This window comes from Equus caballus, chromosome 11 (genome assembly GCF_041296265.1).
Source record: "Equus caballus isolate H_3958 breed thoroughbred chromosome 11, TB-T2T, whole genome shotgun sequence".
NCBI classification, from domain to species: Eukaryota; Metazoa; Chordata; class Mammalia; order Perissodactyla; family Equidae; genus Equus; species Equus caballus.
The window spans coordinates 20,563,577-20,792,474 of NC_091694.1; the positions used below are offsets into that span (position 1 = coordinate 20,563,577).

The window sequence follows — 228,898 nt, forward strand, 5'->3', positions numbered from 1 at the left end:
ATTATTATTCTTGAGATACAAAATACTGTATAGCGGACTTGAGGATGTCAGAAAAGGTTACATTAAGGAGGGGATGTGCGAGCGGAGTTTTGAGGGATTAGAGTTGCCACTGAGTAAAAGCTGTTCCTTCCCTTGAAATGCTTAATACTGCTAATGGCATGGTTGTTTTCCTAGTTACCCCAGCTCCAAGTTTAAGCAATCTTCAATTCCATTCTTTCCTTTTTTTTCCACATTTAGTCAGTTGCCATCTTGTGCTAATTGTGTGTCCTGCATTTAATTCTTGCCCCTACCCCTTTATCCTTTTTATTTTCATTGCTGATAACCTAGTACAGGTCCGTTTGCCTATCTCAGACAGCTAAAGCAGTAGCCTATGGGAGGCAGCATGGTGTAGTGTAGCAGAAGACCACGGGCTTTTGTACCATGCTGAACTAGGTTTGAATTTCATTTCCTCCATTTATTCCATCTGATATCAAGTGTAAAAAGAATAAATCTCAGCTCTAATGTTTACAAGGTGTGTAAATTTGAGAAGTTAGTTTATCTCCTTGAGCTTCATTTTCCTCATTGGAACTCTCATGGGACTTTTCTGTATCTCCTTTATAAAACACAGTACTTCTTGACCTTTTTTTTTCTATTACCAAACTATAAACTCCTTTTCTCCCTAGCATTGGGCCTATTCATTCAGAAGTAAGTACCATTTCTTGAATCAAGGAGTGGATAGATGATCCTGAAAGAAATGGGGGCCTCCTAATAGAAATCTACGATCAACAAAAGAACACAGATATCAAACAAAAGGGAATATGATCACATCCTGCCTTTCTCTACTTGGTTCATTTTTTGGACTTCGTTCTCTGTGGGGCAGAGAGCTCGTGATAGATGCTTGTATTCTTGTAACGGCGATAAGAGGGGACAGCTGGGAAAGGGTCAGAGCAGAAGCTAGAATCAGATAATGTGTGTGGAGTCAGTGAAAACTTCGCAGGATCATCAAGTTCAGTAGAATAGTAGTGCTGATGTTTGAATTCCATTTACAGTTCTCAAAGTTACCCTAAATTGGAACACACCTATGAGGAAAATGCTCTTTAAATTCAGTGTAGAATACTTTTATAAATAGCTTTCAGTCCTCAAAAATTCCATCATTCCTTCAGTGAACATCTGCTAAGCACAGGCTTTATACCAGGCATAATGCTAGAAACTGGAAATGCAAAGATGAGCACGGAGCTCACAGTTTATTGGGGAGACAAACAACTATCTATACTATAATATGCATAACATGGCAGCAAGTAGAACAGAAGTCTATGGAAACCCAAAGAAGAGAGTTATTAATCCTGTCTGACCTTGGCAAGGCTTTAAGAAGGCTTGACATTTGAGAAGGGCGTTGAAAAATGAGTAGAGGTTTGTTCAGAGGAGAAGGAGACAAACGCTAATCAAATAGAAGAAAAATAGTACTAATATTAGACTAAAATCAGATTTTGTTCTCTTCCTGGTAGCAAAAACACTAACTTAGCCCAACACTGATTGAAATATTTTGATCCAGAATACCCAGGCATTTATGTCCGTTTTATCTATAGTTACCTGTATACTTCTCTAGGAAAGAAAGAAGACAAAAAGGATCTTCGAGGTTGTGCTTAAACCATTCTGTCACTTGAACAAGTACAGCCTATGTCCAACAGGATCAAGTATAAAGTGCTGTTGACCACACAGCCCCAGAAGACGTGAGCAGGTCCACGTGAGGCTTAGCCACCACTGCAGCTCTGGGTCTCTAAACTGAGCCATTCCTAGCATCCATGAAAATGTCTAAACAACGGCTACACAAACTAGTGCTTCACTACCAAGACAAAGCAGAGAACAGAGGCAGTGATTTAGCAGAGTCTCAAAACGTTATTAGAATTGTCACTGTATCGGAATGATTAAAATAAATATTTTTTCCTCCTTCTCCTCTCATTTTTTAGTTTGAATGAATACACAGCAATTGTCCAAATTTCCACCAGTGAAAGGTCAGCTGATGTTTGCTCATCCAACTTAGATTCCTAGATGGGGCCTAGAGGAGGGTATTAAAGTTAAACCAAGTGTTTTGAAATACGTATTTGTTCAAGTGTCTCTCTTTTCCATATGCTTCCTGTATTAATTTCCTGGTGCTACCAAACAAATTACCACAAACTGGGTGGATTAAAACAACAGAAGTTTGTTCTCTCACAATTCTGGAGGACAGAAGTGTGAAATCAAGGTGTCCACAGGGACAGGATATTTCTCAAGACTCTAGGGAAGGTCCTTCACTCATCTACCTAGCTTCTGGTGGTTGTCTACAGTCTTTGGCCCTCCTTGGCTTGGGGATGCATCACTCCAACTGCTACCTTCATCTTCACACGGTGTTCTTTTCTCTGTGTGTATGTGTGTCCAAATTTCCCTCTTCTTATAAGGACACTGGTCATTGGAGCAGGGCCCACCTTAATCCAGTATGACCTCATCTTGACTTGATGACATCTACACCACTTCTGCAATAAGAACATATTCCCAGGTTCCAGATGGATATGAATTTTTGAGGAAATTATTCAACCCAGTACATTTCCCTTACCAATTTTGAGAAGGAAATTTTGCTCTGCGTAATTTTCCTACGGTTTACCTGCAAGTAGTTGGCAGCAAACAGTAAAATTTTGACTTAAAATTTTACCTCCACTTGTCTGCATGCTTTAAGATGATGATAGCTCAGTTTAATGGTTGTCTAGTCAAATAATTTCTTTTGTTTTTCCCTTTTGCATAAAAACGAACTCTAATTATTAAACTATTCTGCCAAGGATCTGCTTTGAATGTTGTGTGGGAGAATTTTCCTGCCACAGACTTTAGGTGACATATAATCACCTTGACCCTCGTTCTTGAAAGATTGGTTGGTGGTTTGTTTCTGTAGAAGTAGTCCCTTTTGTGGGTTCATTCTGAGTTCCTCAAAATAACACTGCTTTTACTTTCAAAGCCTGTCAATGTTTAAAAGTCTTTTGGTAAAAAGTAAAAATCTCGTCATAATAGATTTTGAGACTTCCTTTGAAGCTTAAGGAATGTCAGCTTTCTTTACCTCTGCTACTGATTACATCCCCAAGGAGATATGAATGAGCCTAAGGCATGTGACATTTATGCAGCCCTCAAGATTCTTGTGACCAACACATGAGGCGAGGAGCCTCTTAACTTGTGGGAGTTAAGAAAGCCGTGGAAAGAGGCTTCTTAAAGAATTAAAATTGAGAAAATTTGAGAGGAGAATAAAGGAAAGGATTTAGTGACACAGGGCAGAGAAGCCTCTCTGTGGCATGAGACCAGAAATATTTGCTCAGGAAAACAAGAAACTAGTTCAAAGAAATTTCTGAAGTAGAGAATCCGGCAAATGTTTCTGTATTGGGTTTCTAGTGACTCGGAGAAAGGAGGTGAGACCTGGAGTAAAGAAATACATTGGAAAATTCCAGTAGAGAGGATCTAGTTGATGGTCAAGGAATAGATCTAACCTGAACTGTGGTATTCCCACGACCTAGTTGAGTGCCTGGCATTCAACAAATACTTAGTAAATATTTTTAAAAGAAAGAAAACAAAACTGGAAATGTAGTTCCTTAACTTGTGACAGACTGATGTGACTTATTTGCATTTGTAATCACGAACTTATTTAAGGCTGAGGATCGCTATGCACGACAGTTGAGTTGTTTTTGTTTTATAAAAGCAGTTTACCGGGCTTGTGTAGTATTTTAAGGGGGGAGTTGTGAGGAAGGGACCCTGCTGGAAACTTACAGGGAAAGTATACGTGGTTTTCAGAGAAGAAACATTTTCCTAGGGGAAGCAGAAAGTTATCCAAGAGGGAACTTTCAGTTGGATGCTGCCTTGAGCCCTATTATCATCACAAGTTTCTTTTCGCTTAGCGTTTTAGAGATTATGAATGCAGGTGAAAAATTATTTCTACTTAAAAAATATACTTTGAGACCCCAACATTTTTTAGCAATATTTATAGCTATTGACAAGACTAGATTTGAGTAAAATCTGTGAATTAAGTAAATTTTAGGAGATTTCCAGTCAAGTTTTACATGCTTCTCTTTTATTCTTTCATTCAATACGAAGTTTTGTACTTGATATGACTCAGGCCTAGGTGTAGGAAATTAGGCAAGGGCCCCAACTTCGAGAAACTCAGAATCTATAGTACAATAAGGAGTTTTTTGGCAATATAGATAGTACTATGAATGCACTGATGAAGGCGTTACTAACTACGCTTTGGAAACTTTACAGGTGGGATGAAATTTGAGTTGAGTTTTAAAGGATGAGTAGGTGTTTTCGTGCTCGTGACTAACTTGGTCCGTTCTCTGCCTGCTTTGTCCACTGAGAGTGACTCTGCCAACCCCCCTGCAAATTGTTTCTTTTAAGACTGAGTTGAAGATCCATCTTTTAATAAAGACAACATTACATGTCAAATTTTAGGGGATATCACGAAAGTTGCACTCAGAGAACAAGAAAAATAATCATAGATTTAGATGTGTTTATCAAACAAGAAAGAATTAAAGTAAACACAACAAAATAAACCTGGACACAGGAGAAAAAAAGAATTAATAAAGTCAACATGACTTCAAGGATAACAAACATAAGAGCTAGTTCTGTTCAAATATCAATAAAAATAGGAAAACTTCTGGCAAAGTTAGGGAGAGAAAGACTATATATATAGTAAGAATGAGAATTGGTTTTAACGACAAATACTGAAGAAATGTAAAACAGGAAAATATGCAAAATTATAAATTTAAATGTTAATAAAATTTTAACAGACTGGGTGATTTTATTTAAAAAGTTATTAATGAACAAAACTGACTTTGTTTTACATTTTGTTAGATTAATGTGTGTTGCATCTTTTTGAGGAATTGTAAATGGAATTATATTGTTAATTTCAGTATCCACGTGTTCACTGTTACGGTGTAGAAATACAATTGATTTTTGCATGCTTATTTTATATCCTGTAACCTTGCTGAACTCATGTGTTAGTTCTCAAAGTTTTTAAAATACATTGCTTAGGATTTTCTACATAGATCATCATGCCATCTGCACAAAGGCACAGTTTTATTTCTTCTTTTCCAAACTGTCTCCCTTTCGTTTTCTTTTCTTTATTGTGCTGGCTGGTTCTTCCAGCACTATATTGAATAAGAGTGATAAGAACAGACCTCCTTTATTTGTTTCCCATCTTAGGGAGAAAGAATTTGGTCTTTCACCATTAAATATGATGCTAGCTGTAGGGTTTTTCTGAAGATGTTCTTTATCAAGTTGAGAAAATTCTCCACTATTCCCAGTTTTCTGAGAGTTATTATCATGGATAGGTGTTGAATTCTGCCAAATGCACTTTCTGCATCAATTGACATGATCATGTGGTTTTTCTTCACCTTGTTAATATGGTGGATTACACTGACTGAATTTTGAATACAGCCTTGCCCTAGAATAAACCCCACTTGGTCATGTATATAATTTATTTTTACATATTGCTGAATTCTGTTTGCTAATATTTTGTTAAGAACTTTTGCATGTATATTCATAAGGGATATTGGTCTATAGCTTTCTTTTTTTGTACTGTCTGTCTGGTTTTGATATCAGTAATATTAATCTCATAAAATGGGTTGATGAGGCTTCCTTTGTCTTCTATTTTCTGGAAAAGATTATGTAGAATTGGTGTTAATTCTTCTTTAAATGTTTGGTAGAATTCTCCACTAAAACCATCTAGATGTGGCTATCTCCTTTTCTGAGACTTTTAAATTACAAATTAAATTTCTTTAACAGTTATAGAGCTATCTAAGCTGTTTTATATTAGGCGAGTTGTGGTAGTTTGTGCTTTTTTAGAAATTGGAATATGAAATATTTACTTAGCCTCAAAATACCACCTTACAAAATACTTATGGATGACAAAGAGGAAAAGAGCAACTTTCCATTGGAAAACTCTGACGGACGGCACCTTAACCAACTGATCAAGGTTAACATCACCATCACTCGCAATGGGCAAATCAGAATCGTGGACCACCTGATAGGATACATTGAGAAGAACACAACATCCCTTTCCTGCTATTCCTGCCAAAGATAAATATCCTACATCCAATCACAAGGAAACATCAGACAAGCCCAAATCAAGCAACATTCTACATAACAACTGTCCTGTAACTTTCAAAAATGTCAAAGTTATGAAAGTCGAGGAAAGAATGAGGAACTATTCCCTTGATTGAAGGAGACTAAAGAGATGCGACAACTTAATTCAGATTGGATCATTAAATTATAACGGACGTTACTGAGACAAATGATGAAATTTGATAGGCTGCTGAAAACCAGATGGTGGTATGTATTTATGTTAATCTTCTGATTTTGATGGTTGTATTGTGGTTATGTATCAGAATGTTCTTGTTTGTAGAAAATACATACTGAAGTATTTGGGGATCATGAGACCTCAGGTTGTCAACTTACTTTCAAATGGTTCAGAGAAAAAATAATCTTTTTTGCCTTAAAAAACAGCTTGTCTGTAAATAATTTTAAAATGTTGTAAGTGACATTTTTTCCAGATAGCCTCTTCCCATTTTGATCACTCTATTATCCTAGGGCTCCTAAACACTGATGGATGTATTTTACATACATTTGTATTCGATATCATTTACTTATTTAGGAATCCTTCTATTTCTTGTATTTATTCTTGTATTTATTTCCTCAATGAGATTATTAAACACCCAAAGGACATAGATTATGCTTCTCTTTCCATTATATTCCTTTGTGCTATCAAGTAGCTAATCTTAATAACCACTTTAAAACACTAAAGGTATTGGAGTATGAATTATCTGAATGGTTGAATTGCCTCTTTCAATTTAAGCCCATGGAAAAACTTTAAATCATCTCTCTTAAGTCATGTGATGGATCCAGGAACTAAGTCCGTGCTGCCTGCTCTTTCACACCGTCAGCAGGCCCTGAGATTCATAGAAATATGTGTCTTGGTGGAAAAATGAGTCACTCCACCAACGCACAGCTGGACTCTCACACCCAGAGCACAATGGAAATTAGGAAATCCCAGTGGAGCACACAGAACCTATATCCAAACAAGAGTTCACACTCTTCCTGTTCTGTTACATTGTGAAACGGAAACATTGTTCCTGGGAAAGGGGCCAGATTCCACAAACGAAATGGTTTTGCTTCAGTGTGCATAGCTGCGAAACACGCTTACCGTGCTTGTTAAGAGTGTCTTGTTTTAAAGATCTGGTCTCGGTTCTAACCAGGAAGTTGATAGGAAGCGGGGGGGTGGGGGGGGGTGGGGGGGGCCTCTCATGTGCAACAGAATGGGTTTAACAGAAAGTCTTCTTAAATACCAGTTCTTGATTTGTTCAAGTGCATGAAAGAGAAAAGCGTCATGCACATTTCTTGCCACCAATGGTGTGTCAATCATTCTGACATGTCCATTTACACATACGAATACATTTCATCCTCAAAACAACCTTAGTATTTTTTATTATGAATAAGTTGTGTTGTAGACAAAAGTAGACAAAATAGTAAATCCCTATGTACCTATCACCTTGCCTCAACAATGTTTAAAGCATGGCCAACCTCGTTTCATCTCTATCCCTATCCACTTCCCTCAGGATTATTTTAAATCATATCCTAGATGTGATATCATTTCATTTGTAAATATTTCAGTATTTCTTTCTTTTTTGTGGGGAAGATTGTTGCTGAGCTAACATCTGTGCCAATCTTCCTCTACTTTATGTGGGATGCCGCCACACTGCAGCTTAAGGAGTGGTGCATATGTCCGCACCTGGGATCTGAACCAGCGAACTCTGGGCTACTGAAGCAGAGCACGCAAACTTAACCACTACACCACTGGGCCAGCCCCTGTATTTCTTAAATATAAGGATGATTTTTAAAGCATAACCACATTGCCACTGTCACACCTTAAAATTTAATAATTCCTGGGGTAGACCTGGTGGCATAGTGGTTAAGTTCACACACTCTGCTTCGGTGGCCTGGGGTTTGCGGGTTTGGATCCCGGGTGCAGAACTAGTACCACTCATCAAGCCACACTGTGGTGGCATCCCACATAAAATAGAGGAAGATTGCCACAGATGTTAGCTCAAGACAATCTTCCTCAAGCAAAAAGAAGAAGATTGGCTCAGAGCCAATCTTCCTCACCCCCCCAAAAAAAATTAATAATTCCTTGACATCAGCAAATATGTAATTAGTATTCAAATTTCCCTGATTGCCTCATAAACCTTTTTTGTTTACAATTTGTTCTTTTGAATTAGGCTCTAAATAACATCCATATGTTGTAATTGGTTGACTGTTTTTTTCTTTTTCTTTTCTTCTTCTTCTTTTTTTTTTGCTGAGGAAGATTCACCCTGAGCTAACATCCGCTGCCAATGTTCCTCTTTTTATATGTGGGCTACCACCTCAGCGTGACCACTGACAGACAAGTACTGTAGGTCCGTGCCCAGGAACTGGACCCAGGCCACTGAAGCAGAGCAAGTCAAACTTAACCACTAAGGCCACTGGGGCTGGCCCTGCTTTTTTTTTAATGCCTTTTAAATTCTCTTTTAATTTTGTGACTTCCCCCATCGTCATCATCTCTTCCTCTTTCCCCCTTCTCTCTCTCTCTGCAATTTGTTTGTTGGGGAAACTAGGTTGTTTGTCTTGTAGAATTTCCCACCTCCAGATTTTACTAATTGCTTTCCTACAGTGTTGTTTAACATATTTCTCTGACCCCTATATTTCCTATAAACTGATAGTTAAGCTGGACACTTGATCAGGTTCAGGTTTGATTGTTTTGTTGTTGTTTTTTGTCAAGAATACTTCGTAGGTGTTGGTGTGTACTTCCTATCACACCCGGACACATAACGTCAATCCTCTCTCTTTTTGTGACATTAAGATTAATGAGTGGGGGAAAAAACAAAACAAAACATTGTCTTGAATCTGCATTCAATAAACAAAAGAAGGAATAGACTGTTTCTCCTCCTCCCCCCAAAAAGATTAATGAATAAGTTTAAGTGTTGTTAATCTGCTATAACAATCGTAGAATCCCCATCAGTTTCCACCTAATAGTCTTAGCAGGGATTAATGACCATTATCTAGATCATTATTTCACTGGAGGCTACAAAAGGATGAATTTCTCACTCTATCATTCCATCTTCATTTATGAGCTGAAATTATTCTATAATTAAGAACCTTCCCACACCAACTATTTGGTCTCCCTGAGGTACAATTGAAACAGGAAAGGTAGGATAAATGCTTAATTATTTCCCTTTATTTCCAATTTTCAGAATAATAAATTGGTTCGCTAGTATTTTCCAAAGGTGATTTCCAAGGAGTGTTTTGTTTGTTTAGTATCGTGATGCACTCATGGATTTAAACATATTTGATGTGTATTACCTGAAATCGAACAGCTGGAAAAGTAAATTAACAATACTTTTTTATGCATGCTTTTCTACTTATATAAAGAAAGAGATCAATTATAAATAAATAAACTAACATCAGGAATTTCTTTTTAAAAGCATTGTCCAGAGAATAGAATAGGATTAGTATATATTTAATCTAATCTTCTATGGTTTCTACATCTGTACTCCTAGATAATGAAAATTGCAATCTTTTAGACTCCTCACTCTCCCTCGTTGTCTACATGTAATCAGCCACCAAGCCGCATTGATTTTCCCTCCTATAGAGCTCTCCCATCAATTCTCTTCCCTCTCTGTACGTTGTACTGCTTTAGTTAGATGGTCATCTTCTGCTGCTGGGACTGTTTTAGCGGCCTCCTGATAGAGCTCCCTGCTTCTAGTCTCAACCCCTTCCAAACTATCATTTACATTTCCTCAAATCAGTTTTCTTTCTAAAATGCAAATCACTTCCTCTCCCTCTTTTGGTTAAAATCCTTAACCTTTAGGATAAAGTCCAGACCTCTTAACCTGACTTCCAGGATGCTCCTTCATTGGGTGACTTTTTCCTGCCTAGCCTCACCTTTAGTCTCTCTGCCTCCAACCATCTTATACTCCAGCCTCAGTAAACAAGCTATTTGCCATGCGAAATAGCCATGAGGGCTCAGACATCCTTTTGCCTTTACCAAGATCTTTCCTCTGCTTAGAATCCCGACCTTCACTACATTTTTCTGCTTGGCAAATGCTTATTCATTCTTCGAGCCTCAGCTCAACTCCTTTGAAATGTCCCAACTCCCTTATGTAAATGTAAGCACTCTTTCCCAAGTGCTCCCATTGCTCCATCTATATGCTGCCTTTCATGGCCGTCATCCCATTAAATTGTAGCTGTTGTGGTACATGTCCAGCTCCCATGTTAGACTATAAGCTCCCTATGGCAAGGACCATGTCTTTCCACCCTTTGGTCCCCATCTCCTAGCACCGGGACTAACACTTTATAGGCACTTGATAACTATCTGTTAAATGTTTGCTTGAATAAATGATGTTCAAAATGATTTTTCTGAAGTACTGTAAGAGCCCAGAGGGCTTTCTGAATTATCAAAGATTAGAATCATAGAGTCAAAGAATGTCAGAAGGAAAGAACTTCAGAAATCATCTACTCCTGGGGCCAGCCTGGTGGCACAGTGGTTAAGTTCGCACATTCCACTTCGGTGGCCTGGGGTTCACCGGTTCGGATCCTGGGTGCAGACATGGCACTGCTTGGCAAGCCATGCTGTGGTAGGTGTCCCACATATAAAGTAGAGGAAGATGGGCATGGATGTTAGCTCAGGGCCAGTCTTCCTCAGCAAAAAGAGGAGGATTGGCGGCAGATGTTAGCTCAGGGCTAATCTTCCTCAAAATAAAAAAAAGAAAAGAAAAGAAAAAAGAAATCATCTACTCCTATTTCTTCATTTACAGATGGAAAAACTAAGAGCTAAGAGAGAAGTGAAGAACTAAGAGAAGGAAAGTTGTTTGCTTGAAATCATACAGCAATTTGGAGACAGAGTCATGAATAAACATTCTGTTCAGCAGATGTTTAGTGTAAAATGGATTTTTCCTACTCTAATAGATTATGTACAATCTATTCTAATCAGATTATGCAGTCAGTTAACCAAATATTAAATTAACAGGTACGCTCCTCTATCTTCTTGGATAAATGGATTGTTTATTACAGTTCAGTTAGAACTGGGATAAAGTTTTGCTGCTATCTTGGTCTTTAGCTTGCTAATATTTCTGATTAGACTCAAGCAAGTCATTATTTCCTTGGGTCTAGGAGACGTTGTGAATATTCATATTATGTGTTAATTAAAATTGTTAAACTCTCAAAGGATAGCCATATTTCCAAGTTACTTAGGAGAAACTCATTGTTGCCACCAGTTCTGCCTATAGATTATACTGGGAACATTACAAAAATTTAATCTTTCTTTAATAGGAGGACTTGGGCTAAGTATTGCTAGTATGCAAATAAATCTCATTTCAAATTCCATTTATTTGTTTATTACAGGAAAATTAAGCCTAATCTCTACCAGGAAAACTTTTGTGACCAGACTGACTATACACAACAGGAAATAATAAAGTTGAATTCCTTTTAAAAATGGTTTACTATTCCAGAATTTAAACTCTACTAACTCATTTTCTAAAATGATTCGCATTGAATCAAGTATCCATTTATTTGCCCCACCTCTTTAGGCCTTAGTTTCTCATCTGAAAAACACTTAATGGTCCCTAAGCTGATACATGATTTTGGAAGAACATTGCACACTAGGGTCCCTTACTGATCTAACATTCCATAATTCATTGATTTCAAGCCATAATTCTAAACCGAGTGCCTTTTGACTATATCAAACTCTCCCAGGTGCCGAATCAGTTTCAAAGAAATCCTGGCCTATAAGAAGTTCGTTGGAGAGAACAAACATGCACAGAGAGAAACAATAACTCAGAAGATGGCAAAGGGGATGATGCTTATAACATATCTTCAGAATAGGGTCTATCAAGCAAACTGGAGTAGCAGGAGCTTAATGTAAAAGGATAGTAGGAGGGGCCAGACCAGTGGCATAGCAGTTAAGTTCTTGTGCTCTGCTTTGGCAGCCCGGGTTCGCCGGCCCAGATCTGGGGCCAGACCTATGCACCACTTATCTAGCCATGCTGTGGCAGGCATCTCACATACGAAATAGAGGAAGATGGGCACAGATGTTAGCTCAGGGCTAATCTTCCTCAAAAAAAAAAACACCCGAAAAAGAAAAATAGCATGAATATTCATAGAAGAATTATTCATAATAGCTAAAAAATGGAAACAACCCAAATTTCCATCAACTGATGAATAGATAAATACCATACAGCATATCTATACAATAGAATTTTATTCAGCCATTAAGAGGAATGAAGTTGGGGGCCAGCCCCATGGCCAAGTGGTTAAGTTCGCACACTCTGCTTGAGCATCCAGGGTTTTGCCCGTTCAGATCCTGGGTGAGGACCTAGCACGGATCTTCAAGCCACACTGATGCGGCGTCCCACATACCACAACTAGAAGGACCCACAACTAAAATATACAACTATGTACTGGGGGGCTTTGGGGAGAAGAAGGAAAAATAAAAATTAAAAAAAAAAAAGAGGAACGAAGTCCTGATATATGCTACCACATGGATCAACTTGGAAAATATGCTAAGTGAAAGAAGCCAGACACGAAAGGCCTCATATTGTATGATTCCATTTATATGAAATGTCCAGAATAGGCAAATCTATAGACCGTAGTTTAGTGATTGTTAAGGGCTGAGAGAAGAGAGGAATGGGGAGTGACAGCTAGTGGGTATGGGGTGACAATGTTGAATTTTACCTGAGCCCTGTGTGCCTGGAAAACATTGAAATTTAAAGGAATTTCCCTACTCTTTTGTGTTCTGGAAAATAGCTTACTGCAAAGAACCACCCTTCTCCCTATGACTCATGGCTGCCCCTCTTGTTTACCTGTGGTAGAGACAGACCCAGACTCTCCACGTTTCCGTCCTTTGCCTCATAAATGATTAACTGAACTGCTTGTCTCCACTGATCACACAGAACAAAATGCTTGTTAACCAAATTTTGTTTAAGCTTCTCTCCTTCCTCCAGGCCCCTGATCTTTGGCCCACTCTTGGCCTGAGCCAGCACACAAACCCTCCTGAGGATAGACTGGCTGCAGGAAAAAACATTCTCTCATCTGCTCTCCGATCAAGCCACGCTTTCGTCCCATCCCCTGAGCCTGGTTCTCTCTAGCTTCGTTTACTCCTCTCTGTGAAAGAAAACTCCTTTTTGCCTGGCCCTTGAGACACTTCTAGACCTATGGTCACAGCATTCTCTCTGTTACAATTACTCCCCTGACTGCAATAGTCGCCTTCTTCCCATACAACAATCCTTTTGAATCAAGTGTCTCTTCACCAAGTCTGGATTTATTTTTTATTTGGCAGGCGTTTATTTGGGGGTGATGAAAATGTTCTAAAATTGATTGTGGTTGCCAACTCTGTGAGTATATTAAAACCATTGAATTGTGCAGTTTAAATAGGTGAATTATATGGCATGTGAATTACATCTCAATAGAGCTGGGTCTTTTTTTGTTTTTCTTTTTGAGTAGTTTTAAAGGCTATTTTTTTTTTAAAGAAAACGAAAGGAAGAAAAAATAAGCTATCAAATGGGACAAGGAATAAATAAAAATAATACAGCCCCAAAAGGCCACGAGGGGAGAGTCTTAGGGACAAATCGGTCAGCAGTGCTAAATCTGGCAGTGTCCAAATAGAATTAGAAAAGGAGATCGCTGGTGGAATGTGGAGTTTATTAGTGACTTTTAAGTGCTCTTTCAGTAGAGAGGAGGCCACCTTTTTGGGTAAACTGCAGAAGTTTAAGGACTAAATGGAGGGTGAGGGATGATGTATGGCAGCAGCTCTAGAAAACAGTGAAATTTGAACAGGAGAAAACAGATGGACTTAACCTTGAGGAGACAGGAAGGTACAACCAATTAAGACTGCTTTTCTTGTTTGTTTGTGTGCTTGTTTCTGTTTTTATTTTTAGGATGAAAGAGACCAGTGCATTTTGAAGGCAGAGGAGGAGGAGAGGTTTTATGGCATTTTCATTAATTTATTTTTTAATGTTTTCTGGTTTTAAGCCCAAATTGCTGCTTCCCTGAGACTCTCTCACCCCACAGCAAATTCGCTGTGTCCTTTGAATGGTTTCTAGCCCCACACTGTGCATAAACTAGCACTTAATAAGTGATTGTGGTTGTTTTTCTGGTTTAGGAAAGTTACCCTACATATTAATGTTTGAAGGAGAAGAAAGGAAGGAATTTTTGAAGAAGAGAACTATACAAATACTATAGGCTCTTTTCATGTATGTCAGAGGGACAAGAATAGTGCTTCTAAATCCTGCCAGAAAAGCCTCACTGCTGTCTGTGGCAGCTGTGAGCCAGCTGCTGAGGACTGGTTTTCCGTGCCAGATGGTTTCTCTGATGTGAAGACACATCATTCATCCTAACTGTTTATTATTAACGAAACACGCTGTCTCCCTAGGATCTCTCTCAGCACACATCCAAAACTGAATGGAACATATTGCATGCTGTGCCCCTCACATCTTGCTGGATGTCCCTAAATGTAAACTGAGAGGACTTATGGCAGAACCAGATAAGAGAGGAGCAATGCCTGCCTATCTCCACTCCCACCTCAGCACTTTCACACCTCATGCTACTGCGGGGAGGGGGGAGGGTGCACCCCTCCTCCTCTCTTACACCTAGAGACCCTCCGCCTGTGAACCCTTCCCCACTCTCCCAGGAAGTAGTGACAACCTTTCCTGAGCTGCTGGAGCCACTTCCACATTGTATCAGAAACTATGCATCTGTCTCTGCTGCTCTATAAGCTTCTCAACAGGAGGCACTGGGCTTTGGTTCATCCTCCTTGAAGTCACAGCCCAGTAGCAGGCTTATGATAAGGAGTCACACACTTGGTTGAACGAATAGATGGATGGAGAAATACGATAGAGCGCTGTGAAATTCCAGCTGCTGACATGGTTGTATCCTGGTGTTATTTCCCTGGGCCAAAGTGTTGTTTGTTTCCACCTCTCTAGCCCTTTTACAGACTGCCTCAGCAGCTGAAAGCACACAATGGAACAGTGTGCTTTTCAGCAAATAGAGTGAGCAATGGAAAATGCAGAGCATCGACCCTGAAAGCAAGCAATGGCATGCTGAATGCAATTCCAAATGAAGAGAAGCTGCTGATTTTCACTGAAACGGAATGAAGTCCTCTGGGAAGGATTGTTCGACACCATTTCTGGGTGCCGGTTTTCATAAAGCTAGGGCACAAAGACTCGGCACGCCCCCTGTTGGACTTAGCTGGCATTTAGTAAGAAAAGGAACAGGAGAGAAACTTGTTGATACAAATATTTCTTGGACACAGTAGGCAAGGGGAGGGCGCTTTCTGCAAAATTCTGTTCAGGAAGCATCAAATGAGTCAGAGATGTATTCACTAAGCTATCCCTGGGACATAATTTGACTCATCCACAAATACTGACATTCCTTTTTGAAGAATAGGAAAACTTTCCTAATGAGAAAGCCAGAATGGTATGGATTTAATTCCTTTTAGCAAAAACAAGTCAGCCAGTAAAACTCCTCTTCAGCATTCCTCCCCACCAAGTGATGTTTAAGTTGTAATCTCTAAATGTCCACTGATAGAGAACTGGTTAAGTAAATACAGTACATCCATACATTGGAACAAAAGGCAGCTCTACAGCTAGTGTTATGAAACAGTCCCACGAGTATTAGTAACCGAAAAAAAGCGAAGTTCTGAGCAATATATATATATTTGACCATATGTGCAGAGACTTTCTATAGAAGTTTCCACAAAAAGTAGAAACAATTCTTTTCTCCTGGGAGAGAAATTAGTTGCCACAGACTAGGGTAGAAAGAAAACTTCTCACTGTATTTCTCTGTGTGCTATTTGAAATTTGTATCTTGTATGTCACCTGTAAAAATAATCTAATCAAATTTTAAAAAATAATCTTATGAATGTCCAATAAGGTTCTCTATTGTCACTCTTCTTTTTTTTTTTTTTTTTAAAGATTTTATTTTTCCCTTTTTCTCCCCAAAGCCCCCCGGTACATAGTTGTGTATTCTTCGTTGTGGGTTCTTCTAGTTGTGGCATGTGGGACGCTGCCTCAGCGTGGTCTGATGAGCAGTGCCATGTCCGCGCCCAGGATTCGAACTAACGAAACACTGGGCCGCCTGCAGCAGAGCGCGCGAACTTAACCACTTGGCCACGGGGCCAGCCCCTTGTCACTCTTCTTTTTTCTAGAAGTTTTATCAATACTCAATGGAAGGAACTTAAACTGCTACATTTTCTCTTAAATTCTAAAACAAATTGATAATCTGTCAGTTCTAGCAGATATGTATATATATATATATATATGATTTTATATACCAGTTCACTCTATTTGAATCTCAAACAAGAAAGCCGCTTGTTTCTGAGGAAACAGCTACTGAAGTATGAGGGGAAATATTTTATCCAATAGTTGTTGGGGCTACCCCAGACTATCCCAGACAGTGAGCTCTCCAGCTCCTTTCTGGATTGGAGGGTGTTTTGACTGGATTGACGGGGCTCAGGGTTCCCACAGAGCAGTTTTTCACTCTTCGTAATAATAATGTGTGCCAGATTAGAAGTGACCTTTTGCCAAGGCCAACATCTATCCAAGTGGGGAAACCCAAGCTTGGTTTCCTAACCAGGGGAAAGGTTTGCAGCTTTTTCTGGGGGAAAGGGGTATAGTGTGTCTCCCGGGAAGCACAGCTCCAGTGCTGTGCTAGAGAGCAAAATGGGGGAGCATCAGCAGCCTCTCTTTCCCTGGACTTTTGAGCTAAGGATCCCCCTTACTCCTGCTGGGAACTGCCTGCTCCATCATGGTTGAAAATATGTCTGAAGCTAATCCTCAAGCCAGCAGGCTCAAAATCAGCACATGTGAGTGGCCATATCTGCCCCTCCCGGTCCTAAGGAAAGGTAGAGTGCTAAGGTGGAAAGAGCAACAGAGGAGGCCAGGGACCTGGTTTGAGTGCCAAGCCAATGTTAACCTGCCGGTAACCTCCAGCAAGTCGCTTGCCTTCTCCAGGCCCTCCTGTTCTGCTCTATCAAATGAGGAGGCTGGATTTGATGATCTGATTGCTAAGTGCTAGTCTCTGAGATCAAGAGAGATGGATGTGCTCCTGCATCCTGCTCTCTGAGGTTAGTGTCAGCGAGGCCTCCAGGGCAGGGGAAGTACAAGGAGGCGAAGGTGATTGTCAGAGAGAGGTGAGAGGCCGGTAAAAGGCATGACTTTCTGTTTTATTGCCCAGCTTAATCTTATGCTGTGAGGATAATTCTAAGAGGAACCTAGAGCAGCTTGGCAGCCCCTCATCACCACTGTGACCCTAACTTAAGTTCTCTCTTCCTGCCCTTCTCCAAACAACCTCTCAAGGTTTTATAACTGTGGTTGTTAACTTGGGGGTACGGGAGGGGGGGGCGTTAGCGGCCCTTTGAAAAGATTGTGGAAGTCATGAATCCTTTCCCTCTCAAAAACTGAGCGGAGGCAAATACTATTTTGCATATAATTTCAGTTATGTTCCACCTCATTCTCTGCTCTAGAACTTAAAAGGCTGAGTTGGCAGGTGAGCAAAAAAAAAAAAAAACAAAACCCAACAGGGAAAAGTAGAGCAACATTCTAACATTCTAGGACCTGTTCCCCTTCCACGGCTCACATTCCTCCGCCCCAGTCCCGCTCCCGCCGCCCCCGCTGCCACCCGAGGCCCTAGTCTCCCGCTCCAACTATTCCAATCATCCTAGGAAGGGTGGGGCACTCGGCTCTTGGGTCCCCCTCGGTTGCCCCCCCTTTCCCCATCATCGGTCTCCCCTTCTGCCCCGGTCCCTCCCTTTCTGGGGTGGGGCCAGCCAATGGGCGAGGAGACTCCGGGGTTTGGCCTGGGAGCCGGGGAGCTCACAGATCCCCCGCCCCACAGTTCTGGCCGCTGTCCCGGTGCGCACGGACGTGGCTCGAGTTTCCTCCGCTCTCTGCTCTCTCTCGCTCTCCCCCCTCCCGCTCTTCCTCTTCTCCGAGTCTCCAGCTCCAGCTCCAGCTCCACCCGGCCGGCCCCGCACGGCTCCGGGTAGCCATGGAGGACACCCAGCTCCATATCATCGAGCAGCCGCTTCCCGGGTACCCCGACGCTGGGGACCCGGGGTCCTCCCCCGTGGGGGCGCCAGCGGCGGAGGAGCCGTCGGGGGCCGGCTCTGAGGAGCTGATCAAGTCCGACCAGGTGAATGGCGTGCTGGTGCTGAGCCTTCTGGACAAAATCATCGGCGCCGTCGACCAGATCCAGCTGACCCAAGCCCAGCTGGAGGAGCGGCAGGCAGAGATGGAGGGTGCCGTGCAGAGCATCCAGGGCGAGCTGAGCAAGCTGGGCAAGGCACACGCCACCACCAGCAACACCGTGAGCAAGTTGCTGGAGAAGGTGCGCAAGGTCAGCGTCAACGTGAAGACCGTGCGCGGCAGCCTGGAGCGCCAGGCGGGCCAAATCAAGAAGCTGGAGGTCAATGAGGCCGAGCTGCTGCGGCGCCGCAACTTTAAAGTCATGATCTATCAGGTGAGCTGGCTGGGCGGACCGCGCCCAGAGCTCCGCGCCCGGCCCACTGTCCCCGGCCCGGGGCTTGGGGTGGGGGTACCTGCCCGAGGCGCGCCTCTCCCGCCAGCCTGGCCTAGCTGGGAGGACCCACCCTCCTTCCTGCGAGCGCTGCTGGGGTGGGGTGGGGTGGAGTGGGGCGAACGGCGCATTCTTGCAGCGCGCAGAGGGGTGCGCTCTGCGACCTGCACCTCCTCACCAAGCCCCCTCCCTCCGGCGTCAAACTCTTGGCGGAACCGAGTTAGAGGGCTAGAGTCGGGGACACTGGCCCTTTCAGACATCTCCCAACTTGGCTCTGTCAAAGTCTTACTTGGGGGAAGTTTTGGGGAAAGCCGGGGGTCCCTGGCGGCCGTTGCGGCCTGCTGTAAGCGGACACTGGCGGCGCGGCCGGGGTTTGGGGCCTCCGGCACTGCCCGCCCGATATAGCGGGTGATTCAGGGCTCAGGCACGCACCGGCGGGGGCTGCGCCAGGCGAGGGACGCGACCGCCAGCACACCCCTCCAGACCCCGCGCCCCCGCATCAGCCTCGGCTGCCTACCCTGTCCTCTCACTGCGCTCTGCCCCTGGCCTCCCGTCACTTTCAGGCCCTTGGGGACATCCTAGCCGGTGGCGCGCTTGTACCCTCTGCCTGATGGAAGCAGGCGGGGCGGTCTGGGGGCCGCGAGAGAAGTGCAAGAGGGGCTAGTGGAGGGGAGTGGACAGCCCCCGCCTGGTCCCGCGGGCTGGGCGCAGTGAATCACCCTGCACGCCTGCGGGGGTGGCCCAGGAGCAGGCGCATGCCAGGAGGAGGCTGCTGCGCCCCAGGCTCCACCTAGGCCGCTTGTTGCTTCTTTTGTACCTCTCCCCAGTCCTCGTGCCTGGATAAAAATGTAGTTTTTGTATCATAACCCAAAATGAACCTGAGAATCTCAGTAATTCTGTTCCTCTCCACTCCCTCTCCCAATCCCATTAAGGGTAGGTCTGAGCTAAGGGCTTGGTGATCTTTTGTCCGGCTTTGCCTCCTCTCTGCTTCCAGGAGGTCTGGTTGATCTTCCTACCCCAAGAAGGTGAGATTGTGGGGGCGGAGGAGTTAGTCTATGCTCCATCTTCCCCTTCCACTCCGTACCAAAGGGAATGGAAAGAAAAGGAAGGTAGATTTCCCACACTCCCTAGGTGAGAGGACCCCTAACAGCGAGCTGTGGTTTCACTCACTGCTCTGGGGCCTGGTCAAGCTGGGTTCTGAGTGACCACCTGGGATACAGTGACGTCCCTGGCTTGGTCTCTCCAGGGGAGGCTAAGAAAGACGAAGAATGGGACAAGTGTTTGAGGACAGTAGACACAGGGAGGTGGTGAGCTGGCACTTAGCTGAGGCGGTGGTGGCCCAGAAGCGGCACCCTCCCCCTCTCCCCAATGCCCAGGGACTCCCCCCAAGAGGCATTTGGCCTTTAAGAAGCTTTGCTTCCCCCCATACAGCACTATCTGGCAGAAAATATTTGCCCAGAGTTGTTTCCACTTAATCTAACTGCGTGGAGGAAGCTGGATGGGGGCGGGAGCAAAGGGGGGGGAGGTGAGTGAGATTTTTAAAGAGATCTGGCTAGCCCTGGGGTGCGTGGAGGGAAGGAGAACAAGACAGGGGTCTGGGACAGCCAGCTAGCTCTGCCTGTTCTCCAGAGCCTGTGAGGTAGAGGGTTGCTATCATGGGCTTGGATGGGTGTCCCAGACCACAGAACCTGGGAAAGTTCTCAGCCTCAAGGTAAACCTCCTTGTACCAAAGATGGAGATTCTGAGAGAAGGACGGGTATGGAGGGAGAAAGACTTCCATGCAGAGGCCAGTGGCATCCCGCCGTTACTCCCTCTTGGCAGTTGGCAGGGATCTGTGTCTGTATATTGTGCATTGTGGGAGGGGGGTGTCTAATCACAGGGTGGCTTTGACTGCATCTATACTAAACCAGGGTGCGTGGAGGACAGAGGGTTGAGGTAGAAGGAATGGCTCAAGATGGGGACCCTGAGTCCCCAAACCACAGAGGAAATAACTAAGAACTGAAGTGGTCTTAACGAGGAGAGGAGCTCAGAGGGAAGGAAAAGATTCCAACAATGGGGTGGGGCTCAGGGAAGCAGAACTTCCCTGAGCTGTAGAGCAGATGTTCCAGGTGGGGGCAGAGGGGTGGGGTACTCAGCTGCTGGAGGAAAGCAGAGGCTGCTCCTCCCTGAGGTCTGCAGGCCTGGGAAGAGAATGAAGTAAAAATAGCTCTGTGCCTTGGCAGACCTAATAGGGAAGATTGGGGGCGGCAACATTTATGGTCAAGTCCGGCTGGGGGGGTAGGATGCTTGGGTGTCCAGGCAGAGAGAGATCTGGAGAAAGGCCTCCTGGGATGGTGTGAGTTCTCCAGCATGGGGCGGGGGTGGGGAATGCTATATTCCTCGCTGCAGATGTGGGAGGTGATGATGTGGCAAGGGGGGCAGGGTGGAGGGGAGAATGAAAGGCTGGGAAGGCCCCAGCTGTGGGATCAGGTCATCTGGCCTCCCACATCTTCTTCCTGGGGAATAAGGGAGGGAATCCCTTGTGCAGCCCCACCCCAGATTCAGGGAGCTGCTAGACATAATGATTTCACAGGTTAAGTTTGCATTTGACCCCCTTTCCCCATACACACACACACACACACACACACACACACGAAATTCAGTACCTCCTACCCCAGGATATCAGAGCCCTCACCTTGAGCTCACTTCTGAATCATTACTGTTCTTCTCTGGCATTCCCTCCCGTCTCCTAAACAAAAACTAGCAATTTGGCATACCACCCTGTCAGGCAGCACCTAACTAAGTAACAGCCAGTCAATGAGAGAAGTGAGTTCTACTAGTAGCTGGGGGTCAGTGGTCAATGATTTGGATGTTATTAGAGTTCTTTTAGAATCCAGAAAGAGGGGCTAAAATGGAAATAAACATTTTCTGGAGCAGTTTTATTAGTTTGTTTTTTAAATTCCTGTGACTTGCTTTATTGTGATATTCACTTTATTTATTTATTTATTATTCCTTTGTGTTTTTTTTGTTTTGTTTTTTTTTTGTGAAGAAGATTGGCCCTGACTAACATCTGTTGCCAATCTTCCTCTTTTTGCTGGAGGAAGATTGTCACTGAGCTAACATCTGTGCCAATCTTCCTCTATTTTGTATGTGGGAACCGACCTCAGCATGGCTTGATGAGTGGTGCTAGGTCCGTGCCCAGGATCCGAAACTGTGAACCCCGGGCAGCCGAAGCAGAGTGTGCGAACTTAGCCACTCGGCCACCAGGCTGGCCCCTCTGGAGCGGTTTTGCTGAGGCAGTTAGTAACCTACACATGGACCCATCATACCTGCTTCAAGTGCTTGAGGACAGGACGGGAAGCACTTAAGGGATTAGGTGGCTCATAGGCATTAAGGGGGAGGACACCAGGGCCGGAAGGAGGGCCTGCTAGCTTCTCCTCCCCAAATCCTAACCCAACCCATAGCTCCTTCCTTGAGGCAAGTCAGGGCTACCTTGTTCCAGAAGAACCCCAAACCTTTGCCTCAACATATTCCCAACTTGGGGCTCTGGTCCCTCTTACCTCCTAAGCCTGGTGGCCTAGTAGAGAGAGTGCTTGCCATGCCCTTCCTCCAAAAAACTGAGTTTGGGTTGTTTTTCTTGGTCACTGGATCCAAAGCAGGTAGGGTATTTTTAGGGGTATTCCTAAGATCAAAGGAAATCATGCTCCTCCCTCTGTTTTTTTTTTTCTCTTTTTTAGTAAATACAATCTGACTATTGTAAAGGTCAAAATCAGAAAGGGAAGAGATGGCACAGAGTGGGCAACTGATAGGGAGAGGAGCCGGAATACAGTTGCTAGGCAACCAACCTCAAAGATGAGTGGTGGTTTGTTCCGTTTTTTTTCAACCATACCATTGTGAATATTTCATCACTTGCTCATTATAGACTTTTTGAGCTGGAAGGTGTTTTAGAGATAATCATCTTCAGCTCCTTCATTTTGTTTCGGAGGAAGCTGAGACCTAAAGAGGGGAAGTCGTTTGCCTATTGTCACTCAAGTGATTGGAGGTGGCTGGGGCCAGAACCCAGGTGTACCCCTTCTTCTGCTACACTGTCTGCTCCCCGCCTCCTCCTTCCAATCCCAGGCTCTGCGTCAGAAGTCAGGGTAGAGGCTAGCCCTAATGGAGGGTTAGTTCTGGCTCCTCCATTCTCTGAGGGAGCTGGTTGCACAGTCCTGGCACTGGGGCTGCTTTGTGTGTGTGTGTGGGTGGGTGTGCAGTGTTGGCTGAGAGTGCATAAGATTGCTGGCCATTAGCTGCTCAGCCTCAGAGGTGCTGAAGTAGAGGCAGCGTGTGGTCACCTGGTCCAACGACAGTGGGAAGGCAGGTGCAGGGTGTAAGGAGTGGAGCTCCCTGGCCAGCATGGGTGTCCCCTGGCACGGACTCCGCATCTGGCTAGGAGAGGACCACGTTGGCTTCTTTCTCCTTAACCTCCCTGCCACTCCCATCTTCTCCCTACACCCCAAAGGCAGGTTGGCACCTGCTGCTTTGTGTTTCTGTGGCTGCAGGCCTTTACTCAACACTGTTGTCGCCAAAGTCTGGTTGTGCTCCCAACTGTCCCTCTCTCCTGACTTCTCCTGATTGTCCAAAGCAAGAGTGGCAGCTCAGCTCCTCAAGAGGGAGAGTTGGGAGCTGTTGCTGGTGCACCAGGACATAGGCCCACCCATCATAAAAACAGCTTGGTTTTTGATCCTGATTTCTCTGTGCATCTTGATGTCTGATATCCCAAGTGTGGATGGAGGGAGGGGTGGAAAGGGAGGCAGGAGGTGGGGATTTGGCCAAAGGGAAATAGCCAGGATGTCCCTCTTCCATGCCTGTCCCTCTCCTTATCCTGGGAAGCACCCAGTGCCCACCTTCCCTGGGGGGAATGACGAGAACTGGAATTAGCAGCATCTGGCCCAAGACAGTGAAGCTGTTTGCCTTCTCTTTTACTCATCAGAGCCTCTCTGGTTGGAATCCAACAACTGCCCTCTTAGAAAACTCTTCCTCTACCCCCAGCAGCCTCTTTCCCCATCACTCCAAACCCCCGATAGCATCATCCCACAACCACAGCTGGGTGGGGATAGAAGGTAGGAGGCCAAGGATGAGACTTGGAAGATTCTAGAGGGAGGAAAGGAGAGGGTTTCCGTTTAAATTGTTTATTAATTCATGGGCCTGGGTTTGTTCCACTCCTTTCAGCCCCAGGGCCCTCTTGATGAAGCATTTAAAATGTGGTTTCTTTCTATCCTAATGCATTGTGTACTCCCTTCCCGTCCCTACTCACCAGCCCCAAATCTGCGTGCCCATCAAGGCCTCTTTCTCTCAACCCCATCCGCACCCATCCCAAGTCCCATTTAAACCCCTTTTCCTCATCTTAGCCCAAGAAGAAGCTGAATGCACCCTCTGACCTGGCCACACCCAAGATCGTGCCTTTTGACCTTCTGCCTGAGACTGAGCCCTTTGACCTGAAGCCTGAGACAGTGCCTGAGCTCCCACCCTTTGACCAGACGCCTAGGGCACTGCCCTATTACCCAGAACCTGTGCCTCTGCCCACCCCTGTGAAGCCGACAGCCGGTGGGGGCGCTTAAGGTCTTCTGGGTCCCATGAGGCTGTGGGCATGGGGTGTCGCTCCGTCCACCATCAGCTCACTGCTTAGTGGTGGTCAGTACTGAGATGACCAGCCTCTTCCAAGCCACTGCCGCTTGTGAGTGGGTGTGGGTATTGTGAAAACACTCGCATCATGCAGAGTTCAGGGGAATGTGATGTGTGCAGTGGGGTGGGAGGTGAAGGGAAGGGGCCCTCCTCTACTTCTTGGTTTCTCTCTTAATGGTAGACGCTCCCGACACATACTTGAGCTGCACTCAGTGCTGCCCTGCATGAAACTGCGCCATGGCTTCTGACTCTCCTGCCCCTTTTCCCTTCTGCCTCCTCCTCAGGGACAGGCCAGTTTGGCTGAAAGCCTCTTTGGAGAGGGCCCTCATGAGGCCAAGGCCTGGGGTCGGTTCTGTGCCCTCTCCACTCCCTCCCTGTAGCTGGGGAAAACATTTACACTTATTTTTTCCAGTTTTTTAAGAAAATGTTTTGCAAAGAGATCCCCTGTGTTTGCCAGATCCTGCCTTGGGCGGGGCACCCAAAAGCTGCCAACTCAGAGAGGCCAGAAGGAGGGACGTTTTAGCTGGCTCTGGCTTGGATTGTCTGGCCTCCCTATAGCACATTTCTCAACTTTTTTTTTTGCTGATCATCCCCCTAAGGAGTCCTTTTAGACATTTTCCCCCTAATTGTCCCCTCTCCCATGAAATTTTACTACTACAGATTTACTATATATCTGTTTATCTACTGGGACTCTTTGGAGCACCACAAACTATTGCAGTACCTAAGACCTCTCCCTCCCGCGAGAATCGATTTCTGCCCTCTTGGAGGCAATGTCACCCCTGTTGGGGATGGTGCTATAGCAGAAAAGAAGGACCCTTCTGCCTTTGGTGTCTCTCCCCACTTGTCTTGGCGACCTAAAGTAGAGGCCCCGAGTGTTCAAGACTTCCTTCTTCACCTCTCCCTCAGTCTGTACCCTCTTCTACCGTCTCTCTGAGCAGCTCCTGGGTCTCTGAATTTCCTCTCCGGTGTCTTCTCTGGCCATTCCCAGGCAGTGGCTGGGGACAGAGCTGGTTAGCTCTAAGTCAAGAGAGGCTCCTACCCAGAGCCATATGATACTTGTCCCTTCTCCCTGAGAAATGTGAAATGCCTGACCAAGGACCAGGCACATAGTTGGTGCTCAATTAAAATATAATATAAAAATCTTCTTCCTAAGCCAGAGGATCGTAAGTTTATATAGCAGGGTTGGGGAGTGGAGCGGAAGGGGCTGGGAGTTGCCCTGGGGCTCCTCTAAATTCATCCTGGACTAGTGCCTGCCTGGGTTGGGGAGTTGTGTGTGCTTGGTGGGGGGCAGGGGAAGCTGTGCATGCTTTTGTTCAGACCTGGTCATTAAAGGTAACTCTGGAAACCAAGTCTTTTGGGAGTGGTGGTTTTGTTTAATAAAAACATGAAAACAAGTGAGGCCCCTCCTTTGGTTTAGGAACTCTGCCAGGGAAGTAGGGGTGGGACAAGGGTGCCTGGCCCATGTGCCCAGGGTAGGGGGAGGTACTTTGGGATTGTATTGGTGGTGGTTGTAGCAACAGGCCAACTGGGTGGGCCCAAGACAGCACTCCAAGGCTGTGAGTCATAGGGGAAACCTGGCTTGAAAAGGGGGAGGAAATAGAAAATCCATTAATGGAGGGGAAAAGCTAAAGTCACAGTGGTATGCCCTCTCCAGAGCCAGTCTACTGGACATTGTCCAGGGTCTTAAGTCAAATTGTTTTTCCTCTGTCTCCTGACCTTCCACCAAGAGGCCAGCTCCTCTGGTATAAGCCATCACCCTTGGGGAAGCCTACAGTGAATAGGGTTATATTCTCAATGGGGTTATTTTCTGGACTGGTGAAGATGACCCCAAATCCCAGAATAAACCTCCCTTCACTGGGAGTGCTTCCTGATGTATGTGAGACCTTTCACCAGGCACTAGGAAGATGGGATTGGCTACAAGAAGTCTGCAGCTCTTGCCCCAGCCCTGTTCACTTCCGAGCTCAGCAGGCAAAGACCTTTATCTAGGAAGCCAGAGGCCAGGAAAACCAACCAGCTCAGCCTTTAGAGGGTGGAGTGGAACAGGGGGGAGAATCAGGGATGCTGGGGGTGGGGCAGGGAGACAATGTGGATTTGTTTTACAGCAGCTGGGACTGCTTCCTGACTATTCCCCACCCATGACTCTTAATCCCTCCCTAGCTCATCCACATTGTCTCAGCTTAGTGAAAAGAGGGCTACTCCTCTACCCTCTGGTGGAGGGTGGGTGGCTTTTTAGTTTGGGAGGCTTTGAAGGAGAGATCAGAGCTGAAATTTTTTTGATACTGGGCCTGCAGATTAATTCTGGGTGGAGATGGATGAAGAGGTAGTGGAGTGTTTAGACCCTAGCAAATCCTAAAATGGAGTGTAAGAGAAAGGACTCCAGTAGGAGGCGGAGAAAAGTGATTACAAAAGGATACCCGAAGGATACAACTGGAAGTCAAAGGGAATGCTAAGAGGGGCTGGGACCTCTTACACTCCTAACAAGAAAAACATCCCTTCAATGCCTCTGTGAATGATAAGAGGCAGAAAGATGGACAGAATACCATAGGATGCCCATGATAGTATAAGCCAGCTATGGCAGGTGGAGACTACAAGTCCCAGCATGCCCTGTGCCCAGGTCACCTTGCCTGCTGGGAGGTGTAGTTGAGTAATGAGAGCTCGAGGTGGCTTGGTGCCCAGTAGAGCTGGTGCCCAGTTCAGGAGAAGAGGTGGAACCAGCATTCCCTCTTTGTCCCTGCTAATGCTATTGACAGGGAGGGAAGGAAGTTGGGAGGGGGTGTTCCTAGTTTTCAATGTAAACCAGGAAACTCTGCAGGGATGTGGATGGGAGGGAAGAGGAAAGAGATTGGGGGCTGGGGAAGGAATTTCTGCAGCAGGTGGTGCAGAGATACCAAGGGGCCAATATATATAGTACGCGTGTGTGTTTATGAGAGAGGTTGGCTCATGTTGCCTTATATTTCTTTTTTATTTTTATTTATTTATTTTTAAAGATCTTATTTTTCCTTTTTCTCCCAAAGCCCCCGGGGAGATAGTTGTGTATTTTTAGTTGTGGGTCCTGCTAGTTGTGGTACGTGGGAGGCCGCTCAGCGTGGCCTAATGAGCAGTGCCATGTCCGCACCCAGGATTCGAACCGGTGAAACCCTGGGCCTCTGCAGTGGAACGCGCGAACTTAACCACTTGGCCATGGGGCCGGCCCTGCCTTATATTTCTCAGATGGGATTTTCTTACAGTTCTGGGTAACAATCTTCAGAAAACCCTTCAGAAAAACTATTGTCTCTCATTCATTGGTCTGAAATCCCTGAAGAGAGTCTGGGCCAAAGAGAAGATCCTGTTTATGTTCTGGGTTATGCCCCTTTTCCCTTTCTGTGCTCAGCCTCCCCTACCTTCTGGTGGGGGCTGATCCTGAGTTTTTGAAATGTTGGCCCACAGTCAGGATCTTGGAAAACCTTCCCAGAATGCAAAACAGTGCTGGTGCTAGGTCCTCCCACGGGAAGAGGGAAGAACTGGCTCTGAGCTCCAGGATCATGGGGAATCTGGGACCACCATCCTACTCCTGGTCCCTTGAACTCCCTAGAGAAAAAAGCAAGAATGGAAAGTATTCCCTCCCTTCTGTTCCAAGGCAAGGAAGTCAGAACCAGAAGAAACGTTCACGTTGGGAAGAAAACATGCCCTTGGCTGCCAGCAAGCTTCTTCCTCTTTTCTCCCTCAATTTCTGCATGGGGAGAGAGGAGGGATGACCACTGGTGGAGCCAAACAGTACGAGGAGGTCAAGTAGTGGGGGCGTGGGACACAGCTCTCCTTCCCTAAGACTGGTTCTGAAACGGTCTGAAGTCTGGGAAACGAACTCCCTCTACCTTGCCTTCAAGCTACCCTACTTGGGGGTCGCCTGATATTGGCTGTGAGCTAATTCCCCAACCCCCAACCCCTCAACTTAAACAAACTCCTAAGCGCTTTTTGGCCTGGTTCGGGCAGTGTGCGACTTAGTGCACCAGAGGGCGCTCTGCTCATTTCCAAAGTTACCTTGTGTTCCCTGGGACGCAAAGGGTAAGAACTGCTTTAATATAAGATGGGTGGATGCAGGGTCCAAGGACAGGGTTGGAGGGCAGCAGAGATATTTAACCGAAGTGCAATTACACCACGCCCAATCTCCGACCCGATGCTCGGTTCCCTCCTTGCGTTGTCTATATAGTTACCATTCATTCAACACATATTTTTTGGGCGCCCACGAGGTGTCCACCTCTGTGCCAGATGCTAGGGATACAACGGCGAACAAATCAAGGCCAATTTCACGGGTACCACGCACTCTCCAGGATCACCACCGCCCTGCTGGGTTCTCCCAGCGTCCCTGCTCAGCCCTCCGGTTCTGTCCCCCTTATCTCTTCGCTCTGCTTTCCTTTTAGGATGAAGTGAAACTGCCGTCCAAAGTGAGTATCAGCAAGTCGCTGAAAGAGTCTGAGGCACTGCCCGAGAAGGAGGGCGACGAGCTGGGCGAGGGCGAGCGGCCCGAGGAGGACGCGGGGGCGCTCGAGCTGTCATCGGACGAGGCGGTGGAGGTGGAGGAGGTCATCGAGGAGTCGCGCGCCGAGCGCATCAAGCGCAGCGGCCTGCGGCGAGTGGACGACTTCAAGAAGGCCTTCTCCAAGGAGAAGATGGAGAAGACCAAGGTGCGCACCCGCGAGAACCTGGAGAAGACCCGCCTCAAGACCAAGGAGAACCTGGAGAAGACGCGGCACACGCTGGAGAAGCGCATGAACAAGCTGGGCACGCGCCTGGTCCCCGCCGAGCGGCGCGAGAAGCTCAAGAGCTCGCGAGACAAGCTGCGCAAGTCCTTCACGCCCGACCACGTGGTCTACGCGCGCTCCAAGACGGCAGTCTACAAGGTGCCACCCTTCACCTTCCACGTCAAGAAGATCCGCGAGGGCGAGGTGGAGGTGCTCAAGGCCACCGAGATGGTGGAGGTGGCCCCCGACGACGAGGAGGGCGGCGCGGAGCGCGGCGAGGCCGCCGACCTGCTGCGCGGGAGCAGCCCCGACGTGCACACGCTGCTGGAGATCACCGAGGAGTCGGACGCCGTGCTGGTGGACAAGAGCGACAGCGACTGAGCGGGACGCAGGGCCCGCCCCGCCTCTCCCTGCCCCCGCCCCAGATTCCTTTGCCTCTCCAGACTTTCTCTTTTGCCTTCTCTCTCGGCCCCAGAAGGGCTGAGATGTTTCTAAACTGAGAACACACACCGTCGCCCCCCACCCCCAGCACCCCTCCAAGTCTTACAGCTGTTAAGACGGGATGGGGAGGCAGCTTCCACAATGGACAGACCCAATTTGGGCACAGTCTGGGTGGAAATGGAGAGGGGAGTGATCTGTGTCCTGGTTGTCCAAGTTGGGGATCCTAGAAGAAATTGCTGTCATTTCCATGGTTGGGCCCCCCTTGGGGCAGGCTGCCTTCCCCCCAGTCTCCCCGTTACACTCACCCAGCTGCTGTCATTCCTACTCACTGAGCTCTTTTTTCTCATCCTGATCCCCGGAAGCTTCAAGGCCAAAATTACCCTTGCCCACATGGGAGGCCGCATACTGGAAGCACTCGGAAGCGGTTTTTGGGAGAACCTGAGGCAATGGCGGAGAGAGGGCAGAGTGAGCCGTGACCCTGGATGAGAGTCTAGCACAGGCTGTATTTGCTAAGGTCTCAACAAGGACGGCTGGAGCCAAGCAGAGCCCTGGGGAAAGGGGAGGGGGCGGAGCACGATGATGAATACATACGTGTGGGAGGAAGGGTACACTTAAATGTTCATGTACCTGCACACAGGAGCTCATGGCCATGGCTTTGGGAAGGAGAACGGGAAATAGTAGAAGGTGGAAATGGGTGAAGAGAGGAGAATTCTCCTCATTAGCAGCAAGAGAAACAGAGGACAAGAATCCTGTCTTACTGGGGTTCTCAGAGGACAGCAGGACCATTTTCAGGATAAGGAGGGAGGACAGTGTGAGAAAGCGATGATCCAAAGAGAAGAGAGAGGTAAAGCTCCCCTCCTTCAACTGAGATCTGGACGGTGGCTGCCCCTAGGGACACCCCATTTCTTAAAGCCCAGATACTTAGGGGCCCAGAAGGGGGCAGCACCAGGCTGTGGAGAGCTGAGAATTAGGAGGGAGACTGATGGAAAGAGAGCAAGGTGTTAATGGCCAGGCCACCAAGCTGAGAGCTGGAGGGGAGGGGAGGAGAGTATAGTATGCCTGTGTAGAGAGCAACGTAGCCTTGGCTCGCTCTTGGCAGTTTTTTTCTCAAGCTCTTTCCCTAGAGCTAGTGTCAGGAAGCAGAAGAACTTGCCGAGACCTCCTGCCCTTGTGGGTTCCTCTCCTGAATCTTTGGGGGCTGCGTACAGTCTGAAGGCCTGATCTGTAGTCCACTGACCAGGTTCTCCTAAGGACACTTCAGTCCCTCTGTTCCTCGCTAGTAAAGGTGGCTTGTCAGAAGCAAGGCCAACTCCCCCACCCCCACCCCATCCGCAGCCGAAAGAGGAAGGCTGCGGCCTTCTTTTTTCTCCCCCCACCTCCTCTGCCTCATCTTCCCTGCTCTGCTTTTTAGAATTGCAGCTAATTATTTTAAGGGGTGGAGGGAGGGAGCCTGGGGACACAAACCTTTTTTTACAATACAAAGCTTTGCACTCCCCCCTCCCCTTTTCTTGGTTCCCTTCTCTCTTCTGAATGGTTGGAGACACATCAGCTGAGGGAGGATGGGGATTGTGGGACGAGGTCCCTTGGTGCTGATGGGCTGAAGGGGCCTGAGTTGTGGGCAGATACAGTTTCCTGTGGGCTCTGGGGAGCCTCTCACGTTGCTGTGTCCTGGTGAGCAGCCCGACCAATAAACCTGCTTTTCTAAAAGGATCTGTGTTGGATTGTATACTCCGAAGGCAGTTGTGTAGGATGAGTTAGAGAGGACAGAAGGGAGCCAGGAGGAGAAAGAGAGAGAGGACTGTTGGTTTAAACTTGCTTCACTTGCCTGGGTGGGGAATAGGGGTGGGGGATTATTATCCCCATTTTAAAGATGAAGAAATACAGAGTGACTTGTATAAGGTCACACAGCTGGTAGCTGATGGTGACAGCTGGGATTCTAAGCCAGGCAGCCTGGCTCCACAGTCTGTTTAACTGTTAGTCTGTAACCCTGTACTGTCTAGAACCTCTTCCCTGCTGTCAGGGCATTAGCCCTTCAGACATGCCCAGTTACTCTTCTCAGCCTGAGCTTCCCCAGATACACAGTTTGGAATCATGGGCCTAGAGGAGGCAATCAGTCTAGGGGAGGGGAAAAGTCAGAAGCCCCAACTCAGAGGGTTTCATAGAGAAAGGATTCCAGTGCACGTTATATATGCGAGTTGTAGCCACACAGCATATTTAATTCTCCCCACGACCCTGGGATGGGCACCTGTTTCATTGTGCAGCCTCTCTTCCCCATGAGCAACCTGCCCCAACTGCCACAAGTTATGGGTTTCCTACAGCAACGGACTCAAACCATCATGTGGGTTCTGCCTGCATCAGAATCACCTGGGGGGTCAGCCCTGGTGGCCTAGTAGTTAAGGTCAGCGCACTCCACTTTGGTGGCCCGGCTTCCATTCCTGGGTGCAGACCTACACCACTCGTCTATCAGTGGCCATGCTGTGGCGGCGGCTCACGTGGAAGAAGATTGGCAACAGATGTTAGCTCAGGGTGACTCTTCCTCAGCAAAAAGAAAAAAAAAGGAATCACCTGGGAAAGGGGTGTCCCTAATGAAAATAATGTCATTTCTGAGGCTCTATCCCAGCGTCCTGCCATTACCTCAAACAAGCTTGAGTCCTTCCTCATGAGTCATGCATTTCTCTTGACTTCCTTGCCCCTGCCCCCAGCAGCAAGCACAGCAGATTCTAGAGTTCTAAATCCTCCAGAAAGCGTCAGCTTCCCACCCAAAGGAATGAAAACTGAAGCTGAAAATTCAGAGCCTGGGAGTCAGGAAACTTGCCTCCCACCAGGGTAGACATACCAAAGATCTTTCTTCCTCTGGGATCCAGATGTACAGCTGTGAGAAGCAGGGAACAACATCAGGACCCCAGCTGCAGAGAAATAAGCCCGAGGGAAACCAGGAAAGGCCCTGGGATTCCAGGCCATCATTTACTTCCCTTACTCACAGCAATAAGGCTCCTGGCCCCTCCCCCTTTCCTCGCACAAGTGCCCCCCACACTGGTCCACCACACTTTCAATACCAGGCAAATTACTTTGCTGTATCTTTCCTACTCAGTTCTATTCTGGTACCACCTTAAGAGTGGTCCTAATTCTCTGAATAGGCACTTTTCTGCTGGCCTTTGCACCATGGCATTGCTCCTTTACCTTGCAGTGTGGGCTGCAGCTCCAGAAGCTCTCCCAGAATCAGAAATTACTCCTTTTCCTCTTCTCTCGAAGCTGAGGGGAGAAGGAGGGCTGGTCTCAGGATGGATGAAATAGTCAACTGCTTACCAATAGGATTTGATGGGCATTCCACGGTCCCACAGTCACAAAGCATCTTTTCCACCAACCAGTCATGAACTTGCCCACCCATTGTTAGCATTATTTCCGTGGGTTAGAATCAGACAATAAACTAGGGGTATTGTCTCTCAAAGGATCCCATCAAATGTTACCTGGGATCGAAGGAAGTTCTTCTATGGCCTCAGATTGAATTTTCAGGTCTCTAAATGGTACCCCCAAAGTCCTGATCCCTAAGAGGTAACTTTCCATTGGGGTCAGGAGGAGACAGCTGCAGCTAGTCTTTTTTTTTTTTTTTTTAAAGATTTTATTATTTCCTTTTTCTCCCCAAAGCCCCCTGGTACATAGTTGTATATTCTTCGTTGTGGGTTCTTCTAGTTGTGGTATGTGGGACGCTGCCTCAGCGTGGTCTGATGAGCAGTGCCATGTCCGCGCCCAGGATTCGAACCAACGAAACACTGGGCCGCCTGCAGCGGAGCGTGCGAACTTAACCACTTGGCCACGGGGCCAGCCCCTGCAGCTAGTCTTATACTGGTCCAGACCCTCATCTGCTCTCACCTGGAGCATTTGAACTGACTTTATAATCTGTTTCCAAGCCATTCCCCACATTATTGGCAGATAGTTACAGATATTAAAGAAAATATACTTTACAGTTTAACTGCCTTTCTTTGACCAAAGAGTTAACCTTGGCATGGCTCACAAGCTCCCTTAAGAGTCTGGTCCTTGCCCCAGTTCTTACAACATGCTTTGTAGGGAGTCTGCTGGCCAGAAATGGAGCACACACTTTCAGCCCTGTGGGCCTTCGCTCAGGGTATTTCCTCTGTCTGAAATGGCTTCTTCCTTTCCACTGCCCCTCTTAAACCAACCTCTTCCCCAGTTCTACCCCAGTCACACTCATCATTCCCTTCTAAGGGCTCCCATAGAACTTGATGTCAATAAACATTTGTCGACTGAAAGAATGAATAAATTACAAGATTCTTTCCATTGCAAGTGTTATAAACTCATCTCAAACTGGCTTTTGCAGAAAAAACAAAACCAACCAAAGCTGAAAAGAAACACAGCGGGAATTAATGCAATTGAAAAAGTTCCCAATAATAGGTCCAGGGGTGCCTGGAAGCAAATTCTGATGTAACATCATTAGGAATTTATCTCTTATTCTATTTTCTCTTTTCCAGTCTGTTTGTTTCATTGTTAATCAGGTTTTCCCCATGTGTTGGCAAAGATGACCATCCATAGCTGCAGGCTTATGACGGAAGAACCCCAGTTAAGAGGGTTTCTTTCCAAATTCTTCCAGTCAGAATCTCAGATATGATGCCTACTGGCCCTGAGTGGTCAACATACTCAAATCACTGTGCCTCTGACCAAATCTAGGTCGTGTACCACTTCTAGAACCCAGCTGAAGAATGGAATTGAGAGTGAAGGAAGGCTGATTTCCCAAAGGAAAATTGGGTTGCTGTTCTCAATAGAAAGGGGAGAGGATGATGGGCAGACACAACAACAGATGTTCTTTCCAAATGATCTGTTTGTGATACTGTGCTAGGAGCCAAGAGACTAAAAAGACAACATATCCTGCTCTTGATTTTAAAGAGTTTGCAATTAGTGGGAGAGGCAGATGCTCAAAATAGCTCAAAGAGATGACTGTAAGAGAGGGGAAGCAAAACGCAATGGCAAGGCACTGGTGAGGGATTAATCCTTGGGGAATATGGGAAATTTCATGGAGCAAGGGGGCTTTTAAGTTGTGATTCTAAACCAGGGTAGGATTTCAAATAGATGTCACTGCAGGGCAGAGAGAGTATTTTACTTGATTTTTGTGTCACCAGAGCATAACAGTGTCTCAAATATGATTGTGTTGGTTAACGTTCTTTGGTTGAAAGTATAAGAAAAGGACATTGGCCAAAAGGAAAAAAAGAAACTTATATTGGAAGGCTGCCAAGATATCCCATGGACTCCAAGGAATTGCTGAGCAGCCAGGCTAGGAAGAGTAGGAATCAGGGGATCTCCAGAGACTTCTGAGAGGGAGTTAATGGACGGCCCTTTCTAAAGTGCTGACATTAGTGGTACTCAGCTGTAAGGGCTCCCAGGCTCTGTGCCTCTCAGTTTCAGTTTCCAAATTCCTGGCAGAGAGAATCTGATTAAGCCAGTTAACATCAGTGTTCACCCTGGATTTAATAATCTGTGGCCAGGAGACCGGGATCATGTAATACAGACATGGCTGAAGGGATCTATTTTGGTGTATGATTGGAAAAGGGAGGAGCAATTCCCAGGAAAGGAGGACTTGAGCCAGGTGAGACCCAAGAGCTATCTATTAAAATAGTAGGTCCTCGATGCACATGAATTAATCGGAAGCAGTGGTGTGGGACAGGGAAAGTTCTCCAGGCAAAGGGAACAGTGTGCGAAAAAACAAAGCAGCAGGAACGCTGAAGGCATGGCTGAGGAACAGTTAATGGAATTATGGAATGTTAGAACTAAAAGGAGTCTTGCTTTATAGATGAGGAAACAAAAGGAGTCATTTTACAGAGGAAGTTGCTGCGGACTCGGGAGAGAAAACAATTTATCTGCACCTAATAAGACTCAGCATAAAAGAGTTATCAGAAGAGAGGTGGCCCTTGAAGCACCAGGAATAGGTGAATCTGCCAAGGGAGGGAGTTAGGGAGAGAAGAGGATGGAGTTTAGAATTAAAGGCAGGAGTGCTCACCTTTCGGGGATGATGGGGGTTGGGGAGAGCAGCAAAGCAGACTGTGGGATGGTCAGAGAGGGAGAAGGACATCTTGCTGGGGGCAGGGCACTTTGAATAACATTATCTCAGGTAATTCTGAAGCACTGGATGTCCTTCTGCTCGGAAAAGCCCCTGCCCACTCCCTCCAGGGCTTTGTCTCTGATGGGTGACCAGGACCCTCCACCCTTGTCCACCGCTGCTTTGTCAAGAATGGATATCTGGTCCCACCTGGGCCAATGAAATCCTCTTTGCCAGCAGTTTAGAGATTTGAGCTGACAACCACAGAGCCTGAACATTTTCAGTAGCAGCCCCAAGTCAAGTCATGACAAGGGAAGGGCAGAGCCTTAGTGGGACGGTCTACAAACTCCCTCCAGGGAGGTTCCTGGAACTGCCCTTCCCAAGGTGTGGTTGTTCAACTCTTTATTGGAATTTGGGAGAGACCTCAGTTTCCTTCCAATAAGTCTTCCCCACCCCGCCCTTGTTGTCTTTTTGCATAAGATAATAATAGCTAACATATAGGAAGGAAGGAGTATCTTCAGAGACAGAAGAGAGGGAATAAGTAGAGAAGGTCAGAAGGGAGAGAATTGACGAAGGTCAGAGAGGGCAAGGATGGGACCAAGAGCACTTCCCTCCATCCAATAAGTATTTACTTATTTATTTATTTTACAGATTGGCTCTGAGCTAACATCTGTTGCCGATCTTTTCTTTTCTTCTTCCTCCCCCCAGTACATAATTGTGTATTCTAGCTGTAGGTCCTTCTGGTTGTGCTATGTGGGATGCTGCCTTAGCATGGCTTGATGAGCAGTGCTAGGTCCATGCCCAGGATCCAAACTGGTGAAACACCTGGCTGCCAAAGTGGAGAGTGTAAAATTAACCACTTGGCTATGGGGCCGGTCCCTGAATAAGTATTTATTAAGTACCTGCCATGTGCCCACACTGGGGAGACAAGGCAGCAGCTAACAGGCAGTTTCTGTTTTCCTGGAAGTGACAGTATAATAAGACAGACAGATAAGAAACTGTCAACAGATAAATAAAATGAGAATCGTGACAAGAGTTCCACAGGAAACAGCATATAGAGATAGAAATTAACAGGCTGGGAGCAACTTTAGGTGGGGTAGTTAGACAAGGCCTTTCGGAGCAGGTGAGACCAAAAGGGTGAGAAGGAACTAGCCATGCCAAAGCTGGAGAAGGAAGATGAATGGTATATGCAAAGGCCCTTAGGTGGGAAATAGTGGAATTTAGTGGGCAGGAGGGAGGTTCATGGGATAGGCAGGGCCTTGAAAGGGATAAGAAAAAGGAGAATTCCTTTATCCCAAGCCCCATGGGAAGTCACTGAAGGAACAGAATGTCATGGTATGAATGATGTTTTAAGCAGCATAGGAAAAGAGCTTAGCCTTGAAAATATTGAATAGGGAGGACTGTTCTTCAGACAGGAGGAAAGAGAGATGCATGATGAAGCCTGAGAAGTGAGTTTTTGCAGAAAGAAAGTAGAGGTCCAAGGAGTTCATGTTGCACAGACCTGCTCTTCTCTGCGATTTTAGTGAGGGGCAGCTGGGCAGCCCTGTGTGAGCCTTTCTGTTGCTCTGCCCTCATGGGGGTCCTATCACCCACACAAGCTGCTCTTTGCCTTTTCTGGTCACTGCAGGGACTTGCTACCCATTTACCACCACCAAGGTTCTTCTCCAAATCTTCTCTTCCTTGTCATGCCTTCTTCTTGATTTAGAGTTTTACTGCTAATTCCTCCAGGGTAGAGGGAGTAAATAAAAAGTTTCTAGAACTTTACAAAATCTGATGAGACTTAGTTCCTGATCTAACCCATTGTTCCTGAGTCTCTCTGAGGTGATAAATGGAAAGCTATTCCAGTTATACATTGCTGTGTAACAAACCACCTCAAAACTTAGTGGCTTAAAACAATGACGACATTTATTTTGCTCATGAATTGGTAATCTGGGTAAGGCTCAAGAAAAATAGCTGTCTTCGCTCCATTTGGCTTCCATTAGGGTGGCTTGAAAGCTGGGGGCTGGAATCATCTGGAGGCTGGCTCACTCACAGTTGATGCTTGCTGTCAGCTGGACCTTAGCTGGACTATTGGCCAGAACACCTTCAGATGACCTCTACATATAGCTTGGACTTCCTCACAACATGGCGGCTGAGTTCCAAGGGTGAGTGTCGCAAGAGAAAGAGTCAGTAGGAAGCCATATGGCCTTTTATGACCTGACTTCAGAAGTCATATAGCGTCATTTCCATTGTATTCTATTTATTAGAAGTGAGCCACTCAGGGAGTGGAATTAGACTACCTCTAGCTGGTCAAAGAATTTGTGGACATGTTTATAAACCACCATAAACTCACGGGGCTTCCGGTCTCTGCCTTTATTCACTTGATGGGTGGAGAGCGGGGACCTCACTTTTTCCCCTCCTTTAGACCTTTCCTTGGAGATCCAAGAAGAAGGTTAGGTCTAGAGATATAGCCAAGGAAGAGCAGCTATTCAGGCTCTCGAACTAGACACACTTGAATTTGAATCCTTGTTCTGCTATTTATTTATCAGCTCTGTGTTCTTGGCTAAGTCATTTAACCTTGGGCAAGTCTCTTCTCCATCTGTAAAATCACAGTATCCTCCTCATGGGGTTATTGTAAGGACTAAATGAATTAATAGACAAGTTACATAATACATGCTTAGAACAGTGGCTAGTACATAGTAAGTACTCAACGAGTGATACTTATTGCTGATATGATTACTCAACACGTTTATTAATATTTAATTAACTGGATCATTGGTGAGTTCTGGGCTAGATGCTGGGATTATGAAAATGACCTCGAAGGGATTCAAGCTTCCAGGAACCTAAAGCTTAGGGGGAGATGTTTTCAAGCCTGTGGGCAGAGAGCTCAGGCTTTGGAGTCAGCCAGAGCAGATTCTCATTACGAGTTTGCCCATAGTTTCTAGCTGTTGGACCTTGGACCAGTCTTTTACTTTCTCAGCCATAATTTCCTCAGTTGAAAATGAGAATTATAATAGTGCCTACCTCATTGAGTTCTGGTGAGGATCAAAAGAGATAATCCATGTAAAAAGCTTAGCACTGTTCCTGGAACATGGTAATTACTTAACAAATGTTAATTATTAATTTCATTTAATCAGGAAGTAGCCTAATAAATGGATATATTACAAGGTGGAGAATGCTATACTAGATGCAGAAGCAACCTGCTAAATGAGTCCAGTAGAAGAGATTAACTTTGCCAGGAAGAATCTTGGAAAGCCCAGAGGAGATGATGTTGGAACTGGGCTTTGAAGAATGAGTAAGAGTTTTTGGGTAGGGAATGAGAAAAGAGAAGATATTCTGGGTGGAGGGAAGAAGATCTGCAAAGGCATGAAGTTACAGAAGGTGTTGACATGTTTGGAGGAAGGTGATAAATTCAGTGTGGGAATATAAAGTGTGCGGGATGGAGGGGACAAGGCTGGAAAAGGGAGTTCTGGTCAAAACACTAGCTCAAGAAACTGCTGTCTTTAAGCCACACTCGGTAGAGTGTAGAGAAAGGCCAGTGGCTGGACTGGAGAGAGGTTTTGTAGGTGGAACAGATGGGTTCAGGGGTAGACTGTATGTGTGAATGTGGGTGAGGGCAGTGAGGGAAACAAAGGCCAGCTGCTGAGGAGTCAGGGGAGGAGGACAGGGTTTAAGTGGATGGAACAAAGTTATGGGATTCAAAGTCTAAAAACCTGGCTCTGAACTCACCTGAGATACTGCTGAGTATCTCCATGATCTTGAGATTGTCATACTATTTTGGCCTCAGTTTCCTATTGGTAAATAATACGGCCTTTCCTATCTGCTACACATAATTGTTGTGAGAAAGAGAGGTAGTGAGTGTGTAAGTGCTTTGTAAGCAGTAAATAACCAAACAAGTATTAGGCCCTATGCTATTTGGGACGCAGTCAACTACATGGAATAGCATAGCTAAAGCAGAGTTTAGGTGAAGTGGAAGGTGGGGGATATCTGTCCTGGAGTGAAGATAAAGATAAACAGCGATCAATACACCCAAACACACACAGACACACTACAGATAAATATGGCTTTTCTACACTGGGCTGGGTCTACAGGAGGGCAATTAGAAACTCCTAATCCCACCAACAGCAACCCTACTAGTTGTCCTATAGACGCTCTCACCTTTCACTTGCATATGAAGTGGTCCAAAGGTCCAATTCTGGAGTCTTTGGCGGGGCTTCAGGTATCTGGGGAACCATCAGAATTTGTGATTAAAAGCTCATGCTGTATATTTCTGAGGCTAGAATCCACAGGCTCCAGCAGACTCTCAGAAGGATCTGTGACCTCCCCGAAGATTGAGTCATTGATTTTCTCATCAGAAGTTAATAAGAATAGCTATCCTATGGGAGAAAGACTGGTGGGGGAAGGAGGGAGATTTTCATTTTTAATTTTCGACTGTTCTGAACTGTTTGACTTTTCTAACAACCAACATGTGTTAGTTTCATTGAAAAGACTGCCATCAGGGGTTATCTGGGTGGTGAGATAGCAGGCTCATTCTAGATTTCATCTTTATACCTCTTTGTATTAAACAAACACAACAAATAGTAATAGCTATTATTATTTTTTAAACTCTGATAGTATCAGCATACACACACAAATCACTCCATTATGCAAAGTACATCCTCTATTATGTAAGGTAAAATGTCTACATTTCCGATACTGGCTTCAATGCAGTAAAACTTGCATTTGAAGTAGATGAGACGAAAGAGAAAAACCCAGGCAATTTCAAGTATTTCAACTCAGACGCATAAAAATAATGTGTATACGTGTCAATCTTCATATGTACTGTTTTTGGCATTCTCCTGAACTGGCCAAGGTGCCAGCCGTTGGCGTTTGATGCTTGAAGCGACGGAACGGAGGACAGGGTTAAATCCACTACCCTCTCCCCACGCACTCTAGTAATTACTCTATTTCCACGTCATGTTTCCGGGTGTGTGTGTCCCGACTCACGCAGAAACTGAAGTTCAAAGCAGGCGGGAGTCACCCATGTTCTTTTTGCTGTCCCCAGAAACCCAGTTCACGCGTTGGGCCCCATGAGTATCTGGCGATACCTGGGGACTGTCTAACTGGCTGATTCCCACGTGGTAAGTGGCTCCCAACCTCGCCCCCACGTGGTGCCAAGGGCCGGGAGAAGGGAGAGCAGGCAGAGGAGCGCCGCACCAGGGGCATTTAAAGTGCCTTGACGTCACGCACTGCCAGGAACTCAGCTGAGTTTTCAGCAGGACATTCCGGTCATCTTCCCTCCCTCCCCCCGGGCTTCTGTGCCCAAGGCTTCTGCTCTTCCCTGTTGTTGCGGAGGGAGGAGCACTGAAGCCTTGGAACAGCCGGCACGGGGGCGTTCCCAGTCTTGCCTTGGCTCCGCCCTTTCTCCCAGAGGCTCTCCTCATTGGTCGGTGGGTGGGGCTTTGGGTGTCCGCCGCACGCACTAGGGCCTCTGGGTGGCCGAGAAAACTGGCCGTCTCATGAATTATGCAGGACCGGCGTGTCGTGGCCAGGCGGGGGCTGGGCGGGGATTGGCTGGAGGGGCTGTAATTCAGCGGTTTCCGGAGCTGCGGCGGCGTAGACGGGGAGGGGGAGCCTGGGGTTCCGACGTTGCCGCGGAGGGAGCGAGCCCGAACCGGATCCTTGCCGAGCGCCCCAGCACGGCCGTCTCTCTCCACGTCTGCTAGGAGAGGCCCCCGGCCTTAGGGAGCCCCGCGGCCCGAACCCCGGCGCAAGCGCAGCCCCGGCCTGTCGGGCCTCAGCCCGAGAAACAGGTGAAGGGGGTGAAGGGTGGGGCCGCCCCCCGACGGCCCCCAGGCCTGGGGATCCCGGGGGGCGCCGCAGGGGCCGGGAGCCTTTGGGGTGTTTGGGGGAGTTGTGGATGGAAACTTCAGGGGAGCGGAGGTTACGAGGGGACACGGAGGGTCGCTCTGAAGGGACAACTCCCCAGGATGACAGGAGCGGGCCTCTGGAAGGAAGTTTCGTTCTTCGGAGAAAGGGGGGACGCCGAGGAAGAGAGAGAATGGACTCGAGGGGCATCTAGGGTGAGGGTGGCAGGAGTGAGGGACAGCCCCCGACTTCCTGCTCCCTGGGGCTCTGGGGACGTTCCGGCCCCAGGAGCTACTGTCACGCCGCGGAGATCACCGCGGGGGGGCGGGGGGGAGTTGGAAAGAGCCTCCTCCCGTCCCCCGGCGGCTCCCGGCTGAGCCACTTCCTCCGCCTTGCCCAGTTCCCGCTCCTCGGGAGCCAGCTGTGCCCCTCTGGAGGTGGGAATAGGTGTCTTCCCCGACAGCCTCGCGGGCTGGCTGGTTGTGCGTAGGATTATTGCATAAGAATCGAGTTTCCTGTAGGGAAATTGACAGTCTCGAACTCTTTCTAAATTCCCTCCCGTCTTTTTCTAGGTTAAACCGTGCTGCCCTCCTCCCCCTTCTAAAAAAACAAAACCCCAATCAAGCCAGCTCTAGAGAGAAATAAACCTCTCTCCTCCTTGACATTGTTCTTTTATAAACACCTGGTACATTCGGCCAGAAGATAAATAATTGAGCCCTTGCGTTTACTGGATTGTGGTGTTGCTTAATTGCATGGGACAGAATGAACCAATCGAGAGTGGGAGTTTTCTGTCTCAGAGCCAAGATCTTGGGCAAATGCAGAGGAAAGGGAAACAAAGACAGGCTGGCCTTGGCAAAGCCATTCGTGCAAACTTTACCTGTGTTTGGGGGGTGTGGTTGGGCTTAAGTTAACAAAATTCCCACTGTCATCCAAGTTGCTTTTTCCTTGTTTAGTACACATCCCTCTGTGTTGTATCAAATGGGGGTATAGTGTTGACACACTTTTTCTTATTAAAAATGTATGTAACGTGCACCTGCTGGTTTTTATTGTGTGTGCATCCAAAGGGGGTATTTATTCTGTGTATGGGTTGTAACTTTTGGCCGGCTGTGTTGATAAAGCATTGATTTGAAGAAATCAGAACAGTAAATCATCTCAGTCTTTTATATGTGGATTTAGACTGTTATGACCTGATTCACCCAATTTTCTATTTTATTTTATCTTAAACGTGTGTATTCCCTGAGTCAAAGGGAAGTAAAATTTTCTTATTACACGTGCCAGACTGGAGTACTAGCAGAATTTTTGCACAGATATTTGTATAGTGGGATGGAGGAAAGAAGTCTGCAATATAAAAAAACCTTGTTGTAGATGTTGGAGGGCTGATCTGAGTCTCTATATTTGTTAGCACATCTACCACAAAGAACCACGAGCAAATTCATGAGTATTTTTATATCTAGTTCTTTTGGGAAGAATAACCATTTAGAAATATCCAGTTATGACTTGACCCACAAAAGGTAGAATTAATGTAACGTTAACCCCATTTTGTCGATAAGGGAATTGAAGACAAAGGAACAAGACCCTTGCCCAAGGTAGCGGAAACCCATAGTGGTGGAAATCATACCTTCTATATATTTTGTGTTCTTTAACTGTCTGTGCTTAAGTATTAGGTGTTGATTTAGGGTGAGTGAGGCCCTGCTGGGAAAAGTGTTAGTGAGATTCTGACATATACCTAGACAGTGAAATACTACCAATAGGCTGTAAGACTCCAAGGGAGATATTTAATAAACAGGTGAAAAAAGGAGTACAAATCAGGTTTGCTTAAGGTTATTTTCTTATCTAACTGCTGTCTGTCTTAACTGGTAAGTAACTAACTTTTTAGGCAGCATAATTTACCATCAGAATTTAGCTATTTGCTAATGGAAAGAGATATTTATTTAGGCAAGATTGTAGGTGAAGGACAGTCGTGAACTAAATGTCACTTAAACCAAAGTGTCTTGTGGCTTGATAAGTGGTCATTTGTGTCCCCTGAAAGTTGCTTTCTTCTCCCTGCCTCTGCGTGTCTTGACATTGAGATGTGAAATGGGGCAGAGGTAGTGACGATCATTCCAGCCACTGAGTCCAGTACCTTTTTACCTTAGGGCTTTTTCAGAGGTGGTGTACAAATCAACATATATTTACTTTTTGCAACTTTGTGAAAGTTGCTATGAAGAATAAGACGCCTTGTTCACAGAACTTGCAGTCTGCTGAGACGACTTAATAACTGCTTTATCCATACAATGCAACATGTTGTCCTCGAAGAGATGGGGAGACGTTAAGCCTGTGCTGTCAAACAAAGTAGCTATTATGTATTAAAAACATATAGCATAGATATAGAACATTTCTGTTATCATAGAAAGTTCTCTTGGGACAGTGCTGCATTAAGAGGTACAGGTCTTCAGAGGAAGGAGAGATTATGAGACCTGGAGTTGTCTAGGAAGTCTTCTTGCCAAAGGAGAGATTTGATCTGGGTCCCAAATAATGGTTGGAATTTGATAGGTATAAAGAATTTGGGTGAGGAGGTATGGTGATATAAGATTAACAGATTCCTGGTAGATTAGGGAGGTAAGTGGAGGAGAAGGAGGGCCTCCTTATAAGAGGCCTTGAATGCAAGACCAAGGAATTTTAGTTCTGTCCTTTAGTAGGGGAAGCTTTTAAAGATTTTTCAGGGGCCAGCCCCGTGGCCAAGTGGTTATATTCACACGCTCTGCTTCGGCAGCCCAGGGTTTCACCAGTTCAAATCCTGGGCACGGACATGGCACCACTCCTCAAGCCATGCTGAGGGGGCATCCCATATGCTGCAACTAGAAGGACTCACAACTGAAAATACACAACTATGTACTGGGGGACTTTGGGGAGAAAAAGGAAAAAAAAAATCTTTAACAAAAAAAAAGTTTTTCAGGCTGAGTACTCGTGTTAATTAGGGAGTGCCTACTCTGTGTCAGGCACGTGCCTGGTGTTGCTTAGTTTGTACACAGTAAATCAGTGCACATGGTCCCTGCCCTAGGGGAGCTGTCATTGAGGCTGACCCTATAACATGGGCCAGCACCCAGAGAGGGGTGTCTTGACTTACCGGATTTGGTGCTTTGGGTGAAAAAAGCAGACATGCTTAAGTGCGGAAGTGTTTTTTGAGGACTTTTAATTGGCTACAAATGACCAGTCACATTTTATGTTTCTCATACTTAAAAAATTTTACTGTAACTTTTGGATCATTCATAAAAACCACCACAAAAGCACTTGAGGGACATCCTCAAATCCTAAAGAGCTCCTGGTGTCCTGGAGCAGCCTTGGTGAGATCCAGCAAGATGACATTGCTGTGCTGTTGTTGGTTATGGTGAAAAGAATTAATACTGTGGTTACACATTTGTTGCTAGAAACCTTGGCTTACTATGGTGCCCTTTAGTCGGGATGGGCAGATGGTACTTTGGTGGTAAATGGTTTGAAATGTTTCCAGTTTTTTTAAGGAATAGCATATGGAAGAATGAATTTCTATACGGCCAGTTCTCATTTATCATGTTAGAATTATCCTAACTCTCAGCTCAGATCAGCAAACACTACATATTGAGAGCCAATTACTGTGCTAGGTGGGATACAAGGATAATGAAGTATGGTCCTTGTTTTCAGGGAACTGGAGGTGTTGTTGTGGGGACCATGGGGTGTGCCGTGCCACTGTGGACATAGGATGAGGCAGATGACAGGGTAGTGGTTCAAGGCTCAGGCTCTGGAGTCAAGCAGGTCTGGAAGTGGATCCTGGCTGCACCACTTCCTAGTCAGAATCTGAGCCTCAGGTTTCTTATCTGTAGGGGTTATAGTACCTATCTCCTAGGGCTGTTGAAGATTCGGTGAGGTAATGCAGGTAAAATGCTTAGCAGAATGTCTGGCATACAGTAAGAACTCCATAAATCTAAGTTCTATTAAATGTCCAGGAAAAGAGATGAACTCTTCAGGGGTGAGGGAAAAGCTTTATCATAGAGGGTATACCTGAAGAGGGTTTTGTAGAATGAATAGGAATTCTCCCGACAAAGTTGAGGAGTGAACAGTTGCATTCAAGGTGGAGGGAACATGAGTGTGCAGAGGCTTAGTACAGCATGGTGTGTTCGGGGAGCTCTAAGTGGAGGTTCTTAGTGTAGGAGAACTAAACTGAGGGGAAAGGAAGCTGCCACATCACTTATCCCTTCTCTTCTGTTAATAATTGGGTTCAAATGTTATTAAAAGAAGTTGTTGTGTCCTGTTTACAAAAGTAATACATGCGATTGTAAAAAAAGATTTAAATTTGTAGAAGTATAAACTAAGTATATATATCCTGTTAATAGTCTAGTGCATATGTCTCCAGATTTTTTTTTTGCAGCTTTTTCTACTTAGCAGTTCGTCTTGGACATATTTCTTGCAAATTCCTTTTAACAGCGTAATAAAAGAATTATGAGGAAGGCAAATATACCCCTAAAATAAAATAAGGTTTGGATTATCTGGCTTTCCATTCTGCTACCCCCATCCATAAGAATAAATGACTTTACTAATCACTGAACTTTTCCCTGACCTTTGACTTTTTATCTACATCAGACAAGGAGCTTCTATTTTGAGCTTTTCTAAGTAGCTATTATTGTGGTGTCAGAATGCTTGGGCGATGTTTTTGAGGGTTTCATGGTCCTAAGTTGCTGTAGGAGTTAAAAAGAATGGGCTATGAGGTCAGGCTCCTTGGGTTTTAGTCCCACATCCACCACCGCTTAGACCTTGGGTCAGTTGCTTTAACTTTTCTGGGTTTCAGTTTCTTTACCCATAAAATGTGGATACCAAGTCTGATTGTAGGGGAGTTGTGAGGATTAAGCAACATACTGTATATGAATTACTTTGCACAGTGCTTGGCAGATAGCTAAAATTTGAGTGCTAATTAATATTATTCAAAACTGCAGTATCTAATTATAAAGTCAGGCATGTTATGATTCACGGTAGCTATTAATGACCCAAAGGAAAGAAGGAGTGATTGGGAGATTCTAACCTAACAGGAAAAAACTAAGTGAATAGGGACCAGGGGGATTTACACTGTGGTGGAGGAGATGGAGGCTCTCACATGAAAGGAATAGGCAAGGCTAACCATAAATTCCTGTTTACACCAATGCCCTGTGATAAGCCTGTTTGCATATTCCAAAACCTGTGATTGCGGCCCATTTATTTTAAGTAATATTCAACATATTAAAAATTTATTACCACTTAGGAATTTGCACAGTCCCTTGGAGTTCTTCACACTCAAAAAGTACAGATAATATTGAAGGTTTGAGGGGTGGAGGAGTCAGACAAGGAACGTGGGACAGCATACAGTTTGGGGATGAGGCCGCATCCCAAGTGGAGTGAATGATCTGTATGAGGCTGGGAGGTGATTTGTCCCTTCACATCTGTGTGTGTGCACATGTGTGTATGTGTATGAGTGTGTGTGTTTTCATTGGAAGAGTAGAGCTTTACTTCCTGTCCTGTAACTTTCCTTTGCAAGCTAATCTGTATTGAAAATTGCCTTGTGGTTAAGAACCACTCAGCTTCTCCATGAAACAGATTCTCTCACCCCAGCACACCAGCTTTCCAGTTTGGAGAAGGCAGGAAAGAAAAGGCCTTCCAGTTGTTTCTTGGCCGTATGTGGGGCAGGAGGAAGCCAGCAGAGCTTGAAAGAGAAAGTAAACCTTCTGGTAAATAAATGGCTTCCCTATAGTGGAGGAGGAGTGCACAAATTATTAGGGGGATGTTTGGGTAGTTTTTGTAGAAGCCATTTCTGAAAACTGATTTAGATTAGCGAAGGTGAGCCCAATTTAGGAAAACCCTGCCTTGTTTGGTGTTAACCACCTGTTTTCCCGCTTTGTTGATTGATTTTATTAGTTTGTGGTCTCCTGACCTCTCATTCTTATTATGAGAACTGGAGGATTTGAGTCTGATTTTGAACACCTGCTTAGGTGAAAGCTTCCTAAAATGCATGCTTTTCACATCTTTTCTAATGTTAATTTTATTTTGCTGTTTAGCAGACACTTTTTCTGACAGAATCTAAGGGCCTTAGACTTTTCCTTGTTTCTCCTTTCCCCCTCATCCACCTAAATGTAATCCTCAAAACCTCAGAGCCCAGATGCTAGCTGTGTAATTACCTCTCCTAGAAACCAACCAAAGTGCACTGTTGCATCGAGTTAGCATTAAAATAGTTGGCCTTTGAATTTTTTTATACTTGTGGTTTAGACACAATAAATATTTAATCTCAGACTGACTTTACCTGATAAATCAGTTTGGTATATGGGCTTCTCTTTATCAGTATGTTTAGGGAAAGCACATTTATTGAAACATTAACCAAAATAAGACATAATTAGGATGGTAACTGTGTTATGCATAGGGGCGGGTGGAATAATTGAAGCATTCTGAAGCCAAATATCAATATTTATTTATTATTATTATTTTTTTAAAGATTTCACTTTTTCCTTTTTCTCCCCAAAGCCCCGCAGTACATAGTTGTATATTTTAGTTGTGGGTCCTTCTAGCTCTGGCATGTGGGACACCGCCTCAGCATGGCCTAATGAGGGGTGCCATGTCCATGCCCAGGATCCGAATCGGCGAAGCCCTGGGCCGCCGAGGCAGAGCGTGCAAACTTAACCCCTCAGCCAGGGGGCTGGCCCCTCAATATTTATTCTTAATTCCATGTGTAATTGTCCCTTTCCATTTGAGTGCATAAATAAGAGTGACTGTAAGTGGGTAGAAGCGTGTGAGGCACTTAGGGTCCTAATTACTCTGTTGAAGAATCCTAGGTTCGTGGAGCCATTGAAGAGTTCTGTTTCTCAAGTGTACCACTGTGGTGCCAGATGTTGATAGTAGGGGAGCTTGTGCCTGTTGGGGAACAGGGGGCTTATGGAAACTCTGTGTGCTTTCCCTTCAATTTTGGCTTGAACCTAAAACTACTCTAAAAAGTAAAGTTTATTTAAAAAAAAAATCCTTGCTGCAGAAATATTCACAGTGTCCTGGGTCAGAAGTGCCATCCGTGTATACTGCTGTGTGGTTCCCCAGACTTCTGCCTCAGTAGAAGCTTTGCAATGAGAGTACCATTCCTTTATACCCAGTGAGAATATTTTCCAAGTAATGGAGAATGAGATTGGAGGTGGAGGATAAAGACTGGAGCAGTCTCTGCTTCCCCTTTCCCTGGGCAGGATCAATGCTGGTCTCAACCACAGATTTACAGCGAGACTGTATCAGTTTTGTTTTTCAGTTCCAGACTCGTTTTCTTTATTATAAAAGCAATATTTTAGGAAAAAAAATTTCAATTAATCAGTACAAAGAGTTATGTAGTAAGTGGAACGTCTTCTCTTTACCTTATCCTCTGCACTCGCTTTCCCAGGACAGCTAGTTACCTATTTCTTACTTATCTTTCCAGAGTGAATACATGTAGACATGCAAATATATTGTTCTCCTTTTCTTTCCTTCCACACATAGTAACAAATTATACACATAACTTTGTATCTTGCTTTTTGTCATTTTATGTTTACTTTAGAAAACACTCCATGGGAATATGTTTATATCAGTCTCATGTTTTTAAGATCTTCATAGTAGTAGTCCAGGCTGTGGATGGCATAATTTATTTAATTAATCTTCTAATGATAGGCATAAATTGTTTGTAGATCTAAAGACAGAAAACAATGTTATGGTAAGTATGCTCATATTTGTCTTTGGGCACATATGAATAAATCTGTACGTATAGGCTTTTAATTTTTTTTTTTTGAGGAAGATCAGCCCTGAGCTAACATCTGCCGCCAATCTTCCTCCTTTTGCTGAGGAAGACTGGCCATGAGCTAACATCTGTGCCCATCTTCCTCTACTTTATATGTGGGATGCCTGCCACAGCATGGCGTGCCAAGTGGTACCATGTTCACACCCAGGATCCGAACTGGCGAACCCCAGGCCGTCAAAGCAGAACCTGTGAACTTAACCACTGTGCCACCGGGCCCCCAGCTTTTAATATTTTAGTCATAATATGCATAGTATTTAGAAATGTAGCTTTGCGGTTAACATAGTGCACATTTTGCCCCTCAAACTTTAATTCTGGGGAGAAGTTTAGCTACTTCATTAAGTGAAACCCCAGTGTGAGTCTGTCATTTGGGCAGGTAGGAATTGGTGCAACTTCTAAAAGCCCAGCTTCCATTGATTTCAACCACTCCATCCCTAAAACACAACAGACTGGTGTTAAGCTCTGTTCCTCCTTTGGCACTTGTGGGCAGGGGTTGTTGTTGGTTTTCTGGATTGTTCCCGTGCGTGGGTTGCTCATTGATCCTTCTCTTTGAGTTGTCTATAGCAGCACTTCTCAGAGTGTGGTCCACAGACCCCTAGGGGTCCCTGAGATCCTTTGTGGGGGGGGCGTTTTTGAGATCAAAACTATTTCCATGACATTATTTGTGCTTTTTGTGAGTTGGCATTTGCACTTACACTGGTACTCATTGTATTCAGTGCACTCACAGGAAAAAAAAACTGATTTCACTTAAGAATATCCATTGAGGGGCCGGCCCCGTGGCCGAGTGCTTAAGTTCTCGCGCTCCACTTCGTGGGCCTGGGGTTTCGCTGGTTCGGATCCTGGGCGCGGACATGGCACCGCTCATCAGGCCATGCTGAGGCGGTGTCCCACATGTCGCAACTGGAAGGGCCCACAACTAAAGATACACAACTGTGTACTGCGGGGCTTTGGGGAGAAAAAGTAAAAAAAAAAAAAAAAAAGAATGTCCATTGAGGGTCCAGCCCAGTGGCGTAGTGGTTGAGTTTGCATGCTCCCCTTTGGCAGCCCAGGGTTCGCCGGTTTGAATCTTGTGCACGGACCTAGCACTGCTCATGAAACCATGCTGAGGTGGCATCCCACACAAGAAGAACTAGAAGGACCTACAACTAGGATATACGGCTATGTCCTGGGGCTTTGGGGAGGGAAAAAAAAAAAAGAATATCCATAATGAAATCGTAAATGATATTAATTTCATTATCTCTTAACTCTTGAGGATGTGTCTTTTGATTTTTTTTTTTTTTGATGAAGATTGGCCCTGAGCTAACATCTGTGCCCATCTTCCTCTATTTTATATGTGGGACTCCTGCCACAGCATGGCTTGATAAGCGGTGTGTAGGCCTATGCCCAGGATCCAAACCAGTGAACCCCAGGGCACTGAAGTGGAGCGTGTGAACTTAACTGCTACACCACCAGGCCTGCCCCAAAGGATATGGCTTTTGATATTTTATAATGAAATGGGAGACATGCATAAAGGACTTGTATAGAAGTGTGATGGTTGTCTCAAGGAAAAGCTATTGTGGAACATTTGAAGTGCAGTCTCACGCTAGCTGCTTTTTTCATGGAACACCATTTTTACTTGAAAGAATGACACGCCAGCTGGGATACTGATAGACATTACTTCTTAAAAGAAGGGAAACTGTCTCTTCAAGGAAAACAACTGACAATGTTTGTCGCCAATGATAAAATTTAAGCTTTCAAGTGAAAATTAGAATGTGAGAAAATTTGTATCCACCATGATGAGTTTGACAGCTTTCCAATATAAATGAATGTAATTTTTTAATGGTAACAAATGTGATGTTTTTGATAGTGTATAATGATGTGTGTCGACATTTGGAAGGTCTCCATGTCTCTGAAATAGTGTTTGTCTTCTAAGTGATCAGTGCATGATATTACAAAATCATGTATGGGAAAACATTGTATTCAAAGTATGGGATAGACTAATGGATCTTATTGTAACTGAGTATGAAAAGTTCATTGTTATGGTTTCAGATTCCACTTTGTGCCTCACCTTTAAGAAACTGCCACTTGTCAAGTTTTGGTGTAGTATTAAAGAAGAATATCCAAAATTATCTGAAGAGGCTATTATGATGCTCTCTGCCCTTTCCAACTAGTATATCGATATGAGACCAAATTTTCTTCATATACTTCAACCCAAACAACATACTGCAACAGATTGAGTGCAAAAGTACATGAGGAAATCCAGCTGTCTTCTATTAAGCCAGACATGAGAGAAATTTCCAACACTTAACAATGCCACTCTTTTCACTAATTTTTTTTTGTTTTGGAAAATATAATTATTTTTCATAGAAATGTTACTTATGTTAACATGTAATAGGTTTATTATTTTTAAATGAATTAATAAATATTTTAAAAATTTCTCAGTTTTAATTTCTAAAACAGTAAATATTGATAGATATAACCTCCATAAACAAAAGCTCTTTGAGGTCCTCAATTTTTAAGGATATAAAGGAGTCCTGCAAGTAAAAAGTTTGAGAACTGCTAGTCTAAAGGCTTTAGCATAAGAAAACACTGTGGTATCTGTTTAAGAAAGAAAAGAAAAGATTCTATGGTTCTGCCCCCAGAGAGTCTGAGTTAGTAGATCTAGGGTCATTTTGATAGGCAGGCAGGTATTCTGTAGCAGGTGGACCTTGGTTTGAAAAATGCTACTCTAAGGGAAACAATAGAAAAAATAAACATATGGGACTACATTAAACTAACAAGCTTCTGCGCAGCAGAGGAAACCATCAATAAAATGAAAAGACAACCTAACAGTTGGGAGAAGATATTTGCAAACTCTGTATCTGTTAAGGGGTTAATGTCCAAAATATATAAGGAACTCATACATCTCAACAACAAAAAAACTAACAGCCCAATTAAAAAATGGGCAAAAGATCTGAACAGACATTTTTCCAAAGAAGATAGACAGATGGCCAACAGGCATATGAAAAGATGTTCAGTGTCACCAATTATTAGGAGACTCTGAGTCTCCTAATGCAAATCAAAACTACAGTGAGATATCAACTCATGCCCATCAGAATGGCTATAATTAACAAGACAAGAAATAACAAGTGTTGGAGAGGATGTGGAGAAAAAGGCATTCTTGTGGGAGTGCAAACTAGTGTAGCCGCTATGGAAAACAGTATGGAGATTCCTCAAAAAATTAAGAACATAACTACCATATGATCCAGCTATTCCACTGCTGGGTATTTATGCAAAGAACATGAAAACACAAATGAGTAAAGATGTATGCACCCCTATGTTCACTGCAGCATTATGCACAATTGCCAAGACTTGGAAGCAACCTAGGGGCCCATCAAGGGACGAATGGGTACCGAAGATGTGGTATATATAGACAAGGGAATACTACGCAGCCACAAAAAGATGAAAGCTTGCCATTTTCAACAACATGGATGTAGCTTGAGGGTATTATGCTAAGTGACATAAGTGAGAGGGAGAAAGTCAAATACTGTTTGGTGTCACCATAAATAGAAGATAAAAACAATAATAGACAAACAGATAGAGACAGAGGTGGAATTGGTATTTACCAGAGGGCAAGAGGAGAGGGAGGAGGGTGAGAGGGGTGTTTAGGCATGTGTATAATGATCTTTGGGTGGTGAACGTGATGTAATCTACACAGAAATCGAAATATATTGATGTACACCTGAAATTTATATAATATTGTAACCAATGTTACCTCAATAAAAGAAAAAAAAAATGCTGCTCTAAAGGACCATAAGCTATAAAGTCATCTTCGGATTAGTGAAGTCACATCCACAGAGTTTAGAAATCCTTGCTGTTTTGGAGATGGAGGTAAATGGTCTAGTAGACATGTAGTCCACTGAGGGAAAATGGTTTGGAGATTTCTCTTATTCTTCTTGGTATTTATGGACCCAAATATTAGTCACAGATGGATTATGACTATCAAGAGAGTCGTGACTTTATTGAATTAATGTTCAGTCTGGTTTTATTGACAGACTATCCATGAATATATTAAGACAGTTTCTGACTGCTTGGATTGCTTTCTAAAGACAGTTCTGGCAAAGAAATGTCTTTAAATTCTATAAGAAATATTGTTCTATTTCAGACATGTCTTTATGATAATGTAAACTCTCACTTATTACATGTAAAATAGGTAAAGCTCTCTCATTTTCCTTTCTTTTTCTTTTTAAAGATTTTATTTTTTTCCTTTTTCTCCCCAAAGCCCCCTGGTACGTAGTTGTGTATTTTTAGTTGTGTGTCCTTCTAGTGTGGCATGTGGGACGCCGCCTCACCATGGCCTGATTAGCGATGCCATGTCCACGCCCGGTATCCGAACCAGCGAAACCCTGGGCCGCCAAAGCAGAGCGAGCAAACTTAACCACTCGGCCACGGGGCCAGCCCCTAGATATATTTTAAGAGCAGTTTTAGGTATACAGAAAAATTAATGAGAAAGTACAGAGAGGGGCCAGTCCTGTGGCCGAGTGGTTAAGTTCGAGAGCTCTGCTTCGGTGGCCCAGGGTTTCACTGGTTGGGATCCGGGGCGTGGACATGGCATCGCTCATCAGGCCATGCTGAGGTGGCATCCCACATAGTTGAACTAGAAAGACCTACAACTAGCATCACAACCATGTACTGGGGGGCTTTGGGGAGAAGAAGATTAAAAAAATAAAATAAAATAAGTAAATAAAAAGATTGGCAACAGATGTTAGCTCAGGTGCCAATCCTTAAAAAAAAAAAGTAAGTACAGAGAATTCCCATGTACCCCTCCTCTCTCTCCCCCACAGTTTTTCCAGTTATTAACATCTTGCATTAGGTGTGGTATATTTGTTACGATTGATGAGCCAATATTGATACCTGATTATTAACTAAAGTCCGTAGTTTACATTGGAGTTCACTCTTGTGCATTCTGTGGATTTTGACAAATGTATAATGCCATGTATCCACCATTACAGTAGCATACAAAATAGATGCACTGCCCTAAAAATTCTCTGGGCTCCACCTGTTCACCCTTCCCTGAATTCTGGCAACCACTGATCTTTTTTACTATCTCCATGGTTTTATCTTTTCCAGAATATCATTTAGTTGGAATCATACAGTGTGTAGCCATTTCCGATTGCCTTCTTTCACTGAGCAACATTTGTTCAAATTCCTCCATGTCTTTTTGTGACTTGATACTGTATTTCTTTTTGTTGCCTGCCTGTATGTACCACAGTTTGTTTATCCATTCACCCACTGAAGGACATCTTGATTGCTTCCAAGTTTTGGCAATTATGAATAAAGCTGCTATAAATATTTGTGTGCAGGTTTTTGTGTAGACATAAGTTTTCAACTCATTTGGGTAAATATCAAGGAGTGTGATCACTAGATCTTATGTTAAGAGTATGCTTAGTTTTAAGAAACTGCCAAACTATCTTCCAAAGCGGCTGCACCATTTTGCATTCTCACCAGCAATGAATGAGAGTTCTTCTTGCTCCACGTCCTCACCAGTATTTGGTGTTGTCAGTATTTTGGATTTTGGCCATTCTAATAAGTGTGTAGTGGTATCTCATTATTGTTTTAATTTGCAATTTCCTAATGGCATATGATGTCGAGTATCTTTTCATACGCTTATTTGTCATCTGTATATCTTTGGTGAGGTGCCTGTTCAGATCTTCTGCCCATTTTTTAATTGGGTTGTTTGTTTTCTTATTTTTAGAGAGTTTTAAGAGTTCTTTGTATATTTTGGATATATTTAATTTTTTCTCATTAAAACTTTTTTACTCTGACGTAAAATTCTCTTCTAGAATTCAAGCTCATGTAGGAACAAACTTTGGGATGCTTGTGGTTAGTATACTCGGGACAAGGAAATGAAATGCTTACCTTTTCCCCCCATAAGTTTAATCTTCAAACTCTTCTGGGTCTAGATAAGGCTGGCCAGTGGGCCACAGTCCAGAGTACAGACTTACATGTTGATCTTCATGTGTAGTTTCTCTGCTCTTACATATGATATGCTGGGTAGAGTATTGGCTCTTCCTTAGGTTCTGAACATTTCTGAACCTAGGGGGATTGGAATAGTGGAGAAATACTGAAGATTTCTAAATCTTTTGAAGGTGGAGAATCATTCTTTCTAGGGGTCATTCTTCTTGGACCCTTTTTAATAACTTTTTTTTTGTCAGATTAAGGGAAAAAAGTGAGAAGATAGTCTTCCAGCGGGGCTTGAGAGCCTCTAAGGTGATGAATCCTACCTAGGTAGAAAAGTAACAAGAGTGGCTCAGTGCCTTTGTGGACTTCTTGGTTGATTTGTCTTGGGATTCCGAAGCATTAACCTGACTGAAGGAAGGAATGGGAATGGTGGGCTGGAGTGTCCCCAGTGATCTCTGCATTACCAAATTGAATAGATGCCACTCTGTCACCATTTTGCTCACCCTTTTAGTGGTATTAGACATAGTTGAACACCTCTTTTTTCTTAAAAGGCTCTCTTCTCTTGGCTTCTGTGACAACATATTCCCCTGTTTTTTCTTGAGTCCTACTGGTCTTTCCTGGTTCATCCTCTATCTGAACACTAATAGTGAAGTGCCTCAGACCTGTGTCTGGGGCTCTCTTTCTTCTCTGTTTCTTTTTCTTTCTTTCTTTCTTTTTTGAGGAAGATTAACCCTGAGCTAACTACTGCCAATCCTCCTCTTTTTGCTGAGGAAGACTGGCCCTGAGCTAACATCTGTGCCCATCTTCCTCTATTTTATATGTGGGACGCCTACCACAGCATGGCTTTTGCCATGTGGTGGCATGTCTGCACCCGGGATCCGAACCGGTGAACCCTGGGCTGCCGAGAAGCGGAACAGGTGAACTTAACCGCTGCGCCACTGGGCCGGCCCCCTTTCTTCTCTCTTTCTATGTTCTCTCCCTAGGTTAGCTTATCCATTACTTTGGCTTTAACTGTCATCTCCATCTTGGTGACTACCAAGGGTGTATCTCCAGCCCAGGGTCTCTGGGCTCACAATTCCTGTATTCTGTTGCCTACTTGACTTTTCTCTTGGACAGCTTGTAGTTGTCTCCTGTTTATCTTGTCCAAGCCATAGCTCTGAAAGTTTCTTACCACAAGCTTGTGCTGTTCTCCCCGCCCGGCTTTCCCCATCTAAGTAAATGTCATCACCACCCACCCCATTGTGCAAGCCAAAAACCTAGGACTATCCTTAATTCTCCTGTTCTCACATGCCTCTGCTTCTCTTCAAATCATCAGCAAGTCCTGTTGGTTCTACCTCTAAAGTTTCTTAAATTCCTTTACTTGTCTCATCCTGACTTCTACATCTGATCTATGTCTGACTAGATACCCTGAAAAGCCTCCTGTACAAAACACCAAGAGATGCTGGGTATTCTGGGCTCTCGAGAAAATTAGGGAAATCTCACCAGTCAAAAATCAAATGGAACCTCACCAAAAAGGGCGAAGCAGCCAGCCTGTAAGAAGGGAGGTGGGAGCATATGCCTATCTCTGTTGCTAAGGATTTTTAGTTTCGCAGCTGCTCTAGGCAGGAGACAAAGCCTTGTTTTGGTGAGAAGTTGGAACTGCAAGTCTCCTAAAAGAATTCCTAAGCCTAGGCCTGCCCATTCTAATGTTTGAATTTACACTATCTTTTTGGTCCTGGAAATCCCAAAGTGAGATTTGAACATAAAAAGGTCTGTTTTCCTTTAGGAGTCAGAGCAAATAGTTACTTCCTTCAGGATGCCTTCCCTATCTAAAGTACACCAACTTGACCCCAGTCACTGCTAGCCTGTCATCTGCACTGTTCTTATCACAAGTGGTAATTACCTTCCTATTTGTCTGTCTTCCTCCATCTCAAGGAGGCAGAGGCCTGTTTCCTGTTCACCACTCTGTACCCTGCCCTTGGTCCTAGACTGTTTTCTTTTTTGAATGAATAAATAAGGAGGTTTCTTCTGAGAGAAGATAGAATGTTACCTAAATCTTTTTTTTTTTTTTGGAAGATTAACCCTGAGCTAACTACCGCCGATCCTCTTTTTGCTGAGGAAGACTGGCCCTGAGCTAACATCCGTGCCCATCTTCCTCTACTTTATATGTGGGACGCCTGCCACATCATGGCTTATCAAGCAGTGCCATGTCTGCACCCGGGGTCCAAACCAGCGAACCCTGGGCTGCTGAAGCGGAACGTGCACACTTAACCGCTGCGCCGCCGGGCCGGCCCCAATTATCATAATTTTTAAACCACCTTAGTCAAACCACTAATTAGTGCATTTTATTTTGACTGAATAAATATTCACTGATAAGCCAAGTGGTGTACTATGATTATGTTTCCTTTCACATACAAATATTTATTTTTTTCCTGGAGTTACTATTTGTATTTTTAAAAACTTGTTTAGTTTTCTTATACCTATGCTGACTTTCCCCAAATGTCCCAGCAGGTTTCTCAAATGCCTGGCAGTTTACTTCAGATACTTGAATGCATTGACAATCGACTCATTATTTTCTTGCCAACGTCCCCTGGTTCTGCTGCAACCTGGGCCTCCTTTTACCACTCTCCTACACAGGATTCCCTTTTCCTTAGATTCTGTGTCTTCCTCTTTCTGGCTTTACCGCTTCATTTGCTGAAGCATATGTTCTAGTAACATGCTGTCAAGAAAAGACGCATGGGAAGTAACTTTTTTGAGTTGCAGCTTATCTGAAATGTCTTTATTCTCTGTTCACCCTTGAATGATCATTTGGGTGGGCATTGAATTGTTTGCTCATCATTTTGAAAGCACTGTTGACTCAATTGTCTTTGGATCCTTCAGCATTTGTGTTGAAAATCTGATGCTGTTCTGGTTTCTGATCCTTTTCTGTTTCTGTTTCTTTTCTCCGGAAGCCTGTATAACTTTTTTTATTCCCACTGTTCTGAAATTTCATAGGATGTGCCTTCATGTGGGTCTATTTGCATTCATTGGGTTGGGTACTAGATGGAAATCTAGAAAGGAAAATTCTTATTATTTCTTTGATAATTCCCACTTTACCATTTTCCCTTCTCTTTGTGAATCCTCTTTGTCACATACTGAATCTTCTGGACAGATCATCTAAGTTGTGTTTTGTTTTGCTTCTCCACTTCTATTTTCCATCTTTTTTGTTGTGGATTACATTCTAGGGGGTTTCCTTGGCTCTATCTTTCAACCCATCTATTAATTTTATTTTATTTATTTATTAAAAAAAAATTTTTTTTTAACGTATGCTTTTTGGTGAGGAAGATTGGCCCTGAGCTAACATCTGTTGCCAATCTTCCTTTTTTTTTTCCCCTTGTCAAAGCCCCAGTACGCAGTCGTATATCTTAGTTGTAAGTCATTCTAGTTCTTCTATGTGGGATGCCACCACAGCATGACTTGGTGAGTGGTGTGTAGGTCTGCACCCAGGATGTGAACCAGTGAACCCCAGGCCACCGAAGCAGAGTGTGTGAACTTAACCACTTGTCCACAGGGCCGCCCCCCGCCCCCCCATTAATTTTTAATTCTGGCTCTCACTTTCAGTTTCAAGAGCCCTTTTTCATTGCCATCTTCATATTCATCTTCATTTTTTATTTGATTCCTGTTTAATGGGTATAATTTGTCTCTCTGAGGATATTCCGTATAGTTTTGTCAAATTTTTGTCTGCTCCTAGTATTCTCTGACTCCTGGGTTCCTTTTTTCTTGTATTCATTTCTCTGTCTCATATTGGAAGTTTTCTTCAAAAGCGTGATAGTTCTTAGTTCTGTTCAGTAAAAAGCTGGTTGTTCTTCTGTGCTTGTTGGGCTTCACGGTGGGGTGACTGAGGGAGGCCCTGGCTGCCAGGGTTGTGGGAGCTGATAGATGTCGCTTCTCACCTGCTCTCTGTGCTTTAGTTCACCTCAGCTGGTGTCCTCAGGTCCGGACTTGGCTTTCTCCAGAGAATAAGCATTCTGTCTCCTGCTGGGTCCAAAGGGAGGTAGTTATCTGGAGACTCTAAATGCTCTTTATACAGACTTTTCAACTAAACCTTTTGTTCCTGCCTTCAGCCATGCCTACTGCCTCCAGCTGGAGCTCTTGGAGGGTGCATGGTGTGCTTCTGGCTGGGACCCCTTCTGCACGCATTAACTGTTTGGGGTTCTCAGCTGTGCTGGGTCAGTTACCATCTCTCCACTTTCTGGATTCCGGAATTTTAGTGACATCTTGTGTCCCCTGTCGTCTCATTTCCCATTCCCTGTGAGTTTGTCCCCATTGCCCCTGCTTTACTGTCACTTTAGTAGGCTTTTGGGTCATCTTTAAGCAGAAGATCTATGTCATGTTCTCTTGAGCTTCCCTGTGTTGGCACATGCTGTTCCCTCTACGCAGACTGGTTGCCCCTCCCTCTCTAGAGTTACCACCTCTCCTGTAGAGCCACTATACCTTGTAAAGTGTACGCCTTCTGGTGTAGCACCGTTCTGTTTTCATGTAATTATCTTGTTACATATCTCCCTTTCTTTCAAAACTGTATCTTCCTTGACAGTGGGGACCAGATAGCACAACTCCCAGGAGCACCATTCACCTTATTTTGGAGTTGTGTACCTCCTGGAGTCATGCATTCCTCTTGCCCTGGTAGGGACTGAGTTCTCTGACCCCATGTTCCTCAGGGCATAGCAAAACAGCTGGTAAAGAGGCACTCAAATGTTCAATGAGCCATTGACACCTCCACACGCGGCCTCCTAAATGGCACAGGTTGGTTAAAAACCTCTGAGTTGGGGATGTAATGTACAGCATGGTAACTGTAGTTACCAATATGGTACTGTATATTTGAAAGTTTCTAAGAGAGTAGATCTTGAAAGTTCTCATCACAAGAAAAAATGTTTGTAACTATGTGAAGTGATGGATATTAAGTAAATTTAATATGATGATCATTTCACAGTACATATATCAATCATTATGTTATATACCTAAAACTAGTACAATGTTATATGTCAATTATATCTTAAAAAAACTGGGCAAAGAGGGGCTGGCCCTGTGGCCGAGTGGTTAAGTTCGCACGCTCCGCTGCAGGCGGCCCAGTGTTTCGTTAGTTCGAATCCTGGGCGCGGACATGGCACTGCTCATCAGACCACGCTGAGGCAGCGTCCCACATGCCACAACTAGAAGAACCCACAACGAAGAATACACAACTATGTACCGGGGGGCTTTGGGGAGAAAAAAGGAAAAAATAAAATCTTTAAAAAAAAAAAAAAAAAAAAACTGGGCAAAGAAAACAAGAGGAAACCTCTGAGAAATGATATATTTTACTTCTGTGCATTTTTATCTACTGAGGTCACAGTTATGTGAGAAACATTTTTGGGGGGGTGGTGAGGACGATTGGCCCTGAGCCAACATCTTTTGCCAATCCTCCTCTTTTTGCTTGAGGAAGATTGTCCCTGAGCTAACATCTGTGCCAGTCTTCCTCTATTTTGTATGTGGGATGCCGCCACAGCATGGCTTGATGAGTGGTGTGCAGGTCTACGCTCGAGATCTGGACCTGCAAACCCTGGGCTAGTGAAGCGGAGCATACAAACTTAACCACTATGCCACCAGGCCAGCCCAACATCTTTTTTTTTTTTAATCCCAACAACAAAATACTTCTCTTCAGGAGAATAACAACTATGACCCTGTTTTTCTGCCTGGATAGATGATTTTCTGTTTGTAGTCAGACTTTTTCCCCCTCTAACTGTTTTTCTATTGTAAAGTTGATACTTGATCTACTCTTTGCCTCTTAAGTCGTGTTGTGGTGGAAAGAACACTAGACTCAGTCAAGAGGCTGCCTGTTGGACATTCCTGATGCTCATGTCAGTGGTCTGTTTCCATGTCTGTAAAACGAGGAGGTTGGATTTTATATGTTTTAAGAGCTCTTAAAAAAACGACAACAACAAAAATGCTTTTTGTTATTGAGTTGGAGCCCAAGTGTCTTGCAAAGCAGGCAATAGAAGTACTGTGTGAAAAGATTTGCTGTTGAACTAGGTTGGGTCTTAGACCTTTCACTTTGGGAATATCTCAGAATAAATTTACTCATCCAAGTGGTTTTATATTTCATGAGATGCCTCATTTTAGCATCTACATGTCAATATTTAGTTATGGTATAATATCTTAGATTCTCAAATACTCCCAACAGGCACATGTCATGAAATGTCTTCTTTTAGATGACGAGACGGTGCTGAAGTCTCATTGTTGCAATTTAAGGAGAAACAAGTTTACTATATAACAATTTAGCTTTATAGGAAAAGCCGTATATTTTTAAAATTTTGTATTATGAGGTTTACATTTTAATATAAATTATTCTATTGGGAAACTTTGTATATTTGCTTTGTCACTTACAGTAAATTTGCATGTTTGAGAAAGACCGGTTTCTGCCATTGTATGAAGTCAGTTAGCTCGAGGTAATTCAGTCTTCTCCATGTTAAAAGCATGTTACAGATTTTTTTTTTTAAACTTTTTTACTTTTCATTCATTTATTCACTGCATATTTGGGCATCTATAGGTCCTGGGAAAGCAGCACTGAGCAGAAACAAGTCTTTGTTTTTATGGTGCTTACGTCCCTAGCAGGTGGTGGAGGAAGGAGATTTGAAAGAAATATATGGTATACTGGAGGGTGATGAGTATGGTGAAGAAAAATACAGCAGTGGTAGATATGTGGTTTTAGATAGAGTGGTATCGAGGGACATTTGTGCAGAGACCTGAATGAAGTGAGAGAGGTAGCTATCTAGGGGAAGTGCTTTCTAGGCAGAGAAGAAAGTGCAAGAGGCATGGAGCAGAAATGAGCATGGTGGGTTCCAGGAGCAGAAAGGAGACAGGTGTGAGCAAAGGGGAGTGCACAGGAAAGGAGGTCAGAGAGCCATCGGGGGCAAAATGGATTACTTGTGGGCTGTGGCAGGAGTTGGATTTTTTTTCTGTGTGGATTTTGAGCAGAGAAATGAAATGATCTGACTTGTGTTTTGAAACAATCTGTAACGTGGAGAGTTGACGGTGGAGGGACAAAGGGGAGAGCAAGACTGGTTCGGAGTTCAGTGCAGTAGGTCTGGGTCAGAGATGATGGTGGCTTGGATTAAGATTGTAGCAGCAGAAGGGAGGAGAAGTGCTCACATTCTAGAGACATTTTGAAAGTGGAGCCAACAGGATTTGTTGATGGATTGGATGTGGGAGGAGAGAGGGAGGAAGGAGAAGGAGGAGAGAGAGAGACTGGAGTCAAGACTTATTTTCAAGGTTTTTAGCTTGAGTAGGTGCTAGAATGGAGTTACCGTTTGCTAAAATAGGGAAGATTGGAGAGGAAGCTGTCTGGGAGAAGTTTTTAACGAAGGAGTTATTTTGGGCATGTGAAGTTTGAGATGCTTGTTAGATATCCAAGTAGGGATATCAAGTAGGCTGTTGGATATACACTCTGGAGTTTGTGAGAGGATGGGGCTGGAGATGGAAATGTGGAGACTGTCAGTGTATAGATATTATTTTGAAAGAATGGGACTGGATGAATCAGAATGTGAGTGCATAGAGGGAAAGAAGATGTTTACTATTAAAAGTTTTAACAGCAAAGCCTTTTCCTTTAAAACTACGAATTCTTTTCTCAAACAAGTTGGACTTTCTATAAAGACAGTATTTCATCACTGTGTTAGAAATGTTCCAGTCACCAAATGCAATGAACCATCTCAAATTTGGTGGCATAAAGCAGCACCCATCTTATTGTGCTCACAGATTCTGTGGGCTGGAATTCAGATAGGCACAGCAGGGATGGCTGGTCTTTGCTCCACAGTGTCTGGGGCCTCATCTGGGAAGACTTGACCATCTGGGGGCAGTCATCATCTGGAGTCTGCTTCATTCACATAGCTGGGCCTGGGCTGAGATGAGTCAAAGGCTGATCTCAGCTGGGACTGTAGACCAAATACCTCCACGTGGCATCTTCTTTCTTGGGCTTCTCACAGGATGTTGGCTGGGTTCTGGAGAATGAGCCTTCCAAGAGAATCATATGGAAGCACATAGCCTTGGAAGTTGCGTATGAACACTTCCCTCATACTCTGTTGGTGAGAGCAGTCACGGGCTTAGCCAGATTCAAGAGGAGGGAACAAAGATCCCTTCTGTCAATGGGAAGAGTATCAAAGAATTTGGGGCCACATTTTACAACCACCACAAATACCCTTTGAATTTGAGGTTCTGCCCAAACCATATTTACTTTGAAGGAAGGAGTTCAACACAGGATCCACGGATATGGATTCTTAGCCCCAATTATACATAGCTGCATGGCATGTGACCAGGATTACCTTAATCTCTCTTATAAGGAAAGTGACCTGAATAAGTTTGAGAAAAGGTTCTTCTTTCTCTTCGATAAGTGCGGAGTATATCGTGGGTCTGTGACATCGAGATTCTGAAATTTAAGTTCCCTTTCTCTGCTTTGTTTCAGTTGCCTGACTTAAAAGAATATTAGTAACTTACATAGCATTCTAGATTGGGAGATACTTTTATGACTCTTTTGTTTGGGCTTTGGCCAAGGATAACCGTACCCACAGGCTTTTTCCAGGAATTTCTCCTCCCTTCAGTTGCCTTCAAGCCTGGAAATTTTGATGTGATGATTTGCTTGCCCAACCTACAATTGTTTCTCAAGGGCTGTACTCCTGTTTTAAAAAATTGGCAGCCCACCTCTGATTCCTATGAGGGCGAGTCCCTTAGCATTCACAGCTCATTGGGAGAATGCTTTGCTTCTCTCCAGAAAAACCTCCAAATTCTAGGTAACCAATCACGCAGGGTAGAGCTAATCTTGTTTTCCTAGATGCAGTTGCCATATTAGTGCCGTGCTTTTAATGCTTTTAAGTACTATGACCATCAGTAACTATTGAGTAGCAACTTTTGCCGTGGAGGTGGTATTTATGTGTGTGTGCAAATGTGAGTAAAGGAAATGTTGGTTTGATGTCCTAAATCTAAGATCTGGTTGGAAGCTCTAGATCAGAAGGATGCAAAGAGGGTTGCCAGCAGAGAGCTCCTCCTCAAATGGAGGAGATGGAATCAAAACAAGGAAAAGCCTCAGCCTCATATGTAAGGGCTGTGGGCATTCAGAGTTAAAGCAGTGATTGGACCAGAGCGGTGGTTAGGGAAAGCCTCTCCAACAGAGAAGGAAAGGGACATATAATGCCACCAAGGGGAAAAATGTTTTAGGCAAGGACATCTGTGAGAAAGAAGCAAAGTCTTTGGGGGGCAGGGGTGACGGGAGATAAGTTGACTTGATGAAAGACAGGATATTTTTTAAAGTTATCTTGAGGCTGGAGAGAGGAGCTGGAGGTGGCCAAAATTGACTGAGTTGGGGAGCCTCAGCCAGGGGTAAAGTTTTTGAATTGGACAGTGAGAAGTTAGCGTATGTTTTTGAGCTGGGGGAGTGCTGCTTTACTCTTGTTGGAAGGTCACTGACTCATCCTTGAATTTTTCTAACAGCAAAACCGAAAAGAGGTAGTCTGCTCCTCAGACTCGTCTTCGTGGATGCAGTGTCCTCGCCTGGGAGAATCTGGCTCACTCAGTGTAGTTGTAGTTCATACCTGCGGTTTATTCATTCCATACATATTTTTTGAGCACCCATTATGAGCTGAGCTCTCTACTGGATCCTGGCAGGGGAGAGGGAGGACACACTAGTGAGCAAAAGCCAAGGCTTTTCCTGCCCTCATGGAGCTGGCAATCCAGCGGAGTGCAAGCTATGGAGTCATGGTGCTCGGGTCCAAGCGATGGTGATGGTGATAGAAGGAAGGCATGTGGACCATCTGTGGTGGGAGGCCTTGGTATTTTTGAGCAACTGAAAGAAGAGCAGACTGAGTGTCGGGACTTCAGCTAGCAGGCTGAGGCCAACTGAGGCAAGAAAGACAGGGCTAGCCGCGCTGTCAGTCACATTGACACTACTTACATTGACAACACTAAGATTGTGTATGTTAACTCGTTTAGTTCTTACAGCGACCCTGTGAGGTAAGTCCTATTTCCCCCCTTCTTCCTCATCTCCAGATGAGGAAACAGAAGCACAAAGGGGCTAGTAACCTGACACTAGCTCACATCCATCTAAGTGGTGGAGCCAAGATTCAAGTCTGGGATTGTGGCTCCAGGACCCATGCTCTGAGCACATTATTCTGTCTTAATGTTACATATTTTGTTTTTCAGCCTAAGAACAATGCAAAGTCATCTCTGGGGTTTTAAGTAGGGGAATAGCCTGGACTTTTTTAGTAACCCTGGACTTTTTTTGTTAAATATCAATTTACTATTACTGCAGCATTTGTTCTTGGATTGCAGTAACCTTAATGTCTTGAGGGAATCGAGCCTGATTGTAATTTATAGACTGAACAGTCTTTAGAGGCCATCTGGCCCAGTTGTCCTACCGATACTGGAATTACTCCTGTGACATTTCTCAGGGTGAACATTTAACCTCTGTTTGAGCACCAAGTGCAATAGGAACCTGGGAGGTTGTCCCTTACCCCTCTTTTGCCCTTCAGCAAGTCACCAAACCCTGTCACATCTCCCTCTTTAATATCTCTGGAAGATGTCAGCTTCAAAACATTTCTGACGCTGCTATCCAAGTTCAGGCCACTGCCGTCTCTCACCTTGATTATTGCAGCCTGAGGAATCTTTCTGAAATGTAGATCAAATTGTCACTTGTCACTTGTCTGCTCATAACTTTTCAGACCTCCTTATTGCCCTTGGATGAGAGTTCCTATTTCTTAGTATGGCTTACATGAGAGCCTTCTCCAGCCTCATCTCCTGCTGTAGTCTCCTTATGCATCTCTACAGTGTTCTGCTTCATTCCAGCTGCCTGGACCCCATCTCTGGAGATTAATATTCAGTACATCTGGAGTAAGAATCAGCATCTGGCATCTAAGAGCCCCTCAGGTGATTCTGATGTGCATTCAGAGTTGAGCCCTGATCTCTGCTCTTATTCTGAGGTTCTCAGTCTGGCCGCACATTAGCATCATCCTAGGAGCTTTTCAATATCACAACCTGGTTCCCACCCTGAGCCAAGTATCTCTGTTTATCTCTGTTTGTTTATTTATTTTTAAATATCTGCCCTTGTGGTTCTAATCAGCGGCCAGGGTGGGGAACCTCTGCATACAGAGGGAATTACTCCAGAGGGCAGAATTCGGGAATAGATGTTGTGAGGAAACAGATTCTGGTTCTGGAGTGATTTCCCCTTTCATGTCCAGATCTCCGACTATCTGAAGAGCCACTCTTCTGTAATTTATCTTCTTCTCTCCTAACCCCACTTCCTGTTCTTCAAGTCTTCTTACTGGGCAAAACGTTCAACTTCTTGGACTCCTCATACCCTGACTGCCCCACCCTGAATGTGTTTGGGTTTTATTGCACCATTGAAATTGTGGTACAATAAGAATACCATTCTAGATGTAGGCCAGTTACAGCAGGACTAATAGATCCTTTAATTCCAACACTATATATGTCTGTTAAAGTACCGTAAGATCACATTGTCTTGGGATCATGGTTGACTCATGGGTTACTTAAAAATCAGTAAAATCTCCCATTCTAGCATAGTGGTTAAGAGCAGGAATTCTGAAAACGGGCTATTGGGATTGATTCCAGCACCATGCCTTTATTACCTGTATGACCTTGGGTGAATCACTTAAAATTCCATGCTTCAGTTTCTTCTGTTAAATAGGGATAAAAATAGTATCTATCTCGTAGAGTTGTTGTGAGGATGAAATGAGTAAGTAAATATATGTCAAGTGCTTAAAACAGACACACAGTAAATGCTATATAAACATTAGTGATAATCATTTGGACTGCTCTTAAACCAAGGTTCTTATTTTTCATCTTTTCTTTGTTTTGGATATCAGTTAGTGTTTTCACCTTTAGTCCTTCTAGGACCTGGAGCTATCCTTAGGTGAACTATGTATGGAGATACTTGATCAGGGCACCACCCAACCCTCCTGTCCTCCTCTTCTCCCTGTACACACATACACCAAATCCCAGCATTACTAACTCCCTCCCTCGGGATATGATACAAAGGCCCATTAAAATGCATGCATTTTACATAGCAGGGAAAGCTGGCATTATCATTTAACATGACTAATCTGATGAATTAATCTATGTTTCCCAGGGCATTGAGGAAGTGGATTTAGATAAGAAATGTTGATGAAAGAGTTGCCTGGTGTTGGGGAGGGGGAGGAGCATTACAGCAGTAAGGCATACCCTGTCCCGAATGGGACGGATGCTGTACACCCATTATTTTTTTAACTTTTACAACAATGCTTCAAAAGAGGAATACTTCCCCATATTACTGAAGAAGAACCCTGTTCAGTAGTCAAGTAGTGTCCTCCAAACAAATAGCTGATAAATGACAGGCAGGGTTTGCACCCAGGCCCATCCAGTGTAAACTCTCCTGTGTCCTTGGCCTCACACCACCGTGCTTCAGAGGAGTGTGTCTGGTTGAGAGAGTGGAAGTATCACAAAGTGGGAGGCTGTGTGACGCACAAATTTGGTCAGTTTTGTGGTTTTTATCTAGAGTCAGACCTGTTCTCAGGCGGCTTTAACCATAAACTGCGCAATCAGTAATTGACAAAACATGTCTGGTTGTGTTACTTTCAATTTAGAGGGCATTATGTTTGTTGGTTCTTGCTCCTTTAATCTGAAATACTTCAGATATGGTGCCTGTCCCAAATCAGGTATAGAGAAAGCATCAGTGTGTTTGTTTAATTCCTTAACATTATTAGATTTGAAATAGTAAGAGGTCTTGGTAATTTATAGTTTTCAGAATCTTTTTCTCAAAGATAGCTGGTTGAGCACTAGATTTGGGGTAGTTCTTTTCTAAAAATCCTGATTGCCCTTCATGGATCAGAGCACTAGGTTTTCTTTCATTTTTGCTGTTCATATTCCTGGTAGTCTCCACCTCTTAAAGTTTACTGTAAATCTGACACATTTTGTTCTCTATATTTCTGGATATAAATTAGATAACTATACAAAGGTAGTGCTAGTGATAAGACCTTATATGCATGTTAGGATTTGGAATGGAAAAAATAATGTGCTTGGCTCAAGAGTCTTGAACTCTTCCAAGAAGAATTAAAGTGAGATCAGAAGAATGAGGGATAGTAGAGTTTTTTGGGTTGAGAGTACTCCAGAGTGTCATTAAAATCTGTTCTTTCCCTCATTTCTCTGAGCTCTAGGCCCCAGTAATTTAGTACTTCTTTCATATATTCAATTTTGCCACCTTAGTAGGGAACTGTAGTTCAAATTCTCTTATATCTCAATGTCCATTTTTGCGAGGAAGAGTTGGTTTCTGACTTTAAAGAAAATCCTATTATTTGTAATTGAGTATATTTGAATATTACAATAAGTATAGTTTGGGCACTCAAGTGTTAATTTTTTGTCTTTTTACGAAATCAAAACTAGATTTATATATAGACTTATTGAGAAGGCAAACATCTGGTCTTGAACCTTAATAAGGGTACTATTTGGGTTTGTAAGCAATGCAGTTATATGTTTATGATACAAGTGTACTTATTTTGAATTACCTTTTTTAAATTTGAAATTCCACAGTCTTAATGTCTAGAGTAATTATGAATGGTTAAATTATCACTGGTTAAATAGTTAAAGCTGTAATAGTCAAATGTGACTTCCCTGCTCTTCATACACATTTATCCTACAGTGAAAATTTCATGAAGGTTGAGTGTCTTTGTCTACCATTTATTGACTTTTACTTTTTCTCATTTTCTCACTTCCCTAATTTACTTTAAGGAGTTTGCAGCTACCTCATATTATTTCTGAAATGTGGTATGGTGGGCACAAATAAATTGGAGCTTGTAAATATAAAAAAATAAATTCTATGGCCCTCAATGGGATTAGCAGGATTATATTGAAAGCGCTAATAGAAACCAAATAGTTGCTTTTCGGGCTTTAAACAAAAATCTCTTTGTATAGAAAAATGTTTACTATATAATAAATTTTTAAAAGAGGATACAAAGCTGTAAAAATACTATGATGCCAACTTTTACAAAGTAATAAAACATATATATATATATATACACTTGAGATAGATTAAAAGGAATTACACCAATATGTCAAGTGTTTGCTAGAGAGTGGGATGGTAGGATATGGGTGATTTTATCTTTTGAGGTTTCCCCCCAAGTTTTCCACAGTGCACATTGTTACTTTTATAATCTTTTTAAAGTGTCTTCTTAAAAGAACTGGTTTCTATAGAAGTTAGCGCAAATGTATTTCTATGTTACTTTCTAGTTTGATTGGCCTTAGTTGCTGGACCTTTCCTGACAACAAAGAGGAGCTTTTAATGTGGGCAACAGATAAAATACAAGTATGCTCTGTTTAAAACATAGGTATTTCTAATATAGATTATGGCTGCCACCCAAAGAAAAGTCTTATGACACCTTGCAAAGTGGAACAGAAAGTATCTTTAGATCACTTTCTGTTCTGGATTATTGTTTGCACCTGGTTTTCTTCCCGCTCCTCACTTTCGCCCTTCACTCCCTCACCCCTATCGTAACTCCACTGGTACAAGGATGTGAAATACGTCTTAATTTAAAAAGAAGTTCTATGAAATGATGGAATGAGTATGTGGTCACTATAAGTGGTCCTCACTTGGGTTTCTCAGCATCCCTTGGTTTCTTTAGATTGAAGTATACAAATGAGAACTGTGACTTTGAACCACCTTTTTTAGTGATCTTTACAGTAATAAGTTCCCCATCAGACAATAGTTGTTTGCTTTATGACTTGTTGTTGGTAAATTATCCCCAAGGGGTTGAGAAATTCCTGTTTTGAAAAGTCCAGAAAATCTTTGGTGAGTTGCTGTTTCATTTTTATTTTTCTTTTCTCTTCAGTTGTAGAAACCAGGATCATACTTACCTTTCATTCACTATCTGCTAACATAAACGTAGTAAACACCTTGAGAGAATTAAGGTCTGAGTTCTGCCCTAAGCCCACCGCTGTGGGCTTGAACTGACTTCTCTCCTGTGCAGAGTTGAGGGCCAGAATGGTACGCAGCACTCAAATTGTTGCGCAAATCACTTTCTGTGTTCTGGAGGTCAGTGAAAGTGACTGTTGAGTCGCAGTCTTAGAATTATTCTGTAGATAAGAAATACTTTACTTGGAACATAGTGGAATTCTTCACATTAATTTGTAATTTGAAAAACCAGAATTGAGATTGTGAAATAAAGTGGGCTCTTCTAAAATGTTTTTCCAGTGAAACACTTACCACAGAGCTAGTTGGCAATGGTTTCCCTAAACAGTTTGGCTGGGGCTCTCTTAAGGATATGCAGTTCTTATGAAGAGCCGGCCTGATTGCCCTGTGACTCCTGTTAGTTGGATATGGTTTGTAGCTAAGCAGCGGGTAAGGAGATCACTATTTGGTTTCTGGTTTAAGAAATAGCACAATTATTGTACTACTTATTAAAACTAACTAAAACCCCAACTTAAAACCAAAACAACAACAACAACAAAACACCTTCTGAGTTATAGACTAGAAGTGAATTGGAAAATTTCCAACAACTTGTAATTTTTAATGGTACGTTAATTTGAAAATACAAATATTCATGTATGACCCCAGCGTTAACCTATAATTGAGCACCGAGTCTAGTGTGTTGCTGCTTTATGGCTTTAACTTGGAACTTCAGGGAGAAGACTGTGATGGCTCTGCATTTGTATCTTACAGTAAGATGAGCAATTAAATAATTAGTCTATTTTTTATTAATTTATAGCACTGGAGTTTATTATGAAAAGTGGGTGTCTTTTTCTTTAAATCCTTGATTAGAAGAACCATAGCTTTTTGGTTACATAGTCTATAGCGGTAGTGTCCAATGAAAATAGAATGCAAGTCCATATGTAATGTTAAAGTTTCTGGTAGCCACATTAAAAGCAAAAAGAAATGAGTGAAACTAATTTTGAAAATGTATTTTATTTAACCCAATATATCTAAAATGTTATTATTTCAATATTAGTGAGATATTTTACTTCTTTTTAGTACTAAGTCTTCAAAATCCAGTGTATATTTTACACTTACAGCATATCTCAGTTTGAACCAGCCACATTTCCAGCGCAATAGCCCCGTGTGGCTAGTGGCTGCCATGTTTCAATATGGTATGGTAGGTCTAGAGTTTCAGTACATTCACAAGCAGTAGAAGCTATATCAATTGACATACTGTAGAGATTTCTATATGCATCAGGTCCTGAGATCCTGACTGATGCTTTTAGCCTATGAGGGAGATTTTAACTTGGCCTTAATGCGAATGTTGTCAGAGTTCTAATGGCCTTTAATTTCTTATTGAGGGTAATACATGCCATGGTTACAATGCTCCAGCTTGTAGCACACGCTTCAGCTATTGCTTTCATTCCAGCCAGTGTTTAAAATGTACCTGTTTGGGGCCCAGTGGTGCAGCGGTTAAGTTTGCAAATTCCTCTTCGGCGGCCCGGGGTTCGCTGGTTCGGATCCCGGGTGCAGACATGGTGCTGCTTGGCAAAGAGCCATGCTGTGGCAGGCGTCCCACATATAAAGTAGAGGAAGATGGGCATGGATGTTAGCTCAGGCCTAATCCTCAAAAAAATTAATAATAATAAAAAAAATAAAATGTACCTGTACCATTGCCCAAGCAGCCTTGGTTGTGTGGCAGGTTGGTCTTGGGGTGGGAGATGGGGAGGAGGCAGGTAACTACAAAGAAATCGTAGCTGGAAATGTTTGGGAGGTACCTAAGAGAAAGGAAGGCAGTGTTAAAAAAAAAAAAAAAAGAAAAATCCCAAGCACCCAGGAAACTTACTTATCCTCCTCTAATGTTATTGGAAATTAACATGATCTTCCATATAATGGGGCAAATACCTCATTCTGGCAATCTCATTTCTTTGCTTTACTGAACTTTTCTACCAGTGGAATTTAAGCCTTTGCTACCTGAGGAGGGAAAATACCTTAGATCTGTGCTATAAGTGTAAAGTACACACCAGATTTAGAAAACTTAGTACTAAAAGAAGAATGGAAAGCATCTCATTAACATTTTTTTTTTTTTTTTTTTGAGGAAGATCAGCCCTGAGCTAGCTACTGCCAGTCCTCCTCTTTTTGCTGAGGAAGCCTGGCCCTGAGCTAACATCCATGCCCATCTTCCTCTACTTTATATGTGGGATGCCTACCACAGCATGGCGTGCCAAGCAGTGCCATATCCACACCCAGGATCCGAACTGGTGAACCCTGGGCCGCTGAGAAGCAGAGCGTGTGAACTTAACCACTGCGCCACCGGGGTGGCCCCACATTAACAATTTTTGTATGATTTCATGTTGAGATGGTAACATTTTGGATATATTGGGTTATGTGAAATTTATAATTAAAATTAATTTTACCTGTATTTTTTTCTTTTTTAGTATGGCTACTGGAAAATTTAAGATTACGTGTGTGGCTTGCATTACATTTCTAATGGATAATGCTGCCTTGGATTGTTAATTATTCAATGTAACAGACTGCTGGGAAGGTACTACCTGTGCTTTCCTGAATATGTGCTTGAGAGCCCGACCAATTGATGCCATCTTTGTAGTAGCAAGGGGGGTATTCTGTGTCTGTTCCCCCAAAAGAGGGAGGGACAGCTGTAGCACAGCCCTCTCAGGTTCTGTAACAAAACCTGATCCTGAACCACTTAGCCACCATTAAACTTGCTGCTTTGAGAGTGGAACACCTGTTGGTTTTGTCACCAGTTTGCCGAGCCATTTTTGTCAAAGGGCCAGTAATTAAGTGCTTCTTCATGCCTTCTTTGAGAAATAAATCAAGAACTCTAGTTAAGTCTATATGTTTGTGTGTATTCAAACTTTCATGAAATGTTCTCACTATCCCAAAGAACCATCTCAGTGGGCCAGCCCCGTGGCCGAGTGGTTAAGTTCGCACGCTCTGCTTCGGCGGCCCAGGGTTTCACCGGTTCGGATCCTGGGTGCGCACATGGCACTGCTCATCAAGCCATGCTGAGGCGGCGTCCCACATACCACAACTAGAAGGACCCGCAATATAAAGTTGAGGCAGATAAGCACAGGTGTTAGCTCAGGGCCAGTCTTCCTCAGTTTTGGGGAGCTTTGGGGAGAAAAAGGAAAAATAAATATTTAAAAAAGAAAGAACCATCTCAGTATACTTTGATCTGTACATATCTTAGTCTTTGGCTATTACTCGTAGTTATTTTTACAACTTCTTAAGACTCCGCGGTCTGTACTGATATTTTCATGACCCAAGCTATTCAGAAAGAGGACTAAAGATGATTAGCCAGGTTGGTTTCTCAGACCTGAGCACTTCTCCGGGGTGTTCATGAACTTGGGGACAACTTCTGTGCTTGGTGTTTACCTTCTCTTCTTTCTCATCCCAGACTGAGAAATTTAAAAGACAAAATTACTTTTCACTGAGTAGGAGAATCCCAGGCAGATCCTTGCTTGTACTTTTAAATCTGTAGTCTTGGAATTAGCTGTCTGTTCTCCCTGAACATCCACATCTCATGTTTTGCTTTTAGTTCAGGTTTACTGTATGTACATCCAAGTTCACCTAAAAGGGGTGTAGGGTAGAAAGAAAGAAGCTGACATCCGTTGATCATCTGTTGTGTGCTAGGCACTGAGTTGGGTGCTTTAGAAATACCATCTCAGCAGCCTTGAGGGGTGGCACTTATGATCTCTACTTTATAGATGAGGACATGGAAATCTGGAAGTTAAGTCATTTTTCCTCTTCACATACCTCTGGTTGATAATGGATTCTAGAACTTGTCATCTTGCCTGCGTTGTCATCCCAGTTTAGAAGAAGCTGTGATGTGATTCCAGAGGTAGATTTTGTGAATGTGTATGTATTGTTCTAAACTGGAAAAAAACATACAGGATCCTTTCCAAAGCATCTTTATCCCTGATCACAGATCTGATGCCTGTGTTGGGTAGATGGGGTATTTCTAGATTGTTTACCCATACCAGGGCTTGTAGTGACCCTGTAAACACTTTGCTTTACAGTTGGGACCCCTGATTCCGGCAGGATGGCCCAATGGAATCAGCTGCAGCAGCTCGACACCCGGTACCTGGAGCAGCTCCATCAGCTGTACAGTGACAGCTTCCCGATGGAGCTGCGGCAATTTCTGGCCCCTTGGATTGAGAGTCAAGATTGGTAAGTCCTTTCTGAGAAACTCGACAAATTGTTAGGTTTTGGTTTAAGTCAAGAGACATGATCTGCCTTAGCTTAACTCTTTGCTAACTATTTCATCAAAAAACTTATGGGTACCGGTGATGGGGTAAAAGAGATCAGGAGATAAAGAGCTACTCTTAGTCTTGTATAAACATTTTCTATATTAGGAGTGCAGCTGTCTTTTGTCGCATTGAAATGCCTCCTTGGGGGCCAGCCCAGTGGCACTAGTAGTTAAGTGTGCATGTTCCGCTTTGGCGGCCTAGGGTTCGCCGGTTTGGATCCTGGGTGAGGACATGGCACGGCTTGGCACGCCATGCTGTGGTAGGCGTCCCACATATAAAGTAGAGGAAGACGAGCACGGATGTTAGCTCAGGGCCAGGCTTCCTCAACAAAAAGAGGAGGACTGGCAGTAGCTAGCTCAGGGCTGATCTTCCTCAAAAAAAAAAAAAAAAAAAAGAAATGCCTTCTTGGTGGTAGATGTTTTCAATGCTGATTTGGATTTCATTTCCTTGGTGAGATCCTCTGTGTGTTTTGACACTTCAGGGATGTGCTACAAATATTTTTTGTCTGAATGAGAATTCTGTCATGGGTAGAAGTTTGGGTCCATACTTCTGATTCCCCTTTAATTAAAGGAAAGAGACACAGAATAAGAGAAATAGGCTCGTTCATAGAGGAGACAATGACACAGAATTCCAACAAATACTTGCTTCACTTTAATGTATTCAGATCCACCTATTAATTTTGGTTTAATTCAGGCCTGTGACCTAGTTTTGCCAGAATTTGGTGAGGGGCCAGGGAAATGATTCAGAGATATTGGAGATAGGCCATCCTAGCCTGGGATTGCTTATTGGCTACTAATAATCTGACCATAGAGTTGACTGAGAATTTAAAGCAAAACAGCATATTTGTCCATTTCACTCAAATTATTTTATAAGTATAGACTATGACAGTGGCTAATAATATCTGGAATAATTGATAATAACTATTAAACTGATGATATTTATTGTTGCTGAGCACGATGACTCTAGAAGGATGACTAGGTTAAAGCATTGGGTTTGCCTTGCCTCCTTCTTGGTGGTGATTTCTCTGCGTGTGTGTGTGTATGGGTTTCAGAATCATTCTTTGTCTGTCTTCCTTTTCCTAGGGCGTATGCGGCCAGCAAAGAATCACATGCCACTTTGGTGTTTCATAATCTCTTGGGTGAGATTGACCAGCAGTACAGCCGCTTCCTCCAAGAGTCAAACGTCCTCTATCAGCACAATCTGCGAAGAATCAAGCAGTTCCTTCAGGTGGGATGAGAAACTGAGTGGAGGAGAAACTGAACCTGCAGACTAGAGTTTTAGCTTTCTTTCCTGGAAGTATTTCTTTTCTCATTTGGATGATGAGAATTTATTTGGTAATTCTCAAAGGAGAAATAATTAGCCTTTTCTCAAATCTCTGTGTACTCACCGTGAGCATCATTACCTGAGATTCACTTCTTTGGTGAGTTGAAGTAAGAACGTGATTGTTATGTTAATCATTATGTTAGCATGTTAATAACATGATTATAACTAGGTCCCCTCATAGGAAGAAGACTCTTACTCTTAAATGTTAAAGGTTTGACCATAATTGGATGCCCCTTGACAAAGCTGGTGACTTCCCTATAAGACCAGGATAACGTATCATCCAGAAACTCAGACTGCCGTGCCTTCTCTCCCAGAAGTACAGCTCATCATGACTGCCTTTCTTCTCTTCTTCCCTTTGTCTCCCACTGATTGCAGCCAGACTCTGAGGCCTTCCTTCTGTTGTTTTGTGTAGTAAATGTAATGCTTTCCTTAGTTTATGAGGAAGTTAGCAGAGTTTGGTCCACATTTCCATAGTGTACTGCAGCTTTTCATTCTCTTTCTCTCCTACTTACAGAGCAGGTATCTCGAGAAGCCAATGGAGATTGCCCGAATTGTGGCCCGATGCCTGTGGGAAGAGTCCCGCCTCCTCCAGACTGCAGCCACTGCAGCCCAGGTGAGACCTGGGAAGAAGCACAGTGCTGTTGGGGATGTGCTTTCCTTCTTGTGTGCAAAGATGCGCTTGCTCTATACAGTCGCTAGGATGTACACTGACCACCAGGACAGAAGTGGGTGTTTTGGGGTTTTTTATTTTATACAATAAAAATAACTTAATTTTTTTCCTGAGTATGTAATGCATTCACTTTTTTTTTTACTTTAATTAACACATTATTGGGGCCAGCCCTGTGGCCAAGTGGTTATAAGTTCGTGTGCTCCGCTTCAGCAGCCCAGGCTTTCGCCAGTTTGGATCCTGGGCGCAGACATGGCACCACTGTTCAAGCCATGCTGAGGTGGCGTCCCACATAGCACAACCAGAAGGCCTACAACCAGAAAGCAACTATGTACTGGGGAAGCTTTGGGGAGAAGAAGAAGAAAAAAAAAGATTGGCAACAGATGTTAGCTCAGGTGCCAATCTTTAAAAAAAACAAAACAAAACAAAAACATTACAGAAAAGTAGAAGGAATAGTTTTAAAAAAAATCTGAAATGTTGCTCAATCCCTCTCTTTATTGTCTCTTCCCAAGAAACCAAATTAATAGTCTGGTATATATCCTTTCATACATTTCTCCAGTCCAGGCTCATATAAACTGTGGAAAATAGACACACACACACATATTATTATTATTATTGTTGTGTGTGTGTGCGCGAGGGTTCACCCTGAGCTAACATCTGTTGCCAATCTTTCTCTTTTTGTTTGAGGAAGATTATTGCTGAGGTAACATCTGTGCCAATCTTCCTCTATTTTATGTGGGATGCTGCCACAGCACGGCTTCACAAGCAGTGCTAGGTCCGCGCCCAGGATCTGAACCTGCAAACTCTGGGCTGCCAGAGTGGAGCATGTGGACTTAACCGCTATGCCACCAGGCTGGCCACACACACACACACATTATTTAAATGGGGTTACTTCTCTGTATCTTGCTTTTTTTCGTTTAATATTATATCATGTAAATCCTTCTAAGTCAAGTAGTGTAAAGCTAATTCATTTTCTTTATTTACTGCATAATATTCTGTGGTGTAGATCTGCTGTAATTTATTCAATTATCCCGCCTTCGATAGACATTCACTTCATTCTGGGTTTTCCCCCCCCATTATAAATACTACTGCATTACCTCCCTATTTATCTTTATGTATTTGTGCTTTGATTTCTTTATGATAGGTTTCCAGGCATGGAATTGCTAGGTCAAAGGGTATATATATTTTAATATTATAGATAGTTCTGGATTTCTTTCTGCAAAGGCTGTAACAGTTTGTATTTGCACCAGAAGGATATGGTAATGTACTACTCCTGGGAGCCACCTGGGAGCTGGTTCGGGATTGAATCATTCAGGTTCATGTGTATTTCTCTTTTGTGGCTAAGTTTGAGAATATCCTCACTAGAGCTAGAGATACAGTCAATGTAGGGAATAGAGATAATGTGACACTAACTAGCCCATTGCGGGAGCAGTTCTGTGCTCCTGGTCTCATCACTTATGTTGATGTATGATAGACATATCTATCTATATCTAGAACATATAATCTATTATGTGTGTATGTATGTGTGTATCCTACTATGTGCTAGTTTTTATGACCCTCTACTTTAGAGGAAGTTGTAGCCTAGAAGAAATGGAAAATCAAATAAATTTATAATGCAATAAAATGCAAATTATTAAAATATATTAAAAAGAAGAAAATTAAGTAGATCAATAACAATAAAGATATATTGAGGCAGACTTTTAAAAAATTTACACTCCCTGTTTCACCAAAAAAGTCAATGGGCCCGAAGGTTTATAAATTTTGTTTTAACAAACCTTTGTGGTACAGATTGTTTCCTTATCATTTAAGCTCTTCCAAAGTGTATGGAAAAAAAGAGATGTTTCCAGCTTATTTTATGAGACTGGAATAATCCTAAGAACAAAATCTGAAAAACACTGTAAGTAAAGAAAATGGTTAGGACTTTTGTATCCTGCTTAGTGTTCAAAGCATGGTTTATATTCTAGGAATGCCAGGATGGCTCAACATTAGGAATGCTATTCGTGTAGTTCATTAAATTAGTAAGTTGAAGAAGAAAAACCATATTTTTGTTAAATGACAAAGTTTGGTGTCCATTCTAGATAAAAAATAAGGAACTTTCTTAATGCGATAAAGAATATTTGTCAGAAACCAAAGGAAAGATGATGCACAATGATGAAACACTAAAGTATTCTCATTAAAAAACAGTTGCAAATAGCATATACTGGAGAATATGAGGAAGCCATTTGGTATAAACCTAATTTGGCCTGACCTTGTCTTTCCAAAAGGGCCTGACCATGGCTGTTGAGCATGCATTGTATATCTGCTTTAGATATTCACTATGGCAAGAACAAAGGCTCTTGAGATAAAGGTGCAACTTCCCTCCCCCTCCCAACGTTGGCATCTCCTTAAGGATTAAGCATCTTTCCTTAGGCTAGGAACTGATTGCTGTGCTCACCTGTGACCACCCAGCTGGAGACAATAGGCTTGCCTCCTGCTATGCCCTCTGAGATAGCAGACCCACTACCTGCTGTGTCCATCAAGCGCTGTGCTGACAGGGCAATCTTGTGACTATTGTGGGAGGGACATTTCAATCATATGTGAAACGTCCTGTGTGGGGGTATATAACCACTCTTTATACCTTGCTTCTTTGATGCCCTTTCTTCCTTCGGGAAGAAAGGCCCCGGGCCATGGTCCTCAGATTTCAGCTCAGAATAAACTCACCCAAATTTTCCTTTAAAAAAAAAAAAAAACAGTTGCAAGGGCGGGCTGGTGGCAGTGCAGTTAAGGTCGCACGCTCTGCTGTGGCGGGCTGGGGTTCACAGGTTCAGATCCTGGGCACGGACCTATGTACCGCTTATCAAGCCATGCTGTGGCAGGCGTCCCACACATAAAGTAGAGAAAGGGGGGCACAGATGTTAGCTCAAGGCCAATCTTCCTCAGCAAAAAGAGGAGGATTGGCAGTGGATCTTGGCTCAGGGCTAATCTTCTTAAAAAAAAAACAGTTAGAAGATTGAAAATGCCTACTGCCATTGATATTTTTCCAAAGGATCCAGCCAATGAAATAAGACAAAAAGGAATAGGAGTATAAATGTTGGAAAGCAAGAGACAAAATTGTCATTATTTATACATAGATAGGTCTTCCTACAAGATCCAAGAGAAGCAATTTAAAAAAAAACTGTTGGAGCTAACAAGAGTTCAGAAAGGTGATTGTATTCAAAATAAATCTTTTAAGAATCAGTAGTTCTTGGGGCCAGCCCCCAGTGGCCTAGTGGTTAAGTTTGGTGTGCTCTGCTTCAGCGGCCCAGGTTTGGTTCCTGGGCATGGACCTACACCAGTTGTCGGTGGCCGTGCTGAGGTGGCAACCCACATCTAAAGTAGAGGAAGATTGGCAGCAGATATTAGCTCAGGGCAAATCTTCCTCAGCAAAAAAAGCAGAATCAGCAGTTCTTTTATACAATAGCAGCAATAACCTGTTAGATGATATAATGGAAGAAAAGATCTGATTCATAATAGTAAAAACAAATGTATATGATATGCATATATTATTGATATGTATGATAAAATGTCTAGAAGGATATATGCCAAATCATTAAAGTGGTTGGCTAAAGGAGACTTTTTGACTTTATCTGAGGGGTTTTATTTTTTTAATATCCTCTAATCAGGGAAATGTTTTTCTTCTTTTTTCCCCTCTTTTTAAAAAATTGTGATAAAATACACACAACACAAAATTTACCATGTTAGTCATGTTTAAGTGTATAGCTCAGTAGTGTTAAGTTCATTTTCATTGTTGTGTGACCAATCTCCAGAACTCTTATCATCTTGCAAAATTAAAATTCTGTACCCATTAAACTACAAATCACCATTCCCCATCGCCACTGGCAGCCACAATTCTTCTGTCTGCCTCTTTAAACTTAACTACTCTAGGAGCCTCGTATGAGTGGAATCTACAGTGTTTGTCTTTTTGTGACTGGCTTATTTCACTTAGCATAATGTCCTTTAGGTTTATCCGTGTTTTAGCATGTGTCAGAATTTCTTCTCTTTCAGATATTCCATTGTGTATGTATACCACATTCTTTTTTAAGATTTTTAAAATTTTTCCCTTTTTTCCCAAAGCCCCCCAGTACATAGTTGTGTATTTTTAGTTGTGAGTCCTTCTAGTTGTGGCATGTAGGATGCCGCCTCAGCCTGGCTTGATGAGTGGTGCCATGTCCACACCCAGGATTTGAACCAGTGAAACCCTGGGCCGCCGAAGCAGAGCGATTGAACTTAACAACTCGGCCATGGGACTGGCCCCTATACCACATTTTGTTTCCTCCATTTATCTGTGATGGACCCGGGTGGCTTCCACCTTTTTGCTACTGTGAAGAATGCTGCTATGAACATGAGTGTACAATTTTTTCTTTTAAAAGACAAGAATGTAGCAGGAATATAGAAGAAGGACTGTCTGAGTCTAAGTGAGGGCGTTGGGGAAGGCATCAGTCACAGAGAAAGGAGAGGTTGTGTCTGAGCTGAGATGTAAGGCTGATTACGTCTGCATCAGGCAGGTGATGAGAGAGCTCTCCAGGCAGAAAGATCGTGTTCAAGCAGGGAAACAGAAATGCGTATATTCTTGGGAGACGTGTGGAAAGTCCAGCATCTGGCTGAGGAGGGGAAGATAAGCTAGTCAAGGCCCACATCAAGAAAATCTCTTTAGTCGTGCCTACCATCTGGGCCTTGGAAGAGCAGTTACTACAAGGGCCTAGGGGCTGGACTGCCTGGGCTTGAACCCCTTAGCTCTGCCAGTTGCCGTGTAACCTCAGGCAAACCATTTACTCTCTTCCTCCAATGGCATGATTATGGTACCTATTTCATAGAATTAGATTAATTCCTATGTATAAAATGCTTAGAACAGTCAGTACCTGGCATATAAATGTGAAATAAATGTTAACTGCTTTCCATTGCTGCTGTCATCATCATCATCATCATCATCACCACCACTGCTGTAAGAAATGGGGACCCACTGAAGAATTTTAAGTGGATAACTGATATGCTCAGATGTGGGTGAGGGGTAACATAACACTCACTGCTCAAGACCCTGGAGACAGAGAGGTTGGCAAAGAGGCACTTGTCTGTGTGTCACTAGGGTTTTCTGTTGCGGACAACTCTTATGTTTTCATCCTGTTTCATAAGATAACAATATTCAATTTAAATCAATTAGATAGAAGCTCTGACTTTACCATGAGAGGTAGGAAAGCAGTCGGTGTTCCAAGGATATTCCCCGTCATGTAGATCAGGGGTTGGCAATTGTGCCCATGGCCCAAATCCAGTCTGCTGCCTGTTTTTGTAAATGATGCTTTTTTGGAACGCAGCCACACACGATCATGTATGCATTCTCTGTGGCTGCTTTCCTGCCACAATTGCGGGGCTGAGTATTTATGACAGAGACTGTATGATCCACAAAGCCAAAAGTATTTACCACCTGGCCCTTAGAGAAAAAGTTTGCAGCCCCTGATACAGAGCTGCAAGTTGGATATTTGACGCCTCAGCCCAGGCCTCACTGTTATTTTCTCTGTTTACATCATCTGACAGTATTCATAAGTGTCTTTTATGGGTGAAGTACCAGGAGATAGGAAGCTGAGCGGAGGTGATCCCTGCTACCAGGGTTCTCAGTCTAACTGGGAGTATAGTAGGTCCACAAACACTCAAAGTGAGAAAAACATGGAGGAGGATGTGAGTAATTTTGCCTAGGGCAGCTGAGTAAGGTTTCACAGGAGAGCAAACAGTTGTGCTGAGTTTGAAGGTGAACGAGTTCAGGTGTGCTTGGGCAGAAGCGTGTGCCAGGCTGAGTGCACAGCGTGTGGGGAGGTCGAGTGTGAAAACATGCTCTATGCGGGGAAGAGTGGGTAGTTTGGGGTGACTGAAGTACGGGGTGGGAAGGTTTGAGTTGTCATCAGACTGTGTGAAACATCTGTCTGTGCTGGGCTGAGATGTTCATACCTGGAAGCGGTGGGGAGCCAGTCATTTTTACAAAGGTAGTAGAGGCAGGTTTCTGCGGGTCATAATTAAGCACATCTCTTTTCCCCCTTTAAGTGCGTACCAATTGAGAAATAGACATGGGAGTCAAATACAGGTACAATGTCAGCTGTATTGCGGGTAAAACAAGACTGGAAAGCATGGCTTGGGCGGGTAACCATGGTGGCTTTCTGCTGCTTGACCCTGAGTTGGATCTTGGAGTGGAGAGGCCGGGTCTGCAGAGCAGCACTCCCCCACCCATCCCTATGGAGCTTGCGAGATCATAGACTAGACCCACGGGACAGAAAACTAGACCTCTAGAACTGCTTCTGGAAACCAGGCCCTCGCTCTGCCCCTGGTGTGCCCCAGGAAGGCAAGAGAGGAGGAGAGAGACACCAGCTTAAGTTCTGGGTTCTTTGAAGCTCTCTAGGTGCACAGTCTTTCTCATCTCACTGATCTGATGAATCACTCCTCCTATGAAAAGAATAAGCAGGGGTGGAAGTTGCCTTCCTGAAACTTCCAAGGGAAGTTTGTTTTCTGTGGGCTTGGATAGGGACCATGGGAAAGGGAGAGAATGGTTCCCTCTAAAACTGGCATGCTTAGATCTATTTTTAGACTTCTGGTAGCAGTATGGAGAACAGGTTGGAAGTGAGCGGGATTAGAGGCAAAGAGATCAACAGTTGGGGCTTGAACTGAGCCAGTGGCACTAGAGATTGAGATGAAACATGACGAATATAGAGCTAGGAGGACTTGGTGACTCAATGTGAAATCAAAGACAATTGAGCATTTCTAGTTTGGAAAACTGAGTATATAATGTCTTTCCTGGACTCTCACTTCTGTTGCATTGGTTGATATCTCTGTCCTATACCAGTAGCCCTCTGTCTTGATCACTGCAGCTTTTACATGGTCTTTATCTGTTAGAAGATGTCCTATTACTTTGACAAAACTTACTGCTTTTAAGTTTTGTGTGCTATTTGACCTTTTCAAGGTACCAGCAGCCTCCCCTCCCCCCCAGCCCGAGATAATATCTCCTCATGTGATATTTCACCTTGGGGACAGAATGGTTTTTTATTATCCGCAGAAATGTGCTGAACACCACGTGCATTTAAATAGGCATCCAAAATCCACTATCATAAATTGTTCTGATTTTTTTACATGCTTTACCTAGAGTGAGCTTTTTGACGGTAGGGACCATGTCTTAGCTCAACATGTGGTCCCCTCATGCAATACACAGAGTGGGTTTATAGTGTGACCTAGGGGTAAAAAGCCAAGGGCACAGGTAAAACTCCGCCGGAGCTCCCTTGGCACCGCACTGCCAGCACCTGGAGAGCACCGGCTGATGCGTAACTGCCCGTTACAGTGCCCAGCACACTGCCTCTGTTTCCCGTCCCCTCACGTGGCAGCAGCATCTCAGGCCAAAAGGAAGGGGAGTGTGGTGGGATGGAGACAGGACGGAGGCATTTTTCTCACCTATTTCCTGCATTCACATATGTGTTGACTCCCTTTTGTGGCAGCAAGGGGGCCAGGCCAATCACCCCACCGCGGCCGTGGTGACGGAGAAGCAGCAGATGCTGGAGCAGCACCTGCAGGATGTTCGGAAGCGAGTACAGGTGAGCGTCTTGGGCAGGACGCCTTTTCTTGGGGCTCTTGCCTGTGGGTCCTGTGTGGATCTTTCTTAAGGTTTTGGCTTCATTTTAATTCTCTCAGAAACTTTCTATTCCCTCTCCCCAAGGAAATCTTTTTTACTTCTGTTTGTTTGTTTGTTTGTTTTAAATAGGATCTAGAACAGAAAATGAAAGTGGTAGAGAATCTCCAGGATGACTTTGATTTCAACTATAAAACCCTCAAGAGTCAAGGAGGCAAGTGCATATTAGAGATGTTAAAATCTGTAGAAAGTGAGTTTGTGTTACTCGAGTTTCAGGAGTTGGTTGTTTTGACCCTTTGTTCAAACTGCGTGTGTGTGTGTGTGTGTGTGTGTGTGTGTGTGCAGTGGGGCACAGGACTACTGGTGCTTTAGGGATCCTAGTTATTAAGGATAGGAGTCTTCCCTCAGGTCAAGGAATTTTTCCTTCCTCCTCAGACATGCAGGATCTGAATGGAAACAACCAGTCAGTGACCAGGCAGAAGATGCAGCAGCTGGAACAGATGCTTACTGCGCTGGACCAGATGCGGCGAGTAAGAGCATGGGACCCCTTCCCCTGCATCTCACTCACTTGTGGGATTTCGGCATCTCGTGGCAGACCTTGCCTGGTTTCTAATAAGTTCCTTCTCTGGAATTGACTAAAGAATGTGGTTAGAGACAGTCTGAGGAAATGTTTTCTGACTTTGTTTTGGTTTCCAACCAGAGCATCGTGAGTGAGTTGGCGGGGCTTCTGTCAGCTATGGAGTATGTGCAGAAGACTCTCACGGATGAAGAGCTGGCTGACTGGAAGAGGCGACAACAGATTGCTTGCATCGGAGGCCCTCCCAACATCTGCCTAGATCGTCTAGAAAACTGGTAAAAGATGAAAGAGAAGTTTTTCGTTTCTTTCTAGAAAGCTGTGCTAAATTATGGTCATAATTGCAGGCACGAGTTTGTACTAGATCTCAAAGGTGGGGACTTCTGCATTCTCAAATTAAGTCTGAGTTAAGGCTTTTACTTTATTTGGACTTTTTTTGGTATAGTCTTGTTGCTTAACGATGGGGATACATTCTGAGAAATGCATTGTTAGGTGATTTCATTGTTATGTGAACATCATAGAGTGCACTTACACAAACCTAGGTGGTATGGCCTGCTACACACCTAGGCTACATGGTACTGATCTTATGGGAGCACTGTCGCAAATGTGGTCTGTTGTTGAGCAAAATGTCATTATACAGTGTATGACTGTAAAAATGTATTTATATTAACTATAGTTTGAATATTTTTTATTTAATAATTTAAATAAAGTTTTTGGTTTAACTGTATTTAGCATCTAGACTAAATTTTACATTTTAGTTATTTTAATAATTTAAAATGACACATTGTCTTTGTAAGGGAAAAAAGTTCAAAAACAGAAAATAAAGAGAAGAAAAGTCTTCTAAAATCTAATCCTTCAGAGGTGCTTACAGTTAAAGTTTTGGTGACTCCCTCAATCTAGACATCTGTTATTGTATGTGTACACAGAAAGATAGAAATCTCTACATTTTCCCTTTGGTGGGGTCGTTCTTTATATGCTTTTCTATAATCTGCTCTTTTACTTTCATTCATCCAGCAAATCTTTATAGAGCAGCCTTGACACGCAAGGCTCAATAATGAATATTTCACCAGCTTAAACTAGGAGAAGCTTCACATGAAGAGGAACCCAGAAGCATAGAGCATGAAATTGGAAATTTGGGACAACTCTACATGAGAATGCTTGTTCATATCCTCACTAACTCTGAGTTTTGCTGATTTACTGAAAGCAGTTTTAAACGCTTTCTGATCAGGGAACGAAAAAGCCTAAGTTCTGGGAATGGGAGAATCGAAGTGTCAGAAAAGGGGGTCAGGGAGCTCCGACGTCCCGGCAGCTGTCCTGCCCCTCCCCTGGGCCTGCGTCTTCTCCCTTCTCTCTTTGAGGCCTTTAGTCTTCAGTAAACTAGCGGCAGACCATCAAGGAGAGACACTAATATTCTCTGTTCCTGGGGACAGAGTTAATTGGCCTTTGTCTCCATGTCTACTTTTTCTATATGCATGTTATCAATATTTTGAAACATGATGTTATGTCCTTTGATCCGTTGAAGGTTGAAGTTGACAGGGCTCATGGGGTTCATGCAAGGAGACATTAAGGCTCAGATGGTGAAGGGTCCCAGCCAAGGCTGCACAGATAGCCAGCGGCAGAGCTAACTCAAACCCGTCTTCTTGGGCCGTCTAATCTCCTGCGTTTCCCTAGTCCCCACATTTTGGTACAAGGACACGTTAGGATGAAGAGAGTGAGTACCAAATTCCATAGTTCATGTTCTCCACATCTGGGTTCTAATGCTTGTCACTTTCCAACGATCACTCTGTTAATGCCTCCTAATGGTATAAGTTTTGACACTTCTTCTTCATGGTTAGTTCCCTCTTTGAAATGTAAAATTTTGCGAAGGAACTATTTAAAAAAGGCAAAATAAATTCCCCTTTTCTTATTTAATTCCACTGAATTGTATACTTATAAATGGTAAATTTTATGTTATGTATATTTTGCCACAATAAAAAAATTCCCCTTTCTTATTTTAGGGGACTGTGTAGTCGTGTTTATATCTATGGTATTTCCTTCCCCTCTTCCAAGTTGCTCGTGTACACTCACGTAGGTAACTGGTAACTGTCTTATTTTATTGACAGGATAACCTCATTAGCAGAATCTCAACTTCAGACCCGCCAACAAATTAAGAAACTGGAGGAGTTGCAGCAGAAAGTTTCCTATAAAGGAGACCCCATCGTACAGCACCGGCCCATGCTCGAGGAGAGAATTGTGGAGCTGTTTAGAAACTTAATGAAAAGGTAGCTTAGAATCCTGTCTCTTCCCCTCATCACCCCCCACCTCCACCCAAAAATCATGTCCTTAAATGAGAGATCAGTCCACTTCAGAGACACGGGGACAGACTAGTGTGCTGTATAGTGTATGAACTGCTGTCCTTCTCTCTCCTTTCAGTGCCTTTGTGGTTGAGCGGCAGCCCTGCATGCCCATGCATCCCGACCGGCCCTTAGTCATCAAGACCGGTGTCCAGTTTACTACTAAAGTCAGGTGGGCCATGGCACTTCCACTCCCGGTGGATATTTTAATGAGGGATGCTGTTAGGACAAGAGCAGAGTTGGTGGCCAGGGTTGTTCCTTACAGGCATCACAGGCAGTACTCTGGTGGGTATAGAACTTCTTGGCATGATATCAACTTGCTCTTTGATTCTTCTGTCAAAAGCTAAAGAACTACCAGAAATCTTTTTGAGGTTACCTGGGCATATTTGTAGGCCATCGTGTCTCCTTCTGCTCTGAAAAAGGGGCAAAATGATGCCAGTTATTTTCTCTTCTTTGAGCCTACTTTTCCCTGAGGATTCTAAGGGAAAGAGTAGGGCTTAGTGGTCTAGAAGCTAAGAGGCCACAGGGCAGGTGGGTGGTGGGTCTGCGGGTGGAGTGTTACTTTCACACTCAAGTCAGAACAGGTATGCTGGGGTTTGCCCTTCTGCAGTGAAATTTCCCTCTTCAGAAACAGAATGGTGTTGGGTTTCAGGTTTAACAGAAAGAATACCAGGTGCAGAGAGCGTATTCCTGTACTATTTTTCATGAAATGGCTTTTATTATCCTTTTGTGAGTCTCTCACAACTTTATCCAAGTTCCTAGGCCTTTTTTCAGTGCTTTTTGGCCTGAAGGGGTGATGGTCAATTTAGGATCAAAGAGGGCACTGGCAGGAAGAGATTTTGGGATTGTGATTTATTCATTTCTTAGAAATGAAGAGTTAGTGGTTTTATATTTCTTCAACTAGAAGTTGCTGGAGGAACTTACTGACTTCTTTTTTAAACTAGATTTCTTTTTCTCTGCTCAGAAACTGTTTTTTTTTTTCTTTTTTGGACATAGATTGCTGGTCAAATTTCCGGAATTAAATTATCAGCTTAAAATTAAAGTGTGCATTGACAAGTAAGTACTTCTTATCTTAGTTTTTTTTTCAAATGGGAGACAGAGAAATGAGAACTTTGACAGACATCATGTGAACTTAGAGACTTTATCTCCATTCAGAGATCTTCGTTTTTTGAACAAAAAGTTTTCAAAAGCCTTGCAGTGGGTTGCCGTTTACGTGCCTGAACAAAACCACAAAGCTAGTGGTACAGATTTGAGTTGCAATTGCTATTGTGACCTTGAGTCCCTCTTTTTCTTTAATTTTTTACTTGTAAATGTAATTTATGCATATAAAACTTAGAATATATGGGGAAAACAGATTTTTTTTGGTTTTCCACACTTCACCACATAGTGGAATACTTTTCAAAATTTGACACTACCTTTCAAAAATTAAAATGCACATGGGGGCCGGCCCCATGGCCTAGTGGTTAAGTTTGGTGCACTCTGCTTCGGTGGCCAGGGTTTGGTTCTCAGGCGTGGACCTACACCACTTGTTGGAGGCCATACTGTGATGGCAAGCCACATATGACATAGAGGAAGATAGGCACAGATGTTAGCTCAGCCCGAGCCTGCCTCAGCAAAATAAAATAAAATAAAATGCACATACTCTTTGAAGAGATTAGAAAAGAGAAATGTATCCTTATTTTTAGGTGATATTTATCTGGAAACTTCATGCGAATGAGCTGGAAAATAATTACTAATGGAATAAGGCACTTGAGGAAAGTGGTAGGTTTAATAATTAAATAAACAAAAATTAATAACTTCAACCATATATTAGCATTAACCAGTTAGAAATTATAATAGAAAAATGATCTCACAATAAGCAACAAAAGTAAAAAATACATCGTGATAAACATAACAGAAATGTTTAAGATCTATTTGGAGAAAACTAGGAAGTTTTAGTGAGGAAGGGATATTGTAAAAAGTGATGAGACAAATCATGTTCCTGAACTGTAGATTTTTTATTTTGTTATAAAGATGTTGATTCTTCCTGGTTAATACAGCATCAACCAAAATGTGAATAGGATTTTTTAAACTCTTGACTTGGCTTTTCAAGTTGTATCTTAGATGAAAAAAAAAATCGAAGGTAGCTTTTTTAAAAAAAGGATTTATTTATTTATTTTTAATTATGGTTAAAAAAAATTTAACGTAAAATTTGCCACCTTGACCATTTTTAAGCGTATAGTTTGGTAGTGTTGGTTATGTTCACACTGTTGTGCAGCAGATCTCCAGAACTTTTTCATCTTGCAAAACCAAAACTCTGTATCCATTGAACAACAAATCTCCGTTTACCTTTCCTCCTAGCCCTTGCCAACCACCATTCTACTTGCAAAAAATTTTTTTTAGTAAATAAAAATAATGGAGGGAGGTATGGGAAGCTGCCCTGCCAAACATGAAAATATATCACAAAGTTTCAGTTATTAGATGATGTGTTACTATACTAGGGCAGGAATAAACTGATTTATCTTTGAAACAAAATCTTAAGTCTAGAAATAGACTTCAAGTTTATATAAAGAATTAATGTATGTTTAAAATGATATCTCAAATCCATGAGGAAAGGATGGATTATTCAGGAAGTGGTTTTGGGACAACTTAGTATTAGGAAGATTTGAGTGAGAAGTTAGAGTTTTACTTTTTACTGTCCATCAGAATAAATTCCAGATGTATTTACATATTTAAAACAAAAGTATCTTAAAAGCATAGGTGAATGTAGTAACGGTGGTAAAATGGCAAAATGGTACAACCACTTTGGACAACAGTTTGGCAGTTTCCTGAACTGGAAAGTTAAACGTATCACTACCCTATGACCCAGCTGTTCCACTCCTAAGTATTAATCCAAGAGAAATGAAAGCATATGCCACACAAAGGGTTGTACAAGAATGTCCATTAATAGATGGATGTCCATTAACAGGTAAATGAATAAACAATTTGTATGGTATATCCATACAATGGAATATTACACACCAAGAAAAAGGAGTGAGTTATTGATACCTGCAACACATGAATAAATCTCAAAATAATTATGCTGAGTGAAAGAAGCCAGACCAAGAAAAAAGAGTACATACTTTATGTTTCCATTTATATAAAATTCTAGAAATGCAAATGAATCTATAGTGACTGAAAGCAGATCAAAGCTTTCCTGGGGACAGGAGTGGGGAGGAGTGTGGGATTGGGGAATAGGTTACAAATGGACAAGTGAAACTTTGGCCGTGATGGATGTGTTCACTGTCTTGATTGGGCTGAAGTCACAGGTGTGTATAGCGTAGTACATATATCAAACCTTATCAAATTGTACATTTTAAATAGTGCAGTTTATTGTTTGTCAATTAAATATCAAGGCTGTAATATTAAAAAAGGAATCTAAAAAAAAGGAATGATAGGTTAAACATGAGAGAGAACTTCCTGATGATGAAGACTGTTAAGTTCTAAAATGTGATATATGGAAAGATATGTTCTGAATGGTTTAAAAATTGATCCATTTTAATCTGTAAACTTCTATGGAATGCACTATGTAATAAATAGTGGCTATTATTCTAAAATCATAAATGAACATATAGCAATAGAGAAGGACTTTCTAAACAGTACTAAAATGATAAAAGAGGAAAAGAAAAGACTGATAAATGTGACTATGTGAAAAACTATATATTCAAACACGTAGAGTTAAAAGACAGTGAACACATGGGAAGACTATTTCCAGCTGTACCAGATGGGTTGCTCTGAGTTACAGGTAGCAGTAAACCTTTACAGAAAACCCAGTGTTGCTTAAATAGTGAGAAATTTGCAACCCAATATAACTGGAAATGCAGAGTTAGGGCAAGTTCCGGACAGTGAGATCAGTCACTCGCGAATGTCATCAAGGATCCAGAATCTTCTCTGCCATCATAAGTATTGCATGCACCTGATTCCCTTCTGGGTTGCAGCATGGTTGCTTGTGGTAGTTAAGGCGACAGGCTTCCTTGCTCCTGTTCAGATGAAGCTGTGGAATATAAATCTCCAACCTGGGAACCTGGGATATAATTTCTTCCCAGTCTGATTGAGACAGTATAGGTGAGGTCCTCACCCCTGGACCACTGCACCATGGGCATGCTATGTTCAGATGGACTTAATGATCAGGATCCCCTGGAGGTGGGGATGGGAAGCCTACCTGAGCGGAATTGAGGATCTGTGAGGAAGGGGGGAGTAGATGTTAAGTAAGCAACCAGCTGTGTTTACTGCTCAAGCATGTACAAGGTTGTTAAATTTCGCATATAAAATGTATTTGAATAGTCTAAAGAAATTCCCGGGAGCACAGCAGTTTTTCCATCAGAGTACTTTGAAGAAACACAGGGTCTAACACCAGTTTGTGTTCTTAACAGAGACTCCGGGGACGTTGCAGCTCTCAGAGGGTGAGTTCAGCCTAGAGGCTTCCATTTGTTCTATTTAATCTACATTTGTCCTCTGGCCACTCAGTCACCTGTGTGGTTGGTTTTTCTCCTGTAATTCAGATCCCGGAAATTTAACATTCTGGGCACAAACACAAAAGTGATGAACATGGAAGAGTCCAACAACGGCAGCCTCTCTGCAGAGTTCAAACACTTGGTACGTGGAGAAGCCTGGAACCCCTTCTCCGAGAGCCTCTGGCACAGGGAGAGGTTAGGCCAGCCTCGTGTGACAGAGGTGCTCTTTGCTTTTCTTACAGACCCTGAGAGAGCAAAGATGTGGTAACGGGGGCCGAGCCAATTGTGACGTAAGTTTTGGTGGGGATGAATGCCAAGTGGGAGTGTTTTCTTTGAGGGGGAGAGAGAAAGAGCCTTCTTACTGCCCAGAATTAGAAACACCAAACTACTGGTTCCGCTGGAGTCATGCAGGAAAGTCACTGTGGGCCAAAATGGCATGATCACAGGTCACAGACGCCATGAAGTTCTCTGGCTTGGAGTATTTCCTTCACTGTCCCTGGAGTGAGCTCATCTTTCGGGAGGAGTGGAAAGTCCCTCACCAAGTTACCACACCCATTCAGTAGAAAAGAAGCTTTCTACCTTGCTCGGGGCTTTCCGAATTCCCCATCCAACTTTTACCAGCCGACACTGCTTGACTCCATTTTTGGTGACCTGTCTCTCTCTGAGGTGGGATGGAAGGTTGTAACAAATATGAGTTAAACACTTAAGAGAAAGAACAAAACTATCTTGTTGTTTATCCCCCTTATTTCTTTTCTGCCTCCCATTGATTCAGAGTATTCGCTTTTAGTGTCAAGAATAAACATAAAAAATGGTAAATGGGACCAAAAACTAGTTTTTTAATCTTTTAAAAAAATTATGACACTTTTCTTTTTCTGGTAAGTGTCCCCTGAGCCATCCTTCCCTCTTCTCTAAAATGTTTTAAAAAGAAGAAACAAATTGAATTTATAATATTTGACAGTAGTTAAACAGTGAGGTGGTCGATATACAATCATATAGAAAAACATGTGGCATATTTGTTTAGAAAAAGCAAGATGCAAAACAGTTTGAGTAGGGTATTAGTTTATTTGTTTAAAAAATTTACTATACTTTTTTTTGTGTATTCATATATACATCAGAAAATTCCAGAGAAATATATACCAAACAGTGCTTATGTATTCATGCTGCTGTCAGTATCCAGGGCTACTCTGTACTGTCTCTGTAGGACTTGTGTTTTAAACTGAACATGTATTACTTTTGTAATTACAAAGAGTGTTTTGAAAATGAATTGGAATTCTGTTTCTGAGAATTCAGTTCTGAGAACTGGTCGTTCTTATGCAAAATGCGGTTGTAACATTGCTGGAAGAAATATAAATTGTTGCTTTGGAAAACAATTTGGCATTGTAAAAATGAACATACCCTGTAAACCAGCAGTGCCACTCCCAGGATTAACAAGAGAGAAATCTTTGCACGTGTGTACCAGGACACGTGTACAAATGTCACAGCCTGATTCTAAGTCCTAAATACAACCCAGATACCCATCAACACTAGAATGGATAAATGATTTGTGGTATAGTCATATGATGGAATACTCTACAGCTATGAAAATGAATAAATTGCAGATGCACACAGCCACATGGGTGCAGAAAGTGAGTCACTAAAGAATATATAGGGTGTGATTCCATATGTATAAAGTTCACGAGCATCCAGAACTAAACAATACATACATTGTTTAGAGATATAAATATGGTAAAACCATAACGAAAAGCTAGGAAATGATAAACCCAAAAGACAAAATAGCAGTTACGTCTGAAGGAGGAAGGACAGGGATGGGACCGGGGAAGGGCACCCTGAGAATCTCAGTGGAAATGATCTTTTCCTTTAACTGGATGGTGGGTTCACAGGTGTTCATTGTTTTGTTATGCTTTATGCCTCACCTGTTTTACAAATAACCCACTGGATCTCTGTAATGTTAGAATAAAGCCAGTAAAAGATCAGGTTGAGAATCAAAGCATTGGAGTCTTAGTGTTGAAGCGAGCATGTGCTCGGGCTGTGTCCCTGGCGGTTTGTCCGTGGCCGCCTGGTGCATTAGCTTTCTTCCTGCAGTGTGGCTGTGGCTGTCACTCTCCTCAGCTCTGGCTGTCAGTGCCAAATGCCATTCTTCCTGAGGAAGTGTCCTTCTCGTTATTGTAGGCCTCCCTGATTGTGACCGAGGAGCTGCACCTGATCACCTTTGAGACTGAAGTGTATCACCAAGGCCTCAAGATTGACCTTGAGGTGGGTGCTGCCGCAGAATTGGGGTAGAGCTCCGTGCAGGGTGATTCAGGATAGGAGCTTCTAGTTGGGATTTTTACTACAAGAGGTGGAGCGAGGACTCTTTGCTAAGCACTGTGTTTATTTTGGCTTATTTTTCTCCAAAAAATCTTTAGTATTCCATCCGAGAATAAAGTCTTGCCTGAGTGCTTAGAAGGTATATATATACTCAACTTTCAGCTGACTTGATGTGAAAATCTGTATTCAGAAATTGATTATAGTTGACTTTATAAAGTTTGAGCAAAATAGTCTTTAAATAGCCAGTGTTTTTAGTAAACCATGGGATTGACATTCTCTTTTCCCAGCTTTCTTGATCTTTAAGTAAAAGATATACCTGAAAAAACAGGAATCCTAGTGTCTGCTTTCTGGGACCTCTCTGTGTAATGGGCAAAGAGAGCTTCAATTCTTGAAGAATGCCTGCCAGGTTTTATAAATGGAGAATCCGGGGACTGTGAGTCCAGCTTTGAGCAAGTCAGGTTTTACAGGGTCCTGGTTGTGTTCAGAGAGCAACCCTGGGTCCCGTGGCCGGTGTTGAGTGTTCGTTCCACTCTGGGTCTTGAGCTGACTCAGTCACACTCCTCCCTGAAGGCCGGCCGTGGTTATGGTTTTCGGCATGTCTGTTTATTCTGAACCCTGGGAGATATAGGCGAAGACATTTCTGAAGCCCTCAGGGCGCTCTGCCTTCCCAGCTCATTCCCACTTACTCCACAGACCCACTCCCTGCCAGTTGTGGTGATCTCCAACATCTGTCAGATGCCAAATGCCTGGGCCTCAATCTTGTGGTATAACATGCTGACCAACAACCCCAAGGTGAGTGCCCATCCTCTGAAACCACCTTTCCCCCGCCCCCGACTTCTCCGTGCCTGGAGGTCATTGCGGTACCTAGTGCAGGTCATCGAGCACCGCCTCCTGTGTAAGTGAGCAAATGTGTCGTTTTCAATAGAACGTGAACTTTTTCACCAAGCCCCCAATTGGAACCTGGGATCAAGTGGCCGAGGTGCTGAGCTGGCAGTTCTCCTCCACCACCAAGCGGGGACTGAGCATCGAGCAGTTGACCACGCTGGCAGAGAAACTCTTAGGTCAGTGCTTTCCTCTTCTCCCTCCTGCCGTCCTCAGAAAAGGGGCCGTTCATTCAGGAAAATTCACTGAGCACGGAGCCAGAACACATATGCTGCAGTAGGGGAGAAGCAGGGCGCAGAAGACGTCGGCTTCCTGTTGACCAGTGTAGGAGGTGGGAGGCAGATTTCCTTGTTCCTGGTGGCCGTCTCCTCGCCCGCCAGGGCGCTGCTTTATCTAACCTTAGGACGGTGGTTTAAGTGCGCGTCAGAGACGGAGCTAGAGGTTTGACATCCCTGTCCATTCTTCAATAAACTGTAGGCTTGTTTTTAAATTTTTCCCCTGGAAAAAAATGTTAGTAGAATATTTTATGTGCTGCCTGGACTGTAAGTAGTTTTGTCCTGTGCTGCCACCAAATGTGGCCCTCTAACACTAGCTGTCAGCTTATTAGTGTGTGCTGCTGGTCCCTGAGCCGCCACGCGAGGCTAGGAAGAGCAGTGGGGACTTGATACCTCATCCGCCACCTCTGCTGGGCCCTGCAACAGCTCAGGTGATCAAATGATGGGGTTGGGTGTATGTGCGTCTGTGCACATGTGCACACGGACACATCCAGCAGTGGCACCCTTCAAATACATGAAAACCAGTGGTTTCATGGCCCATTGTGGGACAAATGTGTTTGAGTGTATGTTCTGTTTTAAGAAATAAGATCTTGATTCAAAGCTGAAAATTATACTACTTTTTTTTTTCCCTTCAGGGCCGGGTGTGAACTATTCAGGGTGTCAGATCACGTGGGCTAAATTTTGCAAAGTAAGTGATCTTGTTAAATCCTGTGGCCACCTCTTGGGAGTGGGAGTAGGAGGCAATGCTCACCTGTGAGGTTGTCGTGGATGGCACTGGGCCTGAAGGCCCTAGACTCTTAGTCCAGTGGCCAGTAGGGCCTGCCTGAGTGTAGATGGGCCTGAGGATTTTGGTGGCACCATGCCCCTAGGAAGGAAGTAGCTGGGATGGTGGTAGGCTTGACTTTCCCATTATTCTTTTTTCCAGGAAAACATGGCTGGCAAGGGCTTCTCCTTCTGGGTCTGGCTGGACAATATCATTGATCTTGTGAAAAAGTACATCCTGGCCCTCTGGAATGAAGGGTAGGTGGAAATTCTTGGGTCTGGCCGAGTGCACAGGTATAACAAGTCACCTGCTCTCTCAGCAGGCTGTTGGTGGGGTACCCTATCAGGCCAAACGTTATTGTTGCTTTTCTTTGGCTCCAGGTACATAATGGGCTTTATCAGTAAGGAGCGGGAGCGGGCCATCTTGAGCACCAAGCCCCCAGGCACCTTCCTGCTGAGATTCAGTGAAAGCAGCAAAGAAGGAGGCGTCACCTTCACTTGGGTGGAGAAGGACATCAGCGGTAGGCTTGGCTTTCTCCCACCCCATGTGCTGGCACTTGCTGCTGCAGCCTTGGCTGCAAGCACCTACTGACCCCTAGTGGTCAAAGATGGCTCCACACTCCCCTGGCTCAGACTTGTAAAACATTTGAGTGACTTCTTTTCTCTAAATTCTACCAGCTGGAGGATTGGTCTGCCAATTTTGCTTTGCTTGTTCCAGGGGCTAATATTTGCCTAGAAATTTGCAATTTAAATTTTATTCTTCATCTCCCTTCTTACCTACCCTCTTAATAAATCTCCTGCAAGTAGTTATTCAAGTGTATTACCTGTGACCTGACTGGATAGCCTCTCCAGAAGCCAGCTGAACGTTTCCACAGTGCCAGGAGACAGGGCAGGATATTCAGGCTCTCAGGCACTAGGTTGGCATAAGTCTTTCCCCTTTGAGGAAAAATAAATCAGGTAGTTTTCTCTGAGATTACCTAGCCATCGGTTCCATTATCTTCCCTTCCCATATCCCATGACAGGTAAGACTCAGATCCAGTCAGTAGAACCATATACCAAGCAGCAGCTGAACAACATGTCGTTTGCTGAGATCATCATGGGCTACAAGATCATGGATGCCACCAATATCCTGGTGTCTCCGCTGGTCTATCTCTACCCCGACATTCCAAAGGAGGAGGCCTTCGGAAAGTACTGTCGGCCAGAGAGCCAGGAGCATCCTGAAGCCGACCCAGGTAGTTGTTGATTTTCCTCGTCAGGCACTTAATTCTAGGGAGAAGCGGGAAACTGGAGGATCCTTGGAGCGCAGATAGGTAACTGCCTGAAGAACCTGGTGATCTTTATTCCTCTTTATGGGAAAGAACTTGGTAGTGAATGTCTTCCGAGGTGGCTGATGGCGTTGGAGAGAGGAGAGGAATCAGAGTCGCCAGTCTCTGTCCCCGGGAACACACCAGTCTAAAGGGGGAAATAGCACGCACACACCCCAGACATACCTACAATGCTGTGAAGAGAAAGCGAGAGCAGAATCCTTTAGTAGCAGGACACCCAGCTAGCACAGTGCTTCTTACATTAGATGCTGGAAGGTTTGCGACTCAGACTTCAGTCTAGTGTGTTTCCTCTCCCGGTCACTGAACAATGTAAGCAGTGTCAAGTGGGATGAAGAACGGCTTTCTGGGGGAAACGAGGGTTGGCAGCATTGGGCCAGAGTCGGGGAGAGTGGTGGTTGAAGGGGAAGACAGTAACTGGTGGGAGGGTGCAGAATTGGAATTTAGAATGGGCAGCTGTTGAAAATAAGATGTTTTTTAATGTGCAGGAGCATATGTGTTTATGTAAGTTCTGTGTAAACTCTCTTACCTCCAGCCTGTACTCTCGAGCGCTGTTATCAGCGCAGAGGTGCAGAGCCCACTGGTCTGTTCCCATCAGCGTTTGTTGCTTGGACTCTCTGGGTCCTCGTCCAGATCCTGGTGAGGAGACTGTGATGTGCCCGTCTTCATTTTTATTTAACTTAATCAAAGAGCAGAAGGGGTTTAAAGCGATTCTTTGAGGTTAGCTTCCCTGCCCCAGTTGCTTTTGAAAAAAACCTGTTTTTGTGCAAATAACTCACACACACAAACCCAGCAGCTTCCCTCGCGCTTTTTCCTAGGAATCCCCTCTGAGGAGCTTCTTGGGATGGGAAGAATGGGACGTGGAAGAGGGAATTTGAGCTAAATGACAATTGGCCTTCCCTTTTCCTTTGTTCTGGTACTGAGTTTTGCTCATCCTCTAGAAGAGGTGAACTCTCACTTCCTGTCTGCTCCTTATCTGTCTTTCCACGTTCTGCTTCGGTTGGGGGATCTGTTTATCAGCCCCTGTCACACTCCTCTTTGTTCCTTCTGCAAAGGACTTTTAGGTTCAAGTGCTGGTCTTTAGACTAATTTTGCTTTTGAGATCCAAGTTCCCAGTCTGGGCTGCGCCCTCCATTACCATTACCCTCCTGTGTGACTGGGAGCCTGGTCTTCTCCTGCCTGGAGTCATCAGTGTTTCCTCAGGGGCAAGACACTGGTCGCCAGAAAGGACCTCATTACTTGAGTGCTCTGCCTGCCTCCTGGGGAGGCGCATGTAAGCCGTGTGCTCTGAGGGGCTCGGTGAGGTGTCAGCGTGGTGCTGGGGTCAGGGGTGTAGGGCCTGGCGAGGTGTGTGGAGTCCCCGTATTAGAGTGGGAGTCCTGGGGGAGACAGGTCTGTGCCCCTTTCCTCTCTTTCCGTCCTGAAGGTCTAATTGTGTCCCAATTACAGAGATACACCGTCTTCCCAGGACTCTTCCTCCTTACTGCTCCACCAGAAGCCCACACAGTATTTCCTGATGGCTTGAGGGGAGAGGCCCCTCTTAGAAACGACAAATCCCTTCCCTTACAAATTGGATAAAGTACATTTACTTTCTTGTACAGAGCCGTAAATTGGCTTTTAGTCTTAGTTCTCCTTTGCTTCTGCTATTGCATCTCAGGCTGAAGCTATTTTTCTCAGCTTCTTTGATCACTGGGGAATTAAATCCTTTTCTGCCTGGGGTGTCAGCTCCTCTCAGGTCTAGGCCAAAAAGGATTTATAAGACACCAGAAGCCTGCCTTGGTAGCTGCTTTGAATTCTGTACTGAATTAATCTATTTCTTGGCCGAAAATAAACTCCGATGGCAGTCTAGGCCCCTTGATGATGCCTTTTCTCTGATTTCCATACTTTCTGATCCCTCAGTTTCTCTGTAAGCCCCAAGCTTTAACTGTACTTCTCTCAGCCCACCCCGCCTGCCCCATGCCTCCTAAGAGGTTTGTTCACGCCAGTGTCTCCAAGGTTCCTTGGCCTCTTGGTATAAGCATTGACCACCTAAAATTCATTTATTCCAATCATACCATTTCTAGCTGTAGAACAAGGATTACAAATGACAGAGATGGGCACCTCTGTCTCCTGCTCCCTCTTATTTTACACATGAGCCAAAGTGCCTGGCCCCATGCTGCTTCACTGTTGAAGACATAAGGAAGCCCAGGCCTCCTGTCTTCCAGTCCAGAGTCAATTGTACCGCCCCACAAGACATCCTCCCTATACACCGAGGCTGCTTTGGGTGTGATGTGGTTATCCAGCCAGGGAGTTACTGATACCCTCACCTAAAAATGTAAGCGACGCAGATGAGTGCTGATAAGAATAGAAGGTATAACCCCTTGCTTGGAACTGTATTAGCATTTCCGCAGTCTCTTAAAGCCGCCGTGACTTTGGTGTCTAAGCAGGATAGCCCAGACTGCATATGCCCCATTCCTGCATGCAGAGAAGTTATTGAAGAGATACAACCAAGCCAGAATAGAATCCTCAGACCACATTCAGGGAGTTGAATGTTTACATGATCTAGGGAGAGAATGAGCACAGGGCTGGCGTTTGTCCAGGCTCAGGTGGGACAAGGGTGTGCTGACGTCTCTGTGGGTCAGGAAAGCTTCATGGGAAGCACTGGACTTCCACACTGCGGGCCCCTAGGACACCAGCTGGTGCCGAGTGCAAGGGCAGCCCTGGGACGCCACCTGGTGCCCAGTGCAGGAGGGCAGCCCTGGGGGTCCAGGCAGTCTCTGCTCAGGATGGAGTGAGCTTCAAGCCAGCCCTGGGGAGGTGGCCGGCTTCCTCCTGCCCTGGACCCAGCTCGGGGTCACAATCAGTGAGCCCCAGTTTTCTTCTTCCAGGTGCTGCCCCATACCTGAAGACCAAGTTTATCTGTGTGACACCGTAAGTGGCTTCCTTTCCCAATTTGCCTTCATTTCGAGTGTCCTCAGTCGTCCCGGGAGGAGGACACGGGTGAGAGTCACCCTGTGAGGGTGGAAGTCCCTGGGTGATGTTTAGAATTCAGAGTGACCTGTGTGTTTAAAACCTTGAGCTTTTACTTTTCTGTTGGAGACCAGAGTTTGATGGCTTGTGTGTGTGTGTTTTGTTCTTTTTTTTTTTTTCTCCATTGTGTCTTGTCAACCCGGCCCTCTCCCCTCCCGCTGCTCCCCATTTCCTACAGAACGACCTGCAGTAATACCATTGACCTGCCGATGTCCCCCCGCACTTTAGATTCATTGATGCAGTTTGGAAATAATGGTGAAGGTGCTGAGCCCTCAGCAGGAGGGCAGTTTGGTGAGTATTTGGTTGACAGGCCTTGTCCCCTTTGTGTCCAAGAGCTGGTCACACGAATTGGTAGAAGGAGGTTCTAGAGCAGCGCCCTCCAGTAGGAACGGAACGTGTGCCACAGGTGGAAGTATACATTTTCTAGTAGCCACGTTAAAAAAAAAACAGTAAAAAGAAACAGCTGTGGTTAATTTTAATATGTTTTATTTAATCCAATAAATCCAAAATTTAGCATTTCAACATGTAAGAAAAACTTCATGAGATTTTTTTCATACTAAGTCTTTGAAATCTGCTGGGTATCTTACAGCTACGGCACATCTCAGGCTGGACGAGCCACACTTCAAGTGCTCAGTAGCCACCTGTGGCTCCAGGCTGCCGCATTCAACAGGGCAGCCTTAGATCTCCTTTAAGCATGGAGAGTTGGGAATGAGTTAAGGTAGGAAGGAGACCGAGCCTTTCCAGAGGGCGAAACCCTGTAGGGAGGAGAGTAAATCTGGATTATCCGACCCTGTTTTGGCCAACAGGGGCAGGAGACTGGATGGCAGCAGTGGTCTGAGCCTCTGTCCCCTGAAGGGCTAAGGGTGTGTGCCCTGCCAGCTGTAGGGCTCAGGCAACTGAAATCGCTGTCCTTGCCTGTTCCTCAGAGTCCCTCACATTCGACATGGAGTTGACCTCGGAGTGCGCTACCTCCCCCATGTGAGGAGCCAAGGACGGAAGCCGAGCACAAGATGCCGGAGGCGCCTACCTGTGTTCACCACCCCTCAGACAGCCAAACCCCAGAGCAGCTGAACTCCTAACTTTGTGGTTCCAGATTTTTTTTAATCTCCTACTTCTGCTATCTTTGAGCAATCTGGGCACTTTTTAAAATAGAGAAATGAGTGAATATGGGTGATATGCTTTTATCTAAATGCAAGTAAGAATGCATTCTCTGAGACTGTGATCAGGGGATGTGGAAGGGGCGGCAAGAGGGAGAAAGAGGCAGTGTCTCGTCTCTTTTGCTCCCCTGCCCCCTTTCTCAGCAGCTTTGTGTTGTTGTTGTTGTTGGCTAAGTGCCTCTTGGTGCCGGTGGCATCCCTCTGCCTCTTCTGTACACTGATGCCGCAGGCCACCTCTGGCTGCATGCTCCTGGTGTTGCACTTTTAACCTTGCTAATGTCCAAATAGCAGACAGGATTTTCAAAGCCCATAAGTTTCTTTTTAAACTTAAAAAAAAAAAATTTCAAAAGGCAAAACCCCTGTGCAGGCATAGCCTTTCCTGTATGTAGGAAACTCAGTTAAGAGCCTTCTTGGTGCTTTAGGCATTCAGCTTTCTTCAGGCTGATAATTTATATAAACCCTGAGATGGGCTTCAGATCCAACTCTTCAAAGACATCTGAAGCTGTGGCTTGGCCTTTGGCTTTGAAATAGAAAAGTTTAAGGAGAACTTAAACATTCTAGACTTTTTTTTATAAACAAAGTTTTTATTTTTGCCTTTAATGTGTTGGCCCATTAGTAGGTCGGGCTGGGCAGAGGGACGCTGACAGCCTGTCCTCCGTTTCTCCCTGGACTTCCGCGCCTGTTTCAGAGCCTGGGTTGTTTCTGTGGGTGCCTTATAAGGGATGGGATGATCCTTGGGTCCTTCCCCGTCCCCCTGACCCACCTTGTGGCGAGGCTCCTTCCAGTGTCTAAAGCTCCCTGTCCTGTTTGCTTTAGGAATCCTGGTCTCAGGACCTCTTGGAATAAGAGGGAGAAAGTTACAAGTTGGACGTGACTTAGACAGTGGGGCCCCAGCCAAGGGTTTGGTTGAGCTCAGGGAATATGGTTCTTGTCCCAGTTTCTTGGTGATTCCCGGGGCACCTGTAATCGCTTCTTCATTGGTTGACCCAGGGGCGAAGGCTCACTGATAAACTCGAGGCCTGTCCTTCCCGTGAGGGAGTGTACACCTCGGCCTCCCTCCAGTGCTGGTGTCTATCTCCTCCCACTGGGGCCCCGCAGATGAGGCAGAACAACTCACATTTACTGTGCATTTTGAATACTTAGTAGCTTGCAAGGTGGTCTCTGATATTTGGGCCTCCTCTGACCCAGAGGCATGGCTAGATTGGGTGGGCCAAAACCGTGTCTCAGCTGATCACAATTGCTACAGAATGCTGTATGTTATACCCAAATTTTCCGGTTTCTAAAGCAAGGGGATGAGGCCCTTCTCTCCAATTCAAACAGGGATTGCCCTTGGCCATGCCTGTCCTCCTTCCTAGAAAGGTTGATAGATGCTACAGAGCTCTCCCTTCTCCAGCAACACTCTTTGGTTCATAATAAGCTTAACTCATAAACTGAAAGAAGATTTAGATCAGAGGGACCTGGCGCTAGGATCCAGGCTCTCTGGAGCAGGTATTGTAATGTTTGCGGCTTTGAGGTAGTGTGTGTATCTGCTTTTAACTCTGATTGTAACAAAAGTTCTGAGAGGACCTGAGACTTGTCCTGGCCTCTCCCTTAAAGAACCGAATCCTCCGGGACTTGCCCAACCCCAGCTCAGCCCAGCCCAGGGATTCCCATGGATGGCTTAACCTGCCTGTATGGCGGTTTGTAAGATGCTGTCCTGGCCACTGCATCAAATTCCAATGTATACTTCATAGTGTAAAAATTTATATTATTGTGGGTTTTTTTTTTTTTTTTTTGTATATTGCTGTATCTACTTTAACTTCCAGAAATAAAAGTTATATAGGAACCGTCTGATAGCGTGGCAGCTCTGTGTCTGGTTGGTGGAGATTCCCTTTTCCCCTGCTTCAGTTCAGGGCAGCCTGACACACAGGCTGAGTCTGAGTCTTCAGAGGAGATGGTTGCCCTTGCTCCCGGCTGGTCGCCTTAGCCTCTCATCCCAAGTTGACGCAGGCCCTCCTAGCACCCCCATCTTACGTTAGCCAGCAGCCTCCAAGTGGGGGTAACTGGAGGAGCCAGGGGTCCGGTACAAAGGTGTCTGCGTGGAGGCCTCCCTTCTCCCTCCTTCTTCCTCCCTCCTCCCTGCCCGGGCCTTTGCAAGCTGTGTCCTGTCTGGGGTCAGATAAGCTACCTAAGGGAGGTTGGGGCGAAGATACTCCCACTCCACCCCCGAGGCCTCCCCTTCCACAGTTGCTCCATTATCACTTTCTCTTCAGTTCCCCCAGTGGGATGAACTTAAACACGTTATTAACTGGCTGCTGCTGTGCCCTGGGCAGTCAGTGGTGATAATCCACTGACATCAGTGCGCCCACTCACTGGCTTCCCCCCCACCCCTCCCCTTGTGCCGAGTACCATGGAGACGGAGCCTGGGTGTGAGATATGAGCTGCCTTCCCCTGCAGAGATGGAACGGCAGATTACTGCCACTCAGGCGGTGGCGGCTGGCGGCTGCTTTGCTTTCCCTCCCCACCCACCCCCGCCAGCCCCGCTCTGGGCCCCTGCAGCTCCTTGGGGCATGCTGCAAGCCCCCCTAACCTTGCTTTGAGCTCTGAAGAAACCTCGACAACAGGTCCTTGCTCCCGAATGTCCCCCTACCCCTCAAGGACCCCAGTGACAGCACCTGCACCTTGGTGCCAGGGGAGGCCAAATGGGGAGACTGTCCCCCTCTTGGCCTCAGCCGCCCTCCCAGTCTCAGGCCAATAATTAGAAAGCACAGTGGCAGTGGGATGGTGCCACCTGCTGGTCTCTGGGAAGAGGCCAGGGTGGGTGGGACTACTGAGGCTTGTGCTGCCCCTGGCCCGGAAGGGCTGAGAGTCTTGGTGGCTCTGACCCTCAGCAGCCAGCTTCAAGACTGCTTAGAGCAGCAGCTGAGAAGGAGAGACCCGGACCACAGTCCTTCCCCGTTCCTTGTGCCCCCACCGCCAGTAATTCCTGCCCCATCTTTTCCCCAGACCTCGAGTCCTCGTGCTTTAGCCTGAGAATCACTGAAAGTATTCCAGGGGTGGTCGGCACCTTAAAACACAGAAAAGGAGCAGAGTTGTAGCTTCAGACTACACGTTATAGTGTCAGCCACACAGGAGGAAGGAACAAAGTGACTCCCACTCCAGGGGTCCCCATTGCCCAGGGCTCCCCAAACCAGGAGCCATACCAGCAAATTTATGAAAAAAATATTTTATTCAAAAACACTGTTTACACAAATGGGTGGCGTATGTACAAAGTACAAAAGAATCCCTCTTCTCATCCCCACCTTCCTTCAGAGATGTTTAAACCTGAGACTCGCGATCTTCTGCCACCAGCGGCCCCGGCTGTGTGTCATAGGCCTCAGAGGGAGGGGCATGTGAGCTTGGGAGCGAGGCCTTCTGAGACCAGAGGCAGTTATGCAACTGTGGAGGCCTGTTCCAGGTTCCGCCTCCCAGCAGAGGGGACGGAGATCAGCTCTTACCCTCGCTCCAGATTCCACAGGCATGCAGCAAGCCGCTCACTGGCTGCAGTTTTTTCCAGGAGGGGAGGGGATCAATTATGCAAGTCCCAGGCCCCCTGTTCACCTACTATGTCCTAGACCGGTCCCTTCCCCGCTCCCGCCTCCCCCATAAGCAAGCTCGCAGACAGACAGGCAAGGAAGAAGCCTGGGGCCTGATGGAGGGGAGGTGATATAGAGCGGAAAGAGGGAGTAGGGTCATGGGCAACGGCATCATAGACTCAAAGCCCAAGACCCCTGGCTGCAGGCCAAGAGGCCACACACAGCAGCTCTGACAGGCCCAACTGACCCATTTCTGCTGTGTTAGGGACATGGCCAGGGTCTAGATAAGCTCTCACTTCACAAGAAGTCTGAAGTCCATATTCATCAGATAAAGTATAAAATACTACTCAACTGAACCCCAGCCTCCCTCCTGAGGGAAAGACTCGATAGACCAACACACGTGCCTGAGAACAGATTCACAGGCATAAATGCACACGTGTGTCCAGGAGGCGAAGCTTCTAGCTCAGGAGTAAAACTTCAGCTTAGAGACGTTAGCTGTCTCCATTCCCCTTCCTGAATAATTTCATTCAAATAGCTGCTGAGCAGATAAAGGCAGGAATAGGTTTCCCTCGTTGAGTACCTGCGACAACAGAAGAAGCTCAGTCTCTTCTACAACAGAGGCAGACCCTGCGGGCCCTTGGAACGCCTTGATCTGAAGAAAAAGGCGGCTGCTGCTGCTGCAACCACATACCCAGGACGGCAAAGGCGAGGCAGGCACACCTTGTGCACAAACACACACACATATGCACGCGTACATGTGCTGCCTGCATAGGCATCAAGATGCACAGCAATACTAAAATCACAATTAATATGAACCCTTCGCATTGAGTACTGTTTGCAAAGAAAAGTGTGGGATTCAAACATTCACGAGAGCGAGCCTCTGGCAGAGGTGAAAAGGCCAGCAGGCGGGGAGAGGCGGGGGTCCAGACTGTCCATCGGGCGCCGTAAGAGTTCCTCCACGTGCCGGGCTACATCCATGGTCTCATCCAGATCGAATTCTCCATCCTGGTCGAGAACGGGATCAGGGCTGGTAGAGAGAGAGGGATATCAGAGGGAGGTGGCATGACTCACAGCCCCTGGCCTGCTCCCCACTCAGACCCGAGTCTCATGGGAACTGGACCAGCTGTGGCCAGACCCGCCCCCCAACCCCAAGTTGAATAAGCCAGTCACTGGCTCCATGGGGGACACCCAAGTTCTCGTCTCATCTCTTGCTACTTCACTGAGTGATCTGAGGGAATTCATTTTCTCTGTCCCTGTCCTCATCCATAAAACAAGCTGGTTGGGTCAGTGAGCTCTGTCCACCTACGACACCATTCCATTAAACCAGAGGCACCATTCACTGGGCACCACAGTGGGCCTGGCCTTTCAACCACAGCACAGCAATCCTCACAGCCACCTGTAACGTAGACATTTATTCCACTTTATAGAGGAGGAAACTGGGGCTCGACCATGTTAGGAACACGCTCAGGACCATCTGGCTGGCAGGCAGAGTCAGGACTGGAATTCCAGTCTTTGTGACTCCTAAGCCTGTGGTCACCCACTGCAGTTTATGCCTCCCAGGCATCCAGACTTCCAGCCCAGGGCACCCTCAGCTCAGAGGGAATTAATTCTCTATCCTGGGAACTCCAGAGAGGAGCAATTAACACCCTGTTCCCACCTCCCTAAGAAGGACCACCCCTCCATGGTCACCCTGTATCAAGCCCTTACAACAGCCTCGCCGTGCTAAATGCTTTAGCTGCACTCCCTCACTTAATCCTAATCCCAACCCCATGTGGTAGGTAGTCTTGCCTCCATTTTACAGATGAGGAAACTGAGCATCAGAGAGGCTCAATAATTTTCCCAAGGTCACACAGCTAGTTGGCACCAGAGCAAGGACCCTGCTATGTGTAGCTTCAAAATGCTCTATGCTTTTACTGATTGATCTCTCCCTTCCTCCCGCACCCCTGCCAGAGCCCGGGCTGGGCTGGGTGGTCTCAGCCCTAGAGAAGCTCTGGGTTCCTTTGCCCACCAGCCCTCCAGGGGTCCAGCCTGAGGCCAAGTGCCCGTTCCTCCCCGCGGAGCCCCAGGAGAACACAACCTACTTCTGTGGGTACATGTTATAATGAGCCTGGGGACACACAGCTGGGGAGGGGGCCTGGTCCATGTAGGTGGCGCTGCCCCCGGCAGAGTCTGCAGATGCGCTCACAAACCTGCGGGAGGAAGCAGAGCAGAGCCTCAGTGGCCTCAGGGCAGCAGCTGACTGGGGAGGGGCTCAGAGGGCATCTTCATGTCTTTTTTGGGTGTAAAAGGACAAAGCGCCCACTGGGCCTGGGACTCCGGCTGCAGGAGTGGGCCCCGGGTACTGGCCCCATCAGGACCAAGCCCAGTTCCCTCCCCAGGGCTGAGCCAGGTTTGGGGCGGGGAGGGAACGCTGGGCCCATGAACAGGAGGGGGTGGCAGGGATGGGTGAGGAGAGCGGGGGGAGGAGAAAAGAGGCAGCAGGAGACCAGAGCTGGACCCTGGACACTTACTCAGGGACCACTTGCTTGATCTGTGGCTTCACGTATCCGTCCACTGCTTTAGCTGCCGAGGGGGGAACGGTGATGAGAACCAGTCTCCCGGAGCTCCCAAGCAGTCCACCTCCCCCACCATGGCCGTGGGGCCTCGGCAGGGATGAGATGTCCCACAGACTCCCAATAAACACTGGCTGACAGGTCCAGCCTGAGGCCACTCAGACCCTGGCTTCGGTGTCATTCCTCCTCCTGCTTCCTTTTCTGGCCATTTCCTGTCTCTCTCCCCACCCCCACCCTTGCCAAACGCCACGGAGCAAACCCAATCAATGGACTGGTGACATGTTGAGGAGGAAAAACCTGTCCATTTTGCTTCCTACACTCAACTTGGGGGCAGGTTTGAGGGTGGGGAGTGGTGAGAGCAGCTGATTCAGACGGGAGCCGTGCAGTATCTGTGGGCTTAAACTATCCTGGCTGCTCCCCCGGAACTGCAGCCTCTTCCTCCAAGGGCACAGAAGTGAGAGTCCACTCAGCTTTGCACTTTGCAGAGAAGAAAGCCGGGTCAGAGGCTTCATTTTCCCTCTCTTCAATTGTGAGCCCTGAAATCCTCTGCACGTGCTTTGCATCATCCCAGTAACCAAAATCCACAGGGGAAATGGTCCCTGGGCTATTCCTGGGGAGTCCTGCTGCCTAGCCCCGAGAGCTTTGTCCATGGGGTCTGCCCAGAGCATGAGGGCGGGACGCACCGAGCACAGGAGTGTAGTACTTGGAGAAGACCTCATCCTTAGGCCGGTCAGGAAACACGTAGATGAGATAGTTCAGGTCCCCCAGCCGGTCGGCCAGGGACCGGATGGAGAAATCCCGCGTGGTGAATGGCTTCAGGTTCCACAGGTTGCGGTCAGCTGTGAAAAGGACAATCTCATTTCCACAACCCATGGCCACCAGGAGGAGGATGGGGGTGTGGGGTTTTAGGGCAGGCTCGCAGAACACCCAGGCTTTTACTAGCCTGCATTGCAACCCCCCTGTGTGCTCCTCAGCATAGGGCAAGGAAGTGACCACGAGAACATTCTACCCAGCAAACTAGGTGAGTAGATACCAACTGGGCTGGGTCAGAGCAGAGTAGGAAGGTCTCGCCCAGCAGTTCTGGAGGCTATGGGGCCATGATTTTAGGTTCTCCCAAATGGAAAATGATAGAAAGGGAATGCATTTCTGAGCAACACTCCTCCCAGACTCCATACTTAGTTCCTCCCTTTCCCAGCAGGTACCCTCTAAGGATGCAGGCCTGATGGAGAACAGGAGCAAGGAGATCGAGACAGGGTTTCTGAGGCAGGAGTGGGGGCAAAACAGAGTGCTCACGAGAGTCAAACTTCCAGGCGATGGTGATGCCCCCAATTTCTGAGTCGCTGAAGCGCAACAAGAAGGTCCCATCTGGCTTGTTGATGAGCAGGTCATGGGCCTGTTGCTTATTCACAAAACCTAGGATGGCCCTGGGTGCATGGAGCATACGGTGTCACTGCTGGGCCAGCAGCCACTGTCCCCTGAGCCCATGCCCTCCCAACCCCCATGGCCCCCATTCCTCACCCATCATTCCAATGGGGCTTGTGATGCTTCTTCAGCACCTCCATGACCCCATCGAACCACTGCCAGAAGGTGTAGTTCCAGCCAGGCAGGTTTTCCTGCGAGCCCCCCAGAAACCCAAGTCAGGGCTTGTGTCCCAGTCATCACAGGTGGCCCAGGGAACAGTCAGTGCCCTCTCATCTTCACCGAGACCCCCTCCCATTCTCCCCCTGAGGGCCCCACACTCCAGCAGTCCACAAACTGACGCAGCCCCCAACCTGTATCCTAGGGAACCAGAGAGTAAACTCAGCCCTGCCCTCCCAGACACGAGTCCAAGACATCCCACAGGCTGGGGTAGGAGGGGTAAAGCCTTGTCCGAGCGGGACGAGACGCCCAAATCATTGCTGCCCAGCCCCTTCATTTCACAGATGGGGAAACCGTGGCACAGAGAAGGGTAGGGGCCTGGAGAACTAGTTAACAGATCTAGGACAAGAAGCCAGGGATCCTGACTGCCAGCTCCAGGTCCTTCCATCGTCCCGCTTTGGCTCTCGTAGTTGAGCAGTTTCTTGCAGCCCCTGCCTGCATTCCTGGGGGCACTAGCCCCTGTTTCTCCTGATTGTAGGAGAGGGTGGTTGGGGGTACAGGGCGGAGCGCTGACCTTGGGCAGTAACCTGTCTGTGAGGTGGGGGAGGGGTGGCAGGGCGCAGGTGGTCCCGGGCGGGCAGCTGGCAGCGGGTCCCTCACCCTGTTGAACTGGGCCCAGGACACGGCCATGCTGTTGTAGTCCTCCAGGTGGCTGCTGCTGCTGTTGAACAGCTTCTGCGCCAGGAACACGAGGTTCTCCTTGGTCAGGCCTCGGTTGCTCTGCACTTCGGCCTTGAATTTCATGTTGAGGGCTTCACACAGCTGCGGCCACAGCACTTTGTCGGGCACGGCAAATGGCACCCTGCCCTGAGAGCGAGGGATGAAAGGGGAAAAAAAGGCAGATTGTGGGGCTGGCCCCATGGCCGAGTGGTTAAGTTCGCGCGCTCCGCTGCAGGCGGCCCAGTGTTTCGTTGGTTCGAATCCTGGGCGCGGACATGGCACTGCTCATCAGACCACGCTGAGGCGGCGTCCCACATGCCACAACTAGAAGGACCCACAACGAAGAATACACAAGTATGTACCGGGGGGCTTTGGGGAGAAAAAGGAAAAAAAAATAAAATCTTTAAAAAAAAAAAAAGGCAGATTGAAGGGGTAGGAAATATTTACACACACACACACACACACACACACACACACAGACACACACATATAGACATACAGGTACTAAGAGACAGAGAGGACTGAGAAAGCTCCAGAAAAGGAGATACAAACACAAAGGAAAGAAAGACGGGGGCAGAGGCAGCGGGGTGGGCATGCTGGGGTAAGGACCCAGACCAGGGGACTGAGGACAGAGACCAGGGACCTGAGCCACAGGCGCGGGAAGATCAGGGACCAGAGCCCAAAGACCAACTCGCCAACCTAGCAGACCCCAGCTGCCCTCTCACCTCACCTCAGCTCTGGTCTGGTCCTGGGGTCGGGGAGGACGGCTCATCAAGGGCCCGAGGGATTGGGGCTGACCCTGGGAGACTCTGAGGGCCCGGGGGTGCCAAGGTGGGGGTCCTATAGGGACTCACCGGCTCAGCGAAGGCATTGTCCCACAGCACAGTGGCAGTTGCATTATGGTCCTGGCTGCCGTGAACGATGACAACCACAGGAAGGGACAGGGTCTGTGGGAGTCAGAGGAAGCAGAGTTGAGGGCGTACGACCGCCATCTTGCCCTCCACTCAGGCAAGACTCCCAACCCTCATTCCTCACCCACAATCCCAACCACAAGCCCCTCCCAACAAAACGAAAGCAAAAACCAACCAAAAAACACAACGCATTTCTTCTTGGCCCATTGCCTAAGTTCTGTGGGCTGGTGCCAGATTAGAACCTAGCAAACGGGCACCCGCGGAGCCAAAGTAGGCTTTCTGACAGCATCAGGGAGTAACTGGCCCGAGACTGTGCGAGGATTCACAGCGCTCTGGCGCTCCCCAACCCGCCAGGGGGCCTCAGGCAGGTGCGTCACCGTCCTGGGTGATCCGCGGGGCAGGGGAGAGGGGCCTCACCTTCACCTGGAACACAAGCTCATTGCTGCCCACACTGAACTGAGACTCAAACAGGACCGTGAACTTCTCCTCCGTCACAGACTCCGCACCCCGCCGGTCAGCGCGCTTGATCCTCTTTAGCGACTACAGGGCAAGGTCCAAGGGCGACAGGGAGACAGAGTCTGGTTACAAGGACTCAGCTCTGGGCAGACCTTCCCTGGAAGGGCCGGCCCTGTCCTCACCATGTTCCTGAAGTGGGCGCTGAGGGTGCCGGTGGCCTGGTGATACTCCATCACGCAGCAGTTGTTCAGGATCTCTCCACTGCACTCGCTGCCAAGGAGAGGGAGCCCCATCTGCACACGGGCCCCAGGCCAGGAGCATGGTCCTGTCTGCACCTTGGGCTGGGGTCTTCACTCCAGAAAGGCCCTGCCCTATCCCCTAAGAGTGTCCCTCAGTGTGTCTCTCGGCTTACTTTCTCAAAACCCTGAGAGTACCCAAGCAAAGTCTTCAAGGGGTCTGGGTCTCTATCATTAGGTTAAAAATTCCTTGGGCATCAAGATTGACGTGGGGGCCTTTGGGGGCCTCCAGCAGCTTCTAGTACACTTAAAATTAAAATCTTGATCCTATAAGGATCCCCATGATCAACCCCTGCCCACCTCCCTAGCCTCATTGGGTTCCTCTCCCCTCACTCAGGACAAGTGAGCCACACTGCCTTGTCTGTTTGCTGAGCATGCAAGCTTGGTGCTACCTCAGGACTTTTGCACTTGCTCTTCCTATAGCCCCAAACACTCATGGATCTAGGCACTCAGTACACACACCAAGTCTCTCACTTCACTCTTCATTCCCTCATTCATTCATTCACTACACTCTTCACGGGTGGCCTGCCCTGACCCCTGGAACCTTGCCTCCCCTCCCAGGTCCTCTATACAAACACGTCTATGCTCCTCCTTCAGGACAAGGCCTATGTTCTCTCTGCCTGAAAGTCTTCCCTCTCCACACTCTTTCAGTAGCCACCTCCTATTCATTCTGCCACCTGAGACTACTTGTCATTCTGCTCCACCCCGCCATGACCCACTTCCACTGTGTCCTATACATTTCCCTTGTCACATCCCAGCAATTGTGTCTCGTGTCTGCTGCTTGCCTCTGCAAATCAAGAGGTTAGGCCAGGACAGAACCAAGCTCTATTTGAATCACAGTTGTGTCCCAGCGCTTAGCAGATGTCCTAGAACACCCCAGCAGCCCAGTCCTTGTGGACCTACTATGTGCCAGGCACGGCAGGGACTGGGGAAGGCCTCTGAGCATAAGGAGCAAAGAGTACACCAGGACAGACACAGTGAACTGGAGAGACACTGGACCACATCTGCAATGCCAGAACAAAAGGCTGCAGGGAGGCTGGCCACACTGTCCCCATTACACAGGACCCCAGCTGTAGAATAGAAGTGGGCCCCAGACAGGGTTAGGGAGAAGCAGAGGGTGGAGGGAGGGGCACGTACTTGCGGGTGTTCTCGTTCTTGAGCAGCGACTTGGCCTGCTGCTCACTGATGATGGTGGCCTTCACCTGGGGGGGGTTCATGTGCACGTTCAGCTTCCCGCCCACCAGCAGGCGCACAGTGGCTGCGAACTTGGTCTGGGTCTTCAGGACCTGAGGGGGCTGCTTCTCGATGATGAATGTGCTGTGGGAACACAAGTGACCAGATGCTGCCTCAGGGGACTGCGCTCTGGTCCCTCTGCATGGGGAGGCTGCCTCAGCGGGTGACTTAGGAGCCCGTGTCGCAGCCCCTGTTCCCAGGGAGGCTGCTGAGAGTCGGGGGAGATGGCGAGAGGGGAGGCAGTGAAATGACCTCAGCAGCTGGCACGGGCCGCAGGGGACGAGGGCAGCCCTTGTAGTGTCCACAAGAGAAAATGGGCAAGGTCAACACCAAGAGGCCACAGCAGCTGGGGACGGAGGGGGTTGAGGGTGTGAGGCAGAGAGAGACAAGGACTCAAGCGAGAGTTCCCATCTGCAAAGCACCCCTCCCTCCCCCAGGCCAACCACATGGGGGGTGGGTGTGGCCAAGACGCAGCCATCACCTGGTCACCAGGGCCGAGATGATGTCTGTGATGGTGGCGTTGACCTCGGCCAGCATCTCCTCCACGGGGCCGGGGATGGGCAGCTGCTGGCAGAGGTGCTCAGCTCTGCGGATCTGCTGCCGGTTCTGCCAGATGATCTCGGCCAACTTCTCACACCTGCACAGCAGCCCCAGGGCCAACGGGAGGACAATGGCTTCACCCCCATGTCCCACGCCAGAGGTGGGAGGCTCTCAGGCTGGGGAGAAACCCCAACACCCAGCTCCACCCTTCCCCAGGAAGACTCATGCCTTAGCCACCACTCTACCCACTGAGCGAGCAGACCTGCCCTGCCTTCTGGAGACACAGAGAAACACAGCAGGAGTCGCCCTGATTTGGGCCCCACCAGCATGCCCATCACTCTACACACCCGGCCCTGCCCTGCTCCCCAACACAGTGACTCCTTCCCAGGGAAGACGGTGTGATCTGGGGGCATCAAAGTCTGTATGAGGAACTGGAACCACTGGTGAAATAAGACCTGTCCCACGACAGAGCGAGCCCGCTGCACACGAAAATGCAGGAGGCAGAACAAGCAGCTGGTGGCACCACATTGAGCCCCTGCCCGGCCCCGCCGGCCCTCCCTGCCTGCCTCCCCCACACCCATTACCAGGACTGGAGCACGTCCAGGCTGCCCTCGGGGGGCCCTCCATTCCCGGCCAGCTGCTGCCGCCGCTTCCACTGGATCAGTTCGTCATCCAGAATGATGGTCTGCTGCTTCCGCAGCAGCTGCAGGGTCTTCTGGTGCTTCTCGGCCAGCTCCTGAGGGAGGTGGGGACAGCAGGCCCTTCTGGGCTCCCAGACAACAACCTGCAGGCCCTCACTAAGGAGGCGAGCCCGGGACCAGGCCCCAGGCACACGCTTTGCTCCGGCCCAGACCTGCTCTGCTGCACGTGCCCCCACAGGAAAGAGAGATCTGGCCTCCTGTTCTCCCGAGTCCTGCTCTCTTCCTGGCTCTAGCCCCATTCCGGCCCCCTGGACAGCCCGGGATGTGGACCTCCGGGCCTGGGAGGAGAGGGATGCAGACCCCACTCACCACGCGGTACTGCTGCAGTGTCTGGGCCTCGCGCTGCAGCCAGGCCTCCAGGGACACCTGCTTCTGCTGGAGGGCCGTCTCCCGGCTCAGACGCTCCTGCGGGTTCAGCTGGGCCAGCTGGGCAAACTGAGCTGGAGGAGGGACAGGATACCCATGACCACGGCCTCCAGCCTCCAGCAAGAAGCCCAGAGGAACCACACACACCTGTTCTGGAGACAAGGCCTTCAAGGGGACACATCTGACCAGGGGCAAGTTGGGGTTCTAGCCGCCAAGGGTGCCCAGAGCTGAGTGGGCTCCGCTCCCTGGCCTCCCGGCTCTGAGCTCCCCTCCAGGGAGTGGGGAGACAGAAGCTTGGGGTACAGCCGAGGACAATCCTGCCCTGCGGCCTTCCGTCCCACCCGAGCCCATCCAGCTGGCTGCCCAGCCCTCCTCACACCACACGGGGGTCTGGATGGGAGCCACGCTGCCTGGTTTGAAGTGTGCCCTCGCCGTTTACTAGATGGGTGATCTCGGGCACATCGCTCTCCTGTGCCTCAGTTTTCCCATGTGAAAAACAGGAGAACCACAGCACCTGCTCAGTGAGTGCTGTGAGGAGTAAACAAGTGATGAGCCAGAAAATGCTCAAGAGAATGCCCGGCATGTGTAGCTCTGGGTGAGAGTCAGTCCTTCGCGGTTAATGGGTTACAGGACGGCATTAAAGGGTGACGGAGACGGCAGCTGCCCCGCCCCACCTCACACGGCAAAGCCTCAGCGGGAAGGCCCCGCTCCGCTGCTCCGTCCCATTTCCTGGAGCACACCAGCCCCTCCTCGGGGAAGAAGGCGTCTCTCCAGGTGCTGGGAGGGGCCTCACATGTCTGTCCAGGCTGGGCCCCCTCGAGCCCAGGCGGCCAGCCAGGAGAGAGGGGAGACTCCGAGAGAGGGGGACAGAGTGTGCAGGGCCCGCTGAGGACACAAAAGCAGCAAGATTCTCTCAGGAAAGGGAGCGGATTCCTTCCACAGGGGCTGACAGGAATCTCATCAATGGCAGGAATGGGGGTCAGTGCGGCCTCACCACCATTTTCAAAAAGTCTGTTATGACAAACTTCAGACACAGGGAGGCGGAAAGCATGATGCAGGACACCTGGGTACCAATAACCCAGCTGGAGGAATCAAACATCTCCACAGCTAAAGCCACCTGTGCACTGTCTCCTGCTTGCAAACCCATCCCTCCCTCCAACGGTAACACTGTCCTAAACGTGGGCTCACCACCTCTGCCAGGAGCCTTTCCAACCTCCCAGTGTCCTCACTCAGCTGCGTGAGAAGATGTGAGCGTCAGCATGTCTTGGTCAATCAAGTTCCTGGCAGGCCTCTGAGGGCCATGTCACATTGACGTAGGCCCTGCCCCACGGATGCACAAGCTGGGACAGACTAAAGCAACTCTGCACAGCCAGGAAAAGCCCAGAACCAGAAGAGAACTGAGAAACAGGGTTCCAATCGCACCGCAGGGGACTGAGCAGGAAGAGAAGTGTCCAGGCATGGAACATGGCAGAGGAATCTGGACGGCCGCCTCGGGAATCCTGCCACCCACAGGGAGGTGGTGGTGAGCCCAACACCTGGGCCCAGCTTCCCCAGGCAAGTGACCCAATTAGTCTCTCCTGGCAATTTGCAGAAGCTTCTGGGAAGGATGCCAGCAGACGCGAGGCAACTGTCTGCTCCACTGGAGGGAGCCTAGCCTTTCCGTGCACAAACAGGTCAATAGTCTGGGTTTCTGATGGGTGAACTTGGATAAATGGGACTGAACTGACATTGCATAATGAGTACAAACCCAAACCGGAATCCAAACCCAAACTCATAAATAGGAAACAGAAAACCAAATATAGGATCAGAAGTACTAGCAACCAGTCAAAAGCCTTGGGTAGAACTAATAGGCTGAAATCTTCTGTTCCTGAATCTAGGAAGAGGGTCATCCTTTCTCTGGGGTCAGTCTGGGGTGGATTCAGACGGAAGACATGCTAGAATCATCCCACCAACATTCACTCAACACCTACTATGATTCAGGCAATGTGCTAGTCATAGATACAGAAACTGCTGACAGGGCTGGCTTAGTAGGAGAGCTTAGTTAAAAACAGAATTCTAACAAAATTTAAATAATAAAAAAACAAAAACGGAGAAACAGAGGAACAAAAACTGAAAAGGGATAAAACAGAAAATAAATATTACATGTAGACCTCATGTAACTGTATTAAATATTACATTAAACATTAATGGACTAAACACCCCAATTAAAAGCAGAGATTTCTGGGGCTGGTCTTGTGGCCTAGTGGTTAAGTTCAGTGCACCCTGCTTTAGTGGCCCAGGTTCAGTTCCCAGGCGTGGACTTGTACTACTCTTCAGTGGCCATGCTGTGGCCGTGACCCACATACAAAATAAAGGAACATTGGCACAGATGTTAGCTCAGGACAAATCTTCCTCAGCAAAAAAAAGAAACAAAAAACCCCAACGACATTTCAGAATAAATACAAAAGCAAGACTCAACTATATGCAAGGTACAGCTAAGTTAAAAAAAAAGCATAGATAAAGATATGCTGTGTCAATATAGAATATGAAGGCTGAAATAGTTATATTAATATCTGATAAAGTATACTTCAAGACAAAGAGTATTACTAGGGATCAAGAAGGATATTTCATAATTATTAAGGTGTCAGTCAGAAAGACATAATCGTAAATGTATATGCATCTAATAAAGCTTCAAATACATAGAGGAAATATTTACAGAAATAACTGGAGAAGTAGACAATTGTACAATATAATAAGGAAATTTTGATACCTCTCTTTCAACATCTGATAAAACAATTAAGCAAAAAATCAATAAAGACACAGATCAGTGGTTCTCGAAGTGTGGACCAGGGATCCCTCGAGGGTTCCCAAGACCCCAACAGGGGGTCCACAAAGTCAAAACTATTTTCTTAAGGCCATAAGACCTTATTTGCCCTTTTCTCTTTTAGTCTCTTTTAAGGATACAGTAGAGTTTTCTGGAGGCTACAGGATATCAGATATTACGACAGATTGAAAGCAAGATCCAGCTGTCTCCTATTAGGCTTAACATTAAAGAGATTTGTAAAAATATAAAGCAATGCCACTCTACTCACCACATTTTGTTTTGGAAAATATGGATGTTATTGGTTTTTTGATTTGGGGTTGTTTTTGGGTAACACTTTATTATGTAAACATTATATATTATGCTATATAGGTTAACATTATTGAATTTATTGTTGCTATTTTTGAATGAAACAACTGGAGAACATATATTCTTTTCAAGTCCACAAGATACATTCACCAAGACAGAGCATATGCTGGTCCATAAAACAAGTCTCAATAAATTGAAAAGAACTGAGATCATACAGAGTATGTTCTCTGACAACAATAACATTCTATAACGAAATGAAAATGAGGTCACTAGTCATACGACATGTAGAAAAAAATAAATATTTGGAAATGAAACAATATACTTCTAACTAATGTATGGGTAAAAGAATTAACCAGAAGAGAAATTAGAAAATATTTCAAACTGAATGAAAATGAATATAGAGCATATCCAAAATCATAAGATGCAGCTAAATCATTGCTTAGAGGGAAATTTATAGGTCTGAGTATATCTATGTTTGAAAAGAAGAAAGGTCTAAAAGCAATGACCTAAGGGTCTACCTTAAGAAGCTGGGAAAAAAAGAGCAAAGGAAAAGGCAGCTTGACACCTCCTGTTCTCACTAGGCTGGGGTGGCACAGCTCTGGGGCCAGTCGTGAGTGGGAGGAAGATGGGCGATGTCTCAAGACTCCTCAAATTGTACCTGGGGTTAATTCCTTCTGAATTAATTTTTCTTCCCCCACACTTCTATCATGGCAGCCATTGGCCAACTACAGTCCCAGGAAACAGGAGTTTTCCACTGTCACCTCCTCCTTCCAGCTCCACTTCCTATCAGTGGGCATTCCTGGAGTTCCACCTCTCCCTAGCCTGGTTCAATCAGGGGACTCCCAATCTGAGTCCTCCCTCTGATTGGGGAATACTTCGTCCATATTCATTCATTCATTCATTCATTCACTGAGATATTCACTGAATACCTACCATTAGGGAGAGACTGTTGGTTAGTAAAGCACAAGGGTTTTATGACGCATCTCTAGTTGAGATCCAGTTCTGCAACTAATACAAGGAGCCCAGGCCAAGTTACTTGTTCTCTTTGAATCTCAGTTTTAACAGGCATAATACAACTACCTACTTTGTAGGGCTGTTGTAAAGGTTGAATTGAGTAATGCATGCAAAAGCCTTCGCCTGGAGCCTGGCCCACTGCAGGGGCTCAATCACTGAGAGCCACTACTCCTCCCAGGCTTTGGGTAAGCCTCTGCGGAGACAGATTCCGACCTAGCCCCGACCCAGGAGGAGCTCACAAAGTGGTCCTCACTCCCATCCTCAAGACACACCCTGCCCACGCCGCAGGGCCTCACCCTGGATCCGCAGGCTCTCTTGATACTGGATGATGAAGTACTCCTGGGTCTGCTGCAGCTTCTTCAGTTCGTTCTCCGTGTCCTGTGTGACCAGCCGCAGCTCCTCAAATGTCTGGTTGATCTGCAGGTGTTTCTGGGACATGGCGTCAACCAGGATCCCAGCAGGGGAAGTACCCTGGAGACAGATGGGGGGAGAGTGCAGGCAGCGGTGGGCTGGGCAGTGAGGATGGGAGAAAGCCTCAGGCGTCGGTGAATGCTAATACTATGGACCCCAAACTCCAGATCTAGAGTCAGAAGGGCAATTTGAGTCAGACGGACAGTCATTTGCCAGAATTGGGGGGGGTGGGGAGGCGGAAAAAGAGGAAAAACAAGTGACCTGACAGAAGCATAGTGGAAACTTTATTGCAGATCTGCCCTCTACCAGAGTTTCCCAGACAGGATCCATCTAAATTCTCTTTGGAGAAACTGGAACTCAACACATTTCAGGAGTTACCTGGGTTTTCCTCCTAAATATGATGACCCCTCATTCTACGTTCCACATGACCTGACACCATGGACTGTGCCCGGTGCTGGGCAGACAGTGGGGAACAAGGCTATGTGAACACACTTTGTCTGCATCTTCACTCAAGACATTCTTGTGACTAAGACAAGAGGGAAGAGGGTTAACCTCTCACAGGCGGTGTGCTGGAGACCCCAAAACAAACTCAGAGGACAGGCATCCACAGGTCTCCTTGGATCCAGCCATTTAAGTGACCTGGTCTGATTTATTCTTCAACACCTGGCTGAGAGGGGACCAAGTCTTCAGGGCCTTTCCAGTGAACAGTTCTCGGAATACAATCCAAACTCCTTCGCCCAGCTCCACCGCCCTAGCGGACACAGCCTCTGCTTCCTCCGCCCCCAGCTCCGCTGCTGCCGAGCACACCAGCGACGTTTCGTTCCTTGAAAACACAAGCATCTTCCTACCTCGGGGCACTTGTTGCCTTTCCACTTGTTGTTCCATCACTCTGGAACATTCTGGCACCAAATCTTCCTGAGGCTGGCACTTCAACTGGCACCTTTTCAGAGTGGCCTTCTCTGATGGGCCAATTTAAAATAGCACCACTCTTATCTGAAAGTGTCTTGTTCTTGTATTTGTTTACTGCTTTCTTGTCTGCCTCCCTGCACTAGGATGTGAGCTCCCTAAGTCCCAGGACTGTCTTGTGGATCACAAAAGCCCCAAGCCCTAGGACATCAGAGGCATTCCAGAACAGCTTGTTGGCTGGGGGAGGCAGGATTTCCCCCAACCATGACAACACCTGTGCATGAGACATGTACTTCTTCATTGGGGCCAAGTTTATTGGTATTTTTACAGATAGCTCTGTGATTGCAACAGGTCAAGGGACACAAGGGTTGTCCCGGAAGACCCTCTGGGACCCAGCTTCTGCCTCCTCTCTGGCTTTACCAGTAGCACTGACTACGTGCAAGTCTTCAAATGTGATAAGATGGCTCATGCTTTCCTGCCCTCACATGCACTGTTGGTACTTTTTTTAAAGATTTTATTTTTTTCCTTTTTCTCTCCAAAGCCTCCCAGAACATAGTTGTATATTCTTCGTTGTGGGTCCTTCTAGTTGTGGCATGTGGGACGCTGCCTCAGCGTGGTTTGATGAGCAGTGCCATGTCCGTGCCCAGGATTCGAACCAACGAAACACTGGGCCGCCTGCAGCGGAGCGCATGAACTTAACCACTCGGCCACGGAGCCAGCCCTGCACTGTTGGTACTTTTGACTAGAAAACTCCACCCTCCCCCCCAACCCCCCCATAGTTCAGACATCCCTCTCCTCAGAACACCCCCCTGCCGCCTCCGCAATCTGAGCTGGCTATTTGTCCATACATGCCTCTTCTGCACTCGGCTCACCCCTAGAGAATCTGTCATCACCTGAATCCCTTGTAGTGGGGCGCCAGGCCTTTAGCTGTGTCTCCAGCCCCAGCCCAGCATCAGACGTACCGCAGGGCCTCAAGAAATGTTTCCTGAATGAACTATACGATCGCCCTAATCAGTGTCCACAACATAAATAAATAAATAATAAATACGACCTGTGTTTTCCAGGCTCTATTCAGTGGTCTTTACCTATGTTACATCAATTTATGAAATTCATTTTGCTTTATTGCAGATAACAGAACATTGGTATCATTGTCTAAGCAGATGTTCAATGCCTTTATGATCAGAACTTGGGAGATGAGTCCCTGCTCCACCTCTCTGAGTGTGCCACTGTTAGCTCTTCTGACACAGACCTTGGCTCCATTTTCCTCACAGACCCGTCCACAAAATATTCCTTTTTCCTTTTTTTGGGGGAGGGGGGGGGAGGAAGATTGGTCCTGAGCTAACATCCCTTGCCAATCTTGCTATTTTTCCTTGAGGGAGATTGCCACTAAGCTAACATTTGTGCCAACCTTCCTCTATTTTGTATGTGGAACACCTGCCACCACATGGCTTGATGAAGGGTATACAGGTCCATGCCCAGGATCTGAACCTGTGAACCCTGGGCCACCAAAGCAGAGCATGCAAACCTAACCACTATGCTACCGGGCCAGCCCCCACAGAACACTTCTTATTTTGGCCCCAGCCCCATTTAATGAATGACAAACTTTTCCCTAATGATTGTAATGCCATCTCTGACATAGATTGAATTTCTAGATGTGTATATGTGTTTTTAGGGCTTCCTCTTCCATTTCATTTGTCTGTCTATCCTCGGCCCACACAGTATCTCATTTAATCCTTACAATAACCCCATAAGGTAGACACTATTACTATCCCCATTTACAATAGAAAAAACAGAGGCTCAGAGAGGTTAAGTAACTTGCTCAAGTCACACCGTTAGTAAGTGGTAGAGCCAGGGACTGAAGCCAGGGGGTCACTCTACACCTGCATGTAATATTGCCTCTTACACTTGCCCATATCTCTCATCTCTTTGGTGCTCTCTCATTCCTGTGTTTATAAAACACAGCTCTGCGGTCGGCCCAGTGGCGCAGCGGTTAAGTGCGCACGTTCCGCTTCTTGGCGGCCCCGGGGTTCGCTGGTTCCAATCCCAGGTGCAGACATGGCACCACTTGGCAAGCCATGCTGTGGTAGGCGTCCCACGTATAAGGTAGAGGAAGATGGGCATGGATGTTAGCTCAGGGCCAGTCTTCCTCAGCAAAAAGAGGAGGATTGGCAGTAGTTAGCTCAAGGCTAATCTTCCTCAAAAAAAAAAAAAAAAAAGACGATAAAAAAATTTAAAAAATAAATGAAACACAGCTCCATCTGAAGAGAAAGGCATATGGAAGGACTTCCCAACGCCTCTCCCCATCCCTATGGGACACTCACATTGTTGGCTTCTTGGACCAGCCTCTGTTCATTGTACAGAATATGCCGGATGCAGCGGACCAGGTCCATGGGGCAGCGATCATACGTGTTCTGAAAGAATCCAACAGCAGCTACCAGTGGCCACCCTCTGCAGCACCATGCGCACCCCGTCCTCTCCTCCAGCCCCTGCCTCAGCTTTCCCCGGGAGGCCTCAGCAACTACCACCAGCTGCCTCTATCTCTCCTTGACTCAATTCCCCTCCCAGATCTTCATATTTGGTTTTCAGTGCATTAGAAACCCACAGTTTACGAAACACTGCCAATCTACCATCTCCTTTGAGTTTCACAGCGTCGAAACCCTGCGACATAAGCAGAAACTATTATCCACAATTCACAGATGAGAAAACTGATGCTCAGAGAGGTTTACTTGTCCAGAGGCAAACAAGTGAGTGAGCAGACGACTCAAGATTCAGGGCATCTAATGCCAAAGTCAAGGTACTTCCCATCTACTCCTGCCCTGGGTTCTTATTTTGCTTCCCTCTTCCCCCCAGGTTTCTCCTGCTTCCTCCTTCTTCTGGGATGGACTTTATTTCCCTGGCACTGTGCTGCTTGTATTGAAGAAGGGCTCTCTAAGAAATACAAGTGAGTTCCAATAAGCGCTTGACTATGAGTACCACCCACACCCCTTTCCTGCTTCGCAAAAACTTCCTCTCTCCCTGTACTCCTTCCCCTCGCCCTCCACGTGAAGGAGAAGCTAAATCTTACATCAAACCCTGAATTCAAGGCTCTTTTATCCAGCTCCTGCCTCCACGGCACCTCTTCTCCTTCTCCCACCCTACTTCAGCAGCTCTCCTACCTTTAAAAGAGCCCCAAGAGGGATGACTGTTTGCCTCATCCCCTCATTTCTAGAATCTGTCAGTCTTCCTTTCGCCAACAAAGGAATCTTGACTCAGTCTACCTCCAGCCCTTCTGCTTGATCTGTCCAGAATGCCATTTCACCCACCCTCCTTCTCTTGGGGACAAACATGCCCCACGCCTTGCTTTGTAATATACTAAAGGAATCTGACAGGTCTGATTTAAAAAGAGGGGGTGGGGGAAACTGAAGCACAGAAAAGTTGCCGATAAGCTCAGGGTCACACGATGAGTCAGTGGCCAGGCCAGGAAAAAACCCAGGGGTTCTGATGCTGGAAAGAGAAGGCGGACACAAGTTCCCTGGAGATGGCCCAGAGCACACCCACCTGCAGCTGCGTGGCATAGTGCCCCAGCTTGATCTTCAGCAAAAACCCATCTTCCCCCACTTGGTGCTCCGCCTTCTTCTGCAGCTCCTGCACCAGGCCCTCCAGGAGCTGGGTGGCCTGGGCTTGGTCCTGGGGATTGTCCAGGTCGATGGCATCCCTTGGGGCAAGACAGGAGAGAGAAGCCTCCTGTGGCGCCTCCTTGGGCAAGGAGGTCAGGCACCACGAGGGACATGGAAATCCCAGGCTCCTGACTAAGGGTGCTCCAGAGCCCACAAGACTTGTTCTTGGCATCTCCACAGGCATCAGAATCTAGAAACATCCCCTCTCCCCTCCCAGGGTCCCATTTTCCTCTTCCCCTTTCCCAAGGACACGGCCCCTTCCAGACAGAGAGGGATAGACAGAACCAGAATCATACCAAACTACAAAGAGGAGACCTACAGGCCAAGGGGCCTGGATGGTAGGGACGGGCAGAGGAAGGCACAGGGCAGGAGCACCTACCATGGCTGGCTCTCGATCCACTGCGCTAGGTAATGCCGGACCTCGATGGGGAAGTGCTGCCCATACAGCACCTGCATCTGGCGCAGCGCATCTCCCTGAAGCTGCTGGGCCTGGATCCAGCCCGCCATGTCCGTTCACCTAGGACGAAGAGAGGGCTGAACGGGCGCCTCCTCGGCAGAGGCGAGGCCTGGGCCTGCCCGTGGCCCTGCCATGCCCATCCATCCCTGGACCGCGGTCAGGCCATGCCCCTCCCCTCCCACAGACACGCTTTCCTGTGCGGGAAGAAAGACGGTGAGGAGGGGAAGGCCGCCCTTCCCTCCAACAAGGAACCTGCTGAGGCTTGGGGAGGGGCTCTCGAAAGTCAGGTGCCCTCCTCCTCTTCCTCTCCCCTCGCCCCACCGGGGCTTCCCCAGAGGGGGGACAGCTAGAAACTGAAAGAGAAACCTGGCAGAGGCCCACGGGCCCTCTGGGGAGGGCTGCAAGAATCCCCCCTACTCCGAGCCCCAATTTCTGGGAAGGCCGGATAACCCAGCCCAAAGTTAGGGCAACGCCACCGACGGCTTCCACTGGACGGCTCGGTCCCCCAGGGCACGTGGTTGTAAGGAGAAAGGGTTGGGAAGACGGACGCTCCCTCTCCTCTGCGCCCCCAAGCTGTGCCCCACGGTCTCCCACTGCCCAGCCCGACAGCGCCCCCTGCCCACCGCCGGCGAGGACGGCGCCCACCCTCGGCCCCCACCCTCCCGCCCTCCGCGTCCCTCGTCCCTCGTCCGCGCTGCACGCTGCGTCGAGACTCCCTCTCGGTCCCGGGACGGTTCCCTGCACCCCGCCCGGCCGTCGGGCTCCGGGTCCCGGGGCGCGGAGCCGGGGCGGGATCGAGGGCCCCTCGCCGCGCGCGCCGCCGGGACGCGCTGCCGGGCCCCCCACCTGGTGGCGCCGAGCCGTCCGGCGGCGGGGCCGGCTCTCTGCCCCGCGGCTGTCGCTCCGGCCCGGGCTTCTGGCGGCGGCGGCGGCGGCTGTTACTACAGGAAGGAGCAGAGAGCAGCGATTTCCTCCTCAAAGGTCAGCTGCCTCCGATAGACCATACACAGCGCGCGAGCTTTCGCCAACACCCCTCCCAGCCTCTGTCGCTCCCTCCCCGCCTCCGCCCTCGGTCGCTGGCTCCCCGGCGAGTGCGCGGCGGCCGGCCCCGGGGCGGCCGGGCTGGGCGGCGCCGGGCGTGGGGCTGCCCCGACGGCGGGGTCCCCCGGGAGTCCCAGCGGGACTGTGGCGGGCCAGAGACGCAGGAGTGGCCGGAGGACGGGGGTGGAAGGGCCGGGAAATCCCAGGCTCTGGAAATCCCAAACCAGGGCCTCAGTTTTCTCATCTGTAAAAAGGGAGGAGGGAAGGGCTGGACTAGCTGGAGAGCCTTCCACTTCTGGCGCTTGTCATCTTTTGAGGCTCTAGATTGAAAAAGTAAATGTGTGTGTGTGCGCGCGTGTGTGTGTTTATGTGGGCTGGGGACACAGCTTTTGTGACCTCAGAGGCAAAGCCATTGGGAGGGGAAAGACTGGGGATTCCAGAGAAGCCAGCTCACCACCAGGGCCTCCCCTCCGCTCCTTCCATCACTCCCACCACCGCGCACTCACCCAACCTCCTGAATTTTTGCGAATAAGAATCAGAAGTGCAGAGAGGGGAAGGGGCTTGCCCAGAATCACACCCTGGGCACATGGCCTCGTCGGCAGACTATGATCCATAAATGATCCTGCCCCTCTGTTCGCCTAGCCCAGTCACATTTGGGGCTGGTCCTACCCTCACAAAGGTCCAGGGAGGGCTGTCTGGAATCCTCACAAGCTCACCACTGCCTACAGGCCTTGCCCGAGCAGGGAACATCCTCCCTGAAACTTGCCTGGGTCACAGCACCCTCACTGAGTGCCTACAGGGTCTGCGGTGTTGGGCAAGGCCAGACTGGAAGCCTTCCATCCCCTTTGCCCAGCTTCCCTCTCCTCTGGGCCTCCCCTCTGCCTGGCAGCTGGTATTGGCAGCACCAAGAGAGGAGCCAGCCTGGTTGCTCAGTCAAGGCCCAGCTGGGCCAAGACCATGTGTCCTGGGGGGGAATCATTTTCTTCTTCCCTCCCTCCCTAATGCCTTCTTGGATCTGCCCTCTTCTCTCCATTCCCTCCCCCAATCCACTGCCCCACTTTCTTGCCCCTCCACTACCTCCCCTACTTTCATTCTTTTTACTTCAGAGAAAAACTGAAGTTTATAGCTGCAGAAGCTAGAATGTCTGGGTCCCACACACACACTGCCACGTGTGGTCTCAGTCCCTTAGTTGGCAGGATCATGAGGAAAGGAATTGAAAACCACAATGGGGTTCTTGAAGGACTGGAGAAACCTTGCTCCTTAGCAAAGTTAGATGTTCTGCAGGGGAGCCCTAGGGAGGAGAAAGCACACTCTCTCCCTGCCTCCCTTCTTCGTCCACTCTGTGCAGGGAATTTGGCAGAGGAGGGTCAGACACACAGAGCTGGGGGTCACGTGGAATGAGAGTCAAGTGTCAGAGCTGGAAATGACCATAAAGATGATTTTACAAATGGGCAAAGAGAGGCTGGAGAGAGGAAGTGACTTGGCCAGTGTCACGCAGCCTGTCAGTGGTGGATCCAAACCCACTGCCACATGGTGGGTGGGTCCAACTTGGCACCTGTGCCCTCCAGCCTCTCACTTCCAGCAGGTAAGTCAGTCGGTGGGAGCAGATTCCTTGGGTTTCCTCTGAGCCACGTCTAGAGGGCAGAAGACCACCCTTGCCATGCACCCATATCTGGTCATCTGGGGGGGGGTGGGCGATGGCTCCAGAGTAGGGGCCCTGCCTGCCCACTTCCAGGCAGCCTCCTCCCCGGGGCCTGCAGAGGCCTGCTGCTCCAGTGGGCAGCCCCACCCACCAAACATCTGGCTGGGTTGGGCTGGGCGGGGCTGGGCTGGGCTGGGGAGTAGTCCTGCGTCGTAAAAAGCTAGGTACCAGTGACCAAAACTGGAGTGTTTGGCCTAAAAGAATGTGCCGCAGTGCCTTCTGAGCCCTCATGTGCCCCCTCCTTGTGTCCAGTGCCAGCAGCTCTTCCCGGCCGACCTCTGGCTCTCTCCCCATTTGGCCTCTCTATCCAGGAGGCCCTGAAGCCCTGTGTCCTTCCTTGCATGTTTCCTCCTCTTGCTTTTTGCTTTTTTCCTTCCTTTTGATTCTTTCTCTCTAGGTTTCTCTGGTTCTGATTCTGTCTGGGTTTCTCTCCATTTCTTTGGGCCTCTGTTCTCCCTTTGAGATGCAGGGGAAGGGAGAGGGGCCTTGAAGCTTTCCCGGGATGGGCAGAGGCCACCCGAGGGAGCAGAGGAGGGAAAGGTGTCAGAGCTGGGTTGGGGGCAGAGGTGACTGTGGTCGTGGCTCCGGATAACACAACTACCCGGAAATGTCAAATTTGGGGTTTCTTTTTGCTTTCAGTCCCCTGGTTTGGTCTCTGCTATTTCCCACCACAAAGCACCGTGGTGGTTTTAGGGGCCCAGACTATAGAGGAGAAAACTGAGGCATAGGGGATGGGGTTCAGGAAGATCAGAAACTGTCTAGTGTCTGGACTGAGCTGGGGTCCCATGCTGGCCTCCCCTAACTGCCCCTCATCCCCAATTCCAAGTCACAGCATTACATGTGGAGTGAGGAAGGATTAAAAAACATCTCATGGGAATACCTTCCCCCAAAGAAGGCTGACCATATTTTGTTAAGAGTAATAATAATTCCCAGCCTAGTTTGTAGTTAGCACACCATGCACGTATCCTGAACTGAACTGTGCCACGTTCGTGTGCAAACATGGTTGTACTTTGCAACTCATCCCATCCTGGCGACAGCCTTGAAGGAGAGCAGGGCCAGAATCATCCCCTTTAATTAGTCCAGGAAAGGGACCTGTCCACCACTGGCACCAGGATCCAAGTTGCCTGGCGCTATGGGCCGGGTCTCAGTACAGTCAGTCATGTGTCACTTAATGACAGGGATAAGTCCTGAGAAATGTGCTGTTAAGTGATTTTTGTCGTTGTGCGAACATCACAGAGTGTACTTACACAAACCTAGATGGTATGGCCTACTACATTCCCAGGCTATATGGTACTAATCTTATGGGACCACTGTCCTATATGTGGTCTGTCATTCACTGTGACCACATTCACATATGGCTACATGTCATTCACATGAAACGTCATGTGGTGCATGACTGTATAACTTTCTCGGCTTCCTGAAGCCCCAGCACAGAGCAGAGTGGAAATGCCTCCTTTGGCTGGTCATGCCACCATTTTTCTGTGGCATGGAGCATGGCACCTCCATCCGCATGCCAGTCAACACCCTTGCTCTGCGGAATGAGGCAGTGTGACCTGTGTGGTATGCGAAGGTGGGTTCGAGTTCATGGAGGAATGGTCCGGTTTCTGGCCTGCGCTTGGAGACAGGGTTAGCTGAGAAGGCCCTGCTGATGCCCCTACCCTGGGGAGAACAGATTGAGGTCACCTTGACCTAACTGTCCCTGGGGGGCAGAGGAAGATGGTACAGAGATGCCTTTGTTTCCTCTGCTCCAAGTCCCTTCTTCAAGGAGAGTTCCTGTTGTGTGGGAGCCAGAGGGGAGGTGGGGTGGGGGTGAAGAGCCTTCCCAAGCAAGCTGGAGGCATTCAGGAGGTAGCCCTGTGCCCAGGAGAGCTGAAGCCCTTGGGCTCTTAGATGTCCTGCTTCACCCCCACCTTGCCTCTGCTGGGATTGTCCACTTCCACTCCAGCCCCCAACCCCAAGATTCCTAGAAGTCTATGCTCAGCGTATACCGCACCCCAGGACCACGGTCCCTGCTTCTCCCGGAGTCTCCTCACCCTGGTACCTCCCTCTAGAAATGCTGCCCCCGTTGTTGTCTGTGAAGACAGAGCAGGACCCAGGGAGGATGTGTGTGCATGGTGAGGAATTCTGTGTGAACTGGGGGGAGGGGAAGGAGCTGCTGGCTCCCAGGTAAAGCCGGTCCACCCAATCTGCCTCTGTCCCTTGTCCTCTGCCACTCTTCAGGGAAGTCAATTTACAGTGAAGTCACCAAGAGAACACAAGGCCATCTAGCCTGAGGCATAGCCACTGTCCTCTGTTTCTGGGAACAGGTGAGGGAGGAGTGCAGGGCTGACGGTGAGTGGGAGGGGAAATCCTGCCTTCTTCTGCCCAGCTGCCCTGTCCACCCGCCTTGGGAGAGCTGCTCGCAGGACCCCGAGAGGAGGGGCGCACCGTCTGTGCTGAGCGCATGTTTCCTACTGGGTCAGGAGGGCAGGAAGGAGCCCACCTTCCTCATCGCAGGGCTGAGCCTGGTGAGGGAGAGGAGAGGGGGGCCACAGGCCCAGAGCTGGGCAGCTGAGTGGGACTGACTGAGGTCCTGAGCAGCCCTGGGTCTAGTCTGGCTCCCATCCTCATCCATAGAGACTACCAGGCTCCTATTCCTGCTAAGCTAGTTTCTTCTCCAGCCCAACAAGAAATCTTTTGTGCCTCAGCCAGCCCAGTATCGAACCTCAAGCCCTCTGGGGGTTGTGTGGGAGAGGACCGTGGGGCTCCTTCCTGCCATCCCCACTGCTCTGCCACTTTCCTTTGTTATGACTGGAGGGGGTTCCTTTCTCTCTGTCTCTGTTTCTCATTGTTTCCTGGTTTATCACGTGCACAAGCCCACCCACATCTTCCCTGTCCACTCCCCTGCTCCCCACCTCCAAAACTGGCTCCCCAGTTCCAGGAGCCAGTGGGGCACATAAAACCAAAATGAAGAAGGGCCAATGCCCCATCCCCTCCTCACTGGCTACTGGCCTGTTCTTCATTTGCTGCTCTGATCAGCCCCAATCGTGGGCCTTCCGTTCACTCCATGCTTCAGCCGTACAGTTCTGCCAGTGTGCTGACCTCTCTCAATGGCAAGTTTTTCCCCCCTATTCCACCTACCTAGAATGCCATTCCTCCCTTGGCCACCTGGTGACATTTTCCTCATCTTTCATAGGGTCAGTGTGGCATAGAGGAAAACATAAAGGCTTTGGAGTCCTAAGGACCTGGTGCCAACCCTGGCTCTGCTGTGTGACCTTGGGCAAGTGAGTCTGCCTCTCTGAACTGAGTGACCTCCTGTGTAAAAGGAGAACGGCAAGACCCACATCCCAGGATTGCTATGGAGACTCAGTCACAGTGCCTAGCACATAGTAGGTGTTCAGGGACCTTGGCCAGCAGAACTAGGCGTTTTCTCCTCTGCACTCCTGCAGCCCCTCAATCCTGTATTGCAGGCCTCTTCTTGTGGCTGTAACTGGTTGCAGAAAGGGCTATGTGCTGCTGCTTGGCTCTTAATAGCGGCTTCATAAATATCTGTTGGATTAATGAAGGTCCCTTAAATAGGACAGGGCTTCTCCAAGCTCTGACAGTTCAGGGGTTCCCTTGCACTGGTGCAGATTCGTTTCTCTTTCATACAACCTGACCCACAGCACCCAAAAGGTTCTCTCCTCTGCCACCCTGGCTCTGCCTGCTCTGGTCCTACTGACTTGCTCTCCTGCCCATGGCAGCAGCAGCAGCCTCATCTTTGCCTGGTGCTGGGCTGACTGTTGAGTTCTTTTTTTTTTTTTTTAATTAAGATTTTATTTTTTTTCCTTTTTCTCCCCAAAGCCCCCTGGTACATAGTTGTATATTCTTCGTTGTGGGTCCTTCTAGTTGTGGCATGTGGGACGCTGCCTCAGCGTGGTTTGATGAGCAGTGCCATGTCCGCGCCCAGGATTCGAACCGACGAAACACTGGGCCGCTTGCTGCGGAGCGCGCGAACTTCACCACTCGGCCACGGGGCCAGCCCCCTGACTGTTGAGTTCTTAACCCACCTGGCAAGCCAGCAAGATATGGCTGGGAGGGGCACTCTACTCCCTCCTCCGTGTCACTCCTGCCCTCTGGATAATGCAGCGTCGTCCTAGGACTCTGTGTGGAGAGGGCACAGTGACCCTGTTCCAGAGACAGAGTCCCCTCAGGCTTTCCAGAGAGCCACCCCTTTAGCTCTGGTTGGAAGGGAGCCCGGGCAGGTAAGGCACGTGGGAGCAGGATAGAAGGCGTGGGAGAATCTCCAGGTGGCCAGTCCTGCCAGGACCTGCACATCCATCACACCCGCCACTCCCCGCGCCCAAGCCTCCACCACCATGCCTGCCCCCTCCTGGCTCAGCAAACTGGCTGGGGCTGGGGTGAGGGAAAGAGAGAGAGAAAATGCTCATTTATCGACTGCCTTCCATAAACCAGGCATGACGCTGAGTTATTCACAAACTCTCTCTCTCTTTTTCCCTTTAAAAAGTGTTCATTTTCCTCATGTTTTAATAGGTAGGACAGCCCATGGTACAAAACTCAGAAGTTTCAAAAGGATATATGGTGAAAAGTTAGTCTGTCTCCTTTCCTGTTCCCCAGGTCCCCTCTGCAGGGGCAACCACAGATACTAGGGTGAGGTGTATACTCCCAGAAAGATTCTATGCATTTACGAACATATGCTATACGTTACTCCTACGACTTACACAGGAGGGGAAACTGAGGCCCTCAGAAAAGTTAAGTACTTTAGCTAAGGCCACACAGCTGGTAAGGTGGCAGAGCTGGGATTTGGAAGCAGACCGAATGGTAAATCTCGGCTCTTTTCACTGCCCACACTGGCAGCAGTAAGCCCTGGCAAGGACAGAGTCCCTCCTGAACCACTGGCTGTGACGATCCTCCATTCTGGGGCCCTGGAGATCTGGGGTCTCTGCCTTCCTGCCTGTTGAGTGCCTGGTGCCTCCTCCCTGTGGTGCCAAGAGCCTGTACTGACTTCACAGGGCAGAATCATCCCCCGATGGAAGAAGAGAAGTTCCCGCAAGTGTCCTTCCTTGGCTACTGTGTGGCTGGTGGTCCCCTGGAACCAGCCTGATTCCCGGGGTTCAGAGAGTTCTGAAGAGGGCAGCCACATGAGCGTATGAGCATGGGTCTCTGGCTAGAGGGAATCGTGGTTGCGGTTTCAATTACGTTTCCAGAAAATGGCCTCATGATCTCCCTGTGGCTGGGCAGGGCTGAAGGAGGATGTGAAGAGGGGGCATTGTTCTCTGTGGTAGCTACATGCCTGTCCATGAGAGTGAGGGTAGGAGGCTGGAGTCAGTCCCTCCTTGAGAGGAGGCTGGATGGATGGACAAGCGCTGCCCACCAGACTTCCAGGCTGCCCCTCAAGCTTCTTTCTCTCCTGGGTCAGACCAGCGTGGGATAAGAGATGACACCAACTCTCTCCAGTGGACATCTCTGCATCTGCAGGTATGTCTCTGGGACCTTTCTGTGTGGGCTCTTTGCAGGGTATTTCTGGATCCTAGCTTCCTATTCAGTTTCTTTCTTTCTAGGACTCCTTCGGTGTCATATCTCGGTCTGGGTCTTCTCAGCTTGGGGGACTATGTCCCTGAGGCTCAGGAGCAGAGGCTCTCACCTCATCTGAATTGGCAAGTAAGGAGAGGTAGGTGTTGGACCTTCCTTCCTGTCTCAGGTTGACAACATTCTTGTTTTGCTGAGGTAGTCACCCAGAACATTCCGTCCTTCTTGTCTGTGCACACAGCCAGCCAGATCTAGCTTGGTGCCTAGTGGTCAGTCAGAGATGTCCTATGAGATGCAAGAACAAAGAGACATACCTGTTCCACCCTCCAGGGCATTCACACTAGCACACTGCAGCAGCTGCTCACCAGCAGCCTAGGCAGCTAGATTGAGTCCTAGACCTGACCAGTCCTAGGAGGTGGGGTATAAATCTTAGCTGTGACTAAAAACTAACAAAGTAATTGTTAACAGCCCTGTAGCGCTTTATAGCATTCGAAGCACTTTACGCTATTAACTCACTTCATTCTCACAACAATGCTATGAGGTAGGTCCTATTTCTGTCACCACATTACAATGAGGAAATTGAGGCAGAAAACTTGCTCAAGATCATGGCTCAAGGAGTTGACAGTGAGTTTGGTTTTAGAGTCTGTGCTCCTTGGGTGTCTGCTCTGGGCTGGGCACAGGGTGGGGGGACTTAAAGGCAAATGGGATATTGTATGGTGTTGGAGATAGAGAGACATGTGAAAAAGAAATTGTCCTTCAACACGAGAGGTGCCATAATAGAGGCATGAATGATGTGTGGTGAGAAACAGGGAGAGCAAGGTTCATGCTGCCTGGACCAAGTGTCACCAAAAGGCAGACATCTAGAGGGCAGGCCGATGGAACAGCATGTGTACGGGCATAAAGACTTACAAGAAAGAGAAATGTGGTGTGCCCAAGTGTGAAACCATCATGAACAGTGACTGTCAGAGGGGTTGCCAGAGAGCCCAGGGCGGCTGGTGCTTCCATCCAGCTTCCTCCTCCAGCCTATCCTCCTCTGGCCTCAAAGCTCCCTGCATCTACTCCATGCGAAGTGCACCCGTGCCAGGTGTTGGCCCAGAGTGTGGGAGAGAAGCAATAGCCCAGGTGGGGGAGAGGCACTTTGTGATCAGGCTACAGACACAAAGATCTTTGTGGTTGGTGTTGTTCTGGAGGTGAAGGGAAGGCTGCTGGGAAGAGCTTCCAAAGGAGGATTGTGGGAGACCCAGGGGTCCCGCAGTTCTGGGTCATCTCTGGACGAGACGATTTTCAGACTGTAGAGAAGAGATGTCTATGAGTAGGGTCCTTCTCCTCCTGCCCCTGCCGCTGGGTTTCTGGAGATCTGACGTGCCTTGCTTTGGTGCTGGCCCTTGGAGTGTTGCCAGGGAAACCGTTGGCCAGCTCAGGAGATGTAGCCAGAGGAGAGGAGAGTGGGTGACTCAGGCTGCCTTCTCAGACACGCACCCCCTCCCTATTACAGGAAAAGTCTCCCAGAGAGCCCTTTCCCCCCTGGATCTTACAGAGGTGACGCTGCTTATTCTTGTTTTTCTGGAGAGAGCAGCCAGTGCCTTCTGCAGTTCTGACTGGTGGGAGCTAGCAAGAGTCCCCAGGGAGGGAAATGGTCTCAGACGCCCCTGTCCCCATAGATTCACTCTGGAACAGCGGAAGGATCCAGACGGCATGGGCCAATATGAACTCCTGCTGTGTCCATTCAGGCTCTCTGCCCCTCCGGGTGGTAAGGGGCAGGAGCCCTGGCCGAAACGCCCTCCAGGGAGCAAACCCGGGATAATTATTGATGGGGCAGCGGTGGACTTCTGCCCTCGGCCTGGGACAGGACCCGGAACGCGGGCCTCAGCCCGGGGAAGGAAGGTGGGCGGGCCGCGGAGGGGGGCCAACCAACACGACCACAACAGTCCGGCCCGAGCCCTGCTCACGGGGGTCGACCCTACACCAACCAGGCGGCATGTGCTCGTGGCCCGCGAGGCCCGGCTGGGGAGCCGAGCCGGGGAGCCGCCTCACCTCCGCGCAAAGCGGGGCTGCGCCTGGCGCCGGCGCCCCCGAGCGCGCCGCCACCCCGGGCGCGCGGAGGGCGTTCCGGGTCCCTCCAGGGCGCCCGCGGAGGGGGTGCGAGCGAGCGCGGGGCTCGCGGGCGCGCGCCGGGCGGAACCAGGAAGCGGCGCGCGCCGGCGCTGGGCGCGCTCGGGCTGCGGGCGGCGCGCGCGGCCGGGCCTCCGCGCTGGAGAGGCGCGCGCGCCCCCGTGGGCCCCGGCGTGAGGAGAGTCGGCGGTCGGAGCCGTCACCCCGGGCGGGGACCCTGCGCAGGCGACTCGGCGCGGCGGCCCGGCGAGGGAGGGAGCGAGCGAGCGGGCGGGAGGCAGCCGCTGGCGCCCGAGGGGCCGAGCGAGGTAGGAGCTGCGCGGCGAGCCCTGGACTCGGGGCCGGGGGACAGAGGCCGGGGAGCCCGCCCGGGCGGGGCCCCGCGCCCCGGCCGCCGAGCCGCCGGGTAGGGCCGCGCCGCCGCCATCGCTCCCCGGGCCGGAGGCGGCGCGGGGGCTGCGCGCTGGGGAGGGGGCGGCGGGGGTGCGTGGCCGGGGGCGCGCGGGGGCCGCCGTGCAGGGACTGGGGCGAGGCGGGAGGCGCGGAGCGTGGAGAGAGTGCGTGCGCGTGGGTCTGGGGGGGGCGTGTGAGCGACCCCTGCGCGGACACCCGCGAGCCGAGGGGGCCACTGCCGGCCGCCTCTCACCTTGTGTTGTAGTGCCGAACAGCTCCTACCGTCTCCTTGCTTTTCCTCCTTTTTTCGAAAGAGGTATCTGCGACTCCCGGGGCTGGGATGTGTCCGGGGGTGCCCGGTGGGGTAGGGGGTATTAGCAAAGCTTCAAGGAACAGTGCCTTATAAGGAGTCGAGACAACAAAACGAACCTTTCGATAAGGCTCCAGGGTGCGGGATCCCACATCAGGACCTGCCAGGCCCCGGCTGGTGCGTGTGGCAGTGGGGATGCAGCGTGTTCTTTTTTTCTAGCCGGGGATAAAGAGTGAAAAAAAAAAAGTGCTCCTGGTGTCGGGGGTAGATATAGAGAGTCGGAAGGAGAGTCGTTGTGTCACAAAAATTGGTCTGAGGCTAAAGGAATCTGGCAAGACGGTCAGGGTGATCAAAGACGACAGAACTTGTGTGGGGCAACAGGCGTTTGCAAACATTTGTAGCCAGCAGTGATGGAAAAGGCAAAGAAGAAAAACAAGCGCCAGCGTTTAGGAGGATGGGATTAATGAAAACCACAAGAATTTTAAAGGCAGAGAGATACCGATCCTCTTTCCCAAAGAGCCATAGCCCACGGCCTTTTCTTCTTGTCCCCTCTGAGCCTGTCATACGTTTGTATCAAATAAATAGTGCTGAAGGTGGGTCCTCGAATGTTAGAGCTGGAAAGGACCCGGGTTTATGCTGCATCCTTTTATTGTAAAATGAGGAAACTGAGGCCCAGATATATGGAGTCAGTGGCCTGCTCAGTTCACACAGCTTTTTAGTAGTTCAGGGAGTGAAATGTCGGTCTGAGGACTGTCGGATGGGTGCCCTTCCCAAGGCTCAGTGAAGCAGTAGATCTTTGCCTAAATAGAATTCTGTAAATTGCCTCTGGAATGTCTTCGGGAAATGCCCCTTGAAAGGGCTGGTGTGTCACCAAATTATTAAACGGAGCTCATGTCATTTTTTTCAGTCTTCAGATGGTGTTCGTCGTCGCCTGTAGGTTCGGTTTCCAAAGTGGTTGCGTAGCCTCTGGGCCATACTAAGCTTTCTGTTGTTGGGTGTATTTTCTCAAATAATTTTGTTATTGTTCAATTAAGATAATAGAGCTTTCCTTCTTTCCTCAACGTTCTTCTGTTGTTCATTTGTTTATATTATATTGTTTCTATCCCTTGGCTATAGTTCTTAGAAGAGGATATATTTTATTTAGTGTGCCTTTCATGTCTCTCTCATTTCATTTTGTAACACGGTGAAAACTGGATAGTTCTGATCATTTCAAATGGTGGAATCCTATTGATTGACCTTATTTCAAAGCTTCGGGCTTTTTGTTTGTTTTGGTACCAATTTCCATCTCATGGAAGATCAGAGTTGTTAGAACTGATAGTGTGAATGAGAGACAGGGCTGCTGATTTTAAGAAAAATTTACTATGTGTGACAGTTTGTGATGTCCGTCATGTTTAATTAAAATACCACCACACCGTGGTCAGGTAAGTGTAATCTAGCAGCTTATTTGTTTTCTCCAGCCTTTGGAAGATGAAAATTTCAAGCACCTGTTGAGACACAGGGAAGGAATGGAGAGATCTTGTTTTAAAAAAGCAAAACATCAGGGGGAAAAAAAGTTGATTTCTATCACCAGTAGTTTGGTTATTGCATAACCCAGAGCTAAACTGCACAAAATCTTTGCTATCTACCCAGCTAAATAAATTATCCCACCTTCTCACGAGTCCTCGCCTTTTCAGTATTCACATTTTTGCCAGCAGGACCTTAGTATGGATTGTGTTAAGAAATTTAAGGTGGATATAGTCCTTAAATGGGTACTTTGTGATATATGTGATAGAAGGGGGGAAGAAGTGCTCTCATTGTTTGGAGTGTTACAACATAAATATTTTGGTCAGCACTTCCTATTATGCCCCAACTTCTCGTTTCATCATCATTTTCTTGCTCTCAATTGATTTTTAAAAATTTAATTTACGTATGCAAAAAACAATAGCAAAACTAGTAAAAGGTATCATTTATTGCTCTTTTGGTACTTATGTCAATTTTTTCAAGTTAATTAGTGTTAGTATTCAAATTATTTGTGATTTGTGTTAGGTTTATAGTTATGACTGCACTTGTGGTGGCTCATTTGGCTTGTTTTTGTGTAGGGAGGTGATACAGGTAGGCTTTTCTTATTGTAAAAGGGAGATGTTACAAATAGGTACATAACACGCTCAAGATTAAAGTGAGGTTGAAGGTAGAATCAAAGGAAGCTTAATTATTCTAGTGCCCTACAAACATGTACGCTTCTCATAAAGTATTCACAGATTTCTGGAAGTTCTAACTACCAGTGATACATTTTTTCCCTTCTCTTAGAGTGTAGGTCACCGCGTTATTCCTACAAAAGGAAGCAAAAAACCTCCAGTTTTTATTAATTTGTCTTGAGCATTTGAAACTTATTCTTTTAAAAAGTTATCTGACAATTTCAGGTTACTGAGCTCTTCAGAAGAAAATCCTTCTACTGCATAATAACGTGTCAAAATACTTTGACTCTGAAACTTCTTAATAAAAATAATGTTTAAAAGTTAGCTCTGCAGTATCAGTGTCCCCAATTTTGTGTGGTGTTTAAAGGAAAAAATTTTCTTTAAATCTGAGCTTTGTTAACAGAAGTGTTCTAAAATCAGAAGTATTTTTTTCCCCTGCAATGTTGGAAACACAACAGTTTTATGCTTATTTCTGGGAATAAGAAAGTCAGATTTAACAATCTAGTTTCCATTGATCAAACAGTTTTTTATACATTTAAATCGCGAGCATCAAAGTGATAAAAAGGTTTTTTTGAAAAATTGCAGTCACTCTATTATTGTGTCCTTATTTTAAGTAGAATATTGACATGTTTTCTTATTAATGATGATCCTTTACTACTGAAAAACCTGTCAGTTTGAAGACTTTACATCTCTAAATCTACGCTATTTTTACTAATCAAAGGGAGGAGTAATTTACAGGTGTTTGAATTTTGGTTGGTTGAATGAGACCCTCACTTTTGGTGGTTTCAGGGTTTTAGATGACGTTTTATTACTTTTGTTAGTTTTGGTCACACCCATGACTTCCTTGGAAGGTATCTTTGAGGTTTGGTTTCCTTTTTTTTAAATGGTAATATTGGGGTGGGGGTGCTTCCTGTTTGTATTTTCAAAATTAGGTCCACATGTTAACCTTCTTGTAGTGTCACATTTTTATTTAAACATATAAACGCAAGCGTCAGATGTCATGTGGTTTGTCTTTGACCTGTCGTACTGCTTCATGACAGCTTTACTGAGTTCAGCCTGAATACCCAATTGGGAAGGCACGACATTCCTGAATCTTTTCCCAACTCTCTTCAAGGTTTAGCAGCCTTGAAGGAATCTTAAAACAACACCAGAGAAATTAACAGAAAAATGGGCCTGCTGCTATCTCTTTCCTCCCAGGTACCTCTAAGATAGAGTTGAAACGTGTTATTCGGAGCCTTGAATGTCAGAGCCTTAAAGGGAGATGGCTGTGGGTTTGTATAACATAGAACCCCACTTAGTAAGCGGTAGCTGTAGCAGTTTTTCTGCCTTCACCTAAAGGCCATACAGAATGTGGTGGAGGAGTTAAGTAAGAACAAGGAGAAGTTGAGGGTATGGTAGTAGAACTCTGGAGGAATCACCCTCAGCCGGAAGACTCTTCCTTGACCGTGCTGGATAATTTTTACGTGGTAGGTCACTTTTAATGTCGACGTTGGCGTCTGAGTTATGTGGATCCTTGAGAAGTGTATCCTCGAAAGGAGCATGTTTAGTATTGTTTCCATGATTGAAGCAAGTTGCCTTTTCCTGGCCTTCACCCAACTTTAAGAAGTGTAATGACTAAATAGACTCCAATTAAATTGGAATTCAGATATGTTTGCAGTTCAGGGGCAGTTTCTCTCTCCTAAATTTTCTTTTGGATCGCATTACTAAAGACAATACTGCGCGGGTATGCAGAATTCTGCACAGTTATGCATAATGCAATTTACAAATGAGATTAAAACATAGAGTATCTTGACCTCTCATTTCCCCCCAATATTCAAGGAAGGAGCAGTTATAATCTGTCACATACTGGGTATTTTCTTCTTTGGATTTATTCATAATAATTACATGCATTTCCCATGTATTATAATCCTATTAAGATGAAAAATACATATATTGATTGATAAAAAACATTTATTTTTTGGAAGCTAGCTTGCGAAATCTGCTCTAACTCTCTCCATTTATTCTTCCCTTGCCTTTGGAGCTTCTAACTCTTTTTTAGATCTTTCCAGATCTCTATTATGAAGAGAAATATCTCCATATTCTATGCACTGCTAGTTTTTAGAGGTGCTTGTGCTGACTCATTTTTTTAATTATACTAAGATATAGAGTATGGTTTGAGAGCAGTAATGAGATTCTCAGAAAATATGAAAACTTTCCTTTCTGACTAGTTAGAGAAAGGTTGGGGAAGACAAGGGGAAATACATCAATGTGCCAATCAATTATTTTTATTTGTTGGGATTAATTTGGTGACTAATATTTTCAATGCCCATCGGGCCAGTAAGAGTGAATTTGGCTTTACTTTACCCTGCAATGATGACAGGGCAAACCCAAGTGTTTTCTAATACTGCTTGTTTTTCCCTGGTAGGGGATTTTTTTGTGTATGGGAAATCAAGCCAAAGTTACCAGTAATAGCCACATCCATGATTTGTATTAAAAACAACTGTTTACCACTCTGGGCTGTAGTTCTGCTTACCATGGGCTCATCTGGGAAGATGTACTCGTTATCTGTATGATAGTTATTAGGCCATCTTTCAAAAAGTGATCAGATCAGAAAATTAATTAAAAAGTACTTCAAATTATGTCCCAAACCTAAAAGTAGACAGATAATAAAACTAATACCTAATACTGTCCGCTTACAGTGTGCCAAGCAGACACTGTTATAAGCTCTTGCCGTGTTTAAACTCATGATCCTTAAAGGGGTGGGTATTATCCTCAGATGAAAGATGAAGAAATGGTCACAGACAAGTTAAGTAACTTGTCCAAGGTCACCTTGCTCGTAATGGCAGGGCTGGATCCCGACCCAGGCCAAACTGATGCCAGAGGCTGCTTTTTTAACCACTGCACTGCAAAGGGGAGCAGGCAACTACAGCTTTGCAATAAGATATTTGGTTTCTTTAAGGCATTTATTTGTGTTCTTGTTTGTTTTTAATAGAAAATTTTTTATGTGTATTTGGAATGTTTTTAAGTTTATGAAGGTGAGGATAAGTATTTTCCAACTAACATATATATTCCTAGTGGAAATTATATTAAAACAGAGAACATCTTAATTTTCACTAAAAGTTGTGCTTTGTTATTCTTCTACCAGCATTACCAGACGCATCATAGGAGAAGACCTATAAGCTGTCTCCTTGGCCTCTGTTTATAAACAAAAGAATCTTTTTTTTGCCAGTGGGGCATATAACATATGTGTTTGTTGACTGAGCATGCAAGTATCCAGCTCATGTTATTCACAACTTTATTTTGAAGGGGCTTATGGTCCTATTCTTGTTTTATTGAAGCTTTTTAGAGCCACTAATCATGATTTCTGAGATAGAAGGACTTAAGCATTTTAATTGGGGGGGACTAATTATTGTGTTTAGAGCTATGCAAAGGCCCTTGGAAACTAGCCTCAGAAATGTATCCCTTTTCGTATCTGATGCTTCCTTTCTCCCAGCACTTTGCCTTGGAGATGGATTGTGAAGTTAAATCTGGGAGACAGAATTCACAACCTTAAAGTGCAGTGATTTGAATTTGAGAGATGAAGTCAGGGACAAGAAGAACTTCAGTTCCCTGAGCAGGGGGGGTAAACTTGTTCAAATAAACAGAGGATGTTAGCTTCCAGGATTGTCAAACTGTCACCTTTGACCAGGGTTGAATTTTCTTTGAATGTTGACAGAAGTTACAATGTCAGTGGAAAAAGCTGAATGTGAAGTATCTATAACTCAGAATTTCCTTATGTTTGTGTCAGTGAGATCCTACAATTAAAGCTGTTGTTTTTTTTTTCTGTGTCTGATTAGTTGAAAAAGGCTTCACTGGGGTTTTCCAGCCTTGAGGTGAGAGTAAATTAGAAAGTTTGTGAAAAACTATCTTGTGTTGTCTGAAATTCAGAGCCTGTAGCTGGTGGCAAATCACCATGTTTTTGTAAAGAATGGGATTTAAAAATCAAACCTGGGTGAAATGTTTTAAATAGGCTACATTCACAAATGTCATTGTAGTGTTTGTAAAGAGAAACCATTGAGCACTTAATCTGCTAAAGTGCTAAAAATTGGGATTTACCAGCTTTGTAATATAGTATTCTACCAGATATTCATTCATAGTTTAAACCAGGTGAAATGTTCTCTCAGAAACAATGCTAATTCTATTTTTTTGTTTTGTTTCATGTTTCTAAAAATCTTTTAGTCATCTTTTAGGCTTGAGAAAAGTAGCAAACTAGAGATCTACAGAAATGTTCAGCTCTTTACAAAATGGAAGTCAGTTCACCTTGTGAGTTTATGTTTTTAGGATTTGTGATCTGTTTTTGGTGGAAAGTAAGGGTGAATCGTAGTGAGACTTGGACATGGTAAAGCCTTACTCCAAAAGGTATGGAAGGTCTTACATATAGGGATGCAATGCAAATATTCCTTCTTTTTATTCTGTTGTTATTGTTTCAATTATGGAATGATATATGGAAACCCTGAAGCATATCCTAAGCATATTTTAAAGATGCGTTTATCTTGCAGTGAGTTTAAATATCAGGTAAAAATACTGAATTCATTGTAATGTGTATAGAGATTGACCTTCCTGCTTAACTGTTGAAGGTATCAAAACAAAATAGTTTTAAAAGATTTGGCTTCCCGAATGGCATGGCTACAGTTAACATGCTGAGTTGGTGATGAAGCGCGATCCCTTGATTTTGCAACACCAGAGCAGAGCACGTAATTTTAAAGGAATGGGCCATAAGTAAGATAACTTATTACCTCAAGCATACATTTTAAATTTTGTCCCAGAAATGTGACATTGTCAAAATGTATGATTTTGAATTTTCATTACTATGTGTGAGAGGTCTAGTTTGGATGGAACTTAATATTACATTCCAGTTATATTGGGACGTTTGAACAGGACAAACAAAAACAGTGGCTCTTATGGAATAACTCATAACAGATAATATTGATATATATGAATACATAAGTATTAAAACTTCTTTATGCCCAAGATGCCAGAAACCAAAGGTAAATGACAAAGTAAGAAAAATATTTTTAACATATGTGACAAAAGATTATTGGTTAATGTTCTTAATATATAAAGAGTATATGCAAATAACAAGAAAAAGATGGTTTTTTCCAATGGGAAAATGAACAAAAGAAGAAATACAAATGGCCAATAACCATATAAAATTATATTCAGCTGCACTAGAAATCAAGAAATGCAGATAAAAACAATGACATAATTTGTCCAGTTAACAGATTTACAAAGACTAAAAGTATTGAAAAAATAAAAAGTGTTACTTAGGAATGTGGGGAAACTGGCACATTCATACTCCTTCTTCAGATGTAAATTGGTGCTTTTTTTGAAGGGCAGTTTGATATATGTGTTAAAAGCCTTAAAAATGTGCATACCCTTTGATTTAGCAGTTCCATTTAGGTACATAATCTTAAATATTTTCAAAGATTTTATACAAGGATGTTCCTCATAGTGCTATTTAAAACAGCAATAAATTAGAAACAACTTCAGTGTTTGGCATTAGAGAACTAGTGAGCTAAATGGAGGAATATGTACAGTGGAATACTATTCAGCCATTTCAAATCATGTTATAAAACAATATGTAATGACTTAGGTAAAGTCCACAATATGTTACTAAATGGAAAGGCAAATTACAAAATAATCACAGTTGTGCTTGGAAAAAAGAATGTTTTTCTTCTAGGTTCGGGGGATTCTGGGGGGGTGTGTGCTCTTTCTGGTAGCTTCCTGTTTCTCTGTAATAAACAGGTAATAATGAACAGGGAATATTTTGTAGTCAAGAAAAAAAGGTATTTTTAATGAATGGATAAAGAAAATGTGAGAGAGATATATAATGGAACATTATTCAGCTATAAAAAAGAAGGAAATCGTGCCATTTGCGACAACATGGATGAACCTCAAGGGCATTATGCTAAAGGAAATTTCAGATAGAGAAAGACTGATATTGTGTGATCTCACTTATATGTGGAATCTAAAAAAACAAACTCGTAGAAACAGAGCAGATTGGTGGTTGCTAGGGGCTGGGGCTGGTTGGGGGGAGGGGTTAGTAGTGGGGGAGGAATGGGTAAAAGTGGTCAAAGGGTACAAACTTCCAGTTAAGATGAATAAGTCCTGGGGATGTAATGTACAGCATGGTGACTGTAGTTAACAATAGTGTATTGTATATTTTAAAGTTGCTATGAGATTAGATCTTAAAGGTTCTTACCACACACACAAAAATTGTAACTATGTGAGTTGATGGATGTGTTAACTAACCTTATTGTGGTAATCGTTTCGCAATATATACTTCTATCAAATCATTACATTGATACCTTAACTTACGCAATGTTATATATCAATTATATCTCAGTAAAGCTGTGGAAAAAAGTTATTTTTAAAGTGATGTATTGATTTATCTTAGAATAAGAAACTTGTTTTTGTTTTCAGTTAGTGTTTCCTTTTTAGGAGCAGAAAAATGAGTAATTTTTGATGTCTGTTAAATATTTGGCATGGTATATTTATTTGGTATGGTTATATGACATCTTTTGTTGAAGAATTATTAAAATCATTCTAACTGTATTTAATGTTTTCAGAGTTAGGATAATTTGAATTTTAAGACTGAGTTATTTCCTATGTTTGATGAAATGCTCCATATTTTTATATATAAGCTGATGGAGAATTATATTGTTTATAAATATAATAAAGAAATTACATTGTTTTACTCCTGTATGTGCTCTGCTAAGTTACCATTCATTTCATATTGAAGATGTGTTTTTTTCCAACTTTTGAAAAAAATTTGGTGTAGTTTATTTTAATTTCTTGCAACCCCAAATATTGTATTGTTTCAATATATTTTCTGCATTTACTTTTGTACTGCCTTCTCTTTCATGATGATACCTAAAAAGGTTGCTAGGTTTATGGATTTCTTTTTCTTGTAATTCCGTTAGTCATGCTTAATGACTTCTCTGTGTTTATTATGGTATTCGTTTGGGACTATCTGGTAAAGGAAATCTCTAGCGAAAGATACTTTCTCTTGGGTATATGTCATTGCTAATAAAAAGACTCTTGTATTCTGCCTTAATTAAATCCACATTAAATAGTTTTGTTGTAACTGGATTTAGTGTTTAAAAGCATTTTAACATTTTAAGGAGTTTAAAGAAGAAAAATGAAAATAAATTTACAAGTTGATGTTTTAGGAGAATTGTGGAGCACAGCTATGTAGGTCTTATCACTTTGCAGCAAATAAAATAGCAGTCTTAAATAATGTATTTTTGAGCACAGCAGAAGACCTAGTTATTTTATGTAAAATTCAACTCAGTAAATAAATATAAATATATAAACATATATTGCCCAATATGCCTTCATGAATAAATCCTGTTGATTTTGTGGTTCTTTTTTTCTTATCACTTCTTACCTCCTCTGCCTCCTGAAAATGTGATAATCTCATTTAATCCACAATTATGCTTTCCTTTGGTTTCAGTTCATTTATAGTTGTCGATTTTTCCTGTAATCTGCTTTATCACTGTGATACTGTTGTGACCAGTTAAAATAATCCTGTCTTCTCTTATATATCTGAATCATTTTCACCAAACCATGGCATTTTAGAAATCATGTAAATTTGGGACCTCAAAATTAGCATTATATGTTTCATAATATGACATCAGTAAGTTATAGAATTTATTTTTTTGAGGAGGATTAGCCCTGAGCTAACCGCTGCACCACCAGGCCAGCCCCCAGAACTTATTTTTTAAATTAATATATAAAATGATTTATTGCTTTCTTCATTTAGAGCTAGTTACTTGATTGTGTTCTAGTGTTTCTTTGATTTTGGAAACTTGGCTATCTTTACAAAGATGTCTTTTTCCAAACCCATAAATCTTAAGGTTCTCTCTTAAAGGAGCTCAAATTTATGTAAGATTCAAATGACTGTAAAAAAAAAAAAAAAACTTTTAAAAGTTAACATAGGGGCTGGCCCCGTGGCCGAGTGGTTAAGTTTGCACGCTCCGCTTCAGTGGCCCAGGGTTTCACTGGTTCGGATCCTGGGCGCGGACATGGCACTGCTCATCAGGCCATGCTGAGGCGGCGTCCCACACAGCACAACCAGAGGCACTCACAACTAGAATATGCAACCATGTACTGGGGGGCTTTGGGGAGAAGAAGAAGAAGAAGAAGAAAAAGATTGGTAACAGATGTTAGCCCAGGTGCCAATCTTTAAGAAAAAAAAGTTAATTTTATTTGAAACTCTTTACTCTGCTTTTTGTCTCTTAGCTGCTAGAGGGCTTTTTGGGATTGTGTGTTTGTGTGTTTAAAAATACTTCCAAGGCGAGTAAAGAAGTTTATGCCAAAGTTTTGTAGTAATTGGGCTACTAATCAAGATAAGACTTAAGTAAATATTTATTGACTAGTGAATGAATGGACTGTACCATCACGTATGCTTTATAAGGCAAAGTTAGACGACAGTTGGACTTGTTAAACTGTATATGCTAGTGGTTCTTAACCATTTGGGAATTAGGAGACCTTTTGAGACTCTAAGGGAAACCATTCTCTTCTGAGTAAAATACACATACACATAAATTTTTGCATACATTTGAAGAGGTTCATGGACTCAGGTTACAAACCCCTAATATAACTACCAGCTCTTCATTAACACAGGTAATGGTGGGGGTGGGGAGTGGGGTGGGGGTGGGGGTGAATATGGAGAAGAGGTAGCAATCCAAATTTAAGGTTCAAATAAACCTTGTTGTCCGGGGGCTCAGCAGGAACTTGTTTCCCTGGGAACTCAATAAATATCAGTCTACTTCAACATTGTTAGGTCTGTGTTCCATTGTATAACCCTACCATGGTTTAGTTAATCCGTTAATACCTTTCAAAGGATGTTTAACTGTTTCCAGTTTTTCACTTGTGTAAACAATACCCTGGTGCAGATTCTTAGGTTGAGTGAATTTTTGCCATTTACTGGACCATCTCCTTTGTGTGAATTCTAGAACTGGAGTTGCTGAGTCATTTACATAGATAATGCCAAACTGCCCTCCAGAAAGGCTGTCCCGGTCTACACACGCACCAATAACTACTGCACGAAGGGGATGGCCATTTCCCCACATTGACCATGACTGAGAGTGGACAACCTTTATATCTTTGCTAGTCTCTCATATTTCTTCGTATTTCTTTGATTTCTAGCAAAGTTGGGCGTTTCTTCACATGTTTATTGGTCATTTGTTTCCTCTTTTTGATTTGCCTTTTTATATAATTAGCCTGTTTTTCTATTATACAGATGTTTTTGAGTTTTCCCAAGGATCTTTCTGTCTTACATATTACAAGTAATTTCCCTCCAGGCGTTTTTTTTTTTTTATGCGTTCAACTTTGTACAGTATTTTTTGTAGTACAAAAATGTTAAATTTTCAGGTAGTCTAATTTAATAATCTTTTCTTCTCTGATCTGATATTAAGATATGCTTAGAAAAACCATCCCTACCCAAAGATTGTAAAATTTTCATTTGTATTTTCTTATAGAATATTTTATGGTTCTGTTTTTTTGCATTTCGTCTCTCGAGCCATCTGGAATCTGTCTGTGTGTAAGGAGTGAGGTGGGAATGTAGCTTTGTTTTCCTAAAAATAACAATAGTTAATATTTATTTATTTAATTCTTTTCTGAGGAAGATTAGCCCTGAGCTAACTGCTGTCAATCCTCCTCTTTTTGCTGAGGAAGACTGGCCCTGAGCTAACATCTGTGCCCATCTTCCTCTACTTTATATGTGGGACGCCTGCCACAGCATGGCTTTTGCCAAGCGCTGCCATGTCCGCACCCGGGATCCGAACTAGCAAACCCTGGGCCACCGAAGCGAAGTTGTGTACTTAACCGCTATACCACCAGGCCGGCCCAGTTAATATTTATTGATCACTCACTTGTGTGCCAAGCACTGAGCTAAATGTTTCACGTGTATTAATAATTTTATCCTAAATCAATTCCAAAGGGCTAACCAGTTATCCAAAAAAATCCACCATTTCCCACCAGCTCCCTCTTTTCCCCACAGATAGGAAAGTCTGTCATGTACAAAGTCCTCATATATGTTCAGATCTGCTTCTTGTCTGTTCTGTTCCATAGATCAGTGTGTCTCTGAATATGCTACATTGTTTTAATTATTGGATGTTTTATTTGGGTCATTAAAATTTTTTCAGAGAATAAGTCAGAGAGTTGAGAATTTGCATAGACTTCCTTTGAAATATGCGTTAGGATAGATTTTTAATGTGACTCAGAATGAATTTCACATTCTCTGAACAGATGGTAGATAATCACCAGTAGTTCCATTAAAGAATCACTAGATTTAGTCTTACATGTATCTTTCTGTAGAGATTATGTAGCAGAATAGCAATTTTTAAAAACAATACTCTGTATACTTTTGACTCAAAATAGTGTAATTTCATTCTAACATTTCAGTAATATAGTAAGACAATATATATTTTTTTAATTTAATTTAAAAGCTTAGGATTGCTTTCAAAATTTTCTCCTAAGCAAAACATAGAAGGACAGTTATAAATGTTACAGATAGGTCATATATAAACTAGAAAACTGTAAACAAGAGTTATATAGAAACGTGTAAAACATTTATATTATAAATGAGTCCTAGCTAGTACATATATAAATGTAATTTTCTAGTAGCTACCTTAGAAAACAAAGTAAAAAGAAACAGGTGAAATCAATTTTAATATTTTCTTTATCCCTGTATATCCAAAACACTATCATTTCAACATGTAATCAGGATAAAAACTATTAATGGGATAATTTACATTCTTTTTTTTTTTGTACTAAGTCTTCAAAATCTGGTCTATTTTTTACATTTACAGCATGTCTCAATTTGGATGCAAAATTTTCACCAGAAATACATGAATTGTGTTCAGATTTTATAAAACTTTTAGTTAATAGATTCACATACCCAGGTTGTTCCAAAGATACTTAAAAGTGTTCCAAATAACTAAATCGAGCATCAGTTTTTAAGTTTACATTTAAGTTGAAGTAAAAAATCCAGGGGCTGGCCCCCTGGCCGTGTGGTTGGGTTTGCCCGCTCCACGTCAGTTGCCCGGGGTTCACCCATTCAGATCCTGGGCGCAGACCTACACACCGCTCATCAGACCATGCTGTGGTGGCATCCCAAGTAGAAGAACCAGAGAGACTTACAGCTATGTACTGGGGCTTTGGGGAGGGGAAAAAAAAATTCAGTTCCTCACTCACACTAGCCACATTTCAAGTGCCCAATGACACGGGTGACTGGTGGCTGTCATATTGAACAGTGCAGTTAAAGACCTTCTAAAGAAATAAAATAAAATACAGACCGTCTCTTTTTAACATCTAGTTTACAAACAACTCAAATACAAGTAGGATCTCTTGCCCTCTGGGCACTGAAGCCACTGCTCTGTAAGGGAGCAGCAGCTACTCGGGGACTCCCACCAGACACCCCCCACCCCCACCCCAAACACACACAGACACACTCCCTTTTTGGAGACTGCTGCACCAGGACATGGTTGCCGCATTATCCACGTCCTTGGAGGAGCTTCTCTTTTCTTGGGAGTAGAAAAGCAGTCTGCTGTGTGGGAGGTGGGATGGGAACAGACCCGGGTGGAGGCATTATTTTGTTACTAATGGCACTCCTGACTAGGAATTCTAATATCATTCCCTTCAGAAACAAAATTACAAAAGGTCAGTCAATTTTGTAGGATTGAGATCAACTGAGGCTTTTGAGCTCACCTAGGAATTTTTCATCTCTTTGTGACTTTGTTTCTACAGGAAGATGTTCCATGTTCCAAACAAATGTGCAGATACATTTTGGGATGTGATTGCATTTGTAAGGTGATTGGGAAGCGGTTGAGGGTTGCCTGTTGTTTTTGTTACAGAAAGGTGCAGGGGCTTGAGTGTTGAACTTCGAGACATCAGCCGAAAGTGCCTCTTGTCACCTATATCACCTTGCTTACCACTCTGGAACTAAAACAACCCATTCTGTTTTAGGTGTAACTAACTATCAGATCACTTTTAGGTGGTGTTTTTTGGTGTTTTGTTTTGTTTCAGGGTGCAAGTGTGTGTTTTGTTTTTGAAACTTGAGTTTGCCTAGAAAAGAATCCTATTCATCTTTCGGTCTTAGCTACTATTCATTTTTATGGTATACATAAAGTTGATGCTTCAAATTTGAGATCTTCCAGTTACAGATGAAATTTTTCCTTTCAAGAAAGATTTCCCCCCCTGATGTTAGTTTAGCCTTAGGCGATACCTAAGGGAGGAGAGTAATTTTTAGTTCTCCTTAGATGAGGTGATGATAACTCCAACTGTGTGTGGGAGTCTGAGCGAAGAGAGCTTCAGAAGGCCAACTTGGTAGAAATTCTGGGACCCTGGTAATGCCTAAGCCCCACTTCCCTCCATTCTTCAGGCCTCCTTCCTACTTAGTTTATCCTAATAGTCTTTTTAGATCTCTGATTCTAGAAGGAACCTGTGAAGAAATAGATAGAACTTCTCTGTTGCTTTGAACATTGCCTGACACCTAAGCCAAATTAGTTGGCTTTTTAGTGCTAAATTGAACCCTCTAGCTTTTACTACTGCGTGGGCTTTAGGAACCCCTCCGTTTTAGTATAGTGCCTCAAATAGGTTAATCGTAATGCTTAAAACATCTTGATACAGTTTATTGAATGTAAATTATTCGTCAATAAAATTAAGGATTATTTTCAAAAAGGGAAAATCTCTTTCTTCCAAATAGAATAAGACAACCTATCTTAGAATAGTTAACATGTTTTCTTAAAGATGAAAATTTAAGAGCATATACAAAAGTTGTTATGCTCCAAGGAGTCTGATTCTTTTGTTTTAAAATTCAATATACTGATTCCATAAAAGACTGTTGTGTGCGTTGAGAAACAGGTGGGGCATTTTCAAGTGTTTCAAAATATTTTTGTTATACCCAGGTTTTCACTGTGATGGTATTTGTTGTTTTAGTAGAATTTGACCTATCTTTATTCTGTGAGAAAAAGAAGAAACTAAACATTTCCTAGCCACCTATCCCCTCATGTGGCTCTGCCTTAATGGGTAGAAACTCCAGTCTCATTGCGAATTTTTAACTCCATGCTCTTTATTTTTGGTACCTTGTGGAGATTGAATCTGCAAATCATCTTTGAAAGATAAATGATTTGATTTGATTGTGGCGAGCATGAAAGTTATCCTCTAAATAAAGCTGTGTATCCTGGAAAAAAGCTGGACTAATAACCACGCTGAAATGATCTCGACTGTGGAATCCTTGATTTGAGCCGATTTGTTTTGCACATACCATAGCTTCATAAAGATGATCAAGTTTCCGCAGGGATGAGCAGATGTCCTGGTTTCAGCAGAAATTGCTTTCACATTGCCAAGCCTTTCACAAATGCCAGTCATCACCTTCGTTAGTCTGATTTTGTTGCGATGCTTTGAAAACTTTTTTCCAAATATTGGTTTGAATGCACAGACTTTGTTGTTTACCTGTAAGATTCTGTAATAGGTGGTATCCTTTTCCCCCAACAGAAATGAAAAGAAGAAAATTAAAAGCAAAAATTAGAAAGTATAGCATAGGTTTTATTATTTAAAATATTTAATGTTAGATCCTAGAATCTAAGTTCCATAAAAGGCATGTCTGTGTTATTCATTGCTGTATCTTCGTACCTAGAACAGAACCTGGCGTGTAACAGGTGCTCAGTAAGTGCTTGTTAAATAGATACTAATTGTTTCTTTTAGGGGATTGGTCCACTTCCATTTGTTTATGGTAGGCAGAGGCTCATCTCTGATAATAAGCATTGATTGATGTTGAAGATACCTTAATTCCATTTATTCCTCTTTAATCTCAATATAGAGGGTGTATCCAGAGACCACTTCAACCCTCAGAAGGGCTGAAAATATTTTACTGTGGAAAAAAGAAAAGAGAAAGGAAAGCCAATTCTCTTTGTTTCCTTTGGATTTCAGAGTTGAAGATGGAAGAAGTGTGAGTTCACTGGGCAAGAACTTGCTTTCCCCCCCCCCATTTAAAAAAGTTATATATATAATTTATAATATATATATTTAATATATATTTTTAGCGTTTTAACCATTTTTCAATAAATAATTCAGTGGCGTTAAGTATATTCACATTGTTGTGCAACTATCACCACCATCCATCTCCAGAACCTTTTCGTCTTCCCAAGCTGAGGCTCTGTACCCATTAAACAGTAATTCCCCGCTCCCCCCACCCCAGGCCCTGGCAACTGCCATTCTAGTTTCTCTCTCTCTAAATTTAACTACCCTGGGTACCTCATATAAGGTACAAATTATATAATATTTGTCCCTTTGTGTCTGGCTTACTCTTTTTTTTAAATATGGCCCTTTTGCTTGGAGACTTGACAATTTTTCTTTTCCCTGGGTTTCTAGTTTTTGTTTTGTACCTAGACCTGGGCAATGATGCATACACAATAAGTATCCAAAGACAAGTTAATTCCACAGCTTGTTGCATACCACTAGGGGGTTATTAAAGCTTTGACAGTGTGATTCCTAATCTGTATGTCTGTAGGTTTATCTCCTCCAAGTCTTGCTGATAAACCTGCACTGACAGTAATATCAGAGGTTAGCCTTTCGCCATGTTTCATAAAGCAAACTGTTCTCCTTGCTATAGCCTGATTATGCACTGGAAAGTTACTGTTTGTGCAGACATTCAGACAAACTCCACATAAGGGACAACAGCTACAAAAGAGGTTTTGATTGCTGCTCTATTAAGAAGTTGTATGTTCCTACTTGTTTCTTTTCCTTGTTTTTCTATCCTCATTATACCTTTCTCCTTCCTTCGCTCTCTTCCAGTCTATCTATCCCTCCCTCCCTCTCTTCTTTCCTTCCTTCCTTTTTTCTTTCTTTTTCATTCTCATTTTTCTGAATAGTTGCTACAGAGACAACTTGACCCTATGATCCAAATATAAATAAAATAGTCATGCCTCTCTTTCAGTCTGCCTGGAGGGAGAGGGGAAGAAGAAAGTAAGAGAACTAAAACTAAGGGGGAAATATTCTTAATCTTTTTTTTAAAGGACAGAACCTAGCTTGTTGAGGGAAAAGAGAAATATACTGAGGGGCCTGATGGGTAAAGAAACAGAGAGAGAAAGAGAGGGAGAGCCTTGGAGAAAGATTCGAAAAGTCACCTGTGGAGTTGAGACTTCAAGCAGGATTTTACTCTTTGGACTGTTTTAGAGTCTCTTAAACTCAACATTGAACATGGGGCTAGTAAAAAGATTTTCTACCACTATATCCCTGCTCATTTTCACTGGGCAGATCACTTCTGCTTTCCTTGACTCCATTTTCTCCACCTGTAAAATGAAGTGTCATCAATTAGATTCACAACCATAAGAGTTTGGACTGAAACTGTTAGAATATGAAAGGTATTTTTAAAATTCAATCTTTATGATGTCTACAAATACAGGTGTTAGTATGCTAGAGATATAAGTATTGACAATGAAAAATTGTCCAAAACCAAAATTGGCTCCTAATGGAAAGGTGGAAATGGTTGTGATGGAATTCAGTAACCTCTGTATCCCGGGATTTCTGTGACTTTCAGGGTGTCAGGAGAATCTTCCAGTCCTTCCTGTTTAAGTATGAATGGACATGTATTACCATTGTTGCCCTGCCCCCACTTCTACCCAATTTAGATTGCCAGTATTTATGAAGTTTACTAGTCACAAATAGATTCTTGCATTTCCCATTCCTTGTCATAGGGCCCTCTTTCAGTTCAATATGCTTTTATTGGCACTTACTTCGGTTTTCTTTACAGCAGCAGCTGCTAATTAGTGACAGCTTTTGAGCAAGCAGCTTGTCATCTTTGGCAGGGTAGGGGACATCCATAGCAATTCAAGACTATATTTTCACTTGCTAAATTTGCTTTGCTACATGGAAATACATCTTGAATAAAAAATAGTCTGTAGTCAAAGGTGGCTGTGTTTACCGAAATATCTTCCTGAGTTGGCATTCAGTCAGTCCTGTAGTTGCAGAACTCTCCAGAGATAAAAAATAGGTTCAGTGTCTGTCAGACCGATGCCATTAATCCTGAGTCATCCTTCTAACGTTAATCTACACTCTGGCTGTAGAACCTCTTCATCTTGTTTTGGCACAATAGTAAATCTTTCTGGTTTGTATTTCGTAGTATACATGGTAACTGAAGGAGTGAATTGTTGATAAACAATGTGCTTTCCATTTATACTCAGTTTCTTTCTTGAGACATAATTAAAGGAAAGAAACAGTTTGGTTTGCATAAAGAAGAAGCTTTCTTTGGAATTTCAGCTCATATTAGCATCATCATATTTCATGTAATTCTCCTCTTTGAAATTGCTGAAATGAGGCGTTAGCTCTATTTTACAAACTTGTCTCACTGTTTATGGAATGGTACAACTGTGATTATAGTTACCTTGATTAGCACCAATGATGAGTCAAAACGTCCGTCACAGTTTCTATAAAGTATGATTCAGTTCCATTATTCCTGTAATAAGGATTCAAGTTAATGACTTCCACAGTGTTAAAAATAACATCTCAAAGGAAATCACTAACCTACCATCCATTTCCCCCAATTTAGGTTCTTTTGGTAACATGGAGGTCTACCACAATTGTATTTTTTTTAACATACAATTATTGAATATCTACCGTGTACCGAGTACTGGGTTGAGGAAATCAAAATGAAGGAGACATGGTTCCTGCCCTGGGGTAACTTACAGTCTGGTAGTTGAATGACTGATAACTCAAAATTGCTTGGGTTCTTATGCCCAGAGTGTAGGGTAAATTCTAATTCTAGAGAGGTAAAGCATTCCATTGTTTAAAAATGAGATGATCAAAATGATAAAAGGCATAGGATACAAGTATTGTGTTGATTCTCTTTTTAGCTAAAGGTGTTAAAATTGTATGAGGCACCTTTCTTAGGAGTATGGACTTCCCAGGTGTCCTTGTCCCAAATTTTCCCTTGACATGTTGCACAAACTGTTAAATTCAGAAGTTGTCTTCCACATGGAGTAACTGCTTCTTAGTGGCTTAGCTTGGTGAATGATCTACTAACATTCAACTAATATTTAACGTACACTGTGCATAGTAACAGTTCTTTCTACATTTGTCATATTAATGTTTATCAATTATTGCAGGAATTTATCATTTACACGTTGTCTGTAACTTCATATGCACATCAGTATTAGGTAAGCTGATGTTCACTTATTCATAAAATGTGAACACTTATCCAATGACAACTGACTTCAGTATCCTTTACTATCCAATCTTACCCACTAGGATATCTCACAAGTTGTTTTCTCATTTGTAGCAATGCTATTGTCCCTTTAATGAGAAATGTTTTCTGTCTGCAACAAACCTGAGTTTAGGATGATCCCTGGTAAATGTCAGTGATGGATAATAATGTATCTACTAGAAACCCAACAAGGAATTTTGGAACAAATATAACAAATGTAACCACTCTGCCTCTTATAGGAAATGTCACAGTGTTAATTCTGACCACAAGTGGTCAGGATCTAGGTTTTGGCCTCTTGGAAAGTTACCCACCCCCAGAACGGTTCTCGTTATTCTCCTCCCACTCCCTTTTACAACCTAACGCTTTTAGATGATTTCTGATTGATTTAGGGGAGTGAAGATGAGCCAGCAAACCCCTAATATGTCTTCCTTTGGTTGTGTTGGAAGGTTTGCCATCTTGACGTTCTCTGACCTTTAGGGTAGGGAATCCCATTTAAAGCATTTTTGGATTGTCAAATAATTTTTTGTATATATTTGTGAGTTGCATTTTGTGTTAATTCACTCTGAAGCTTGTATCATAAAGCAGTCTTAAACCACAAGTAGCACTGTCATGAAAAACTCATTTGGTTACCTGAGGGTTTGTTAGTCAGTAAAGCACTGGGGGCAGGAGCGTGAGCCTGAAGGGGACAGCCTAGGTGCTAATCCCAGCTCCTTTGCTTACTTTCTGCGGGCTTTGGGCAAATTTCCTAACTCTGAAGCTTGTTTGTTCATCTATAGAATGGGGATAGTTATCGTACTGCCTCATAGGTTTGTCATGAGGTTAAATGAGGGCGCGTATAAAGTGCACCAACAGTGCATGACGTAGTAAGAGCTCCTTGAATGTTATTATTACTATTATCACTATTACTGTTACTGCTAGTACTCTCTTTCTCCTTTTCCGTGCTAATTCCTCTGCTGTTATTTAAGGTTGGGTGATTAAGTATAGGAAAGGCTTGGAAATGTAATAATTTGTTTTGTTTCCAACATGAAAGTTTCTAGTGTGGGTAGCAGTAATTTAGCTTCTATAACAAACTATTAAGTTTTTCCTTGAACCCCAGACTGTCTTCATTTCAAAGGAGGTTGTCTCAGAGAGGGTTACATACTCTCCATCATCAAAGCCTAGAATCTTTAGAACAAGAGCTTGTCTCACAAAAAGCTTCGTGTCTCTGTTGCCACCACAACCTGAAACTAACGAGTTAGAAACCACATAGCCCCATGACATGCTGTAGGAGCCCTTCCGAAGGACCCATCACATTTTCTTGTAAGTTGTGTATAGATAGCTAAGCGAGGAACTGATCTGGCTGAGAAAACTTCAAAAGTCTTCATTTTTCCTTTCTTCTCCTTCACTTTTATACTCAAAGGCATCTAATTCTGTTACCTCTAGGAAGTTTGAATACCTAGATGCTTGCTTAAAGATGTCTATGCAAGAATGCTGTGTTGTTTCTTTGGGTCTTCACTATTATTCCATAACTATTTGGAGTTACTACCTAAAGAAGATTTAAAATTATATTTTCTGTCCTCTTTCCCTTTTTATTAGTTGTACAGTCTTTTCTCCTTGTCTAGTCTAAGAAACTATATATTCATTATATACCTGCTTCTACTGATTGTCGGCATTGAACCCAGCCAGTGCCTTAGCAAGTTGGATGACTGATCTCAATGTAGTTTGAGAAAAGGAAAGCTAAAGATTTATTTTTAAAGATTTTTGTTTTTTCCTTTTTCTCCCCAAAGCCCCCCGGTACATAGTTGTGTATTCTTCGTTGTGGGTTCCTCTAGTTGTGGCATGTGGGACGCTGCCTCAACGTGGTCTGATGAGCAGTGCCATGTCCGCGCCCAGGATTCGAACTAACGAAACACTGGGCCGCCTGCAGCGGAGCGCACGAACTTAACCACTCGGCCACGGGGCCAGCCCCTAAAGATTTATTTTTATATCCAACTCAACTAGGGCCCTTATATGTTGTCACATTTATTATAGCCAAAATACCATTTTATTTTTAGGTGGAGACTTCTGGAGCATTAGTGTAAAATCTGTGATTGTTCCAGTCCTGTCCTTTTCTTCATATTTAAGTCCACATTGAATCTGGTCGTTTTAACACAGTTCCATTGCTGTGTAAGAATGTAGCTCCATATGCTCTTATTGTCTTTCGTTTAGTCAAGTGAGACACTTTGTATTGCATAGATTCTAAGTCTCACATTTGCTTTGTTTTTCTTTGGAGCTTTACTGGAAACCAAAAGCTATTGCGTACTAGCTGCAGAAGCAGGAGGGGAAGTTGGCAAGAATTAACTGCTTTCTGTTTGGTCTGTCTGAGGCAGCTGACCTTTTGGAAGGAAATCGCTGCTCTTTGCTTCTTCCTGTAACAGTGCAGCCTGTGAAAGAACACATACACAGAAGGCTTCTGCCGTTATCCTGGCTGATGTCTTGGGGCATAAGCTGTTAGTTAGGAGGTGGGCCTGTTTCAGTGCGCCTGTTGTGTGTTGTAGCAACACTCGGGTTCACGGTGCTGAGTTGTATGTAACTATCCCAGAGACGTATGGCGAGAGAGAATCTGCTTCCAGAAAAAGTAGTTTGTTTTAACAAAAGTAGGTGTATTTTATTGGAAAGTCCCAGTGTTGGTGCTGTGGTAAACATGGACAATTAGTTTGTGCACAATTTTAATTCATCTTAATATTGAACGTCCTGATAGCGATATTGCTTCTTATACTGGGTAACCGTTTCTCCTGACAGGCCAAACATTTTGATTTTCTAAGACATGAGCTCTTATTTGCATGGGTTAGCATTAGAATTAGCTTCTTAACACAGCTGCTCCCCATTGTTGGGCCCACCTTTTCCGCGGGACTTGTTTTACTTCAGCACAGTGAGTATCATACCCCACACATGGCGTTATCTTCAGACAGCTGCGCCCGGGCTTCGCAGATGGAATACCGTCCGGCAAGCAGACAAAGGCACCAGCCGATGAGGCAGTTCTCTCTCAAAAGAGAAGATTGTAGTCTTCCATTGTTTTAACCAAAACACGTTTAGGTTCATTTTTATTTTGTTTTTTGAAGGGATTTATATTCGAGTGACTTAAGCAAAGATGAAGTAGATTATGATTATTCGTAAATGCAGAGAACACGGCTACCTAAAAAGAGGGGGCAAAATACCATATTCTTCTGCATTTAGTTTGGGTTCGGTGGGTAAGTGTGCTTTTCCAATGGATTATTGGTCGCTTTCCTAGACTTACTGTTGGCGGTAAAGGTCATTGGGTGAGCGTTAGCGTCGATGTCCATAAAAAGTGTAGAGAGGAGCCTGGGAGAGTTATCTCAGCGCTTCCTTAGCAAGAGTGCCCTACCGTCTTCTTTTCTCTTCTTGGAAACTGTTCTGATCTGTTCAAGCTTCCTAGATAGTGAAGGATCCTAGGGGGAGGAAACCAAACCTTGCCTTGGCTTTAGGTATAGGTTCTTGGCACAAATAAGTTGCTGTCAACAAAAAAACAGGAAGATTTCCCCCCCAGTTCTGTTGGCCTTTGAATAGGAGCAAAGTTAGGAACCAATGGCTAAGGCTTTCTGGGGTCTGATCTTGTAAGTATAGCCTTCTGGAGGCCTTGAGCTGTTACCCTTGAGCTGTTGAGGGCGTTCACCTAGGCGTTGTGCTCAGGTGCGTCATTAGGGGTAAGGGAAGTGCAGTCTGGGGGAAGGAGTTCTTGCACTGCTCCGAGTGATTTGCTGTGTATTTTACTCTATTTACACTTGGTACAAGTCTGCAGGGCCAGTTGCTTTGTCCTATCAAAGAGGAAAAAAGAGCCAAATATGAATCTAAGTGTATATTATTTCTTGTCTTGAAATATGACTTTACCAAATCTTCTTTTTTTTTTCTATTTTCCGCATTACCTTCAGAAATCACAGTAAAACCTCCTAAATTCAAACTTCACTACCTCTGGGCTCAGTCATCTTCAAACTGGTCTACGTTCTAGTTTACCTTTTTTTTTCTTTTGGTATTCTAAACTTTTTGGTATGAACATTTTCAAACATACGCAAAGTAAGAGAGAATAGTATATAATGAATTTCCATAGATTTGTCACTCAAGTGCAAAAATTACCAAAATTTTGCTAATCTTTTTTCATCCACTATCGACATAATACACTTTTTTATTTCTTCTGGACTTCAAAAAAAATGCTTCAAAATATATTTTTGTGCCGTTTATTTTTATACTACTTCTAAAAGAAGAGTTTTTTAAAACAAAAGAATAATATGAATATCTATCAATAGATGTTAACATACAAATTAATCTTAACTTTTTTTTTTTTTTTGAGGAAAATTAGCCCTGAGGTAACTGCTGCCAATCCTCCTCTTTTCGCTGAGGAAGACTGTCCCTGAGCTAACATCTGTGCCCATCTTCCTCTACTTTTTTTTTTTTTATATATGTGGGATACCTGCCACAGCATGGCTTGCCAAGCCGTGCCATGTCCACACCTGGAATCTGAACCGGTGAACCCCATGCCACCAAAGCAGAACGTGCGAACTTAACCTCTGCACCACCAGGCTGGCCCAAAATTTTTTTATAATTCTGAATTTTTACTGTTTCATGTCCTACTTAAATCAAGACTACCTAATTTGTAAGAAAGTGCCTTAACCTGGATACTGTTGTGTTGGGAAATATTTCTTCCTATGTCTTTTGCATGTCTCTGTATGCTTGCTTCCTGTGGGATAGTCCGTGGTACCAAGTGCCCATGATTATTAAATTTATATTTCAAGTTTTACATTTTAAGCAAAATTTAATCAAAAAACTTTAGACCCAGCCCTGATGGCCTAGTGGTTACGTTCAGCATGCTCCGCTTTGGCAGCCCAGGTTCGGTTCCGAGTTTCAAAACCACCACTTGTCTGTCAGTTGTCATGCAGTGGTGGCAGCTCACACAGAAGAACTAGAAGGACTTCACACAACTATGCACTGGGGCTTTGGGGAGAAAAAAAAAAAGAGGAAGATTGCCAACAGATATTAGCTCAGGGGTGAATCTTTCCCAGCAAAAAAACTTTACAAAAAAGTGTACCAGAACTCCACCTAAATGCAACAACTGTTTATGGTTCTCCTTGACCTTTCTCTGATATTTGTCCTCGAGCATGCATACTGTGTACACTTCTTATTTAACATTCTTCTGTTTATCCTTTAAAAAAATGTGTTACATGGCTGTATATTTCAACATAACCTTTATATTTCATTTAAATTGTTGTACAGTATTCCATCAGATTACTATTTTATAGTTTAACCATTCTCCTGTTTTGGACAGTTTCTCACTGTTGTGTAGGGTGCTGTCTTAACCAGGTTATCCCTGGGAGCTGACCTATGCAAGGTGCTCTTCAAATCAAATTTTGCTGAGTGGAAACTTAGTATTGTAATTCTCAGTGGTAAGAGGGAGGCTGTGAACTTTAATGAGGAAAATATTGGCAACACTTGTAGATTTATGAATAAATCTCATTTTTTTTTTTTAACTTCAGAAAAAGAGGGAAGGAATTACCTTTCATCTAAATGGTACAGAAACTCAGTATATTGTAGTGGCTGAGGAATTTTTATTTCCTAAACTAAAGAATTCAAACTGGGTGAGAGACACATTCTAAGATGAGTTGGTCTTGATTAACAGGATAAAAATGGGTACGGATAGAAACCTTCCTTGGAAGTTCTGAGGCTAACATAGGGCTGTAGGGCAGCCTGAGATCATTTCTTACTTCTCTGTAATGCAGATGATCGTTATTTGTAGGCTACAGCAAATGTTTTTAGTTATCTTTATCTGGAAAATAGTGTTGATGTAGCTTCTTCCCAGATGGGTTGTTCAAGTTGCTTCATGGATTTCCACACAGAGATAAGGATAATGCACGTGCATTCAAGCTGTGGGCCAGTGTGGCACGAGGGAGCCCGAGTTGTGTGATGGCATCCTACCAGCAGCAGTGCAAAGTCTGAGAAATCCATATTGTGGTGTACTGCCAGGGACAGTTTCAAGATGAGAGTCAAACCTTGACTCTCATTGCTTTTTTTTTTGTATTTTATTTTTGCCCTTAATTTTGATTTTGAAAAAATTTTAAATTACTGAAAAGTTGAAAGAATTTAACATTGAATGTTCATATACATACACTGCCCAGATTGACCAGTTGTTACCCGTTGTTACATTTCTTTATCACCCTCCTTACAGCCGCCCCCCCTCCCCTTCGAAAGTAAGTTGCAGACATCATGATCTTTTACTCTTAAATACTCGAGTATGTATCTACTAAGAAAAAGAGCATTCTCCTATATAAGCTCAGTGCTGTTATCACTCTCAAGAAATTTAACATTGATACAATAATATCCAATATGTGGGCCGTATTTAAATTTAACTTTAAAAATTTAATTTTTAATTGTCCCAGTAATGTCCTTTAGAGCTGTGCTTTTTAAAAAAAATTGTGTTCTAGTTGTTGTGTCTCTTTAGTCTCCTGTAATCTAGAACAGTTCCACGTTTTTCTGTCTTCTATATGAGTCTCACTATTTGGATTTGTCTGTTTCTTCGTGAGTAGAGGTAAAACATTTAGTTTGTGTATTCTTTTCAGTGTGTCACATCTGGAGGCATGTGATGTCAGTTTGTTCCGTGATTGGGGATTTTTAATTAACTTGGTTGAGGTGCTGTCCCCCAGCCTTTTGCACTGAAAATGTACCTTTTCCCCTTTGTGAATAATAAGTAATATGTGAGGTCATGCATTGAGACTGTGTGAATATCCTGTTCCGAACAGTATTACCTAAGGCTTTTAGCTGCTGTGGTGTTCCCTGTCTGAGTCTACTCTCTTTATTTTTGAGATTGTGTGTTTTTGGCCAAGACATCTTGTGTTTTTTTTGGCCAAGATATCTTATATTTAGGTGAGAGGTTTAAATATATGATAACCCACTAATTAGGACTTGGTCTTTAGAGTCAGTCCCTCCCTTTCCCTTCATCGCTCTCTCTGCCCTTCTTCCCTCTCCCCCTCCTTCCCTCCCGTTCCCCTCTCTACCTTCCCTCCCTCCCCCCTCCTTTCTACCTTCCCTCCCTCCCTCTCCTTCCCACCCTCCCTCTCTCTCTACCTTCCCTCCCTCCCTCTCCTTCCCTCCCTCCCTCTCTCTCTACCTTCCCTCCCTCCCTCTCCTTCCCTCCCTCCCTCTCTCTCTACCTTCCCTCCCTCCCTCTCCTTCCCTCCCTCCCTCTCTCTCTACCTTCCCTCCCTCCCTCTCCTTCCCTCCCTCCTTCTCTCTCTACCTTCCCTCCCTCCCCCTCCTTCCCTCCCGTTCCCCTCTCTACCTTCCCTCCCTCCCCCCTCCTTTCTACCTTCCCTCCCTCCCTCTCCTTCCCACCCTCCCTCTCTCTCTACCTTCCCTCCCTCCCTCTCCTTCCCTCCCTCCCTCCCTCTCTCTCTACCTTCCCTCCCTCCCTCTCCTTCCCTCCCTCCCTCTCTCTCTACCTTCCCTCCCTCCCTCTCCTTCCCTCCCTCCCTCTCTCTCTACCTTCCCTCCCTCCCTCTCCTTCCCTCCCTCCCTCTCTCTCTACCTTCCCTCCCTCCCTCTCCTTCCCTCCCTCCCTCTCTCTCTACCTTCCCTCCCTCCCTCTCCTTCCCTCCCTCCCTCTCTCTCTACCTTCCCTCCCTCCCTCTCCTTCCCTCCCTCCTTCTCTCTCTACCTTCCCTCCCTCCCTCTCTCTCTACCTTCCCTCCCTCTCTACCTTCCCTCCCTCCCTCTCCTTCCCTCCCTCCTTCTCTCTCTACCTTCCCTCCCTCCCTCTCCTTCCCTCCCTCCCTCTCTCTCTACCTTCCCTCCCTCCCTCTCCTTCCCTCCCTCCCTCTCTCTCTACCTTCCCTCCCTCCCTCTCCTTCCCTCCCTCCTTCTCTCTCTACCTTCCCTCCCTCCCTCTCCTTCCCTCTCTCCCTCTCTCTCTACCTTCCCTCCCTCCCTCTCCTTCCCTCCCTCCCTCTCTCTCTACCTTCCCTCCCTCTCTACCTTCCCTCCCTCCCTCTCCTTCCCTCCCTCCTTCTCTCTCTACCTTCCCTCCCTCCCTCTCCTTCCCACCCTCCCTCTCTCTCTACCTTCCCTTCCTCCTTCCTTTCCCTCCCTCCCTCCTTCTCTCTCCTTTTCTCTCTCTCTTCTTCCCAAAGTAATGTGTAATGATTTGGCTGTGACGTAAAGATTTAGGACTGGTTGTCTTCCCAGAACATTATCATCTCTGTGTTGCCTGGGCACATTTTTCCTTGTTTGTTTCTTTGTAAGCCAAATACTTTTATTTTTTCTGTTCTCTTCCCATCTGTTTAGTAATCTGATTTTGTTAGAGAATTGCCTTCCTGATTGCTTATAGTGTTTAGAAATGTATTTTTAAAGAGCAGATGGCTCTGGTATTGACCTACTTCTAGATGGGATAGTTTTATTCTAACCTTCTTACTTGATGTTAGGACAATTTTAATATGGACAAAGTCTTAATTCTTTATTACTACTATTGAATATTTTTCTGTCCTTCTAAGTTCCTACTACTAGGTAGCTGCTTCCACTGAATACATGTAATGCCGTGGGTGTTGACAGTAAAGCAGTCACCGTAACCAGGGAACTTGCTCTGTGTATCCTATCCAAGGTCCTTCAGTCATTCAGTGCTGATCTGGTTAACAGTTTTGAATCCTGGTTCATTATCCTTCTCAGATCAGTAGCAATGTTTGTACACCTTCTGTTTCATCTGCCAACTAGCCCAAGCCTTTGCCCAAATCACAGCCTCACAATATTAGTTTTCTTACTCTAATTTCTTATTCTTTTTCTTTCTTTAAATTATGAAATATAACAAACATACAGAAAAGTACAGAAAATAATATGACAGATGACTCGAAGTCCTCAGGACAAAGGCAGCATGGTGCAGTGGTAGAAATACAGGCTCTGGGGCCAGACTGCCCAGGTGCAGCCCCAATGGTGCCCCTCAGCAGTGTGGGACCGAGGGCAAAGATTTCACCCCATAAAGAAACCTATACTCATTAACAGCCACTCCCCATTATTCCAGCCCTTGACAACCACCAATCTACTTTATTTTTATGGGTTTGCCTATTTTGGACGTTTCATATAAAGGGAATTTACAACATGTGGCCTTGTGTCTGGTTTCTTTCCCTTAGCATAATGTTGGTCAAGGTTCATCCATATTATAGCATGTATCAGCACTTCATTCATTTTTATGTCTGAATAATATTCCATTTTATTTTTCCATTCATGTCCATATTATCCATTCGTCTGTTGATGGACATTTGGGTTGTTTCCACTTTTTGGCTCTTATGAATAGTGTTGCTATGAACATTTGTGTACAGATTTTTGCAGACATTTGTTTTCAGTTCTATTAGGCATATACCTAGGAGTGGAACTGCTGGATCATATAGTAACTACATGTTTAAACTTGTGAAGAACTGTCAGGTTGTTTTCCAAAGTTGTTACACCATTTTACAATCCTGTTTAATTTGCTGAGCCTCAATTGCCCCATCTATAAAGTGAGGATAATAGGAGGGCCTGCCTCCTAGGGTTTTTATGAGAACTAAATGAGTAGATTCATAAAAACACTTATTGTTATAAATAATGTAATAAGTGTTCAATAAATGAGAGTAAATGATAAATCTGGATGGTGGATAATAATACTAATGTTATTTGAATTCATTTTTCAATTGTATTTCTGAAATTTATTTTAATTTATTAGATGAATCAAAATGTTTGGTGCTAAGAATTCATTCCTGCATGACTAGGAGTCGGATATGTCCTTGAAAGGAGTAGGAAAAGGCGCAGTTCCCTGCTGGCTTAGCCTTCTCTGTCAGAAAAGCACACCTGAATGGATGTGCTCTTCCCTTTTTTTGGAGTTTAGCATACTTATGCAGTGCTGCTCTTGTTACACCGCCCTTCAGGATTCTTGATTCTCCGATTCTTCTTTCATTCAGAGGTGAGAAAACAGCCCTCCCAGTGGCTCTCCACCATGGCCAGCCGTCAGTTCTCACCTACAGAAGTCCTGGCGCCAGTGAAATTGAGTAAGAAATGGGAATACTGTCTCTTAAAAGGCAGATAAAGTTTATGCTGCAGGATTTTGGTCCAGGAGAAGGATGGCAAGAGCTCTTTGTAGAGGATTGACTTTGGAAAGGTAGATTATTGAAGTGCGTTAAAGTTGGAGATGGGGAGAAGGAAGCCACCTTTGTAAGTTTAAGGTTGTAAAAAGTCAGAATAATGCTGAGCACTTGCCATGAGCCAAGCACTGTTTTCAGCATTGACACATACTCCTTCATTCTTACAGCAACCCCCGGAGGGATGCGTGAGGTGTTATTCCCATTTTACAGATAAGGAACTGAGGCACAGAGCGGGTTAAGAGGTTAAACCTTTTGTAGAACTCTATTTAGGTGAGTTCCCCATTATCTCCAGAACTTTAACCACATCTAAAGACCTTAGCCCTTGGGTGGGATGGAGAATAGGAATTATCAAGTGCTTTCAACCATACACATGAATCCAGCAAACCAAATCCCTGCACACATTTTAACCTCCCACCCCCTCCAACTGGAATTCTTTCTCTCAGTCGAGGCTTATGTGTTGGGAGCCATCTGTTGTCACGTACTCCATACTTCTCTTCCCCTACAGTTTAGCTATGGCATGACCTTGGCCACAAGGTTCTGGAATTCTTCAGGGAGAGAGATGTTTTCTTTGCAAAAATTTATATTTTACTTTTAAAAGGGAAAGCATCAAGGGCCAGCCCCAGTGGCCTAGTGGTTAAGTTTGGCACACCTTCTTTGGTGGCCCAGGTTTGGTTCCCAGGCATGGACCCACACCACTTGTTTGTCATTGGCCATGCTGTGGCGGCAGCTCACATCCAAAAAAAGAGGAAGATTGACAGTGGATGTTAGCTCAGGGCGAATCTTCCTCAGCCAAAATAAAAAACGGGGTGTGAGGGGAAGCCTCTAATAAAAAGGTATTTATTATTTAGACAAAATTATCCCTAAATCCCACCCACTCATATCGTTTATTTATGTTAGTGGACATTCATTTTGTGATTTTTCTTTAACTTGTAACATTATGAGCTATTAGACTTTGAAACCTTTTTTAAACAAGTGCCTAAGGGTCCACTTTATTTGGAACTCCTAGGATATATCCAGATATATGAGGTCGATGTAGATACCTCATGCTTTTTAGAAAGTACCCTATTCTGCATCCAAGGCTGGTTCAGGTTGTTTGGAATGTTTATGAACACGAAGAGTGCAACTAAGCAGAGCTCAGAGAGTTCTCGTCTTTGGCTAAGAATCAGATTGTGAATCCATTTCCCAGTCTTTAGAGAAGCCCCTGTGATGATTTACCAAAGATAGAAACCACTTCCCTTGTCAGAACAGCACGCACTGAAGGTGGAGCTGCCTGGAAATAAGCAGAAGAGGGCGTGTGTGGAGGACAGCGGGGCAGGCGGGCCCTTGCGTGTGTGGAGCAGCGTTTGATGGCCGGATAAAGCCTGGTGAGAAGGGACAGGGAGTCCGCTTACACCAGGTGTGGGCGTAGCGTGGTAATGGGTGTGAAGAGCATTGACAGGTATGAAGAAAAGCACTGCTTGGATTCTAGGTTTGTTAATGCAGTGTGGGGAAGAGGTTTCTCAACTGCATATTTTAAATCGTTACATGATAATCTCAATAAGTCGTCTCATATTCCATGTGTATATAACCCTTAGTTAAAAAGCAAAATAAAAATGATTCTGTACTAGTTAGTGTACTTTTATTTTACATTTTTAACTAGTAGTAGGCAAAATCTACTTTCCAGCTCTATCAGAGCATTTTTACGTAGTGAAATTAAAGTATATTTATCAAAATAAGGTGTTTACCCCCTTATATTTACCAGCTATTATTCTTCAAATGGCATTTTATAAAAAACTATTGTGGGCCAGCTCGGTGGCATAGTGGTTAAGTTCGCACGTTCCGCTTCTCAGCGTCCCGGGGTTCGCCGGTTTGGATCCCGGGTGCGGACACAGCACTGCTTGGCAAAAGCCATGCTGTGGTAGGCATCCCACATATAAAGCAGAGGAAGATGGGCATGGATGTTAGCTCAGGGCCAGTCTTCCTCAGCGAAAAGAGGAGGATTGGCAGTAGTTAGCTCAGGGCTAATCTTCCTCAAAAAAATAAAAACTATTATGACATGTTCATATTTAGAACTGTAAAAAATATTCGACAAGTTCTCAGAGCTCAACATTCCACTCTTTCGTAAAAACTAAGAACTAATGTAAAACTTAAGACAAAATAAATAGTGTGACATTTATATAGTACCCCTACATATGTGGCATATCACTATAGTATTTCTTTCTTAAAACAATAATAGACTCCTGTAATGTGCTCAGCCAGTAGGATATGTGAAATATTTACCAAGTATTTGGTATATATTTATTCACTCAGCCAATATTCATTGACTACTCGCCATGGCAAGCCACTGTACTAGGCACCAGGAACGCAGTGGTGAGTGCCTGTGCTCCCTTCATTGACTCTTCTCAGAGTTCAGTGGGGAAGAGAGACAAGAACAAATTAACAAAAAGGAAAAGGAAAAATTACAAATTGTGGCATATGTTATTAAGCATCAAATAGACCATTATTAATATAGACTGTCCAAATTATAAAATGTTTTGTTTTCTTGCCTTTGTATTTCAGGGTGATATTTTGTTCCATAATAATTTTAAAAAGAGTTGATAGATTCAAACAAATTGTGTGTATACATTTATTTATGCAACAAAAGAAATTTACTGAATGCTCATGTGCCATGCACCATTCCAGCCCCAAGAAAAAGAGCTGGGAACAAAACAAAGCCATTTTGTTCATGGTGATTTCACCCTAGTGAGAAGTCGGTAAACAAATATATGATAAATGTCAGGAAGTAATAAATGAGATGAAGCAAAATAAAGAGGACAGAGAGTGACCAGAACATTATTTTATTTGGGTGGGCTGAGAAGGAGTCTCTGAGGAGATAAACGGTTTCTCAGCGTTTTCCTTCTTTTGTCTCTTGAGTCAATTCAGTTAATGAATTCAGGATGCAAGATAATTTTTGTGTCCCTTGGTATTGTTCACATATTCATTTAGAGAGCTATGGTGGGGTCCTTCTTCTTTCCAATTCCTTACCACTAAAAGGGATCAATACCCGAATTCTTTCCTTCCTCCTTTTATCATTCTTCCATACACTTAAATGCCTAAGCACCTTCATCCATTCATCCATCTCTTTACCTTTTATCTGAAAAACATGCTTTGACATCTGTTCCAGTTTTCCAGAATCTTAGTATGTGATTAATTTGATTAAAAATTATACAGTTAAATGTCTTCCAGATTTTTTATTATAACATGGAATTCCTTTTGGAGGGAGCTCTTTTATCCAAGTCTTTCTCCTAGTAAACTCTCAGCCATTGAAATTTGATGTCTTGGGTGATCTTACAGTGATCCCAACCTTAATGCCCAAAGCTCTAAATAAAATTGTACACCGCTGAAGTGTTCTATAGCATTGCGCAAGTCTGAAATAGGTAGCTGGCACCCACCCCGCGCTTGATTGTTGGCTAACTGACTTGTGCCATAAATAGCTCAGTGTTATGCGATCGGACAACTACAACCAGCAGAGGAGGGATTTTTGTTTCCTAATACACATGTGTCGTCTCGGGTATTCAGCAAAATCAAGGTCTAACGCGCTAGACCCTAACTGTAACATAGTTCTTAGGAGAATTGTGCAAATCAGTAGCCAAATCCTTTTAGATAGCATTCAAGATAGCCCTGCCTTATACCAAATTCCACGTTATGGATCATACTGTTAGACCAAGATTCAGTTTTAGTCCCCTCTGGGTACATGAAAATATTGTTGCTGCCACGATCTGGTTAATCCTACAGAGTTTCTACCATAGGAATTAGAAATCCTCAGGCGAGTCTGAGAAGGCATCATGGTCGTTTTATAAACCCATGTTTCTGAACGCAAGAGCCTGTTTTAAAAACCTACCCACTATTGGAATACAATGGTTCTTGTTTCTAACTCTTAGCTGGAATGTATTGTTTTTATGTCTAAAAGATTTTTGAGTGCTATAATTTAACAGAACATTGCTTCTTAAATTCCTTAGCAGTAACTCAGAAGGTGAACTTTGGGGTATTTTTCCAGATAAATCTGTGCCCTCTATGTGCAAAGCCTTGCTGCTTAGGAAACTAGTTAGAACACATAGAATTCAATCCATGTTTTAGATATTTTCACTTTTCTTTTACTGGGTCTTTTTCAAGATGGCAGTATGTTTATTGCATTTCTATATAGTCAAAAATACCACATCTAAAACAACTGATTTTTAAAAAAATCTCTGTGCTGATTGTCATTATTGTTGAAATGCTGCTTACTGTTGCTTCAAGTTTGGAACAAGAGTAAAGAATATGTCTGTGCTATCAGAGCTGTAGGCTGCTCTTCCCCTGGTGCTGGTTTTGCACTTTTGCTTACAGGACTTCAGTACGTTTTATAGTCAGACCTTCCTAGACCCAGTTACAGACCTTTCCACGGCCGCACTGAATGTTTGCATTTTGAAAACATTTTAAAGCTGAAATTCAGTTCAAGAATACTGATCTTTAGTTTACCAGAAGAACTTAAAAGCGTTTGTGTCTAGCTTTTATACTCTAGTGGATTTAAAAGGGGAAGGAAAAAAATCCACCCCAAACCACTGATTGTTTGTTTGACAGATTGTGAACCATGGCCGTGTGGATACAAGCCCAGCAGCTCCAAGGCGAAGCCCTTCATCAGATGCAGGCGTTGTATGGTCAGCATTTCCCCATTGAGGTGCGGCATTACTTATCCCAGTGGATTGAAAGCCAAGCTTGGTAAGTGAACAGGGTTTTTTCTATCATATTTTATGAAGCACAAGCATATTAAAGTTTGATTGGAAAGATAATATGATGGAGACTTTAAAAGTTGTACATTTAAAAAAATATATGTGACCCATGAAAATATATTTAACCCCATCTTAGATTTTACGGAGATGGAATAACTCAGGATTTTTACAATGGGACTTGTTGCTTTTAATAGTAAATTCTGGCTAAAAGCTTTGGAATATTGCTGCTGATCAAAAACAGTTAACAAATATATTTTGAGTGCCTGTACAGTGCCTAGCTGTGTTGTAGTCAGCAAAGTTCATTGGAAAAAATTAAAGCCTTTGTCTACAAAGAATTTAGTGCTTAGTGGGGCAGATAAGCTATGCGTATGCATATAATTTAATAAAATGTATTGTTGACACATTTAACGATGGAGACATTGACGTTTTTTAATTTGCATAACATACACATAAAGACTAAAAGACAGTACACCAAAATATTAACAATAATTACGTCTTGGTGGCAGATTTAACAAGCATGTTTATTTTTCTTATTTTCCAAATTACTATTTATATACTCAGGAGGGAAATTGTTTTTAAATTCTTTTAGAATTAGTACAATGCAGTAGACTGACGATAAAGCTTTTTCGTAGACAACGTTATTGCACGCGGGCGGCGGGCTGTCACTGCTCTGCTCAGGGCCTGGGAGTGTGTTGGCTGGTTATGTATGTTACGTCTGGTTACAGTCTGATCTGACATGTTCCCCAGATACCTCAGGCCTCCACCCTTGTGGCCGGGGGCTCCTCTTGGACAGAGCCAGCGAGAAGCCAGCGTGTCTGCTACCGTTTGAGGAGGGCTGTGTGCCTCTCTGCTGTGTTACCTTGGAATAGTTGCAATCATGTGTCAGTAGCAGATTTCTGTTCAGAAACTAGCGAGCACCAAAGGAAAGCAATTTTCTAGGCAATTACAAAAATCTCAGCCTCGTGCAATTAAGTGAGGAAAAGAGGAGCTAAATGTGAGCATGTCACCTGCACCTTGCTTAGTGCTTTTCCATTTCCTTTTCATTTTCTTTTCCGTTTTAATGATTTGGAGGGTTCAGAAAAACATTAGCAGGAAGTTTCTCTTGGTTTAAAATTTCATTTAGATTTCCCATGTAGTCTTCTTACTGAACAAATGTGAAAAGACTTGTGTTGATGTTAAGGGAAACCTGAATTTACTTAGTTTTGGTTTTCTTAAGAATATGAAGACTTTAATTTAAAAAATCTTCAGTTCTTTATGTTTAAGCTTAGAAAGACCTTTTTTTTTTTTAGCAGAAAATTAAGTTTACAAGTAGAAGAAGCAGTGCTTGATTTCCATGAGTTTTGCTCAGAGACTGGTTCTTCTCAAGAGTGCGTTCTTTAGATGAGGAGCGTAACTGCCAGTTGAAACAGAGGTGCAGGGCTGCTTCACTCTTTCCAGGCTTTTATCTAATACATAACGTTTACGTATTTAAAATTTGGCTTTCTCTGCTGCCTTCTCGAAGTGCCTATTTGAGCATATTATTTGATGAAGTACGTTATCAGTGTTTCGGTCAACCTGTTCGGGCCTCCACTTGAAGTGAGTTGCTGACTGACTTCAGGGGTTTAGAGATGACAGAGCTTTTAGCTTTCACCAGACCTCCTCTTTGGCTGCAGACCCAGTCAGCCGTAATTGAATGTTATTTCGATCTGACAGCTGTTTGGTTTCTTCAGTGAGCCGAGTTAAGTAATTTAGCACTGCCCAATAGCAATTGTTGCCTAAGTTGTTTAAAAAAAGAAAGAGAGTTGGGGGGTGGAGACTAGGAGAAGGAAGGGAGGGAGGGCAGAAGGAGGGGGGGGAGGAAGGGCACACAGAAGGATGGAAGGATGGAAGGAAGGATGGATGGACAGAAGGATGGGCGAAAGGGAGGAAGGATGGAAGGGAGAACTGGAAGGAGGGAGACCATCCAACCCCTGTGACCAGTTAAATGGATGTGAATTAATACAAAGTCCATAGAGCAGTTTCTCTGGTTCATTGAAAGACATAGTGTTTCCTACAGGTCCCAAATCTACACCTGGTGATATAAATATCTGACTTGTGTAAATACTTGTGGGCATCTTCTGTCTTAGTATCTCATTTCCAGGGCTCCTTAGAAATAGCAATATGGGGCCGGCCCAGTGCTGTAGTGGTTAAGTTCATGAGCTCTGCTTCAGTGGCCTGGGGTTCATGGGTTCAGATCCTGTGTGTGGACCTACACACTGCTCATCAAGCCGTGATGTGGTGGCATCCCATACTCAAAGTAGAGGAGGATTGACACCGATGTTAGCTCAGGGCCAATCTTCCTCACCAAAAAGAAAGAAAAAGAAAAAGAAAGAAATAGCAATAAATGTTCCTTCACCAGTCTTCCTTAAGAAATATTCTATGTGGGGGGCTGGCCCCATGGCCGAGTGCTTAAGTTCGCGCACTCCGCTGCAGGTGGCCCAGTGTTTCGCTGGCTTGAATCCTGGTTGCGGACATGGCACTGCTCATCAAACCACGCTGAGGCAGCATTCCACATGCCACAACTAGAACGACCCACAACGAAGAATATACAACTATGTACTGGGGGGCTTTGGGGAGAAAAAGGAAAAAAAAATTCTTTAAAAAAATAGTCAAGCCAAAAATACACATTAAAAAAAAAAGAAATATTCTATGTGAAATTAGTAATACATAGAACTAGTCAAGTCTGGAAAAAACATGTGGAACATTCTTGACCTGGTGCCCCCTTACACTCTTGAGGGGGTAACTATAAAAAGGGAATTATCGGAGTTCTTATTTCCTTCACAGTACACAAAACAGTTTCCTTTTCCTTTTATTCCTAGAAGCAGATAGCATAAGTGCCAGAGCAAGTCAGGAGGAGGAAGGAGAAAGGGGAGTACATTGTAAAAAGGGAAAAAAGGAAGAAGAAAGAAAGAAAAAAGCTACTGTGCAGTCCACTAAGGTAGTTAGTAGGATTCAGAATAGATGAATGTACGCATCTAGTCAATCTGAATGGGACTGTTTCTGAAAATGTGCAGTGAGCATTATGACGAAGTCAGTGTTGCCAAAGGAGAAGTGTGATGCGTTGAGGCTGCATTTGTCCAGGCTCATGTGCATGTATGTATACATATGTATGTAATTTTTTTCCCCTAGGGACTCAATAGATCTTGATAATCCACAGGAGAACATTAAGGCCACCCAGCTCCTGGAGGGCCTGGTGCAGGAGCTGCAGAAGAAGGCGGAGCACCAAGTGGGGGAAGATGGGTTTTTGCTGAAGATCAAGCTGGGGCACTATGCCACGCAGCTGCAGGTGGGTGTGCTCTGGGCCACACTGCATTCTCGTCCCTAGGAGGGGCCCTTCCTTCGTTCAGTACTTTCTGTAGAGGTTGTCATTCTCTTCTTCAGGTCGGCATTGTTGAGTTCCGTATTATGTGTATCAATTCGTACTGTTTGGTTTTGTGATTGCAGCCACCTTTTTTAACTTTTTATTTGAAAATCATTTCAAATTTATAGAAATCTCCAAGATTTTGATACAGAGAATCTCCACATGTGCCCAGATTGACCTCTTATTAACATTTGCTTTATCATATTCTCTCTCTACACACAAACATTCTTTCATCACATTAGAATAGGTTGCATATACCATGTCCTTTTGCCCCGAATACTTCCAGTGTGTGTTTTCTAACAATATGAACCTTTTCTTACATAGATATGGTACAGTTATCAACTTAAATAAATTTAACATTGATACAACACTTTTAGGTAATCTTATATCTGTATTTTCATTTTGTCATCTTAATAGTGTCCTTTAGGGCATTTTTTTTTATGCAATCCAGGATGACATATTGCATCTAGTTGGCATGTCTCTTTACTCTCCTTTAATATGGAACTGTTTCTGAGCCTTTCTTTGTCTTTCATTACATTGACATTTTTAAGTAGTTCAGCTCCTCTATTTTTTAAGGATAAAATATACCTCATTTTGGATTTGTGTGATGTTTCCTCATGATTAGATTCAGGTTACATATGCCTGATCAGCGTTCTGAATAAGTGATGTGTCCTTCTCAGGGTGTCACATCTGGAGACACACAACATCCATCTTCCCCTCATTGGTGGCAGTAACTTTCATTGTCCAGTCCAGGTGGTGTCCACTTTCTTCTCTGATGTGGCCTTTTTGAAATTTATTTATCCTGTTTCCAAGCATGATGCCCTAGTACTTTAGGCAAATTAAGTTGCAAGAAATCAAATAATCTAACCCTTTTACTGTAATTGGCTTTCCTACTGTGTGTGTTTCTTATCCCCGTTGGTATCAGAGGAACGGCATTTCTCATGGTTACAGCATTGTATCTGCAGGAGTCTCCTCCATCATAAGATCTCGCGCTGTTCTCAGGTAGGTCAGGCCCATGGCACCGAGTGGAGCAAAGTGATGTGTGCTCTTGGATTCTTTCAGAACACATATGACCGCTGCCCCATGGAGCTGGTCCGCTGCATCCGCCACATCTTATATAATGAACAGAGGCTGGTCCGAGAAGCCAGCAATGTGAGTGTCCTGTGGGTATAGGGGGTGGAGTTGGGAAGTCCTTTCTTGCCCACCTCTCTGTGGACCCACCTTTGTCAGGGTGACTCAGTGTGCATCTGTTGGTATCTCTATAAACAGAGCATTGTCCCAAGGGGCACAAAAGAAATAGAAGACTGATCTTAACTGATTTATAACCTTGATGAGATTGCAACCGCAAAACAAGTGCAAAATAGTTTAACCCCAAATGAATAGTTTTTTGGGTCTTTTTTAAGGTTTTATTTTTCCTTTTTCTCCCCAAAGCCCCCGGTACATGTTGTATATTTTTAGTTGTGGGTCCTTCTAGTTGTGGCATGTGGGACGCCGCCTCAGCGTGGCTTAGATGAGCAGTGCCATGTCCGTGCCCATGATCCGAACCGGCGAAACCCTGGGCCGCTGAAGCGGAGCCCACGAACTTAACCACTTGGCCACAGGGCCAGCCCCCAGCTGAATAGTTTTTGAGTAAAGGCATCCTTATATTCCAGTGAGATTACTTAGGAAAGACTTCTGCTTAGCTGCCTCCCAGCCAGGTTTTGAATGACTGAATCAGACCAAATCACTTAAATGGCTGGATCCATAAAGGCTTTGTGGATGCCTCCCTTGTAACTTCATTTTGGAGTCTCCAGGACACCACATGGGAGAGGTTCGGCCTCTTCTCTCTTCCTTTAGTCACAAGAAGGTCTTGTTGAGGACACAGAAGATGTGTGTTCACACAGCCTTGTTCCCCACTGTGTCCCTAGCACCTGAGGGTCAGTCAATGAATGTGAAATGAGGGGTCATCATCAAAGTAGGAGAACCCAGGTAACTCCTGGGACGTGCTGAGTTCTAGTTTCTCCAAAGAGAATCCAGATGGACCTCGTCTGGGAAACTCTGGTGGAGGGCAGATCTGCAATAAAGTTTCTACTATGCTTCTGTCAGGTCACTTGTTTCTCCTCTTTTCCTACTCTACCCCAGTTCTCACAAATGATGTTTGCAATTCCTCTGACTCAAACTTTAGTTTCTGGGGGTCTCAGTTCAGTTGTAGGTGCTGGCATTGGCTTTTTCTCGAGATTAAGGCCTGAGGCTTTCTCCCATCCTCACTGCCCAGCCCACCGCTGCCTGCACTCTCACCCATCTGTCTCCAGGGTACATCCCCAGCTGGAAGTCTTGCTGATGCCATGTCCCAGAAACACCTTCAGATCAACCAGACATTTGAGGAGCTGCGACTGGTCACACAGGACACGGAGAACGAACTGAAGAAGCTGCAGCAGACCCAGGAGTACTTCATCATCCAGTATCAAGAGAGCCTGCGGATCCAGGGTGAGGCCCTGCGGCGTGGGCAGGGTGTGTCTTGAGGACGGGAGTGAGGGCTAGGAAGCTCAGGTTGGGTTGGAAGAGAACCACTTTTCCATTCAAAGGCATTTCCCTTCCTCTGGAGCGGCAGGGAATCACTTGCATTGAAGACAGTGCTGGGAGGCTGAGGCTTAAGTGGGGAAGACAAGCACCTGCCCTGGAGTGTGGGGTCCCATTCAGGGTGCCGCACCCAGGTTGCTCCTGGTCTGCTAGGGAGGACGTTTCCTCTTGTGAGAAGGGGCAAAGAGTCTAAGTTAACAGTCCCAGATGGTACTTCTGTACATAGTAGGCATTTTATAAATGCTGCTTTACTGAAATGTTAAACTCTCTAAGCAGGGACAGTATAAGGGCCAAGGGACTGTGTTTGTGGTGAAAAACTTTTAATGTTGTTTTGTGCAGTTATTCGGAGAGGCTGTCCTGGGGCAGAGCACACTAATGCACCTCAGTTACCCTTTATGGACAAAGGCTCCCCTTCTTGGGGTAAATCCTGCTTGGTACTTGGGTACAGAGAACTTCAGAGTCTGTCTTGAGGCTGTGGAGCACCACCAGCGCCCCCTATTGGCCTTGTAGGAAGTTGGCAGTGTGATGGTTTCCTCTCCCTTCCTCCACCACAGAATCTCAGAGAAGCCTCCATACAAACATACACATACACATACCGCCTGCTCCTCTGATACCGTGCATTTGGGCTCGATCTTAGAACTGTATTGATACTATTTATTAACTCTGTCTTCCCCAGTAGAATATAAATTCTTTAAGAAGGGACTGTGTCTTTTATCTCTGTGCTCTGAGGCCAGCACATTGCCTGAATCATAGTAGGTGTTGAGTGAATGTTGGTGGGATGGTTCTAGCATGTCTTCCGTCTGAATCCACCCCAGACGGACCCCAGAGAAAGGATGACCCTCTTCCTAGATTCAGGAACAGAAGATTTCAGCCTGTTAGTTCTACCCAAGGCTTGTGACTGGTTGCCAGTACTTCTGATCCTATATTTGGGTTTTCTGTTTCCTATTTATGAGTTTGGGTTTGGATTCCGGTTTGGGTTTGTACTCATTATGCAATGTCAGTTCAGTCCCATTTATCCAAGTTCACCCATCAGAAACCCAGACTATTGACCTGTTTGTGCACGGAAAGGCTCAGCTCCCTCCAGTGGAGCAGACAGTTGCCTCGCGTCTGCTGGCATCCTTCCCAGAAGCTTCTGCAAATTGCCAGGAGAGACTAATTGGGTCACTTGCCTGGGGAAGCTGGGCCCAGGTGTTGGGCTCACCACCACCTCCCTGTGGGTGGCAGGATTCCCGAGGCGGCCGTCCAGATTCCTCTGCCATGTTCCATGCCTGGACACTTCTCTTCCTGCTCAGTCCCCTGCGGTGCGATTGGAACCCTGTTTCTCAGTTCTCTTCTGGTTCTGGGCTTTTCCTGGCTGTGCAGAGTTGCTTTAGTCTGTCCCAGCTTGTGCATCCGTGGGGCAGGGCCTACGTCAGTGTGACATGGCCCTCAGAGGCCTGCCAGGAACTTGATTGACCAAGACATGCTGACGCTCACATCTTCTCACGCAGCTGAGTGAGGACACTGGGAGGTTGGAAAGGCTCCTGGCAGGGGTGGTGAGCCCACGTTTAGGACGGTGTTACCGTTGGAGGGAGGGATGGTTTGCAAGCAGGAGACGGTGTACAGGTGGCTTTAGCTGTGGAGATGTTTGATTCCTCCAGCTGGGTTATTGGTACCCAGGTGTCCTGCATCATGCTTTCCGCCTCCCTGTGTCTGAAGTTTGTCATAACAGACTTTTTGAAAATGGTGGTGAGGCCGCACTGATCCCCATTCCTGCCGTTGATGAGATTCCTGTCAGCCCCTGTGGAAGGAATCCGCTCCCTTTCCTGAGAGAATCTTGCTGCTTTTGTGTCCTCAGCGGGCCCTGCACACTCTGTCCCCCTCTCTCGGAGTCTCCCCTCTCTCCTGGCTGGCCGCCTGGGCTCGAGGGGGCCCAGCCTGGACAGACATGTGAGGCCCCTCCCAGCACCTGGAGAGACGCCTTCTTCCCCGAGGAGGGGCTGGTGTGCTCCGGGAAATGGGACGGAGCAGCGGAGCGGGGCCTTCCCGCTGAGGCTTTGCCGTGTGAGGTGGGGCGGGGCAGCTGCCGTCTCCGTCACCCTTTAATGCCGTCCTGTAACCCATTAACCGCGAAGGACTGACTCTCACCCAGAGCTACACATGCCGGGCATTCTCTTGAGCATTTTCTGGCTCATCACTTGTTTACTCCTCACAGCACTCACTGAGCAGGTGCTGTGGTTCTCCTGTTTTTCACATGGGGAAACTGAGGCACAGGAGAGCGATGTGCCCGAGATCACCCATCTAGTAAACGGCGAGGGCACACTTCAAACCAGGCAGCGTGGCTCCCATCCAGACCCGCGTGTGGCGTGAGGAGGGCTGGGCAGCCAGCTGGATGGGCTCGGGTGGGACGGAAGGCCGCAGGGCAGGATTGTCCTCGGCTGTACCCCAAGCTTCTGTCTCCCCACTCCCTGGAGGGGAGCTCAGAGCCGGGAGGCCAGGGAGCGGAGCCCACTCAGCTCTGGGCACCCTTGGCGGCTAGAACCCCAACTTGCCCCTGGTCAGATGTGTCCCCTTGAAGGCCTTGTCTCCAGAACAGGTGTGTGTGGTTCCTCTGGGCTTCTTGCTGGAGGCTGGAGGCCGTGGTCATGGGTATCCTGTCCCTCCTCCAGCTCAGTTTGCCCAGCTGGCCCAGCTGAACCCGCAGGAGCGTCTGAGCCGGGAGACGGCCCTCCAGCAGAAGCAGGTGTCCCTGGAGGCCTGGCTGCAGCGCGAGGCCCAGACACTGCAGCAGTACCGCGTGGTGAGTGGGGTCTGCGTCCCTCTCCTCCCAGGCCCGCAGGTCCACATCCCGGGCTGTCCAGGGGGCCGGAATGGGGCTAGAGCCAGGAAGAGAGCAGGACCCGGGAGAACAGGAGGCCAGATCTCTCTTTCCTGTGGGGGCACGTGCAGCAGAGCAGGTCTGGGCCGGAGCAAAGCGTGTGCCTGGGGCCTGGTCCCGGGCCCGCCTCCTTAGTGAGGGCCTGCAGGTTGTTGTCTGGGAGCCCAGAAGGGCCTGCTGTCCCCACCTCCCTCAGGAGCTGGCCGAGAAGCACCAGAAGACCCTGCAGCTGCTGCGGAAGCAGCAGACCATCATTCTGGATGACGAACTGATCCAGTGGAAGCGGCGGCAGCAGCTGGCCGGGAATGGAGGGCCCCCCGAGGGCAGCCTGGACGTGCTCCAGTCCTGGTAATGGGTGTGGGGGAGGCAGGCAGGGAGGGCCGGCGGGGCCGCGCACGGGCTCAATGTGGTGCCACCAGCTGCTTGTTCTGCCTCCTGCATTTTCGTGTGCAGCGGGCTCGCTCTGTCGTGGGACAGGTCTTATTTCACCAGTGGTTCCAGTTCCTCATACAGACTTTGATGCCCCCAGATCACACCGTCTTCCCTGGGAAGGAGTCACTGTGTTGGGGAGCAGGGCAGGGCCGGGTGTGTAGAGTGATGGGCATGCTGGTGGGGCCCAAATCAGGGCGACTCCTGCTGTGTTTCTCTGTGTCTCCAGAAGGCAGGGCAGGTCTGCTCGCTCAATGGGTAGAGTGGTGGCTAAGGCATGAGTCTTCCTGGGGAAGGGTGGAGCTGGGTGTTGGGGTTTCTCCCCAGCCTGAGAGCCTCCCACCTCTGGCGTGGGACATGGGGGTGAAGCCATTGTCCTCCCGTTGGCCCTGGGGCTGCTGTGCAGGTGTGAGAAGTTGGCCGAGATCATCTGGCAGAACCGGCAGCAGATCCGCAGAGCTGAGCACCTCTGCCAGCAGCTGCCCATCCCCGGCCCCGTGGAGGAGATGCTGGCCGAGGTCAACGCCACCATCACAGACATCATCTCGGCCCTGGTGACCAGGTGATGGCTGCGTCTTGGCCACACCCACCCCCCATGTGGTTGGCCTGGGGGAGGGAGGGGTGCTTTGCAGATGGGAACTCTCGCTTGAGTCCTTGTCTCTCTCTGCCTCACACCCTCAACCCCCTCCGTCCCCAGCTGCTGTGGCCTCTTGGTGTTGACCTTGCCCATTTTCTCTTGTGGACACTACAAGGGCTGCCCTCGTCCCCTGCGGCCCGTGCCAGCTGCTGAGGTCATTTCACTGCCTCCCCTCTCGCCATCTCCCCCGACTCTCAGCAGCCTCCCTGGGAACAGGGGCTGCGACACGGGCTCCTAAGTCACCCGCTGAGGCAGCCTCCCCATGCAGAGGGACCAGAGCGCAGTCCCCTGAGGCAGCATCTGGTCACTTGTGTTCCCACAGCACATTCATCATCGAGAAGCAGCCCCCTCAGGTCCTGAAGACCCAGACCAAGTTCGCAGCCACTGTGCGCCTGCTGGTGGGCGGGAAGCTGAACGTGCACATGAACCCCCCCCAGGTGAAGGCCACCATCATCAGTGAGCAGCAGGCCAAGTCGCTGCTCAAGAACGAGAACACCCGCAAGTACGTGCCCCTCCCCCCACCCCCTCCTCTTTTCGAGTCCTTGCCATAGAAAGACAAAGATCCTCTAAGAAGCTTTCTGGTCTCAGCTGTTTCAGTGTGGGAACCCCATTAGCCCTTCTGGCCTCTTCTGGCTCTCAGACTATAAAGGGGTTTTTCTATGAAGCAGTTATGATTTTGTGTCATTTAATAGGGATACATCCAAGGAAACTTCTTGTGTATTTTATGTATATTTATTTCTTGTATATTTTATGTAACTGACATTTCCTGTAAGTGATCTAAGTTTTTAACAACCTTCTTACATCCTCTATCCCAAATGTGTTTTCTCCCTGTGGGGCTGAGACGCTGTGGGATTAGAGCTGAGTCTCTCTGACTTGCAGTGATTACAGTGGAGAGATCCTGAACAACTGCTGCGTGATGGAGTATCACCAGGCTACCGGCACCCTCAGTGCCCACTTCAGGAACATGGTGAGGATGGGAGAAGAGCAAAGACAAACTTTCCCCAGTTGTTTGAGGGGTTCTTCATCTTATTTTTCTCCTTTGCAGTCCCTGAAACGAATTAAGAGGTCTGACCGTCGTGGAGCAGAGTCAGTGACAGAAGAGAAATTTACAATCCTGTTTGAATCACAGTTCAGTGTTGGTGGAAATGAGCTGGTTTTTCAAGTCAAGGTAAAGGCCTCCCTCAGTTGTGTGTGTGTGTGTACGTATGTACGTACTTTATGTCACAAAAGAATCGTTTTGATCACATAGTCTCTTCTGTTTGATTATTGATGAACAGAAAATGAGGAGACCTCCTCCTTAGAACTTAGATTCTTAGATTCTCTTGAGATACAAACAAATTATAACAAACTGGAATAGTTGGAGATACAGGTGGAGAAGGAATCAAGAGAAATGAGTTTGAGTTATGGTTATAGTTTTAGACATTGGTTACTTGCTATTTTTTCCCAGAAATGTCTCCATACTCTTTCTCTTTTCTCTCTCGTACTCCATGTAGCTTTCAGAAACTTATTCCATCCTTCAGAAGTATCTAAGCAACATCTCTTTTAAAATATGTAAAATTGAGCCCGCCTCTCGATGTAGTGGTTAAGTTTGGCATGTTCTGCTTTGGCAGCCTGGGTTCGTGGATTCGGATCCTGGGCACAGACCTGCACCACTCATCAGCCATGCTATGGCAGTGACCTACATACAAAACAGAGGCAAATTGGCACAGACGTTAGCTCAGGATGCTCCTTCCTCAGCAGAAAGAGGAAGATTGGCACAGATGTTAGCTCAGGTTGCATCTTTCTCAGCAAAAATGAATCAATCAGTCAAGCAAAAATTTCTAAGAGTGTGCCAATGTGAAAAGTCATGTTATTCCTGGAGCCTTTCAGATTCTGTACCTGAGGGTGACATTTACTGAAGCTTGAAGGGAGAATGAACGTATTGTGATAGAAAAAAAGGGAAAGGGGAAGAAAGTGTGGCTGTGGACACTGAGCCCTTCTCCTGTGTCTTTCTAGACCCTGTCCCTCCCGGTGGTGGTGATTGTCCATGGCAGCCAGGACAACAACGCAACGGCCACTGTTCTCTGGGACAATGCCTTTGCAGAGCCTGTAAGTGGATTCCTTGGGCCTGCGGGTCTTAAGAACTTGATGTAAACATGAATCTTTTTCATGTGTTATCCCCCAAAAAAGCATAGAAAAAAATGCTGTTTTCCTTAGCAGGAGGCAGAATAAAGAGGATGTGGAAAATGGAAAGAGCATGGCCTTAAAGTCAGGCCCAGGTCTGAATTCAAGCTCCACCGTTTCCTCACTCTGTGACCATGGGAAATTCTCTTTACCTGTCTGAGCTTAAGTTTCCCGGAAGTGTCTGCAACACAGGGATAATAATGCTCCATGGTGGTGTTAGGAAGATTAAATTAGGTAACGTGCGAAATGCTTGACACATAGTCAATAGTAAATATTATTTTAAATTCTTGGGTGAAACCCTGAATGGAATTTGGGACTCCCAGTTTCCTTTTAGAGGTTAGACCTCTCAGGAAGTTACTTTAGCTTACAAGTTGCTTCCTGTCTTCTTCCTAACAATAAATGAGGGTGACATTTAATGTCTTTTCCAAATTTTAGATTTTGTGATTCATCACAGGTCTCTCATGAAGAATGAGATGCTTTGTCTAGAGGAGCAAATATGATCCTGTGGGTTTATGCACCCGCATACTATCTGAATACCACTAGTGCGCTGCTTAATGGGCATTTTCTAAACATTTCCCTAGGCGAAATTCTACGTGTTGCGTATTTCCAGTAGAGCTTAGTCCATAAAAGCGTGATAAAAGGGTTATAGTTGTTTATTCAGGACATGAAAGTATGTCCTTCTTGAATGTGACTCTCATGTTAAGAGTCTTACTTAGGGGCTGGCCCCGTGGCCGAGTGGTTAAGTTCGCGCGCTCTGCTGCAGGCGGCCCAGTGTTTCGTTGGTTCGAATCCTGGGTGCGGACTTGGCACTGCTCATCAAACCCCGCTGAGGCAGCGTCCCACATGCCACAACTAGAAGGACCCACAAGGAAGAATATACAACTGTGTACCGGGGGGCTTTGGGGAGAAAAAGGAAAAAATAAAATCTTTAAAAAAAAAAAAAAAGAGTCTTACTTAGCATTCTCAATAGTCCTCTTTAGAGAACACTATTTTTGCTGCAAAGGTGAGATGTTTAGCAGAAATTCTACCATGCTTATGCTACAAACCCTGAGTTTGAGACTCCTTTTAAAAAACATCTGCATACATCATGTCCTGATAAGCCTCCTGGATAGAATTGCATCATCTTCTCTCGTTTCCTTCCCTGCCTATCCACAGTTCTCACTCCCCATGTAACTTAGACATGTCCTGCAACATGTCATTGCTAAAGTATCTTGTCTAAATAAACATTTTAACATTTTTAGTTATTTTAATGACTAATGTACATCTTATGCTGTTTTAAAATAAATATATACTTGTGGAAATTTACAGATATGTTAGCTTATGTGTCAAACATATAAGTACACTGCAGCGTTGTTTGGAAGGCTGATACGTACATATCCGACTGTGGGGATCTAGTTAAATATATTCTTGTTCTTCCATACTGTAGAATATTTAGCAGCCACAGGAGAAAATGAGGAATTTCCTTATGTGCTGATGTGAGGTCTCCCAGATATAGCATTAAGTGAAAAAAGAGAGATGCAGAACATATGGATTTTATGCTCCTATTTATATTTTTAAAAAGGAAAAGTTATATTTATTTGCTGGCACGCATAGAAGTCTTTGGAGGTGTACAGAAGAAACTAGCTTACATGCCTTTGGGCTGCTGGGGGAACAGGATAGGATAGTGACTTCACTGTATACCCTTCTCTGCTCTTTAAATTTTATATCCTGTTAAGGAGATCGCTTATTCAATAAATTTTTTATGATAAATAAAATGAAGTGCTATGGCTGAACGGGTGAAAGGCAGTATTAAAAAATCATATTCTAGCCTGTTTCTCAATAAAGCCATCCAACTCATAATTTCCACTCTTCCATACTAAGTTGTTTCCCTTTGAGCTAGAGGTCTTGGCAGAAGGTGTCAAGGGTGAGGATTGCGCTTGTGCACACACGTGTATGAGCACACACACATTCTCTCTCTCTGTACCTAGAGAGCCAGCCTTTTAGCTTTCTGTTCCCATTGAGTTGACAGTGTAAGAGCCAGACGGTGGTCATGTTTTGTTTTCGTGGCTGGTTAGAACGCAGGATGGGACGGTACGTTCAGCAGCTTATTTACAGAACACCCTAGATAGCCTGAGGTTACCTTCTAAGTTATGTGGGAAGAAGGCAAAGTGGAACCTTCTGAGTTTCACACAACTGCATACCCCAAGAAAGTTTGAATTTATCCTCAGGCTCAGCAAGACAAACGTCTTAACGACTTCCAGCTATCAGTGTTTTTCCTTTGAGTGGAGGGAATAAATCATGCGACTATTTTCTCCTAAATTCTGGCTTCCCTCGTTCTCAGGGCAGGGTGCCATTTGCCGTGCCCGACAAAGTGCTGTGGCCGCAGCTGTGTGAAGCCCTCAACATGAAATTCAAGGCCGAAGTGCAGAGCAACCGAGGCCTGACCAAGGAGAACCTCGTGTTCCTGGCGCAGAAGCTGTTCAACAGCAGCAGCAGCCACCTGGAGGACTACAACAGCATGTCCGTGTCCTGGTCCCAGTTCAACAGGGTGAGGGACCCGCTGCCAGCTGCTCTTAGATCAGTCCCTCCAAACCAGCTGCCTCGGGAGGCTCCCTGCCCCAGGCCCTTGTTCTTCCTGTCTCTCAGACATTGTGCCCAGAGTAACAGGAAGCTTTGAAGAGGTGGACCACTACATTTTTATGGAGAAAATTACATCTTTGAATATTGAAGTAAATTGGGCTTTGTGCGCAGCTAGTGCATTTTCGTCCTTTATAAAGGAAACTGAGCAAAGCAGGTGGTAACGTAACTCATGAGAAGTCAAGCTTATGTGATGATCAAAGCTCCATGGCTCTGTCCCACTGACTCTCTGATGTCCCCTGATGTGTAATGCAAGCCAGCTCCCATGGGACCCTCAACCCACAAGAGGGGGTGCTGATGTAGGAAACTTGTCCTCCAGCCTCGGGTAATTCAGATGTCACCTGGCACATCTTTGATTTTAAATTTAACTTTTTGTATCTTTGCTTACACCCTCGCCCCCAAGTATTTTAAGTGCTCTAATTCAGAGATCTCATAGTCTCTGAGTCTCTTTTAAACGGTTGTGTGCTAAGCACTTGGCCAGCAGCTTTGCTAGTGGTCAGAGGTTTGTTTGACGGGAAGCAGGAGGCCTGGGCCGTCTGTCTTTGCCATTGCATTAAGGCTCCTGCCTTCCAATGGAATCAGATAACCGAGTTCTACTGATAATTATTGGTGAAAGCTGTGTGATGGAGCAATCTCTGTGGCCTCACCGTGTGATCTCATACAGTTCAGGTTTACAGATCACCTGGGCATCTTGTTAAGATGCAGGCTCTTATTCACTATGTCTGAGATGGGACCTGGAAATTTGCATTTCTCAGAAGCTCCCAGGTGCTGCTGCTGGTCACAGACCACATATCAATGACAGCAAAGGACTCATCAGCCCAGATCCAGGGGAAAATGTGTAGCAGGGTCCACTGGTGGTGGGGGGGATGTGGGGGGGTATAATTGCCCTGTAGTATTTTCCCTTATTCCCCCTTTTTCTCTCTGGTTTTTTGGTTGTGGGACCATTTGGTAAAACTCGGGCAGGCATGTATATTTGTCTGATTCTGACAGCGTAGATGTTTGTTTTCCGTTTAATTTTTCCAGTTAAAGTATATACAGATAATGTTCCAAGTGTTACTGTTGCCTTCTGGTGTTCATTGTTGTATCTCCAACCAGGAGAATTTACCAGGACGGAATTACACTTTCTGGCAGTGGTTTGATGGTGTGATGGAAGTGTTAAAAAAACATCTCAAGCCGCATTGGAATGATGGGTGAGAATAGTCATTTCCTAAGTCAGCGATAGAGTATGTACGGTTTCTTTCTGGTGTTAAAACATCACACTCTGCTTCTGCTCCTTTGGCTTTGTGATCCAGGGCTATTTTGGGTTTCGTGAACAAGCAACAGGCCCACGACCTACTCATTAACAAGCCCGATGGGACTTTCCTGCTGAGATTCAGTGACTCTGAAATCGGCGGCATCACCATTGCTTGGAAATTTGACTCTCGTGAGTGCCCCTCCCTTTTTAAGACATGTCTTGGCTCTAGTTAGCTGCTTTTGTCGCAAAATTACTTTAACAAACAGTTTGAATACTTGTTATGGGGCCAGTACTGATTAAGGGACACAGATGTCTAACCGTGAGACAGCTGCTAATAATACGCAGCCTGTGTACAATCTTATCATGAGAAACGCAGTTACTAATTTTGAGAAACACAAATGTGTCACACTGACATGGCTACCTGTAATAATTCTCTCCAAAATCTCAGCTGCTTCCCTTTTGAAATGTTTGCCTTCTTATTACTCAACCTTAAACTTCTTTCAGTGAAGAATTATTTTGATGATTTGCAGTCATTTAGACTGGAAGTAATATTATTTTAATTATGCCTTTATTCTAATTAGCATAAGGATGTTGCCATTGATCATTTCCATCTAAGAATGTTAGTTCTTTCTTCTGACCCTCACAATAAGAAAAGAGCAGCTTACTAGTTTTTTTGCGGCTTGAAGGTTTTAGTAGCTTTTAATAGCTCTCACACGTCCCCTGGCTGTGGATGTGCTTCCTGTCTCTCCATATACTGTTGTACGGGGTCAGCAAGAACTGTTTCTTCTAGAGAGGGACGAATACCATCTGAACTTGAAACTACCTGAGATAATGGGGTCCCTAGGAAGGTGGTTTATGCCTTACCTGCTTATCCACCCCGGCTTTTAAAAACTACTGGATCGCCAACCTGTGGTTATTTTTAAATGGAGATTTTTATTGGGACTATTTTAATGGAGAGCTTTAATTTGTAGTATATTTTGGTTTTAAGACTTCCTGTTCAGAAATCATGTTTAGAATATGGTTATTCTGTTTATTGATCTAGAGGAGAGAATGTTTTGGAATCTGATGCCTTTTACCACCAGAGACTTCTCCATCCGGTCCCTGGCTGACCGCTTGGGGGACCTAAATTACCTTATCTACGTGTTTCCTGATCGGCCAAAAGATGAAGTGTACTCCAAATATTACACACCGGTTCCATGCGAGCCTGCCACTGGTAACAATGTTCGCATTCTGATTTGGTTTTGTTGTGATTTGGGTTTTGTTTTAGTTTTGTGTGAGTGTGCGTGTGTCTGTCTTGCATGAAAACTTACACAATTAGCATTTAGTTATTGAGCCTTATCCAGGGCAGAAGTAAATCCTGGGCTGTCGTCTTCAGACATACAGAAAACACATCTGCCACTAACCTCAAATATCAAATTGAAGGGAACAAATTGCTTTTAATACGAGCTTAGACGAAACGAAATTAGGAAGGTAAAATTTTATTTTTCAAAACAGATGGTTTTATTGTTTTCTGAGCATAAAAGTATTATGTATTTATTTTTAAATTTCAAGAAAGGCTAGAAAAGAAATTAGGTATCACACATCTCTCATCTACAGGTTGATCACAATTTGGTGAATATTCTTCCCATCTATATAGGTGTGTGTTCTTCCGTCACTCAGTTACCAGATGCTTATTAAGTACTTCCTGTGTGGAGGTTACAACCTAGTAGCAGGAGGAAGACAATAAACAAGTAAAGAAATAAATGTATTTATTTAGTAGTGGATGCTATGAAGACAAGTAAGCAAGGGAGGGGGATAGAGAAGTGACAAGGAGGAGGATGGGGAGTAGCATTCACTAGAGTGGCCAGGTAAGGCTTCTCTGAGCAGGTGACATCAGAACAGACCTGAACGAAGTGAGGAGGCCAGCCACACAGAGAGCTGGAGAGGAAGCATTCTAGGCTAAGAGAACAAGTACAGAAGCCCTGCAGTGGGAGTGAGATTGGCCTGTTTGAAAAACCTCACAAGGCCCCGGGCGGCTAGAGCTGGATGAGCAGGGGAGAAAGTGGTGGGAGATGAGGGCAGAGCAGTAGGAGGGGCCAGAGTCTAGTAAAAGGTTGGGATCATGCTGTCCATCATCTTCTGTGACCTGATTTTTTTTTCGCTTAAACGTATATCATAGGCAGAGTCACAGGTCAGTTAATATAATCTTACAATATCATTTTAATAATTGCATAGAATTCTGTTGTATGATGATTCCATGTCGGTTATTTAAGATACTTACAATTTAAGTTATTCAGTTTTTTATTATGATTAATTTTGAGATAACCTGGTATATACATCTTATTCAACTATTTCCTTAGGATAAATGCCTAAAGTAGAATTTGTGTCAAAGGGTGTATACTTTTCAAGCATTTTGACACATCTTTCCAGAATTGCCTTCCAGAAAGCAGAGTCCGTTTTCACTCCCACGGTTGTCTGTTGGAGTATCTGCTTCTCCATCCTCCTGCCAATCATAGATTCTGTATTCATCCATCTCATGTTTGCCAGTAAGATTGACATAAAAATGGTATCTCAGTTCTTATTTTCATTTCTTTGATTCTGGGTAAGGTCAAAACATCTTTTCGTGTAGTGTTAATAATAACAATAATAATAAATAGAGTAATAACATTTGTTGGATGCTTACTGGGTGCTGGGCACTTTTCTGAGCACATTTTCATGTAGTATCTCCTTTAATCCTCAAAACACGTCTGTAACGTAGGTACTATTACTCATCCCCATTTTACAGATGAGGAACTGAATCACAAAGATATAAAATAATTCGCAAAGGACACATAGCTAGGAAGTGGCCAAGCCAGGATTTGAGCTCAAACAGTCTAGCTCCAGAGCCTGTATTTTTTAACCACCACATTATTGACCATTTATATTTTTTCCTGTGAAGTGCATTCATATTCCTGGCTCATTTTTCTTTTGGAGTTCCTTTTTTCCTTAATGATGTGTAAGTATTTTTATATAGTAAATAAACCCTTTATTATATATAGCAAATATTTTTCTCAGTGTGTCCTTTAACATTTAAGGTTTATTTTGCTGAAATGCAGAGACTTATGTTTTCTGTATAGCCCAATCTATCAACCTTCTTCCTTTATAGATTCTGTCTTTTGTATCATGCCTTCCCACCCTAAGATTGTAGTTCTATTTCTAGGTGGGAAAGTAAGCCAAAATATTTTTAGATTGATGTGGTATTTTGGATTAAATCTGTCCCTGCTTCTCTTGGTTAGCACAGATAATTTAGATTTTTAAATCCTATTTTTTACAGCATTTCTTTGATTTTTATCTTTTCTGCCAACCTGTAAAGTTCTCTGTAGTCTATAAAGCACAAAAAGCATGAGATATTATGAAAATATAGCTCCTGACATTTGAAGCCTCTAGGAGAAGCAGGTTAGGGTAACAAGCAGTTTGTGACCCTGTGACATTTCACTGCCTTGGGTGTTTCTGTGACAAGCTCTTCGTCCTGTTGACCTTAGCGTCATGTTTATTGTCTAATACAGTGAAGATTATACTTATTCCCATACTCACACCCAGGAAACAAGACTTCATTACTGACCTCAGGCTGTCGCATTCGTACTACGTACTTAACTGGACTTCCATAATCAGCCTTTAAAAAGGTCACTGTGGCTGACCAGATCACTTCAGGTTTATTCCCTAGCCTCCACATCCCAGGGAGGGTTCTTTGGCGAGAGAAAGAGACACAATGCCAGCATTCTTTTTAACTAGCCGTGGGGCATAGACAGCACTCACTGGCAGGAGCGACCATCACATTACCCCAAATGCAGAAACCCCAGGGGCACCAAAGAGCATACAGATGCCAGAGGCATAGTCCATCTCCTAGAAGTAGAAAAGAGTCGATCCTCAGCGTAACTTTGCGGATTGTCAAGTCAAATTAATTCCTCTCTGTTTCTTAGATTCTTCTGCGCCTCCCTGACAAACGTTTGTACACCTTCTGCTTGAAAACCTCCCATGACAAGGAAATCAGTTCTTCCCAAGACAGCCCATTGCTTTTTTGGGGCAGTTCTGATGATGATGACATTCTTGCTTATATGACTGAGAATTTGTCCCCTTCCAACCTCGTCCTGTTGGTCCTAATTTTGTCTCCTGGGAGACAGAGCAAATCCTGTGCCTCTGCTGTATTTTTGACTTTAAACTTTTTAAGATATTTTTTCGTTTTACAGTTAGTATGCAATGAATGCTTGATTTAGATTCGTGTTGAAGTATATATTTTCTGTGGTTTGAAGAATTTATTGACATACGCATGCCAACTTGGAAGATAGCTTAACGTGCAGTTTTAGTATTAAGGCTTTTCCTCTACCCAGTCCTCCTAACAGGGTGAAATATTAAGTGCTTGTATCAGATCCTAAGATAAAATTAGGTGGTTGTGTCCTATCCTAAGAGAACATGTGACTCTTAAGGGAGATTGCGTTTTTATTTCATTTGAGAACTTTGGTTCTCATCACCGTTCCCCCCTCGGCAGCTAAAGCAGTGGACGGATACGTGAAGCCACAGATCAAGCAAGTGGTCCCTGAGTAAGTGTCCAGGGTCCAGCTCTGGTCTCCTGCTGCCTCTTTTCTCCTCCCCCCGCTCTCCTCACCCATCCCTGCCAACCCCTCCTGTTCATGGGCCCAGCGTTCCCTCCCCGCCCCAAACCTGGCTCAGCCCTGGGGAGGGAACTGGGCTTGGTCCTGATGGGGCCAGTACCCGGGGCCCACTCCTGCAGCCGGAGTCCCAGGCCCAGTGGGCGCTTTGTCCTTTTACACCCAAAAAAGACATGAAGATGCCCTCTGAGCCCCTCCCCAGTCAGCTGCTGCCCTGAGGTCACTGAGGCTCTGCTCTGCTTCCTCCCGCAGGTTTGTGAGCGCATCTGCAGACTCTGCCGGGGGCAGCGCCACCTACATGGACCAGGCCCCCTCCCCAGCCGTGTGTCCCCAGGCTCATTATAACATGTACCCACAGAAGTAGGTTGTGTTCTCCTGGGGCTCCGCGGGGAGGAACGGGCACTTGGCCTCAGGCTGGACCCCTGGAGGGCTGGTGGGCAAAGGAACCCAGAGCTTCTCTAGGGCTGAGACCACCCAGCCCAGCCCGGGCTCTGGTAGGGGTGCGGGAGGAAGGGAGAGATTTGACCAGAAGATATTGGCAGTTTAGAGTAGGGTTGGACAATTGTCATCTGCTCGCCTCTCCCAAAGTGGAGATTTTTCTTGTTCTGTAGAAGGACCAGGTGGGATTTAGATGAGATGGGACAGTCAGTGCTAGGGGCGGCTGGGGTAGGTAGTTTAGTCTGAGTATCTGTCCAACTAGCTGTCAGGGAACTCTGCTCCCCAGTGTTCCGATCAGGAGTGGTTCTTTTCCCACGGAGCCTAGGCTGAGGGGACGGGCAGTCTTGGGCCACTCACATGGTGGGGTGGTCTCTGCTCCTCATCCTTGGCCTCTGACAACCTTTCCCTTCCCGTTCGTCTCTTCTCTTTCCCTCCCAAGCCCTGACCCTGTCCTTGACACCGATGGGGACTTCGATCTGGACGACACCATGGACGTGGCGCGGCGGGTGGAGGAACTCTTAGGCCGACCTATGGACAGTCAGTGGATCCCTCATGCGCAGTCGTGACCTCCCGTCTCCATCTTCGGCTTCTTCATCCTCACTAGAGGAGTTACTCTTGTGGATGTTTTAATTCCATGAATCGCTTCTCTTTGGAAACAATACTTATAATGTGAAGTGTTAATACTAGTTTTGACTTTAGTGTTTCTGTGCATGGTGGCACCAATGAAGGGAGTGAGTGTGTGAGTGTGAGTGTGAGTGCGTGTGAGTTTGCACGTTGTGGTGTTTCTCCCCCTTGCTGTCCGGAGTTGAGCTCGCAGCACTGGGGCCACAAGCAGAGACTGTGGTTGTTTTAACCTTGTGCAAAAAGGCAGTTAGTTCCATGAACCCTGGAACTTGGCCATGTGTCTTGTGGGTGGCTGAACTCTGACAGGTGGCTGTTCAAGTAAGAGAAGGACAGAGGGCGGGGAAGCACCTCCTCTCTGGTCAGTCTTTGTCACTGTGTCTGCCGAGCAATTGATATATAGCCATCATTGTCTGCTTTTCTTCTGAAATGTAGAAACTGCCTTTTGACAAAGAAAGCCAGTCCTCCCTGCTTCCCTCTCCCCGCCCCTGTTGTCCTGGGAAGGCACGGGAAAAGGGGCAAGGGGAGTCCTGGGTTTTCAGATGGGTAATGGTTTTTTAGATAACATTTAACCCATCTAAATGTTCTCTCCCTCCCTCCTCTTTCCTCCTTTCTCTCTTCCTCCCTCCTTCTCTCGCTCTGTGGAATTGCCACTCAGTTCCTGTGTGTGTGCACATGTGCAGACCCGTTTGATGAACTAGAGGAAAGAAAAGAGGGCCACAGCGCCGAAGCTTTCTGTGTTGATGTCCTTTGTGTTCCCGCTGGGGTGGAATGCGCAGTCCTGACTCACAGGCGCTGAAAGTGTTGGCTTGTTACCCAGGGAAGCTGCCGTCCAGTCTGCCGTCCTTCCTCTGCGCTGGTGGGGACACAAGCGAGGCTTTCCGAAGGCTTACCGATAACGGCTTTCTGCAATGTTGAATAGTGTTTTTGCTTCCAAATTGGGACTTTTTTGTTTTCCTCTTCCCACCGAATTTGACATCAGAATTCTTTCTTCCTGTGTCATTCATCCCAGGTCACCTCGTTTCCCTTCACTGTTCACACAACGCTGTCTGCGGAGTGGGTGGCGGGAGTATGGTCTGGACCCAGGGCCAGTGTACTCAGCGGGTGTCGTTGCCCACCTGGTGCGGGGTGCTGGGTGTCAGGCCTTGGTAATTTGGGGAAATGCTGTCAGCAGGTTTTCTGGGAAGTTTGGGAAGCTGCGAAAACAAAGCAAAACAAAAAAGCCTCAGCATAATTTTGTCCACAGTTTCTTCCGTAGCTTTCCCCCAGAGGGAAGGAATGGGCTGTGGTGGGCGGGGTGGAAGAGGGGTACGCAGGTGTGGCTTTTGGGTTAGGCCTACGAGATCACCCCTGGGCCCCCCTCTTTAAAAGGAGGACGTGATCATACCCTGGAGAGAATGGCCCTAAAAACCTTATTTTTATACATGTGAGTAAATAAACAGATATTTTTTTTACAAAAATAACTTCTGAATTTATCAGTGTTTTGATGTTACAGGAAAATATTCCTCTGTAGTAAATTATTTATTGGAAGATGACTTTTTAAAAGCTGCTGTTTGCCCTGGCTTGGTTTCATACACTGATTTATTTTTCTATGCCAGGCAGTAGACTCTCTCTGCCTCTGAGAAGCAGGCTGACCCCGCCACGGATACCAGCGTTGACATAGGATGCTGCTGAGCCCCTTACATACCCCTCAAGATTTGGTTAAATTCTACCCGTGAGGATGGAAGTTTTGGGGACAGGCGAAGAGGAGGCCCGTGTGCTGTGGGCCCCGCTTAGAGCCCTTCCCTACTGTCACTCAGGCTTCCCCAGCGCCTGCCTCTGTGGCAGCCCCCGTGGGCATTGACACACTTCCAGATGGTAGTGGACTGGCCCCAGGGCAGGCTGAGGGCAGAGCTCTCGCTTCACAGTTGGCATTGGGCTTGAGGGGACAGGTGTGAAGAGTGTGGCTGCCCGAGCCTGGGTCCCCGTGCTTGTACAGTTACTGAGCTGTCCTCCTTGTCCTGAGGCTGTGCCCGTCAGTGGGAGAGAGCTTTGACGGAAAGGTGCGCTTGCTATCTGCATTATGTTTTCTCTCTTCTCCCTAACCACAAGAGGCAAGAGCAATCCCTGACTGCCTCAGCCTCTCGCTCCCTCCCAGACACACACACACACACACACGCGCGTGTCATCAAAATGTTTCAGTGTGTGATATGTGCAGGGTTTTGTCGGGGGCGGGGGGAGAGTAAAAATGAATATTAACTGAAAATGGAAGCACACTTTTTATAATTTTTCTTTTTAAAACTTTGTGAAATTATTTCAGATACATATTTTAGTGTTGAGGCAGATTAGTATATAGCCACCAAAAAAGTATTGTGTAAAATTTGGGGCAGCCACAAAATTGTGTATTTTATGTTACAATAAAGCCTTCCTCTGAAGGGACAATATTGAGTCCTGTTTTTATTCTCTTCCATTGGGCGGCAAGGGAGGCTGGCCTCCGTAAGGAGAAGTTTGAGATCATCAACGTGACTGAAAAGGGGAACTAGTTGGGAGTTGGCTGCCTCAGAGTGTGTCATCAGCTTTGATGGCAGATGGGGGCATTTCTTACCTTCCTGTTCATGTGATGTTTTGAAAATTAGAATGATAGTCTTTATCTCCTGGCTCCCCATTCTGCCTGTTAGAAAACTCATCCTTAAAATTCAGCACATTTAGAGTGCCTGCCCTGAGCCAGGCAGCATGTGGGGGGTGAGAAAACATTCCTGCCCTCAAGAGGATTGCAGTTAGCGGAAAGGCAGCTAACAATCACTTAGGAGGAGATCTTGGTTTATGCTGCAGTAAAGCTGTTCTGAGGTCATTATCAAGTACAAAAGAGCACTGAACAGCTTAAGCTGACTCTTAAAGAACAAATAGGAGTTAAGAAAGGAAAAGGCATTCAGCCAAAGGGGCTACCACGGGTAGAGGCCTGGTGATGTAGGAAAGTAGGATATGGCTGGAGTCAAGGGTGATTTGTGGTTCTCAGCTCCAGCGTGCCTCAGAATCTCCTGGAGGACTTGGTAAAGCACAGATGGCTGGACCCACTCCAGATTTTCTGAGTATGTAGGTCTGAGGTGGAGCCTGAGAATTTGCATTTCTAACAAGTTCCCAGGCGAGGCTGGTGCAAGGACGGCACTTGGAGAAAGTCCGTGGTGGGTGATCTGGAAGGGCGGGCAGTGGGTAGATCACAAGGGTCTAGTGTGCGAGGCTGAGAGTTTGAACTTCACCAGAACATGATGGTAAGTGATGAAACCTTTAAGGGAATGGACAGATTTTCATTTTAACAAATACTGGAGCGACAGTGCAGAATGGATCGAAGGGAGGCGAAACAGGAAGTCAGGGAGCAGCTGGGAGGCTGTTTCAGCGGTCCAGGAGTAGATGAGGGTCTGGACTAGGGTGCCAAAGCAGTGGCCCTGAGCTTAGTTTGTAGACTTAGTGACTAATGTGGGGGGGCAGCACTGGAGTCTAGAGTAATTCCAGGTTTCTGGCTTGGGGAATGATGGATAGAGATGCTCCTCAGTAAGATGGGGAGGGGGCGATACAGGAGTAGGGTCAGGTTAGGAGGAAGATTATGGGTACAAATCTGGGTAAGCTGGGATGCCCAAGTAGACATGTAGTTGTGAAGCCTAAGGCAATGATCAGGGCTGAGAGATACAGATGGGGGCAGGGCAGAGTTGGCCGTGCAGTCTGTTCATGCCTAGGTGGCATTGAAACTATGGATGTGAACAACCGTTTGAAGAAAGAAAGAGAATTGAGGAAGGGACCAGAGGAAATACTGTGCTTCATTTTAAGGGTCAGGCAGAGGAGAATGAGCTTATGAAAGATGTTACAAGAATTATGGATGAAGGAGGAAGAAAACCAAGTGAGTACAGCATCACAGAAGCCCAAGGAAGGCAAACAGTGTCAGAAACTACAGAGAGCTCAAATAAAATAGTGGGGAGCACCCACTGGGTTTGGCACTCAGGGGCTATTGATGATCTTGATGAGAACAGTCTGGAATGGGGTGGGGCGGGGGGCGCACAGTGGAGTTGCAGAGCACTGAAGAGTGGAAGGAGTTCCACTTCTGGCGTGACAGCATGAGCAGCTCTGCAGACCCACCCCCCAATGAAACGAATGAAATTTTTTTTTAAAGCCAACCATTTAAAGTCTCCTAAGGGCATACAGTAAATGAAGAAACACTTATTCAAGAAAATCTAAAACTCAGTAAGAAAAGTGAGAGGGTGGTATTTGAGCTAAGATCCACTCCCTCGCTGCTGTCTCCCAGCTCAGGAGGACAGAAACTCCATTTCAGACCAGTGCAGCCAAGAACACGGAGCTCCCTGTGCCCCTAGCTCCCAACCAGAGGATTGTCTTCTCGGGAAAGGCAGGATGCCAGCATTTCTCATTCTGCCCCCAGCTACTGCTTGCTGAGGCTAAGTTCTGGGTGGTTGCCGCTGCAAGGTGGCAGACTCCCTTCTGCACAGCCCCCACTGGTAGGATGGATGCTCTACCTGGGCCTGGTGCTACTGAGAATCCTGGGGCCCTATACCTTTGCCCAGGCCTGTAAGGTGGTAGTTCCACAACGAGAGAGACAAGCCAAGAAGACCTGAGGCTACTGCCCACCCCCTACACCCACCAAGCACTCAGCTTTTTAAGTGGGCACATCACTCAGAAGTGTGCCATTGTCCCTTCCCCCAGCATCAGAGCCATAGCTCAGAGATTTTGCCCCAGAAAGGAGAGAGGCATGTTGTAAAACAACTTCGAATCTCTCCTCAAAGGAACTGACTTCATTTGCAAGAGAAGTTCGAGCTTAAGGGTGCTCTCACAAAGAGTAGAGGTTGTGGTGAAAGTCAATTAGCAGGAGAAAGATAGCTTCGTTGGAGATACAGGCTAAACTGTGCTGGCTAGTGTGCTAGAGAGAAATGAGAAAAGAGCTGGGAGGAGCTCTCTGGGGGCAGAACAAATCTCAAACACTGACCTTGAAACTGTCCTTTCCAAGAAGCTTGAATTCGATTGGATCAGTTTGTGGAGCAATTTATTCCCCAGGTCGTGGTTGAAAAAAAACATAGCAATTAGCCAATAATTAGTGTAGGTTAACAGCTGGGTGTGGTCAGGGAAAAAAGGTCTGTGAAAATCGCTGTCACACCAGGGTGACTGGGCATACTCCAGTCTGCACCCCTCTAAGGAGCAATATCAGAGGCTTCACACTGTTGGAGTGGGCAGTGGGGAGTAGCAAGACTCACTAAAATGATCCAGCCACTCACTAAACAAGTAAATGACAATAACCCCTGGAAAATCACAAATATGTGGAAATTAAACAATACACTCCTGAATAACCAATTGAAAGAGAATAAAGTTGAAGTAACTATACTTCCCAATTTCAAAACCTACTACAAAGCCAAGATCATCAACATAGTGTGGCACTGGCATAAGGATAGATATATAGATCAGTGGAATAGAATTCAAAGTCCAGAAAGAAACCTATGTGTGTATGGTCAACTGATTTTTGACAAGGGTGCCAAGACAATTCAATGGAGAAAGAATAGTTTTCAACAAATGGTGCTGAGACAACTGGATAACCTACATGCAAAAGAACGAAGTTGGAACCTCACCTTACATCATATACAAAAATTAACTCAAAATGGGTCAAAGACCTCAATGTAAGAGCTAAAACTATAAAACTATACAGAAGGAAACATAAAAAGCTTCATGACAGTGGATTTGTCAATGATTTCTTGGCCATGACACCAAAAGCATAGACAACAAAAGAAGGTAAATTGGACTTAATCAAAATTAAAAACCTGTGTATCAAAGGAAGCTATTAACAGAGTGAAAAGGCAACCCACAGAATGGGAGAAAATGTTTGCAAATTATATGTCTGATAAGGGATTAATATCCAAAATATATAAAGAACTCCTCAACAACAAGAAAAATTTTAAAATGTGCAAAGGACATGAATAGACATTACTCCAAAGAAGATATGCAGGTGGCCAGTAAGTACACAAAAAGACGCACAATCATTAGGGAAATGCAAATCAAAACCACAATGAGATACCACTTCTTACCCATTGAGCTGGCTATTACCAAAAAAAACCCAAAAAAACCCAACAACACAAAAAGAAAACAATAACTGTTGTAGGGGATGTGGAAAAATTGGAACCCTTGTGCACTGCAGGTAAGCATGTAAAATAGTGCAGCTGCTGTGAAAACAGTGTGGTGGTTCTTCAAAAAATTAAACATAGTTTTACCATATGATCCAGCACTTCCACTTCTGGGTATATACTCAAAAGAATTGAAAGCAAGGACTCAAACAGATATTTGTACACCCCTGTTCATAGCAGCATTATTCACAATAGTCAAAAGGTGAAAAGACACAAAGACACAAATGTCCATCAATGGATGAATGGATAAACAAAATGTGATATACACATACAATGGAATATTAGTCAGCCTTAAAAAGGAAGGAAATTCTGACACATGCTACAACACGGATAAATCTTGAAGACATGATGCTAAGTGAAATCAGACAGACACAAAAGGACAAATATTGTATGACTCCCCTTATTCGGTACCTAGAGCAGTCAAATTCATAAAGACAGAAAATAGAATAGTGGTTGCCAGAGGCTGGAGGGATGAGGAATGGGGAGTTATTAATGAGTACATAATTTCAGTTTAGGAAGATGAAAAATTTCTGGAGATGGGTGGTGGTGATGTTTGCACAACAGGGTGAATGTACTTAATCCCATTGAGGTGGATACCTAAATATGGTTAAAATGGTAAATCTTATGTATATTTTACCACAATAAAAAAATGGACCAAAGACCTAAATATAAGAGCTAAGTTTATAAAACAATTAGAAGAAAACATAGGGGTAAATCTTCATGACCTCGGATTTGACAATAGATTCTTAGATATGACACCAAAAGCACAAGCAACAAAAGAAAAAATAGATAATTGGACTTCATCAAAATTAAAAATTATTGTGCTTCAGAGGATACTATCAAGAAAATGAATAAACAACTCAGAATGGGAGAAAATATTTGCAAATCATATATTTGATAGGAGACTTGTATGTAAAATACATAACACTTACAATTTAATAATTAAAAAGACAAACCAATTAAAAACTGAGAAAGGATCTGAGAAGACATGTCTCCAAAGATGATATACAAATGGCCACTAAACGCATGAAAAGATGCTCGACATCATTAGTCATCAGGGAAAGGCAAATTAAAACTGACTCAAGCCACTTCATACCCCACCAGGAGTATGAAGGTCAGATACTAATGAGTGTTGGCAAGGATATAGAAAAATTGGAATGCTCATTTACTGCTGCTGGGGTTGTAAAATGGTGCAGCCACTTTGAACACCAGCTTAGCAGTTCCTTAGACAGTTAATCAAAGAGTTCCTATGTGACCCAGCCATTCCATTCATTGGAATGCAATGAATCCCTTGCATTCCATTTTTATGTAAGAAAAATGAAAACATATGTCCACAGAAAAACCTGTACACAAATATTCACAACAGCATTATACATAATAGCCAAAGAGTGGAAAAGACCCACGTGTCCATCACCTGATGAATGGATAAACAAATGTGGTGTGGTATAGCCATACAATGAAATATTACTTTGGCAATAAAAAGAATGAACTACTGATACACAGTACTACATGGACGAACCTTGGAAACATGCTAAATGAAAGAAGCCAGACACAAAAGACCACATGTGGTAAGATTCCATTTACGTGAAATGTCCAGAATAGGCAAATCTATAGAGAGAGACAGTAGATTTGTGGTTGCTTAGGGCTGGGGGTGGGGAGGTGGGAAGGGATTAGGGGGTGACAGCTAAAGGGTGTGGGGTTACTTCTGAAGTGATGAAAATATAAAATTGACTGTTGGTGGGGCCGGCCCGGTGGCGCAGTGGTTAAGTGTACACGTTCCACTTCAGCGGCCCAGGGTGCGGACGTGGCACCACTTGGCAAGCCATGCTGTGGTAGGCATCCCACATAGAAAGTAGAGGAAGATGGGCACGGATGTTAGCTCAGGGCCAGTCTTCCTCAGTAAAAAGAGGAGGATTGGCAGCAGATGTTAGCTTAGAGCTAATCTTCCTCAAAAAAAATAAAAAATAAATAAAATTGACTGTTGGTGTTGCACATATCTGTGAATATCCTAGAAGCCACTGAATTGTACACTTTAAATGAGTGATTTGTATGGTGTGTGAATTATATCTAACAAAGCTGTTATTTGAAAACAAATCAAGTGCAAGGTTATACTAGAAATGAAAAGGAGTGTAAGTGAGGTGGGGTAGCCAGATGGTGAGAGCAGACCTGTGTGAAAGAGCATCGCTGTGAAAAGAGGAGAGATGTTGCAAGACCCAGAGGCGGCTGAGGGGTTGAACGGAGGGGTTTTAGTGTCCAAGAGCCTGGGTCAAGGGCACAGGAGGAGGGAGGGCTCAACCACAGACTGCAGAAGAACCACATTCTTTTTTTTAAGATTTTATTTTTTTCCCTTTTTTCCCCAAAGTCTCCTGGTACATAGATGTGTATTCTTAGTTGTGGGTCCTTCTAGTTGTGGCATGTGGGACGCCGCCTCAGCATGGCCTGACGAGCGGTGCCATGTCCACACCCAGGATTCGAATCGGCGAAACCCTGGGCCACCAAAGCAGAGCACATGAACTCAACGACTCAGCCACAGGGCGGCCCCGAGAACCGCATTCTTGAGCACAGCTTCTCAAACTTTACAGTCGGAGGATAGGAGCCTCACTTGGGTGGCCACCTGGCTCCAAGTTGCAAAACTACCTCCTGTCGTAAAGATGGGAGAAATTTGTTTTTCCTCGGGATAAAGCCGATCCGCTAACCCGGATGGTGACCCCAATTACCAGGGAAAGTTAGGAGGAACTGCATGTGACAAAGGGTGCTGTCAAGTCCTCTTACTTGAGGACTAGTTATCGTCTATCTTGAGAACATGTGTGTAACGGGTTCTATCTGCTCGGCTACATAAGGGAGTGAGGCATCTTCCTGTCTCTCAGTCTCGTAGTAGACTTCCTGTGATGCGCATCACGTTCTGGTTTAATGCTTATTCAATAATCAAAGTGTTTTCTTTCTCTACTACCTTTTTCTTTTAAAAAGATTGGCACTTGAGCTAACAACTGTTGCCAATCATTTTTTTTTTCTTCTCCCCAAAGCCCTCCCCGCTCAGTACATAGTTGTATATTCTGGTTCTGAGTGCCACTGGTTGTGCTACGTGGGACGCCAACTCAGCATGGCCTGATGAGTGGTACCATGTCTGCGCCCAGGATCCAAACCTGCGAAACCCTGGGCCGCTGACGCGAGTATGCAAACTTAACCACTCGGCCATGGGGCCGGCCCCCTCTCTACTGCCTTTGAGGAGAGGATTTCTGGACTGGGAGAAAATTTTGTTTTTTAACAGTTCTCAAGCTTGAACCTGCTCCGGGATGGGGTGCAGCCCACTCCCCGCTCAAGATACTTTGTGGTGCTCTTTTCCACACTCAGCTTCCTCTTTCTTCACCTGCACAAGTTTGAGGACCATGCTACTCTCGCTACTCTCACCCCAGCGTCCCCCCATCTGCCAGCTTGGGCCAACACCCGGCATGTCAGCCCTTAGGCAAGCTGCCCCTTTAAGAGCACCCCCAAGCTCCTCCCTCAGGCCCAGAGGCCCATTTCCCCATCCGGGCCCAGCCCTTTAAAGCCGTGGCTCCATCTTTCTGGCCGGCTGTGTACTGAGACCTGAGCACTAAGGGGGCCCTGGGTGCTGGGAGAAGGCACAAGTGGGCTGTGGCAGGTGCATGTGGGACATGGAACCATGGCCTGGGACCCAGGAGCTGGAACAGTGTGGATCCCGGGACTAAGTAGAGCCACTCGGGAGTGGGCAAGCCATGTTATTCGTTAAGCAGCCGCTGTGTGCCAGGCACTGTGCCAAGCCCTTTCTGTACCTTCTGAGGGGTTGTTATTATTCCCCTTTTACAGATAGAGGCCCGGAGCTCAGAGTAGCTAGCTGAATTACCCAGGGTCCTACAGCTATCAAGTGGCAGAGCCAGGATCCGAACTCAGGTCAGTGTGAGTCCGAAGCCCTGATGTTCTCTCCTCCGAATCACCTGCCTGACAGCACCTTCCTGACAGGGGTCCTGGCTTCTTCCCAAACTTCCTTTTTCCTTGATTTTCCTGTGCGTGCTAGGGTGGGCTGAGGCAGGAAGTGGGTTATCCCCTCCTCCCCCCATACCAGCACTCGGGTCCCTTCCTCCTCCCAGGAGCTGCTTGGAGATGCTGCTGTTCTTGTTGCTGTGCCTGCTGCTGCTGCTGCTGCTGCTGCTGCCGCCACTGGCCATGTTCCGGCAGCAGCAGCCCCAGGATGCCAGGCTGTCCTGGCTTGCCAGCCTCCAGTACCGTGTGGCATGGAGGGCCCTGTGCTGGGCAGCTGCCTGGCAGCAGCAGAGACTGGAGCAGAGCACACTGCACGTGGGCCGGAGCCAGCAGCAGGCCCTGAGCTGGTGTCTGCAGAGAGCCCAGGGTCCCTGCTGTCCCCTCAGGGGGAGCACAGGTGTGTTTCCCAGGGTCTGGGGGAGGTGTCCCAAAGACAAAGAAACCCCAAAGGACAGTCAGATTCCAGAACCTGAAGACCTCCCCTCCCCACTTTCTGCTGCCGACACAGAGGGGCCTGACCCAGAGACCCGCCCAGGCTCAGGATTGCTCAAGATGAATTTTCCCATCCTGGGCCCTGAGAGCCCCTTCCCCCAGGCCTAGTCTGGATTCCTTCCTCAAGGGTCTCACCAGTCTTGCCTGAAACTCTTGGGAAACTGTGGCGTCATGAGGAGTTAATGATGTCTCATAGATTTGAGCGCCTTCCGGAATCATCTCCCTCTGACCAAGGCCAGCCAGGTCCAGGAGGAAGAAAGTGGGGGGCAGCTCCCGCCCCCTACCTCAAAACAGTACCATGGGGAGGCCTCTCTGCAGGTAAACTGAGAAGGTTGGAGCCCAGTCCCACCAAAGACCCCTACTTGCAGCCAAACCCTTCCATCAAGGTGGGCAAAGAACCCCCAAACTGGGGGCTCAGGGTCTGGCTCAGGCCCAGGGCCAACCCCATCTCTTGTCTTCTTCCAGGCCACCTTGCTGGGTCTGGCAGCCCTGAATAATGCCTACCCAGAAGTGCTGGCTCCAGGAGGCACGGCTCGCGTGACCCCTACCTCCCCCTGGCCCCGCCCCCTCCCCTGGCCTTGGCATGCCCTGGGCCATGTTAGCCCCCGTGGAGCCAAGGACCCTGGGGCCCTGCTGCTGGCAGCACTGAGGTCCCCAGGGCTGCGGGCACTGGAAGCGGGGACAGCAGTTGAACTCCTGGACGTCTTCTTGGGCCTGGAGGCCAATGGCGAAGAGCTGGCTGAGGCCGTAGCTGCCGGGAACCCAGGAGCGCCTCTCCCGAGACGGGCAGCAGAGCTGCGGGAGGCTCTACAGCAGGGACCCCGAGGACTGGCCCTTCGGCTCTGGCCAAAGCTGCAGGTGGTGGTGACTCTGGACGCAGGAGGCCAGGCGGAGGCTGTGGCTGCCCTGGAGGCCTTGTGGTGCCAAGGGCTAGCCTTCTTCTCACCTGCTTATGCTGCCTCTGGAGGTCAGCAGGACTGAAGGGCGGTGAGCTGCGGGCAGGAGGCAGAGGTCACAGAGCTAGCTGCCACGTAGTGAGCCCTACATAATCATCTCATTCAATCCTCCCCAACACCAGCAGCTCCATCTTACAGATAAAGAAACTGAGGCTCATAGAGGTTAAGAGATGTGCACAAATTCACACGGCGCCAGGTCTGCCACTTCCAGATCCACTGCCTCTTCCCAATGAGGGCCTTAGAGGCAGTGGGCTGAGCCTGGGGGAGCCAGCAAGGATGGAGTGGAAGGGCAGCAGTAGGATCAGATGCTCCCAGGATTGGAGCCTGGGGTCCGGGTGAGGGACTATTGCCTAGCAGAAAGCAATGGGGCCGTGAGATGAAGAGGCCGCTTGCTCCCCACAGGGCTGGTGGGCCTGAACCTGTGGCCAGAGCAGCCCCGCGGGCTCTACCTCCTGCCCCCTGGAGCTCCCTTTACTGAGCTGCTGCCAGTCAAGGAAGGAGCTCAGGAAGAGGCTGCCTCCACGGTCCTGCTGGCTGAGGCCCAGGAGGGCAAGGAGTACGAGCTGGTGCTGACTGATCACACCAGCCTTTCCAGGTAATCGCCTGCCCCCCAGCCCCAGCCACCTCAGGCCCTTCGGGATCCTGTTGAGGGCCAGGAGCATCAGCTAATGGGACCTCACCCCTACTCCCACCCCGACAGGTGCCGCCTGGGTGATGTGGTACGGGTGGTTGGTACCCACAATCAGTGTCCAGTCGTCAGGTTCATCTACAGGTAGGTGACCCCCGCCTCCCGGTCACTGAGGGGCCATCCTTATACCCTGGGCTCTTCTGCTTTCCCCCTTCTCCTCCCCAGGCTGGGCCAGACGCTGAGTGTGCGAGGAGAAGACATCGGTGAGGACATGTTCTCTGAGGCCTTGGGCCGGGCAGTGGGGCAGTGGCCAGGGGCCAAGCTGTTGGACCATGGCTGTGTGGAGAACAGCATTCTGGGTAAGCATCTCCATCGGCTCCTGCCTCCAGTTCTTGGGTAGGCTGCCTACCAGTCCATACCCATCCTGCTGGGAGACCTCTAGGAAGGAGGTAAGACTCAGCCTCCTTTGCTGCTCCTAACAAAAGTCCTTCCCCATGTCTAACCCTATCCCTCCTGCTGCAGTCTCGACATTGCCTTTCCTGACCTGTTTCATATTTAGAATTAGGCTCTGGGTTCCATCTCCATTTACCCCACTCCCACCAAGAAACTCCTTTTTCCCCATGAACCTTCAGAGCGGGGAAGCACAGGTGGGGACAGCGGGCATTGACTTTGGAAGTCTCCCTGTGCACAAAAGTGTGTGTGCATGGGGTTTGTCTGCAGATTCCTCCAAGGGCTCCGCTCCTCACTACGAGGTGTTTGTGGAGCTGAGGGGACTGAGGAACCTGTCAGAGGAAAATCGAGACAAGGTAAATGGCACAGGGACAGGATATGACCGCATGTCCCCTTTACTCTGCTTGTCCCCAGGTGCTGGGGGCACAGGGGAGGGGTGGGGAGGACGGGGCAGGGAGGAGAACCTTCCTGGAGCTCTGGGAAGGGAGGGATGAGTCCCACAGACACATGTGTATGCACGGAACTCCCACCCACACATAGCCTGGGCAGTCGTGCGCACCTCATCACCCACCATGCAGCCCCACGCCAGCCTCACTCAGGCTCTTCTCTTTCCAGCTTGACCGCTGCCTTCAGGAAGCCTCTCCCCACTACAAGTCCCTGCGGTTCCGGGGCAGCGTGGGCCCTGCCAGAGTCCACCTGGTGGGGCAGGGGGCCTTCAGAGCCCTTCGAGCAGCCCTTGCTGGCTGCCCCTCCTCCCCGTTCCCTCCTGAGATGCCCCGGGTCCTCAGGCACCGGCACCTGGCCCAGCTCTTACAGAAGAGGGTGGTGTCCTGAGCCGAGGCCTGCCCAGTGCCCCATCCACCCCCAGAGGCTGCCTCACTCTCTCCCCTGGGGCCTCTCTGGATGGGGAGCCTGTGGCCAGGGTCTGACTCTGTGTCACCTGACAGTTCCCCATCAGAGCTGCTGGGCTTTAGGGAGGTCCGACCTAGTTGGCCACTTCTGAGGAGTTGACTCCAGGGCTACAGAAGATGCCAGCACTGCCTGCCTGGAGCCCTTTCAGCCCCCGCCCCGGAGGATACTGGAGTTCCAGGACACACTATGGGCTCCCGTGTCTCAGCCCAGTGCACTGGGCAGGCTGGAAGCATTGGGAGTTAATGCTCCCAGAAGCAGCCCTCAGTCAGCAAGGAACAGGAGTTGGTGAATGTGGACCTCAGTTTCATTGTCCCTCAGTGGCGCAGTTCTGAAGTGCGTTCTGCACCGTCTCTTGGAGGATGCCCACCAGTTGCCCACAGCAGTAATCCTGTCATTAATACAGTTTTTACTGGTTTTCCTCCCCTCCCTCCTGTCCCCACTCCCTTATGTGCCTTCTAGGATGACCTCCTAAATAAATCTCTTGCACCCATATTCTTGCCTCAGGGTCTGCTTTGGGGGAAACTGTAGTGGTCCCATTCACTCTGCTCCTGTCATATCCTGGGCTCCCCCTCCCCTCCAGCTCTAGACATCAGGGCTTTCCCCCAAAGCTCCATTCTGGGCCCTCGGGGACCCCTATCGTTGCCTACGTCAACCCAGAGACATAGAGTCCCCTCCTCCTACCTCTCCCCATCCCAAACTTAACCTAAATGTGGAGAGGCTGCTCCCAACTTCCCTTGCCCTGGCCTAGCACGGGTCCCTTTCCTGGCCCAACACCCACGAATCACTTCCATGGGCAGGACTGTACTGCAGATCATAAAGCATCACAGCAGGAAGCAATCCCACAGACCATCAGGGTTAACTCTCCATCTTACCAGTGAGGAAAGTGCAGCTTCGGGAGGCTGTGAGGCTTGCCCACGGCCCTGCAGCTCCGCCTAAGTAGCATGGCACCTGTTCCCGATGAGTTGCTAAGTCTCCGATTCTGCCTCTGAATTTCTTCTGATTCCATGCCCCACATCCAGGCTCCCGCCCCCACCCACCCAGCCCCCACAGCAGCCCACGAGTCCTTCCTGCTGAAATCCTCCCACGGCTCCTCAGTGCCCACAGGACCAAGATGGACCAGCTTAGCCTATAAGACCCTTTGACCCACCCTGGCTCTCACTTACCTCTCCAGCCACCTCTCTCCTGGACCTGAGGGGAGCCGTGACTATGAAGACCACACCCCGCTATCCCACGTGAGCTCAGCACTGTCACCTCCAGGTCTTTGCTCAAGTTGTCCCTTCTGTGGAGTGCCTTCTTCCGCCTTACCTGATGGAAATCCACTTTTCATGCAAGACCTTTTCAGAATCCTTTCTCCCAGTGAGCTATCGTTCTGCTGGGTCACCTCCCCACCTGGACTGTAGGGCTCCTTGAACACTGGGCCATGTCCCATGACACTGTCACTGCAGTGCCCAGTGCAGGGCCTGGCACAGAGCAGGTGCTCAATAGACAGTGCCCTGACTGAGAGGGATGCAGGCCTAGAGATGGCACGTTTCCTTCACCCCAGGGTGGCTCACTCCCTGCTGGTGTGGGCTGGGACTCCATCCCTCCCCTCCAGGCAGCCTGACCAGGGAGGAAGCTGGGAGGTCAGAGGATAACACCAAGTTCAGCTGCTTTCCTTCCACTGCCCATGTTCAGTTTTCAAGATTTTCCATCTTGGAGGTTGGTGGAAGGGGCGGAGGGAAGGAGAGAGCTGAGGAGAATGGAGAGCCAGCTAAGAAGCTTTTCCATTAAGAAAGAAAGCCCTGAAGGCTGACAGACCCGGGGGCAGGGACAAGGAGCAGTGGGGGAGAGGCCTGTTGCCTGGCCACCCTCCCCCTCCACACACACACCCTGTGGAGAGCAGGTCTCATGACTGCCTCCTCTCCTGCCCCTAATTAGCAGCTGCCCCCCATGCATTGTCCCAGGCCAGTGCCCCCGCCAAGGCCTCTTTTGTGCTCCCAGATTCCTGGGTGCAAGGTGGCCTCATTAGTGCCCGGAGACCGCCCAATCTCCAGGGAGCAGGCAGACAGACAAGGCGGGGACCAGGGGCACAGAGATCCAACTCCGGCCTCTGAGTGCCTTGGCGGCCATTCCTTGGGCCCAGCCTGGAGACGGCCCCCCTGTGGGAGGCTAATCTTAGACCTGCCTTTGTCTGGCCCCAGAGTGGACGCAAGTGTCCGTCTCTCCCCCACCACCTCAGAGCACTATAAACCCCAGACCCCTGGTAGCAGGTCGCAGTCGACGGCCTCAAAGTTCCTGGGTATTTGGACCACTGCAGACAATACCTTTCCCAGCTCCCTACTCTGAGCTCCAGAAGCCATGAACCCTCCCTCTACGAAGGTAAAGACCCAGGGATGGAGGGCTGACTCATCATACCAGGGGGTAATGAGAGTGCTAGCTCAGGGGGCTGGAAGAAAGGCTGAAGGTGTCTCTGCTCTTGGTCTTTTCCGGCATGGCTCTGAGGCAGGGGACGGGTGGACCTTTGATGGAGACTCTGCCTTGGCTAACATTGGATTATGTCCAGTTCTCCTACCATCTTGCATTTTTTGCGAACTTACTGGTATCAGGTGCCGAGTTTCCACCTGTCCTCTCGTTTAATCCTCCCAGCAGGCTTGCACAGTAGGGATTATCTAATACCCAGTTTAAAGGTGAGAAAGCTGTGCCCCCTGAGAGGGTAGGAAACTGGTCCAAAGCCAGAGTTCGGTTTCCCCCGAAAGGGAGCAGGCAGACAAGATGACAGCTGGGATCCTGCCAGTCCTTGGTTTGCACGTGTTTGCCCGCTGTGGGGAGGGGACGAACCAGGGCCTCTGTTCTCCTGAGGGTACAGACTGGCGGCGCAGACAGACTCACACAAGCCTGTTTTCGGGTGGAGTGGTAAGCGCGCTAATGAGGTACAATGGTCTAAGGGTACCCAGAGGAGAGAGGGATTCATTTCGCCCAGGGGGGGCCTCAAAGGGCTTCCTGGAGGAGATGCTGTGCTGGGTCTTGAAGGATGAGCAGGTAAAAGAGACAGACAGGAGCCCTTCAAACAGCACTGGGCAGAGGCAGCAAAAACTAAGGGACAGCGAGGGAGGAGCGCGGAGCCAGCGGGGCAGGGTCTGGGCGTAGGGGCTGGATGCGGGCGCGACAGGAAGACCCCAGAGCCCTGTCTCCCCCTCTCCAGGTGCCCTGGGCCGCCATAACGCTCCTGCTGCTGCTGTTGCTGCCGCCCGCGCTGCTGTCACCCGGGGCGGCCGCGCAGCCCCTGCCCGACTGCTGCCGCCAGAAGACGTGCTCCTGCCGCCTCTACGAGCTGCTGCACGGCGCGGGCAATCACGCGGCCGGCATCCTCACGCTGGGCAAGCGGCGGCCGGGGCCCCCGGGCCTCCACGGCCGGCTGCAGCGCCTCCTGCAGGCCAGCGGCAACCACGCGGCCGGCATCCTGACCATGGGCCGCCGCGCAGGCGTAGAGCCAGCGCCGCGACCCTGCCCCGGGCGCCGTTGTCCCGCCTCGGCCACCTCGTCTGTCTCGCCTGAGGGGCGGTCCGGGGTCTAAGCCCTTGCTCGGGCCCTGTCCTGCCCTCTCCCTTCTGCCCGTTCGTTGTCAGCCCCAGAAAAAGGGCAATAAAGACGAGTCTCCGTTAGCGTGGCTGGTCTCGGTTCCTGTGCGGTTGCGTCCTGCCCTCCAGAGGGCGTGAGAGTCTTGCGAACTATAAAAAGCCGGAGGGTCTAGCAGCCCGGCTCTAGGACATCTCAGCTTGGGCGTCGTTGAACCCGAGACACTCTTGGATAGGGAGCTCCCAGAGCAAGGAACCGTGCAAGGCTCTGGGGTGCGGAGAGAACCGCACGTGTGCATGCTTGGAGGGGAGGATGCAGGACAGACATGTCCTCCGATACTCTACTAGTCGTTCGGGATCAGGGTCTTTACGGAGAGACACAGGAGGGGAGGGAGAGCAAGGAAAGCACACAGAGGAGCAGAATCTGGCTGAGAAGAAGTAGGAGCCAAGCCTGCCGAAAAGGCAGGGAATATGAGTTTCAACATGAATCGTCTAGAGTGGCTGCAGGTGGGGAGCGGTGAGGCGTCGGAGGCGAGACGGTTAGGTTCCTGCACCCCGGATTGAGGAAGCCCTCACAAACCACCAGGCTTTGCACTTTATTCTGCAGGTAGCTGGGAGTCATGAGAAGTTCTTAAGCAGGGATGGGGAAAAATGTTCCTGCAACTTTAGCCTAACACATCTGTTACTGGTTGAATTGTGCCACCCCTGCCCCCAATTCATATGTTGAAGTCCTAACCCCCAGCACCTCAGAATGTGACCTTATTTGGAAATAGGGTCGTTGCAGATATAGTTAGTTAAGATGAGGTCATACTGGAGTAGGGTGGGCCTCTAATCCAGTATGACTAGTGTCCTTATAAAAAGGGGGAATTTGGACACAAAAACACACACAGGGAGAACCCATGGGAACATGAAGGCAGAGGTAGGGAGACGCATCTATAAGCCAAGGAACCCCAAAGATTACCAGCAACCCACCAGAAGCTGGGAAAGGCATGGAACAGATTCTCCCTCACAGCCTTCAGGAGGAACCCACCCAGCCTGCCGTCATCTTTTTTCGGGGGCAGGGGCGGGGGCCAGAGATTATCCCTGAACTAACTACTGCCAGTCTTCCTCCTTTTTCCTGAGGAAGTCTGGCCGTGCCCATCTTCCTCTGCTTTCTATGTGGGACGCCTACCACGGCATGGTGTGCCAAGCCGTGCCATGTCCGCCCCCGGGAGATTCGAACCGGTGAACCCCGCGGCCGCCGAGAAGCGAAATGTGCAAACTTAACCTCTGCGCCACCGGGCCGGCCGACCTGCCCGCCATCATCTTGATCTTAGATTTCCAGTCTCCAGAACTGAGACGACAAATTTCTGTTGTTGAAGCCGTCCAGTTTGTGCTACCTTGTTACAGCAGCCTTAGGAAACTAATATAACACCCAAAAGTAGAGGCAGAGAAAAATGTGGCACTTTTACACAATCTAACATCACAGACAATGTCGGGCTCGGACATGGGGAGAGAGGGTGAGGAGCACCAGCCTGCCTTCTCCCCAGCCCATCTCACTGCCTTCAGCTGTTTTGTTCCAGGAAGCAGCCACCCTAAGCCGCCACAGTGAGCAGCCCCAGTAATATTCTGCTTCCGTAATGAAAACGTCCTATGTCTGGTCTCCCCTGGGTTCTTCTTGCTGCTGTACTGGTTCTGTCTTGGAGAAGATGGAGATCAAAGTCCACTTTGGAGACTGGCAAACTGACCCTGCCCACCTTTAAACTATCTTTCTTGGTGCCAAACTTGCCTCCAGCCTCTCTTCCACTTGAATGGCAGCAGAGAGAAGGAGAGTTCAATCCAGACGGTAAGAAGGGGGAGACTGGGGGAGACAAATGCCATCCGACGCACTTGTGTGCCAACGGTATGTATTGTGCTATTAAATTCTCACAAACGCATGAGGGTACAAATTGTTTTACAGTTGAGGAAAGTGAGGCTCAGAGAGGCTAAGACACACAATTAGCAAGTGACAGAGCTGGAATTCTACCTGGTGGACTCCGAAGCTCTTTCCATACACCCTGCGGTACTCAGAGGCAGAGTTCGCCAGTGCGCCCTACACAAACTGAGGCACAGGCGAGGGTGAAGGAGTGCCTTCTGGAAATTGAGTTCCTAGTCTTCCCGTAGATCCCCGCATTGGCAAAACTAGCCTCTTTAACCCTTGCTGTCTCATACCGGAGCACAGAGAGCGGGGTTGCTGCGGAATATCCGAACTCCAGCAGGCGGCACTGTGAACCCGACACCATTCCCAGCGTAGGCGGCGCGCGGGGAAACCCGCGGGGAGGAGCCACCGGGAGCTGCCAGGGAACCACGCGTGGGGGCGTGGCCATCCTGGAAGGAGGGCGTGTCTCTCATTCAAGCCCCGCCCCACCTCTTCAGGCCTCGGCTCCGGGTGGGCGTGTCCCGAATTCTCTCCCGGAGAGACACGCGTGGGCCGCTCCCCTCCCGGAGGAGGGCAGCGGAGAAGCGTGAGGGTGTCGCTGGCTGCCCCTCCCGTGCGGGGCCACGTGGTGGGCGCGGGCCGAGCCCGGGGGAAAGAACCCTGCCCGTGGGGAGGTGGGGGGGACCGAGGCGGCGCCGAGCCGAGCCGAGAGCTGCGGGGTTCGGAGCAGAGAGGCGGCGGCAGCGGCGCCGAGAAGGAGGGGAGGAGGCAGGCGGGCGCATGGGGCGCTCCGGCCCCGCCGGCAGCGCGCCTCCTCCGGCCTGGCCGCGCTGAACGCCCCCGGCGCTACGCCTCGAACCCGAGCCCCGAGGCCATGCCGGTCATGAAGGGGTTGCTGGCCCCGCAAAACACCTTCCTGGACACCATCGCCACCCGCTTCGACGGCACGCGTGAGTGGGGCGGAGGCTGGGACTGGGGGTCCGAACTGGAGGCCAAGTCTCCTTCGGCGCCGGCGCGGGTCTTCTGCATGTGGTGAGACCCTAAGGCGAAGAGAGAGTGGAGTTGAGGGGCTAGGAACTCCCAAAGCTGCAGTAAAGGCACAGGACTGGGAGCGCCCTGCGAGGGGAGGAGGGGAGAGGGCCAAGAGTGCGGGGGACTGACGTTGGGGGTGTGACTGGAGGCAGGAAAGGCTCTTTGTGCGGCAAAACGGAGGAGAGGCCTTGGGAGCCGCCCACTCCCAGACAGAGCTCTGCTGGGGGCGTGTATGGGGGTCTCCGGAGACGCGGAGGTGGGAGTAAGTGGCTCAGGCGCTCCGGGGTCTACTCCCAGACGGCTCCAGCATCTCCTTCCCCCGGAAAAAAAAAGAGAAAGAAAAGATCAGACTTCGGCAGGACCTAGCTTGAATTTAAGGTCACGTAGCCCAAATCGTGGCCCGTCCACGTCAGAGAGAGGTGAGGCAGGAGGAGTGGGGTGGTCCTTGTGACGGAGGGAACTCCTTGCTCGCCCACCCTAGCTTGGGTTCCAGGTTCAGCACCTTGGACAGCCACATTCCTCCTTCCCTGCCTCTTCTCTCGCCATTCCCTTTCCTACTTTGGAGCCGAGAGATCTCCTCCTGCCCTCTTCGGGCCAGTGCCCTGAATCTGGAAGGTGGGGGGAGCGGTACCCGAGGGCGGAAACCGAGCTCCCGGGGCCCTACCCGCCTTCCCCCCACACCTCCCTTGTTTCCATAGCGCCCATCACCGGGGCAACAGGCCCTGGGATGGAAGAACGAGGCTGCTGCCCAGGGCCCAGCGCCTCTCAGGCACCCTTGGTGTCCCCATCAGCTGCCGCACCCCCAGACACTCACCTCTCCTAGCTTCCAGGGACTAGTTGTGTCTCAGGGCCCTACCCTCAGCTGAGACTCTGTCCCTGATGGCCCACAGAGCCCCCCTGTGGCCTCCTACCCAGGAGACAGCCAGCTTGGGTTCTGCTGCTGGGGTTACTGGAGCCACAACTTCATTGCCCAACCTTGTTAGACTTTGAGTCCTGGGGACAGACCCCCTGAAACTAGCTGAAGGAATGCTGAAAAGAAGACCTTTCCTGGAAGGCAGGGAATGAGGACGCTACTCATCACTGTCTCCCTCCCCCAACAAAGGAGATTTGTGAGTTTGGATAATCACTGCCTTTTGGTTTCCTATCAGTAAAATGGGTGTGATATCACTGGAACCTCTGCCCTGTCCACTCTCTAATAGGACGACAGGACAACAGCTATGATGTGCTTTGAAAGCTGTGCTCATGTAGGGGAATCATTTCTCTTTTTCAGTGTAGCACTTGCTATGTGCCAGGACTTGTTCTCCCCAGGTAACCCATGTAACCCTCACAACAACCATGTGAGAAAGATACATTATCCCCCACTTTGCAGATAAGGAAGCTGAGGCACAGACGAGTTCATTAACTTGCCCAAGGTTACAGAGTAAGTAAGTGGCAGAGGTGGGGTGCTAGAGCCCATGCCCTTACTCACTATGCCAGGCTGCCTCCTACTAGCTTGAAGGCAGGGGAACAGACAGCACGACCTCTTGGGATTCCTTCTCCAAGCTCCTAGTAGTCCCTGTCCCAGTTCCAGGCCACCCTTAAGTCCTTGTCCTTTTGCCTATCTCTTCTTACTCTCATTTCAGAATATCCAAAAGGGAGATCCAGGAATCACGTGGAAGCCTCGGAAGCTTCTGTCTCTGTGATCTCTGACCACAGCTCGTGGGAGGTACTGCCCACCTGGAGGCTGAGCTCTCCTCCTGGCCTTGACCTGACCTTTACCTCTTCTTTCCACAGACAGCAACTTCCTGCTGGCCAACGCACAGGGCCCACGGGGCTTTCCCATAGTCTACTGCTCTGACGGCTTCTGCGAGCTCACAGGCTACGGCCGCACCGAGGTCATGCAGAAAACCTGCAGCTGCCGTTTCCTCTATGGTCCAGAGACCAGTGAGCCAGCCCTGCAGAGGCTGCATAAGGCCCTGGAGGGCCATCAGGAGCATCGGGCTGAGATCTGCTTCTACCGAAAGGATGGTGAGAGGGCCTGGCCCACCCTGCAGCCCTGCCCAGACCCTATGCCTTACCCAGAGTCCACCCAACACAGTGGAAGCCTGGGTGCTGGTCTCCACACTGCCACAAGCTGTCTGTGTGACACTGAGTGCATCCCTGACCCTCTCTGAGCCTTGGTTCTCCCATCTGGAAGGTGAAGGAGTTGGCTGACATAATCTCGGGGGTTCTGTCCAGCTCTAAACCTCTGCCGAGCCCTTAGACTATGCCAGGAACCAAGGTGGATGAGAGAGGGATGCCACAGGCTGCTCACTCCTCTGCCCCATCTCCCCACACCTGCAGGCTCTGCCTTTTGGTGCCTCCTGGATATGATGCCCATCAAGAATGAGATGGGGGAGGTCGTGCTTTTCCTCTTTTCCTTCAAGGACATCTCTCAGAGTGGAAGCCCAGGACTTGGTCCCCCAGGAGGCCATGGGGACAGTAATCATGGTAACTGCAAGTCTGGGGAAAAGGCATGAATGGTCAGAGGTCTTCACCCAAGGTCACACAAGACCTCTCCATACCCAGCCTCATGAGATGAGCACCCATTTATCTCTGTACCCTTCTTCCCAACAGAAAACTCCCTTGGCAGGAGGGGAGCCAGCTCGAGACTTCGATCTGCCAGGAGGCAGAGCCGTACCGTCCTACGCCGACTGACTGGCCACTTTGGCCGCCGGGGCCAGGGAAGCATGAAAACCAGTAATGTGAGTCCCATCTCTACCCCAGCATCTCCCAGCCTTAATTCTGAGGCACCCTTGCTACTGTCTCCCTGTTTCCCTGTTTGTCTGGTCTCCCTCCAGAGGCTTGTTCCTCTGTCTGCCCATTTCTCACGTACAACTCTCTGCTCTATCCCATGTCCCCTCACATCTTTCATACCCGTCTCCTTTGCTGCCTTGTGATTGACATTACTCTGCTCTGAGGATATCGCAAGGGTGGGGTTCTAGCAGAAGTTACATCACCTACCTTTGTGTCGTCAGGGTACATTATGGGGGGTAAAATCACAAGCAGTGGTCCTAGGGGGAAATCCCCTGTTGGCAGTGTGGCATGCAGCCCTGTGTCCCATTCCTAGGACCCTGATAAAGCCATAGGGTCGCGTCTCCAACCCTCTGTAGAGGCTGTTAGGGCTACAGGGAATGGGGTGTGCCGTGCCAGCTTCCCCTCATTCCTGGGGTATACCCATCCTCTACTTGGGCCCCCAGAACCCAAAAGGAACTTGAGGGAGAAGTTAGTGACCTCTCAAGCTAGGCTGTGTGCCTGATTTGTCATAATCTCCTTCTCAAGCAGGGTGAAGGTCAAGCCTTATAAATATCCCCCACAAAACATGATTGATTCAGAAGGGGGCCTGAGCAGTAGCTCGGCAGAGGAAGGAAGTGTCAGGTGCCAGCCCCTGAACCATCTCCTGACCCTCTCCCTCCTCTCATGGTCATGCTTGCAGTGCCCACCCCCCCTTCCCCATCCCCTGCCTCTCCTCCCCACTAGCCTTGGCTCCTCTTTCCCCCAAGAGTCCCCAACCGCCACCCCTCTCCCCTTAGAACGTGTTTGAGCCAAAGCCATCAGTGCCCGAGTACAAGGTGGCCTCCGTGGGGGGGTCCCGCTGCCTCCTCCTCCACTACAGCGTCCCCAAGGCTGTCTGGGATGGCCTCATCCTCCTCGCCACCTTCTACGTTGCCGTCACCGTCCCCTACAATGTCTGCTTCTCGGATGATGATGACACCCCCATAACTTCCCGACACACCCTTGTCAGCGACATCGTTGTGGAGATGCTCTTCATCCTGGGTCAGACCCTCTGCCCTACATACCCTGGTGGGTGGGCTGGAGGGACCCACTCACTCAAGCCTTGCTCCATGCTGGGCCTGGAGGACCCAGGTGTTCAGAGCCCATCCATTCCTGGATCTTTAAGTCCTAATGATCCATGTGCCCTCATTCCTGACCCTGAAGCCTTCAGCCTTTAGACCTGTTCTCCCTGAGGACCAGCCAGAAGCCCAATCTGTCTTCCCCATTTCTGCCTCCAGCTCCATTCTGGGTCTCTAAGGCTGGTTCCTGGCTTACCCAGTTCCTCTGCCCCTTGGAGTTCTTAGGCTGAGGCCCCCTAGTAACAGCCTCTTGTGCCCCCAGATATCATCCTGAACTTCCGTACCACCTATGTGTCCCAGTCTGGCCAGGTGGTCTCTGCTCCTCGTTCCATTGGCCTCCACTACCTGGCCACCTGGTTCTTCATTGACCTCATTGCCGCTCTGCCTTTTGACCTGCTTTACGTCTTCAACATCACGGTGGTGAGTGACTCGTGTCCCACCATGCAGCCCAGCCTCCCAACTTCAGCACAGTGTCTCCCATTAAGGGACTGACCTCAAACCCAGACTCAGTCCTTCCCATCAATCCATCTGCGAATATTTGTCAGGCACCTGCTGTGGGCAGAGCTCTAGGCGAGGTGCTGAGAAAGAGCTGAGAGGGTCTGTGCTCTTGGGGAGCTCAGCTCCCAATCTCCGACGGAAGCTGAGACAAATGAAAAGCTAACTAGGGCTACCAAGGCGGTGTTGATCTGATGCCAAATGAGTGGTACTTTTCACATTTTTATTTAACAAACAACTGATGAGCATTTAGCTGTCTGCAAAGCACTGTGTGGGGCATGGTCACTGTGGGGAAAAGGCACAAGGATTCAGCCGCCAAACACTAAGCTGGTGAGGGGGCAGGACTACTGGAGGGCACAGCAGAAAGAGAAGAGGTAAATGGAGTGGAAGATGGGGTCCAGGTATTGCTGCGTGGGGGCTGGGCACGAAGCAGCTGACCTCGGAGTTCCAGGCTGGAACATGGGCATGCGCAAAAGTGATCTGAAATTTGGCCAGCACCTGGGAGGCCAGAGCACCCACCCCAGTGAGGCAGAGGCTAAGGTGGCCTGGGAAGCGTTCCTGAGGGAGGAGAGAGCAGAGCCAGACTTTAGACAGACAGTAGGATTTGGCTGGCAGGATGAGGAGAGAGCATTTGGGGGAGCATAGTAAGCCAAGACAAGGAGGTAGGGGCTGTGAGGTAGATTTGGAGGCAGAGAGGGCCAGGACTTGTGTCCTCCCAGCTCCCTGGGGCTGCCAGAGGTGCCCTGAGTGCTCAGCTCTGCACCCAGCCAGCAGATGGTAGGTCTTCTCAAGTCCGGGGTGAGAGAGTGCCACCCTGTGTCCCCAGGCCCCCTTGGTTCTTGGGTGGGGAGGTGGAGAGCAGTTTCCCTGTGCGCTCGCTCTCTGCCACACTTAGCTATAGCGGGAAACCACCTACACGCAGCCGGATTTAACTAGCCGCCAACGGGCTGTGGGCCTCTTCCCCTGCCTGTGTACACGTGTGTGCACTTTCCCACACACGTGCATGTGTGTATGTCTGCCCTGAGGCTCCAGCCATTCCCAGCAGAGCTCCCCACCCCTCCTCGTGAGTGCCCCCCGACCCCTGTGCCCACCAGGCTGTGTCAGCCAGGCAGACAGCTGTCCCTGAGGGAGAGGGAGAGCGGCAGAGAGCCCCTCTCCTACCTCCCAGGCAGTTCTCCTCCTCTGGTACCTTCAGGAGCACTTTACAATTTACTAAGTAAGTTCTTTCACACATGTCATCACAAAGAAGCCTCACAATAACCCTTCAGGGCAGATTCTCTTATCCTTCTTTATCAGAGGTAGATGCAGAGGCTCAGAGAGGTTAAGTGGCTTGCTGAAGGTCACACAGTTAGCAGTGGAAGGCAGGAGACCGAAACCAGATCTCCAGACTCCTAGCCTAGTATTCCTTCCAACATACCCAGGAAAGCAGGGTACCTGAGTGGATGGTCAGCCACAAGGGAAGACGAGGAGCAATGCCGGGGCTGGAGGGAGGCAGAGCAAAGACAGAGGATGAGGGAGCACTGGCAGAGCTGTGGACTTGAAGGAGCCCGCCCTGGGACATTCTGTCCAAGGAGAAGGAGAGGAGGGCCCCAAGGGAGTGGGGCCCAAGGGCAGGTGACTAGGGGAAGCCCTGAAGCACTCAAGTTTGGAGTCAGGAGCTCTGGGAGCTGGAGGCAGGCAGTAAGCCCTGGGGAGGGTCCATGTGGGGGAATCAGGACCACCTCCTGTCCAGCTCCTTCACCTAAAATTAGAGGAAATGGCATGAGGTGGCTCAGGAGGCGTGTAGGGCTAGGGCTACAGAGGATGCTCCGGGAGGCCCCTGGAAGGACAGTGAAGGACCTTCATACCAAGTGCCCCGGGCGCTGCCCCAGAGCCCCCAGCCCTAGCCTCCAAGCTGCCCCCACCCGTAGTAGTGAGCAGATAAGCCTCCACCTGCCCTCCATCTCCAAGATTGGAAGGGCTAACTGAAGCATTAATAACCACAATGAAAACAGTTGTAGTGCTAATATTAGCTAACATTTGCAGGACCCTTACTGGGTGCCACTGGCCCCATTGATCCCCACCTAACCCCACAAGGTCTGAGACCTCGCAGCCCAGGCTCCCTCGGTCCCCACTCTCCTTCCCTCAACATTTCAGCACGACCTGCTCATCTGCAGCTGACCACAAGGGGAAAGGTCCCTAAACCTTCCCCAGTCCTCAAGGGGCCACTCCCATCACAATTGCTGTCATCTCTAACAACCAGTTCTCATCCAACTGCCAGTCGTGCCCTGAGGGCTTTGAGCGGGGCCAGAGGTCATTTAGCCTGTTGCCCTCCTTTGACCTCCATCAGCTCACTGTGCTAAGAGAGAGTAGAACAAATAGACTTTGTTGTCAGCCCTGATTTTTTTTTTTTTTTTGAGGAAGATTAGCCCTGAGCTAACATCTGCTGCCAATCCTCCTCGTTTTTGCTGAGGAAGACTGGCCCTGAGCTAACATCCATGCCCATCTTCCTCCACTTTATATGTGGGACGCCTACCACAGCGTGGTTTGCCAAGTGGTGCCATGTCCGCACCTGGGATCCAAACGGGTGAACCCTGGGCCACTGAAGCAGAACGTGCACACTTAACCACTGCGCCACCGGGCCGGCCCTGTCAGCCCTGATTTGAGTCCCAGCTCCATCATTTCCTTGGTCTGTGACCTTGAGTAAGTCACTGGCCTCTCTGAGCCTTAGCTTACTCATCTGCAGTCTGGGAATGATGACGATAATTGGACTGAAGGATAGATTATTTTATGAGGACTACAAATACTTAGCCCAGGGTCTGACACATACAGTAAGCACTTACTCAGTGTTAGCTATTATTAGTGTTAGTATTATTCTCTCCCATCTGCATTTCTTGGTCACCTTCTCAGGACAACAGGGATGTTTCTCCTGCTGCAGCTTCCCCTGGCTCCAGGGCATCTGGTGGCCAGGCCCTGGGAGGGGACATGGGGGCCGTGAGGGCTGTCAGGAGGTGTGCCTGCTGACAACTCCCCACTCCACTCCTGCAGACATCGCTGGTGCACTTGCTGAAGACCGTGCGGCTGCTGCGGCTCCTGCGGCTGCTGCAGAAGCTGGAGCGGTACTCCCAGTGCAGCGCTGTGGTGCTCACGCTGCTCATGTCCGTCTTTGCGCTCCTTGCCCACTGGATGGCCTGTGTCTGGTATGTCATCGGGCGCCGGGAGATGGAGGCCAATGACCCGCTGCTCTGGGACATCGGTGAGCCACCGACCCCAGGCTTTCACTGAGCACCCATCCACCTGCCCTGTCCACTCAGGCCCCCAAGCAGATGCCTCCACCAGGAGCCACACCCACCACCCCGTATTCCACCATTCATCCAGCAAACATGCACTGAGCTCCTTCCGGGTCAGGCGTGGGAATATTGATTTGAAGACAAGGGCTCTGCCTTGGGGGGACCTCACAGCCTAGCAGGGGAGCACTATCAGTAATAGGCGATTAAAATACAGTATGGGAAACACTGATGGTCAGGAGGGTGTTTTGGGAAGAGGGAGCGATACCTCCACCTAGACCCTTCCGGTGGCTCCCCACCACCCTCTAAATAAAGTCCACACACAGTGCACGCCCTAAATAATCCTGCAGCCCTCTCTGTACCCACCTGGCTGCCCTTTCTCCCATGCTGCCTGTGTACAGCCACAGTGGCCTCCCTCCAGCACCCCGGGGATGCTGCTTTCTCACTTTGGCCCTTGAATATGTTTTCCTTTCTGGAACCTTTCCCTTTTGTCTTCCCTCTCTTCTTCACCTAGGGGACTTTTCTATTCCTTGTAGTCTCAACTGAAATGCTCTGTCCTAAGGGAGCCCTTCAGGAATTCTAGCACCCTACCCCCACCCCTCACTGGGCTGGCTCACCCTAACACACGATGACTCCTAGGACACGCTATACCTCCCTTTTAGTAGCTCGTCTCCCACCTGTAATGATGTATTTCACAACTCTTTCTCCTCCGGTTGTAATTTTACCAGGGCAGGGAGAATGGCTGGCTGGGTCAAGTCCTAGCGCCCTGTGCACGAGAGGTGCTCAATAAACTAATTATTAGAGACTTGAAGGGGCCCCTGAACAGTCGGTAGTGTAGGGAATTCTTGGACTGCGACTGTAACCAGTTCACCGTGATTTTCCGGTGCCAGCCTGTGCAAACCTCCCTTGCCTCTCTAAATACTTGCCCAAGGTCAAGCGCAGGCAGTGCAGGGAAACCCAGTTCTCCACCTCTCTCGCAGCTGGGGCTCCTTGCATTCCTCCACCCCCAGGCTGGTTGCACGAGCTGGGCAAGCGGCTAGAGGTGCCCTACGTCAATGGCTCGGCGGGCGGCCCGTCGCGGCGCAGCGCCTACATCGCTGCGCTCTACTTCACGCTGAGCAGCCTCACCAGCGTGGGCTTCGGCAACGTGTGTGCCAACACCGACGCGGAGAAGATCTTCTCCATCTGCACTATGCTCATAGGCGGTGAGGCCGGGCCTGCCAAGCCGCAGGGTGGCTCTGCTAAGCCCCGCATGCAGACAGGGAAACTGAGGCCCTAAGAGGGCAAGGTGTCCACCCACGTCCAGACAGTCGTGCATTCATTCATAGATATTTTTTCAGCACCTACTACATGCTGGCCCTGGGGGATGCCACAAACAGGCGTGGCCTTTTGCAAAGGGGTGGGGAAACCCAAGTTCACGACTTAATTTGCGGGGTAGGGGGCATGAGAGGAGCATTAGTTCTGACCCCTCTCGGAACCACCCTCTATTCCCCGGCCCAACCCAGCTCCTGGTACCACGTAGACACGCAGGAGCCCACTGACTCTCCTGGCCCTCCTCAGGAACCCAGAGGCCCGTCCAGGGCAGGGTGGGTTTGGAAGCAGGCGAGGAGGCGGGAGGGGTGGCCGCCCCTGACCAGCTGCCCGCTGCCGCCGCTGCAGCACTGATGCACGCAGTGGTGTTCGGGAACGTGACAGCCATCATCCAGCGCATGTACTCCCGCCGCTCGCTCTACCACAGCCGCATGAAGGACCTCAAGGACTTCATCCGCGTGCACCGCCTGCCGCGGACGCTCAAGCAGCGCATGCTCGAGTACTTCCAGACCACATGGGCCGTCAACAGCGGCATCGACGCCAACGAGGTAGGGCGCGTGGCACCTGTGTCTACTGCCTGGCAGCACAGTGGGGAAAGGGTCGCCACCTCTCGGGGTTTGAAATGGGGCACATGGGACCGAGGGAGGTGAGGTGCTGTTCACGAGGGCAGGAGCCCACCCAAATCCAAATCCCTTTTCCTTCGTACTAGAATATGGGAGCTGAAAGGGAGCGCAGGTCTTAGCTAGTGCCATGCTCCCTGCAACCCACGTTTTGTGAACGCCTGCTTTGGACCAGCCTCTGTGCTGGACAAAGGTTGCTCAGAGATGATCATACTCAGCCCTTGCTCTCAGGAAGACACCAGCCTAGTGAGGGAGGCAGACAGGTAAACAATTACGCAGTGAATTCCACTGTACTGGAGGGATGCTGGTGCAGTGGGGTCCTCATTGTGTCTAGGCCTAGAGGAGTCAGGGAAAGTGGCACATCAGAGGGGAAGAGAAGGAAAAGACAAGAAGGAAATCGGCCTGCTACGGGAAGGTCATTCCAGGCAGAAAGAGCAATGAGAACACAGGTCTGGAAATGTTGACACAAAACAGTAGGTTCAGGGAACTGAAGTTAGTTCAGTGAGCCTTCAGGAACTGGTGTGTGAGTGCAGTGGAGGGAGGAGGGCGAGAAGAGTGCAAGAGATGGGGCTGGGGAGGCAGCCATGCCCAGCCCATGGGTGGTCTTGAATTTAGAGTTTGTCCTGCAAAATTTTTAGGCTGGGGAGTGGCCTGGGGAATCTAGAAGGTATTTTTGAGAGCAGGAGCCATGGGACTCAGGGTGATCAGCTTGTTGCAAGAGAGGAGCTGGGAGTGACTCCCAGGTTTCTGCCTTGGGCAAAGGGCAAAGGGATGGAGGCATTACAGGAGAAAGACTGGACTTAGCGGTAAAAATGAGAGTCCAGGGTTGGGCCATGGTGAGATGGTGGTGCCATGGGAGATCCAGGTGGGGTTGCCCTAGATAGTTGAAATACAGGTCTGGACCCAGATGTAGGGCTCTTCTGGGCTCACAGGGAGCAAGGAAGCCATGGAGCTGGTTGCCATGATACAGGGAGAGTAGGAAAAGTAAGAAGAGAGCCAAGGGCTACACTGAGGAAGAGGAGCCTGGGGAGGAAATGGGAAAGAAGCAGTCAGAGAGGTGGGAGAACAGAGGGAGAGGTCAACGTGCCAGAGTGGCCCAGGGGCTCCATAAGATGAGGATGGAACTGTGAACACTAAGTTTGGCCCCTAGGAGGTCATTGGTAATGTTCAAAGTCTAGTGTAATGCTGCATTTTACAGGCGGGGATACTGAGGCCTAGAGAGAGGAAATGGATTGCCCAGGGTGCACAGGGCTTTGAGAGCAGAACTGACTTCTAGTCTCCTGACTCCCTGTGGAAGGCTGACCCACCAGGGATGGTTCTTGCATGTGTGGGGTTGAGTAACCAGTACACGTGTGTGAGAGACCAGTGTGTGTAGCCATGGGCAGTGGACAGACAGAAGACCTAGTCTCTGACCCAGAACTTGGGTTGGGAGGTCCACACACAGGCAAAATTGAAGTTAGACACACAGAAGTCCTCCTGAAGGTCAGGAATGGGTAACTTCAAAGCAAAGGGCAAGTTGGAGCTCTCTCCTTGGAGACAGCTCAGCACATTTGTAGAACTCAAGTAGCAGCTGCAGGGGGATGGCCAGAATGACCTATGCCCCTTATGCAGTTACTGCGTGACTTCCCAGACGAGCTGAGAGCTGACATTGCTATGCACCTGAATCGGGAGATCCTGCAGCTGCCGCTATTTGGAGCAGCGAGCAGGGGCTGCCTGCGGGCCCTCTCCCTGCACATCAAGACTTCGTTCTGCGCTCCTGGGGAGTACCTGTTGCGTCGTGGGGATGCCCTGCAGGCGCATTACTATGTCTGCTCCGGCTCGCTTGAAGTGCTCCGTGACAGCATGGTGCTGGCTATCCTGGGTGAGGACCCCCTGACCACTACCTACCCCAGAACCTTCCCCCAGAGGCCTTGGGAGTGGCCAGGAATCCAGGGACTGGGATACCCCCAGTGGATATCTGGAATTCCTACTGAGGAGTACTCTTTCTGGTCCCTTTACCCTACTAGCACCCCCTTTTGACCATTCCACTGGGACTATCCCCTAATCCCATTGGCCATCCCTTAACCCATCAACCCTTCCCCAGTGACTATCCCCCAACTGAATTGATCCTTTCCCATTGCACATCCCCCAATTCCATTGACCTTTTTCCATGGACCCTCAATTCCATTCACCTTTACTCTTTAACTGACCCCTCTGGCCCTTCTTTATTGATCATCTAATTCCATAGATCATTTGTCCAGCCTTACTGACATCTCCCACTGACTGCCTCCCAACTTCACCAGTCATTCTTCACCAACCTTTTCTGAACCCATTGATTATTTCCACCCAGTCCCATTGATTGACCCACCTTCAACCATCCTCCAAACACTGGCCATCCCTCAAATCCATTAATCATCTCCCACTGATATCCTCTTGGTCCCCCTGCCCAAGCTGACTGTCCCCATCCCTTATCCACAGGGAAAGGGGACCTGATTGGGGCAGATATCCCTGAGCCGGGGCAGGAGCCTGGGTCAGGAGCAGGGCCAAGCTGCGTGCTGAAGACCAGCGCTGATGTGAAGGCACTGACCTACTGTGGCCTGCAGCAGCTGAGCAGCCGAGGGCTGGCTGAGGTCCTGAGGCTCTATCCTGAGTACGGGGCTGCCTTCCGGGCTGGCCTGCTCCGGGACCTCACCTTCAACCTGCGCCAGGGCTCTGACACCAATGTATGTAGACCCATCATGGCCTCCATCTCCACCAAGGTCCTCTCCTTCAAAGCAGACCTCCCCTAGCCCCAGAGAGAGCCTCATGCTTCTCCTTCCACCCTGAAAACATCATCTGTCAACCCCCTTCCATTGCCCCTTCCATGCTTAACATCTTTCAACCCCACTGACTCTGCTCCATTGGCCATTACCCAATCCCATGGACCATCTCTCACTACCTCTACTTCCAACTCTACTGACCCATCTCCTGTTGGCCACACCTCAGCCTCATTCCAGATACCTCAAAGGACCCTCCCTTTGGAAACAATCTCCCTTGTGTGCCCCTCCTCCGTGAAGTCCCTCTCTAGACCGGGCACCATCTCCTGGGGCTTCCTCTTCTCCACTCACCAAGTGTTTCCTGAGCCTGTTTTGGTTTAGGCTCTGGGCCAGATCTACAGTTTACACCTTAGGCCTTTGTCTTTTACTGCTTTTCAGACTGACTTTACCACTCAGGATTTCTCTGAGTCGGAGTCGGAGGTGTCTCTGATTCAGGTCCACAGAAAGGCCCCACATTCTCAAACCCCGCAACACTGATGGGTGGGACTAGGAGGTGCTGTCCCAGGGGCGTGCAGAGGTGTGAGTCAGCTTGAACCCCCTATGTCCCCGCAGGGCCTCAGCCGCTTTTCCCGATCCCCTCGCCTCTCCCAGGTAACACTCCCTTCCTGGGTGGGGTTGAGGTTGCATGGGGGAGAGGCCGTGAGTGGGGGCACCTTTCCTTGGCTTCTCCGCTGCTGGGAGAAGGGAGAGGGGATGGGGAGCGGCAGCCACCAGTGAAGGCCGTCGCTTAATGAAAGGCCTGTTATTCACCGTCCTGCAACATCAGCTGCCCCTCTGCCCACAGCCCCACTCGGAAAGCCTCGGCTCCTCCTCTGACAAGACCCTGCCATCCATCACAGAGGCTGAGGCTGGGGCAGAGCCCGGGGGTAGTTCCAGGCCCCGCCGGCCCATCCTGCTGCCCAACCTCAGCCCAGCGCGGCCCCGGGGCTCTCTGGTCAGCCTTCTGGGCGAGGAGCTGCCCCCATTCTCAGCCCTTGTGTCCTCCCCTTCTCTGTCCCCGTCCCCATCCCCTGCCCTGGCTGGCCAGGGCCACAGCCCCTCCCCTCTTGGCCCCCCCAGGGGCTCTGCTGCCTGGAAGCCCCCCCAGCTTCTCATTCCCCCACTGGGAACCTTTGGACCTCCGGACCTCAGTCCCCGGTGAGACGCCAGCCTCCTCTGCCTTCCCCATACCCCTGCTGGCTTCCAGAACCTTCTCTGGGCTCTGTCCCCAGCATTCCAGCCAGTGCTTCTCCCTGTCTCTGCCCCATCTGCCCACCCCACCCTTCCTGATCTGCCACAGCTTGCAACCCCACCCTCTATGACCGCTGCTCCTCCCCAGCTCCCTGGCGCTGCTGCCCCTGTTCACCCTCGGCTGCTCTGCTCTGGCCCTGTCCCTCTCCCCATGGGACTGATGACCACTGCCCCCGTCCCAGGATAGTGGATGGCATTGAGGACTCTGGCAGCACAGCAGAGGCCCCTACATTCAGGTTCAGCAGGCGGCCTGAGCACCCTAGGCCCCGTTCACAGGCCCCTCCTACAGGTAAGGGCCCGCAGTGGACCTCAGCTTGCAGTCACCCATCCATCCATCCATCCCACATGTCGAAAGGGCCTACCATGTGCCAGCTGCTATGCTGGGAATACACAGATGAACCAGACCTGGCCCACACTCTTAGTGAGCTCCCCATCAGGTGGGGGAGATGCCTGTGTACTCAGATAAACCATTCCAGAACAGGGGGCTAAGTACCACGACCAAGACAAGAACAGGGCTCTGAAGTAGAAGAGGGCACCCCTCACTCTTCCTCTTAGAGGGGACGACACTCAAGTGGGTCTTAAAGGGTGGGTAGGAGTTTGAGGGGAGGGGCAAGGCAGTTGTAGAAAGGCATGGAGGCATGACAAGAAGAGTACCTTGTGTTCAGATACCAAAGAAGCTCTGTGCTGGGGTCGGCTCCGTGGCCGAGTGATTAAGTTTGCGTGCTCCCTGCGGTGGTCCAGGGTTTGGATCCTGGGCGCAGACATGGCACTGCTCGTCAGGCCACGTTGAGGCGGCGTCCCACATCCCACAACTAGAAGGACCTGCACCTAAAAATATACAACTATGTACGGGGGGGGTATGGGAAGATAAAGCAGAAAAGAAAAAAGAAAAAGATTGGCAACAGTTGTTAGCTCAGGTGCCAATCTTTAAAAAAAAAAAAAAGAAGGTCTGTGCTTAGGACTGGGTGGGGCGGGCGGGGGACAGGGGGAGGGCCTGGGGAAGTTATAGGCTCTTGAAACCAGCCTGAGGGGTTTGGGTTTCCCATCATCCTGACCCTGGAGTTTCCTCTCCTCCTGCTCTCTGCCTGCCCCATGACAGGAGGGGGCCCAGCCTAAGCTGCTCCCTGCACTCACCCTGCATCCCTTCGCCCCCTTCTGCCTGCAGGGACCAGGCCCAGCCGGGAACTGACCACTGAGGCCGAGGAGGTGAAGGAGGTCTGCAGGCTGAACCAGGAGGTGGGTTGGGGCTGGATCCTCCCCTCCGGCATTGGGAATATCATGTTGGGATCAGAGCTGTGCCTCGTATAAGAGCACTTCAGGGTTTAGAGCCAGAGTCCTGAATTCAGATATTCACACTAGCGGGTGACCTTGGGCAAGTCCTACAACCACTCTGAACTTCAATTTACTCATCTAAAAATGGGGGAAATAATACATTCTTCCCAGAGCTGTGAGGAAGAAATGAGAGTGCACACATGCCTGGCCCAGTCCCTAACCCTACCCCTCAAAGCCTGACCCTCTGGTACCCTGACGCACTGTAAGTGCTCAGTGACGATTGCTTTCCCCTCCTTCCTAGCTGCTCAGCTTGTCCAGCCTGAAAAGAAGGGCTCTTCTCTCTCCACCACCGTGGGATTCTCTCCTACAGGGACCGGCCCCTCAGCAAGTCAGGATGCTCCAGTCCTTTCCTTTACCCCAGCCCTGGGAAATGAGCACTAAGCAGACCTGTGGGGCCAAGGACAGGGAGGCTGAGAGGCCTTGAGCCTGGGGAACCTGGACCCCAATGTCTGACTCCTGGTCAGGAAGAGCCCAGATCCTGTGCGCTGAGGCTCTGCCTTCCTGCTTCCTCAGGGATCTCAAAGATGTGCCACAGCACAGCCAGGCCCAGCCCTTGGGGGAGGGCCTTCCTTGGGTTCTGATAAACATCAGGCATCCCCGGGGGCAGACCTGGGCTGGGCGGGCCCTGGGGCTTGGGGTGGGGTCAGTCTCTGCTTCTGCTCACATTTTGTCTAGGCCAGTGGTTCCCAAACTTGAGCGTCTATCAGCAACTGGAGAACCTGTTAAAATGCAGACTCCTGGGCCTCACTGAATTTGGAATGTGTAGGGTGGGGCCCAGAAATCTGCATTTTAACAATTTTCTTAGTTGATTCTGTACTCCCCTGAAATTTGAAAAATGCACATTTTTCTACATCTTATAAAAATGAGGGGGAAATAGTAATAGCTGCTGCCCCAAATCCTTTTTGGAAAGAGGCTGGGGTATTTACATCTAGACAAAAATAACCCCTACCCTGCCTTCTTCTTAGGGTGGCTATGAGCAGAGAGTGGTTGCGAAAGAGCTTTGTAAACTGTAGAGGGGGGTGCATCAAGGAGGGTGGTGATTGTTGTGGCACCTGGGAAACAATTTGATGTGTTTTCAACAGATCTCCCGTCTCAACCAGGAAGTGTCTCAGCTTAGCCAGGAGCTTCGTCACATGATGAGCCTGCTACAGGCCAGGCTGTGTCCCCCAGGCCACCCAACAGTCTCAGCTTGGCCCCCAGATCCTCCTTGCCCCCAGCTGAGGCCTCCATGCATCTCTCCCTGTCTGTCCGGACCACGGCCTAGCCTCCAGGATACCACTCTTGCTGAGGTCCATTGCCCAGCCAGTGTGGGGACAGCAGAGACGGGGGCTGCACCCCCCAACCTGAGACCTTCTGTGCTGTCCCCCTACCCCTCAGAGCCTGACCCTCTGGTACCCTCCCCAGTGCCAGAGGCCTCACCCCTGACCCCAAGCCTCAGGAGGCACAGCTTCCGGTCCAGATCAGACACTTTCCACTGACCCCGGCCCCAGGCCCAGGCCTGTCTGGGGTAGGCATTGCCATTGCCGCCTGCCATCCAGGGAGGGGCTGGGCCCCCTGGCCTTCTGCCTTGGGTCAGCAGCCACCAGCTGGCCTGGTTGGCTCTGGATTCTCTGGACTTTTTAACAAAGCCTGGTCACTTCTGACCCTGTTCCCTTTTCCAAACCTTCCCCTATCCTCCTCCTCTGTGAGGGGAAGCACCTGAGGCCGTGGAACTCAACAGGCATGAGGTGGACCACGGTGGCCATTGGGCTGGGCAGACGAGATGTCCTGCTTTCTCTCCAGGACCTGGAGGCAGGTAGACATGGGGGAGGACAAGGGGATGGGGAAGGGCCCCAGATCCGGCTGGGAAATGAAGACTGAGGCAAGAGCAGGCAGGCTCTTGATGTCTAGAGCAAGAGAGATAGATTGCAGATTCCACTGCAGAGATTGCTTGGTGATATTGTGAGGTCTTCTGTCCTAGCCCCTGGGTCTCTGCTGGAGACCTTAAAGCGCTGTTGTCTCGAGAGCGGTAGGTTTGAGATCCTGACTGGCATGGGAGCAACTCAAGATTTCTTAGGCCTCCCACTATCAGCCCAGGCTGGAGAGGCTCATCTCATCCTACCGTCCACACAGGAAACAAACTGAGGACCCCCAGATATGTGTTCTTTGGTTCTCACAGCATTTTTCTTTTCAAAATATGAATGAATTGCTGATGTTAAAAATCAGGAGAATTCACATAAAAATCCAGATATTCCAACTTCTCTAAAAAAAATTTGGAAGATCTGGCAATCCTGGGCCAACATCCCACGTGGCAATACTTAGCTGGTGTTAGATGGCCACAGTCCTCTTTATTTATTTATTTTTTTTGAGGAAGATTAGCCCTGAGCTAACATCTGCTGCCAATCCTCCTCTTTTTGCTGAGGAAGACTGGCCCTGAGCTAACATCCATGCCCATCTTCCTCTACTTTCTATGAGACGCCTACCACAGCATGGCTTGCCAAGCAGTGTCATGTCCGCACCCAGGATCCAAACTGGCAAACCCAGACCGCCGAAGCGGAACGTGCGCACTTAACCACTGCACCATCAGGCCGGCCCCACACTGTCTTCTTTAGATGGGGCCTGTACTCTCCACTTCTTCGCAGTCCCCATGTTTCTCCATCATCTCTTGACACCCACCTAGCTTCCCTCATTTGGATTCTTTGTCTGATCTCTGTGGGTATTTGAGTTTGCAATCCCTGCCTTAGAGTGGCTCCCAGGTTCCTGTGCCCCAGTGGGTGCTTTTTGGGCCCTACAGTGTATATTTCTACCTCTGGCCTGGGCCTGTCAACATCTCTGTCTCTATCTCTCTGCAGGCTGTCACCAAAGGTGGTCTCTTCTGCTGTCAGCAACTTGAAACAGTCCCAGCAGCACTCCCTGTCCCTTCCCCGCCCCTAGACCTCAGCCGAGCCTGTTCTCCCTCCTTCCAAGATGGTCTCACTCAGGGTCCTGACTTCTTGCAAACTCACCCTGGTTTCCAGCTTTCCTTCACCACCCAGCAACCTGGGCTCACTTTTGGATAGGAAATAAATTCTTTATTTTTGTAGCTGTTTGCTCTTACGTTTCTGGGGGTTGGTCTGAGAGCCCCAGGGCTTTGGAGGAGCCTGCACAGCAGTCAATCCCCCACCATGCCCTAGGGCCCTGTTGCTGTCTCTCGAAAGGGCAAGGGCGCCAACCAATCCACTTGGCACTACATTCACGCCACCAGGGGCCCCAGGGATGAGGCAGAAACCTTAATGAGTCACTATGGGCCCTTATAGCCTCTCCTCCCCCCACCCCAGTCACAGCCACAGGTTCAGACACAGTATGAGGGAGGGACAAAGTCCTGGCTCAGGCCCACCTCCAGTCCTGGAAAAGTGGCCCAAAGGACTCCCCACCAATCCTGTATCACCTATCCTGTACCTGTTGCAGGCTAGGTACAGCAGGGTCTGGGGAAGAGCTGTCACCAGCCAAGAACCTGCTAGGAATCCCTCTCTGCCCTATCCCCTTTGCTCACCTAAACCCTCTCTTGCCTCTCAGCTTTCACTTCTCTGATGATCTCTGCGTGGGGGGTCGGGCGGGGGGGTTGTGGATGCCGTTAGAAAGAGGCACCCTGGTGACCAGATGGAACTAGGTGTGGGCAGTTTCGTGGCAGATTGTTCCAGAGAGGTTGATTCTCCAGCTTAGGCTCCAGAGTATGATTGGTGTTGGCTGGTGTCATA

At 46.7% G+C, this 228,898-nt stretch overlaps 7 protein-coding genes across 22 annotated transcripts; 6 read left to right on the forward strand and 1 right to left on the reverse strand.

The window, feature by feature from the left end:
* The first annotated feature begins 17,657 nt into the window (after positions 1 to 17,657).
* On the forward strand, positions 17,658 to 31,097 carry CAVIN1 (caveolae associated protein 1). The gene is made up of 2 exons (XM_001494473.6): positions 17,658 to 18,531; positions 28,629 to 31,097. Exons 1-2 carry the CDS (start codon positions 18,061 to 18,063, stop codon positions 29,328 to 29,330), a joined length of 1,173 nt encoding a protein of 390 aa, XP_001494523.1. The 5' UTR covers positions 17,658 to 18,060; the 3' UTR covers positions 29,331 to 31,097.
* A 9,761-nt stretch (positions 31,098 to 40,858) lies between these two features.
* STAT3 (signal transducer and activator of transcription 3) lies at positions 40,859 to 102,689 on the forward strand. 5 transcript variants are annotated; one of them, XM_023651588.2, is made up of 24 exons: positions 40,859 to 41,207; positions 73,931 to 74,081; positions 75,244 to 75,388; positions 75,999 to 76,097; positions 83,636 to 83,731; positions 83,899 to 83,980; positions 84,202 to 84,296; positions 84,467 to 84,618; positions 86,443 to 86,601; positions 86,753 to 86,845; positions 87,670 to 87,729; positions 91,065 to 91,094; positions 91,194 to 91,287; positions 91,388 to 91,435; positions 93,315 to 93,398; positions 94,146 to 94,244; positions 94,378 to 94,513; positions 95,245 to 95,297; positions 95,535 to 95,629; positions 95,753 to 95,892; positions 96,394 to 96,606; positions 99,561 to 99,603; positions 99,881 to 99,993; positions 100,629 to 102,689. In XM_023651588.2, exons 2-24 carry the CDS (start codon positions 73,954 to 73,956, stop codon positions 100,682 to 100,684), a joined length of 2,313 nt encoding a protein of 770 aa, XP_023507356.1. In that variant the 5' UTR covers positions 40,859 to 41,207; positions 73,931 to 73,953; the 3' UTR covers positions 100,685 to 102,689. The 5 variants fall into 5 exon arrangements, with proteins under 5 accessions (XP_023507356.1, XP_023507358.1, XP_023507357.1 ...); XM_023651590.2 differs by having other exon boundaries at positions 99,931 to 99,993; XM_023651589.2 differs by having other exon boundaries at positions 96,394 to 96,603.
* Positions 102,690 to 104,048: 1,359 nt separating this feature from the next.
* STAT5A (signal transducer and activator of transcription 5A) lies at positions 104,049 to 124,305 on the reverse strand. Of its 2 annotated transcripts, XM_023652507.2 has the most exons (19): positions 124,166 to 124,305; positions 123,242 to 123,379; positions 122,744 to 122,900; positions 121,528 to 121,617; positions 118,186 to 118,360; positions 113,710 to 113,840; positions 113,284 to 113,435; positions 112,641 to 112,796; positions 112,064 to 112,243; positions 110,813 to 110,900; positions 110,592 to 110,714; positions 110,118 to 110,210; positions 109,204 to 109,410; positions 108,484 to 108,578; positions 108,259 to 108,389; positions 107,649 to 107,804; positions 106,924 to 106,975; positions 106,495 to 106,602; positions 104,049 to 105,440 (listed from the first exon to the last, which is right to left on the reverse strand). In XM_023652507.2, the coding sequence occupies exons 2-19, from the start codon at positions 123,367 to 123,369 to the stop codon at positions 105,278 to 105,280; spliced, it is 2,385 nt and encodes a 794-aa protein (XP_023508275.1). In that variant the 5' UTR covers positions 123,370 to 123,379; positions 124,166 to 124,305; the 3' UTR covers positions 104,049 to 105,277. The 2 variants fall into 2 exon arrangements, with proteins under 2 accessions (XP_023508275.1, XP_023508276.1); XM_023652508.2 differs by lacking the exon at positions 121,528 to 121,617.
* On the forward strand, positions 124,161 to 192,613 carry STAT5B (signal transducer and activator of transcription 5B). 8 transcript variants are annotated; one of them, XM_070227248.1, is made up of 21 exons: positions 124,194 to 124,300; positions 131,461 to 131,519; positions 131,603 to 131,712; positions 168,486 to 168,623; positions 171,782 to 171,938; positions 173,076 to 173,165; positions 174,305 to 174,479; positions 177,221 to 177,351; positions 177,626 to 177,777; positions 178,265 to 178,420; positions 178,818 to 178,997; positions 179,375 to 179,462; positions 179,541 to 179,663; positions 180,491 to 180,583; positions 182,979 to 183,185; positions 184,370 to 184,464; positions 184,567 to 184,697; positions 185,551 to 185,721; positions 189,013 to 189,064; positions 189,386 to 189,493; positions 190,011 to 192,613. In XM_070227248.1, exons 4-21 carry the CDS (start codon positions 168,496 to 168,498, stop codon positions 190,135 to 190,137), a joined length of 2,364 nt encoding a protein of 787 aa, XP_070083349.1. In that variant the 5' UTR covers positions 124,194 to 124,300; positions 131,461 to 131,519; positions 131,603 to 131,712; positions 168,486 to 168,495; the 3' UTR covers positions 190,138 to 192,613. The 8 variants fall into 8 exon arrangements, with proteins under 8 accessions (XP_070083352.1, XP_070083349.1, XP_070083354.1 ...); XM_070227253.1 differs by lacking the exon at positions 124,194 to 124,300 and having other exon boundaries at positions 131,466 to 131,519; positions 171,810 to 171,938; XM_070227252.1 differs by lacking the exons at positions 124,194 to 124,300; positions 131,461 to 131,519; positions 131,603 to 131,712 and adding exons at positions 133,388 to 133,454; positions 163,731 to 163,817.
* Positions 192,614 to 199,827: 7,214 nt separating this feature from the next.
* Positions 199,828 to 204,270, forward strand: GHDC (GH3 domain containing). Of its 3 annotated transcripts, none has more exons than XM_023652511.2 (10): positions 199,870 to 200,048; positions 200,167 to 200,250; positions 200,448 to 200,737; positions 201,029 to 201,150; positions 201,298 to 201,799; positions 202,191 to 202,383; positions 202,489 to 202,560; positions 202,642 to 202,775; positions 203,137 to 203,222; positions 203,482 to 204,270. In XM_023652511.2, the coding sequence occupies exons 3-10, from the start codon at positions 200,461 to 200,463 to the stop codon at positions 203,698 to 203,700; spliced, it is 1,605 nt and encodes a 534-aa protein (XP_023508279.1). In that variant the 5' UTR covers positions 199,870 to 200,048; positions 200,167 to 200,250; positions 200,448 to 200,460; the 3' UTR covers positions 203,701 to 204,270. The 3 variants fall into 3 exon arrangements, with proteins under 3 accessions (XP_014595661.2, XP_023508279.1, XP_023508280.1); XM_023652512.2 differs by having other exon boundaries at positions 199,870 to 199,981; XM_014740175.3 differs by having other exon boundaries at positions 199,828 to 200,250.
* A 1,741-nt stretch (positions 204,271 to 206,011) lies between these two features.
* HCRT (hypocretin neuropeptide precursor) lies at positions 206,012 to 207,419 on the forward strand. Its single transcript, XM_001917375.5, has 2 exons — positions 206,012 to 206,136; positions 206,960 to 207,419. The coding sequence occupies exons 1-2, from the start codon at positions 206,116 to 206,118 to the stop codon at positions 207,329 to 207,331; spliced, it is 393 nt and encodes a 130-aa protein (XP_001917410.2). The 5' UTR covers positions 206,012 to 206,115; the 3' UTR covers positions 207,332 to 207,419.
* A 2,361-nt stretch (positions 207,420 to 209,780) lies between these two features.
* KCNH4 (potassium voltage-gated channel subfamily H member 4) lies at positions 209,781 to 228,243 on the forward strand. 2 transcript variants are annotated; one of them, XM_023652513.2, is made up of 17 exons: positions 209,781 to 210,179; positions 212,035 to 212,268; positions 212,584 to 212,730; positions 212,857 to 212,984; positions 213,813 to 214,056; positions 214,396 to 214,553; positions 217,656 to 217,863; positions 218,905 to 219,099; positions 219,554 to 219,753; positions 221,437 to 221,686; positions 222,283 to 222,527; positions 223,173 to 223,211; positions 223,405 to 223,757; positions 224,033 to 224,139; positions 225,016 to 225,086; positions 226,265 to 226,973; positions 228,014 to 228,243. In XM_023652513.2, exons 1-16 carry the CDS (start codon positions 210,104 to 210,106, stop codon positions 226,658 to 226,660), a joined length of 3,051 nt encoding a protein of 1,016 aa, XP_023508281.1. In that variant the 5' UTR covers positions 209,781 to 210,103; the 3' UTR covers positions 226,661 to 226,973; positions 228,014 to 228,243. The 2 variants fall into 2 exon arrangements, with proteins under 2 accessions (XP_023508281.1, XP_070083355.1); XM_070227254.1 differs by having other exon boundaries at positions 209,962 to 210,179; positions 226,265 to 226,977.
* Positions 228,244 to 228,898: the final 655 nt, after the last annotated feature.

Bases quoted from the DNA above. Each gene is read 5' to 3' on its own strand.
- STAT3 (XM_023651588.2), top strand. From the start codon at position 73,954: ATGGCCCAATGGAATCAGCTGCAGCAGCTCGACACCCGGTACCTGGAG. The intron at 83,981-84,201 runs GCAAGTGCATAT...CTTCCTCCTCAG, and splicing joins AACCCTCAAGAGTCAAGGAG to ACATGCAGGATCTGAATGGA. The intron at 96,607-99,560 runs GTTGTTGATTTT...TTCTTCTTCCAG, and splicing joins TCCTGAAGCCGACCCAGGTA to GTGCTGCCCCATACCTGAAG.
- GHDC (XM_014740175.3), top strand. From the start codon at position 200,461: ATGCTGCTGTTCTTGTTGCTGTGCCTGCTGCTGCTGCTGCTGCTGCTG. The intron at 202,384-202,488 runs GTAATCGCCTGC...CCACCCCGACAG, and splicing joins GATCACACCAGCCTTTCCAG to GTGCCGCCTGGGTGATGTGG. The intron at 202,776-203,136 runs GTAAGCATCTCC...GTTTGTCTGCAG, and splicing joins TGTGGAGAACAGCATTCTGG to ATTCCTCCAAGGGCTCCGCT.
- STAT5B (XM_070227251.1), top strand. From the start codon at position 168,496: ATGGCCGTGTGGATACAAGCCCAGCAGCTCCAAGGCGAAGCCCTTCAT. The intron at 178,421-178,817 runs GTGATGGCTGCG...GTGTTCCCACAG, and splicing joins ATCTCGGCCCTGGTGACCAG to CACATTCATCATCGAGAAGC. The intron at 189,065-189,385 runs GTAAGTGTCCAG...TTCCTCCCGCAG, and splicing joins ATCAAGCAAGTGGTCCCTGA to GTTTGTGAGCGCATCTGCAG.
- HCRT (XM_001917375.5), top strand. From the start codon at position 206,116: ATGAACCCTCCCTCTACGAAG. The intron at 206,137-206,959 runs GTAAAGACCCAG...CCCCCTCTCCAG, and splicing joins TGAACCCTCCCTCTACGAAG to GTGCCCTGGGCCGCCATAAC.
- CAVIN1 (XM_001494473.6), top strand. From the start codon at position 18,061: ATGGAGGACACCCAGCTCCATATCATCGAGCAGCCGCTTCCCGGGTAC. The intron at 18,532-28,628 runs GTGAGCTGGCTG...CTTTCCTTTTAG, and splicing joins TTAAAGTCATGATCTATCAG to GATGAAGTGAAACTGCCGTC.
- KCNH4 (XM_023652513.2), top strand. From the start codon at position 210,104: ATGCCGGTCATGAAGGGGTTGCTGGCCCCGCAAAACACCTTCCTGGAC. The intron at 224,140-225,015 runs GTAAGGGCCCGC...TTCTGCCTGCAG, and splicing joins TTCACAGGCCCCTCCTACAG to GGACCAGGCCCAGCCGGGAA. The intron at 225,087-226,264 runs GTGGGTTGGGGC...TGTTTTCAACAG, and splicing joins TCTGCAGGCTGAACCAGGAG to ATCTCCCGTCTCAACCAGGA.
- STAT5A (XM_023652507.2), bottom strand. From the start codon at position 123,369: ATGGCGGGCTGGATCCAGGCCCAGCAGCTTCAGGGAGATGCGCTGCGC. The intron at 110,715-110,812 runs GTGAGGACAGGG...CTTGCCCTGTAG, and splicing joins GCGCCCACTTCAGGAACATG to TCGCTAAAGAGGATCAAGCG. The intron at 110,211-110,591 runs GTGAGGCCCCTC...TGACTCCCACAG, and splicing joins AGCTTGTGTTCCAGGTGAAG to ACCCTGTCCCTTCCTGTGGT.